Source organism: Agelaius phoeniceus, chromosome 1 (genome assembly GCF_051311805.1).
Source record: "Agelaius phoeniceus isolate bAgePho1 chromosome 1, bAgePho1.hap1, whole genome shotgun sequence".
In the NCBI taxonomy this organism is placed as follows: domain Eukaryota; kingdom Metazoa; phylum Chordata; class Aves; order Passeriformes; family Icteridae; genus Agelaius; species Agelaius phoeniceus.
The window spans coordinates 49029560-49277533 of NC_135265.1; the positions used below are offsets into that span (position 1 = coordinate 49029560).

At 40.2% G+C, this 247974-nt stretch overlaps 4 protein-coding genes across 10 annotated transcripts; 3 read left to right on the forward strand and 1 right to left on the reverse strand.

Moving 5' to 3' along the window:
• The first annotated feature begins 66673 nt into the window (after positions 1–66673).
• Positions 66674–91317, forward strand: STARD3NL (STARD3 N-terminal like). Of its 4 annotated transcripts, none has more exons than XM_054647658.2 (9): positions 66674–66825; positions 79491–79787; positions 82496–82573; positions 84366–84443; positions 86147–86200; positions 86289–86406; positions 87909–88007; positions 90045–90114; positions 90831–91317. In XM_054647658.2, exons 2-8 carry the CDS (start codon positions 79563–79565, stop codon positions 90095–90097), a joined length of 705 nt encoding a protein of 234 aa, XP_054503633.1. In that variant the 5' UTR covers positions 66674–66825; positions 79491–79562; the 3' UTR covers positions 90098–90114; positions 90831–91317. The 4 variants fall into 4 exon arrangements, with proteins under 4 accessions (XP_054503633.1, XP_077034654.1, XP_054503642.1 ...); XM_054647667.2 differs by lacking the exon at positions 66674–66825 and adding an exon at positions 67158–67338; XM_077178531.1 differs by lacking the exon at positions 66674–66825 and adding an exon at positions 67164–67283.
• A 2241-nt stretch (positions 91318–93558) lies between these two features.
• On the reverse strand, positions 93559–111400 carry MLH1 (mutL homolog 1). Of its 2 annotated transcripts, XM_054629822.2 has the most exons (19): positions 111158–111400; positions 109802–109892; positions 109575–109673; positions 108443–108516; positions 107280–107352; positions 106921–107012; positions 105482–105524; positions 104733–104821; positions 102351–102463; positions 101694–101787; positions 101020–101173; positions 99967–100319; positions 99047–99195; positions 97524–97632; positions 96607–96670; positions 95903–96067; positions 94910–95002; positions 94501–94614; positions 93559–93960 (listed from the first exon to the last, which is right to left on the reverse strand). In XM_054629822.2, the coding sequence occupies exons 1-19, from the start codon at positions 111262–111264 to the stop codon at positions 93793–93795; spliced, it is 2244 nt and encodes a 747-aa protein (XP_054485797.2). In that variant the 5' UTR covers positions 111265–111400; the 3' UTR covers positions 93559–93792. The 2 variants fall into 2 exon arrangements, with proteins under 2 accessions (XP_054485797.2, XP_077034623.1); XM_077178508.1 differs by lacking the exons at positions 101694–101787; positions 105482–105524; positions 106921–107012; ... (3 more) ...; positions 109802–109892; positions 111158–111400.
• A 21042-nt stretch (positions 111401–132442) lies between these two features.
• Positions 132443–184335, forward strand: TRANK1 (tetratricopeptide repeat and ankyrin repeat containing 1). Of its 3 annotated transcripts, XM_054646132.2 has the most exons (24): positions 132443–132502; positions 142261–142395; positions 143842–143965; positions 145120–145270; positions 146228–146346; positions 149779–149862; positions 153273–153411; positions 153862–153993; positions 155706–155873; positions 157670–157825; positions 158199–158450; positions 159323–159499; positions 160873–163749; positions 164347–164546; positions 165008–165145; positions 167971–168111; positions 168812–168968; positions 169831–169919; positions 173898–174001; positions 175648–175780; positions 176630–176775; positions 177779–180855; positions 182417–182518; positions 183454–184335. In XM_054646132.2, the coding sequence occupies exons 2-24, from the start codon at positions 142262–142264 to the stop codon at positions 183564–183566; spliced, it is 8913 nt and encodes a 2970-aa protein (XP_054502107.2). In that variant the 5' UTR covers positions 132443–132502; position 142261; the 3' UTR covers positions 183567–184335. The 3 variants fall into 3 exon arrangements, with proteins under 3 accessions (XP_054502107.2, XP_054502197.2, XP_054502283.2); XM_054646222.2 differs by lacking the exons at positions 132443–132502; positions 143842–143965 and having other exon boundaries at positions 142294–142395; XM_054646308.2 differs by lacking the exons at positions 132443–132502; positions 142261–142395; positions 143842–143965; ... (1 more) ...; positions 146228–146346; positions 149779–149862 and adding an exon at positions 155233–155263 and having other exon boundaries at positions 153277–153411.
• Positions 184336–209210: 24875 nt separating this feature from the next.
• Positions 209211–239635, forward strand: DCLK3 (doublecortin like kinase 3). Its single transcript, XM_054642638.2, has 5 exons — positions 209211–209461; positions 222479–224367; positions 232460–232592; positions 233501–233668; positions 234625–239635. Exons 1-5 carry the CDS (start codon positions 209401–209403, stop codon positions 234819–234821), a joined length of 2448 nt encoding a protein of 815 aa, XP_054498613.2. The 5' UTR covers positions 209211–209400; the 3' UTR covers positions 234822–239635.
• The last annotated feature ends 8339 nt before the right edge of the window (positions 239636–247974 follow it).

Here is a 247974-nt window from a genome sequence, read left to right on the forward strand (position 1 = left end):
TTAGGGGCACACTCAAACTAGAGTCTGTGTAACAGAAACAGAGGAGGTGTCAGTGTTTGTCTACACATGGTTCTGCAGCCATTAAAATCCTTAATATATGACTAAATGTTGTTGTCCTCTGTATTGGTAAGAAATATCTTCTCACAAGGCTTAGTTCTGCACTTGGCAGCTGAGCACTTGCATCATGAAAGAAAGGAGGCTGAATTTTCCAAGGTATAGTATGCTAGATTTTGAATGCACAGAAATTTATTAGCACTTCGGCTTCAATTTCATCTATGGTTTATTGATGACCCAGACAACTATAAAAATAATTTTAAAACCTCCATGAAAATTTATGAGAGTTCAGCTAGTGCAATACTTACGGGTATGGACATCTAATATATAGGCTGATTACAAACTTGAGCATTTAGCCAGAGGAAAATATTTCTTTCTTGAATAAGAGTATAACAAATGAAGTAGAGAATGAAGGACAAGATCATTAGACCTGAAATATCCTCTGGTATTCTTCAAGAGGCAAATAATCACTCACTCCAATATTTTTTTTTTTTCAGATCTGATATTTTTGGAATTTTTGTGGAATTTTATATCCAGATACATTCAATTAATGATGTGTGATTTTTATCCAGTATTATTTTGTATCTCCAGTGCTCCAGTTCTGTATGATCGTTCATAAGCATAATGTCTGAAAGTTACTTACCTACCTTTCATCTAGTATTGGTTTGAATTGTAAAAATTATATTTCTTTTATAATTAAAAAAGTTTTGGGGGAGATACAGGCTACTTCGGTAGCATCATATTTAACCATGATTTTTTTTATTCTAAATTCTGAGAGAAGGCTTGTTTAGTAAAAGGTTGCATCCATTTCTATGTATGTGCTCAAAACCATATTAATTAAGGTCAAAATGTTTTTGGTATATTAGCATGCTCAAAAGAGGTATATTCAAATATTGCTTAGCTTGGCACCCTTTCTTTGAATACAGTATAAGTATGTTTCATGTCACCATTTATTTATTTCTGGTAATGTTGTTGTGCTACAGCCTATGACACAAAACTGAAAGTACTGAAAATAACTGTGTGTGATTGCTGCTAGGTGGGAGAAAATAAGTGTTCTTGGGACTAGAAAAATTTGTTATAGACATTCCTCAGAGGAACTGATTTGTGATCAGTAGGTAATTTTAACATTGTGAGTTTCTGCTATCAAGAGATCTGAAATGTATAAAACACCAGGATAGAATATGATTGAAGGGGTAATGAATGATCACAGAAATAAAAAAATAAAAAGAGAGATAAATAATAAAAGAGAGATAAAAGCAAAGGGCATTCAAAGGACACCACTTCAATGGTATTACTGCCACTGCCTAAACAGCATATTGGAAAAGGCTGAGGTGATGACGGAGAACAGAAGGGAAATAGAGCAAGGGAACACCTCTGAGGTTAGCACACTGTGGAATTAAAGTGAAGTTAAAAAAGGCACACAGACTTGCTGCATCACATTCTGGAGGAGATCAGCGTTGAGCATAATCTTGAGATAATAAACCACTAGAAGTGTTTGAAAATAATAGGAATTTTTAAAAAAATTAAATTATAATGGGAATCTGAATAGACAATGTTAAACAGAAGCAATGAGTTAAAAGAGACTGACATCTTCATGACCCATTCATCTTGTCTTGTCACCTAAAGCAGTCACATTTCTGGTTGTTTGCAGTGGAATCCTGGGTCGGCGTTTACACCGTCAAAGACTGTTACCCAGTACAGGAAACCTACACCAAGAATTACAGTGTGACAACCTCCACTCGCTTCTTTGACATCCACCCGGGCATCGCAGACCCCTCCGTGTTCACGCCACCCAGCACCTGCCAGACAGCCCAGCTGACGAGGATGAGAGAGGAATGCTGAGTATGGACCCTGGCTGCCCTGGGCAAACACATGTTGGCCAAGAGCATGGTTGTTGGTAGTCAGTTGTTGACATCTAAGCTGATTTTTCAACATAATTGCTCTCTGTGGAGTTTGTAAGTTTTCGCTTGAGAGAGAACATAAGCATATAACTGAGTAAAATATATAAAACAAAAGATATCTTTTGATCACATTAATCTGCTCAGTGATGTACTTGCAGTATTATATAGTTACCATTAAGAGAATATTTCTAGATACTATTTATTTAATGTTGATTTTCCTTTTGCAAAGATTTCATTATTTATTTTTTTCAAGAAGACAAAGCATAGGCAGACAGCAGCAATGGTACTGTCTAGAAGAAAAAGCTAAATTTTGCTGTCATTCTTCTTGTTACTTCTGGAGACTTCAAGGGAAAGATCACCTGCGTAAAGCCTCATCCCTAAGTGAAAAATATAATTTTAAATTGTACACATCAAAATTGTGTAAATTTGTTCTTTTTGTTTTATTTTGCTTTGTGTTCTGTTTTGGTTGTTTTTTGAGGTTTTTTTCTGCTCTTCAGGAAGTTGGTAGTCAATTTTTGAGCTAAGTTTTGTTCTTTCTGAAAAGAAACTGGAGTAGCTTTATTCTTTTGCTGATATGCAAAAAATACTTTTCTGTTTCTTGGGAGAATGGTGTGAATGGAAGGGAAGGAGGGAGAGGTACACCTTCAAAAAGAAGTAAGCCAATGTTTTTTATGCATCTTCCTTTAGGAGAAGGCTTCCAGTAGGGTGTGGTGAGACAATTTTCAGTCAAATTTTACTTCAGCACTCACTTTTCAAGGCAATACTAGTTTTAACCTATGGAAAGAGATTAAATGGTTCTGCACTCTAAACTGCTTTAATGTTTTGTAACTACTTTCAACAGTCTTCACTCAGGGTGTGGAAACACCTTCATAATTCCAGGGAGGTTTGAAAAAAGAAAAGCTGTTCTTTGTGCATAGTTAGTAGAAGCTGAATCAGCATTCACACACTGCCTGGTGGTCGGGATGGAGAGAAAGACAGAGCCTGTGACCTGTGTAGAGAGGAGGGAGGGAAGAATAGGAAGTACAGCTTTTAGATGTGCGGTGTGGCAGCGAGGCACTGCAATCTGAGCAGATCCATTGATGCCTGGTTTATTTGCTCTTTCATCCGCATCTCGATCTTATTATCTCCACATAACCAAAAAAGTGCAGGGAGTGCACATATTTTGCATTAGAAAATTCAAACCAAACCTTCATGCACCTTTGAATCTCTCAGAAGCGTCATAGGTTTTGCACATTTACCAAATGATATTAACTGTTTTATTCTGTAAGGTGTGCATTTTATTTAGTACTTGCAAAAAAATTTAAAGACAGATTTTTGTCCTCTTACACATGTTGGGTAGTTGCTTGCTCCAGAAATCATCTGGCTGTAAACAGATGTTAACACTGGGAAGTTTGGTGTCTCCAGAGGAGAGATGTTGGGCAAGCTTTTAGTGCTTTATATACTCATAGCTTTTTGTACGTAAGCAAGTAGGACAGTGGTTGTTTTTCTTTCACAGTTGTGGTCAGAATGGCATTTTACTTTGCCCCATGCCTAATGAAAGCACATATACATACCAGTTAAAATTTAGCTAGTTCATTAAAAATTTCTCTTGGAGCAAGCCATTTCACTGAAACATGCTAGTGGAGAGAAGGATTGGGTTTCCTTGAATTTAGAGTGCATTTATTCTGTACTCGCCTTCTGTATTTTTTGTGTGACACTCTAAATGCTAACTGCATATTGTTCTCATTAGGACAATGATTAGCATGCATTTCTTAATATGTGTCCTGTTAGAATCTGGAAAATATAATAAATCTGGCTAGCAAGCATGAAGCTGTGGTACTGAATCGTTTGGGATGGCTTTGTTGCGGTCGAGCAGATAGCTGGGTAGTCAGGGTGTCTGTATTATGTTTTGCTGACAGTGATACAGTTTCTAGCAATAGCATTAAGTGTTCCTTTAAATATGAATTTGCAAATTTGCAAAAGTCTGGTACACAAAAGTGCTTTAAAATTTTTGCTCTGACTTGCAGGGCAATTTTATATGGCTAAATATGTTCCTCTAAAACAATGCTGTTGTCTTCATATTTATGCTCTACAAATCCAATGCAGAGAGTTGTCAAAGAGATATCAAGCAGCAAAATTTAGGATTGCATATTTTGAATTAGCCACAAACCAAATATGAAGCACAACATGCGTGTGCCTGGTTTGTTATCTTTGTTATGATGTGCTTTGGTTTCTTGTCATGTACCACAAGAGACATCTTGTCTTTAGGCAACTATGCCAGAGACTCAATGAGAAGGACCATAAAAGGAATATAAGGTATCTATATAGTATGCTGCCACAATTGAATAAAAATGGGGGGTACATATGTCTGATAGTCTGGGAAACTTGTTTATCACAGTTAATGATAAATTGGAATGTACATGAGTTATATTGTATTCTGTGGGCCTATAGCAACAGAACCTGGTAGCTGGATAGTGTGTGAGGCAAAGCTGATTTTGTGAGATTTCCAGTGTTTCCTTGTTTCAGCTGGGCCAGAAATAGTGCAAACATAGATGTGCCTGCCATATTTTTGTGTTTCTGCTTGGAGTCTTCTCTGAAAGCAGGATGTGTAGAAGCACAACATTGTTTAATTTAAAGTTAACCAAACATTCCTGAACCTCAAAGAAAGGTTTAGTTTGAGTTTGGGGAGGAGATCTGAGCATTTGGTTCAGTTCCTATTTTAACAGTTTGCATAACTCTAGTATTAGGGACAGATTTTGCTGCCTCAAGCCATGCTGCACGCCATGGAAGTGCTGCCATTTACCAGGAAATGCCAACTTTCATGAAGACCATAGGAAGAAACACAATAATCCATTGTCAAAGTCAATTTTAGTCAAGAAATCTCTAAACAGTATGACATTCTTATTTTGGGACATTAACAAAATTCGTGTATTTCTCACCTTGAAGTTAATTACATTTTAGTGCTTACAGTTACTCCTTGCAACCTTGCATCTCTTTTCCCACCACCCTTTACTTCCTAATGTCACTGAAGCCCACTTCCAAACAGTGTTTGCAACCTTCACTTGCATTTATTTCTGTAGGAATTGAGCATTTACATACCTGATGGATCTGAGCTGGACTTGACCTATTTATTTTGCCAGCAGTTCTATCTCAAGGGCAGGGGCAGTGCCAGCCATATGTGAGCAACATACACTGAACTACATGAGGGTGTCCAACAAAGAGACCAGAGCTGGCTCATGTGCAATTGCTGCTGTCCCAAAATACCAGTTGATGAGAGGTCTTGGCATGTATGTTGTATCACATCCTGCATCTTCTGCATCCTTGGCCACAAACTGATGCTGGAGGCAAACTGCAGGATGTTCCCACATGACAGAAAGGCACATCACAGGATCATCAGTAGCTTATTCCCTAGCTATAAGGAATAAAGCTTTCAAAAGAGCACCCAATGCAAATAGACAGAGGTCCCTGACTATAAAGATCTGGAGATCACGGTCTTTTCAGGAGTCTGCATGTATGGCATGGACTCAGACACTTAGAGATTTAGTTATCACATCTGCACTTAGGCATAGGAACAAATGGAACAAGCTTGGAAAACTTTTTAAACAATCCTGAGCACTTACTGCTTTATAAGGGGAAAGGGAAAAAACTTATGATCCAATTAGTAGTCCTGTAAAACTGTCAGAAATGTAGGACAAGATGCTGCTCTGAAGATGGTAGTGGAAATTTCCAAACACTGCTTTGATTCAACATGCTCCAGGGTAAAGACCTGTGTGGTTTGGTATGGCTGTTTCAGCACAGAGCCTGAAACTGCATCCTGAATGAAGTGATGCACATAGCTGCAGTATATTTTGTTTGAAACAAAGACAAATAGCCCAGCATTGCAAGCGTGAATGCATGACTGATGACCTGCATGTCTATCTACAAGAATGTGTGTGCCTTTAAAAGAGAGCTGCCTGCTGTCTTTGAAGACTGAAGAATTAATCTTCTCACCACTACATCCATAGGAATCTACTTTAGACTCCTTTCTTTCCCACCCTGCAAGGTGGGAACAGTAATTCTACTTTCCGCCTGGTCTTGCCTTCCTGATGGTGATAACTCTGGGCCAACATCACTGCCTCCACCACTGGGGCCCTCAGAGGCCTGGAGGCATTGGGGCAGTAGCACCCATGTCATGGAGGGTTCCCAGCCCCTGCCTTACAACGTGGAATAAAATTACGTGCATGTGTTACCCGTCTGGGCTCACCCTTTGTGCCCTGCGCGCTCGCTCTGTGCACGGGGGTGTTGCTCAGGCCTTCAGCACCCGGCTGTCACCATTAATTGGGCTCAGCTCAGCCTTCCAAGACGCCAGGCAAAGGGGCTCATGAGCAAAAGGGAAGGAGAGGAAATGAAAGGAAAACCTGCTGGGCTCACCCTGCTCCCCGCCAAAGTTTTTCCCACGCTTGCCCAGGGCTGATAAACAGCTTTGACGTTCCTGAAACAGCAGCAGCTGAGTTGCCAGCTCTACGTCACAGCCCATGTCACGCTGAAGGAGAGGGTTGGGTTTCACCCTCTGCACTAAAATTATCCTTCAGGCCAGGCCAGTGACTCAGTTTTGTTTTCCATGGAGAATGCATGCCTGCTCCCATCACCTCTGCCACTGCCATCCTGGCCTGTCTGGCAGGGTTTGCCTCCTGCCCCAGTCCAGCAGTCTGTGACAGCCCCTGTGTGGCCAGACAGTGCCCTTCAGCCTGTCCCCACTGTCCCATCTTCATTCTTCAGATCTATCAGGGACCTTGCTGTCCCCACACACAGGCCAGGTCTTCTCCGCTTTCCTACAGGGCTTTTGAAGTTGTGGGAAAAGTCCTTCCTACCTTTCCATTGCTGTGCCATTTTGAAATTATTTATGTGTTTCTCCTTCTTCTTTTTTTTTGTAAGTGAGCTGCTTTTGTTAATTTGATGGGACGATTTTTCATATGAATGTTGGGTTTGGGGTTTTTTTTACCACAGACTTGGTGCCATGTAGCAACCCTTGTTTATTGCTGCAATACCTCATAATCAGTGACTTGTTTAAAGAAGGACATTCTTCATGGCAGCAGTTTGCACTGGCAAGAGCACAGGAGGTGGAAATGCTGGGAGTAGTGACAAGTGACAGCAGGGATACCCTTACTGGTGGCCCAAATGACTACCAACTATGATGTGATGACTGTTAAAACTCCGGGCTCTGCAGAGTCTGTAGACGCTTAACCCCAGGAAATACACCACATCTCTCCAAAGGAGATGGGCAACTATGCTGGGCAGCCCACATTGCTTTTGCTTTATTAAAGTGAGAGGGTGTACTAAATCCTGTGTGCATGACCATAATTCATTCTTGAGAAGTTGCTTCATAGAGAGACAGAAAACAAGATGTCTTCTCCTAGCGTTCTACAGAAATGATGTAAAAGTTATTTTCAGAAAATGTTGACTTTTGAATTAAAGAAATTTTATTTAGAAAGCTCCAAAGATTTGTCATGGAACAAATACTGTATCTATAAAGCAATATATAGTTTTAATATAAATTTTTTAGCCTTAGAACTTCTGCTTAAAGTAAATAAATAACACAGCTTGTCAGAAGGACTAAACTCTGAATAATCCCTCTCAGCTGGCATTCAGCTTTGAAAGAGGCTGCTTCTGTGGTAGACTTGAAGAGGAGCTCTTGCCTAAAGCTGACTACTTTTGCAACCATATAAATTCAGCTAATTAAAGACATTGTTTCTTCCTGCAGACCCAGTCCTGTCAAAGGAATGAGGTTTCTTTTCTTGTGTGTTGGCTCAATACTCTGCAGATTTCCAAAGAAATATGATGTTTTATGCCAGCACAGGACCTGTTCTGGATCTTTTGTTTTGTCAAATGCTCTTGCTTGAACACAGAGGAGGCTATGAGCAAAAGGCAGTGTCCATTACCATGGGAGAAAACTCACCCAAACTGAAGACGTTTTTCCCTGTTTCCAGCCTGCTGGGACATCCTAGATGGGGAATCTCATTCAGAAATCTCTAAAGTTCATGTTTCATGTAAGTGAGAAGGGAGAAAAACAACAATAATAGAGCAAGGTGAAAAAAGAACTTATGAAAACTAAAGTATACTAAGAGAGTGGGACCCCAAAAAAACCAGTCAACCACACTCCAAAGAAAAGTGGGAGAGAGAGAAGAAAGGAAGATGGAGAACCATGTTTGCCTGCCCCTTTTCAGCCTGTTTTATGAATTTACAGAAAAGATATTAATTATGGGGGACCAAATCCATATTCAAAGGTTCCTAAACATCAGCATTTCTTTCTGGGCAATACAAATCCCTGATAGACTTCACCAATCTGACAGAGCACTCCTGGGGTTTGCTCACACAGATGCTGTTCACTCAGGGCCTGATGGCCCTGTAGGGACCAGGGCATGCCTTTTGGGTGCCCTGCAAAAGGAAAGAGGCCTTGGATGGATTTGACCTTTCACACTTGCTTCAGGGAAGTACCAAACATTTGCACCTCCCACTGAAATGAATGGATTAAGCATGAAATAATCTCTAGCTGGTGCAAATAAACAGTCGGCGCTTATGATTCTGTTCTTTCAATTCCAAGAAAAGTTTTCTTAGCAGAGCTGCTGAATTTGGACCTTGAAAACGCCCAACTCCCATTTAATTTCCACCTTGTGCTAGCTCACACTGCCAAGATGATATTGCCCTTATTTGTTCCAACAGTCTCACTCTTACAGATGTGGATGAAAAGAACTGATGATCCCCATGGGAAACATTAGGAGTAATAATCAGAGGGTGAAGTCCAGAATGAAGTGATGCAAGACAAGTTCCCATACACCTGCTGCCTCTCCCATCGCTGAGCCACCTGAGCTGGACTCGTGAAACAGGCAATGGCAAAAGCTAAGCCACAGGAAGCAAAACATTATTGTGCTTCAAAGACTGGGGCTCAATGTGGCCTATATTAGAGCAGCTCTAGCATGATGTCAGATGTGTTGCTCACTAACAAAATCTGTTCCTCCAGAGGATCTTTTAAAAAGGCAGAATAAAATATTGGATATTGCCTCTACAGGGAAACATGTCCCTGCCAGCCAAAAGCACCAGGCAAGGGTGGCCAAGCACAATACAGCATTTAAACTTCCTCCTTTATTTCTAGAGCAGCTGCCTAAAACATGGCTGGCAAAGGGCTGTAGAGGAGGGAGACATAAGTGGTGTGTGTTTAGTCAGGTGCCTTGAGCACTGCAGTGAACTTTGGGCACCTGAACCCAAGGGTGTGAGCAGGATCACTGCACTCCAGCTGTAAAGAGCACTTGCTTTGTACTGAAAACCCTCACACTAAAGTGCCCTGCTATGTAACAGCAGCCCATAGGAAAATGTTTGGGATGAGACACAAACCTCACATCAGGCCATTAATAGCCATAGTTAAAAAATAAAGTAAAAGAAAAAAGCCAAGTCTCACTTGCACTTCTGAAAAAAATTCCACCTATGGCAGCCAAAAGATGTTAATATTTTTGTATTTTGATGTGGCACTCAGTGCCAATTATATAGGAAGTTATTACTTCCAGTCTGGATTATTGCTAGATACGCACAGGATGGCAATGCAAATAGTACAGCCAGAGCTAATTGGGTCAGGATGTGCTAGTTCAGCATCCATTTGAGTTTAGCTGCTTTCACAATGCCCTGAGACAGCTCCAGGCTGAGGGGTAAAAGGTTTTAGACATCTTCTGGGAGGTGTTGACCAACCTGTGAGACAACAATACAGATCTTAGACACATACCTACATGCCTAGAGAATAGCCTGTACTGGTGCTGAGATCAGGAAAGAATTTTTCCATGGGACAGACTGGCAGTTTTCTGTGCCTTTTTGGCCTTCCTCTGCAGCATCAACCATGACCTTTGGTCAGGGCTTCTAGAGTCCCTCTTGCCCAGGTTGCTGCATGCTGCTCATGCCCCATGAAGGTGACCCTCATGCCCCACATCTGGGGAAAAGCAATTTTCTATGCTCTGAGGGTGGCTCCCAGGGGTTGCTTCTTGTCCTGTGTGTAATTGAGCAAAGCCCCTTGCCAGGGCTCCTCTGGGCCTTTCCAACTCTGTTCCTGCCTGCTGCACTTGTGCTTCCAAGGAACCACACGTGCCCTGGCTCTCTCTGGCCCACTGTAAACCTGGAGTGGGAGTGAGCTCTGCTCTTCCCTTGGCTCCATTTCTCCAGGGGTTCTTGCTTGTGCAAAACAGCCTGTGCTTGGAAGGGTTCCAGGCTTGCAGCCCCACGAGGAGCTGCCACTTTTCAGCACTCCATGTGGATAACACAAGCACCAGGCAGGCACAGGAGTGCTTTTCATGCGTCACTACTCAACAACCACAGCAGAGAAAGTTTTGAAAGGCAAAAAGTGTAGTTTGTGTCTTATCAAGGTGTGTCATAATTTGGAAAATACCAAGCATTTTGGAAAATATCAAGGTGTCTTATCAAGGTGTGTCATCATTTGGAAAATACCAATACCACACTTTTCTGTGCGACTGTAACCAATCCTTATTCTCCCTTTTCAGGAAACAGGGACTACTTGACCTGTATTCCTAAACCTAAATTGTTTCAACTTTTACTCCTAAAGTAATACATGACATTGTTATTGTTCTTCCTCCTCAAAGGCTGAAAATCAAAATAATTTTAAAACAGAGAAAAAAATTAAAATAAAGTAGGAATGTTTGGGGGTTGGATTTTTTTAAATGCCAAAATACAAAATGCAAATTCATACATAAAAAACACATTACCAAACAGAGAAAATCACATTCTTAAAACTTCTGAGGTTTTTTTTTTTTTTTTTCCTAGAAAGAGTCTTCTTTATGCATCAGTCAGTTACCAGCTTTCCAGTTTCTGGTACAGGTTAGTACTTTTTAGATAGTTTTCAGCGTTTTTTTCAATATCAGTTACATATTTTCAAGACTTGTATTATCTGTGGTCTGACCCAGTGTCTGGGTCTCTGATTTGAAGGAAACTGGGTTCACCTGGCACCACTTCTTTTGGCCCCAGGCAGTTCCATTGTTTGGGTTATTCTATATGGTAGGGTTCAGGAAGGATGTGTGGTCAAACAAAATATGTCCTGTGACGGAATGATGTTTATAGAGCATCTTGTTCACTCTCTCCAGAGAGAGCCTGGGTGAAGGACACTCACCAGAAAGATAAACAGCCCATAATTCAGAATATTCCAAGAAACTCTATGGGCAAACTTGCCTGGAGAGGTGGAGATCATAGCAACTGTGTTGGATACAAACTGTGCCATTGACTCCTTGCCACAAGAGACAAGTGAGTGAGACAGAAATCTGTTCTCCCCACATAGTCCCACCAGCAAATGGCTCTCCACAAGATGCAGGGGATTTACAAAATTCTGTCTTTGATTTTGCCAGACTTCAAGTGATGGTTTTCAAGCTAAACTGAGGATTGCATTAACCTGCTTCTGGCTACACCTGCACATTGTGATAATGCTTGCGAATATCTGCCCTGAAATAGAGTCAGAAACTTAAAATTCTTTATATCCTTTCTGTTGGAAGCAGCTTTTTAGCCATTCCCACACATGACCTTCACATCCTTGTTAAATTTTGGGACACACAATAGTCAAATGACTCTGCACCAGTGCTAAATACAGCAGGGCAATCACCCCTTTTGACCAGCTGGTTGTGGTGTATTTGGTGCATCCCGAGAGGGGTTTGCCCCTGCTGACTTGTATTGAGCCTGCTGTCAGCCTGCAGCCCCATATCATTTTCTGTGGGGCTGCTCTCCAGCCATGCCACTCCCAATTCATACTTGTGGAAAGTATTTCTTCATGCCATCATTTGTTCTTGTTGTTTCCTGCCACTGATGATTGCTCAGTGCTCCAATCTATCCAGATCCCTCTGCAAGGCCTCTTGTCCCTTAAGAGACAGCTGTGTCAACAGCACATTCCAGTCTAGCACCATCAGCAAAATTCCAACTTCTGTCTCCAGATCATTGGTAAATATATTGAACAGAACTGTCCCTACAATGCTGGTGACTGACCTCCAGCCAGATTACCTACAACCTTTTGAGCCCTGCTCTTCACTCAATTCTTCACCACGTATCTGCTCACTTTGCAGTTGGATGGCTTGTCTAGAAGAATGTTGTGATGGACAGAAACAAAAGCCTTTATAAAATGAATTCCAGAGAATCTTCCTCCACTGCCTTCCCTTCATCCTCTAGGTGTGTGACCTTATGCTAGAAGAATACTAAGTTATACAGGACTTTCCCTTTGTGAACCCGTGTTGTCTGATTGCCTTGTCCTATACAGAGAACATAATACATCAGTATTATGTTCTCTGTAATTTTCCCAGTCACTGAGGCTGGGCTAGCAGGTCTGTAGTTTCCAAGGTTTCCCTCATGCCCTTATAAACTGGAATAACACTGTCTTCCTTTCAGTCAGCAGGAACCTCTACTGCATCAAACTACCAGGTTCCAGTGACATACTTGCTGAAGTAGCGTAATTGGCCAGCTGCACTACAAAAAGGGTGCTTGAGAATGCCGAAAAATTCTTGTTCAATGGTTGCAATGGCACTATCCTTGTAATACAGCCTTCTGTGAAGAGCATCTGGACAACTGCATCATCTAATCTTTTAGAAAGCTGAAAGCCTAAACTTTCTGTGAGTTTATGCAAGTATGGAGTCAAGGTCAGTGGGAGATAGTTCACTTTTTATTTTGCTGACAGACAATGAAAGTTTAGTCTCACCCTTTGCACAGTGTCAGATAACAGAAATAATGTATTCAGCTTCAGATCAGACTTTCAGCCACATTATTCTGGCAAGTATGACAGGGAAGCAGACATCCCAGTGCACAGTTCAAGACTGATATTGCAATGTTCTGTAGCAGGGGCATCAACGGCTCTGTAATCTGCAGCTGGGCATGAAGGAGCATCATGGCAGAGTCTATCAAATATCTTTGGTTCCAGTCTTGTATGACAATGATTTGGGCTCCGTATTTGTTCATTGTTCATTGCAATTTTTTAATACCTCTTGTGAAACTTCTTAATGAAAAACTGAAAAAGTTGATGAAGGAAAATTAGTGTCTGTAATTTATTCAGCTCTCGGAAGAACACAGGCCACTTCACTCTATTGCTCCTAGTATTTTATTTCAAGTTATCTGCAGTAGCTGCAGGGCTCAGCTGCCACTCATTGAAGTTTAAGCTTATACTTTTCTCCCAAAAGTCTTTCCTCCTCTATCCGCCCTCTGACTGGCCTCTGCTCCATGCTCTCTCACACCACTTGTTTTTCCAGTTACTCCATCCTGATGCTTCCATTTTTTGAACTTACTGACATATTATAAATATTTCCTCTTTGGTACTAAGATGCTTGATCACTTTTCAGATGGCAATTGAGAAGACTTCAGCCTTCACTCTTAATGGCATATTATATTCAGTTGTATGTCATGCATTTATGTATAATAGAGGGATAACATATAAAATTGCCAAGTCATAAAAACACTAATTACTATTGCTGTGGTTATTTACTCTTCATTTTACATGCAATAGTTATAACACCATCTTTGGAACTTTCCATCACTTCTATAATCATTATATTAAGCTTTTTCAGTCTTATTAATCTTCTCCTGTTCCTATACTTCAAACCCTTTGTTTCAATCTAACATTAAAAAGGATTGATGTCTACTCATTGATATTTTGATATTCCTTTGTGGCAAACCCTGGCAAGGTTATCTGAAAGTGTGATGCTCTTTACCACTGTATAAACCCTTAAAATATATTTATTACAAAAAGCTTTTCATTTGAACTCCTGCTATCCTGGTAGGGGTCTTCCTAAGTTAAATATGATCTCTCCAAGAAAGAAGCTTTTCCAGATGGTGTGAGCTCATTTTTGTTCTGCATTTAGCTTTAGTGTTGTTTCCACAGGATCTAAAGATGGGCTGAAGTTAAAAAGCAAGTGGAAGGCTAAATCTCCAGGGAGATGGAAAAGAGTGTTTTCATGAGGTCTGTAAATCTACTTGATATATTCTAAAATTACAGATAGCTGCCTTGGCCAGATTTGATGCTAGCAGTCAAGAAACTAAGCACTAATTTTACATTTTTAAACTGTCTTAGAATGGGTTTACATTTGAATTGGAATCTGAGTGACTCATAGCAATCAGGAAGCACAAAAGACCTTGCTCCAGATCTCTGTGCAGTGCAAAACTGTTTCAGTCCACAGTATCCAGTGCAGCTACTCTGGCACCAAGCAAGTCGCTGACTCTTGCGTGCTACTTTCTGTCTGTGAAATCCAGGGAAGCAACCCTCCTGGAGCTGGGCAGCTCCAAGGGCAGTATCAGAGAGCTCCATGGCTCAGCCTGGCTCCGTCTTGTTTCCATTTCCACTGACCTCAGCAGCAGAGTGATGGTGAACTACCTCTGAAACAAAATATGAATCCATCAGCTTTGCGGCTCTGTCCGTGCAAGTACCCCAGGAGACATGTGACATGATATGGGGGAAGTGACCTCACGGTTCTGAGTGTGACACTGGCTCCTCTCTGGCATGATGAAGGCAGGCTATTTTCACGTCAGCGACGCGTGAGCATGCCCCTGAATTGACTGTCGTTTCCTTGTCACCCTGCGAGGCGCAGCAGACGCCAGCCAGGGCGGTCTGCACTTGCATAAACACACACCGTCAAAGACCTGGAAGTCACACGCTGGCACGGCACTCAGGCAGCGCTCCTGCTCTTGTAATTAATGAACTCCTGGCAGGAGGCTGCTGGGATCTCAGCAGCCCCCAAAGAGCATAGGCCAGACTGCTCAGGGGTGGCACTGGCTGAGATTAAAGACTTGGCCCCAGCGAAAAAGAAAGCGGAAGCAAACAGCAGCCTTCTGCCAGTAAGTGCATTTCGTAAGGTCAAGGCTCAGTGTTGGTGCTCAGCACAAATTGGATTTTCTTTACTCATGCTCAGCTCAGTGCTTGTCAGCATTGCTCACGGGCTCTGTGATGTTGCCTGGGTGTCCTGGTTGATGCACAGGGCCTGTAGGTCAAACCTCAGTGCAGCTGGAGCACCACAAAAGGTCATCCTGACATGATGAACAGAAAAACTTTGGCCTCCCACGTTGTAGTGCATGTACAGGCATATGTGAAACTCCAAAAGGTCCCTGTTGCTTGAGGTTTCCATACAGTGTAGATGGTGGCATCCTCTGCTAATAATCTAGGTAGCCAGTTTCATTTGGATGAAATTCCTTGAGAGGACTCAAATTTAGGCCACACAGAGTTTTGCAAGGATTCCAAGAGGAGATGTGAACACAGCTGGGCAAAGCTGAGATAATCTACTTGAAATTCTGGAATGTAATTCTGTGCTAACCCTAGGACATTATGACACCAAGTTCCTCATCTATTCAAGGCAAATGAACTCAAAACAAGACCCAAACCCTCACTGGAGGATTGCAAATGGGCATTTTCAAAGTCAAGCCCAAAGGTTAACCCAAGGCCATCAAGGTAACTCCTTATCAAGCTTTACCTTCCCAGGCAATGACTGTCCATTTTTTTGCCATTGTGGCACCCAACACTCAACATCTCAGTCTGAAATGCTCAGCACCAGACTGCATGGGGTGAGCAGGAAAATGTCCCACTGTGATGCCTCACCTTTGTGAAAGCTGCTGGATCACAGACAAGGTACAGTGGATTTCATGGAATGTTTTGTTCAAGTGAGAATTTCTCTGGCATAAACTCTGGCATAAAACAATGAGTCTTGCTCCTAACCCTTACTTCTTCAGAGCCAGCACAGCTTTGGCCTGCTTTATGCCCCAGTTTCTAAGTTCTGTTTGATACTCATTACCCTTAATCTTCAATTTTCCAGCACTGGAGATTCCTTACTACTCATTTTAAAGTCACAGTAAACATTAAGAAACCAATTCACCTTGCTATTTATGCTTGGGTGGATTTATAGTGTTAGAAGTTATGTTTAACCTATTATTTTCTGACCTTCTTTTCTTATATTTTGAATTTAGGAAGAAACTTTGGACAGGCGTGAATCTTATTTTGATGTGAAAAATGGACATATGAAAGAGGGCAAAGTGGCACTAGGTAATGAACATATATAACCAAGTAGAAATGTTTTTTTATTTAATTTTGAAAGTAACCCACAGACTGAAAAATAACCTATAGCCTAATAACATTTTGTTCTGTCTTTTGGAGATAACATACGCAAGCAAGCAGGCATTTAGGTCAAAGACTTAGTGACTCATTTCATATCTCTCTAATGGAAATAAACAAAATATTTCAGTTTATCAGGAATTTTTAAGCTCAGTATCTGTAAAACAAAAAAAACCCAAAGTCATAGATTCAGGGTTGTAAAGTTTTGTTGTTGTTGTTGCAGGTATTATTGCCTTATACTGCAAATTTTAACAAAAGTTGCTATGAATTTTCCTGTAGATAGAAATATCATGAAGTGATTAATTTCCTAGATTTTTTTTATCCTTTATCACATAACTGATTTCTTGGAGTATTATTATTGTTATCAACTGATCTGAAATTCAGACCTGCAAGTCTGTAGCCATGCTTTTCATTTACTTAAATATGGATCGAATACTCCCACAGCAGATGATAAAATGGGACATCTATTACTTGATGAGAAAACAAATATTTTCTCTTCTTCCAAAATCTGAGGAAGCAAATAATATGTTTTGCTAATCTCTGCAGTGTATTGTCTTTAAGTGAGAGGAAAAAAATGCTTCTGTTTGTTCAAACCACTTCGTGAAATTGAACCTTGTCAATGTACAGGAAACAATCTTTTTAAAAAATTGGTAAATGAAAGCAACTCAGCTTTCACAATTCAGTTTCTTAAATTCACATTTAAGCACTTTAAAGATATTATCAAAGACTGGTTTATTCAACTGGTTCAACCCCTGGAAAAAAATAAAAAAAAATTAATATTTCAATTGCCTGTAAATTCTCTTGAAACATAACTTCTGACATTCACTTTCAAAAAACTTAGAGTCAAGACTTTGATAACATTAATTAAAGGAAATAAATTGCTTTTACGGACAATCTGGGGAGATCCAGATTCAATGCTATATATGCTTTCTATATGTGAAAGTTACTTTAGAGTATGTTTTGGACCCACATTTCTTCAGAAATGTGTACAGATAATACTGAGAAAAAACATCTCTAAGTTGTAATTGCAGATATAAACAATTGCAAAATCATGTTAAAGGATACACTTACTAAACTTATTAATAGATTCAGAGAATTGTTTAGGCTGGAAAATCCTTTCAGATTATTGCATCCAGCCTGTAGCATACGACTGTCAGTGGTTTTGTCTACTATAATATTCCTTGAAAATGAAATTTCCAATTTTTTATTGTGTCTTATAAACCTTCATTTCACACTACAATATTTTAACTTACAAGATGCTGAAAAGAGCTGAAAAGCTAAGAAAATGGAGAAAGCTCAATTTAGAGTTGCCTTAAAACAAAGAAACTCAACTTGGAGTTCATGTTCTGTACACTGAGCATTGCCTCACTGAAGTGAAGACTGTAGGATAAATTAAAGAAAGGGGAAGCTGAAGCTAAGGAAATGAGAAACAAAAAAAGAAAGAAGAAAATGTAGGGGCTCCTGAAAGCAACAGCTTATGCACTGCAGATTTCAGTTGATATCTCCTTGAAATGTTCAGTTCCAAACCACGTTATCTCCCAGTGCTGTTAGAGAGTTAGCAAGCCATGTTTTGACTCCCAAATATGAGTTATGTCTCTGTCACACTGAAACTTATTGCTAGTTGAAGGTGGTGGAAGGTTTATCTGCCTAAATAATGATCCCCATTTGTTCTACTGCAGCTAGGGTATGTGCTGAAAACTAATGAAAGCATTGGAAAGGTGCCCATTGATTTTGAAGAGATTTGGATCTGGTCCTGAAGTGCTTAAGAGAAAAAAGCTATTCCTCCTCTCCTTTCCCAATTCTAAAATAAATTGTGAATGTGATTGCATGGTCATGCTGGAACACAGATATTGTGATAACAGAATAACAGATAGCAGGCATCTTTATGCCTCAGTGCCTTTGGTGTGTGCATCATACCCTTACAAACACAGACACACACAGCACAGTTCTTGCTCACTTAAATGATTTCATTATTCCTGTGTCTCTCATAGCTGACTCATCGTCCTCCTGCATTAGGGTAAGGATAGATTTAGATCAGATATTTGGAAGAAATTCTTTACTGTGAGGGTGGTGGGACACTGGAACCTGTTGTCAGAGAACCTGTGGACACTGGAAGTGTTCAAGGCCAGGTTGGACAGGACTTTGAGCAACCTGGTCTAATGGAAGGTGTCCCTGCCCAAGGTAGGGGGGTTGGAACGAGATGATCTTTTATGTCCCCTTCAACCTAAAACCATTCTATGATTCTGTGATTGCTTGGCATCAGCATCCTACTGCATCTCTTCCTGACAGTTTGATGTCCTGAGGGCGGCCTGTGGGGTGAAGAGAGTCTGTGGCAGCCTTGTTTAGCAACATCCCACTGACAACATGGCAGAAATAGTCTTTACCACAGATGGATCTGTGTTGCTGTTTGCAATTTGTCTGAAACAAATGACTTCATAGAGGTAAAACTCTTGAACCTCTTTTCCATGCCCTGGTCAGTGCAGGTCACAGACTGGGTTACACGCACACTGCACAGAGACAAAGGAAAATTTTGTCTGGGTGCTCAGAACCTTTTTTAATCTCACCCACACTATAATAACTTGTCCCTGTCGGACAGCAGTGCAGGGGCTGGACAGGCTTCCTGCATTGTGCTCCCAATGTCTCCTGGCTCGGGAAGTGACAACATCTTGAACTAATTTTTTTAAATGGGGGTTGATTTTAAGCAACATATTTTCCAAACTGTTTTTTTAAGTGTAAGTCTAATTATTTTTTTTCTTCTTTTTTCCTTTTTTTTTTTTTTAAACCACTTGGCAGAGAAAGGAATTCCATGCAGGACCTTGAATGAGGGGCACTCAGGGCAGCCAAAGACATCAGCAACTTCTGCCAGCCGCCTCTGGAAGGCAGGAGCATCTCTAAGGGCTGGATGTAGGCTCCTCCATCAGGGAGCCCTCAGCCGCAGACAGGATCAGTAACCACAGCCCAATCTGCTGCTCTTTCCACAGCAGACAGTTGTCCTTTTCCACATGGCCAGGTACAACACTTCTGGGATAAATCTGGGGGTATTCATCACCAGTGGTGAGGGTGTGGGAGACAAGTTTCATCCAAATAAAGGACCACCTTTGGGTCTTCAGAAGAAAGGTCTCATGTTTACTGTCCTGCAAATTCAGGGAGAGATTTTCACTGTATTTTCTCCTCCTGGATGTTAAGGGTCATTTGAAGTGAAGTGAAATAATGGGTAGCCAAAGTTTCATCTCCCCCCACTGTCTTCTCACCTTTGAGCCTCCACTTGTGGAGCTTCCTTGGCACATCATGAATCTGCACAACAGGGAAGAGGACTTGGCCAGCCCCAGCTGCTTCAGGCCTGTTGGCTTACCTTGTGTGGAAAATCCAGGAAGCGCCAGATATCATCCACTGAGGCTGTTTTGCCAGCCCCAAACATCCAAATGTCAAGAAAAATGCTCCCAAATATAATTAGAGTGGGTTAAAGCCCTAAAATTAGTGTGTAGATTGTCAGTGGATGCACAGTTGTTTCTTTGCAACTCATGGTCAGGCACTCCTGCATGCCAAAGAGGACAAGTTTCCCAAAGGGATTTTCCTTTCCTTAGGCTTGCCTTGGGAAGTGGGCTGGTGAAGGTGCTGCAAGACACCCCATGGTCACACCAGTGGGAGGAGATGAGGTCCCATGCCATGCTCAGGGCTGTCACCTACTGCAGAACTTGGGAGGGTGAACCCAGATTCTTCACAAAGATTCAAGTTTTTCTCACTTTGTGAAATTTTCCACCTCCCTCAGACAGGGTTCTCTGGCTTCAGGCTGGTTTCCATGAGGCTGGATGGGAAAGCTTCACAGCAGCAGGACGTTTTATTGCTGCCTTTTGTATTTTGCCCAGACTGCATTCCTCTGACCATGTGCCCACTGTCAATGAGTGTAGATTTTTCTTCGGTGCTTTGGGTACTTTTATCTTCCTGAAAAGCCAGCTTCTAAGAGTATGACTGGCAGGTAGCTAAAATTTAAGCTAATATTTAATCCAGGACTCAGTGCCAAGGGCTGATCTCTACACAGAGAGGTCTGGATCCTGCCCTGTAGCAGAAGAGCCTTTACCATGTGGCTCCCTCAAGCAAAGTGAGCAGCTGGGTGTAGGTCCTGACACCCAGCATAATCTCTCTGGCTGTCTTCCTAAAGCAAGGGGGAGCTTTTAATCTAGATTTGGTGTTTTATCCAAGGATAGGATATACACTCATATGAGGTATAGCCCAGGGAGCATCTTGACTGTGGCCAGGTTTCTAGTTCCAGTAAAGTTACAGCCCCACTTTTCCACATTAGTCTTGTGTCTGTCTCATGTCTTGACCTCTTACAAGGCGCAAAACTAGGCTGTAATTAGTTTTAGCACCTCCACCTCTCCAACAGAAAATAGTTGTTTTAAGCAACATAAATTTAGTTTCAGGCTGTAAATTATGTATTTTTCATCATATAGGTTGCTTTACACTGACAGTTTTTGTCCAGGTCTGCACAAAAACATTAGTCTGTAGAGGTCTGGGCTTTTTAGGAGTGGGTAAATTAGGAAATTTGGGAAGGGAAGTTTACCATAAACATCATTTCATTGCAGCTGAGGTACCAAGCTCAGGTTTCCTACCATAAAATGTTAACTACCAAAACAAAACAATATACCTTAGATTGAGCTAAGAATTATTTTCAATATTTAGAGATCGTGCATAACAATCAAATGGTACTATACCAAAATTTTACTCTGAGGGATCCTTGTGCCATTGCGCCCCAACCCTTGGTTTAAACTTCAGAACAAAGTGGACAAAAGAAGCCAAACCATCAATTTTGTTTTAAGAAAGAGGGGAGAAGTTTTTCAGAGGGGCCAAGAAGCAGCTAGCTCAGCAGCAGGTGGCAGGGAGGGCTCAGGCCCTGCTCCACGAGTGTTTCTTATGAAAGAAGCAGGATCAGGAGTGTGTTTCAGTGCCCTAGCTAGTCATTTCACAGCAGAGGTTTTCAAAAATCATTGACCTACATTAGAGCATCTATTACCAAGGCTGCCACTGAATTTGATCAAAATCCCCAGAAATCTATTGGGAAAATGTCTCATTGTTACAGGAGCAGACAGGTGCACAGTCTTAAACTTGCAATTTTGCCATTAAAGGATTCAGATGCCCAGCATGGGGTCTGGTAGCCCCCAGTCCTGCAAAAATATTTTACAATTTAATGCACTTTTCAACACTATGAGGTTGTTGAAATGCAAATGCAAAAGTTTTGGCAGGACTTGAGGCAAATTCTTCACCAAGTTCTGACCCTGCCACCCAAAGTACACTCAACCCTGCTCCACACTGATGTGAAATGCTATGGAAATGCAAAGTGCTGACCAAGAGGTGAGGGTTGCAGTGCTTGGGCTGTGGATGGAGAGGACATTCCCCAGGAGCAATAAATCCCACTTCTGCCTGTCTTTCCTGCTCCCAGAAGAAGCATCTGGCTTCTCCAGAGCTTCTGTCCTGCTTCCCTTTATACTTTGGGATTCTGCCTATGTAAAATTGATCTGTGTTGATGCAAAAAGAAAATAATTGAAAATCTGGCTCATACTCATATGACACCAGTACATACAAGACCAGTGAGCACCAAAAAAATCTTAATTTCAGGTAGCCTTTTGATTTCAAAGCACATTGCAGATGGCTGAATGAGATGGAGCTAAGACTGTTATGCTCCATGGTAAGATGTAGGACTATACTTTAATGACTTGGAAATATTGGGATCAGGCTTAGCAGTGCAAATATGCCAAGCAAAGAGGTGAAACTCAGCACACAGATACCTAGAGGCATCAGTAAGAGAAAGTTAACCCTGGGCACATTACAGGTGTCTCCTACAGATATGTTAATTTTGGGATTGAGGGGGCTGCAGGAGGCTTGGGACAGACCCAAGGAAGGACTTTGCCCTTGCAAAGGATGACCCAATGGCTCTGTAAGATCTCCAGCCTGAAAGGATGGAGTGTGCATACAGCAGCAGAGGTGGCTGGCCATGCTTGTCTGCAGATTTTGTGAACTTTTGTTTGCCAGAGCCCTGAAATGGAATATTTACCACGTGTCACTACTGCCTCTCAGACACAGCACCCAGCTTTTATCCAATTCTTAGTTTCCCCTTTGTTTGCATATCCTGCATGGGACTAGAAGGTATTATAAAGGTAAAAGTGCTAACATAATGTTTCTCTTCCAAGGCCCAAAGTGAATTCACTTGAAAGATTCCAATTAACTTCAACAGGCTTTGGATCAGTGTCTCAAGGAAAAGATGCAAACTTTGATTTGCAATCTCCTGTACCATCCAGTTGATTTAGTTTGGAAAGCTAACTTGTAATTTAGCACTTAAAACATTTTAACCACTGTTTCTGAGGAATTTTAAACCTAAGCAGTATAAAAAATCATTACTCATGGACACTTTCATAGAGTCAAGTTTTTAGTTTGCATTTAAGTCATGATTTTACCAAATATTTTCTTTTTTCTAGGTGGGACTTTAAATTCAGAAAACTGATAATTTATGTTGCCATATCTAGTAGAGGACTAGAAAGCCTCCACTGATGTTCATAAAGCCTAGCCTTATGTCGGATTTGAAGATTGTGGCAGCCTTGTTTATACTATAGTTTGATAGAGGATTGCCTGTCTTTTCAAAATATTTTCAGCCTTAAAATGTTAATCACTGGACTTAAAAATAGATTTATGTCTTCCTATTTAACTAAATGACTTTTTTTCCCTCTGTGAGACAACATGCAAAGTAAAAGTAACGACAAACCTACTTTTGGAAATAATTTTCAGAGAAAAAAAGGTAGTACATTTTTGAGGATTTAAAAAAATGGCACTCATTTGAACTTATTATAGTATCGTTGTTACAGACACAGTGAATGTTTTATAACAAGAACTTTTCTCTTAAATGAAAATGAAACCCACAAAATAATAATGAACTGGAAGAGCATAACCTATCCAACAGTTTTCAGCTGCTTAGTGCTGTTGTCAGTTAGCTGCTGACTTAAGTATTTGAATTAAATCCTTTCAGAAGACAACTGATTTTTCATTGTATGTTGGAAAAAGTGCATCCTTGAGAGAATTTTACAGACTGTTTTCTATAACCAGAGTATCTGAACAAGATTTCTATTCTAAACCCTTCTTCTGAAGCCATTTCTCTTCTTTCACCTTATCTCTCTGAAGAGTGAGAATGTTTTTTTCAGTTTTTGTGCACCTACCCTACCTGGGTGTCTTACATGAAAGTCATTTTCCCATGGGATAGCTGAGGCTAGAAGTGACTGCTGGCGGCCCCCAAGTCAAACTTTGCTCAGTTCAGGGCTAACTCCAAAAGGAATTCAAGGTGCCCAGGGCCATGTCCAGCTGTGTCTTGAGCTTCTCCAAAGAATGCATCTCCAAGGATGAAGCTTTCTCTCTCTCAGAGCTGCACCGCTCACCCATTGGATCTTTCCCCCCTTGCGTCCAGCTAGCACCTGCCTTGCTGCAGATCTCAGCTGTTGCTCTCTGACTCAAGGATCTCACTTCAGAGATCCTGGCTTAATCTGATCTATAACCAGACCTCAGGGAGCAAAGGACAGCCACCATCCTTCTTTGCCTCTGTATGTGCCAGCTCAGACAGGTTATCACCGCTTTGGTGGGTCAGTGATGCCAGTTGCCCTCACAGGTAGCTCTCAGTCTCAGACACTCAAGGAGACTGCTGGTTCTGGTGTGCACCAAAAGCTCCCACAGCTCAAAATCCTGGGAAGCACCTTCCTCTTCCTAACTCCAAGGGTATTTGGGTGTCAAAATGTTAGTCTTTACCACCCTTGCTGTCTCACCTACAGATGTTTACAAAGTCTGGGCTATTGACTCCTACATCTTAGTTCCCTTTCTAAGTGTCCCTCAAATGTGTTCAAAGAAGTAGTAGAAAGAATGGAGAATATGGCAAATTAATTACCAAATAACCTGAAGGTTTGAAGACTTTTTTATATTTTCATCAGAATTTTACAATATTTGTCATTTCCATTTGAAACAAAGCTGTCTAATTTTCAAGCGAATTTGGGAATGAAATGTTGATCTGTTACAGAAGGGAACCTTATTTTGATTTTGTCACATAAAAGAATGAAGAGGCATCTGCAATAGATGAAGTCCCCAGACATAGTGTGGTAAACCAGTAGACAGACTTTGTGAAATGAGGAGTAATTTATGGTCTCTTATTGGAGGATCTTTATGAATAATTCTATCCTGGAAACAACTTAAACAGCACCAGCTACATTTTTAGAAACATTGGTAAAAAGTCAGGTCTTTTAAATTCAAATGACATTTTCAAAATATCACAAAACACAAATGCAGTCATCAGTGTTGATCACCTTCAGAAAACAGAGGAAATAATTTCAATTTACTTCACTTGTTTTCATTGTCATTTAGACTGAGCAAGATCCTCTGGAACTGAAATTTCAACTTTCTGCAGCAAATACTCCAATTTTGGATGCAGCAAGGCAGAAAAGTTTATGGTTTAGACTTTTACTTCTATAGTGACAGACACAGAAACACAACACCAAGGTTGGTATACAGGCATGAACTGCATCACTTCTCAATGTCTCTACAGATTTTCCTCAATCACCTGAGAGTGCTGGCTAAGTCAAAACTGTAAAAGCTGCAATTAGTTTTTTATTAAAATATTCAAAATTGATGGATAACTTTAAAAAGAAAAATAAAGTGGTATAAATCTTGGGAGTATAGAGAACAGAAGCATGGAAAAGTCGGGCAAATTGTAATTTTAAACCTAAAGTTTTTAAACTTAAAGTTTTAAACCTTAATTTTGGCTTTTCCAAACATAACCTCAGTGGCTGATGTAAATTCACATTCTGAATTCATAACTAATAATTAATTATAATGGAAATATTTTCCTCTACCTGAAGTAAATCATTCACCTACCTCTGAACTAAATAAAGCACCTGGATATATAATTAGGTAAATCAAGAATTCTCTTCAGATTTAATTTACACTTCCTCCAACAACCTAAGAAGTTGCCATACTGTACAATACAAAGCAATAAACTCTAGCCCTAACTTTTCTGGCCAGGGTAGATCCATCATCCTCAGGAAGGCAAGAAACCAAGAGCAACTTTAGTCTCATGTCTATAAATTCTTGTCCCTGTGTACAAAACAGACACACTTTCTAACACACATTTCCAACATTTTCTTTTTCAACTCTTCAGTGCAGCAACAATATTTTTGCAGCTTTGTGCTAGGGTTGCAGATAGCAATAAAAGAATTGCAATGAAGCCTTAGGATGTTTATCATGCCAGATTCAGAAAGCCTGTACCAGATGGGAAGAATGATACAGGTCCTTGCAGGAAGTGTCTCCAGTGTCAGCACCACCACTGATACACCTTTAAAATAAATGTTAAGTGCTGAGCATCCCTGACAACAAGGACTTTCCAATGACCCTGTGAAGGGTTGCTTTTTCTTCTCCTCTGATGGTCTGTAACCTGGCCACGAAGGGCTGGCAATGACATGCATATCCCCATGGCTGGGGATGCCTTCAAGGACTGCACCTGTCAACAGCATTATAAGGAGATTTATGGACTTATGAAGTATTGAATTAGAAGTTCTTTTAATGACCCACTTGGATGGAAAAATAGTTGCAGGTCAGCTGAGAGCAAAAGTTAGATGTAGCTGAATGTCTTTTCCTAAAATCCATTTCCTTCTGCACTGAAGACAGAGCATTTACTGCAATATTATTGTTGCCCCAAAAGGATCCCTAGATTAGACTGCATCTGAAGGAATAATTGGACAAGAACTAAAAAAACTTATTATTTACCAAAAGGCCTCCAACCCAAACCACGTCAGAGACAAAGCCACTACATTTCACAAGACCAGACTGAAAGGAAATTCTAGTGCATCATTTAAAAGGCCATTTATTTTTATAATATAAGACCCTCTAATGGAATGAGTGTTTCACCTTCATCATTCTTATATAATTTTTGGCATATTAAAATATTGCCATCCTTTATGAAGGCTTATGATCATTTCTAAGAATTACAAGAGGGAAAATCCAACAGGACAGTCCAAGGGGATGGTTAATTATAGGGTATCTTTGTTTGTAGTACTGAAAAGACTCTGCTAAGAAAGTTAAAGAATAAGAACTTTAAATATTGATCTTGCCATCAGCTTCTAAATGTATTTTTTTTGGCAGGAGTATTTTTAAATTCCTCTCAAATAACCTTTTGATAATATTTAAACTTTATTTTTACATACTCTTTGAAAACAAACCAGTTTGTTGAATCTTTTTGTTCTGCAAATTTAGCAATCATATGAGATCTCTGGCTTTAACAAAACCAATATTTTAACACTGAGACATCCAAAATTTCCTGCAAATTAATTATCACATAGTAAAACCTGAGAGAACAGCAATTACAACACTGACAAAGTTACCTTAAAGGTTAAAATAACTTTTCCCAAAGTTCTAGCTTAGTGTGCACCAATCTTTTTCTATCAAAGCTCTAGAAGAGTAGAGAAATGGGAGGGTGGGCTTGAAGAAGTACAAGAGTCCCAGACTGCAGTACAGGAACATTTTTTTTTTTTTAATTTGACCTCAGTTTTTCTTGTAAGACCATGCTTTGGTAAAGATTTGACCTTTACAGTTAGAATTCCAGGAGATTATAAAGATCATTTAAGTTAAGAGTGTTAAATCTACAAGTGGCAAGTAGACAAAATGGAATTCATTCTTATACCTATTTTTTAAATAACAATGCATTTGTCATTTTTAGAAAATTTTTTGAGTTAGTGAATGAAAGAGAGCATGACTGTAGGAACTGATGTACCTTTCCCTCAATTTTTAAGACATGATTGACGTTCAAGGGCAGTGTAAACTCAGGCAGGGCAGGATGTGCTCAATGTCAGCCTTCAAGATTGTAAATTTTGAAGCCAATTAAAAACAAAAAAGAAAAATAAAAATCCTTTACATAAGCTTTTCAAAAACATGGGTGTTTTGTGCTGTTTTTTTGAAAAGAAATAATCTGTTCTCGAGACACTGTTTTTGTTCAGTCAATAATAAATCAAAGAAACAGCAGCTAAAGCATTTCAGTATAGCCTGAAGTCAGATGCAGCAGTTTCTCTGTACCTTCAGGAAAGCCAGAAAGCCAAACACCAGTGGGTTTTCCCCCTGTCTCCACAAGAAAACTGTATCCTCTATCAGTGAACAGGAATGCAGTTCTGACCATGACTGTAAAACAAAGAGCCACAGGAAGAGCCAGGGACCAAGATAAATAATTACAACCCTGCTGCAGGCTTCACAAACAAAACCCAATAGGACAAAACTGTACAGAACTTTGAGCAGATGAGTGTTTTGGTTCCTGGCATATGGATGTGATGTACCATGGAAAGATGTTGCCTTCCATACCCAGCTATGACCTGAATCCTGTGCTGGCTCCCACTTCAGAAAAAGCATCAGGTGTACATGAAGTGCATCACAGAAATCAGTCCAAAGTAAACAGCTGAGAAACAAAACCATTCCTCTGCACTAGAAACTTGTGATCACCAACAACAATGGTTTTATGTGATTGACATGGATGTTAACTAACCTCTCAATCATTGCTTTTCCAGGTGATATCACTGCCAGATATTGCTTACTCAGACCAACTGGCATGGAAAACTACTCACGAGATTTTGCAAAGTGAAAATTTTAGAAGATGATCTTTCCTTTGAAGAGTTTTGGGGAGTTCTTTACGCATCTGCCAAATGTCTCCTAAACACCTTACTCTATATTTGCCACAGCTGGTGTTACTTTAAGTAAGTGTCAACTTCTTACAATCAGTACCTACACAGCAAGCACTACAGACATGAGGATTTATTTGAAAACTTTCCTATCTGGACTACTCATTAATACTGTCCATCAGTTCACATTAAAATTAGTACTTTGAAGAGAAATCTGTAAGATGAATCCATACTTGCTTTCTCATAAAAACCATGTCCTCTGTTCCAGATCTGTGGCTGACTTGCTATTCCTGTTGGTAAATCTTTCTTGCTTCTACATTTATCGAATTATTTGGTAATATTCTCTAACATCTGTCTTCCAAGAAGGAGATCATGTGCCATATGTAAAAAATAATTTTGATTGTAGGTGGTGGCTGGAAAAAAATGGCTCTGAGATATTATTTTGATTTTTTTTTTTTTTTTTTTTTTTTTTTTTTTTTTTTTTTTTTTTGCAGAGCAGCCACTAGTGCATTCTCTGCAGTATAGATAAGACTGGTTAGATAGGTAAGAGCTTTGTCTCACCCCCCAAAAAAACCCAAAATCCACAGGCAACTAGGTGTAGGTATACAACTGAAGGAAGTAATGAAAACTACTGTAAAATATTATAATTCTGCATAAATGTAGCCAGCACAACAATCCAATGTGCTTCCAAGTATTGCCATTACCATTTGTTCAAGACATTTTTTGGAAAATGGCTCCAGAAGATAGATGCCTATCCATTAGCCAAAAACTTAAATGTGGTAAAAGTTGTCTAAGGAGTTGTAGGCCAAGTCCAGATAGAAAGCTGAAGCAGCTCAGAGATTGAGCAATCTTGGAACCGAACAAGACAAAGATGTATAAGATGTGGTTGTAACATGGCATCATACATGGAAGAGCTCCCTTATTTTCTACTTTCTCAAATCCCCAAATTACAATATATAATTTTAGAAGCAGAACAGTTTTTTAAACTTAAGCATTAAGCACAGAGTATCTGAATATTCAAGGAGAATAAAGGAGCCTCCAAGCGTGACACACAAAACCTTCCCATGGCATGAGGAGTGCTGGTTATGGCAACTGTCCTTTTTTAGGCTATGTTGACCACTCCAGATGTTCATCTTCAACATTGTGCCCCAAAGTCCCTATGGGAACATGTGTTATCTTGGCTACAGAGAGATGATAAACAATATTGAGGTCCTGGTCATAGACAGTAAAGTATAGACTAGTACTGCTGTAGTGCAGAGACCATGGGATGTAGTAATAGATCCCTTCTCTTGGTGGAGGCTGGTGGTATTTGATAGTGGGTAGGAAAAACTGACACAGGCAATGCTGGGAGCCAGTTTCCAGCCTTGGGTAAAGATCCTACTGCAACAGTCTCAAAACAGGGCAGGCAAAGCACATCCCAAAGAGCCTCCGCTGACTCATAGGTGTTAGTGGTGTCAAACTTAACTGGGATCAAGGAACAGTTGCAGACATGTGGTGAATCATTCTTCCAGTTTTATTCTAGGCAAAAACTCCCCACTCCCCCAGCCATATTATTAAAGCATAAAACGTTTTCAAAAACTGCTTCAAACCAACTTTAAGACAACAAAATATTTCCTCCCTGCACCCTTTTAAGACAACAAAATATTTCCTCCCTGCACCCTTTTCTTCCCAGTTACTTAGACAAGTTTGTCTCTTTCTGTCATTCTGTTCGTTGTGCCTGTTTCCGTCCATTACAGGGAAGGGCTTCACCTGCCGATTCCTATTGAGAAACGTAGCATATCCAAGCAAGGCATTAAAACTCTCGCTCAGAGAGTTTTATTTATTTTTAAAATTCCATTTGCATTGGTTAGGAGAACGGGATTATTTTAACTGAAATTGCGATGAAGGATTTATTGTCTGATAGTGTTGCCGCTATCCAAACAACTACTAGCGTATTATCTGCAGATCAGTTTATGTGCTAATATAAAAATATGGGTTTATAGTTGTTTTATTATCTAGAACACGAGTTTTAAAAAGTCTGGAGATTTTACCAATGAAACTAAGAAAAATTATTTAGGCAGCTAAACTCCTTTTGAGCTCAGCAGGACTTTAGGAAAATAAATGCAATTTGGGACCTCAGAGACCTGGCTGACTCAGACTCTTTTTTGGCTTCCCAAATCTACAGTGGCAGATTACGTGAATGATTGCTGTTTTAACATCCCATTTATAAACCAGACAATACTCTCTGCAAATATTTTTTTTATTATTCCAAAATAAAAGAAAAGAAAGAGAAAATAAGCCTTTCATACATAAGGAGCACCCCAAAGGAACTGTATTGCAGCAAGTTCAAAAAGTTACATGAAATAGAAGTGTGCCAGATGTGCCTGGAAGACCATGCACTTCTGATCATCACTTTTCCAGTTTTTGTTGGTCTGAAACTCGGACTAACAACTGTCAGATTTCAAGCTGATGAAACAATTTTCATCATGCCTTGATGTTTGGAGAATAAAGTCAACAGAAATTGTCGTGTAATGCATGAAAATGTTCTCAAGTTCCAAGCATTGAGTGAGGGCAGTCAAGGGATTATTACTGTTAGCAGCAATGTAAACTGGCATAAATGCCCAAGCAAAATTACTCACATGACCTCAAACTTCTTCTTACAGAACCCTGTGAAATAAGGTTTCTTTCCATTAGCAGTTTTAACTTGGTGCTGACACAACCGTGAACATTATTTTATGGTTTCACTGTTCTGAAAGATTTGAGGGAAAAAGAGGCCACCATGCTAAGGTTTAGGAGACAGAGTGCATTATGGAGCTGAAAGACAGATTTATCAGCCTCATTCTGTTAATCATCAAAGAGATGGAAAATTTCAACACTCGAATATAGAAGGTGCTATTCATTAAAGAAACTGTTGTTTAGAAAAGAAAAAATACTTGCTTGATTTTGCTAGTGCAAGTAGGGAATGAGTTTTTTCCATCATCAATGAACTTCTTTAAACTGAAAACTAAATACTGCCTCAAACAGACTTCTGAATTTCTTCCCACACAGGCTTAGTGAACATCCAGATGTTACCACCTCGATGGCTGATATTTGACCTCTTTCTCTTAATGGTTTCACACTTGATATTTCCCATCTTTTGTACCATCTGGTTGCAATGAAAGCATTCCAGGGATTTGCACATCTCAGTCTAGAAATCTTATGTAAAAACCTGCTTATGCAGCTCTGTAAATATGTTAGATCTTTAATATCTTGACCACTTCAGCAGTACCTTCCCCTGCAGGATGTAATTTGATAATTTTGCTGACACTGAAGCTAATACCAGTCAGGAAATCTCTTTCATCTCTGTTATAGCAGCCTGCTCTGGTATGATGGATGAGGAAGACCACAAGGCTATGTAATCATGTGATTAACCAAAATCCTTCCATGTTGCTGTATCTTTGCGCAACTTTTGTTGTTTTGTTGTTTTATTGATCCTTGTAAAACCTTGATGAGTAAATAGTCCTAATAAATTTTCAGCAAAGGAGCAATTCCAGTCCTCAGCAAAGCATCTCATGTGTAAAACCATCAAAATAGAATAAAAGAATAGTGGGTATATGCAGCATCAGAGTATTTTTAACCAAAAGTCATGGATGTGTTATTTTTCACAGCAACTCCCCACAGATTTTTGACACTGTTTTTTGTCCCAAGCCATTATTAAAAGCTGTTTGATAGAAAGAACTTGCACTGCTACATCATTGTGCACATTTGCTCTTTTTGGGACACTGTTTCACTACATGTCACATACAATTTTTCACATAAACATGGGCCAAAAGATGTGTTTCTGGGATTTAAGAAAATGTTCCCCTCTTGGTCCTTTCACAGTATGAGAGAGCCCTGTCTAACAAAACCTTTGGAAACAGTAGCTCACAAAGAGTTGCTGTGAGCAGCTCTAGCTTTGATTACCTGGCTCAGTGGACCACAGGATCTTGATCCTGCACGTTTTTTCCCTGTAACCCCAAGAGTCTTGCAATTCTTATGTGAAATGGAATGGTATCTGAAAGGAACTCAAGCATACTGAACATACCCAAAGTGGTGGTAATGCTCGATGGCAGCCTCTGAAGTTACTTAAGAAGCATATTTCTGTGCAGTTCAGTGCCCTTTTTAGCATCTGTACCTTAATTTGCATGTACTCTGCAATGTACACCACTTCAAATTAAACTCATATCTCTTTTTCACTGCTCCTCTCTATCTTAAGATGAAATATTGCAAGCTAAGGCTTGTGAGATTAATGCTGTCCTGGTGATGTTGCAATGGTGAGAAGAGAGTGACTAAACCAGACAATAAAATGTTTTATTGCCAAGCATTAAAGCATGCTTTCTGTCAATTGCTCTCAAGTGGCATCATACTGCCCCATCTCCCCAGAGTATAACTGCCCAGAATTTCCAGGCAGCCATGAAATAGAGCTGTGAAGCTGTAGTTTCTTTGAAGTGGCATGAGCTCATTTTTAAAATAGCTTTGAGCTGTCACCCATATTTCCAACTGCTGTTTTACCACGTCAGTGATTTCCACCTCAGTGGGCTGCTTAACTCATCTCTGCTGTCCCATGACTGGGTCAGCTCTAGCTCCATCATTCCTGATCATCATTTAACCAAACTGCTCCTAGCAGTCTCCAAAATATTTTTCCTCTGGTCATTTACCTCATTCTTTGCTTCCCATGCTCCTAGGACTGTCCTAACTGATGTCCAACCCATAGACATTTTTCTTACCCTATGAGTATGAAAATTTATTGTTCTCATCACCTTATCAGCAGCTTTTCTTGGCTTAGAAACTTGTGATTAGCCATTCCTTCTTCAGGAAAAACACAACTAAATCCAGTCTTTCTTCCAAGACTTTATTTTCCAGGCTCATGCTTTTTGTCATTACTCTTCTCTGTACTCTTTCCAAGTAGTTGTGTCCTTCTTAATGTGCAAGCCCCCCAGCTAGACACAGTTTCAGCTGTGGTTGTGCTGTAGCACAATGCTTGGGCTTTTCCATCCATGTGTCTTATTGGCCATCCTCTACAGAGCCCAGTTTTTATTTTTCTTGTAGCTTTACAATTCTGTTGTCTCATGTTCAGCTCATAGGCCATTTCCTACTGGTGTGCTGCCTTGGTTTCCACTCAGTGTCTGCACCCCCCACAATTTTCCCCATTGAAAAATATCTTGTTTCATTTTGTTCCCATTATGACCTTCCAATATGGCAAGATTTCTTTGAGGTCTAGCCTTGCACTTCTCCCCAGCTTGGTGTTATTTGCACATTTAGTAAAATACCTTATTCTATCTTTGGGTCAGACCTGGAAATACTGCATCGTATCAGACTCAGTGAGCAGAGTTTCACCCTGTGAAACTCTGCTCACTGCATTCCTTTGACTCCTCAGATTATGTGTTTTTCTAGAAGATTTTCCCCACCCTAGAATCCTCCATTTGTCTTGACCATGCTTCTCCAGCTTATTTATGAGTGTTATGTTTAAGATGCATGACACCTACTGCTTTTGCTTTTCCCACAAAATCTACAACTATGGGAAATTAAATTTCATAGAAGGGTAATTAATCACTGTGGTGAACAGCAACCAGTTGGACCTTCTGTAGAAGGACCATTTTAACTGGTATTTCATATTGGAGATAGATTGAATTTCCAAAAATGCACCCTGACAAGAATAAACATATCACCAATTTTCAGCCCAGGAGCTGCAGACCACCCTCAGTCTGCCCACCAGACATGAAAGAGGTTTGGTTGGACACTCACACAGAAATGTGGGGAGGTTGTTGACGCCTTTCTTAAATTGGGCCAGGGCTGGCAGTATGAGAGACAACGGTAAGTGCTCTGGCAGTCACATTTTTAACATTTGTGGATTTTATACATGTGTATGAGCCAAACTGAAACCTCATGACATGTCTTAGACACTGGTAGCAGGTCACGAAATCACAAACCCCAAAATTCAATACTTGTTTACCCAATAGCAGATGAGTGTAACATATCTGCTTTTGAAAGGTTTTGTTGCTGGGATTTTTTGTAAAAAACAAAGAGCCTAGAAACATGACACTTCTCATCAAACATTGATTATAAAGAATGCTTAATTAGGCAAAGAAAATATTCCCAGGGCTTCACTAAACACAAGTCAAATTCAAAAAATGGAGCAGCTGCATTCCTTGTTTTGTGGAAGTACTCCACGTTTGAAGCTACAAGTGTTTCCTCATTCATTCACATTACATGAATCCATTATAATCATATACAAAATGAAGGGAAATTATTTTGTTTTTCTCTGTATGAATAAGCAGCTTTCTTAAATTCACCTTTCCTACCAATCAAGAGAGCACTAGGATTTCTTGGACCACAAAGGTCAGGTCCTTGTATTACTACACTTCCCTTTCACAAGAACAGGGTTGCTCCATCTTAAAAATAATCATGTTGTTTTGCCTCCTGCTGCTCCTATGAGTAGGGTGTTGCAAGATCTCTTTACTCTAAGAGTTAGACAGCTCCTACTTTCCATCTTGAATTTATTCATGCCTAGTTTATAATCTTTTGCTGTTTCTTTATCAAGGAGCACAAGCTCAGTTGTGGGGGTCCATATTACTTGCATCTGATGGTGCATGCCTCTCTTCCCCTGTTTCAGCCCTACCAGGAATGGATATTCAGTGAAGAAAACCAGTGGGGAAAGCCACAAGGGTTGTGCTGGAATCTTGCAAGTAATGAATGTAACATTAACTGAGCAATGTCTGAGTCAGTGAAGCAAAGCATTCACCCTAGCATTGATTATCTTTCCCATCACTGTCAGCCACTTCAGCTCTCTCACAGAAATTCATTCAGCTTGGTTAAAATTTCTGGGAAGGGAAGGTTTCCTCTGTTGCCTGTCCAAGTCCACAGCTCTTAGAGTGGAAAACAAGGACGAGTCACTTCTAGCAAATGGCTAATGGAACTTGTCTTTATTTCTGGCTCCTTGAAATCTTTTCTTCTCACACACAGGGTTCACATGTGCTGTGCTACTATTATGGCCATGGTGTGTTAGCACTCTCCAGGGACATTCCAATCTTAAATATAATTCTCTAGGTCAAAAGGGAAACTCCATAGGTCTCTGCTAGCCCTCCCTGCAATGGCCTTCCCCAGGGTATTGAGCAGGAACAATGATATCAGACATGGGGAGGGTATGAGCCAAAAGGGGAGGAAGTCCATGCATGTCTGTGTTCTAAAGCTGCCTGAGCATTCAGCTGTATAGCACTGCTCAGCCAGGCTCCTCAGGCCAAAATAACCTGGCAGGACTTCAGTGTAGCCTCCTGGGGTGCAGGAGGAGGATACCAAGAAGAGGGCATTGCCCTGGAGGCTTTCAAGGCCCAAAAGGACACAGGCTTGTGCAATGTGGTCTGAACTCAGCTCCGACCCTTCTTTGATAAAGGACTTCATGAGATCCCTCCTTCCCTCTCTAAGAGACTCCGGGAGTCTGTGCACAGAGAAGGTGCAGATGGTAATCTAATCCATGGCCAGCTCATGGCTAACATCCTTCATGCGTATAAATTCCCAAATGTCAGCCACTAACAAGCTCTTCAGTTGAGAGCTGGAACTGAAGAAAGGTAAATAAATTCCAACACTGTGAATTCAGAAACAGTCATGTTCAAGATGAAACAGTCATGGTTACTTCAGAGTAGATACTGGGTATTGGAAAACTGAATCATGCTGAAGAGCTGTGTAAAATCAGTTGGCCTCTGCTTTCTGTTACAGAGACTTCATTGCCTCACACTGAGATTCTGGCAAGAATATTTCCTGGATATCATCTATTTGGAAAATGTATACAACAGGAAAATTATTGATTCCTCTTTGACACAGCATTGGATCATCTTTGGAATTTAAGTTTCCTTATGTTTGGCAAGCAATTTGAATTATTAGAAAATGGAAACATCAGAATACAAGTGTTGGGTAATAAACTCTGTGACCACATTGTCCAAGTGACAGACCTGTGCAGTATCACCTGTTTAATGCTGGCTATTTTTAAGCCTAGAAAAGCAATTTATTTCCATGCAATACTATTGTTTTCTGTCAAATTGCCCAACTGAATGTTTCTAGATTTCACAACTTCTCCAGAAAGTTTTTTGCACCCATAATGTTGCAGGCAGGAGAATTACTAAAACCAGTGTTGCCATTGCTGACCCCACTTGTTATATCAGTTCAGAAGCTGATAAATTATTCAACCATTTTGACATGATGGCAATTAAAATAAATTTATTCAGAATTATTCCTTCATTGTATTCAGTCTTGCGGTCAGAAAGCAAAACCTAAGAGTTTGTGAAAATTGGTCCTTGCTTAAATACACAGCTAGTAAAAAGACAAAGCATGTTGCTGCAGCATAGTACATTTGCCACACTCCTTCAGTTTGTTCCAGAACTCTCATGCTAATGCCTGTTCCAAGCAGAATGGGTGATCCCCTGTTCTGTATTGGTTTCATACAATTCACTTGAGTAAATTCACAAGGCATAAATGTTTAATGCAGCGAGACTATTTTTCCCAAACAAAACCTGAGTTAGAAAGTATGAAAGAACCAGAAAATGTGTTCCCTTCCCAAACTAAACATCATACCATTGCATGTCTTTTCTGCCTCCAATAAAGGCCACAGACTATAAGATTGCAGCACTTATAAGCCTTTCACATTCCTGTGAATGCATAAAGATTGCGAATCCATTTCTGACTGCAATGGTACCTCAATTTGTTGCATAGGCTGTATTGAAATATTCAATACAAAGTTCATGTTTTGAGGGAAATTTTCTTTATATTTCAATTCTCTTTCTGTTATCATTTGATAGGTCTCAGTTCCTGCTCTTCAACTTCCAAATGCCATTTGCATCCCTCTGTTCTAGCTCAGAAAACTGGTGGTTTCTGCTCAGTTGATCCAAGTTGCCATGCTATAGCATCATGCATCATGCAGGATGGGGATAGGGAGTCTATTGTATGTGGGATCTGGGACCATATGGTTGCAGACATGGAAGGATACTTTTTGGGTTGAGTTACTGGCCAAGAAGGCCCAATATTGGCAGCCCTTTCCTGGGTATCCTGTCTATACATGACTCCCTAAACACCTTGAGGCTGTAACTAGCTCAGACTCAGCCTTCACACATCATTGTAGTGCTGGTGGAGAAAGGATTGAGCATGAAAACCCAAGGCAGGATACAACTGGTGGCATTGTGGGTCTTTTGCAAGCCTTGCTGAGGCTTTTTGGGTGCTCCATCTGGGAAAACGTAAATGCCAAAAAAGGCGTTATCCTGTGACAAGCACTGGTTTTGTTGCAGTTTCCTTCACCAGCCCTTAGTCCTTAAACTCACTTTATTGCCATTCTGTTGCAAATCAGGCTTCTTCAACAATTACTCCATTAAAAACCTGCCAGAGGTATCCCTGTTCCTCTTACTGAGGCCAAACACTTTATTTCCTCAGTCTCAATTTCATCAGCCACTGCTGAACTTTACCCCAGGTTTTTTCCAGGGTAAGTCCCAAGCCCCACTCCTGGGCCAGCACTTGGAGACCTCTCAAAATGTCTGAATTGTTTCCCACAAACAACATTCTGGCTTCATTGGATGCTGGAGTGGACACCTCTGTCTCACAGCAAGATTCTGATGTCTCAGCCTCACAGGGCCGCCCTTGCAGAGAGAACATGGAGCTACTCAAGCACAAAGGGTAAATCCTGGGACAATTTGGTTCTGCCATAGCTGTGTGTTCAGCTCAGTTGACTTCTCTGATGTATACATACCACAGTGACTGAGCAAACTTCTGGGGCCAATAACAACAGATGTTTCTGGAGCTTAATTTAGGAAGGCACCTATTGACCCTGGTTGTGTCTTCTTTGGCTACACTGGTCAGTTCTGATCTGTAGCAAGCCAATGTTAATGGGCTCTTTGCCCAATTGCACTTGCCAGGTTGCCACTGCCATCACGTCCTATCTTTTCACTCCAGCTGGGTTCATATTTTGAAAGCTCTGCTTTTCATTCTTCAGGAATTTATTACACAATCAAATTAATCTCTGGTTCCTCTTTTTTATCTATACAAGTCATGTCTACAAATTTTAGAAGTGTAATTGGAAATGGAGTGCATTTTCCCACTGGGTAAATTCCCACTTGGGTTTACTTATATACCTTATATAGCTTCAGAGATTTTTATAGAACTTTACTTTTATGGTAGAAAATTCATCCGAAACTTGGCAGGACACGTATTTAAATGAATTGAAAAGTTTCAAGGGGGATGATAGTATTTCTGTGCATTTGTTGTTTTCACCTTCAGAATGAAGAAACATTCATCCATAAATAACTTCCAGGCTACATGTTCTAGTAGAAATATCACCATTTTTTCAAGTAAAACCAGATTCAATGTAAAAATCATACCTTATCATTTATTCAGACAATCTGATTTATAGGCACTGCTGTACTTGCTGCTAGTCATTCTCATTGCACCCTTGTACTTCTCTGTGTGTTCCTAACACTATCTCGCTTTGTGCCAATAAAATCTTGTGTGTAGCACTTTTATTGGGCTTTCCCTCATTTTTTGGATAGAAGTTGATTATAGCTAGTCACTCAAAGCCACATCCTCTACTTGACAGAAATTTGTTTAAATAAATTTTGACAGTACAGCACATCACCTTTCCTTTTTCTGTATCCACATATCTGTTTGATGAGAAATATACCAAATAGAAACAGAATTGGTACCATTTTGTCATCATCCTTTTATGCTGGGTAAAAACTTTCAGGGGTGATACAGTGTCTTGAAAGATTTAAGTGGGTTGATCCTGTCTTAGTATGAGATTTTATGTACAGTACTTCTTGCCAGACAATATAAATATATAAATATATGTAGTATAAAAGTATACAGAATACCAGACTGTAATCAATTTATGGAAATACTATTTTTTTCCACCTCTTTTTCCAAGAAGGTACAGTACCCCTCTGTACACAACAAGAATTTCCACTGAGTTGTATTTCCAGTAGTCTGGAACTCATTCTTGTCATGTGCGGCTGAAGAAGAAATGATCATGTATTTAGATTGTTTGGGAAGGCAGAAGCTACTAAGCACAGGGCCTGGAAGAGATGAGGTGTTTTGGAATTTCTAGAAAAGGACAGTGGTTTGATTTGCATAGTTTTGCTGCAGACTGGTGGCCCGAAATTCGGACAGCATCTGTTTTATTGCATCACCGTTACTGGACATCACGTGATATGATAAGACTGACCCACCCTGGAATGACTAATCGAGTGGGATGCTTTAAAAGTTTTTTTTCTTTTTTACAACCCTCAATTACAGAAACCACATTTTCCAGGGTAAAAAACAGTAACTTTTAAGCATGTGTGAATGTGTATGTGTGTTGTGTTTTTTGCCTTTGGGATTTTTTTCTGTTTCTAACAAAAAAGACTCTCCTGCCCACTAAAGAATTTGGTCAGAGAGACTTTTTGTTTTTATACCTGTAGTAAATCAACATGAATCATCTAATTTTAGCCATCATCTTTATAGTTTGAAGCAGAAAGTAAGACTTACTCCCTAGGCAATGCAAAAATTTATTTCCTGGCTCATGCAACTTGTCTCCCCGTTTGTTTGAGATACGCAGCCACGTTACTTTTCCCGCTTTCAGCTATGCCTATTGGAACTGCAGCTACACCATTTCCCAAGAATATGCTTGGTGCGTCAGCTAACCTTTAAATATTAAAAATGGAGAGTGGCTTTGCAAACTTATGCCAAAATGGAAAGGTGTAAGGAAACCGCAGTCTGGAACAAGGGAACTTGACGTTCCTAATGCTGAGGCCTCTCTGCATCTTTCAGCACTGAGGCCATGGGTGGTTTCTAGAAATAATATTGTGTTTGTAGCTGTGCACTGCTAGAAAATGGTTTTCAGGCATACCTGTTTATAACAAAGCCCCAAGCAATAAGCAACCCTCTTTTTTTCTCTTTTCCTGCTGAAATTGGCATGCTTAACCCCTCAGTGAGGCCTAGGTCACACCGTGCAGGATGCATGTTCTACTGACCTTGCTAGGGCTTAACTTTAGCACACAGCAGCAGACTGAGCATGAGACAGCCACCATTTATTTAAGATATTCAGGTCTGTTGAGATCTCTTCAGTAGTTTTGTAAGAGTTTGAGAGTGAAAGTTGATGTTCATCATAGCTGAGGTCCTCTATGTAAATTTATCACAGGGCAGATTGGAAAGACATCCTACACATCCTACTAGACACCACAGGGCAATGATAACTATCCTTCCAGCCTAGTTGTTTAGGCTAAGTAGAGCAGGCAAACAGTTGCTGAGCCAGGTTTTGGACTGCTGAATTTGGAGATTACTAACAGGCAGCCTATGGAAAACCCCCAATCTTCAAAGAGTCAGAGGCCAGACATCAGATGTGGCAGGATCCATGATGTCTGACCATACCCATAAATAAGTTTGGGGCTTTACAGACCATCTTTATATGTGACGCATATGGTTGGGGTTTTTGGTTACTGTTTCCTTGTCTTCAGTAACGTTTGAATCTACTCAAAACTGGGGAATGGGAAATGGGATTTCTTTGTTTACTGCATCTGTCCAAGGACGTATCTCCACAGTAGTTATCTGCCTCTTCTAGGAGCTTCAAGACCTTTCCTGCAGGTTTTGGAAAAATAAAGTTTTGGCAGTGGTGTGGTGATGAACTCTGTGTTAGCAACCTGATCAGTCTTTATCTGCCTGAAGGTACTGGGATGACAGAACGGACCATTGGGGTTTTATTTTTTACACAGAAAAAAGTGAAGAAATTTCCTTGTTCCACCACAGTTTTATCTAAAATTCCTTCTAGCTAGACTTTTTGGGAAGTGCTCTTGGTCATGATAAACAGTACCCTCATAGACAGCTTTAGGGATGAAACATCCTTTCTGTGATTTCCTAACCTGGTTCATGCACAATTTCTTGACAGTTGTAGAGAGGGACAAAATATTTTCTGCAGACCTCTTATGCTTCCCGAGTTACTTTAAACAATTACAAAGGACCTCCCACCCCTCTGAAAACCTCACCCTTTATGTATCCCCACAGGGGAAGTCTGCAGCTGGAGCTCTAGGGATGCCAAAATACAAGCAAACTCCTTCAGGCAAATCCTGGGTAAAGGAAAAGCCAGTGAAATGCTAGAGAACAGTTGGAAAAGCACAGCTAGTCCCTCCAGGGCTTATATTCCTGTCAGGTATATGCTCTAAAACAGTGGAGAGGGGTTGTGGTTTGCAGCTTGTAGTCAGCTGGTGGATTTGAGCTGCCTGCAGGGCCTCCACAAGCTGTCAAAAGAAAACAAATGGTGGCTGCTGTGGCTGCAGCCCAGGGAATCCCTTGGGCCACTGGTCACAGTCTTCACACCCCAAGCTTCAAACTCACAGTAACAAAACAACTTCCAGCCCAGAGAGCTGAAGGGAAACAGGTCCTATAAAAGCATCCTGATATGTTATGGGAAGGATCCCAGCCTGCTGTAAAGGTAACAGTCTGTCCGCAAAAACCACTGGTATTTTAGGGAGCTTTCCTGCTCACTACAACTCCTCCTTTGGATCCATAAAGACAAGGCTGACAGGGAGTACAGCAAGTGCAGGACAACCTTCATCACCTCCCACTCTGGCTGCACCATTTTCCCAAGGGACATCTGAAGCAACAGAGCTCTCATTAAGCTGGGGATCTCAGGAAAAGTTATAAATATGTCCCAAGCCTCGCCTGATTTGTTGAAAAGGACTGCACTCTAGGCAAATGGCCAAAAAGTACCTCTAAAATAAGCTGCAGACAAAGCCCAGGATATGTAGCAAAATCTACACACCCAGGATATGTAGCAAAATCTTCTGTTTCTTCCCTAGAAACCATTATTTAGCTGAGAGTATATCTGGAAAGTTATAAAGAACTCAAGAAGCAGTATGTAGCCCTTCTTCTTGCTGCCTAATCCTGCCAGATGGTCTGAGTTGAGGAACTTTGAAGGATTAGTCAAGGACAACACAAAATCCCGGGCCATGCCTTAGCACTCTGCCTTGATGGGCTGAGCAGGTGAGCTCCTGCTTCCAGGGCTGCCTCCAGGACATGCATCTGCTGCCCTCTCCTTCTGCTCCTGCTGAAGTATCCTGGGATACTGCTGCTCTTCAAGTCCCAGCAGGGCTTGTAGAAGGTGCCCCTGGCTGCTCCATTTGGTCCCTATTAGCAGTTTTGACAGCAGATTCTGCCCCATCTCCTCTTAGGGCAGGACAATAGGGATTGCATGTTAAGGGCTGCTCACAGACTCATCAGCCACAACTTTTGAGCTTCTTATTCTTTAGGACAGCAAAGTGTATTTGAAAAAAAAGAGGATTTTGAAAAATTTTGAAAAATTAGTTATTTATGCTTTTGTAAAAATCTGACACACATTTGGAGATAGTGATGTTGTTTTTGTGCTGGCTTTTCAGTTTGTTCTTTACCACAAATTTCCTATGGCTGTAAAGGCAAATACAAGCATGTAATTAGCATGGTTTTCATCATCCAGCGGCATTAACTGGCTGGTTATGGTGGCTTTTGTACTCCAGTTCCTAGCCACATTCAACATTCACTCATAAGTTTGGTCCCTGAGTCAGATCCATAGTTCATGTCTTATCGTGGTAAGTTTTCCTTTAGCTCTTATGTACCTTGCCAACCCCGTGTCTGCTTGCAGTTACTGTATACATACCCCAAAAAAACCCCTAAAGCAAAACTTAGGGTAAGCACACAGAAAACTCAGCATGAATAATGGCGAATGACTGATTTAGAAGAAATATGTGCTTTAATTAAGACTGCTATTGGATGAGCTTTTAAGGTGTTAGGTAGAGTACAACAAAGCAAGCATTTTGCAGGGAAATCACAGGAGGTTAAGTGGAGAGATTGTTAAATATCCACATTCACTGACTGGGAGGAGGTCCAGCAGAAAAGGACCTGGGGTTGCTGGTCAATGACTGAACATGAGCCATTTTTTTCCCAGCTGGTCAAGAAGTCCAGGAACATCCTGGCCTGCATAAAAAATAGTATGGCCAGCAGGACCAGGGCAGTGATTGTCCCACTGTAATTGGGACTGGTGAGGTAGTGCCTCAAATCCTGCGTTCATTTCTGGGTCCCTCACTACAAGAAAGACATTGAGGTGCTGGAATGTGTCCAGAGAAGGGCAACAAGGCTTGGGAAGGTCTAGAGTGTAAGTCTTATCAGGAGAAGAGGAGGCTCAGGAGAGACCTTATCACTCTACAACTGCCTGAAAGGAGATTGTAGCACAATGAGGATCAGCCTCTTCTCCCAAGACAAAGGGACAATCTGAAGCTGCATCAGGGTAAGTTCAGATTGGACATCAGAAGGAATTCACAGAAAGGGTGGTCAAGCAGTGGAACAGGCTACCCAGGGAAATTGTGGAGTCACTACCCTTGGAAGTGCTCAAGAAATGACTGGACAAAGCACTTAGTGCTTTGGTTTAGTTGGAGTTATTAGTCAAAGGTTAGGCTCACTTATCTTGGAGGTCTTTTCCAAGCTTAATGATTCTATGATTTTTTTCTTAGCAGAAATGGTGTGGCCATGGAGATAGTAGTGGAGCTCCATAGCTATGCCTCTTCTCTGGGAACAGATGATAGTGACACACAAAGAGGAAGCAAAACCTTCCTTGCACTCCTGAGCACTTACACATAAATCTGTGCTTTACTATAGAGTAAGGAGACAGATTCAAAGGAGGTTCAAAGGAGATAGAGATTGGGTTACTTTTTCTATCATCCATTTGATATAATTACCATTTTCATTTAAGTAATGACATGAGATTTTTTTAATGGGGATAATTAAGTTTTGATCAATGGAACAATCTCATGGTAAAAAAAAACACTTTAAATCATTCACCAACTCATACAGAAATGAAATATTAATTTTTATTTCTTAAATAATGCTTACTAAATAATTATTAAATTAGTAATACTTTTTAAATGAGCCAGTAAAATCAGTGGAACATGATTTTAAATGCCCCTTGAAAAGACCTGAGCTCTGCCAGTTGTAGGTGTAAAACATGAAAGGAACTTGATATCAGAGTGAGCAAACTTAGCATAGTTGAACCAATCATAATAAAAGCATTGCTGTCTTTTCATTTGGAGTGTAATGGAAGCCTGTAAGTGCATGAATCTTGACACAAAACTTTAACTGCGTGAGTCACAGGCTTTTAAGAGTGCCAGAGAGCAGCAAATCCTTTAGTGTAAGGAAAGTTTTACTGTGATCTAGATGGGAAGGAAGGTTCAGCAACTGAAAGCAGAAAGTTTCTCTCATCTTCATAAACAGCTCCTGCTTAGAAACTCTATGAATCCGAATAATCTATAACATATAAAAACAACACAGCTGAAGAGATGAGTTTTTGTCAATATATCATTGTCTGCAAGAGATAACTGTTCTACAGTGCCCTGACACACAAAGTGAGCTGAGTAACGCAACTGGCTCTGTCACACTGCCCACTTTCCTTCCTGAACTGAAATCTGCTCCTTGAGCAAGTCTGGAAGCCAGAATTTTACAGACTAAAACATGAAGCACTGTCTGGCTTGATCAAAAGAAACATGAGCCATTAGCATAGCATAAAGGTCTTCACATATTCTGGAGTAAGACACAAGCAGCCTTATCCTCCAGACTTTGACGTAGGACTACAGGATGATTCACACTAAACAGAATAAAAATGCCAGGTAATTTATGATTACTGGGTGAGTGATCTTTCCTCTTTCCTTCCCATCCTTGCATTTCTTCCTTCCCAGGCCCTAGAGGCTGGCTGATTTAGGGACCTGTAGCATTGATTATATAATTTCCACTACTGCTGCAATACGTTTAAAAGGTTTTCCAAAAAACCAGTGTAAGCAAGCAACTACAGTTCAGTTTCTCAGGATCATTATTTGCAGTGAATTCTAACTCAGCCACCAAGGTCACACAGCTCCTTTTGTCCATAAACCTGTTTAAACAGGCATTGGGAGCCTTGTTCCCCACCTGAATGTCTTTTAACTATTTGTTTTTAACATGTGAAGGTAATATTTCTGAGGTTCAGTGTGAGGAGTCTTGGAATATTAATAAAAAACAGAATTACAAAGGTTATGGCAAGTACCCAATGCACATGTGAACAACCCCAGTTATTTTTAAACTCTGCTTTCTGCCCAAGCACTATACAACACTAGAAAGCTGTATAGTCTAACTTTGACTCAGGTCTGGCAGGTGGAACAGTTATTAAAAGAAAGGCTGCAGTGCCTGGAGGTTTCATTTCCTTGTACAAACATGAGGGTACATTGGAGCATGTGGTGTTGATGATACTGTGGGGACAAAGCACAAACTACTCAGGCCATTAAAAACCCACATCCCAGACTACACCACATGGCAGCACAGAAGAAAACCCAAGCATTTCTTGCTAACACAAACCAATTAAATTATTTTTAGCTTTTACAAAAACAAAAAACACAGCAAAAAAGCAGCCACACTGGTCACTAAGACAATAAGCATTTCTAAGATTAGTCTTGAAATTCTCTAAATACGTGCACCCCTCCCCCACCTCCCAAAAGGAAAATCATAGTAACCATTAGGATGTCTGCATTTATGACTAAAGATCATAACACAAAGGTTTAGATTTAAGGTTAAAGGGTTTACTTTTCCTTCTATTGTGCAGAAGGAATGGTTTTGCTCTTCTTTACTCCCAATACAAGGACCTATGTGGCCATTTTCTGCGACTGCATATTTAGCAGGGTGAGATAAAGGATCTCTGATATATGTTATTTTCTTAAGAAACAAGTTAATGTGTGTGTGTGTGTCTCCATATAGATATGCATACATATGTAAATATGAGTGTATATGTGTTTCCAGATGTGTATCTAAGAGTCCCATGTGTGGACATCAGGGCCAAATTGTAAGAACAGGAGACTAGAAAAACTTTCTTTCATAGCCTATGAGTATGCTTAAAAGCAGCCCTGAGTTTCAGGGGAGAATTTCAAAGCACAGTGCAAGTTCATGCAGTAAAAATATCCATTGAATGTGCCATGATAATACTCAATGAAGAAAGACAACTTGTAAAAGACTATGGTTGGCTATCATGTGGCTCCTAGAAACAACAGACAAAAAACCAGCTGGACTTCAGATAACATGGAAAAGTGTTCTCCGAAAATTTCCCCTAACATTATCAAAGGTGAAATTCCTGTTCCATTAACGTGCAGTGACATGAGCTATTACCTCTACAACCTGAAATTTAGCTTGGTGATGGCTCTTGTAAATTTTGAAAAATAAAGACATAATTATATATTTTTAAACTCCTTACATCCATCACTAGCATGTAGTTCTCAGAACTGCCAGCTTAAGCAATTGTCCTTTGCCTTGCAGAGGTCTGGCTGATGGCCTGGGGCAAGAACAGCTCTCCTCTGAGAGTTCAGGGTGTCTGCCCACTGTCTCTGAGCCTGGATGGCTCACAGAGGAATCTTTGGAGAGCTGATGCACATGGACCAGTGTATGGCCTATATAGACCTAATTAATGTCCCTAGTTACCATATTTTGGGATATTTCACTTGAAAATCATTGGGTTCCTAAAGGTAGGAAAACTCGGGTATTTACTGCCCTGTGGGGAAAACCATAGGCAAATCCACTGTGCACAACATGCCCAGAGTGAATGGCCACCCTAATTAGAGGCTAAAACCATAGATTAGCAAAACATTGGGCAAAGAGGGTTTTTTAAGAAAGGAAAAGACTCCTTTCAGGAAACCTTAAGTTTTTATGTGGCAAGGACTCTGTGTGGATCCCACATGCCACTGCACCCTCTTTAAGGAAATCACTGACTGACATTGACTGCTACAAGGTCCACCCCAACCACCATGACTAGAGGAAATCACTAAACAGGGCAAGCAAGCCAGACAGCTGCAAGGATGCTCAACAGAGGAAATGGCCTTTCATGGTGAAAAGTACAACCAGTGGGGAACCTTGGTGCAGGAGAGATCAGTAACAGCAGGTCTCTATGGCCTGTCACAAACTTCTTTCCCCACCACAGTACCCAAGGGGTAAAAAAATAAAATTTTACAGCCATATGTTTTTCACCACCAGTCTTCACTGTGTGGGGTGACATAAGGTGCAGGGTGCATTTTTCTGAAAAATAGTCTCTGGGTAGATTAATGGTCACCAAGGGAGGTAAGCACATGCAACAAAGCATTATTGTTGGGACATTCATTGACATTTCTCTGGTGGCTTTGGAAGGGCTTGTGTTCTGCTTCTCATGCTCCTTTCCATGGTTTATGTTGCTTGCCATTAACACAGTCCTCTGTCTTCATGGCAAGGCTTGGCTCAGCAGCATCTGCTCTGCCAGCTCTACTTGAGCACCAAGGAAAAGGAATCACTGCCCTCCTCTGTGCCAGCTCCCCTCATTTCCTGCTGCTAGTACAGCAGCACTGCCTGGCACAGTCCATCACCTTCAGTGATCTCCTTCTGTGCAGGCTGGATAAGCCTTGCACACTCCATTGATACATCTCAGTAATATTTTCTCTCCATTTTCTGCACCAAGAACTTGATATGGGCTGTTCCTGTGATAATCATAAGGAAAGCAAATCCATGTCCATCCATACATTGTGCTGTTTGGTCTTTCAACTTCTCACAGTTACAGGCTACAGGCATCTGAATTTGTCTGTTCTTTCAACTTCTTTCCCAACAGGGGTAGTATTCTTCAAAACTGAATCTCTTTCTTCCTTGTTATCCCTGATTCTTTGCAGTAACAGTACTTATTTTCTCAAGTTATAAGGGTTTTGTTATTATGAGAACACTTTGAATAAAAGTGCCATCCAGAAGCAAATAAACCATGGCAAGTTTAGTGCATGAAATAAACACTGTGTATCATGCCACTGATTACAAGGCTATCCAAGCAAGGTCCTGAACACCCTTTTAAAATATTTTAGAAAAGCAGTGTTGTTACACCACTGGCTTTGATGTCTAATTTAATGGATTCTGTCTGAGCAATCACTTACTTAGTAAAGGCTGATCAAGGATGTCAAAGCCCAATAGCCAGTCCACAGAATGTACCTCATAAAGATATATAATACAGATATTTTTAAAAAATCATTATAATTAATCAGCAACATTAATGCTTTCCTTTTTTAGGATTTTAATTTCACTTGAGTGAGTTTCAAGTCTCCCTTTAGTTTATGCCAAAATATGGTCTAAAATCCTGGCCTGACAATTCATGTTGCTGACTCCAGGGAAAATGGAGCTGCTTATTCTAATTAAAACAAATTATTCTCTAGTCTGGGTTAACAATTATTTCTGAAGACCAGCAATTTCATGGATTTTATCTGCCTTTTGCTTCAAATTTAGTGATGACTCTGCTGTCTGTCTTCCGACCTCATCCTTCAACACCCTGCTCTCCCAGTGAGTCATTTCAGAAAATTCCCCAGCAATTGTCTGGTGTACTGATTTATGTCTAACTAAGGCAGCAGCTGCCTGGGCTGCTGCTGTCTGTCAAACATAGCACTTATTTTAATGAGTCAATTGCACAGGTATCATCTATAAACCCATTTAACACTTTTCTTATTTCTGCATATAATTATATAAAAATTTCTGTTGTAAAAGGTTGAACAAAATACCAGGATAATTCTTACTGGTTTTGTAATGTTAAAGAACCCTTTTACATTATCACATAATATTGTATTTCATTGCTGGTGTAGATTTTTTGTAGAACAAAAGTACTTAAAATTTATTGTATTCCATTTAACAAGAAAAAATGGCTTCAAAATCCTCAGTTACATTTAATTATTAAATTTTATGAAACTGAAAAATAATAATGCATTTTAAGCATGAGAATTTGTAATAAGCATGGGGAAAGCTTCTATTGCCCACTGTGCTGTATTCATAGGCCATACCGACCATGTGAGTACATAGTCTCCCTTTGTGACCAAAAGTCCTCTCAGAAACATTTTTTGGCCACAGCCAATATAAAGTTTCCAACCCCACTTTGACCACTGGAAAACAAATAGATTTATTTTATGCCTAATCATTGTAACAAGACCCTATGTCCACACTGTGATATTTTGTTCTAGTTTCCTCCATAGCAAATGATTGGATGAAGCACAGTTAATCTAGAAAGGGTTAAAGTTTACAGATGAGGTGGTTGGTTAATTACACTTCATGGAAGCTACAAGCATATTGTCCAGATACATAATGCCAAAACCCTTATTCAAAAGCCCAGAGGAGAAACCCTACTGCTCTCAGTCTACCATTTCCCATATTTATAGTCCCTGACTTTTTCACATATTTACATAAATTTTTGCATTACATTTTTCTGAATGAAAGGATTTGAGTTCTGTAGCATATGTGTTTTAAAAAAAGACAAAGAACAAATTTGCATTTAAAATAGTTTCATATACAAAATGGATTAAGTCCTTTTACTCTAGGAGAAATCTCAAATGTGTTCCATCAAACTTCAGATGTGACAGCAGTACTTACCCCAAGGGTTTCTTGAGCAAAGAGGAAAACTCAGTTTCCTTGCCCAAACCACAAAGATGTAAGACATTCAAGAAAGCAAATGAATTGTGGAGGCAGTGGACAACTTCAGCACCTTTGGCCTGGAAGGGCATAGAAACCAACATCTGTAGAACTGGCTTAAAACCTTCAGCAGTTGGGCAGGATTTAGAGACAAAAGTGCAACTTCACATCAGAATTCAGATCTCTCCTACCTGCATTCTGCCAAAAATCATTTAGGCATATGAATGAAGCACAGGAGACCCTGGGAAAAAAATTACATGGTTTGATCATCTTTTATCAAATAGGTACCAGGAGAACTTCCTAAATACAGGCATGCCATAAAAATACTGACAAATCTGAATAGAGGTGTTTCTAAAGTCTAGTCAGAAGTGGCTGAGAGAGATAAGTAATTCAGATTTGTCAGCACCAGAGATGTAACAAGAAAAATACTTGGGAGGATTTAATTCCTCAGTACTCATCATAGGCACTCTTTGATTGAGTTGCTTAGGAACAAACATTCTCACATTGGACCTTAAGGGTCAAAATAAACTCACTGAGCCTAAAACTGGTCATAGGGTTACTTCAATCAATCACTGGAGGGCCTCTGAAACCCTCTGAATAGTACAACATTGTCCTCATTCAGGGACAACTGATGCTACTGACCCTGACTACTGAAATATGGATGCTGACATCCTTAATCTCCTTTTAGAGTCCTAAACCTTGTTCTTCCCCTTTATCCTTTCATACAGGAGTTGCCAGACCTCAGACAGATTTGGAAGACCTCAGGACTTGGGGAGGCACAAAATTGTTCTTGCAGGTCTGTCCTCTTGCTATGTGACTGAAGAACCTGCCCAGAGAGAGAGAGAGAGCAGAGTCATGGAGCATAGCTGTCTGCTCCACAAAGGGCATGGTCAGCCCCAGAATGTCTTAACCATGTTTGTGAACATAAAACCACTCCAGACTGACTAGACCTTCCCCACATTCACTGATCTGCACATAAAATATTTATCAGGAGTTCAATACATCAGCCAAAGCTTTGGAAGTGAGGAATAGCAAATAATCTGACAAGTGCCTCTTCAGTTAATTTAATAATTCATCACAATTCTATCCAAGCTCAAATACAGCAACAGACCCTGCCAAATATGCTTGCCCAGTGCTCATGATACAAAATCAAAGCAAGTACTGCATTTGGTGTTACCCTAATCACTTGGAGTACATCTAATGTGGAATATGCACTGCTCATGGGTTTGTGCTTTTTTGTCAGGTTGGTTCAGCTGTGTGTGTCAGTAGGTCTTCCAGGATGGAAAAAACCCCAAACATCTTGCTTTATGAGAGTTGTTGCAATGATGGTATTAATCTTTGGTTCAGGATCCTTCAAGATGTAAGTTTGTGACCATGGAGATCATGTCACGGTAGAAGCCAAGCTGCAACAAGTTTGAACAGCCTAGTCTAGTTGACTTCCCCAAATGTCACTACTTTTTTTTTTTTTTTTTATGGGGGTCATGCCAATTGTCTCACTAGTCATACTCCATTTACTTCTAGAATACAACACAACAATGCTGCAGGATGCAAGGGTCTATATGTTGTTATTGGGTTCTCTTCTGGTCATTTGAATTGTGTGCATCAAAACTGATCAGTATTTCTCTTCCTCCTAAGTGAATTCATAGATTATATCACAAATTATATTTCCTTGTGGTTCTCCATTCACATTTCTCTTCTCAGGCCCAACTGAATAAATCAGACAGTAAAGTGCTGGCAAACATGTGGGACAGGAGAACCTCAGAACTAAACCTTTTGATGTAGTGAGAGGGGTCAGCACTGTAGGGAACAAAAATCTTTTTCAAATCATTATCAAAACAAGTTCTGCTGACAAACAGGGACTTTTTTACCTCTGCACCTCTCTAATAATTACTACTAACAATAGTGGTGCCCACCAAACCCTCACGTGACTGCAGTACCCGCTGCCTTCTCAGCCTGTCACTGACCATGCAGACATGGTCACTATCCCATTGTTACCCAGTACTCCACCACCACCTGGTCACCAATTTATTCATTTGCAGATTCATGTTCTTTGTTTGTCCCCCCTCTCATCCAGACTTAGACTGGAGCACAACTCCAGTTTTGGCAACAGACAAAACTGAGAACTCTCAGTGATAGAGTTTTGTAGATGAAATTTGTTTTCTTGACTTCTGTTCTAGACATTTCTCTTTTAGCAGTCACAGTCACAGCAAGAAACATCTGTTTCGACCCCTTCAGCACCCACAGATATCTCCGTGTCCCTAAATTCTAACAACCACCCTGATGCATGTGACAGAAGGACAAATAAATGATGATTGGGAAATGCATTAGGAAATTCCACTAGCAAGTTCCAGGCTGGCACAAAAAGATGAAAGGCCTTATTTTGATTGCTACATTCTTCAGTGAGGGCAGTTTTATCACTTTTCAGCAATAAGCAGTTCAAACCAGCAGGAATTTATTAACAACACTTTAAGCACTTCATTTCTTCAGAGAGACTTGTAACAGCAGTGTCTCGTTCTCATCTGTCCCATGGGGCTCCTCTTACAGAGAAAGATGTCTACTTTTCCTAACAGCCCACACATGAGCAAATAAAGCTCTTCATTCCCTCCCCTCCATGTCTGCTATTTATTCACCATGCAGTGGGGTGGAGTGAACTCAGCAGCCCAAGGGCCTTTTGCTGGGCCTGGATGCTCCTCCTGGGGAAGATGTCACCCTCCACTTTACATGATGATGCTCTTAATGTTGTGATAAGCATGACTGGCTAAAGATGATGGTATTGACATTTATTTGGAAAATAGTGTATTGATAACCATTTGCTTCTCTCTGCTAATAGTCCAACAACCTTAATCTTACAGTCCACTTCTATCTTTTTTCAAGTTTTTTAGTCTGTGCTGAGGCTTGTGTGAGTATAACATAAGTGGAGCTGGAAGCACATCTGCCCTTTGGACTCGGCACTTACTCTTCCCAGAAAGTCTCTCTTATTATTTCTGTTCAAGAATACATGAAGTTGGCTGCGTGCCTGGATCTGCATCTGGTGTCTAAAAAGAAAAATAACAATTTGCTTCTACGCTATATTTGGAGATGACAGAGGACAAGAAGAAGCTGAGGCTGAGCAAGTTTGTCATGGAACTGAGCAGCTATACACCATAGCTTGAAGATGATGGTCTTGGGCCTAAGATCAGGAGCCAGGGAATACAACACTTTCCTTGTATACATATCCTTGTAAAAACAAATCTAATTTGACTAGACAAACCTAGTAGACTAGAATGTGTTACATTTTTTTCAAGATCCCACACATTACATTATTTTTTTTTGTCACTTTGCTTTTAGAAGTACTCCAGACAGGTGGAGTAAAGTTCATTCTCCATGAACTAAGAAAGATTTCTGCCAACCTGTCACTCTACTCTGGACATTTATTGAGGGAATGCAGGTAGTCTCTTGACATCCCACCTCTATTGCATTTCTACCCTGAAAAGAAGCTTAAGGAAAGGTCTGGTGTCCCTGATTTCTTGGGTAATCAAGTCAGCATGAGGAAAACATGTACTTAACTAATCCACAGCCCTACTTAACTAATCTGACTTACTGTAGTGAGAGTGTTTTGCATAGTGTCAGCATCTTGGCTAGCTAATAACTACCTGTAATAACTATCCTGTTCTTACCACAGGATGTGCAGCCTCCTAATTTTTGCGGGATAGATGATCAGTTTTCGCAGGATGGGTATTTCCGTGGATGGGATCCTGTTTTGCTCAAGTATGTCTCTGTGAAGAAAAACTCAGTCCTTTCCCAGGATTGAGATCTGCATTGAAATGGAAGACAATGTTCAGCCTTCTGTAACTATTGACCAAGTGAATGTTTCTTTCTTCAGACTATTATTTAGCCAGGATTATCCATGTGATTCTTCAGTCACTCTTGAGTCCTAGCATTATTTTGGATGCCTATTTAGGGAAATCAATGTTCCTGTGACTTTAAACATAGCTTTATAGTAAAAATGCCTATTCCAAATATTAATGATGTATTGTGGCCATGGTATACTGTGGATGTAGTTCTCTAAATTTGCTCTAAAATAACCCAGAGAAAGAACAGATGGAAAAGATTTTTAAAGTCTTCATAACAAATCCCAAGCAATTTCCAGAAACTAAGTCAGTCCGTATAATAAGCAATTGAACTCACAGTTCTTCCTTTTTGAAAGATTTGATATTGTATGTATAGGCCTTCTTAATCCTGTATTGCATTTCTACAGCTTTTGAAGTCTCATTTAAACTTTGGAAAGTGAAGTTATTGGAAACTTGGCTATTCTTTTTTACTTGATGGCCAACCAAAATACTGGATATGTCTTGTCAGATGTAAATGATAGGATGGTATGTTGTGATGTGTGTATTCTAGCAACCAAATCCTTGTTTGTAGAGGTTTTATGTTGACATGGGAATCATGCACCACTTCATCAGTAATTTCACCCTCAAACCAGGGTAATTATAATAAAACACAATAGAGTAGAACCAAGCCACAAGTGAAATATTAGCTTTCTATCCTGTCCCATCACTTGTGAATGAGATGTGAAAAGTTCAGGCTTACCGTAACTCTTTCCTAGTGCCCAATATACAGGATTTCAAACAATAAAAAACATTTTCAAGTTCTTACTGTTTTGGGGTTTTTTTCCTCAAGCAGAAGAGCCTACAAAAACACTGCCATAATTCAATAGAACCTCATTTTATGGCGTGCCCATCTCTTTCAAAATTTTCTTTCCTGATTATCTATCTGTATGGTGCCAGTCTGATGAAACATGCTAAGCTGAACTCCTCTTTACTAAGGTACCTACTAAATAGAAAAGTTGCTGATACATTTCCAATTACCCATACTATCATTTTTTCTCTACTGTTTTGTTGCTTTATTGTTTGTATTTCTGGCAGCCTTGCCATCCTTAAACAGTACCTCAGCTGCATCTGTTAGCCTTGTGAATTTAGGGCCCAGATAGCAAATTTACTGCACTGCTGTGATGCTTTCATTCTTATATCAGAATAATTGACACACCTGAGGCAGTCTGGTTCTCCTTCAAAAAACAGCACTGCCATGTCCATGCCAGGAGAGCTGTTCTCACTGATTTTCAGGATTAACTAATGTAATTAAAAATAGAAGGGAATTGGTTCATACTTCACCATTAGTTCAAGAAATAAAAATGTTTCTTTAATTAACCCTAAATGTATCATAAGTTGTCTTCAAAATAAGAAGAGGAAAGGTTTGGGTTACATTTATGACTTAGGTTTAAGGAACATTAAGTAAGCTTACTTTGGCTCTGATACACTCACGTTGTAGTGTTTGTTACTGTTCAATTAATCTGAAATCTCTTTCTAAGGGCAAACAGTAGTTTTAACCAGAGCAGAGCTGCACCCATTCCTTGTATCATGCCAAAAAAAAAAAAAAAAAAAAAAAAAAAAAAAAAAAAAAATTAAAACAAGAAAAAAATCATCTAGGCTTAGATCCCAAGGGCTGGGAAGAAAATAAACAAATCAGCTCCAGTTCTTCTACATAGAGAGTCAGGCAGCTAATACTTTTAAAACAAACTTTGTCTGAGAATTTCTCCTTTGGAAGCTGAAATCTCTTTGAAGGCTGTAACGTGGTGCTCAGAATATGGTCTACTGCTGCTGCCTGCAGATTTGAGCTCTTTACCACCTCCTGATGGGAATACATCTATGGATATTTACAAAAGCATTTACCAGAGGAAATGTATGCACATTTCTGCAGCTCTCCATTCATAGACCCTTACATATTCTTGCTATAAAAAGCAATAAGATACTTAAATATTCTTAAGAACTAAGTACAGCTGAATGGAACTTCTGCATAAAAGGGAATAAAAGACAGTATCTAAGTATTACTTATTTTCTATGCATATATGGACCTGTAATCTATTCGTCTAAACCCCTTTTTGCATTAATCACCTTTAACTGTCTTTCTGCCCCTGCTTCTTGGTCTCTGTCCAAGAAGCTGCATAAAGTGTGGCCTATTAACTTTTCAGTCTTCATATGTAGCTTTCAAATTTATTCTTTTTATTTGGCACAAGAGACTGCTAAGTATTCTTCTCTTCAACTAATGCCTCACCTGTTAAATTATTGCTCCAAGGAAAATCCACCCTGAGAGTCCCTATTCCAGCTCTCCTAAAATCTAGGTAGCACCCTCAAACACAAGTAACTTTGTCTTCATCTTAAGCAGCTCAGCATAGTGGTTTTTAAATCCTGTATCTTTGAAGAAGGTCCTAGGAATGTTTTCTGCCAACACAGTGACTAAAAAACAGAGGAGAAGATGTTTTCCAAATCTTCCCAGGATCTGAAATGAGCCAAGGATGGATGACCTTCTGCACGTCTTCACCAGCTAATGCATCTGCAGTACACTTTAGCCTTGGTAGTAATGCACCCAGGTGCCCACCACCCTTACAGGCAGCATCTGCTGCCACATGTGGTCAGAGCCCAACTTTTGGCAGAGCTGCTGCCTGGTGGGGGAAAGGTTTAGGTTGTCAAAGCCATTGTGCAGTGACAGGTGCCAGCTTGGAGCTGAATAACCACCCATTAATTGCCCACATGTTTCTTCTCCTCAAGGACAATCACAGAAAGAGAACAAGACAGTAATTCCCAGCAATGAAGTAAATGTGAACACACTTGGGAAATGCATAATTGCAGCATGATCCTAATGTAAACAAGAGGAAAGAAGTCACTGAACCCAGGATGAAGAGATCTTTTCCACCAGCCCTTTCTCTGTGAGTGCCGTGCCCATCACACCTTCCCTGGCCTACAGGTGTGTGGCAGGATGTAACCCTGCCCAAGACAGGAGGGTTTCCAGAGAAGTTTGATGAGGTGTTCCTGAGCAAAAGAGGCTGTTGTGAATGAAGCCACCACCCAAGCAACTGCTCCAATCATTAATAAGGTACAAGTGCAAAATGAAAGCCTGTCCCCCCCAAAAGAGATCCAGTTTGTGGGCTCAACACTGTGAGATGACAATTCAAGAGTTTCTCCTGTGTGCTAGAAAGGGAATCAGCTGTGTTTCCTGAATTTACTACCAGTCAAAACACACTTCAAAAATCAAATCCAGCTCCCAAAATCAATGACCAAGGTTGCAGCCCACAGCTGCCTACACTGCTCTATGCTCTTTACCTAATGGATGGGATTTTCCACTTTAATGAGGACAGTTTTACGTTTCCATAACAGACTGAGAAAAACAAGCATTTCCTTCCCAATTTCTCTAGTACAGAGAAGAGTTCAACACAGCACAGAAGAGCAGCCTCTCTTCCTTTTTAGGTAGCTCTACCAAGCACATGACTTTGCAACTGAAATAATTAGCTTTAACATAATGCATCTCAAGCTGTCAACACTTTATGTTTACAGTCTCTTTAAAGTGAAAGTAGTTTCTTCTAGGAATTTCATTCATCAGGTTAAAGAATTCTTAGCTAAAAAGTATTATGAAGATTTTCTAAAGCTATAGAAAAGCTTCATTATGTAAAGCTAAGGTTAGATTTTTGAAGCTGATGATTTTGTTACTTCTTTCATTTGCATTCTTTTATCTATGTAGTGGCTATATAAATAGTGTTCTCTCACTTGAGTTACTATCAATATGTGCCAGTAAAAGATTATACAAAATACACCACTATGAGAATCACTATGATTTTAAAATTGCACAACTATTAATTACAAATAAAATACAGTGGAATGTAACCTTAACATAAAAGGGAATAAAATGTGGTCTCGACTATTACATACAAAGCATCTTTCTCTAATACATATGTGAAGAAATATTATGCTCTCAATTACTGTTTAGTTAATTTATTTATCCAAATTAATCTACATGGGTACAAATTATTGTGAAATTCAATGTGTTTTCACTAACTTAAGAATTCTTTAATATCTGTAATGCATGTGAATTTGACCTATTCCATACAGCCCTCTTTTCTGAAAATTGCAGTTCACTGTGACACAAATGATGAAAATGCCTCCTCTAACAAAAAGATGGCTGCATAACACTGGAAGTTTCCCTTTCAGTGTATTATTTCCTGGACAAAAACCTGGAAATAATATTTTCTGTTCTTTTTTTAAAGCCTCTACAAGAAGTTTTTGCTCAAATACGGCTGTTGTGGGTCAGACAATATTTTTTAAATTTTCATTTTTCCTTCTCTTTATAGCTCAATGTGTCAGGATTGCTATACCAAACTCCAAGAACAAGAATGGTGCAGCGCTTCATCTGGGATGGCAACCCAACAAACGCTGGCAAGGTATGTCACACATCTGAAGGCCTTTTTTCTGCACATGCTGTTCTTACACATCTCACCTCCAGCACCCAGCTTCTGCATAAATGAACTTCTGACTTTTCATCCTTTCATCCTTTCATCTGACCTTCATCCTTTCATCCTTGCTATGTCTGCACGTGCTGTTCTTATACACCGTCATCTCACCTCCAACATCCAGCTTCTGCATAAATTAATTTCCGACTTTCATCCTTTCCAGGATACCTTTTTCTTGCATTATATGTGCTTATAAAGCATATAGCCTGGTTTTGGCTAGGATAGAGTCTATTTTCATCTTAGTAACTGGTACAGTGCTGCGTGTCTCCGCGTACGGCGAGGATGCTCCGGGGCAGCGCAGACTCCGCCGCTGGCCCAAATCCATCCCAGCCTCCCGGGATGCGGGAGCGGGACGTGCAGCACGCCGGGCTGCCCAGGAGAGGGGGCTGGCTGCCCGGCCCGCGGCCTTCCCGAGCCTTTCCCGGGAGAGGCGGAGCGCCTGCAAGCCTGATCTGCGCCTCATCAGGCTCCCGGGCATGACGCTGTGTGCTGTGGAATGTCCCTTTGGTCCTGCTCCCTCCCAGCTCCTCCTGCACCTGCTCCTGGCAGAGCCGAGAAATCCTTGGCTCAGCGTAAGCTCAGCTCAGCAACACCTAAAACATCAGCGTGCTATCAACGTTGTTCTCACGCTGAATCCAAACCGCAGCGCTGCACCAGTCACTAAGAAAATTAACTCTATCCCAGCCAAAACCAGCTTATGTGCTTTATATCCCACTCAAGGCAGAAAGGGCTTTGCAAGGAACTAATCTGAAAAAATTTGTGCTGTACCAGGTCCTGAACGGTAGCTCCAAAAGGAGCATCTCGTTTTGGAGTGGGTCACATAAAAAGATGCAAGTGATGCATCTGATATATCAATGAAGTCTGTGACAGTGTTCACAGGGGTCTGAGGATGAGGGAAGAGACAAGGATCTGACTCCATGTTTCAGAAGGCTTGATTTATTATTTTATGATATATATTATATTAAAACTATACTAAAAGAATAGAAGGAAGGATTTCATCAGAAGGCTAGCTAAGAATAGAAAAAGAAGGAATCAATAACAAAGGCTTGTGTCTCAGACAGAGAGTTTGAGCCAGCTGACTGTATTGGCCATTAATTAGAAACAACCGCATGAGACCAATCACAGACCCACCTGTTGCATTCCACAGCAGCAGATATCCATTGTTTACATTTTGCTCCTGAGGCCTCTCAGCTTCTCAGGAGAAAAAATCCTAAGGAAAGGATTTTTCAGAAAATATCATGGCTACAGACATCCATGTATATTATTTTAAAAAACAAACTGCATGGGAATTGCACAAGAAAATGCCATTGTAGAAACAATAACAGAGGTGGAAGGCTACATGACATCTTTTAGATAGGAGTGAGTTTAAAGAACAGAATATACAACCGTCCAAAAATTTGATTACAGAAAATCAAAAGATGTGTTTTGCAGTTTATTCTGATGGTTTTCTGCATATTGTTTTAGCAGGAAGTCCTGTAGATATTTTAAAATCTGATACTAATCTATGTGACCATGTGCTGAAGCATGGAAAAAAAACCTAAAAATAGAGGACATGGTTTTTAGTGATTTCAAATTTTCAGTTTTCTTGCCACTTGCATAATTCTCTTAGTCTCATTTTTTATTTGCTTGATTTAATATTTTTTTCATCCACTCAGAATTTCCCATCCATGTTTTTTTTCAGAAAAAACATTTATCATTCAGACAGGAACAATGTATTTTATACTAGTGGTGTTCCTGTTAGGTCATCTTTAAAGCAAAACGGAGAGGAGGAGAAAAGGGGAGAGGAAACAAGGGCTACTCATTCTAAAGCAGTTGAAGATGAAAAGAATGGAAGGCAGATACTTCAGCACCACTTTAAATGGTTTTGAATGTCTAGTGCCAACACACCCTTCAAAGTCATACTTTTGGTAGAAGCAACATGTCAGAATTTTCATCCTTTCTATACCTGACACTGCTTTACACCTTATTTCCTTCTTTCAGTATGTTTATGTTCAGAAAATGTTTCTGGACATCACTGGAGGCTGAGAACTTTGCATATATGCAATTTATCCATGAAACAGTTGGGGTTTTGTTAGTACTGCATCATTAACCACATAAATCTAAAATCTGAGAGGCATTGACTCTCTACTGAGGTGATGATAGTTGTACTGGTAATACCATAACTGCAAATCTGTTTATTGAAGGTTACGACAATACTTTGTCAGTCTGCTGTCTCAGGCTTTGCAGAATGAGCATTATAAATACACCCTGGGTAAAGCCCAGTTTGGTGAGAATGTCTTGCTTACAATAATCTAGACATATTATCTCTTCTAGCAGAATAAAATATAACAAAGGGTCACACTTAAAATCTCTACTCAAGAGTGTTAGGGTTTTTTTTTTTCCTTTTCCTACTTTTTACTTCTCATTTTTCACTTAAACATGTTAGTTTCAATAGATCCTGTCACATGAATGGCAAAAATAAGGTCTCCCTTTTAAAGCTTCATGAAACTACCAGATGTTTTTTTGGTCTTACAAGCATATAAACATATTTCTAAAGTTAACATTAGTAGATATATTTCCATGCACGAAGACATTTGTTTAGGTGGAAACCATGGACAGTTAAACACAGAAATACATAAAAACAGATGAAAGAAAATAAAGCATTTAGAGTAGTTTATGCACAAAAATATAGCTAAAAATGGGGCAATTATTGGTGTATATAAGGATTGCAAATAGAGGTTTTTCAGGAAAGAGTTTTAGCTACAGGTAGAGGATTTATCATCAGTTTCTAGCATAAATAAACTGTAAAAACCATCACTGAATGTTTGAAATTCCTTATTTTTTATTTTCATTAAACTCACAATCTGTGAGTGAAAGCACTTTTCCTCAGAGAGAGGAACTTGTCATGAAACAAAAAAAAAAGCACAATCTGAAAAGGTCAATTTTTTCTAATGTCAGACAGGTCATCTGTAGAGGGAACAGAGAGGACTTGATGAGGGGAAATTAATCAAAAATAATAATATTCATTAGAAAGATAAGGCAATAGATGTGGAAAAGTGAGAGAGTTTGCAGAGAGATAAATGTGAGTGTGAATGGCCAAAAAGTAAGAAGTTGGCTCATAAATGGCCCAGAAGCATTCTGTGTGCTCAAAGCACTTTCCAAAAGCCAACAGAAATTCAAAATGGTCTTTTGTTTAAAAGTAAAGTACAAGCATTTCTTTCTTCTTCCCAAGTGAATAAGCTCTTATCTTTAAGATAGAATTTGTCTTGTGTTGATGACAGGCAAGAGCTCAGAGAAGAACATTTCTGTCACTGAGCTGACTAGTGAACTGCTGTGGGTTACAGTCTAATAAAGTTCCCATTAACATCAGAGACAGAAGGATTTTTGGACTGTTTCTTTTCCAGGGAAGGAGAAGTTTTCTTTATAGCATAGGATCATAAAATAATGATTCATGTGCCTGTGAGAAATTTGGAGAATTTTATCATTTGATAAAATACGTGTAGGAGGGAGTTAGCTAATTTCATGGAACAAAAATAATGCCTTCAAAAGCAGCACGTCAGCCTGTTAATATGGTTACTATGGTTGTTATGAAATATGCTGAACAGAGCTGTTCAGCTGCTGCAGTGAATATTAAACAGCAATTACTGCTTGCACTAACTTTACATTATCTGGGAAAAAAAAAAACTCTAAAAAGAATATGTTTTATTTCTATAACTGACAAATGTTTGGAGCTTGGCTGCTGGTTTTACTTTGTCATTTTCTTGCTGCAGGGTGAGCTTAAATTTCCTGCACAGGGGGTTCATTTGCTTAAACCGAACCATGTCATGGAAGAAGGAATTACCAACAGCTTTAACACTGGAGTGGGGCAGCCAAGTTATGTGACAATCCTAATTGTATACTTGCCTTGTAATTTCTTAGTCAAGTGATTTCTTTTCTTCCTGTTCTATTGCTGAAATACTTAATCACATCCTATCCATATTATCTATTTGGGAAGCAATCTGATCACCTGCAGTGCAACCTACTTCACTCCTCTTGTAGGAGAGGTAGACATTAAGAGCTGATGAACTAGAGAAGCTGAGGTATTAGCTCAGCTAGCCTGGGATGTCTTTGGGCATTGGTTTTGCAGTTTGAGGTTTGAGAACCACTCATGCACAGGAACATGAACCTCCATCACATCCTGACATGTATTTAAGAAGTTCCTTTGATTTCAGAGGGGACCTGGAGGTGTAATGACTTTGCACATCTTAGTGTCTATCTTTAGGCACTGCTGTAACTACTGGAATGTGTGTGTATGTTCTGTTGCAGGAACCAACATACTCATTTCCACTGTTTACCACAGCATGAAAGGACAGGAAGAAACACTTGAGACACTTGCATCAGAAAGTGGCTCACCTTACATCCAGCTACTTGATGCAATGACTCATGCTAGAGATAACTGTTGTAGTGCCCACACTTCACCTTAGAGCAGCAGCTGCTGCGAGAACAATTAGCTGATGTCCTAAGGCCAGCATGAACATCAGAGACCTGTGACCAGCCTCGAGTGAGACACTCTGCCCTTAGACCTCCTCACTGCCTGGGTAAGGGATCACACTGAAACAACCACCTGCATTTCAGCACTAGCACAGTTTAAGAAGCTCTGTATCACAACTCATCTGCTGGAAAAGCCAAGTGACAGGAAAGCCTTCTTGCTCATTCCAAAACTCTCCTCCACATGTATTGCACACTGACACATCCTCTTCCCAAAGAACAGCATTAATAAGCTCTCCGGCACATTTGACTCCATTTGACATCCCTGTTCCCCTACTCCTGCCACAGGAGGAGGCTGAGGAGTCTTTAGAAAGTAATTTACATCATGTGGCTTTATAAGATTTTACTTATTATCTATCAATAGCATTTTTGAATAAGAAATTACATTTCCTTCAGCCTCATCTTCAAAATGAACCCTGATGGTCTTTCTCCAGAAAGAAAGAATATAAACCTGAGAATAAGAACATTCAGAACAACACCAAAATATTAACCTGTGCTGGTTGCTAGCTACTTATTCTGCCAAAGAACCTATTATTGACACCCATTTTTACAGAGGCAACAGAGCTAAAGACTGAAAAATACTAACTTAAATATAAGCAGAGGAAAACCAAATGACAAAGGCTTTAGGATGTCAACTATGAGTACTGTTACTGTACTTCTCTTTCCATTTTTCTTGCTCCAGAAGATTACAGGCAGTCTTTCCTTAATGCCCTGTAATAGGCACACGTGAACAGAGTCCAAGGTAACAATTTAAGGGGAATGTTGTCCGAAACCTAGGCACAACCTGCTCCACTCCTTTAGAAGGTGGAGCAGGCACTCCATTACCTGCACATGAAACTCAGTTGCTCACATTCAAACATCAGGACAGAGAGATATGCCTCTGTTAGGAAAACAGTTGTGTTGGTTTTGGCTGGGATAGAGTTAATTATTTCTTAGTAGCTATGGTTTGGATTCAGTATGAGAATAATGTTGACAACAGGCTGATGTTTTGGTTGTTGCCAAGCAGTGCTCACCCTGAGTAAAGGACTTCTCATTATCTTAGGTGCACAAGAAGCTAAGGGGGGAAGCATGGCCAGAACAGATTACTTGAACTAGCCAAAGGGATATTCCATATTTAAACTCAGGGGAATTGGCTGGGAGCTGCCAATTTCTGCTTGATGATGGGCTGGGCATTGGTCAGCAGGTGGTGAGCAATTGAATTGAGCATCAGTTTTTTCTCTAGTTTTTTATTTATCCTTTTCCTTTTTCCTATTATTAAACTGTCCTTGTCTCAGCCTATGGGTTTTACATTTTTCAATGTAAAAGTTCTCTCCATCCCACTGGTTTGGAGGGTCTAGTGAAGAAGCAGCTGTGTGGTAAATAGTTGCCAACTGGACCTAAACCATGACAGCAATATTGAAGAAACTTCAGAGTCCTTCTTTCCATGACCTAACCTTGTCAGTCCTTCCCTGTATTCAGATCCACTGACAGTTAGGAAAATACCTCTACACAATCTGGAAAATGCAGTCCATTAGTCCATGCTCAGCTCATTTTTTTCAAGTCTGCACCACTAAATGTCCTCTCTTTGGACAGCATTACAAACACAAGATTACCTGTGCAAATTTCTTCAGAAGGACTTTCAAAGCCAACTTCTACATAATTTAATCTGTCTGAAGTCATGTCCTGAGTGGTTACTGAATGTAAATCCCTAAATCTCTCCATTCCCTATCCAAAAGCAGAAGATTATCAGCTCCCAAAATTAAGTTGTTGTTTAGCTCACTAGTATGATCTGAAATTAGGGCACCTAGCAATAATACTCTGTGTGATATACAATGATCTATTTTGACTCCCAACGTTCTCAGTAGATTAGAAAACATAGCCTTAGCATACTGTGCTAAGCACTTTAATTACTGACTGGGTTTAGTACAGCTTAATAAAGCCCTCTCAGCAAACCCTACTTGAATTCCCTTGATTAAAGCAAGATGTGATGCCGTTGCAGTAGGAACTGAAACAATTCTTAACCCATCAGGATCCCCTCCATACACCCTGTAGAACAGCAAAAGCAGAACACTTTTTTTTCTCCCCAGTGAGATTCTTTAAGACAGTATTTTGACAAAGCTAGCAGAGGAGAGGAGATAGGCCACCCAGAAGGAGGCAGAGGAGGCATTAATCTGACAGGTCTTAAAATATTAGTTCTTTATCTGAAGACAGATATTTCTCCTCTCTGCTAGATTTTACCCAGGATCCCTTTTCCCCCTCCCTTCCATAGTTTTGTCATGCCTTTCCCTCAAAGCTGATGGTTCCTTTTCCAGAGTGGACAGCCTCTAAATTGTGGCACATGAACTGTAACAACACTATTACAACATAGACTACAAAACTGGCTGAAACCCCCACTGAAACCAACCTAAGGGGATATAAAAATGATCACAGAGCAATCACTCAGTTAAAAAAAACAAAGGGTAACAATACCACAGCCCCAATACAGCTGCTGCTCCAGACTGTCACATGATGGATGGAGAGATTACATTGTAAGGGTGTATTTGCTCAGGGATTTCTTTTTCCACGGTCCCTCCTATCAGGCACTTGGCTGGAGCTATCAGGTATCATAATTGATTGGTGCCAATAAGTCTATCTAATGGAGATGAGAACCCAGTGGGAAAAATTTCTTTAACACCTAGGGTTTAAGGAAATTAGGTTTGGGGATTTTTTTGCTCCTCTAATCCTGTGTCTATTGTAGCATAACTCCAAAATGGAAGAGCTACAATCTAATTGCCTTTTCTTGCAGTCAGATCTCTCTTTCCCTACTAACCAGCAAGCTGGCTGGTTCTGTGAGCATGTATGGCTATCAGATCTGATAGCCGCATTTTATTGAGATCTGAGCCTCAGTTAGTTATAGCTATCAAATATACAATATTTTTTAAATTGGATTGTAACAAGTCATTCAGTCAGGAATATGAAGGAGTACTGAGGGTTTTGCTTTCCTCATGATGTTAGTGGTTACACACAACCTGCACAGGCTTTAGTTTTCAGAAATCTAGCCTCTATTTACTGGCTATATTTGTAAGACATAACACTTATCTTTTCATATAATTTCAACTACAGATGAGGCCTCAATAACAGTGGCTGTTCATGTGTTATCACAAATTATACTCCTAATCTGTTCAGCTAAATTTCAACCACATTTTATTCCAAGCTATGTTTATTTCAAAACATGCTGTGGCAGAGGATTGCTGCCTTTTTGCAATGTGTTAAGCATATTGTATAAACCTATTTGGTGACAGGTAATTCAAACACAGACTGCCGACTGAGATCCAAGTCTTTCTCTTTGTACTTGCATGACAAACAACAGTAATAAGTAAAAACAGTTACCTACCTGAAAGCCTGAGGTGATCTTTAGTACAAAAACTGCAAAAAGCACAAGAAAAGAAACCAAACATAGATAATCAAAATAAACCAACATGAGTAAAAAGCATAAAATTGCATAAAGTATTTATTTAGATAGATTGTATTTACCAAGTATTTACAAATATTGTATTTACAAAGTCAGATTAATAAAAAATGATTAGACAAAAGAAAAGGATGTTGCATCTTGCAAGGTGTTCCTCACACCTCCAGAAATTCCTCTTCCCATTAATCAGAGGTAATACTGAAGAGGACATTTTATTATTTATTTATTTATTATTTTATTTATTATTTTATTATTATTTATTATGAGTTCTGGGTTTGTGGGACAAAGATTAAGCAATTCACCTCAGCTATCATTTACCATCATGTCTTTTTAAATAATGAATTCTTAGAGTACTTTGTTTCCAGCAGTGTTCTAATTCCAGTTTGAATAGCCCAGCATCACCTCGCTGCAGCTATTCTGCACGGATATCCCTGAAGACGCTGGGCTGAAGTGGAGTGGGCAAGGCAGGGTAGAGCAAGTGACCTTTATCTTGAGATTTCCTGGACCTCTATTTTCACCTTTCTTCCTTTGTTTCCCTACTACACCCATTTCTTGTTAAAAGAGGTGGATCTAGCCTGCAGCACTGAACTACAGACAAACCTTATGACATATGTAAGCATTTGACAAGCCCTGGGCTTCAATAAGGTTGGAGACCGTGCTTCCCAAAGGAATGGATGGTTTCCTACAGCAGCTGGGTGATTGATTTTCTGTTGTATTTTCACAGTAACAGCAATCATGCCTAGATCCCTTCTCTGAGGTGACCAGTGGCAAGACCCAAGAGAATGACCTAAAGCTGTCAGACGGTTTTGGTTGGATATAAGAAAAAGGTTCTTTATCCAGTGTGGGATTTGGGCACTGGAACAGGCTTTCCAGGGAAGCGGTCACAGCACCAAGCCTGACACAGGGCTCAAGAAACATTTGGACAATGCTCTTGAGCACATTGTGTGACTCTTGTTACAGGGGTGTCCTGTGCAGGGAATTGGGATTGGGAATTGGGACTCGATGGTCCTTGAGGGTCCCTTCCAACTCTGCAATTCTGTCATTTTCTGGTGCTAATCCCCGCAAAGATAAGGACTGTGCTATGACAAGACACAAGTGGAAGCAGGGCAAATGACGACTAACCGGTCCCTCTGCTCGTCCCGACGGCTGCACTACAACTTGGAGGTGTTGACGCTCAAAGATAAGAGCCTTATCTACGGGCCTCTCCCGCTGCCTCCGCCGGAGCTCTGCCCCGCTTGCCGCCTCTCCCCGAGCCCTCGCACCGGGGGCGAGCCAGTGCCGCCGGTCCCGCCGCATCCGCGCTCCGTGAGGGAGCGGGAGGCCGGGCCGGGCCGGGCCGAGCCCGCCCCTGCCGCCGGGCCCCGCCCCGCCCGTCCCCGCGGCCTGCGGCGCTGCCCGGTGCGGCGGGGCCGTCTCTGCGGGCCGGAGCGGCGCGCTGGGTGAGCTCGCTGCCCCCTCGCCCGGAGCGGGGGCAGAGGGGAACGCGGCGGGGAACGGTCGGGAGGGATGCGGGGCGTGCTGCTGGCAGAGGGGCGGCGGGGCCGCCGGTGCGGCCCGGCTCGGCCCTCCCTCCCTTCCTTTCCCTTCCCTCCCTTTTCCCCAGTTCCTCCGGTGTCGGAGCCGCCGCTTTCTCCGGGGAGGGCGCGGGTTTGTCCCCCTCGGTTCGAAGCCCGCTGCCCTGCTGGGGCGAGGGGGGGCAGGGAGAGGAAGAGGAAGAGGAGGAAGGAGGAGGAAGGCGATCACGTGCCGGGAGGCGGGCTGAGCGGGGCGGGGGTCCCTTTCTGGGAAGGGGATCCCTCTCCGGGAAGGGGGTGCGTGCGGTGCTCGGGGATGCTCTGCGGGCAGGGCCGCCTCTCCCGCATGCCTAGCGCCTCTCCTCCCGGCGGACCCGGAGCAGGTTTGCTTTCCCCCTCTCCTTGCGATTCCAGCCCAGCAATTCCATCCTCAGGGAGGTACGGCGACCTGTTTGTCCTGCTGGTAACGCTGTGAGCGAACCGGGCCCTGCGACCCCCCGGCTTGCATCGCGGGAAAATGCTGTGCTGAGGGTTAATTCTGGCGTTGGGCTGAATTTAGGCAGGTTCGGAGGGGCACTGCCTGCGTTCGGCATCCGAATTTAAAGTGGGTCATACAGTGGTGAAGAGCAGCGTTTGTAATCCGTGTCGAGGGTGACGCTGGTGCGTCTGCAGAGAGAGCGGGTTAAAGCCGCAGCCTTCGGGCCCCAGCAGCAGCTCAAGTTACTCATTGATGGAGCGCTAACATTCAGCAGCTCCCAATTCACTGTGGTCAGGTGGCAGCAGACACAGTGGTTGACTTTAACCTGGGAAATAGTCACCACAAATACTAAACTTGTTTGGAGAGGTTGTTTGGTTTTTAATTGTATTAGTCCGCTTAAAGGCATAAGACCATCACTGTGTTTTTGCACCACGTTGTCAATACTTTTGACTGTGCAAATTTGACGTCTTGGATTATATAATATCTATGTATTATATATATTGTGTTGAATATTAATTGCTATGAAAATTGTCATTTTGTGCAGTGTTTTGGGGTATTGTTAGTGAATTCAACATTATGAGAAGATTCATTTCTATTTATAAGTCCGTAGTGGCGCTACTATTTTTAGTAGATGTTTTTCGTCAGCTTTGCAGTTTTAAGTAGGCCAGATGCTGAGTGATTTGGGTTTTGTTTGTTTGTTTGTTGATGGTGTTCAGCGCCAGTTACTTTACATAAAATGCACCCATGATCCTCTTGTTGTGGCACAAATCCATAATTTTAAGTATTTTTTTGTTATTCATGTGTAAGACCTTTTCAGGATGAATGTTGCTTTCTATAGACTTGGCATGTTGAGAAAGATATATATGACCTTTTAACAATGCTGGAATTGATGAAATACTAAACTCAGATGTATTAGGCATTTGTTTTGGTGTATTTGGGCTTAAATGTGGTTGTCTTGATGTAATGTGGTCTAATTTTCATAAATTCTCAAGCCATGATTTTTTCAAAATGAGTTTAGCACAGTTGTTCTAGGCCTTCATTCACGAGAAGGAATGTATTTAGACTTTACCATTTTAAACTTTGTCAGAGCATCCTAACTAAACATACAGTTATTAAAATATATTTGTTGAAATATTTTACAGTTATCTAGTTTCTAATAAGCACAACTAAAGGATTTCACTCAGTGAATTAAGTCAGCATGAACAATATTATCAGTGATTTTGCAGAAGGTATTGATAACATGATAATGGTAAATCACACTTGTGATCAAAATCACAGCAGGAGCTGTGATTTCTCATCCAGCAACTCAGATGAGTCATGAAGGATCACAGATTTGTTGCTTGTTAAACATTCTCTAATTTAACTGTATGTGCTAAACATCTGTTCTTAATTTGGAATCGTTAGCAACTGTGTTAAAAGACAACTTGTACATTACCTCTCTGCCTTGCTGTCTTAAATTCAGCTGGGAGTAGAATTAAAAATGAAAAGTTGAAAAAAGTAGTCTTAGAACCAAAAAACCACAACTGAATATCTTCTAATGATGTTATGCTCTCCATATTAAGTTCAGCTACTCAGTTATCAGCCTAAAATAGCATCACTTCAGACATCAGGAGTTAATTTCTATCTTGTGCTGACAGAAAAATTAGATAACTTATACAGACGTATGTTAAAATAAGTATTTTCTCCTTGTGGTTCAGATGTAGGTCTTTGCTAGAACTTGTTGCTGCTTGGACTAGATAATTGTTTCCTTACAATGTCCTTTAAAAAGAAAAAAAGAAAAGTAGAGCTAAAATGTAAAACCTGAAACCTCCTTTTGTTTTGAAGCACCTTCAAGAGCTGTAAAAGAGGAATTAAGAGTGAAAAAAATCTTACAAAAGTTTATCCCATTCTGAAATGTATGTCAGTTTCTTGAAATGCTGTTTTCTTTAAGACTCAGGAATTTTCAGGGGTTGTTTGCCTGGAATAAACTTTTGCACCATTTTGTGGAATAGTTCTTGAGGGAGTGACAGAATCCTGGGTGTTTCTCACTAATACATAAAATGCCTGAGCTATTTCAGGAAGAGCCCCACAGTTCTGTGCTAGCAAAAGAATAGCTTTTCTTGTCCAAGTAGTATCTGGCTAGCAGCCTTGGGGGATATTTTTGTTGTTGATTTGGGAAAAAACCAACCAAACAAGTAGGAGTAGTCAGTGTTATAAACCCGTATCATGCTTGATGTTTGAGGCAATCAATCAGTGAGGTGTTTGGCATCTTTGAAAATTGTGTTTTATACTTAGAGGAATGCAGACATGATAAAATAGATGTGGTTTTGCTATCTAAATGGTTTCTTTGCCCCACAGTTAACTCTGAGAAACTGAATGGATATTAGTCCCAATTGCTTATTTAGTGTTTAATGGAGAAAGTTTGCCATGAAATCTTCATTTCTGTGAGCTGGTGTTGGGTAGGCTACAATATCAGCTTCAGAGAGCACATAACAGATGTGAAGGAGAGTTAGTACCAGATTTGTTGGAGGTTTTTTAACTGTCTTTCCCTTATTTTTGTACCAGTTCCCCTTTATGCCCACCTCTCCCTCCCTGCTCTTGCAAGAAATAATTTCCTTTCCTTTCCTTTCCTTTCCTTTCCTTTCCTTTCCTTTCCTTTCCTTTCCTTTCCTTTCCTTTCCTTTCCTTTCCTTTCCTTTCCTTTCCTTTCCTTTCCTTTCCTTTCCTTTCCTTTCCTTTCCTTTCCTTTCCTTTCCTTTCCTTTCCTTTCCTTCTTCATGTAGCTATTTCTTGTGACTGGAATGTGTATGCATACATACAACAGACAAAAATACTGTATACATGGGTTGATACAACTGTGGGCAGTTGACTGTATAAAACTTTAAAATCCTGATAGTTTCAGGTCTTTGGCAAGATTAGTGAACAAGATTTAAACCAAAAGAAAGGATTATGTTATTTTTTAAAAACTGTAGTTTTGGTTTGATAATTAATTAAGTAGGAGTTGGAGCTGGATGATTTTCAAGGTCCATTCTAATCCATAGCATTCTCTGATTCGATGAAGTGAGTACTGTCAGTTGGAATGTATAGGTTGTAAATGGGATGATATGTTGCCAGTTCTATACCTGGGATACTTTCTCTCTCTGTGTTCTAAGGACCTAACAGTGATAGCATGTACAGGATTCAGTTTTGTAGTTTGCAATGCTGAAGAATCTTCAGTGCAGCTGAGATCTGAGGCAAACCTTTGGAACATGTTATGGTGCATCCTTTTTGTTCATTTTTAGTATTTTCTTAACATAGGATATAGTTGCATATTAGCACAGCTCTAATAATGGCATGGTGCAGGTTTGAGCCCTGGATGGGCCATTCATTCTGGTTTGAGCTCATTTTAAAAATAAAAGTCTGGGATATGCCCTTAAGAAGGAGTCCAGAGGGGAGGAGACTATGGAGATGAAAGGGAGGAAGGACAATGCTGATGCCAAATTTACAAGCTGTTTACTCTGCCATTTTCCTCAGTTCTTGTGGAATAAAAAATGAAGTGTTTGGAAAAGGACAATAGTGTTTTGCAGGACATGGCTCAGTCACAGGGATTCTTTTGCTGCAGGGAAAACTAGTCCAAGGTTGGAGCACTTTGATTTGACTTTCTGAATCTAGGAGTTTCACTCTTGGGATAGAGAAAGGTGACACTGCTATTTCCTCAGATGCTCTACTAACCTGAAAATGTATTTCCTTTTTTTTTTTCTTTCTCTTTTTCACCTTCTTTCAATGGTCTGAGAAAAACATTGCTCAGTACAAATGTGTGCAATTGCCCTGTTACTTTTGCTAGGTCACCATCAGAGCATAGGAAATTGGGGAAACATTTTTCTCAAGGAAACTGGTGGTTTTTTGTTTTGGTTTTGTTTTTACAGAGACAAGTCACTTATGGTAAGAGCTGCTATTTCAGGATAAATCAGAGCTACTCTAGTTCTGAACAGTCAGATAAAACCAAACTCTTTGTAAGGAGCTCTCTCCTGTATGCTGGTAAATCTTGCCCTGCTCCGCCAGTGGGAAACCTTCCCAGTCTTTAAATGTGTTACATATTTGTAACTTGTAATTCCTGCTGTGTTGCCTAATTGAAAAGCTAGAGTATTGCCAAAGCGCTCTACAGTATCTTCTGCTTATGTTTGGGGAATTTTGTGGGTGTGCATCAGTTTGAATTTTTCAGTCTGAGTTTGATTAAAGTGTCTGGCCCCAGGTTTGGGGTTTTTTTGTTGGTGGTGTTTTGGGTTTTTTTTTTTAAATATCCCTTCATGTTCACTAAGGAATATTTGTTTTGGACAGATCAGTGCTTCAAACAGTGTTTTTAAAGGCATTGAAGCATTAAAATATTTCTGAGGCAATGATGTGTTACAGTTAGGGACAGAATGAGTGCAGCTTGGAAGGGATTTAAGTGCTCTTCAGGAACAGGAGCAGTGGCTATCAGGAGGTCACTAGTAATGTATCTGCTGCAAGCGGATTTCAGGAAAATTAGTTCTTGCAGTTATATAAACAAAAGGGACAGCGTATGTCAGCAGAGTGGGTTTCATTCTTCATTTATAGTGGAAAACCATAAAAAATGTGTCCAGGTATGTCGGAACTCAGTACATCCCTCTGGGTGTCCAGAGTTGCTGGGACCCCTGCCGGGGGGCTCGGAGACCCTGGCACACAGCCCAGAACACCTGTGGGTTTGATTATGACCTGTGGAGCAAATTGCCAGCTTTGTATGAAGACCTGAAAGCCACAGAAGTTTAAGTAGTGTAATAATAAAATTATCATTAGGTGAAAAAATAGATTTTGGGATTTTTAGAATAGGGGTCTTGGGGACAAGATGGAGGGACTTGGGTGTGTCCAGCCTTTCTTCTTCTTCTTCTCTACCTCCATCTTCTGCTGTGATGCTGGCACTTTGGGATTGGTTTAGAATAGAAGTTCACCGTCTAACGTAGGTGATAGGTATTGGAAAGTAATTGTAAACATGTTATACGTAGTTTGTAGTATAAAGACATAACACCGCCCCAGGGGCAGTCAGAGTGCCGCTGGCTGTCCTGCTGAGCGGACCTCGGCTGGACAGGAGAAAAACTTTTATAGATAAGATATAATAAAACAACTCTGAGACCGAAAACTGAAGAACTCCGACTCATTCTTCGAACACACGGGCTGAAACAGAGACTTTTCACGTGTCTCGGGGCTGCAATAAATGGCAAACTCCTGAGACAGGTAAGCTTTGGAGACAGTCTCCAGCTCTTTGGTCTTTTCCTCCCCCTGATTTATAGTCAGCATTACTTCATAGGTATTGGTTTTATCTGTGTTGGCTCTTAATCAGGGTGTGTGCTGATACTGTCAGAAAACATACTGAGAGCCTTCTGCTAATACTCCTGAAGGTTAATACAGCTTCATACCAGAAACTCTCAATTTATTTGACTTCCAATATAGAGTCTTTACAGAGAATTGTATATTCTGTCCATGGTGTTGGCTAGAGCAATTTGTGTCTATGCCTAGATAAAGAATGAAGTCGAGCTTCATGATGGTGCCAGAGTAAACAATGGTTTGAGACCATTTTCCTTTAGCTATGTTAAAATTGCCTAAAACTGTCTTAAAGTATAACTTCAATATTTGAATGTTAGTGTTACAATACCAATTACTGTATTAAGCTCTGTTCTTGTGAGAAATTTTGGGGTTTATCCATATTGTGTAGCAGGTAGTGTAAGCAGCAATGTCAGCCCTTTGATCAGAAAATATATCAGTCCTTTGATAAAGAACTGGCATTTTTTATTTGTCTCCTTATGAGGAAAGTTTTTAGCAAGGAAATGCTTTTTTTGGTTTGTTTTTGGTGGGATTTTTGTTTGGTTTTGGGGTTTTTGTTTGTTTGTTTTTTGTTTTGTTTTTTTTTTTCTTATGAGTGAAAATTGCTGCTCTTTTGGTGTCAGCTTTTCAGTAAAAAACTGCCCTGTAGTTTTCACAGTACTTGAGCATCTTGCCCACTATATTGGCCATGTCATCCTATTTTACTCATTGGAAAGAAGAAATACTTTCAGATTATTTTTTTAACATTCGCAGAAAAGCTGTTTATGGTAGGAATGTTTGGTCCATATTTAATGTTGTCTGGACACATATACTAAGTATTCTAGGCATTCAGTATGTTTCAACAGCAGTTGTGACACAGTGTTACATTTTGTGCCTAGTTACTTTATGCAAAGGTGACTTCTCTGATAATTTAAAGTACGCTAGCATTGCCTTTTCCAAATTGCCTCCATGTGGCACTTTCAGTTTTGATTTTGCTGAGCTGCTGATGGCCTTTGAGTCATCCTTTTTATTTTTTTCATTTTTAATCACTTCTTTTATCTCTTCTCAGTTAAATTCTGCTGTGTGGTTTTCTTCTTGGAAAGAAAAACAAATCATATATAGTGCTGTTGCTCATGTATGCCACAATACAGTAAACAAAAATAATTTAAACCAAGGACAATAAACTGGAAGAATAGGGGTAGAATAATGATAGAAAAGAGAAGCAGCATTCTGATGTTCTGTCTCTAAGATATGTGTAAAATTGACACATGCAGTGTGGGCCATCTGCTTCTGTCAGTATGAATGAAAATAATGATGTTAATTGTAAATGTAGCTTAAAATCATGGGCAAGCTCTCACCATGTATTGCTGAAGTCTTAAGTAGACTTTGGGGGCAGGGAAGGACTGCAGTCCTAAGCTTGATCACTTTGATTCTTGATTTACTTTTTTTAGCTTGATTTACTTTTCACTTATTATACTTCTACTTATTATACTGGTTAAAACTATTTCACTAGAAAGTTTGAGAATTTAATTCTCTGATGGAAGCTTAAGTTACGGGCATAATGATTAAGTGCTAAAAAAAAAAAAAAAGACAAAACACACCTTTAATTTAAATAGATACAAACTTTGGAGGCTTTCTTTCCAGGAAAAATATGCTGCTGTTGTCTATTACTTTGAATAGGTCAGCATAGAAGACTTACTTGGCTAAATATTTTACTAGCAGTTGAGTGAATATATGCAGTTATGAAGAAAACAAAAAAACCTCATTAAAATCTTACATTTTTTGAAGAAGGCATATCACAAATATACTAATGTGGATTCTTATTTCAGATGTTTTATTTCCCTCTTAAATGTTTTTAAACTTCAGTAAGCTTGTAGATTCTGTCATTTCACCTGCCTAGTAGATGAAGGAAAGGTGGTGAATATAGTTTTCCTGGGTTTTATTAAGGGGTTTGCTACTGTACCTCCCAGCATCCTTCTGGACAAGTCTGACTTGTGAGCAGGTAGATGGTTGCTGGAAGAGCTGGCTGAAGGGCAGGGCTCTAAGGGTTGTAGGGAGTGGGGCTACACCTGACTGGAGACCAGTGGTGTTCCTCAGGGCTCAATCCCAGTTCTGTTCACAGTTTTTATCAGTGATCTGGAGGCAGGAGTCAATGCACTGTCAGCAAGTTTGCTGATGATGCCGAAGTAGGAGGTGCTGTTGACACTCTCAAGGGACAAGAGGCCTTGCAGAGGGATGTGGATGGATTGGAGTGCTGAACAATCATCAGTAGCATGAAACTGAACAAGAACAAATGCCAGACTCTGCACCTGGGATAGTGCATACCTTCCACAAGTACAAATTTCAAGAGTGGCTGGGGAGCAGCACCACAGAAATGGGTCTGGGGATGCTGGCTGACAATAGGCTCAAAGTCAGCAGTGGCAAACCATCAAATGCACCACAACCAGCTGGTCAAAAGGAGTGATCATCTCACTCTATTTAGCACTGCTGCAATTTCATTTTGAGTATTTTGTGCATTTCTGGGCCCCAAAGTTTAAAAGGGATGTGAAAGTCCTTAAATGTGTGCAAAAAGACACTGAAGCTGGTTGAAGAGCTAGAAGCAATGCCCTGTGAGAAGCAGCTGAAGACACAGGGTTAATCTAGTTTGGAGAGAAGGAGGGTGAGGGGTGACCACACTGTTCTTTGCAGCTTTCTGAGGTGGTGAAGTGGAGAGTGAAGTTGCTGATCTCTTCTTGGTAGTGCTCAGTAGGGCATGTGGGAATGGCTGAAAGCTGCATCCATCAGGGTAGGTTCAGACTTGACAGGAGGAAACATTTCTTTACCAAGAGTGTTGTTGAACCATGGAAGAGCTTTCTTTGAGAAGGGGTTGATGCCCCAAGCCTGACAGTGTTTAAGAGGCATTTGGGCATTGTCCCTAATGCCCTATTTAAACTTTTGGTCAGCCCTGAAGTGGTCTGGCAACTGGATAAGGTTTTCTGTCCCTTTCAGCTGAATACTCTATTCTGTTCTGCACTCATGATCAGTCAAATAACAACCAGACTGTTATTTGCCTGAAATGCCAGGGATTTTTTTAGCTTTGAAAACACTTTTAAAAACATGTAACAGAGATATACTGGAAACAGGATTTTATTTTTCTGACTCTTTCAGAACAGATGTTCACAAGCATTATCACAATGTGCAGGTGTAGCCAGGAGCAGGTTCATGCAATCTTCAGTTTAGCTTGAAAACCATCACTTGAAGTCTGGCAAAGGAAAGCTACAGAACATTGCAAATCCCCTGCATCTTGTGGAGAGCCATTTGCTGGTGGGACTGTGTGGGGAGAACAGATTTCTGTCTCATTTACTTGTCTCTTGTGGCAAGGAGTTAATGGCACAGTTTGTATCCAACACAGTTGCTATGATCTCCACCTCTCCAGGCAAGTTTGGCCATAGAGTTTCTTGGAATATTCTGAATTATGGGCTGTTTATCCTTCTGGTGAGTGTCTTTCAACTAGGCTCTGCAGAAAATTAATGTGCTGGTCTCTAAACATCACTTCTTCATAGGATGTGTTTGTTTTGACCACACATCCTTCCTCAACCCTGCCATATAGAATAACCCAAACAATGGAACTGCCTGGAGCCAAAAGAAGTGGTGCCAGGTGAACCCAGTGTCCTTCAAATCAAGAGACCCTGACACCCACGTGTCAAGCTGTCTTGAAAATATGTTACTGATATTGTAAAAACACCCTAAAAATTATCTAAAATATTAACCTTTACCAGACACAGAAAAGTAGATAATTGACTGATGCACAAAGAAGGCTCTTTCTAGGAAAAATCAACGCAGAAGTTTTAAGAATGTGATTTTCACTCTTTATTTGATAATGAATTTTTTCTCTGGCTGAATTTGCATTTTGGCTTTTAAAAACCCAAACCCCAGACATCCTCACACCCAATTTATAATTTTTTTTCTCTGTTTTAAAATTATGTTGGTTTTTAAAAAGCACAATAACTGTGACAATAGAACAACAACAATGTCATGTATCACTTTGGATGCAAAAACTCAAGTAATGTGGCAGCATGAATTCAGGCCAAGCACTGCCTGCTTCCTGAATAACAAGAATAAGGATCAGTAATAGTCACATGCAAGAGAATTGTGTGGTTTTTTCAAACGTGTGACACATCTCAATGACAAACACACCTTTTTTGCCTTCCTAAACTTGTTCCACCACTGAGTTTCTTGGCCAGGGATGCATGAAAATCACTCCTGTGCCTGCCTGGTGCTTGTGTTATCCACATGGAGTGCTGAAAAGTGGCAGCTCCTCATGGGGCTGCAAGCCTGGAACCCTTCCAAGCACAGGCTGTTTTGCACAAGCAAGAACCCCTGGAGAAATGGAGCCAAGGGAAGAGCAGAGCTCACTCCCTCTGCAAACTAGTGATGGGTGAGAGAGATGGGGTGTGATTGGTGCTTTGGAAGTGCAAGGGAGGAGAAATGTCATTGCTGGCAGTGCTGAGATGGGAAAGAAAGTGGCTGGCCAAGTCACCATCCAGCACTAAAAGGGAAGTGCTGCTTTTTAATAGTCTTCACGTGCCTGTAAGACAGCCAAGAAGAATTTAAGACTTTTTTGTGCACCTACCTGAAACCGTCTGAGAATGTTGGTGTGATGAAATGACTGATTATGTCATTCAGGTACAAAGGAACTTTTTATTTTAGTTAATGAGAGAAACTATGGGAAACAATCTTTAGCACATACTTGGTGATTAATCAATTTGCAGAGCTGTTGCAATGAGTGCAAAAAGCTGCCAAGCTATGTCTGTTCAGTTAAAGAATCACAACATTTTGATGCCAGCTTAGTGTGACAAGAGAGGCCCCGCCATGTGTCCAAACATGGATCTGATGGATCAGCAGGCAGAGCAAGACCAGGGACAAATTCTCTTGCTGTGAGTATCTGCCTGTCTATAGGGCTTTGAGGGAAAAAGTCTGTCAGTAGTAAGGATTTCAGAGTACATAGGATTTATAAGCTGCATCTGATGTTTTGAGTCATGCTTGAAAACAAACTGGTAGCCAACACATTTTAAAACCATGCTTTTCTCATTGCAAAGGGCCCCACAAGGCAAATGGATGCTGAACTAGCACATTCTGAAACAATTCACTCTTGCTGTACTAATTGCATTGCCATCCTGTGCTGTATCTAGCAATAATCCAGACTGGAAGTTACAACTTCCTATATATTTGGCACTGAATTCCACATCAAAATAAAATAAATATTTTAGCCAATACAGATGGAATTTTTTTTGGAGGTTCAGGTGTTACATATCTTTTTATTTTCTTTTTATTTTGAAATATAACCATGATGACCTGATGTGAGGTTTGTGTCTCATCCCAAACATTTTCCTATGGGCTGCTGTTACATAGCAGGGCACTTTAGTGTGAGGGTTTTCAGTACAAAGCAAGTGTTGTTTACAGCTGGAGTGCAGTGATCCTGCTCACACCCTTGGGTTCAGGTGCCCAAAGTTCACTGCAGTGCTCAAGGCACCTGACTAAACACACACCACTTATGTCTCCCTCCTCTACAGCCCTTTGCCAGCCATGTTTTAGGCAGCTGCTGTGGAGACAAAGGAGGAAGATACAAAGGTGCACTGTGCTTGTCCACCCTTGCCTGGTGCTTTGAATTCCCTAAAGGCTGTTCTATGTGACTTGACCTAGACATTGACCCTCCCTGGCTGGCTTTGTCTTCCTCAGCTGTGATGTGTGTGCTCTGGCAGCTCTCCACACCACCTTTACTGTTCCCTGTGTCCTTGTATCCTCCCATGTGTTTGCCTAGTGGTGTGTTACAGACACCCTGTTGAGCTTTGGCTGAGTGTGTTCTTGCAGCTTTGGAGTTGAAACACTGTTGAAAGACAGGAGTGGGAAGAATTTCTCTATCTCTTGCCATTAACTTAGAGATAATCCACCCAGGAGGAGGCAAAGTTTTGTTCTTGAATTTCAAAAAGCTATTCCCCCAGTGTTACAAAAACTTGTCTGACGTGGTTTGTACTGCAGGATTTATAGCTTAATCATCTGAGCATTTTACATAAAATTAAAATTTCTGTGTGTTTCCATGAAACTTTTGTGACCTTCTGAGTCCACCCTTTCTAGAAGCCTTAACTGGGCAAATATTCTCATGGAGGATTTAAGTGAATCATGCATCAAACTGCCCCAGTTTTATAGGAAATTCAGCCTGAAAATTCTTTCAAAAGCCTTGTAGTCAAAAGAGATTTAGGGTAATTGCATTACCTTTAACCACTAGTTACACACACTTTTTTAATGGAGAAACTGTCTGGCAATGTAAGTTGCTATAGCAGCTGAATTTACCGAGCAGTGTATATACTTTATAGAATGATTACTACACTATTCAGGGATTTTAATGGACTTTTCATCTTTTGTTTGTGTCAGCTCTGGATGTGCTATTAACTATCACTGCTATTTTTAAGGAATTGTATGTGGAAATTCCTTGGTCTTCCTATTTATTGAGAGCATTTAAGTCAGTATTGAAAACCTTAAAGGATGCACAGCATCATGCTTTTTATTCATTCTGTTCAATGATCTCACTCTAGCAGCATGAAGAAATGACCCTTTAAATCTATACAGTGTTCCCTTACTTCAAACAGCCCAATTGATCATTAATTCTCTTGCTTCACAAATCCTCTGAGAGATAAAGAGGAGCTTGATACTGTGTTAGAAGCAATTTCAAGGGCCTACTTGCCTAATTCTCTTAGTCATCAGTTTAGCAAGAAGAGAACTGACATTGTAAGATGAAAATAGCTCTTGGAATTATGGGGGTTTGTTGACTAATGTGGTTTGGTTTTGTTTGTTTGTTTAGAAATCCTTCCTGTATGGATCAGCCTTCTAGTGATGGTGAAACTGGGAGAAGACCACTCTAAGCAAACCCAGGATGATTCGGGTCCCAGCTGATGCAGAAAATGCTCACAGTAGCAGTGTGGAATCTTGTCCTTCCTTGCGGGATGTCCACTCCATCAACCCCACACAGCTGATGGCAAGGATTGAGTCATATGAAGGCAGGGAGAAGAAAGGCATCTCAGATGTCAGAAGGACTTTCTGTTTGTTTGTTACATTTGATCTCTTATTCATAACCTTACTGTGGATAATAGAATTGAATGTGAGTTGTCTTTTCAGTACCTACCCTTAGACGGTATATTAAGGTTTTATTCACTTCAGAGATGGTTGATAAGTTGCTCCTTTCTAGCCAAAATTATGTTATTTGTATCTGTTTTAGTTTAAGCAGCTTATTTAAGCTTCCATGAACACAGTACCTACTCAACTGCATCTACTTTTATTCGTTATGTGTTTATCTTCTTATTATGAAACTTTTTGATGTTCCTGTAGTCTGTGAACCATGCTGAAAAAAACATTTGAAATCCAGTGTAGTCTTCAGGCATCAAACAGAAATGTTACTGTACATCTTTGAATTTAGCAAGAAGTGTGAATTTTAACCAGATTCAAGACTGCCTTCTGAGCAACTTTAAGTCAGTGATATTTCACTGAGGTGTTAGTCCCTGAAAGGACTTCTAATGGCCAAAACTTTTCTTTTGTTGTATTTTCTTTGATGTAAACTTGGTATGTTGTGCAGTATGGATGGCAGGGTGCATTTAAACAACATAAACTCCCACAGTTGCCACCTTTTAACTCCAGCATTTGTAATCTGGTCTAAAATTTCCAGAAAGCAACATGATAGCTCATTTGTTGTTACTTCATAAGTAGCATCCTAGTTCTTGAGTTTTAACGTGTAATCTGTTTTGCATTTAAGAAAGGACACACCAAGGAGGAATCCCTTTTCTAGAAAGAAAGGTCTTGAGTAAATATTTTTATCAGCATTTATTTGCTAGATAAATAACCTTGGTTATTGATTTACATTATGAAGCTTCCGGAGCTGACTGTTCAATAGCTCATTGATACAGTGAAAATTATTCGTTCTTATTTAATTTGAGAAGGAAAATTTGGCTTGCCCAAATGATGTAATTTTGGGACTAGACTTTCTGTTTCTCTCTAGGTGGAAAAGTGGTTGTAGCATAGTGTTCTGATGCAGTTCTTTTTTTAGGCCAGTTTCTCAACAGCTTGTACGACTAAGAGGAACAGAGTGAGTTTGTATCTCTTGTTGAGGTTTTGGAGTGCAGATTTGCACATGAGTGCTCTCAGAATATTGAAGATTCTGAATAGAAAATGCTGCCAACTCATGATACCATGGTGTTTCATTTTGAATGCTACAGTATCAAGGGACCTCAAGATCACAGCAGTTTTCTTTGTAAAAAGCTGTATTTTCAGGACAACATATTATGAACCAGTGTCCTATACTGCCATATGCCAGCAAGAATAAAAAACGGGTTTTTGTCATTAGAAGTCAATGAGATTAGAAGCTAAAATTTGATATCTGGGATCTGGCATGTGCTTAGGTTTTCTATTCTGTTTTTCTTTGAATTGCTTTGTTTGTGAGAAGTCAAATAGCATTGTGTTAGGACCCTGTGTTATTGATGCATAAGTAATAGGTCAGAATTGCTATGAGACTTCCTGTAAACATTGTTTTCACTTTGTTGCTGTTATCCAATTTCCTTGGGTGTAGTGTAGCTTATTGTTAAATGCTTCAGGGAGTAGCTCCATGGCATTTTGAGCAAAAATCAAAGCTTCCATGGCTCTCTGTCCTTATTTTCACATGGTGCTTACACAACAATAGTGATGAACAGCTTGGAGTGAGGGAAGTTGATCTTCCTTGTTTCTGCTGGAATCAGATAATCACACTTGATACAGTAGAGCAACCAAGGGAAAACTGTATTTCAAAAGTGGCTATTTGTTAGGTAGCCATAGTGGAGAGGAAGAGGAGAAGAAATAGAAGAAATTCAGAGGTAGAGTGACTAGTCTCAGGAAAACACTGTCCAGCAGTGTAGTTGGAAAAGTGTGGAAGTGTGTAGACTGCGTTGCTTTGAGATAGTGAGCATATGTTGTTGGTGTGCTTTGGTAGCTCCTTTCCTTAAAAATATGACAGTAGTCGAACTCAGTTTTAAAGCCTTCTGTTGGTGTTTTACATAACTATTTCATGCAGTGCTTAATTATGGAATTTCATATTAAAAACAGTTGGAGATGGACACTGAGGTTTTTAATTTTCAACTAAGATAGATACTCCTTCTCATTCTCTGAGCCAATACACCTTAAATTATTTTTTTACAAGGCCAGTGTGAACAGTAGAATCCTTCCACTGGAAAGAAACATGGTGGCTAAGGAAGATGTAATTTTGAATCTCATCAGCAAATGGAAGAATTAAACTTGAATGTTAGTTATTTGTGTGAGATTATTCTAATAGTTGCAGCTTCTGCTTTTTCTACTGTGGATCTTTTGGCTCAGCTCTCTTAACAAATTGTGTGAGGGCTGATAAGGAAGAGATCTGAAGTATGAATTCAGTTTCTGTTCTGTTTCCTATGTAAAACATGTGACTAACTAGAATCTGGGTTATGGTTAGCTTTTTGATCAGCTGTTTTGATGCTCCTTATAAGAGGTAAAACACTTTGTGAGTTTGTGTAACAGTCCTTAACATTTAATCATTTATTCCTCCTTCAATAGCTTGTTTGCTTTTATTTTGGGACAACCTGAAATGTTGCTTGCCAGATCATAATCCTAAATGTTTTCACTTCAAAAAGTCTATGTAATCTTGAAAAACAAAAAGCAGCAGTAGTCTTGACCTTATCATTCTTGGCAGACAGCTCTTCTGTATTTAGTTTAATGATCTTTTTGTGTATCAGCAGGGAATTATTAGTTTTACTCTTCATATTTCTGTGTATTTTGTTTCCTGAAGTTGTGTGTGTTGTTGTTCCTTTGTAGGTAAAAGGAGGCATTGAGACTACCTTAGAGAAAGAAGTCCTACATTATGACTACTCTTCTTCATATTTTGATATATTTGTAAGTGTTCTTAAAAAAAGAAAAAGGAGCAGTAAAAGTATAGTTTTCCCATTCCTCCTTCCACAGATGTTTCCTAGTCCTTCCTTGAGTCTTGTGAAAGGGTTGATCTTTTCTTGATAATTTAAACCAGAAGGGCCAAGTTTCACCCATCTAGGGGTTGCCCAATCCCGCTCTGGCAGCAGGTTCATGGAGCCTGTAGATAGAAATGCTTAGGGCCAGTCTATTTGCATCTTTAGCTTTGGGGTGTGTGGAAAAGCAGATGGAAAACCTGGTCAAGAATGTGACTTTTATGTGACATAAGGTAGTTCATTAAGAGGACAAGACCCACAGCCCTGCACTCTAAAATCATTTTGCTTAAACCAACATTTTTGTCCTTCATTGAGCATAAGGTGGCTGCAATGAAGAGAGACTTGTGCCCAGGGTGGCCTGCACAGGGCAGGTTTTTCAGAGTTCTGTGTTTCAACTCAAACAGCAAAAAGAAATGACACGATGATGCTCTCTTACTATGTATAAGTACCTTAGGCACATAAGAGGAAATCTATTGCATTAGGAAATTTCTTTCTTTAAGCAAGTCTGTAGCTGCACAACCCAAGTAAAAGCTTTTTCTTTACAGTTCTTCTAAAGGGCAAGATTGTTAATTCTACCAGATCTTTGCCTTGCAGAGGTAACTTGGTTTGGTATCAGTCATTTTTACTGATGACCATATCCAGAATCTCTCTTTGAAACTGGTGTAAAACCCCATCCTTACTTCTACATTGGGCATTTGCTGTATCAAATGAACTTACATACTAGATTGAAAAATTTTATAAGCTGGCAAACTATGCTCCTTCTCCCTTTTCCATTGTTTTGCTGGCAGGGTCTCCAGATATACCATGCTGCATAAGGCAAAAAATGTTATCTGTAACCATTGAAATTCCTTTATCCTGTAGGTGAACCAAGGGGTAAGAACATGTAATGCAAAATAATAACCTTTATTCCCTGGAAAGGGACTAGAACTTCAAATTTTGCAAAATTGTTTGTGGGTTTTTACAGGATTTCCTCTGTTTCTATTACACATTTGCGTAAGATTAAATGGGTTTATCATACCTCTGGCCATGGCTGTCTTTGATTTCTCTTCATTTTTAAGCATTTGTTTCACACTTTGTCTTCAACTTGTTCTAAAAGATGTGTTCAGAATTGAAAATCTACTGTCAAAAATAAATAGGGAAATTGAAGCTCGGAGTCCCTGATTCAGAGATCTCGTCTGTCTGCTATTGATTTAATTTTCTGGCCTACAAATACCATAACTTTCCTTTCTCTACTGCCAAATAGAATGATTTGCTATTGTGAGCGGCTACATAAAGAATAACAGATTGTTGCAGTGTTAATATTTCATGAAATGCTAGAAGTATAGTAGCACACTGCTAAGATCAGTGAGATGCACAGTGATGCTCAAGGTATCTGCTGGATTAACTGTATCCAGCTGTTAATCTGGATTAACATAACTGCTTAGATTCCAGTCAGGTAAAGTCATCATAAAGACACTTTGTATAGCTTTCTTATGTTTCTAACTTATTAGTGGAATGGCACATTTGAGCCTGTCTAGGCAGGTGGATGTTGCCATTTGCTTTACAAATGGGAAATCGCCTTCTATTTCTGTTTTATAAGGACACATTCAAATTTGTTTCTTGGTAACAGAACTTAGACTGTCCTGAGTTTCTTTGTAAGTAGTTAATATTTTAGGTGAGCTGAGAATGTTGTGGTTCTTCTGTGTTCTGAATTAACCAACCAATATTTTTTCCTCTCTCTATAGCTACTGGCAGTCTTTCGGTTTAAGGTGTTAATACTTGCATATGCAATGTGCAGACTGCGCCATTGGTGGGCAATAGCTGTGAGTAGTGGCCAAGCATCATGGAGTTTTTCCTAGAATGGATCAAGCAGACAAAAATTTAGATGCCTCTTAACCCTTGTGTGTTAAGAATTGTCTTGATGGTATCTATATAAAAAATTGTTGCCCAGTAACCAATTAAAAACTTGTTTTCTGGAAGATTCTCTGCCTAAAGGCAAGAATTTAATAGAACAGTGGGTATGGTTGTTATTAGGTATCACGTTAATACAAATTGAAGGTTTATTTTTAATCCAGTATGGATAACTGCTTGTTACCTCTGAGACTTGCTAATCAATGTTGGAAATATATTTGAATTTGTAACAGTGAACCTCCTTAGAAAACAAGAATTGGCATTATTGTACCAGAGATCCAGTTGTCCATTACGTCCCACATTCTTTAAAAGGTTGTAGGTGCCACCCATTGAACACTAGCACCTGTACTGCTTCATGCTCCGATACAAAAGGTTGAATATGTATCCCTTCTTAAAAAAGAAGTTCTCAAGAGCTGTAGGCAACCACAGTGGATTGGAGCCAATATCTTTAATGCAGCTGTATGGTGTGGATGACAAAAAATGCAAAATTTGGTGAAAAATTCATGCTTCCATCAGTCAATACTATAGGTTGTAATAAAATAGGTCTATTGCTGGCTTAGTGCTTTGTAAACCAGACTTTTTTTTTTCCCCTTACACTGTGATAGGTGCATGTAGAGCATATTCATGTGTAACTTTCTTCAAGTGAGTAGCATGCAGTTTGCTTAGTACTCTGAGACTAAATGCCATGATTTTTATAGATTGTGTTACTAGCATGGCACAGTCACATACATAGTGGCAGCTGCTGCTCTGATTGTGCTTATATTTAAATGCATGCCTCTTAAAAGTCCTTGCTCTTAGTTGAGTAGCTTTAGAGTGTTTCTTAATCCTCCAACTTGATGCCTTTGTTTGTGAGGTGGTGAGAGTGAACCCACTCTCATAATTTTAGATACATAAAGCTTCACTGAAGGTTTTGCCAAAGCTTTGAATTTTAACATCCTGCCTGTGATTAACAGGAGTTGGTTCTGCTGTTATTTAAAGAATTGCTGGACCCAAATGCACTAGAAAATATAGAAGCCTTGCTTATGTGAACAGTACTTGTTCACTGCTTTTTCAGATTTTGGGGGTTTTTAAGATATTTTTATCCAGCATGCTGATTTTTTAAAATATATCAGAGAGTATCAAGTCTTCCAAAAAGAAAATTTCAAAATACCACTCACTTCATGAATTAAAATATTTATTCAAATTTATTCCCACAAAGATGTTTTGTTGTTTTAAATGGATATTTTGATTTGGATGGTAGTGAAAAGCATTTGGAACAATTGCTGTTTGCTTTTTTCCCAAATACATAAATAGTTGGTGGTTTTTTAAGGGACTTGATGAATTAAGTAGACTATCTTCATTATACAGTAAGATCCCAATTTACATACTCAGGCACTTTAGATTCTACACAAATGCTATGTGGAAATCAATGTTTGGAGGTGTATTTTGTATTAAAAGTTACCTTTTATAAGGTTATTTAAATAACACTTTAAGTTAATTGTATCATGCTTGTTACATTTTATTAATCTATGTGATCTTGCTGTTGTCAGTAAATATTTAGAGTTGTAACAAATAGGTAATGGCAGAAATAAGAAGCTAAATCCATTAATTAGTTTATCTCTTCTGTCTCTTTCAGTTTACAACAGCAGTGACCAGTGCCTTTTTATTAGCAAAAGTAATTATTTCACAGGTATATATTCTAATCAAATGTTTGTTTTACTTCATTTTCTTAAAAGCAAGATTCTTTGGAGTAACTTTTATGATTTCTTTCTTTCTAGCTGTTCTCACAGGGTGCTTTTGGCTATGTGCTGCCCATCATATCATTCATACTTGCCTGGATTGAAACCTGGTTCCTGGACTTCAAAGTGTTACCACAAGAAGCTGAAGAAGAAAATAGTAAGCTTGTGTTATTTCCCTTCAGTCACTGCAGTTGGCAACACTTGATCCCATGTTAACTGGCAAAAGAATGCTTCTTTCAGTTTCTCAAAATTTGAAGAGCTGTGAAAAAAATTAAATCAAATGGCATGATTTTTTCCTCTTGGAAAGGGGAACATATGCCGTCAAAGAAGTGAGGTGTTAATTAATTTAGGGAGGCAAAGTTAAAAGTCAGAAGGGCCAGATGAGCAGTTTTGTCAAGCACTTGGGAATGTGTTTTATTTTGTATGCTTGAGGTATGAAAATTTAACTAAGTTGGGCTTGTAAAACTTTATTTTCTGGATAATGCATAAAGTGTCTGGCTCCTCTTTTAGGAAGAGTAGACACAATAACTGATTCAATGTCACTAACTCTTCTTTTGAGGTGGAAAGGGGAAAGCAAAGAAGTGTTGTGGAGAGTCTGTTTCATGCACAGGCAGAATGAGACCAGGACAAGTGTGACTTTCAACCTTTGAGATGAGGCACCAGGTCATCTGACACTCAATATATTCAACTAAATGGAGGAAATCCACTGTTTCAGTTGAAAGAGAATACTGCTTGAGTGGTGAGGGAGAGAAAGCTTGCAGATGCTTGTGAGTTTCAATAGCAGAAGAGTAATTATACACCCAACCTGTTATTTATGCATCATTACCTGAAATACAGTCTGAAATTCTGTTGGAAAGGCATGTTTATCTGTTAGGTAAATCAAAACCTTTACATGGGTATGGATGCCTCCATTTTTATGGGCTCTGAGTGCAGTCTTTCTGCTTTGATCCCTTCCCTCTTCTTTTTCACTGGTCTGAGAAAGAAGTTGGTTGAATGAGAATAGTAGGGTTTACCTGGAGAAAAAGAAACTTAGAGTAACTTTTTTCTATCTTGTAAGGGGATGAGGAAATACAGCTTCATCACGGTGTTATCTAAATAAGATAAGAAATCTAACCAGTTTGGAGACTTGCATTTTTTCATATTGAATATTCACAGACAAAATATTCCATACATATACATGCAAATAGTTCATCAAGGTTGCAGAAACCGAATATGTTGAGACAGATGGGTGAAAGCAAGCCATTAGTGAAGGGTCATAGTGGCAAAGAGAGAAAATAATTTATTTGGTTTTGCATGGCACCTTACTGATCATTAAAAATATATTTCAGAAGTTTTAGTTAGCCAGTAAATATTGATGAATTTACATATGGCAACCTAATCATGTAATCACACATAGTAGAAGGAAAATTTCCTTAATTCATGTGTGCAATATCTCTGTGTTGCTAGTGTGTGTCACCTTGGCTGCCAGCATTTAAATAGAACACATAAGTGTTAAATTAATTGTTGATGCTTTGTAAAAAGATATTTATTTAAAGAAGTAACTAGTTAGGAGTGCTAATATAATACATCAGTCTTCAAGATTCTTCATCAGTATTTGATCTTTAGGATTTTATGTGTTAGCATTGAGGAATTATTTTCTGCTATTTTTTTTCTTTTTAGGATTTTTGATAGCACAGGATGCTTCAGAACGAGCAGCTCTTCTTCACCCAGGAGTCCTCTCTGACGGGCAGTTCTATTCTCCCCCTGAGTCTGTAGCAGGTAGTTACATTGGCTTAGTGACCCATGTTTCATATTCACTTTACACTCCTGCATATTTCATGCCCTTCAAGAGGGGAAGGGGGAAAATATATTTTTGTTTTTAAATGAAAATGGTATTTATCATCCTAAAATACAAGATTCTTTTTTGTTCGGTAATTCAGTTTAGTTACTGTCTACCAGATGAGTTACAAGACATGTGAGTATAAGTCATGAGTCATATTCTAACTAAAAGCAAGGTAAGTCTGAAATAAAATGGCTCCAGAACTGAAAGGAGGCAGTTATTGTTTGCTTCTGCCATCAGTGATCCTTGTGGGTCCCTTCCAACCTGAGATGTTCTGTGACTCTGTGGTCTCTTATCTGCCAGCAATAGCATTTATGCAGCAATGCACAATTTAATCCAGCCTAAATTTGGAGCTTTATACTGTCTTAGGATAGACAATGAACCTGAAACTGCTATAAGGCAAACTGAAATTTCAATCAGAGCTTCTTTTCTTTTCTCATAACAAAAAGAAAAAAAGCCTTCTCTCCATGGAAAGGTTCACCTGTCTGAGTAAATCAGTGGGTAATGTTAACTACATCTTAACTCTGCATATCATTTGCTTTGTCTAATTGAGATATGAGTTGATTAAATCAAAAATAAATGTAAATCCTGCAAGATTCAAGAACGTGTCTCAAGCATTTCAAGGAAATAAGTAATTTCTTAATGGATCAAATTAATTTGATCAAATTAATTAATTTGAGTTACCTGAGAATGCAGTGGGGAACCCCAACTCCTGTATCAGTCTTTTTCCCCTAAAATGTAAATGTAAGCCTCCTCTGCAAAGCTGTGCTGTATAATGCAATATAATTAAAATGATATCTGGCAGTGCTACAGGTAAGTTTGCCTCTCTTGCAGTATAGAGTTATACATGTTGGTGATATTTTTCATTTTAATGTATGTCTGGTTTCTCTCTGCTGAGCATCTTGGCTTAGTGAATGACTCCGAGCTCCATCTAGGGGTCACTGAGCATTAGTGTCGAGTATAACCAGTGATTCAAAGTGAAAATGGATTTTAGCTAAAACTGTGGGTCTGCTTTGAGGAATAATGGAAGTATTGTACTGGACTCAGCTGTTCAGCCTGGGGTTTATGGGGTTTTTTTTAGCAACAGAATACACAGTGTGAGAGGAAGTGCAAGTGAAGCCAACATGTTTTTCTAGACATTGTGGCTGGGTCAGTGTTGCTTGTGCAGTGAGATGTGTTTCAGCATGCATGTATTGACTGTAGGTGTGCCATTACTTTCAGCTTGTCCAATGGGATTCAGTAACAGCTCAGGTCCTTCCTCCAGGTCTGCCCTGACTGCCAAGTATATTTTAACCACCCTTTATGGGTATGAGACACAAAAGAAGCAGTCAGATTAATATATTTGAACTAACACACACTGGTAGTAACAGAGTGGAATTGCTGGATAATGTAGAGTAAAAATAGCTCATGATTAAAATTCTTCTTCAAAAATCTGCATTTCTTTCTGAGAAGACAAACTATGGATTATTCTAAGAGAGCAATTTTTGGTCACATTGCCATACATATTGATTTGACAAATATTTAGAGATAAACCATCCCCTGTGATTGTGCAGCAGGGAATAAACCCTTCTGCTGATATGGCAACGTATTTTAAAACAAATCTTTGCTTTTAGGAGGTGGCATATAAAATAAGCTGTGTTGGAATTTTCAGCATATTTGTCTCTTTTTGTCTTTCTTGGAGCGATACATGTCCAGGGACATGCCCTGGAGCCACTTCTTTATATAGGGCGACCCTTCATCTTTGACATTGGTTACTTGGTAACCAAGTCTATTCTGGAGGCTGCAAGTAGAAAATCAGCCTGGAAGGAGTAAATTTATTCAGTTTCTGTACCATTTGAACTTCAAAACACAGCTGATATGCTATTGCAAGAAATGAAAGTCATTCAGACTAATTTGTCAAAAAAAAAAAAGCTTAACACTTTTGTGTCTTTTAACTTCTCTCAACTGATCTACAGCATTCTTGTTTTCCTTTTCAGGTTCTGATGAAGACTCCGAAGAAAAACAAGACAGTGAAAAACCAATTGTATAGCAAATAAGAAAAAGCAGGTAAGTTCCTTCGCGTAGAACCTGAATATTCCCGAAGATGTGCCTTTTCTTCCCAGTTCCTTTCCAAACAAATTAAATGGTGTGCTAACTCTTAAGAGTTCATAATTTTTGAAATCAGCCTGTCTCTCATAGCAGCCTTCAAGAAGGAAATCCTGCAAAGCTCTTGAGAGCCTAGAGTTGGGCTCCTTTGCATTTATTTTTTGGCTCTCCTGGAAAGGACAGTGGTGGACCAGATGTGTAAAAGCTCATTTTTCTGGCAGCATAGAGATATACTTCTTTGGAGATGAAAGCACAAGAATGCTAGGAAGAGATTTTCTTTGGTTTAAATCTAGGACAAATATGCCTGAAGATTCATGGGCAAACCTGATTTGCTATTTCCTCTCCTGTTTAGTACTACAAATGGGTTACACTGGAGCAGCCTCATCTTAACATTTTTGTAGTGTACTTTGTTTAAATATGAGATTACTTCTTTATTTTGGAAATGACTTAATTTACTTCTGGAATTATTGTGCCCCATGCTTTCACTTCACCACTCACAGCAAAGCTTAGGCTGGGGGAGGTATTAAATGTTCTTGAGAAGTTGAAACTTCTGATTTGAAGCCTTCTAGTGCTCACCTGGAAGAGTGGATGACCTTTTCTTTTCAGCCTACCTGTTTACAGTATCTGTTTTCTTCACTCCCATCTTCATTCATCCTGACTTGTGTGATCTGTTGCAGAAAGAAAATCTCTGCAGGAAATTGTTGGGGTTTGGAAACTGGCAACAGAGTCTGTGGCTGACTTGCTGGCAGAGCTGCTGACAGCAGAGTTTACTTGTTAGAAAGTAAAGGGAACGGTTCCCATGTACTGTAATACCTCATGAAGATGTACCTTGTTGACATATGTATATTAGGTTGCCTCCCAGGTGGTATGAAAGTATTTGTCCACAATGTATTTTATTATTCAGTGATTCCTGAAGTTGATCTTCTAATGACTAGGTAATTACTGGAAAGTGTTGTCTTGTGTACCTAATCAAGAGACTGGTAATATAATGAAGTAAAACTTCTGTGGTGGAAGTATATTTAATAATTGTTGGGTCTCACTAGATAAAACTATTTTATGTTATTGCTGTTTGTCATTAGTTTATGTTTATTTTTTTTAATTCCATGCATTTTCTTTTTTTTAATGGATATGTTCACTTTCTAAAATAAAAATGTTAAAACATGAGTAATGAATTATGATATTTCATTGCTTTGTCATTGAAAAAATCTACATTTACCATTCCTGCATATGTGGGGCAATAAGGACTCCAGTTTGCATAGATTTTATGCAAAATGTGTTATAGTACTGTTTGGGACTCCCTACGTGGTCTGTAGGGAGGCCATGTTAGTGTAGTGGCACATAACTTCTTTGGTGCATTGGCTTCAGTATGCTCTTCATAAAGTTCTCTTCTGTAACTGCTGAATGAAAATAGAAGCCAGGACCAAGTTTATCCCTTACATTGCTTCAGAATAGCAAAGATCTGTTTCAGAGGATGCAGGTAAGAATAAACTATGAGAAGAAAGAGAAATTCAAACCGTGTCATTTAACAATGTTGGAATGTTCCCAACCAAGGATCTGGAGTATCTCTTATGAGGAGAGACTGCAGGAGGTGGGCCTGTGTTGAGTCTAGGGAAGACTCAAGAGGCAATCTCATTAATGCAGATAAATATCTCTAAGGCAGGTGCCAAGAGGATGGTGCCAGACTCCTTTTGGTGGTGCCCAGCAACAGGACATGGAGCAATGACTGTAACCTAAAACACCTAAAGTGTCACCTCAACAGGACGAAGAACCTTTTTACACTGAGAGTGGCAGAGCACTGAACAGCTACCTAGGGAGTTCATGGAGTCTCCCTCTCTGGAGACATTCCAACCCCACCTGGATGTGTTCCTGTGTCACCTGCTCCACGTGACCCTGCCTTGGCAGGAGGGTTGGACCAGATGATTTATAGATGTCCAGTCCAACCCTAAGGATTCTGTGATTAAATTCAGCGAGAAAAACACATCTGAGATAGGAGGGCAAAGGTTCCATTAAATCTATGAACTTCATCTATGTGCACAACCCATGACTTTACCTGAACATCATCTTCATTCTGCAATATGAAATCGCTGTGCATATCTAAGAAATTCAACCTATTCTCAGAGCCTGCTTCCTCCTGCAGTTCAGTACTTGGAAAAAGGAATTAATCCAGAAACTGCAAAGCAGAACAAACCATATGCACTGGTGACAGAAAATCCTTGGGGTGAGGGGGTATTTTGTTGCACCAGACATGAATAGTGATGTTTGGCAGATGTCAGGTAAAGATTTTGCAAGCCTCTCCTAAATAAGCACCTTTCTTCCTGAGTGTATGGCTTGGATGCTCTGCATAGTGAGTTAACTGAGATGCCATGTTTTCATACATGGGTCATTTGCCAAGGAAGTTACTCCCTTTGGTGCATCCCCAAACAATTCCAGTTGCTGCCATGAGAAGCTGCATCTCCTGTAAATCTAAAATGCATGTTATAGTATAGAAAGGAATTAAAACACTCATTCTGGAATAATTTTGCCCACTCCTCTCAAACTTACCTGTAAAACCTCAAAGTTGACACAAAAACTATTATTCAGTCCTGCACTCCCTGGGCAGGATTTCTCCTCTCCCAGCTACATCTCTAGAACTTTCCACCAGTCTTTCCTTAAAAAAGCCGTTTGATTTTGATTCTAATACAGGTGAGGTTCATGTCAAGGCCCATGGTAATGGACTAAATTGCTTGGCATGACTGTGACAGCTTTGTGCTCTTTGTAATGTGTTGGGTTTTCTTTTTGTTGGGCTTCAAAATGAGATTTAAGAAGTTTTGTTTCAAGAAGCAGGTTTGAATCAAGGATTTAAAAGGAAAAATAGCCCAAGCAAGCTGTTAACCAAAGTAATACCATTACCTGCATGTCATGTATCTATGACAAGAATGTTTTGATTGATGGTTATTGCAATCTTAACTTCAAAATATACTTTGCAAGAAAGATTTCCTGCATTTTTTATGCAAAGGAAGTACATCTCCCAAGCCCTATTCATTAAATTGGAGACAATGAATATTATATGTGCATGCTCATTTACTATCTGCCAGGATATTCCCATTTCTATTCTCTGACTCTTTGATTAAAAGGGAAGGGATTTCCCTTATTTCTGCAAGGGCCCTGAAATATTGCAAGACTAACACATGCAGTAACATGATTTTAACTGCTTTGCATGTACACTCCAATTGCAGGTACTGTCAAACAACCCTCATGCTTAAAACAAAGGAATGCAGGTACCCTAGTTTGATTTCCAGAGGCAAGTGAAGTTAAAGCATTCACATTTTAACTAAATTAAGCTCCATCTTCTTCCACAATCACTTAGCCCAGTATATTTTCTTCAACAGAAGTGTATGGTGTTAGTAGACTGGTTAATAGGGAAACTCAGAGTTTAAGTGGAGATTTTATTTTAGGGATTTTCATTGGGGTTAGACACAGCAAAAATTATTTTCTTATACTTTGATCAACAGAAGGAAAATAGATAATTTACTGACATGTTAGCAGTTTAGTAGGGTACTAAATCCCCTTTCTTTCCTCTATCAAGATTCCATCTTTAGCTTCTACTAAGTAAAAATGAATGGTGTCTATCTATAAAAACAGTCTTTAATAACTGCTTGCTCAACATCTTTCAAAAACTTTATACAGGTCAGGCAGGTTAGCAAGCTGCAAAATGTTGCCATCTTCTGCAAAGTGTTTAGGAGGTAAAAGATGAGTCCTAAAAGCTTTGTAAAGCACATGTTCCACTGTCCATTTCCATGTTGTTGAACCAGATTCAGATTCTTCGCTCTGAAATACAGGAAAACAAGGACAAACAAAATGAGGTTCTGTTTAACTAGAGGAGAGCATGCCTTAAAAACTTTACTATGTAAGACTACAGCAATTGTGAAATTCTGCTGGTATTAGAAAAGTTCATTCTATACAGTCAATTCTAAGCTCTGTAAAGTCACTTGAGAATGGGTGAGCTTAACTAATCCATTAGGCAGATACTTAGACACAATCAGGTTGTACTTGTAATTTACATGCATCCTTATTCTTCTACAGAAATACAGCATAGAATAGAATAGAATATAGCATGAAAAATACATTCCCAACTCAGAGGCCAAAGAGGCTTGTAATAATATTAAGTACACTGCAATGCCCAAATCTAAAAGGTTCCCTCAATACCTAAAATACTTCAGAAAATTTAAACCACATTCTTTCAGAATCTTGCCATACTGCTACTTGATTCAGTTCCCTGAAAGAGCTGGGATTAGAAGTCTACATCTAAAAGAGCAGAAGTATGTTGTTAGTTATCTGCTCACAGAAGTAGTTATGGTATGCTAGTACCTGAGAGTTTGTTGGATTGGATTCCTCTATTATATACTGCTTTCTGATGGAGTAGAACATGGCTAGTTCTTTACTCAGGCTTTCAAAACACTCCTTTTCTTCATCCCAGTTTACCTGTTAAAATAAAAAAAAAAGTAATTTTATAGAATCTGGGTAGCAGAGACTTAATAAAGGTATAGAATGAAAAAAGAGGGTAGGAATGCAGGCTTTTAAATCAAAATAGAGGCTTGGTCAGTCAGTAGTTATGAATACTAAGGCAAAGTATAACATAACTAATCAGTAACCACAGAACAGCATGTGGAACATGTAACAGTACATTTAAGCTGCACCAGAAACTGAAAAGGCAGGCTGGAATTGCCTAAAGTAAAAAAAGTAATTGTGCATTAATAAAATCCTTGAGAGAATATACCTCTGTGGCCAAGCGCAGGATAAACATAGGCAGTCCTTCCAGTGGTGGGACATAGTTGTCTATCAGAAGTGGTAACCCAGTAAGATTTCCTTCCTGCAAGGCAATACTGCTGGGTCAGTTAAAAAAAAAGAAAGAAGTTCTTTTTTGCAGTAAATGCACCAAAGCTCTTATGTATTTTAAGACTGATTCTTACCAAACTCAGTGAGCCTTACAAGTTTTTAAAGCCCTGTCAGCCAGGCAGACGCTGCATGAAGAAAGTTATTGGTGGTGTTTAATTTCACAAGGCATGAATTAAGCCACTCAGCTCAGGGAGTGGCTGAATTCAACCTTCTTCTCTAGCTTTAGGTTACACAGATACCACTTCCCAAGCAAATATCCAAATGAAGTGCCTGGGCTTGATGAAGCTGTTCACTTTTGTATAAAGTAAGGGATGCCTTAACCCACACAAAAAAAGACACATTGAGAGCACAGTGGTGCTGCAGCCCTGTCTGACTTAAGAGCTGGATAAGATGCACACCTTGCTGGTTAAGAGATCCGCATTCTAGTTATAGAAGCAATGACTGAATTATGGATTGCCCGGAGAGGCTGTGGAGTCTTCCTCATTGGAGATATTCAAGAACCATCTGGACACAATCCTATGCCATGTGCTCCAGGATGACCCTGTCTGAGCAAGGACCCACTGTGGTCCCTGCCAATCCAACCCATTCTGTGACTTGGTAACTAATTAAATAGAAACTTTGTGTACCACCCTTCTTAAAGGTAGCATAAGTCCTGAGCATTTTAAATGAAAGGGTTATGCCACCTAAAACCTACTGGAACTAGTTCTTAGTGATGGTAAGCACTGCAAGCAAACTACTGCAGTCATCTGTCACCAAAATGTAAAATTATGGAATCATTTATGTTGGAAAAGACCTTTAAGATCTAATCCAACCATAAACATAACACTTCCAAGTCCACCATCCATTTACTATCAGAAGTAATAGCTGCAGTCACCTCATCAATTTCAAGAGAGAAATAATCTTTCAACATTTCAGTCTTCTTTTTCAAAAACTCCACAATGTACTCAGCAAGCCCTTCTTTTGGGCCATCTTCTTCTGTCCAGCCACTTTCAGGATCGTCTAAAGCAAGCATTGAAAGCTCATATAAAGGAGCTGGCTCCTGAAAATGAAGAAGGCAAAACTTTGGTTAATGATCAGCACACTCTATTTCTGAGATTTCTTCCTTCACATACTAATTAATTGTAATACACTATTTCTGGCCTGCAGAACTAACAGTTCTGTTTATCATAACCAGGATAAAAAGGTATGAATGTCTTTCTTCTTTTTCTGCCATCCACAATCCCACTGAGCACTGTGATATTTTACAGGATAAACACTGGCAATCAACACTGTATTTCTGCTGACTGTATATTCAAATAATTATTTGTCCCAATGTAATGAGCAACAGCAAAACTTGGTGAAAAACTACAACTGACACTAATTACAAGCAGGCAGGATGACAATTTAAACAGTAGCACCTACAAAATTACTAAGTTTTCTACATTCTGTTCTTAATGAGAAACAAAACAATATTCCTGTAGTGGACAAAAGCAAACCTGACTGTGCAACCAAAACTATCCATTTGTCTGAAAGGATAGACATATTGTAAATAAATTTAAAAAATAATTTCTATAGGATATAATGTAAAATTATACTTACAGACAACCTTAAGACTCCAAAGTTTGCAAAATCATAAATAAGTATCTGGTAGAAGAGTTCTTGGCTAAATTGAAGCACAAAAATTAATTATATGGACAAGATTGCCATATCTCCACATTACCATAATTAAGAGGGAAAAGAAGGGATCATCCTGGAAACACCAGATATCCATATCTAGTCCTATTAATAAAGATCTTACTTTAATTGAAGATTTTAGGGGTTCACCTGCATTATCTAGATATTTACAATTAAATTATTTCTTGGTTTCTGACATCATCAGCCATACTGGTGAAGAAAGGTTACATACTCAAGTATCCAATCACTATGAATTTATTCCCTGAAAATTTCTATTTCAACTTCTTTACTCCTTTACTGCACTGTAAGAAATGCAAAGGAACTGGGAAATTAATAGACATGTCTATCTCAAGTCTTTTCTCTGACTTGTTAGAAAATTTATGCAGCTGGGCCTGTAAGGCTGCACAGGCAAAATTACAATTTCGTGTTACAATCCTGTCCCACAGATACTTTTAACCCAACTGGTTACAATGTTTTCCAGGACTTTTCTGAGGCCTCTACTTTATACAAAGTGCTGTAGATGATCCTGCAGCGAATCATGATGATGATCATAGGTTATCTAGATCATCATGAAGCAAGAAAAAGTCTTTCCCTTCCCACTGTCTGTGAGCACACAATACAGTAGGTGGCATTTTAATGACACTGATTCCCTGCAACTTCTCCCAAGTGTGCCAGACTTGTTTCCACTGTTCTCAATGGACTGCTTGATCTTTACTCTCATGACATTTCACACAGGCAAACAAGAGAACAATGTTCTTTTCCCTGTCATTGCCTTCCTTCTTCTAATTAGCTTCACAATTGGTACTTATTTCAGCTGCCAACAGGTATAACAACTCTTTTACCTGAGTTTTGTTGTATTGAGAAGGTACAGTTTTGTCTGGTACTGGGCCAGAGCCCACTGAGGACTGACACAGCCAACAAATGAGTGCTCATGTAGCATCTCCTGGAGTTCTGAAACAACAGAGAGGTAGGAAGAAAAAAAAGAATGTAATTTCATAGTTGCAACCCTGCCCTCATTTATGTAGTTGAGTGGTTTGTGTCTTTTTAGCATGAAAGTCTCAGATTACTGTTCAGTCACTCTTACACCTCTGCTTCTTATATCCTGGTATGACCAATTATTCACAAGTTTCAAAATATTAATAATTTTTATGCATACTCACACTATTAAAGTGTAAGGGAGAAGAGTTATTTAACATTTAAACTACAAATGCAAATTAGAAAAAAGAAATAAAGTCCCTGTGTTTGAATAGCCTTCCAAAATTAATTTCCAGCCACAGGAGATTGGTGAGAAGCACATACATACTTCAAAAACTGCAGGTGTAAACCAGTTTTGCAACACAATCTAGGTATTATCAAACTAAATTCTAGAGGTGTGGTAGAATAGGTCCATAATTTTTTTTCATAATTTCTTTTTATTTCTCTAACAAAATAACTTTAAAAAAATATATGTATGAGTGAGAAGACTGGGAAAAGTACAAGAAGTCAGATTTCATAAAAGAGTTCATTTTAGACATTCCACAAAAAAAAAAATTCACTAGTTGCCATCCTTGGGAGAAGCTTTATTACAGATGTTTGGCACTGCAGTCACAGCATGTACAAAGCACTATGCTAATTTCACTAATGCCACTGCTATGTTTTCTAAAGGAATGTAACAGACTGAGAAAAGATTTCTCTCTTTCCAAAGTCTCTTTTAGGTATTTCTTACCTGTGTGTGATGTGAAGATGATACACAACCTCAGGCAGCTTCACAAGTTTTATTGTGAATTTTGAGGCATTTTTGGCTATTTTAAGGGTCTGGGACAACTCTTTGGTTTCAATACTTAAACAGTGACAGTCAAATATGGAATGACTGGGTCAGAATTACCAGTCTTCTGCAAAATGTTTACTGAAGCATAAATAAAGTAAAAGTTCATGCTTTCTAAACTTTAAGATTCCTATAAATTTATAGAAAAGTTACTTATTACAGATGTCTGTGTGGAGCATCCCCAATTCTTACAACCAGAAAAATCAAAATAAATCCAACAAAACCCCTGGAATGTAAGGGGTTTAGAGATATGAATAATAAGGGTATGAGTCAGTGTAAGCTGCCTTCAGAGGCAATTGAGTTAAGAGGAAAACACCCTAGAGAGATTCACAAACCTTTTACCTTTGTCTAAAACAACTCTTAACAAAAAAGAGAGTATTTCATAAGTCTCACCATTTAAGTGGGACAGATACAATAAAAATGAAAAGCAAAAGCTTTTGTTAAAAACTTGCTTAGCAGCACAGTATATGCTGCTGGGCCTTTTAAAATACCTTTTCCCCCTTTGAACAGTCATATTTAGTGGTGGAATAACAGTAATTTTGAGAAACAAGTCATGCTTACTTGCATGTGCTTGGTTACTAATTTCCTCCTGGAGAGTCAACACACTGGTCAAGTTGATAATTCTTCTTCTAGGGGTGCAGGCAGCAGTCATGTCCTTTCTGGTGTCATCTTTCTCCAATTCTACATCCATGTCTTCCCGTGGTCTTTTCCTACAATACCAAAACAAAAGGAATTACATTCAATTCTTCTATCACTTAAGCCAAACACAGCAACAGATGAGATGCTCAATTCACATGCTGTATGCTAACACAGGAAATGCAGACAGTTTCCCAGAAAGACAGTTTTATTTTGCTTCTGAGGAATAATTTGTTAGGAAAGGATAATTCAGAATTTTAAGAGAATTCGTGACACTAATACCAATTATGTTAGGCAGCTGTTGCTTAAGCACCAAGCAAATTTGGCTCTAAAGAACACATCAAAAATGTTCCTATTTCTAACAATTTTCTTTTCCATACCCCTTTTTCTGTAATACTGGGAAGAGAGGATCAGATTCCCTCAGAAGACTTTGGCCTCTTGTAACAGCTTCTGCAGGAGCTATAAAAAAATTTATAGCACTTTAGCCTTTGCTAGGGAAATGCCTGTCAAATTCAGTGATATAGTTTCTATCCCTCACAAAAGGGAGGCTTCCAGAAAGAGACAGACCAGTATGATCTTCCTAAACTAATGCCATTATTTACACTGCTTCCTGCCTTTCAGTATGCATAGAAACACTATTCCAGTCACAAAATTTATCACAAGTTACGTAATTCACAGTCCAGATTAGGTTTAATTTCTCAATAAAACATCATGAAGTTATTCTTAATAATTTTTCCCTCCTGGAAAAGCAGAAGCCCAAAGAGATCAGAAAAATCCATAGTTTCAGGGCTAGGCCATGAAATAAATAGGTAGCCTTGCCTCAGTTCAGGAAAGGTGGGGCTTACCGAGAAGGCACAGGAGACAAGTGTCCGCTCTCGCTCGGCCCCCCAGGCTGCACTGCATCCTCCTGAACATCAACCATTTCAACCACGTCACTGACTTCTTCCATTTCAGCATCCTGGGGTCTGCCTGCACCCTCTGGAGGTGCTGCATTAACCTCTGCTGTCACTTCAGTGGTGCCTGTACTCAGGGGGTTGTTCACTGGCTGAAGAAAAGCATCCAATTTCTGCTCTCGGGAATCAGTGCGGACCATCTGATGTGCATAAACTTTATCACTGCTTCCCTTGGTGACCACTGAAGAGTTTGCTGCTGATTTTACAACCTCATTGGAAGAGCAGTCAGCCCCTGGAAGCAATGTCTTCATTCAGACATGAGAAGAGATTGAACAAGAAGAAAAAACGAATCAGAAAGATTAGTCACACTTCTCATAGTATCTTACTGCTCAGAGGCAAATTTGAAACCCCCAGCAACACAGTGTCAACTGCTTAAAAGGCCACCAGCTTTGCACTTGCTATCCACATGGAGTGAATGTCGTCATCTTGGCAGTTAAAATCAATAGATACCATTCCTGACTCAAAAAATCTTTAAGGTAAAAAAAATCACAAGGAAATTAGTTTGTATAAAAATTATAGTAATTCTTATGCTATGCTTCACTTAAAGAGAGAGTAGAGTATCTTCCTGACTTTTTTTTCTGGTAAGATTAAATCCAAAATGTTACCAAATACACAAAACAGTTTCTTCAATCACATCTTCTTCACATAAACCAGGACAGAATAAAAAAAAAAATTACCACATGTGAAGGCTAATATAAAATTAAGACAACTAATCAGGTATTTGACAGAAATGTACTTAAAATGTTCTCATACTTTTTTTCCTCTCTTTTGCCATATTGTTAACACTGGTATATTAAAGTAACTTGAAACAAGAGCAAAAATCTAAAGGTACCAGTACAATACTGATAAGTGCCATATCTGCAAAGATTTTACTATTGAACAGAGTAAATTATTCCTGATCATTAAAATAATGCAGAACTGCCATCACTCCATAGATATTCTCACCTGAGTGAAGTACATCCTTGAGGAATTAGAGCCCAATAACTTGCTCTCTACATGTTGTTGCACACGCTCCAGAATACTGTCTTCATGAAGAAAATGGACCTCGTGTTTTGTAGGATGCACATTCACATCTACATTCTGAGGGGCTATTTCCAGGCTGCAAAATATTTTAAAAGAAGTTAATCTAAAATATCCCATGGATGGTAGAGAAATCAAAAATTGGTTCACATTTGTCAGGCTTGGGGATGTTATTCCATACAAATAAGTCAAAATGATCATGAAACCTGCTGAAGTTGTATTACGGTCAGACTTGTTTAGAGAATTAAAACATAATGCAAAATCACTCACCAAAATGAGCTTACATTGGTAAGCTTAAATCAACCTCTCCATTGTACAACTACAAAAACCCACTTTTAGAAATATCTTTTACTTGCAGTGTCTCATGAATTAATAGGAAAAGACTTCAGCTGAAATTACAGATACTCACTACTGCTAAAAATAAGGCCTGTCTTCTTAGGATTTTCTTAATGTTATTTAATCATCTCCTGCCTGGAGATTAATTACCTCAGTGCAATGCTTAACACTATCATGAGGAACAGAAATGTCCTTCTAAACCTACTCACCCTAGTTCTATCCTACAGGAAGTATTAAAAAGCTACTTCTTCCTATTACTTTACCTTAAGTATAGGAATGGGTGCGTGCTTTTTGGCAAATAAGCAGCGTACACAGTTTCTATGGCTTTGCGCATAGCGGCTGACTCTACCAACCGATCTGAAACACAGAACACAGCGCTGTTTCCAAAGAGCCACAACACCCTGCACAGTGCCCAGCTCCTCCTTCTGACAAACATCTTCACTCTTTGTGCCTTCAAAGGGAATCTGTTATACCCATTTTCCCCCAGGACCTATTTATTCTTCATATAAACCCAGGAATAGACAGTGTTTTTCTCAACATGTTTTACACTTAGAGGAATTTTTTCCCACAAATACTGAAATAACCACGCTACCTTTCATTATTTCATACAGTCAACCCATGCCAGTGTTGCTACAGAAAAGAGATCAATCTGTGTAAGCTGGCAGGACACAGCCATAACCTCGATAGACCAAAGTTTCTTTAGGTCCAGTTTTAGCTGTTTTCCACCAAATACAGCACCAAGTGTGATGCACATTACAAACTGAAAAACACTTTTAAGATTTACAATTAACTGTAATATTTATTCTTAAAAATGTTTTTAAGAATGCTTATGCACTTTGTAGGTCTTCATAAAGTTTTGGTCTTCTGATTATGTAAGCAACATATGACTGTACAAAATGCTGCCTTTTTTTTAAACTTACGGTTTATGAAGAGTAAAAATATACATTTCTTCACAGAGTAGTTTGCATTCGTGATGTAACCTTTCATTTTAAAGGCCAGATTTGCATCTTCACAGCCCACTTCTATGAGTTCCCTATTAAGTTTGACAGAAACACGAACAAAAAATTAATTCTTCTGTTGATTTAAATTTTGAACAGTACTCACAAGCAATGATATTCTGTTTTGCCAGTTGGCAGGGTCAGCACAAATGAGACAGGCACCAACTTTAAGGGATGAGTGTAATTAACTACAGTTCAAAACAGCAAAGACTTACAAAAGTATAATATAAGTAATGCACCTAATCATTACTATAGAAGATTAAGAAGATACACACCAGTTACCCTAACACTTTACCATCATCCAGATACACATATCAACTAAGGAGCCCTGGCCACAGAAAAGGACTGGAGAATCACTCCTGGTAACTGGGAAATCCTACACAGTGTGTCTTCACAGGGTGTCTTCACCACACACAGGTGAAGACTCCACCTTTGCTGGGAAAGGGTCCAGCTTTTATATTGTTGAATAAAAAAGCTCACATAATTCTAATGCAGAAACATCTGGTTTCATTCTCCTCTTGGGTTCCACCCAAAGCCTGGCCAGGGCTCAAGGAGGAGCCAAGGGAGTTGGCTTTCACCATATACCTCCAAACAATGTCATATGTCTGATTTCACGGCGTTGTCCATCCTCTAAATATGGAAAGATAAATATGTTCTTATCACACTACATATTTTTCTAATGATCATGCATATTTTGCTAATGAGCAGAGACAAATATCATATAACATATGGTTGGAAGGTTCATCTAAAGGTCAACTTTGGCTTAGGGCCTATTACTCAAGTCTCACTACTCCATATACTGATACATCTTCTGTCACAGTTAATGAAAACATTCGAATTATTTGAGGGACATGGTAATTATTTAACCTAAACTGCATAATTTCATCTTCTTAAGTGTAAACTGGTAGTGTTGTGTGGTTGGAATCTGTAAAATTACCTCCATTATCTTTTTAATACTGTAACATATCACAATGTTCAAAGCATTGTAATCTATTGATAATTCCAATATGCATTTCATTGTTTAAGTCATTGACAGTGATTGACAAGAACACTTCAAAATTGTCTGCAGCCAAGGAAGAACAAACGCTTTTTTTTTGGACTACTTTGTCCACTATTATCAGTCTAATATGTCTTGGTGGTCTGTTAAGAAGTCATTAAAATGTAAAAACTCTCTTGCTCATGCACATAGATCCTAATGTTAACTGTTTTCGTAACAGTTTTAATAATTTTAATAATTCATTAGTCAAGGAAAATCCACTTCAGCACTTTGTGAGCACAGCTCTCTAGGAAGGCATTATGCCACCTTCTAAAGTTAACACAGAACAGACTTAAGGGCTACTTATTTCCAATTTAACCTCAATATATATATACCAAGTGTCATTTTTATTTGTGTTCAGTTTTTAACACCATCTTGAACTGGGTGTTAAAATAAAAACTTTTATTGTTTGCAAAGAAATTATCAAAACATTTACTTTGAAATTGACAATTTGTCCTGAACCATAAAAAGGAAAAATGAGCTACTATCCATATCAACCTACTATCACTATCAAATGAGCTACTATCCATAGTAGAAAAAAATAAATGCACAGCAAAGAAATACATGAAACACTACAAACCTCATTACTTCACAGCCTTTCTATTTTGCTGTGCTTCCTAAACTGTTTTCATGAATTAGAAGTTACATCCATTAAATGTGAATCTTGACTTCAGTCAGTGACAGAACAGAATCAGTGACACCCAGCTGTTCATGGGACAAATACATACAATGGATTCTTCACAGCTGAAAGTCTCATAAAGAGAATTTTTCCTAAAATGGCAGATACATCTTCAAAAGATGATCCTTTGGGTTTTTTTATTTTTCTATCTGATTTACACAGCTTCAACTAATGTAGCTTTTGTCAAAATAAGAAACCATAATATTTCAGAAAAAAAAAATATGAGTAGCTTCAAAATTTATCAGGTAGCATATAGCAAGAACACGTAAGATTTTCATGGTACAGGAAGAGGCCAGGAACTTGCAGAGAACACAGGTTCAGCTTGCTGTTTTTACATGAGCACAGAAAGTTACAAGCAGATGGCTCTTTTTCAGTGCATTAAAGGAATAACTTTGTAACTTTCCCCTTCCCTTTGGTGCCCAATAAAAAAGACACATTCTGAAAAGAAGGATTACAGCACTCCCTCTTCTCTGAAATTAACCATGAAGGAAGCAAGAAAGGTTACCATAAGCCCATGGTCTTTAAAGAGAAAAGGAAGGGTGATTCACTGGAAAGCCTCACATCAAAAGGAAATTTGACATCAGTGTACCTGCTAACAGCATTTCCAAAGATGGCCCTGATGTTGTCCACTGTTGAGGCATTGGATAAGGTTCTAACATCTGACACCGTGTCACCTTGCTAAAGAGAGCAGAAATGAGTATCAATCAATTCACCTTCCTGCAGGAAGTTTTAGAAATACTTTAAATTAAACAATAACATTTCTAAAACAACTACAGGGAACGACATAACATCATTAAATTGTCTTGTATTATTTACTTATTTATACTCAAAAAAGCAATGGATGGTAAATGGCCCATGTTTACAAGATCAGCTAGAGCACATCAGACCCACTGAGGCTAGTAACTCCACCCTGGAAAGTGAGGAACACTTTATTTACTGAACTCAGTTCAGTAAACAATTACCAAGAATGGCACAGAACAATGATAATCTACCCCATTCTCTTTCATACAGCACTTAGTAACCAGGCTCTCCAGAGAAGCTGAAACAACACATAAAGCGAAACCAAATACACCACTGACCACACAGAATCCTCCAAACTCCTGACAAATATATTTTTGTCTTGTTTACTCCTAACTGATGTGCTTTCTATCCAAACTGCACCAACATACCCTTCAACATTTCATTATAAAGGAAGGCTCTCTGTGCTGATCCTGTTGCAAAAGACACAGTGCAAATTTTCTGATACACACATTATGTATATCAGAATTTTCAGATATACACATTATGTATATATATACACAGGCATGCAGTGAAGTTACAAAAATTTTATCTACACACCTTTTTAACTGAAAAGCTGATGCCTGAGTTATGGATGGCATACCTGAAAAACAGATAAAAGTAAGTCTGCAGTATGTGGAACAAAAGGTAATTGTTTCCTTTGATTGTTGAAAAGCAGCTAATAATGGGGGCAAGCAATTTCACTTCCTGTTAGACAGTAGTGCAATTTGAGCCAAGCTGAGCTTTTGCAGACTGAACAGCTTAAAAAAAAAAAAGTGTGTCCTATTTAGAACTTGTCTGTAACCACAGGAAATTCAAGGATCAGCTTCCACAGACCTATTTTTTCAGTTTCACTGTACATGTTTTAACTTAAAAAACCCATCAAAACATCCTCAGTATAACAGAATCAAGTCTCAACTACTATGGAAAAGCATCTGAATAATGGCTGGCCCACCCTTCTAACTTCCCCTACCCAGACAGTTCAGCTATCTGTGATCCCACAGCTGAGATCTGATACACTACAGCTGTGTAATCTTGGCTCAAAATTCTAGGGAAATTACTGCACTGTGAGAAAAAACACACCATAGAACCTTGCAAGATGAGAAAGAAGTCTGCAAGAAAATGCAGACTAAGATTAGACTGCTGTGACTGTGGACTCAAAAATTTATATATAAAATTTATAGAGGGGAAGAAAAACCCCCAAAGAAGGGAAAAAAAAACCCCAAGAGGGAAAAAAAACCCGAAAATTAAGTAATAGAAAAGTCCTAATGAAAAAGAACAACCAATGAGCTGGAGGACTGTAACTCAGCAAGACTTCACATCACCCTGTTTGACAGAACATCAGGATCTGACCCTCCATCTCCTGGCTGAAGTCTGCCTGAGCCAGTAGAGACTCTTGAATAGTTCATTTAGGGAATAGGCTAAACCTTGGTATACAGTCTTGCTTCTCTCTGCTACCTTTTGTGTCTTCTGAAAGCATAAAGCAGTTCTTTTGCTTAAATTGTGCAGATCCTGCTTGCAAGACCTCTGCACGCTATGGAAGACTACAGCAGTGGCATAAGAGCAACCAAGGGGCCCAGGAAGGGAACATCCAATAGCTAAAATGATATTACTCCTTTTTGGGGGTGTGAAGTTGCCATTCAGCTTTTCTGTATTCAGCCAAATCTCAATGCTCCTGAGCAGTTTTTACATTAATTCTATTCAGCCCAGGTACATTTAAAGTTCACTCATTCAAGTCCATCACCATTTCTTTGCTGGAATTCTTACAAATAATTAATGGCTATAGACAGAATACACTACTTCCTATCTGGATTTTTCACATCAAATTGGACAGGCTGTTATCTGACACTGCACACTAACAAATAGTGCAAAAAAACCGTAACAAAATGACCACCACCACCAACAAAATTACACCAAACAAACAACTGCCAGTCTCTCTGAAGAACCCCAGTACTCCCCATGGCAGTATATAAAATTGAGAATCCCCTATTTTAGTTTACCTGCTAACAACTTCTAGTATTTTTGCATATTCTTCATTTGGATTTTTTAAAGCTTTCCTTCTTGTATTTACATTGTAAAAAAGATCTTCAACCTACAGAGAAAAAGTTCACAATTAAAGACAATTTTTAAAAATCTCTCTTACTACAGAATTAATTGAAATCCATCCTGTTATGATTTTATATATAAATTTTCCTAGAATAATTTGGTTTATGAAAAATCAACTTTCAGTGTATTCCTTAACTCCCTAGGTTCACCTAACAAACTGCAGCTTCAAAGATGATACTGTTATGTACCTCACAATGTAATTGGTGCAAGGGGAACAGAAAAGGAACAAGAGGGAACAGGCACAAAAACCTACTGTGATCTGAGTTCCTTGGTTTCCAGCACATGGCTTCGGAGGGGCTTTGATTTTTCCATCACTGTAAGTAGCTCTAGGAAGAAAATAAAAAGTTGTCAGTCATCAAGATTTACAGAAGGGCAGACATGGACAGATGAACACAAAAGAAATCCCATCATTGTCACACTCCTCCCAGCAAAGAATTTGGGGACACTGAGAATTAGCTTCCTCCACCTTTCTGCTAGAGTAAAACTGTCTTCATTGATTGTAAGAGCCAGAGGGGAAGTGGGGGAAAGGGAATAATAGCAGAGAAAAGGAGGCAGACCATGGCATATGCATTTTGAAATTGTATTACCGAGACTTTTCCTCCAAAGGCAGGATTATTGCATTTTTTTCTTTCTTTAATAGCTAGACACAGCCTAATAACAATTATTCCACAAGATTTTACACTTCAATTATGTTAACAAGAAATTCTTGACTTTTGTCAAAGATCTGTTTTCTTTGACACTAACAGGATTTTAAGCATAAGAGATTTGTGACCCATGTAGGTCTTTCAGCTAACAAAGTTATAGAGATGCATAAATTCAAAGGATAGACTTTTTTCTTTCCCTCTAATATACCCTGAATGTTTAATGCAAGAAAGACCACAGTCACACAATCTTTTGAAAAACCAAGATTTGGAACATCTCTTTTTTCCAATCCCTTTTCTTACAGGTAGTTAAGAAATTAATGGAAAAGGTTGTAATTTAGATTAAGTTTTCAAAAGAATATCCAAAACTCTTTTTGGATAGGATAAAGCACCTATCATCATAAAGATATGATAACAAACTAAGCTGTAAGTTCATGTGCTGAGACTTGTGAAATTTGCTAGACATGACGCCTGTAATATAAATGCAACTTTTTATTCTGAAATGGAGAAAAAGACAAATGTTTAACCTACATTAGCTCCGGAAATAAAAGTTCTTTCAAGATTTTCTGCCACCCCACCCCACCTCCACCAATTTTAAAATACGTTATTAAGCTAAAGCTTCCCTTTACAATTTGAAAAAAATACATTTTCTCACATTCCAAGTCTTTTTAATACCTGCCCTTACCAAACCCTCCTCCATAACAGGAGCTCTGAAATTGATACATCTGTTTGTTATTGCATGCAGCAGAAGTCACCAGGGTAATAGGCAGCATACCTGAATGCACACTTTGCATCAGCTGTTTTAGTTGTTACTGTAACATGGGCAACATGACTGATGCTAGCCAAGGCCTAGGAAAAGAGAAAGCATCTTTGTAAACCTTGCTCTGCACAATGATGAGGCATGTCCACATTTTAAACACCATCACTAAATTTCAACATACCACTAGCAAATAATAAATAAAAATCCTTACAATGAAATTGCATATCAGTAGAGCTTAAACCAATTTTAGTATCTATAATACTAAACTTCCAGTCATTTTATCCAGGAGATTGTTCTGGCTTCCCTAATATTTTGTTATCTCTGATGATGCAACTGATTAACCATACTAAAAGAAATTTGCAAAATTATTACAGTTGTGCCTTTTTCTTTTTCATGTTAACTAGAAAGCACCTGGAAGATTTTAGCTGCTACTCTCTCACTCCTGCCCAAGTTCTTCTATTGACTGTATGTAATATTACAATGTTAGGTGTCAGTGGCTTTCCTGGAAAACTCAATGGATATGTCTACACAGATGAAACCAGCCTCAGGATCAGAAACCACTGACTATGGAGATGATTATGTTGAAAGTGTGTGAGAAGAGGACCCAAGCAGTCTACTCTATGGAGCATGTGAGCATCTATGTATCTGAGATATATATCTTGTTCATCCAGAGGGAAAAGCTAAACTCATCCTTGACTGTTCTTCCAGAGTTTAGATACAGTCTGTGAGAGTATGAGGAACCAGTATATCTGAGGGATCAGAGATACCAACCTTGTCTAACAACAAAAACAAAGGAAGACCACTGTACATTTTGCACATTTAGTTTTAAGTGTAGTATTCAGACAAATGTCTGACATCGAAGATTCACCTCCCACTCAAATCCTCTACTGTCTTTTACCTGTAGGTTCATGAACCATCATTTGAGAAGACAGGCTTTGTTTCAATTAAAAAAAAAATTCTTATTCCAGAAAGCAAAAAGAATCCACCTAATCTTGAAGACACTGAAATGTATTTTGAACTACATTCACATAGCAGACTCTCTCAGGAAACAGAAGCTTCTGTAAAGAGTATTAGGAATGTGATACTATGTAGAACCCCCTAAACAGAACAGCAATGAATAGTTTCAAAACCTTGATGAAGAGCTTACCTCGCCCCTAAAGCCATATGTAGAAATGCTAGCCAAGTCTTCAAATTTTTGCAGTTTACTCGTAGTAAATCTCTCACATACGATGTCAAGATCTTCTTTCTATGTGAAAGGGACAAGCAACAGTCACTTTCTGAGTTTTTTCAAGATCAGAAACACTTATAAATTGAAATAATTTTTAAAGGGTAGTATCAAACAGCAGTATATACCTGCCAACTTTGTTTACTTACTCTGATACCACAGCCGTTATCTTGAACCTGGATGAATTTCAGACCACCTTCTTTAACTACTACCTGGATACTCGTAGACTTAGCATCCAAACTGCAGAAACCAAGAGACCAAGAAAGCAATTTCAATCCCAGAGTTCTGTTTAATATCTTTATTCATGACCTGGAAAAGGGGATTGAGTGTAGCCTTATTCAGTTTGCGGATGACACCAAGTTGAGCAGAAGCACTGATCTGCTGGAGGGTAGGAAGGCTCTGCAGAGGGACCTGGACAGGCCAGATTGATGGGTTGAGGCCAATGGTTTGAGGGTCAGCAAGATGAAGTGCCAGAGCCTGCCCTTGGGTGACAACAACCCCATGCAGTGCTACAGGCTTAGGGAAGAGTGGCTGCAAAGCTGCCATGTGGAAAAGGACCTGGGGGTGCTGCTCTAACAGCTGTCTGAACATGAGCCAGCATGTGCCCAGGTGGCCAAAAGGCCAGTGGCATCCTGGCCTGTGTCAGCAATAGTGTGGCCAGCAGGAGCAGGGCAGTGATTGTCTCCCTGTACTTGGCACTGGTGAAGCCACACCTCAAATCCAGTGTTCAGTTTTGGGCCTCTCCCTACAAGAGAGACATTGAGGGGCTGGAGCATGTCCAGAGAAGGATGATGGAGCTGGGGAAGGGTCTGGAGCACAAGGCTGATAAGAAGCTGAGGGAGCTGGGGGCGTTTAGCCTGGAGAAAAGGAAGCTCAGGGGGGACCTTACTGCTCTCACCTCCCCGAAAGGAGGTTGTACCAAGGTGGGGGTTGGCCTCTGCTCCCAAGGAACAAGTGATGGGTAAAGAGGAAATGGCCTCGACTTGTGCCAGGAGAGGTTTTGATTGCATATTAGGATACATATCTTCACAGATATGTACCTCTATCTATGGTCAAGCATAGAAAAGGCTACCCAAGGAAGTGTTTGAGTCGCTGACCCTGGAGGTATTTAAATACCTAGAGATGTGGTGCTTAGGGACATTGCTTAGCGGTAGATTTGGAGTGGTGGGTTAATGGTTGGACTTGACGATCTTGGAGATCTTTTCCAATCTAAATAATTCTATGAATCGTTAACCCGGCAGCGGAAGCAGACAATTCATAAGTTTCTCAAACAACAACAAAACAAGCCGGAACACAAACGCAGACAGAAACGCGGCTTTCCAAGCGGTGCTGCCTCCCGTATGGGCGGACGGAGGCACCGCCCCTCCTCGGCACTCGGGCTCCCGCTCGGCCCTGGCTGTCCGCCGGGGCCGGGACGGAGGGCCGGGACGCGGTGCCAGCCCCGGCAGAGCCCCCCCGCCCCACGCAGCGCGGCCGGGCTGCGGGAGGGGCGGTCCCCGCGTTACCAGTTTTCGATCATCTCCTTGATGGCGTTGGCCGGCCTCTGGATGACCTCGCCGGCGGCGATGCGGTTCACCACGGCCTCATCCAGCCGCCGGATGACGCCGGCCATTGGCGCCGCCGGGCCGGGAGCCGCGCTCGCCCCACCGAGGCCGGGCGGGAAGCGGGGCGGGAGGCGGGGCTCGCCGGCGCGGAGGGGCGCGCCCCCTGGCGGAGGGAGGCCGCGCTGAGGGAGGGGAGGGGAGGCCGCGCTGAGGGAGGGGAGGGGAGGCGGCGCTGGGCCGGACCCGCCGGGGCCGCGGTCCGCAAGGGGCCCCGGGTCTGTCCGACCCGGGCGTTCCGGGGCACAGCGGGTTGTGCCTGAGCCAGCAGGGCGCCTGCGGCCTAGAAACCAGTGGGGGTTACATACCAGCAATGTACCCCAGTGATATCCCCAGCAGGTCGAGGGAGGTGACCCTGCCCCTCTACTCAGCCCTGGTGAGGCCACGTCGGGAGTGCTGTGTCCAGTTCTGGGCTCCTCAGTACAAGGACACATGGGAGCTCCTGGAGCAGGTCCAGCAGAGGGCAACAAGGTTGACTGAGCATCTCTCTTACGAGGACAGGCTGAAGAAGCTGAGCCTGTTCAGCCTTGAGATTAAATGACTGAGATTGGACCGTATTAATGTGTATTAATATCTAAAGGATGGGTGCGAAGGAGATGGAGCCAGGTCCCTCTTGCTGGAGCCAAGCAATAGGATGAGAAAAGCAATGGGCAGAAACTAATGCACAGGAAGTGATGCACAACTGAATATGTGGAAGAACTTCTTTACTGTGTGGGTGACCAAGCACTGGAACAGATTGCCCACAGAGGTATGAAAAACGCTAATCACTTGTTTTTAAATTTTTAAAAGTTTAATAGTAATAAAATGGTTATAAAAATATTGATACAATTAGAGTAATAATAACTTGGACAAATTGAATTAGGACAATATGAGACAATAGGGACAAAGAGTTACAGACATCCGGGTACCTTTCTCTGGGCAGCACAAGCCCGAAAAAGGACACCCGTTAACAAAGGATTAATTCTTAAAAACGATAGCCTGTTGCATATTCATACACTTCATACATGATGCATAAATTTTATTCAAATACAGGATTCTGTCTGGTCATCGTCAGCTTCTTCCTCTGAATCCTAACAGCGCCTTTGAGGAGGGAAGAAGTTCATTTCTTCTGATAAGAGAGCAATAAATTCTTTTTGTCTGAAAGATTTAGGTCTCTTGTGGCTGCTATCTCACTGCGAGTCCTTTCTTTAAAAAAAGTATCCTACATAGTTTCTATTTTAACATTTTTCATAACTTAAAACTATATTTAACACACTACTTAAGAGAATTAATACAGCATTACTTTCTAACACAACACATATAATATTCATTTTAATATTTGCGAAAAGCTAATCATAAAATATGCATTTTTCACAAAGGATATTGTGGAAGTCTCCCTCACTGGGGATATCCAGGAACCATCTGGATGCAATCTTGTGCCATGTGCTCCAGGGCATCTATGCCTGAGCAGGGAGGTTGGATCCAATGACCCAGCATGGTCACTTCCAACCTGACCTACTCTGTGATTCTGTGAACTACTGTGAACACTGTGGCATCCCTCAAGGCTGAGCTCCATGCCTATGACAGCAGGACTGCACTGCTGTGTGACTGCCACTACATGTCTCCAATCACAGGATGCTTTCCAGGGTGTTCCTGTATCCATTGTAATATATGTCTCTGCAATCGCAGTACATGTTGTTACTCAGTAATTACTCAAAAATATAAAGCAGATCCTTACTTGTGCAACAGCCAAAACTTGGCAGCAACTTCCAAGCTTTGGGGTCTCTTGAGGTTTGGAGACATTTGTTGAACAGAGCTCTTGCTTTGTCTGCCAGTGCAAATAAAAAGGGTGGTTAAGTATTGAAATGGACTGCCAGGGAGGTGGTGGAGTCAACATTCCTGGTGGTATTCAAGAAACTACTGGTTGTGGCACTTGGTCCCATGGTCTAGTTGACAAGGTGGTGATCAGACAAAGGCTGAACTAGATGATCTCAAAGGTCTTTTCAGCCCTGAATGATTCTGTGATTCTGTACAACCTCATGCATTGTTCTGGGACTCATGGTTGGAGCATGACCAGTATATGGGAGACTGGAAGCTCTTCCCTTCCTTCCAGCAGAGGAAGAGACCATAGCCACAATGCAATGAAACCTGTTGGTCTCACAGTGGTCCTGACCAGCAGGGTTGCAAACAAAGGAGTCAGTGGAACACACATGAATTAAACTGCTGCACACCCAGCATGGCTTTGGGCCTGTGTTGTGCTGCACAAACTCCTTCCCCCCTAGAAGAGCCTCAGTCTCATTGTAAAGGAGGAAGCTGCTGGCAGCTCCCCCTCCATACCAGCAATTACACCACCTGTGAGGCCTTTCCCTTATCTACAAATGCAGCAAGGAGTTCTCATGTGAACATCCTTTCTGTTTGACAGCAGAAATGATGAATGGATTTTCTTTCATGCAAGAAAATCCTACAACAGCTCCAACAGCCAAAATAAGTAACCCTTTCTGCAGACAGGGTCTGCATGGTGCAGTATACTTGCACTGGAAGCCCATTCAAGGCTTCACCACTTAAGGCTCCTAGTATCAAAAGGGATATAAGATTATCTGTACTATTTTGTCCTCCTTTATTTTTCTATCTCAAATAAGAGATGGTACTGGGATGGTAGTGGTCCAGCATGTCCTGGTGCAAAACAGCTCTTCTCTGCATTTCCCTCAGCACAGTAGCCACTGCTGCTTTCAGGCAACCTGTAAATGGGGCTTCAGAGAAGCAAAAGCTTCTCCAGGATGGCAGTGTCACTGCAATGCCTTGTCAGGGTGATGTAGCAAGTGTATTGCTGTGTAAAATACCTGAGTGTATTCATGTTTTTTGTCTTGGTGTGTCTTGGTAGCTGCAGCACCAAGAAATGGGCATCATTCCACTTTAATATGCTCTACAACTGGCATCTCTTAATCTAGTGTAATATAGCTTCAGCTTCCTCTCATCCTCTTCATATCCACCTGTCTTCATCTTTGGAATTGTACATTAATTTTAAAATGCTGACAGCAATAAACAAAGCAGTTTTCACTTTGCGGAAGGGGAAAAGAAAAAAACCTATCCTGAGAAATGTCCCTTCACAGCTGTCACTTTAAACAGGATGATCCTGGCCAAGGTCATGAAGAAGATACAGTCCCTCTGAGGAACATGTAGAGCAAGAAGCAGAACCACTTCTGTGAGTGTTAAGGACTAAGCATGTGAAACCTGGACTGGTGGTACCTTGCTATAACATGCTTTGCCTTCCAAGGACATTTTGTCCTCAGCACTGCCTGGGATGGTTGTTACAAAGTTTCACTCTGTCTAATTCCTGTCCATATGTACAGGTGCCTGCAGTGTGCCCAAGCATGACAGATCTCCACAAAGGCCCCTTTTGAGGCTGACTTCAGGTTCCCCAGTTTTTGACCTTGGCAGAAATACCTGGTGGAAGACAGCAGTCCTGCCCCACCACCTCCCTGCCTGTGGCTTCCTGAACCTCCAGGCTGCAGTGACAACTATCTTGGCCATGGTGCATTTTTGTTTTGACTTGCAGGAAAAGATTCAGGAGCTGTTAGGGTGAGTGGGGCAGGGGGCAAAGGGTTAATAGGGACAAAGAGAGGGTGACCTACTGTACACTCACCTTGACTGTGTACTGACCTGGGAAGCACCAGCAGTGTGGAAGCACTGAACTTCAGATCTGATGGATCTGACTCTGCTCCAGGATCTGAACTTAGAGGAGAAATCTCTTTTCAGTGGCCTTGGACAGCCACAAGCGTCACCCAGAGCAGCTGGAAATGGGAGCAGGAATCTGCTGGATCTCAGCATTTGATCTGGGACAGGAGACATTTGCTCCAACTCTCCCTTGTCCATGCTGTTGCTGTCAGTATCTGCCCTGGACCAGCCTGTAGGAAAATCTTCACTTATGTTCCTTTTACCTGTGTTAAAGTTTGTATCACAGAGATGCAGCTCAGGATGTCACTTGCATGAAGCTTTAAAATTTCTGTATTGTCTGTGCCAAAACCCTAATTTCTGTATGGAAGCAGGTGTGAAAAAGTCTATTTCTCTAACTGCAAATAGTCATCAAAGATTTCTTCATATTTACATTGCAACTGCTCCAACTGGAGGTCAGCCCTGCTTGCTCATATCTGGCAAGCTTTGATCTCACCCATTCCAGTTTGCATGGTTTTCTGTGACAGTGTGTTAAAAAATAAATTTGTTTTTATTAAAGCAAATAAACCCCAAAATATCTAGACTTCATTTTAAATAATTTAGGAAAATATAACCAGTGTATTTTGGTGTCAGAGCACAGAAGTGGTGTTAGAGCAAAAGAAGCGGTGAAGAATGAATGGAAAGAGCCTGGAATGTTGGAATCTTAGTGCTTTTTAAGATCCCAGAGAGGAAAGTTGATCTATTTACTCATGCTATGAAATTTCAGAAGGCAATAATTAGTTTCTTAGAAAGACATGAAACTGAAACAGTTCCACAGTCATACATACACAGTCAGAAATGTAATGAGTTTTTTCCCTTAAGACATAAAGGATCATTTAAAAAAATGCAATCTAGAAGAGCTGCAGTCTTACAAAAATCTTACTTTTGCTGGGAAAAGGTGGCCTAAGTGTCACTAAACAATATGGATTTTAAATGCTTTGTTTTTTCTAGAAAATCTATTTTCTTAAATGCAAAGATCTATCTAGTTTGGGGTCTGATAATATTAATTTCATACATTCTTTTAGACATAAGAAAGAAGTTTTTTATAATGAGGATGATAAAACAATGGAACAGGTTGTGCAGGGAAGTAGTGGCAGCCCGATCCCTGTAAACATTCAAGATCAGGTTGGATGAGGCTTTGAGGAACCTGGTCTAGTTGAAGATGTCTCTGCTCATTGCAGGGGGGTTGGGCTAAATGATTTTTAAAGGTCCTTTCCAATCCAAACTGTTCTGATTCTATGAAACTTCATATCATTTTGAAGTCCTGGCCACTCATTACCTGCAGCATGTACTTACTATTCCAACTCAAATATATTAGGAACTCCAGAAATCATCTTTGAAACTTATTTGTAGGTAGTTATTGACCCCTTCAAAGTCAACATTGCTTTATTTGCCTTGAGTGGTTAAAAGAGAGTATTAAGAAATAGTAAATAAGGTTTAAGAAAGAATTGGGGCATGGGATTGTAGCACAGGGGAGGCAAATAAAGCCTGGCTGGTTAGGCATCAGGCACAACACTGTCTTCTGTGTGAAACTAGAACCCAAGAGTACATTCTGAAACATGAGACGTGGCTGAAAAAAAGGCAGAGATCTGCAACACTGAAGAAAGGACTGAAGATTGATGAAATCAATTTGAAAGTTTAGGATTATTTGGGTTTTAGACTGCAGCTTAAGCAGAATAGGAGGTTAAAAGATGAGGATTGCTTAAAAAAAAAAAAAAAGCCCGATTTTCTGTTTGTTTTTAAAGAGAAGCAAGTTGAGCAGCATTCCAGTACACTACCACTTTAACAGAATTCCTTGTAAAAAACAGCTGCTTTTTTTTTTTTTAGGTGATATGCCTGTATCTGGAAATGTCTTCTCATTTGCCCTTCAATAAGTTCCCATGATGTGCATGTTCATGGAAAATGGCATCTTTCACCCTTCTTACAGTTTTTAATGCCAAATTGCAGCGTAGTTTATGACAGTTTCTCAAAAATGTCTCCAGTTACCAAGGAAGAGATAACTGAAAGAATGCAAACAAATAACCTTGATTCACAGACCTCTGCTTCTTTTCAGCTTGTCTTGACAGGCACCCAGAGTATGCAGGCAGTTCTTTTAACCCTTATCGTTGCAGAATACAGACCCACTCTTCTTGCAGTGAATTTCTTGCACCTTTAGGATGTAGAATAAAACATTAACACAAAATCTGTGCAACAAAGGTCGGCTGTATATCAACAGCAGAAGAAATAGTACTGGCAGTACTGATGTGTTACTAAACCTATCTACAGAGAAGGAGCTGCTTTGAGTGGATGCAGGGCCTACCTAACCCCCCACACACAACCCCCCCATCCCATGACAGAAGAAAAGGTCTCAGACTCATGTTCCACTGAAATCAGATTATCCCATTTATAATTCAGGACAGTACCTGACACAGGGTCACTTGTTTAACCACAGTAGTTTTATTCTGAGTTGGTCACTCATGGTCCAGGGTTTGGTGAAAACGTGCTTCTATGAGTGGAACAGCTGCTCCAGACTACGTGTCAAATGCCATTATACAAAGCCTCAGGTGTTTGCATGAGGCAAGAGGAGTTTCTGTGGACAATATTGCCCCAATAAAATTTTTTTCACCCTAGTTTATAGTGCATTTTTATGAATTCTGAAGGAAAGTGTTATAAATTATCAAATCAAGAACCAAATTTATGAGAAAATTCAGCAATGATTTATTACATTGTCAGCGAAACAGAATTTCGATCGGAAAAAAACCACCACAGCCAAGGGCAGCATTGACCCCAGGATCGGCGCTGGGTGAACACACGGATCTGACACCCGAATGTCAGAGTCTCCCCCTGTTCACCCCGGCTGCTTTGCGCAGCGAGTTCTTATACAGTTTAGTCTGCCTGAGGCAGAGATGACCGAATGTTCCTTTGTGTCCCTTCACATGCAGAACCGTGGCCACACATGTGCAGGGTTAGACAAAAGTTCAGTTTCAGATGTCCAGATGTTGTCAGAGCACTCCGGAGAAGTTGGCATTCACATGGAACAGGGTGAATCTTCGAGGTGCAAAATCACTCTTGAGTGGCCCTGGCATTCCTGGGAAGTCAGTGATCATCGCTCAGGAAGTTTCCATTCTTACGTTAAAAGACCCGATATTATCTTAACTAGTTGAATAAGACTCTGCTCCCGGCTGGGGTGGTCAAAAGACATAGCTTGGATCTTACAATATTTTATACATTAATAGCATGAATTATCTCTACCATATACTACAAAAGCATGTTCTGGAAGCTCATGATGAGAAAATAACTTTGAAGTATTTGCATCCTCTCATCATACCCTGTGTATGCAGTCCTGTCAGGTAAGGAGTTATTATTTAGTCCACTTGAGATGGCCTTGGAGCACTCAGATAAACAGCATGATTTGTGTCAGATCCTATAGGACATGCCTGATAGAATTTGGAATAATTCTTTTTTGTCAGTAACCATAATATCACTTCTCTATCTAGAATATGGGCATTTATTTCTATGGGCCTTAAAACACCCATAGTTGCATTTCCTATGATATCTTGGGTTTTAGCTTTCTGTTTTTTTCTTTTTTTGATTTTGTGGGTCTAGGTTTCATATAAGGGGATAGTAAGGTGTGGGTTTTCATATACAGGGATAGTAAGCTCTCTTCACAGAGGTAGACACAACAATTCCTTCTCTAGCCATGGACCCAAGGACAACCAATCTGGATTTCAGGCCCAAGAGTATAAACAACATGGACAGAAGAGAGAAAAAACCAAGGATGGGACTTCATGGGCTGGGGCTGTAATTGGACAATTAGCTCCAATATGCTAATGGACCAAAACTTATAAAAATGTGAAATCTTGTGACCAAGACCTCTTTTGCTTCCATCTTGGAGCCATCTGGGCAGAGCCAAAGCCGTGGCTCTGCTACTGCCAGGGTGTGGCCTTTGAAGGTCCTTCAGTAAATATCTTTTGATTCCCCTTAACTCTGTCTAGCCTCTGTTCCAGCCTTTTAAGGCAGCACCTAGAGAAAAAGAAATACTGTGCTGTACAAGCCGAAGTTTTGTTACACTCCAAATCTTACTGGAAAAAATGGTGAGCACTAAATGCATGGAGTTCCTTAAGGCACTATATGTATGGGAACTTGCTCTCCATTTGTTCTCAGCTGTTCAAATTTCTATTCTTTCTTTTATATCTGAACTGGTTTAACAAGATTCTCTTCCTGTAATGACCACTGTGGTTTGTCCTCACAGCCTGGGACCACTGGTACCATCCCATTTTTGGTTCTTTTACCTTCAATTTTGTTCTAGGATAATAGATAACACAGTCAACAGAAAATAACTTCCTGTTGTCCCAATCACCTAAAGGGAGCCTAAATCCAGCCTGACCACTGGGTGGTTGCCATTACTGCTAAAATCAACCAGAATCAGCTTGGGCTAACATAACGCAGACCCCGCCCTGTCAAGCTGATGCAAATCCTTCAGGCTTTCGTTTGTAGTAGCAGAAATGGCCTTTACTTGACTGCAGATGAAGCCCTGATTCTTAGAGAGGAAGAGAGGACATTGCTGTAGGCAAGGCAGCTTGTATTTGTCTTTGCAACTGTACCAGAACATTACTTGTTATCTCTTTGTCTGGCATGAAAAACTGTCACAAGCAGAATGCTTATGCAAATTAATCGGGTCACTGTGAAGGCAGCATTTTCCATCGTCCTAAAATGGTATAAAAATGGAATTTTTGACAGCAAATTTATGCCAACTTTTCTTTTACACCCATTACAGCATTGTTCCACAGTGTTTAAATTTTTCCAAGCTACTATTCATGATGATGGTAGTTTTTTTGATTTCCTACTTATATTTTCCTTTGAAACAAAACTTCCTTTGAAAAAAATCTTCTGGACCAATCAGGAAGCATGAAACAAAAGGACTGTTTTATTCCTTTGTTTTTGTAACTTACTTCCTGTGTGACTGTGTATTCTTCAGCATGTAAGAGTTACTTTTATGAAGTATTTTGTGAGGTTCTGATGGTATAATACTTCTGCATAACGTATGTATTCTGCTACTGTTTTTTTTTTCTCAGGGATTTTGTATATTCTGAAAGATCAGGTTTTTTGGCACGGTGTCAGAGGAAGCTTAATATGGATTTAAAAGTACTATACTAACTATATAGAATTATATCTTACTGGAAAAAAATTAGAGAAAAAAATTTAAATTATATACAGGTGTCTTCATCTTGAGACATAAGAAAGAAATTTTTTACAGTCAGAACAATCAATCAATGGAAAAACCTCCTCAAGCTTGCAGAGGACCCCTCCATCACTGGTCCAAGGTGCAACTGGACACAGTGCTAGATAATGTCATCAAGGCTCCCTTTCCCACCAAAAATTGGACCAGGTGAACTTTGGAGGCCCCTTCCAACCTGAGCTCTTCTATGGTTCTGTGTTTATTGTATGACTGAACTGCAGGAAAAAAATTAGTTTTCTAATATTTTCATTGCCAGTAAAAAGTGGCAGTGTTTTAACCTAATTTTTATTGTGATTTAAGTCCCACTTTGATTTTGCTCTTTATCTTCAATACATTACAAGAATGGACAAAATACATGTGGCAAAGTTTCAATACCTTGGGCTTTCCCATAATAGCTGAACCAACTCTTGAGGGACATTTGAGTCTTGGACTAAGAAATCTCTAAAGACTTCCATTTTACTGAACTTCTGAGGTAAAATAAATGAAAAAGAAAAAAAAAAGAAACAAAAAAGCTTTATTCCCAGAAAGAAGTGCAGTGGGGGATAAGCCATACTTTTTCACAGCCAGTCAGTGGTCTACATGCTTTAAAATGTACAAGTCACATTTTAGGACAAGGTCTGGAAAAATTTTACCACCGCTCTTCTCAGGGTATTTAATGTCTTTTCAATGGACATCAAGAGTAGCAAAAGCACCATGAACTTCAGTCAGCTCTGCTAAATTTTCACTTTTGTGTTTCTCTTGTATGGAGACACCATACTCCAATAGCAAGAAAGCCTAAAGCAAATAGCTACAAACCCAAATAGAGGGAAATCCTTTACTGCAATACAGGCTATATTCCATAACTGTGAACTGAACACCATGGCCTCCAGATTCACATAAAATTTCTGTCATATTCTACAGAAGTTTCTGGGGATTTTAGATAATATTATCTGCAGCATGTAATTCAGAATTGGTTGCCTGCTTGTGCTCTAATGAAAAATATAATGAAACTGTTATAAATAATAAATGATAAAGCCAAATCAATAATCAATAAAAAAAAGGTTTTTATTTTGCGACCAAGATTCAGTCTCTGATAGCCACAATCAAAGGGCCAGCCTCGAGCCCAGGATTGGTGCTGGGTGAACACAGATCCAAACTCTACTGCTTCAAATCCCCTCTGTTCACCAATGCTGTCTCTGCCAGGCTGGTTTTATACCTTTTTTTTCACCTGGGGCAGAGTTTCTCCTATTCTTCTCATCGCTTCGCATATTCATGTAATTTCTTTTTCTCTGTGCTGGGCTGGACAAAACCATTTCTGGGAAGTGGTGAATGCTGATTGTCGAGTTATGGGAACCTGGTATTGGGATGCACAACCTTGACAACTCTGACTATCTTGATCATAGATACTTATCAGGTATTCATCTCTTGGGTGTCTCTGGACTGTCCCGGGAAAGGGCCCATCTCCACACGGAGCCACGTCTTTCATTTGCTAATTAGGTTTTTTTCTCTTTGCTGCCATCTGTGATTTCACAATTTGTGAAGCAATCTCTTTCCCCGGGCTGCAGCTTGTTGTTTTAGATCTTTAAGAATTTTTCGTACAAGCATAACTTATTTCATGTATATTTTACACAGGCACTAATTATTCCATAACATATATCACAAAACCATTTTGTAAGCCTGTAGGAGTTAATAGAGCTGTGGAAATTTTTCTGAGACCTTTAAATGAGTAGCTATCAGATGCTAAATTAAAGAGATCCCTGCTATCTTTGAAGGTAATCAGAGTATATCACAGCTATATTGTCTTTCTCTAGTGGTATGACAGTAACTGTGTAAAACAGATGTGCCTTTTTTCAGACAAGGATCTTTCTTTGACAAACTGGAATGGACACATAACCAATTTTTTTGGCACTACCTATGGGATTGAGAGTTGGGTGTAGTGCTTGGTAAAAAGTACATAATTCAGGAAGAGTAAATCCTGTCAGCATCTCCAGAATAAGACAAAAGTCTAGATACAGACCAAACAAGCAGTCCTACAGCTGGAGGAAACATCCTCACAGATGCTCAGTTGTACAGGAATGGCCATGTCAGCCATGCTGTACCCCTGGGGTGGAGGGGATCACATTGGCTCCATTGGAAGGTCCTGGAGGATTAGTGGTGTCCTTTTTAGAAGTCTCTGTCATGGGTTGGTTTTGAGATCACAAAAGGGGACAAGTGAAATTCGTAAAACCTGTTTGCACTTCTGAACCCATGGCGGTGCCCAGTGTAGTCACTAAAAACAAATACCTCCTGCTTAAAACTTGGCACGAACTCATTACAAAAACAAACACAGAAAATCCTGCCAATCTTTCCTGGTGTGCTGCCAGAAGAATGCTAGTGCTGAGGTCTGGATTGAAATATATTTGAATTAGTTGTGCTAGTAAACTTGCACAGATTCTTGACTTGTTTCCTGATACATAAACATCTCCTGACCTTTGGGAATCTCTTCCTAGGAGCAATCATCTTCCTTTGTGTCACCAAGACTGTCACCTCTGTTTCTCATGAAGTAAAGCTCAATGCCACTCTCTTGCTAAAATCCTATCCAGTCCTTGGTGTTGTAGATGGCACGTTCTTTACTGGTTAAAATTTGGTCGTTATGCTCCAAAACACACAAAACCCTCTGCTACTTTTATTTTCACAATTGGCTTCATACAGTCTTAGTGATCTCAGGGAGGTGGCATTCACATATTACACCATTGTGAGAGACTGAACTGAACTTAAGTGATAATGACACAAAACATTCCTCCACTTGTGGAGAAGCCAGGGTGCTTTGCTGGAGGAGGTGAGCTTTTGGGTGTGTAATGGCTGATCTCTGATCTGATAAGACAGAGGGTGAATGATGGGCTATGAGTTAGTAGACAATCCTTGGAGACTGGATGATGCCTCTTGTCATGCTATATTGTCCTCCCTTGCACAAACCACTGGGTTGTAGGGCTCCTTCGCCTCCTTAGATTTTCCTGGAGATTTTTCCCCACCATTACTTTGGGACTTCCGCCCCTGCCCAATGGCTCTGGTCTGCAACCACCAATTCAAACAAGACTGTGCAGCAGCCAAGTCTTGTCCCTGGGCCTACAGGTGCTGAGATCTTTACTCTCTTGTCCTTTCTCTCTCTTTATTTCTTTCTTTTCCCTTGTGCATGGCCATAGGTGATGTTGTTGCACATTCATGTTGCAATGTTTCCATGTTGTTATATAACTGTAGATAATAACAACCAAAATTGCTACATACCTATTTTTAATTTGCAACCAAATTGTACTATAATAAACCCTACACATGTATATTTACAAACACCAACTACTTAGTATTTTCACTCCAATCCACTCCAAGGGATCTATTAACAAGAATCTGGGTTACCCTTGCCTTCTGCAGCAGGTTGTAACAACCACACATAGGTGGTTGTAAAAACCACACATAGGTGTCTGTACCCCATTAGAACATACAGGGATGGAAGCAACAAGGACATGAGTCTGAAGTTACTGACCCAAAATTACCTAAACAAGAACTGGAGAAAATTTATGCGTCTAATTCAAAACAAAAGAGTGCAAACCCACATACCTTTGTTTTATTATTATTTCCGGTTTCTTCCAGGATGACTCATCTGTGACCACAAGCCTCATGTTTTTGTTTGTTCTGCTGCTGCCAGCTGTTGGTTGCCCATTCTCCAGATTCCTTCAGGCACAACTACTAGGGAGACTTGCCAGTCCCAGCCCTCAACAAAGAGCCTCAAGAAGTGCCTTTCCTTAAACTTTCACCATCCCCTCTCATCTCCACTTTCTCTTTCTTCTTTTGCCTCCACTCCTCCTTGCTCAGCTCTTTTGCCTTCAAAACAAATAGGCTGAGGTGACAGGGGTACAGAAGGAGCACATTTCTTTGCCCTGGTCAGACTTACTGCTCTCCTTGCCCATTCTTCATCCCTTGCTTGGCTCTGTAAGATTACTTGAACTGCTCCCACAGGAGTGACTACACTTTCTATAGCAGTCATGAACTGGCTGGGTTATTCCAAATTGTTTAGCAGCCACAAATAAAAATGGCAAAGAAAGGTAACTATTTATGTGATACTAAGTGACTTTTATGCTTCTGCAGTTTTAATGCTACTATCAATAGCTGAGTTAAAGCCTAGCTAAGAGACATTGCTAGAGCAGTCTTGCCATGCACAACAGATTATATTGCTTTCCTAACAGTGCTTGCTGTCACAGGACTCCAGTCCCCACTGGGGACTGTGCCACGACTGTCTTAAGTGTGTAAAGAATCACACTGGAGAATGGCTGTGTTGGTAGCAGACCCAAGAGGAACAAAAAGCTTTGTCTTGGAAAGAGCACCAGAGATTGTGTGTGCACCACTGACAACTGTAAAATCATACAGACTTCATGGGGGGACAAGTAGTCCTTCAGGTGGTTTATGAGTGTACTGGCCTACATGATGCTGGGACAGACATGGTTAAGCAGTCAGGCTTTAAAGAAAAGGAGCAACAGAAAAGGATAATATGCAAGAAGCATTAGACAGGAGAGATGTAAAGGGATTTTTCAGCATTAGGGCAACTAGCAGCAGAATAACAAATTAGGCGTATATTTGCCTTTGGTTGCACTGTCCTTTAATTATTATGTGCTTAATTAAAAGTTCTTTTAAAGCTGGTATTATGCTGAAGCACCTGGTTTCTCTGAAACCTGTTTCTTGACTCAGAAATAAAGCAGGGCAAACAGAAGTCTGTCACCAGTATCAGTACATCAGTTGGAGATAGGCTTTTAAAGTCAACTAAACATCCTGAAATAATCATGCTGATAGAAGCTGCAGCTTTCCACAAAACCACACCTATACCACAAACTTTCACCCTCATAGTTGTAATAGCTGAAGTTATTGTTTATGGCCAGCATATTTTTGTTGCCTAGCTGTCTTGTGTGGGGCAGTTATACCAGGAAATACATGTTTTACTCTGTATGGTATCAGGAAGCAGCAGGGGCCAGTTCCTTCCCAAGGGTTGGGGAAATGTGGAGATCCCTGGGAGACAGGACAAGCAGAGGCTTCCCTAGCCAGGGTCCATTCTGCCCCATGGGGATGGGGATGGGCATGGGCTGAGGCCAGGCTGGGATGTGTGCTTGCTGGCATGGATCAGAAATAGGCTTGGTGAGGGGAACTAGGGTCAGATTCAGCCCTGTGATTGCCAGGCCCATGTGTTACCTAATCTCCGAAAGCAAGAATAAGAATAAGACTCCTTAGCACCAATTTTCCTGTGTTAGAGAGAGCATCATTTATTTAAGTGCCTGGAAGGCATGGGGGATCACTCCTCTTAACATACCCCCTGATTGTTACAAATGAGTTGCTGATATACAGTCACCACATGCATAGCAGTTTTTACATAAAAAACTCTATTACCATAAAAAAACATATTACCATATGTTTTTTACATAAAAAACCCTATTACTTATTACCATAAAAACCCTCCTCATGTCCCCCAGGTTCCCAAAGTTAGTCCTTGTTTTGGCTGTAGCTGTATTCCTCAGCCAGATGTCCCCTCTTTATCTTCTAAGGTCCTTGCATGGGGGATAATTTCTGCATGCCTTTCTTCTCTGCTAAAGGCCTGCAGACACAGTGTCTTCTCTGCTAAAAGTTCACAGTCACAGTGTCTTTCAGCTCACAGTTACAATAGAAATTAAATTAACCTTTTTGGAGCCACAGGGTCTGAAGGGTGCCCCAGGTGAGGTTTGTCAGGGCTCTTGAGGATGGTGGGTGTCCCCAGGCACCATCGGCGCGCTGATGTACGGTGTAGTTTGTCCTCAGGGGAGAGGGAGTGATGTTTGTTCCCCATTTCCAGTTGTGCTGGTGTCAGGCACATATTACCACTGCAATAGATACACTGTCTTCAGGGCTGAGTCTGCCTAGCAGCAGGTGCAGGTCTAGGATAAGATGCAGCAATATCTAACACAGACTGTACTCTCAGAAGACAGGAGATGCTGACTGCACAGGAGAGCGAGAGCTGTTGGTGGAGTAGCTCTCTCAAGCTCAACATGAACCAAGGCCTGTGACATGCACTGCAATTCTCTTTCCTGGACACGTTATGAAGGCTCTTCTTCCCCTCAAAGTGAGGTTTTCCCATCATTGCAAAAGAAGCAGAGATACAAAGAAGGATTGCTAACACTATGCCAAGACCCATCCTTCCATGTATCTGCATCATGATCTCTGATGTACAGGTACATGTGTTGAGTGACAAGGAATGTGAGGGATCTATCTACCATGCAAAAGAAATGTTTTCCCTTGGAAATGTACCCACACAGACACTTCTATTCTATAGTCACAATGGAAAGGATTTAGGAGCTATGTATAAATGGCTTTATACATACTTTTCTGCTGCCTGACTGGGTTTTATGACCACCTCCTCCCAGTGCTCTTTGTCCTTTATGAGCACCCCTTATCAACCAGCACACATAACTCCTTACTGCTTACAAACAGTACTGCCTCCCCAAGTGGGTCCACCCTTTCCAGTTTCTGCTGCTTCTCCACTCATACAGATCAGGAAATGCAATAATTTGCAGACTCAGTAACTCACTGGCAATTCATGTGACATGCTGCAGTCAGAAGGAAACGCCCTGCTGCACACCAGAGAGAGGCTTGCAAGCTGCCAAGTTTCATTTTCACAGCTGAGTTATTAAAAAAAAAAAAACACCTAGTTTTGTTTTCTGTCTCATGACTGTTTTGACAAACACACCCATAGCACGCCAACAGATATAGCATGCCAACAGATGTAGCAAAGATTGTTGTGCCAGTGACAGGTCAGAGTCCCTTCTGAGTCAAAAAGCAGTGAGTTCCACTTTCTGCATCGGTATTAAAGTGGGTTGGTCCTTGGTTTCTCTGTGCTGCACCGAAACATCCCTAAATAACAATGATGGGGAATTTGGATGTGTCAGAGACTGCAAAGACTGATGTCTCGAGACAGTTTGGGGTGCATGTGTATGGGGGAAGGGGCAGGTCAGGCCTTGTCCTGGCGAGGTGGTACCCTGCCCTGTACACTCCCCCTGCCTTAGGGCCTGTATCCCAGCCTGGCCGTGGCTGCCAATCCCTGGCATATCTGGGGCAACGCTCCACACCCACCTCTGGAGACCCCAACCCAGCTCCTGAGTGGGTAAATGACCAAAAGTCCTCCATTGGGGAATGGACCAGGAAGGCCAAGGTGTATTAAAGGCTGAACATGAGGCAAGCACATGGCTTGACCCTATCTCCTCTTGGAACGTTTACCTGAACACTGCTGGTGCTAACATTCAGGAACACATAATCACAGAATGATTATATGCAGGTTCTTTTATTGAAGAGCTCTGGGTATCAGGGGCACAGACCCAAATCTGACTCTGACATGGGTTCAGGATGAACACTTTTTTGTACCCTTATTGTTATATAACTACCTATTAATTATTAAAATTATTTTATTCTATTGTGTACTTTGATCTCATCTAAGCATCTTGATTCTTGTAATCTCCATCAGACCCCCCAAACATCGTTTCTCATGATTCCCATTACGATTAAACAATAATCATATCCCATTACCAAACAATCATCACATTTAACAATCATATAATTTATCACAGTCATTAAATGATTATACAGGTGCAGTTTTGCATGATCCAGTAAAGCCCAACATTCTCCCAGGGCCTACCCTAACATTTCCCCAGGGCCTACCAGGCCCAATCTTTCTTTCCAACTCCCCTGAATATCCCATGATTTTAGAAATATTTTATCCCTATACTATCACTGGAACCCAGTAGTGAGTAGCTGTATGTGTCCTTTTCTATATATTTTTTGTCTTTCTCTCTTTTTCATTCTTCTAATTTCCTCTTCTTGGAATTTTTGAGTAACTTAAAACTGAATGGATGTAGAGTTTGCTAAGTTGAATGGACCAAGTTAATGCTTTGGGAAGTGTTTCACATTGATTGAATGTTTCTCTAAACATTTTGCTAAAGTTCTCTGATTTTCTCAAGATGCTGATAAAGTATTTTTTTGTTGTTTTGACCTTTTGAGCATATCTTGTCAGTATTTTTCTCAGTCCCCTAACTCAAGAGTACACGAACAACCATAAGCCCTTCTAAAAGTCTCTTCAAGCAAGTTTTTTAGGGGCCTTACAGGAGGTCACATGAAATTCCAGATATAATAGTATTCATCAGTCACTCATTCCTCTCGACCTTTATATCATGTTGATTCACCCAGGCACTTTTGCCTGAATAAGAACTCCAAAATCCCACCCATGTACTTTGATATTTTCAAGTCACTCAGGAAACAGGATTACCCTGTATTTCCCCACCTCATGTGGATGCAGATACAAAACAATTGTGGCTGTATTTTGACTGCTTTCTTTAAAAGCAGCTTTGCCTATTATTTTGATGCACTCCACTAGGAGCCAAGTAATATAAAACCATATGTGCCAAGGTTAGTATTACTTTGTTTCTCTAGTCCCTTAATGGGTAGCAAGATAATTTATGTGAAAACTCAACACAGAAGATGGATGCTTAGTGGAAGTCCATTTTTTTTTGAGAATGGGATGGGTTGACACCAGGTACCCATCAAAGCCACTCTATCAGTCTTCAGCAGGAATGGAGGAGAGGGATAAAGTGGGAAAAAACCATCATAGGTCGAGACGAAGGCAGTTTAATAAAGCAAAAACAAAGGCTGAGTACAGAAGCAAAGGAAAACAAAATATTTGTTTTCCATATTCAAGCAGGCCATACCCAGACACTTCCTGGGAAGTAGGCTTTTAACATGCATAGTGGTTGCTCTGTCTCCAATACAGACAATTCTTGGCACCCCTCTATCACCAAAAAGATCCAAATGTGTTCTGTGCCCCTGCAGCCTGATGGCACCAGAGTACACTGTACACCATGGATTTTCACTTCTGTGGGTCAGTTTGGCCAGGCAATTGAATCTACATGGTCCAGTAAGCCTGGCCATCCCTTTTCTTCTTCTGGTCACACAGGAAAAAACGAAGTGTGCCATGCAGCACATGCCTGGGGCTCCCTTTCCCTCCGACCAGGGCAGGAGAAGACTAATTTCTTGAAGCATGTCCAACTGCCAAGGCGCTGACCCATAAGGCTGAGATGTACAGAGATGGTCTTCAAAGTTTTGGAAGAGACTTGACTCCAAAAATGGAGGTGTTGATATCTGGGCAATACATTACTGCCAAACTGTTAGAATATGAAGCTGGAGCACTTCCTCCACATGGCCTGTGTGCCCAGTACAGTACTAGAGACCTCATAATTGTTTAGGTCAGTGTGGATGACTTTCATCACCACTAATTCTCTCCTTTCTCTATGGTAGGTACACATTCCTGGCAAGATCTTCCTTGAATGGGTACCCTGCTCTCACACTTGAGAGGAACCATCTCCAAAACTGTAAGTTGCTGACTCTATTCCACTCTCTCAATTCTCTGGTTTCTAGCGAAGGATCCCAGCTGTTGGATTTCCCTACTCTCCAGCTGCTGACTGCTGCCCTGTTATCCCAGCACTGGAGCAGCCAGGCAGAAATCCACTCACTTGTCTGGTGGCTATGATCTTCATATCTTGAAATTCTGATGAATTGGGACTGGGTAGTTTCTGCTTCCTGTATGAATCCTCTGACTCCTTTCTCCAATTTGTGTGCAGAAAAGGCACACTGTGAAAAGCCAGGGTCCACAAAGGAAACAGAGGAATCTTGCAATTTTATTTGAATAAAGGGAAAGTGTTCACCAGGCCATACTCCCTGGGCTCTCTCTTGAGGTATTGAAGGTGCAGCCTCCTCTAATCCTAAGCTCCCAACCACATGTTGCCCTCCTCTTTTACCATTGCTGAAGTACAGCCTTCCTGAACCACCTACTACATATTCCCTCCCTTGAACTTGCATTGTCATTTTCCCTTAAAGTTTGGAGTCTCAGGTTGTTTGGGTTCTGCAGACCTATGAGAAGTTCAAACTGTCTGGGATCTGCAATAGACTTGTTGCAGACCCATTTCTCCTATTACCTTAAAGTTCAGAAGTTCAATCTGGGTCAAACTGCCTGGGTTCTGTAATAAATTTGCACGGCTTGATGTTCGTAGAGATGTTAGACCCATTTCAAAGACACTAACACCTGCTCCTCCAAAAGACCCCCACAGCTGTTCTTCTAAGACCTGATTGGTTTTTTCAGACCTAGGCCTTAGTGAAGACATTAAAACCCATGTCTCCTACCCTTAGTGAAGAGCCCAAACCCCATCTTGCAGATCGAGTCATTTGTGAAGACATTAGCACCCATTTTTTTATCATTTGTCAAAGAACCAGCTCCTTGCTCAGACCTTTCCTCTTCTTCTTCCTTTACTAATTGACAATATGGATCCATTGTTTTCTTCATCCACTGTTACTTTCTCAGTACTGGGAGAACTATTGTAGCTGTTGTTTGGGTTCCTGTCTCAACCACGTTCCTCTGAGAGTACTGAACTGCGGCTCCATAGGCACAGGCCAGGACCCAGTACAGTACTAGAAGCTGCTGGTTTTCCCTGGGATAGGCAAGGCACCTATCAGTTTGTGGCATGTCAATTTGCCAGGGTAACCTCCTCTTCAGGTGCGAATTTCCAGGAATTGGTAGATGATTACTGCCCCAGGAACCTGCCCAAATCCTTCCACACACCCTGCCACTCCAGGACCAGCTGTCCCAGGGCACATTTCAGTATCACCTCATCTGAAAATTGTCTTCCCCTAGATCAGGATGACACTGAATTCCACAAACCCCATAATATGCTAATAGTGTTAATAAGTAGTATTAAACAGTTCATGTAAGCATGAACAAGCATCTCTGAGGCCTGCATAATAAAACCATCTGCATTATTCCCAGGCACGGAAAGGGATATATATTTCCTCATGCTCACCATAAGATGCTTCCTCCAGAAGAGCAAGGCCAGAAATGCCAGGGCAAAGGACAGAGCCATTGCTTTGCCACATGCTCTCAAGCTCAACTAAATAAAGAGATAAGCAGTGAAGTCAACAATCTCTGTGACCTGCACAGGAGCTTGATGCTGAATAGCCACTGCAGCTGTAGAACACTTAATACAAAACTCTTGTTATCTCGTGCCCCATACTGGGCATCAAAAGGACTGTGGTGGGTTCATCTTGTCTAGAAACCAAGAGGCCATCAAGCTGCTCTGTCACTCCCCTCCTCAGCAGGATGGAGAGGGAAGGAAAAAAGATGGAAAAAACCCTCATGGGTCAACATAAAGACAGTTTAATAAAACAGATGCTAAAGCAGTGGTAAGAAACTCCAAAACATTGTTCTCCACCTCCCATAAGCAAGCAACATCCGGCCATGACCTGGGAAGCAGCAGGGCTTCAGCATGTGCAGTGGTTGCTCTGGAAGGCAAATGTAAATAATGAATGCCTCACCTTCCTACTCCTTTCTATTAGCTTTTATATTTGAATAGGCCTCACGTGTTCTGATATATCCTTTTGGCCAGCTGTCCTGGCTGTGTCCTCTCCCAAGATCTTGCCCATCCCCAGCCTACCATTACATTGCTCCTTCACCCCTCCTGGTGAAGGAGCAATGTAATGTTGGTTTTAGCTCCCAAAGCAAAGCACAGCACGGTGGGGGCTGCTGGCAGTAAAATTAACTCCATCCCAGCCAGCCCTGATACAGAGGTAGACGTTCAAGCGGTAACACTCAATGTGAGAGAAAAAAACGTGATTAGAAACGCGGTTAACAGAGGGGTGAATTATTGAATGATCTCCTGTGAAGTATTCATCTTTGGCTCATTGGTCCACTTTTCATGGTGTGAAAAGACCATGGGAAACGATGAATTAGCGATCAGTTGCATCGCAGGAGGAGAAGGCTTCAGTCCCCAGGTGATCATTGCACAGTGAAGTCCCAAGGAGCCACAGCTTCCCGGGAGCGGGGGCTGCCGTGAGAAGCCGGCGGGACAGCGCGGCGCCTCAGGACGCGGGGATGCCCTGGCGCGCACCAACGCCGGTTTTCCAACTATCCTGAAGGCACCGCTAGGTCATTTTTAACAATGTCACTCTATACGCTTCCCGCTGCGGAGGGAGCCCAGAGCCATCCCAGAGCCACTTCCCGAACGTTCCGGCGGGGAGATGGAAGCCCGCTACCTCCCACTGTCGCCACATTCCCTGACGCGGGTCGGCACGGGACGGGACGGACACACCCGCCACGGGCGGGACACATCCCCCACGGGCGGGGCAGTCCCGTTTCGATTCCCGGAGTGCCGTGGATTTGTTTCGATTCCCCCACTCCCACTCGTACGGTGACGCGGGCGGCGGGGGCGGGACGCGGGGCGGAGAGTTTAAGGGCGACCAGCGGAGCGCCCCGGCGGTGGCGGCGGGGGACGGGCGGGCAGGTAGGTAGATAGATTGATAGACAGATTGATTGATCGATGCGCTTCCTCGGCCACCCCTTGTACCCCCCTCACCCTCCCGGTGAGGGCGGCCGTCAGCCGGCGGCTCGGTGCGAGATGCGGGGTGCGGTGGGCTGAGCTGCCCGCGCCCCCCGCGCTACTCCATGGATGCTTGGTGCGGGGGCAGCCGCGGCCTCTTGGGGGTGGCTTCCCATTCCCATCTCGGTGGAGCTCCTGGGAGCTTCCTGCGTGTTGGAGCAGTTCCGGAGAGGGGACGCGCTGCCCCGGCCAGGAGCGTGGGTGCGGGATTTGGCGTGTGGGCAGCGGGGGTGGCTGTGCTGTTTGGGAAGCCTGCCAGGGAATGTGTGGGGTGGTTGAAGGAAAAGGAGAAGAGTGCGTTTTTGCTCCGGCCGGGCATCTGGGAGTGTGTGTTGGCCTGGTGTGGTTTGCGCGGAGGAGCTGAGGGAGATGGGATGCCGTGTCCGTGCTTGAAAAGAAAAGGGAGAACTCCTTTAGCATAGCCCGGAGCGAAGCATTGTTTTCAGTGGTTTTGGATCCTTTCCCTGAAAAGCAAAACTCTTGTACAAGGTCGTGGAGTGGTCACTTAACAAAACAGACTTTTTCAACTGGAAAGGAGTTTAAGCACAGTGTGCGCTGCAGAAGAATAAATGCAGAAGGATCTCTCACTAGCTTTTGGGGTTTTTTTTTTAGCGATTTACAGAGAATTAACTTCAGATTTATTGCGAATGGGAAGAGGCTTTGCTTTCCCATGAAACATGCCAGAAGGAGTATTTCCTATCAGTCTTTTTTTACCAACATGCAGTTAAGTTTGTCAAGCATCAAGTTTGGCTGTGAACTGCACAAGCTTGAAAGCCTTGATGTTAGGGCAATCTTGGTGTTTTGGTCTTGGGGTGGTTTTTGTTTGTTTTTTCCTCATTCCAGAGTGAATACCCTCTGGAGTGAATCTATACAAAGGAAATATGCAGGCTGTTTGTTGCCATTTCTCTTACCCGGTCGTAGAATCATAGGAAATGCTGAGTTGGAAGAAAGTTATCAGGATCATTGAGTCCAAGTCTGGGCCCCACATAGCACACCCCCCCTAATAATCACACCATGTGCCTGCGAGCGTTGTCCAAATGCTTCTTAACTCAGACAGACTTGGTGCTGTGACCACTTCCCTGGTGAGCTTCTTTCTGATATCCAGTGTAAACCTTCCCTGACTCAGCTTCAGTCATTTTCGTCAGGTCCTATTGCTGGTCACGAGAGTGAAGAGATCAGTGCCTGCCCCTCCTCTTTCCCTCATGGGGAAGTCGCAGAGAGCAAGGAGATCTCCCCTCAGTCTCCTTCAGGCTGAATAAACCAAGTGACCTCAGCTGCTCCCCACAGAAGTTCCTCTTCAGACCCTTCACCATCCTTGTGGTCTCCTTTGGATGTTCCCTAACAGCTTAATGTATTTTTTATATCATGGTATCCAAAACTGCACGTAGTATTCAAGGTGAGGCCACACCAGTGCAAAGAAGAGCAGGACAATGATGACAGGAACATTGCCAGGCTGAGCAAACAACTGCTGCAGTGTAAACAACTCCCTTTTGGACTGAGTTAGGTTTTGTATGGCTGAGCTAGATTAGGGATTTCAAGACTGTTGCTGTTTCAGAGAGAAACAGATTAGCTTTTCCTGCTGTTTTGAGGTTTTGGTGGTTTTTGTGTTGACGCTGTGCAAACAGAATATTGAACATGCTTTTGCATCATTTTTTTTGTATATAAAATGGGTAATGCAAGTCTTTTCTTAATTTACTGGAAATCATAGGTATTTGTATGTATAAACAGATGTGTTTCTTGAAAAAGCAACTCCAGACGTGGCTCGACCGTACGTTTCCTAGGTATGACTTGTTAATGGTAGGTTACAAAGAGGGAAGAATCATTTGAAGCTGAAGGCAAAGAAGCCTGTTTAGTTTCCATTAACAAAACAGGATGTGCTGTGGAGCAAGGCCAGACCTGTTGCTGCTGCAAGCTGTGAAACAGTCTTCAGGGAAGGCTAGTCAAATGTGCTTGGCCTGAGTTCAGCTTGCAAGGAAAGGAGGAAGGATGTTCTGAGGTGTCATCTGGTTTTGGCTAGGATAGAGTTAATCTTCTTCCTAGTAGCTGGTACGGTGCTGTGCTTTGGATTTAGGATGAGAATAATGTTGACAAAACAGTGATGTTTTTGCTGTTGCTAAGCAGTGCTTATCCTAAGTCAAGTGTTTTTCAGCTTGTCCCACCAGTGGGGAAGCTGGATGAGGGCACAGAAAGCTGGGAGGGGATGCAGTTGGGACAGCTAACGCAAACTTCCCAAAGGGATATTCCATACCATGGAATGTCACATCGCTCTGTCAGGTTTCTGTTGCCCTGTCCATGTTTTACTTGTTTTTACCCTGTCTTTACCCTGTTTCCCAGGCTCTCAAGTAGGTACAGAGCTGGTGTGTGCACCCATCTCTTTTTGTGAGAGGTATTGTCTTGTTCCTGGTGCTGTGCTTCTGATGTTCATTTCCTTGCTATGTCACTTCCTTAGTACTTGTCACTTGCCTAGTACATTTCCTATGTGAAAGTGAACCACAAATCTCTGCTCTAAAGATTAGTAATATTTTAGTGTCCACTTCTTGAGGTTTTGCATGGATTTCTGCTTGTCAGCAGGGCTGGCCCAACTTCTGGCTGGGTTTGAGTCCCATTTCTGTAGTCCTGTTTGGTGGTCATGAAGAAGTTTGGTGGTTCATGAAGAAGAACTGAGCTGCTAAGCTGTTTCAGCTGTGAGTTTGGTTGGAGACATCAGGAGGCTGGGCTTTGTTATTAATAATTCCTTTCTGACAGTTTCCACAAACAAAAAGTAACATACAGTGGTAATCTGAAAAAAGAGGACCCTGGGAGGTCATTCAGGCCAGCTCTGCCCAGAACAGGGCCCTAGCCCAGAGTCTGGTTATGTGTATTCTGCTTATACCCCTTGTTTCATTCAGACCTTGCACAAATCTTCCCTGTCTGCTTTGTATGTGGTGTTTGAGATGTTAACAGGCCTTTGAGACATCTGTGCTAGTTGCATCTGGGGTGTATTTGCCAAATGTTGATAAGGGTGTTTGTCTTGTTTCTGGCAATATCTGTGCCCTGCAATCATCAGTCAGAGCACATTTCCAAGGGAAAGCTTGGTATAAAATGAGAGCTGCTGGGATGTTCTGTCTCACTCTGTGCTCTCTCACCCCAGACATTTAACATCTTTTGAAAGAACAGCCAGAGCTTAGAAGTCTCACAGCTGACTTACAAAATACAGAACTTGTGCTTGCCTGCTAGACCCAGGTCAGGTGAGAATTCCTTCTCCATAGTGAGAGATCCTTTGTGCTGTTCAGGTGTGCTGAATCAGTGTGGTACTGCATAGATGAAGCTACAGAAGAGTAGCCTGAATTCCCCTAGTAGTGCTTCTGCCTGAACACTTAGGAAGGAAGAGTATCTAGAGAACCAAATTTCTGCAAGTGTTGAGGGTTGCTTGTGTCCAGTGATGGAGATTGTGTACAGGTGTACAGTTGTGTACAGTTTGTGTACAGTTCAGACTGAAAAAACCTGATAAAATGTTCTCTCTATTCACTTACCTGGGAAGTGGTTTTGTCTTTTTAGAGGCACACAGGTCCAGAGATGCATGCTGTCTTTATCTTTGGAGTTCTGTGATGTATAGGATGTTGACTGGCTGTAGAGCCCAGAAGCAGCAAAGAAACTTCATTTCATTCAATTTGTGCTGAGTTCAGGACAACCTTCTGATAAGAAGCTATCACTATGCTGCTCTGCTTGCCCTAATCTAATCAAAATCTGCTCTAGAATCTCCTTAATTATTTTCCAAGTGGTGCTGGCTTTTACTGGAAGCTAAGGGTCTTTGGAACTTCTAAGGTCTGGTACAAATCTAGCAAGGTGGCTTCTTACAGAATTTTATTTTTTTTCTTGTTTTGTAGGACTGAGTGAGAATCTATCTATAGATAAGGCTATCTCTGTCTGTCTCTCTGAATATGCCCCTAATGATAGGGATGTCTGATGACTAGCTGGGTAGATTACAGGCTCTTCATTTGAGTTGACCAGTTTCTCCAACATGAGCTGACATTTTACAAGGGTTGAATATGAGATCTTCTTGTTCATTGTCATCTTCTTCAATATGTCTCTTCATGAGATACTGTCTGAACATTCAATTAAAATATTGTTCAGACAAATGCCACTATGGCCTTTTTCAGACTAAACAGATCCATGAGGATGTCCATGTCTAAACCTCAGCTTCTTTCCTCTCTTCATCATGAGATTTCCAAATGTGTCTGCTTGTAGCCTGGTCAGTTATAAGCTCTTCATTTTTGTCTCTGCTGTTTCTTCAGGGCATCCTCTGAAAGTACAGGTGATTTCCAGATTTTTCATTTGACTTTTCAACATGCAGTGGAAAACTGAGAGAAGTAAATTTTTCTCTGCTTTTCACTGTCAAGGTTAGGCTTATACACATTGAAAGGAGATGGTGTTCTGTAAATATGTCTTTGGTGGCTGCTGTTGTCAGGAAAACAGGTAAAACTGGCTAGCAGGCAGAGCACTGCAATAGTTACAGCCAGTTACAGCCTTCTTGGCCTGTGTTTTTCTTTCTTTTACTGGGTCTGCCCTGACATTCACATATGTCTGTATCAGGTCACGAGGAAAGTGTCATTTGGAAGACCTGAGTGCAGCGTCCTGTTGCTGGGTGACTGCAGGGCTGCCTGCACACATCCAGTGGTGCCAGTGGTGGGCATGCAGCTGCAGGGTCCCTCTGGTGTAGCAGAAGGGGTGACATGACAGTCCTTTCTTGGCATCATGCTCTTGGAGCCAGGATGCTTTTGTTGAAGGAGAGCTAATGGAGCCCTGAGGTTTCCTGTTGAGAAAACATGAATTATTTGAATGCTGATGAAATGTATTTAGTTGTAACTCAGCCACAGTGTAGATTGCATTGTTGGGCTTTTTCTTTTCCAACCAAGTTTGTAATGTCTGCCTCTTGGGTTAACAAGGAAGAAGGAATGATTTGCTTAATAGGACTGAGAAAAGCACAGTCTTTAGAAGTCAGATTTCCTGGAAATAGGAGGATTCTTATTTGTCACTTTTAATTCATATGCAGAGCTACTAAGACTGCTGTATTTCATTTGTTCCTTGCATTATGGAAATCTACTGTGCTTGGAGAATAAAAACATTATCCTACCACTGAGTAATGCCATAGGGATGGATCCTTAAGGCTTAACTTTCAGAATCGAAAATAATTAAAAGCATGGCTGTGAAGGCCTTCTATTTTTTTTTTTTTTCTGTGAGTTAAACAGTGTCATGCAGTTTCTCTTTTTAAAATGTGTAAAGCAGATGCAGACAGAAAAACCAAAGGGTTGGGTTCGCTCTCAGATTTCTAAAGTTTTTAGCACTGCCAGCTTCAGATGTTCAGAAAGCACAAGCTGGCCTCTTGGGACCCATAGCTGGCATAAGGAGCACAACATTTTTCAATAGTGACAAATAGCTTTCCTGGCCAGTCTCCATTTGTGTTTTCAAAATTATCTTCTGAAGCAAGAGAAATCAAAACTTAGCATTGTAACCACTCTAAAGCTCCCTGCTTCTGACAGCAGTCTGACTGAAGCAGTTCAGTGGGACACTGACCAGCAGAATAACACAAGAGTTGATGACACCTAAAGTAAATGGGAATTTTGACCATTGGCAGCAGTAGGGTTTGGAGTAGATTGTTTTTGACTTTACTGTATAATCTTTTGGTTTAATTCTGTGAATAAAAATTAATGTGCTTCATTTTGTTGTCACATTTTTGCTGGTAGTCTCAGGAGTCATAAAAAAAGTAAACAGAGTAAATCATGTTGTCTGTTTGATTTTTTAGTTTGTTTTGTTTTTGTTTTATTTCTGTGAATGATAAGGTCTCAACAGTGCACTGGGAAGGGTCTCCCAGGCCTTAGGGTGTCCCCACACCTTTATGTGTTTCATAGACTCCATAGCTTAGGAGAAATCCCTGCTTCATGAGGGCAACATGTGTCTGGGCGCAAGGGAGTTAATTTTCTTCATAGTGGCTGGTATGGTGCTTTAAATTTGTGAGCAAAACGATGCTGATAGCACATTAATGTTTTAGCTGTTGCTGAGCAGTGTTTGCACAGTGTTGAGGCCTTCTCTGTTCCTCACTTGGCCTCCCAATGACTAGGTTTGGGGTGCACAAGAGGTTGGGAGGGGGACACAGCTGGGCAGATGACCCAAACTGACTGAAGGGATGCCATGTGGCATCATGCTCAGCATTGGTAGTGGAGAGGAGGGGACTTAGGGGGATATGCCTTCTCTGTCTTGGGAACATGGGCATTATTCCATGTCAGGGGGGCAGTTAATGATTGCCTTTGCATCACTTCCGTTATCTTTCTCTCCCAGGTCTCTCTTGGTTACTGAGCAATTTTTATTTTGACCTATACATTTTTTTAGTTTTACTTTTTCATTTTCTCTTTCCCCATCCCACTGGGGGTGGGAGCATGCAAGCACTTAGCTGCCCACTGGGGTTAACCCATAGCACGCACCCCAAAAAATCTTTCTATAATTATATCCAGATACAGCTGTGTCTTTTACTTGTGCCAGTTCAGGCAAAGTAAGAGACAACAGTTTTGTTTAATGATCACACTTGATATACTTTACATAATAGGCCCTCAGTTAGTCCATTGGTTTTGAGTTAAAATTGTTTATGCTGCAGGAAGATGTTGGGCAGTAGTAAGACATGCTGTGCTAGCCTGCACAGCTGTTCTATTGGATCATTAGCTTAGATGTCAGGTCTGCATGCCCAGTGTATCTCTCTGGTCTGCAAACTTGAGTATAGTTGCTAAAGCCTGCAGCAGGCACCCCAGTTATTTATATGATTTACTATTTGAAGTTTTGGCTGGGAAACTCCAGTTCTGGAAAAGGATGAGAACTCGTGTTCTGGTGGAAATTCCTGCTCCCTGGAAAGGGGAGGGCATGCTGCCTTCTGATCTGAAATAGGGAATTCAGTTCCAAAATTTATCAGCACAGGACACGTTGGAAAGTCCTTTTAAAATGCTCATTGCTGCTTCTGCTGTACTGTGGGAAAAAAAATCTTTTAAATATCTTGTGAATACCTTTTATTTGTACTTGTACTTTTAGTACGTTCCAAAGGAAAGTAAGACAAAAATATAATTCTGGGGAAAAATATTACACTGAGTAGAAGCATAGCTTTCTTTAAAAAAAGAAAAAACCTGAAATTAAGCTAAATTTGGAAAACCACTAGTTCATGTGTATTCCTACTTGAAAAAACTTCTGTGTAGCTGACCTATTTTGGTATTATTCTTGAGAAAATGATTTGTCAAACTTCCTGATGATAATTGAAATCTGAAAGAGTTACACGAAAGATGAGGCAGAACCATATTTATATTTGTTTTTTTCCTTTGTTCTGTTGCTCTATTATTTTCCTTTTTTCACCTTAATAATGCTCATACCATGCAGTGTAAAGTAAGTTCTGAATATCTTATGAGTACACTTGATTTGCTGTCTGGAGAAGTGGTATTTTTAAAGTATATACATTGCTCAATAAAGTGATGGTTTAATTTGCCTGGGATAAATGTAAGAATTACCCCTCTAGCATGACTGGTTGTCGCGCCTCCCCCAAGTACCTGGGACCTCTTTCTCTTGAGTTTAGTTTTTATCCAGGATTTCATCTGTTCTTGGTGCTTCCCTGGAATCAGCAAGCTGATGGCTCAATTAAAGACATCATCACAGGGTGTTTGTTTAGTTAAGGTGTAACTTCTGACTGGTCATTTCCCAGTCAGCCTGAAGCAGTGCAGATCTGAGCTTTATGGTTTCACCTGATTTTTCTGCTGTTGCCTTCTCAGGCTGCTGCTCTCCCATCTGCTTGTGAGCCTGACAAGAGCTTTTTGTGCTTGGATAAATGCAAAGGCACAGTGCCATCTGTAGTGTGCTTCACCATATCTCTGTGCTCACAAGACAGCACTGATTCCTGGTGTTTCAGCCTCATCCTGAGGAGTACTACAGAGAAAATACATCATGTTTCTTGCTTTGTCTGTAAATTCATATACTTAATATCTAGTTTGCTCTGTAGCCAAGAGATCTTGCACATGTTTTAGTCCTGCTTTCAGCTGGGATAATTTTCTACTCAGTAGCCAATAGATCTTGCACATGTTTTAGTCCTGCTTTCAGCTGGGATAATTTTCTACTTCTAACTGTGTGTTAGATTTAGTATGAGGATAATGTTGATAACCCCCTGATGTTTTAGTAGTTGCTGAGCTGTGTTTGCCCTAAGTCAAGGACTTCTCAGCTTCTGATGCTTCTGTGTCAGCTGCAGGGGAGCACAGGAAACTGGGGAGGGGACACAGCCAGGACAGCTGACCTGAGCTGGCCAAATGGATGTTCTGTACCATAGAATGTCATGTGTAAAAATTAGGGGGGGAAACTGGCCAGGGGCTGCTCCTCAGGAACTGGCTGGACATTGGTCAGTGGATGGTGAGCAATTGCACTGTGCATTAATTGTTTTGTATATTCTACATATATTATTAGTGGTATCAGTATTAGTATTTTCCCTTCTTTTTATGTGATGTTAAGCTGTCTTTATGTCAACACAGAAATTTTACTTTTTTTCCCCTAATTCTTTCCCCCATCCACTCAGGGAGTGGGGGAGTGAGCTGAGGTTTATGTGGTGTGTAGCTGCCTGCCAGACTAAACCTTGACATTACGTGAGCAGGTAGCAAAGGTTGCAGATTTTATGGGTTTTATTACAAGCCTGTTAATAATAAGTAAATCTCTGCATTCCTATTTGGTGAATTAATCTTACTTAATTGCACTGAGATTTGTGAGATTCATACAGGTTTTTACAGGTAATGGAAACAGCTTTTAATTATGAAATCAATCTGTGAAGAAGGATTCTACACAGCAGTTTAGCACTGGATATTTCTCTTGTCTGTTTCTTGTGTGCTGTTTCTCATATGTGTAGCTGCTTTTCCTTTTGCATTTGTTTCTTTAATCTAGCTGCTTGACCATAGCTTTCTTTAATGACACTAATTTTAGAATTTTAATGATGAAATAGTTTTTCAGTAAGTTACAGCTGATGCTAGTTTCAACCTTTGTTTTCTCTGGCCACTTCCTGTATTCATTTTAATAACTGTCTTAAGTCTGATTCAAGGTCCTCAAGCACTATTACCCTACTATGCTGCAATATTTTCTTGCAGTAATTAAGTTTCTATCAGTTCTGTATGAGTTGGATTGTTGAGTATCTAAACAGAGGACCTAGATTAAAAACCCATAAATAAAAAGCAAGGAAATGAGTTTTGTGTTTAATTAATTGAAATGTATAGCTTCGTGTATTTCTTAAGCATATAAATACTGTGTTTTCTCAGATATTTCCTCCTGCATTGAGTATATGCTCACACACTGAAACAATTTGGAATCCTAATTTAAAAGATACAGTTTAAGACCCGAGGATAAAAATTGAAACAAAAACGCATACCAGTGGTAGATCTGGTTAGATGAAGTTTATTTAAAAGTAGATGAAAAATTGAGGAAGCATCAACAACAAAGATAAAGCTGTCACAAGACCTCTATTTTACCAGCCCAACTGCAGGAAACAGAGAAGATGTGCTCTTTTGTCCTTCTTTTCAAATATGCAAAAAATTAAGATGAAAATTTAAGTCAATTTTAGGGAAAGAAATGTCTCATAAGTCAGTGCTTTTGTTTGATTAATTTTTTTTTTTTGCTTTCCTTAGCATGGATCCCATGACATATGCACAGTTGAAGAGGCAAGCTGGGAACCAGGATTTTAAAAATGGAAATTACTCTTTGGCCATCAAAAACTATGATGAAGCTCTACAAACACTTGGTTATTTAATGCAATGGGTCCCGTAAGTATTCTTGAATTATGAGATGCAAACCATAAGACAAACCTGAAATATGTAAATATGTACAGTTGCATAGTTAATTCAAAACTGTTTTTTGACCTAACACTTTATTTTCTTGTATCTTTTTTCACACTCTTTAGTGTACCAGTTTTATAGTTATTCTCTTCCTTACATTTATGTGAGAGATTAATTAGGGACTTAAATCTGAATATTTTTACATAAATATCAATTTTAAATTAAAGCTCAAATGCTGCAATTTTGCCATGTCCTGGCCTGTTGCTACATGAATCATCTGATTATCTGTAAAATGACTCATGCAGGCTACTTTGTTCTTGTTACTGGGTCATTCTCAGTATTCTGTGACTTGTTAAAAATAGTTTTTCAGCAGAATATTCCTTTGGGTATTTCTTTCCAGATGCACTTTTAAGTGCTTTTCATCAGTTAACATAAATTGGTAATGTTATTAATGATTAAATAGTTGAGTATTATGTTAACTATTAAATATTCATTACTCCTGTATATTAACACTGCTGTTAACCTAATTTAACACCGGCCACTCATTTATTTTAAATATGGATTTTTCTCTTGACTTCACCAAGTGGTGATACACTAAGATACATTGAGGTTGTTTTTTTGGTGACCAAAATATGTTTAGTACTCTTTCCATCCCACAGCTTCCATTCATGGGTCTGTTTTCCCCCATTCCTGGCTGCTGGCTTTCACTGAGCCATATGTAGGTGCATCGAGGTGTGACCGTGTTCACAGGGGTTCTTGGATGAGGGAAGAGACGAGAATGTTGACTCCATGACCAGAAGGCTTGATTTATTATTTTATGATATATATATATATATATATATATATATATAACATTTTAACTATACTAAAAAGAAGGACAGGTTTTCTCAGAAGCTTGCTAAGTTAAGAATAGAAAAGAAATGAATGATAACAAAGGCAGCTCTCTCGGACTCTGTCTGAGATAGCTCGGTCCTTGATTGGCCATTAATTATAAACATCTAAGATGGGCCAACAGGTGGACCTGTTGCATTCCACAGCAGCAGATAACCATTGTTTACATTCTGTCTCTGAGGCCTCTTAGCTTCTCAGAAGGAAAAATCCTAAAGAAAGGATCTTTAGTGAAAATATGTCTGCGACATCGAGGTGGTCTGAGCTCTTGAATGCATACTTCATTATTCCAGTGGCTTGGCTTTCTGCTGCAGAAGACACCAGGTTATCACTATGGGTATCATTTACGTATCATTAGGATGTCTCTAAGACATTTTATAGCCAATATTCATTCAAATGATCTTTATTATCTACAACTACATTTTTTACCTCTGATTTTGTCAGGTGGATGATGTGTGTCAGTTTTTAAATTTATTCATATCACTAACTATAAAGTATGATCCTTTTCCAAGAGAATAAACAGTAATGCTAAAACCATATCTTTAGGTGTTCCCGGGACATAGCTGTGCTGTTGTGCAACAAATCAACTGCTTTGTACTGCCTGGGCAAATGGAAGGATTCAATGCTTTTAGCCCACCAAAGCTTACAGTGGGATCAGGCGTATGTTAAGGTATTCAGATGCTTAAGCTGGCAGTTTTTGCATACTTTCCTTGCTATTTCTTAAATTTTTATTTTTTATTTAATAATGATGTCATGATCTTCTTTTTATCATGTTTTTGCTTTGGGGCATGCTGAGTAAATATGGCATAAAATTCCGGAATCAGTGTTTGATTCTACATATAAGCATCAGAGTCACAGCTGTAATAGTATTTTTATGAAATGAAGCAGCTGCTCCCTTTTGCACCAGGAGATGCTGGTTCTCTCTGTACCAATGCTTTCAAGAAATGTAACTACCAATATCCCAAACAAGGGTTACACGTTAATGAGTCTCCAGTTCCTGGGAGTGGTACCTGGTGCCCGAGGTCATATTGTATTTCCAGCAGACAGAGCAATACATTACACTTGGCTTGTGATTAAGTACACATTGATTAAGTACACCTTGACTCAAGTAGCTAGGAATAAGTAGGAGCTGTACAGTATTTATGATACAGAGTCTACTCTTTGATTGGCTTTTATGTGCAATAAACTGTCTTCTGGTCTAACCACTAAAGACTCCTGGAGCCTTTAGTAGAACGTTTTATATTTAGATATGCTAAAATTGCATCCAAATGCCATTTAACTTGTGCTGTGTTGCAACATGCCAGTTATCTGATTTGAACAAATTAACTCCACTAGGACTCTGAACTGTTACAATCTAATTCAGGGTGAATATAAACGCGTTCAGGTGCTATTGGCTGAAGAATGTATTGATTGTGGGAAAGAAATACTGCAAAATGCAGTGATGTGGAAACATAAATATATATTCTGAACCTTGTGACACAAAAAAACCTCAGTATTGTCCAGAGGAGGTTAACATACAGGTGCTGAAAGTAGGTCTTTCATCCTGTAGTTATTTTCCAAGCTTTGAATTTCAGGATTGCACTTTTAGTATCTGTGCTAATATCAGTAACATATTGTGAATTTCAAGGAATTAGAATAAAATAGTTTATTTAACTTCTTTTTTTTTTTTTGTTTGGATCTATGTATAAGAAGCTGTAGAAATAGTACTACGTGTCATTTTTATAACATAATGTGAGAATTAAAAAAAAAGCAACAATTTTTTTTTGTGGTAGAAAATATCTTGGAATATTTTCCCAACATCTTTTTTTCTCCTTTTTTTTTCAGGCTTATTATAGAGCTGGCCATTCATTCATCATGTTATCAAAGTCTAATGAGGCAGTTTCTATGTTCCACAGAGGTCTGGCTCTATTGAATTCTTCTTCAGATCAAACTCAAATTGCTGAGTTTATAGCAGGAATCTTCATAAGTGTCAATGGTAAACTCAAATTAAGACCTTAATTTTTTAAGAGCCTTTCAGTAGTGATGATGACACTTAATAGCACATCCTTTGTGAGATCATTCCTTTGATCCTTCAGTGTGTCAGGTCTGTTTGAGGATTATGAATATACTTAGGATGTGGTGAACTTGGTCCAATTTATATACAGCAGACACCAACAATCTCAAAATAGTGCAGGGACAGGAACACGTCAATTATGGAATAGTTAGAAAAGGTCAAAATTTACCGTCAGGACGACAAGATTGGATATTTGAAGCTCCAGATCCCAGAGGCTTTGAGTGGGTTTTGTCCAGACCACCCTACTTTTCTTTTAGCCAGGTAGATTTGAAAATTATTAGAAGATAGGCAGTTTAAACTTTGTTGCAATTTCAGTGTAGAGGACTTTCCCACAGCTACTAATGGACAGCAATGAAAAGAGGAAATGTGGCCTTCCTGTGGCATTGTATGGGTGTTTTTCAGCAATGTCCATCGTCTGTCTCCCTGCCCTCTCTCCTCAGTCTCTCCTCCTCTACTTGCTTTTTAGGCTTTATCTGATGGGCCTACAGGCATGCCAGGAGATTTCAGGTTGTGCCTCTGCTGCCTTTTCCTGAGCCTGTAGCCCCACACTAAGGTCCTTGATTCATGGTTGCAGAGTCAGTAGCTGATTGACCCGTAAGTGGAAGAATTGCCATGAGGTTCATAATGCCTTGGGGCTTTGAGGTGTTTCTTGAGAGCAGGGACTAATTTTTTCCCCCTTGTTTAATGAAGTCTGGCCACTGATAAACAGGGTGCTGAATCAGTTGGGTGACCAGCATTTCTTAAGCCCTGACTGGCCAATCCCCTGGGTATTACCCAGTGCTAAAGTGATCTCTGTGCAATGAAGTAATTTAGTTGGACACTCCGACCTTTGAAGTGCTCTGTATAACAAATATTCTTCTCTATTGCTTATTCTTGCAGATGAACAAATCTTGCCACCAGCCTTCTACCCTGCATATGATTATATCTTCCGTGCACATTTCAATGCACTGATTTGGCGAGCAGTGATAGAAAGGCTGGCCCAGAAAGGGAAGTGGCGGGTAAGTGTGTCACCATGTCACCTCCCACTGTGCGTTGGGCACTCATGTCTTACCACTTCAGCATAAGTTTGTGTTACCTTTAGAAGCCAAAACTGTGAATATGTATTGCTGCCTGGTTCAAATGTCTTGATTTTGAAGACTTGGAAAAATGCTTTTAGTGATAAATAATTTCTGAAACTCATTTCTGAAAGGGCTATGATGGACTTGAAATCCTGCTTGTCTCTTGCTGCTGTCTGTTGTCTCTCTTATAGTACCACCTAGGTCATTATTCAATTCAATAATATTCAAATTAGAGAGGTAAAAATACAAATTTATTTGTGGTCCCTTTTACTTTTCCTTCTGTATGACAAGCTGGATTTTTGAAACTGTGAAAGACCCACAATAAAGGAGCATCTCAGTGGAAGTATATATGGTTGTTGAGCAAAAACAGATAATTTAGAAAAATCAGAAGGTGGATCATCTGAAATTATTTTAGTCCTCTCTCAACTGTGGAAAAAATTGATCATTGTCACAGTTACAGCTGTATGGGATGTTGTTGGTGAGGTGCTGGCAGTAGGGCCAGCAGGGCACCTGTGAGGAGTGGCTGGAGCTGTGTCACTTCTAGCTGCCTCTGACAGCCCTGTTTTAGGGCATGGCTCAGCCAAGGTGGTGGTGCCTCAGAGAAAGTGTGTTTTAAAAAGGGCCAAGCCCTGGGAGAGTGAGGGGGAAAGAGTGAGAGAAACAGCCCTGTGAGCCCCAGGGGTAGAGAAGGAAGAGGTGCCCAGGCCCAGAGCAAGGGGCTCCTTTGCAGCCTGTCACAGGCAGAATGGAAGCTTCAGTTGAGGTTTATCAGGGAAACCCTCCTGTTGAGTCATAAGGTTCAGACAGGAACCACTTGCTTTCTGAGCTCCTCAGAGGGGTGCCTAGATGCTGTTGGATCCAATCCTACTCCCAGACTTGGTGAATGGTTTGTGTTTAAAGGATAATATATGTGTAATTGAGCCTTTATATGACTTTGTCCCACAGGATTAAGACTGGCAAACCAAATATATACATATGAATAAAATTAATAACTTATTTAAATTTATGATAATGATCAGACTAAAATACTTTAATCAGAATTATTTACATACAGTATAGATAGTTATAACAGTTAGTAAATATTATATAATAATATCTACACAATAAAATAGTGTACTATTTATTGAAGCAATAGTAAAACATTGGTATTAAAGATAGCAAAATTGTTACTAAGTAGAGATTGATGTTACTCACCCATGCCAGTGGCCATGAGCAAACCTCTTTTGCTCAGCCTCCAGGAGTAGTCTTGAGGGGAATTTCCACTCAGGGGAGGAATCTCTGCACACATACAGGAAGGGATATGTTAGAAGACCCTGCTTTTAAAAAGTGTGACTGTGCTTTTGTCACATAAAGGGACTGTCAGTCATGTATTTCTAGGCTGGCTGTGTCAGCTTAGCAGCTTTAGCTAAGTTATCATTAGTATCCAACCAGAAGTTGGTTCCTTTATCAGGAACTTTGCTGTGTTGTCACCAGTAACACTTTCTGTCAGGAAACACGGTTTTTCACATCCTCAGAATGTGTAACTCTGGGATTGATGAATCAGGCTTGGTCTCAGCATTCTTCAAGACCATAAGCAGTGTGATCTTCCCTTCTCTATCCAACACTGATAACTTTTACAAATAACGTAAAGTTCAAGCTGTTTTACCACCACTTTACCACCACTCTGCTTAGGCAGAGTAGCTTGTGGAGAGATCATGAAGGAACAGGCTTCTGACAGTAACCACAGCCTCTGGAGGACTTACACTGGATCTATGGACCCACTGGAGCCCCACATGCCCCATCCAAGCCCCTACTCTGGGCAGGGACATCTCTCATTAGATTAGATTGCTGAAAGGCTGGCTGAACCTGACCTTCAACACTCTTAAGGATGGTGCACTCAGAGCTTCACTGGTCAGCCTGTTCCAGTACCTCACACCTGTATCATGAAATTTTTTTTCCTTATGTCCAATGAGAACAAACTCTCTTTCAGGTTAAAACTATTACTCTCTTTCAGCTTAAAACTATTGCCTCTTGTCCTGTCACAAAGGCCTTGTTAAAAACCCTTTTTTTAAAGCCCCTTTTTTATATTGACATTATTGCAGTAAGTTTTCCCTGAAACCTTCCCCAGGCTGAATAACCCCAGCTTCTCAGCCTTCCATCACAGGAGAGTTTCTCCATCCCCATCTAATTGGGGGATGGAGAGTTGCTCCATTTTGTGGCCCTCCTCTGGGCTCATTCCAACAGGTCCATGTCTTTTCTGTACTGGGGACCCCAGAGCTGGATGTAACATTCCAGGTTGGTCTCAGCAGAGCAGAGAGGTAGAGTCACCTCCCTTGACCTGCTGACCATGCTACTTTTCATGCAGCTCAGGATCCCGTTTGTTTTCTGGGCTGTGAGTGCACATCGCTGGCTTTTATCCTAGTTTTCATCCACCATTATCCCACAGGTCCTTCTTCCTCAGTCTGTATTGATACTGGGGATTGCCCTGGCCCAGGTGAAAGACCTTGCACTTGGCCTTGTTGAACTTCCTGGGCTTCCCATGGCCCTGCTCCTCAAGCCTGGCAGAGTCCCTCTGGATGTCATCCCTTCCCTTGAGCATTATCAACTGCATCACTCAGCTTGGTGCCATCTGCAAACTCGCTGAATGACTGAAGGCACCTCACAGTCCCACTGGCAATGTCATTAATGAAGACAATGAATGTACTGGTCCCACTACAGGCACTGGAGGGACACCACTCACTACTGGTTTCCACTTGGACACTAATCCATTGACTACAGCTCTTTGGATGCAGGCATTCTGCCAATTCCTTATCCATCCAGCAGTCCATTCATTAAATTGATATCACCTCAGTTTAGAGCTAAGACTGTTGTGGGGCACTGTATCGAAGGCCTTACAGAAGTCCAGGTAGATGGTGTCCATAGTCATTCCCTTGTCTTCTGGTGAAGCTAGGTGGGTTTTCAAGGAGCAAGGCAAAGTTTTTTAGAGAAACTGAGGAGATGGAAGAAAGCAGAAGAAGATACAATATTCATTTCTTGCTTTCTGCTTGGGATGTTGGTGTTAGCTGGACAGTCTTGTCCCCAGTGTAAAGGTTCATTCCTAAAGCAAAGGGTTACTTCCAAGCACTGGACATATTGGAGAATCTTTTAGGGCCTAACTTTTTAAACATGCTTTTATTTCTGAAGAAACTTTCATCGCTTGTAACTTCCTACTCTCCACTGTATAGTACATTAATTCAGTTGAAAATTAGAAACTGAGATTCAGTTGTGATATTACAAAAAGGTCTGAAATACTGTTAGTCTGTGCTGGCTTTCTAACAAGATCTGTTGAGGCAGTAAAAAACAAAGTTTTAACTGTGCTTATAAGAGCATTAATGTTTGGGATTTTTTTTCCAGTCTTGTCTGTTGTTGTTGTCTGAGAAGCAAGAATTGCCCCGTGATCTCAGAGTTAACCAGGTATCTCTGAAGAATCTCTTTGAGGTAAGTTCATGTTTTTTTTTATTTTTTCCTTGTATCTATTTATTTTCTTCATTATAACTTTAGTGAGAGATTTTCCATCTTGAACCAAGAAAAATAAAATGAAAAATAATACATGGATGTTATATTATTATACTTTATAATCTATTTGTTTGAAAATTTAACTTCATGTAATGTAATATTTCTGAATGAAATTTAATATTTCCAAGGTGTATTAGTATTACAAAGGTGTAGCTGGAGGCTGTTTGTGGGCCAAGAGCTGCTGGGAGTTCAGCAGCTCTGCAGCTCAGGAGCATCCAGTTTCCATAGCAGTGACATACCAGCTTTCTAAAGGCATCTCACAGTGTTTGTGAGAAATTGAGAAGTTCCACTGGGCTTTAGCATGGGCTCCTAGAATTATTTGGGTTGGAAGGGATGTTAAAGATCATCCAGTTCCACTCCCCTGTCATGGGCAGGGACACTTTCCTCTAGACCAGGTTGCTCAATGCCCCATCCAACATGGCTTTGAACACTGCCAGGAATGGGCACCCATAGCTTTTCTGGGCAACCTGTTCCAGTGCCTTACCACCCTCACAGTAAAGAATTTCTATATTTCTTACAGTTTCTTTCCTGACAGGAACTTTAGAAGACATTAGCTGTAGTAACTGTACTATCCCTGCTTGCTATTAACTGTCTGGCAAGGTTTAGTGATATATGAATGTGAGACTCACAAACTGAGGGCAGAATGAATCTGTTTATTGCATGTTGAGACAGCATTTATACACTTAGTATGAGGATCTTTGTTCAGTCCTTTGCATGCAACCTGGCTGCAGGCCTGTAATAAATCTGTCAGCCTGACAGTTTGTTAGTTTCCTCAAGGTTTGCAGGCTTCGAAGAAACAGGATGCCTTTCCCGTTCTCAGATAGTGTGTACTTCCTCTCGTGCTTCCCAGGAATTTTCTCAGTATCAGGCTTTGCTGTTTCTCACAAAGTTTTATGTCACTGCAGGCCCCCAGCCAGGTAATAATTAGCATTGACTCCATGATTCTCAGAACTTTATTATTCTATACTTATTAAGAAGCCCATTGCCCTTACAGACAGTCACGATACAGGTGGACCCAACTGGTCCTTCCATCTAAACAACCATCACCATTGGCCAATTAAGAAACCATCCTTTGGTAAACAAATCTCCATTACACATTGTACATGTTCACAACAACAGGTGCAGCAAGTGAAGATAAGAATTGTTTATCATTCTTTTCTCTGGTCTCTTCACAGCCTTTGCCAGGACAATGCCTGGGAAAGTTGTGCACTGCTCTCTGTGGCCAGAGAGCTGCTGCCACAGGTTTATGTCGTATTGGTGGAATATACTAGAATTTGCCATTTGGCTGTTACAGTCCTTGTGGTACTTTGGTCATAAAAATTTAAAATTGGTGGTTTTACCTTAATTGTATTTCAGTTAGGTGCCTGACAGAGTGAGCAGGAGTATTTCTGAGGGTAATGCAAGGGAAATTAATTCACATCTCCTCACAGGCTTGTTTTAGAGATAGTGGAAGAATTAGTGAATGGATATATGCAAGCATGTCTTGGTTGGGTATCATTAGGCACTGTGCTGTGCCAGTGCTAGCACAGTAACTCCACACTGGCAGTGAAGCCTGGAAACACAGCAGAAGACCCATACAGAGTGTTTTAGCAAAGTGTCTTCCAGCAAAGCAAAATGCCTCATTGAGTCAGGAAAAATGGGTAGGCTTTGCAAATAGTACAGCCCTTTTTTTGTTGAATTGGCCCAACCAATCTTACCTGTGGGTTTGTTGTACACATGGAAGGCTGAAAGAATCAAGATGAAAAATCCCTGAGTACTGATCCTCCTTTGCAAAAATTAGAAAATGTGGCTTTCTGACAACTCAAACTTCCCCTGCTGCTCCTACATTCTCCCTATAATCTGTTGTATTTTGATTTGATAACTGTGCTCAAAAAGTATTTCTTGCCAGTCAAAATTTGGCATGAAGTATTAGAAAAAAAGATTTATTTGTAAATGTTGGAAGCATGTGTGAAGGCTGCTATTTAAAAAGATGACTGGCACAAATGGAGAAGTTTTGTCTGAACACTGTTTCCGACCACCTCCTCATGTCCTGATCCTTCTGGCATATTGTCTCAATTTCCATCTTAGCTTCTGCTGCACACCTCCAGAGTATCCTATATTGCTGTACCCCTTGTAGACTGTGCTTCATGTTCATTAAGTCCTTGCTAGAACATACTTTTTAAGTTCAGCTGTCTTCAGCTCAGGCTGTGTAGTTTCTCAGAATCGTCAAGGTTGGAATCAACACAGCAGCACTATAATCATCCCTAAACTCCAATTGCAACATCCAGATGCCTCTTGAACACTCCCTGAGTTGGTGACTCCACCACCTCCCTGGGCAACTTATTTCAGTGCCTAACCACTCTTTCAGTCAATTTTTTTTTCCTAATATCAGATCTGAACCTCTGCAGACCCAACTTAAAGCCATTTCTCCTCCTTCTTTCACCTGGAAGGTGGTGAAAGAGACCAACCCCCAACTGGCTACAGCCTCCTTTCTGGAAGCTGTAGAGAACAGTGAGGTCTCTCCTTAGCCTCCTTTTCTCCAGGCTAAACAATCCCAGTTCCTTCAGCCTCTCCTGATCAGACTTGTGCTCCAGAACCTGTCACCAGCTCCATTGCCTTTTTTGGACACACTCCAGCACCACAATGTTTTTTCTGTAGTGAGTGGCTCAGAACAGAGCACAGGACTTGTGGTGTGGCCTCACCAGTGCCAAGTGCAGAGGGACCATTGCCACCCTGGTCCTGAAGGCCACACTATTCCTGACATCAGTTTGTTGGGACTGAGGCCACCAGGATGAGTACAGGAATGGAGCACCTCTCCTGTGAGGGAAGGCTGAGAGAATTGCAATTGTTCAGGTAAAGAAAAGGCTTTGTGGTGACCTAATTGTAGCTTTACAGTACCTGAAGGGAGCCCACAAGAGCTCTTTTTACAAGAGCATGTGGTGACAAGATGAGGGGGGATGGATTCAGGGTGAAAGACAGCAGGTTTAGATTAGATATCAAGAAGAAATTCTTTACTCGGAGGGTGCTGAAGCACTGGAACAGGCTGCCCAGAGAAGTTGTGAATGCCTCATTCCTGGAAGTGTTTGAGGTTGAATGGAGTTCTGAGCAGCCTGGTGTAGTGAAAGGTGTCCCTGCCTGTGCCAGGGAGTTGAAACTAGATGGTATTTAAGGTCCCTTCCAACCCAAGCCATTCTGTGTAAGTCTATGAAATAAATAGTTTCATTTTACAGTGGCTATGGTTTAGTTGTTGTTGTTCTACCGATTCTTGTCATGGAAATATAGAAAATATTGAAAAGGAAATGCTTTTTGCGTGTGTAAAAATAATGTGTTGTAATTGTTCTCTTTGCTGCCAGACTTCTGAGTTGTATGGTCACGGTGAGAAGCTGCAGGAAGTAGCAGAGTTAGTCAAGTGGCTGATTTCCATTGGGGCCAAGGCTGAGTCCATCGGGCTGTATCCACTGCATGCTGTTATCAGACTGTGTATCAAAGCAAGTGAGTGACATCTGCAGCTAAAATAAAACAATGCTGACTTTTATCAGAGGACTGACAGCTGGACCTTTATAAAATTTAAAAAAATTAAAACCCAACAGCTCAGGTCAGGTCATCTAGGTATAACCTTGCACATCCCAATAAAGCACTCTTTTGGAAATGTTGTAAACACTCTCCTTGATTACCCATGCCTGATAGTGGTGGAAACCTAATATAATTGTTCTCTTCTGTGTTTTGAAACAAAAGTGTGATTGATATGGGTCTTTTTTAACCTGAATATATCAGCTTTAAAAAAGGTACAGGGTTTCTTTCGCCCATCTTAGTGTGGAGCAGCCGTTTCTTTGTGTGTAGTAGAGTCATGAGTCAACCTTAGATTTGCATCTTGCCACTCCAAAGGGGGAAAAAACCCCAGGATCTGTTTCTTTAAGTTGTTTTTTTATTTTATCATTTCAGCAAACAACCATCTCTTCAGATGGTTGCTGACTTGGAGGCCAGAGCTGAAGGATAGGATCAACCAGAAAGACAGAGATGGACAGACGCTGCTGCATATTGTGGCCTCTTCCAGTGAATATTCACAGAAACGCAGTAAATACTTTTTTTTTGTGTGTGTGTATTGTTTTGTTTTCATATGGAAAAATCTCTAATGGAAGAAGGTTTCAGACCCTGGTGTTAAATATTTCATGTTAAGGAAGAAAATGAGAAAGTATCTGAATGCAGACTTGTAGTGGCAACTGATGTTTAAACATTCCAAGAATTCCTTTTTAAATTTGTATGCCTGATGTGTGACCATTTTCTTTGCTCTTTGGTTTCTTTGGTTAGGGTTTTCTCACAAGTATGCTGCAGTTTTTAGAATCCTAGAAGTTAAAATTTTTAAATTTTGATGTGCCCTTAAAATCACATTAGAGCACCTGGAGGCCTGAAACAAGGAGTTTTTAATCTAACAGCAAAAATCTGTGAGATGAACATTCCTTGTAACAATTTTGAGTCAAAATTGGGAACATATTGGGAATTCATTTGCCATAGACGTGTTCAAAGAAAAAACAATTTTCATTTATATACACTATAGCATCCAACTTTTTATTATAGATACTCCCCGCCCAATTTATTATGGTATAGGTGTTTTGTTCTTCTTAATTGCCACCAGAACATCTCATCTATCTTCTTTTTTTTTTAGTGAATAAACTAAGTTTTATCCAGCTAAATAGTTCTTTATTACATTTGCTGTCCTGGTTAGACAACTACTACTGAGTAAGTTGTCTGGGCTGTATAAGCCTACGACGTGGCTCCTTTACTGCACCTGCAATGTATTAATCAAATTTTCTGGGGTGTGTAGGGCTTTGACTCCTTAACTCTCTCACGGTATCTTTCTTGTTCTATGGTATTTAATTAATCTCTAGTTGCATGACAGCATTAAACAATCTTACTGAATTCTGTTCTTCAGCTATTGATTAAGCTGTCTAAGGGGTGTGGGTCCATTGAGTTCCTTTCTGCAGGTTGGTGAGGCCATTTCTCAGGGTCTTCTACTGACATCAGCCAACACAGGTCTAAATTAAAACCAGCTAAAGTAACACAGTTGAACATTCCTTAGCTAAGTAAACATAGTTCATTACAAAATTTTTAAAGGACTACAAAATTCCTGGCTAACTAAGTTATAATTTGCTGTCAGGCCTCTCCTGTTCTTTTAAATAGCTGAAAATTGAAGGCCTAGATAGCAGTGTGCCTGGTCAGAGGAGGCAAACTAAATGCATTCCTTGACAGTTTCTGTGGGATTTAATTTTATGTTACTCTGGCTTTTTCCCTTGTATTCTTTACTCTGCCCACGAGGTGGCAACAGGAAGCAAACATCACAGCCAAGGTAACTCCAGACTTTTGGATGCTTAAAGGTTATTTGGTAATATTCATATGGTATTTATTTAGTAGAGAGCACATATTTTAATCTGTATTTATTTACTAACATTTATGTCTTTATGTATTATATATTATATGAGAAAACATGTATTTTCATATGTATCTACTAAAGTTTATTTTTTTATAGCTATATATAATAAATATTATAAATCATAAAATCAAAGAATCAGTAAGTTTGGAAAAGGCTTCCGAGATCTTCAAGTCCAGCCTTTGACTTCCACCCTGTCACCTTATGACACTGGGAAGAATTTAGATTTTGTTTAAAGTTAAAATTATGCTAGAAATTATGCCAAGTAATTAAAAATAAAAAAGAAAACAGAACAAAAATCCTGAAAAATGTGAATTATTCTTCCTCTTTTTCTTTTTTTTTTTTTTTATGTATTCTTTAGGACAAACAGAAGATGTGATCATGCTCCTGAATTTTGGGGTTGATCCCTCTGTTCCAGATGCACGGTCAAGATATGTCATAGATATCTTGAAAAAGAACAAAAACTTTGATGCTGTAAAAGAAGTCAGCAAGCATATTGAGAAAATCACTTCCTCTGGGAAGCAGACAGGTACTACTTGCATTGTGTGCTTTACCTGTTTTAAAATTATAACCTTTAGGTACAAAACTGTTTTATTTCAAATAAGTTATTGTGGGTGTGTTTTATGTAACTTTTCCTGTGAGTTGTCACTGCGATCTCCTGCTAGTCAGTAGTGACCATTTTATCCTTGCTTGAAAGCAGCTGCTGGCCAAGTGATGTTTAGATCAAGCTTGGCATCAAGCACAGTTTTTAGGCTACATCTCAGTTTTCATGTGTGTATCACTTGTAAGTTTTTTGGAAAACACTGGGTTTCATTGTGCTTGCATCTTACAGCTCCTGGCAAAGTAAGTTTTCTTTCTTTACTGTGGAGATCTCTGCTCTGGAGAAGGTTTTAGCACAGTGGTTCTCCATTAGGATGTTAACACCAATACCTCTGGTAATAATGGCTTTGCTTGGCATTTCGAGTTGCACTGTCTTTTATGGCCAGGATTTTTTTTTTAGTTTTTGGGTTTTTTTGGTGATGCACAACCTGCAACAGTTTTCTAAGCTTTGTGAAAATGAGAGGCTGGAGACTAAGCCTCAGCTTTACAGGTAACAGTCTGAGGTTAGTCTTTCTTTCTAAAAAGATGACCTACCTTGTCTCTCTCTTTGTCCCAAGAGATAAAGCTACTGTTTTGTTTGGTCTTCCATGTATCTGAATTCCTTGAAGCATTTAGGAAGTCCAAGCCAAGTTTTTTGGTGTTTAATGGCAATTTTTAGAACATTGTTTAAAATCTGCTATTTCCCATTACATTAATATCTCTATATCTCTTAAAACTGATAGGTAACATTTTGGTGTATATTTTTAGCTTTGGTTTTTTAATTTTTAGAGGAGAAATTCTTTTATGGCTGTATTTTTTAAATGGCAGTGGGGAATAAGATAAGCTCATTAAAAGTGTACGCTGCAAACATTACTGGGTTTAGTCATCTACTCTAAAAATTCCAAACAATTATATAATTGCAGCATTTTCCTGCCTGCATACAGAAGCTATTACAGTTTTCAGCCTAGTGAATTATGGTAAATGGAGTCATGGTTTGACCTCAGCTGCCAGCTAAGTACCAAGCAGCAGCTCACTCACTTCCCCTTCCCTCCCATGGTGGGTTGACATAAGGACAGTTTAAAAATTACCACTTCTATTATTATTGTTATTGTTATGAAAAGGAGAAAGAGAGAGGAATAAACCTCAAGAAACACACATGGTGCACAGTACAATTGCTCACACCCCACTAACTGAGGCTCAACCCATCTCCAAGCAGCAATGGTCCCTTCATGGCCAATTCCCCATAGTTTATATAATGAACATGACATTCTTTGGTACGGAATATCCTTTGGCCAGTTCAGATAAGCTGTCCTGGCCATGCTTCCTCCCAGCTTATTGTGCACCTGCTCGCTCGTGTCCCATGCTCTCCATGTCCTCGGCAGAGCATGGGACATGGAGAAGCGCTTGTCTCAGGGTGAGCACTGCTCAGCAACAACCAAAACATCACTGTGCTATCAGCAGTATCCTTGTCCTACATCCAAAGCATGGCACTGTACCATTTACCAAGAAGAAAAATGATGCTATCCCAGGCAAAACCAGAACAAGAGTGTATTTGATGAAAGTATCAAATTTCCTTTGGGGTCAGAAATCCATCACAGGACTGGCATTGGCAGTAAGAGTTTCAGCCATCTGTTTTTAATCTGTCACTACACATTTCTTAGAGCCCTGGGATGTAATGCATTACAGTCTTGCCCTGAAAACATGCTGGCAAGGAAGTGGATTTTCAATTTCTGTAATGTTTTGCAGGAGACAATGAAAGTGCCACCGCTGATACAGATTCTGTCCAGGATGTTCTGGAACAGTTTGTCCAGTTCTACAGGTGTGAAAATGGAGCACATCATAAAAATGTATTGAAGGAAGATGCAGTTAAGCGATTTCTGAAATGGCTGTCTTCTGTGAAAGGTGCAGTGAGTTCCCAGTTCTCCCTTTCACAAAAATTAATTGCCGTGAAAAATGTGTTTGGTGCTAACATAAACTTACTGCCCTTTTACCCTTCCTTCTGTTATGTGTTTCTGTAACTTTTATGACTGGAACAATGTGCTTTTAATTATATTTAATGTTGTGTTTTGCACTTAGAACCAATGGAATATGCACAGAAATTCATGATGTATCAAAATGTTCAAACTGACTTGGCTGACAGCATAAGGATGGAAAGATATATTTTGCCGTTCCTTACTTTCAATTTAACAAGTTAATTGTTCTGAAATTAGTTTACAATGAGGTGGATTTCATTATGAGTCCTTGAGTGAGTTATGTTGTCTTGACTGTCTTGCAGAAATCCCTGAAGAAATCTCATGCAACATCTCCAGTGCCTGTGCTAACAGCTTCATAAAACAGTTGCTGGGGAAGCAAATGTGGCATAAAGTTTTGCTGCTCCTAACAGGGAAAGCTGATGGGGAAGATCCATCAGGTGGAGGACTCTTCAAAACCTGCAGTCTTTCAGATGTTGACATTGGCAACATTATCCAACAGTGTGAAAAATTGGACGTGCAAGTGCACCTCATAAGATGCTTGCTTGAACGAGGAGGTGAAAAACTGTGATATTAATGTGCTATAAGAGATGCAGTATGTTATTTGACATGTTGGGAGCAAGACAGTCTCAGAAATACCAACACATGGGGGTTTTGTGGCTCTGTATAAGTGCAGCAGCTTGTTGGAGTGCAATGCATTGGCTGCATCTGCTGTGTGGGACATGGCGTAGCTAGTAAGGCTGCTTGGGTGGAAGACGTTTATCAAATGAAATTTGTCTCCTAGGGTTAGTAAAAGGCCAAGGACTATCATTGCCCCTGCACCTGTAGTTCCTTTTGGGCCTCAATTTCTCTGTCTTCAGCCACAATATTGTCCTGGTAGAAAGTGTAAGCCACGGTTTTGAGTTCAGTCTGCTGTTATGCTACAAATAGGGGACTTCTTAATTGATTTCAAAGACATGACCAGATGTCTTTCTTTTTTTAACTAGTGTAGACATCATCATACTTGGTGTTTTTGTGTGAGCTTATTCCTAGGATCCCTCTGGCATATTTCATTTAATCTTATAGCTTGATGTTAGCTATAAGTTATGGACATGTGGTCCTGTTGAAGCCTTTTGAAGGCCACTGGAGCAAGGAGGCCTCTTGTTTCAGTCAATGACTGACTGACTTGGAGAAGATATGTTCTGGCCTTTATGTCTTCCTATCACAACAGAAGGACTGGTTGTTCAGTTTAATGGGAGACAAGGGGAAATTATGAAGATCTTCTTACTCACAAAGTGTTTTAACAGATACACATAAAAAGCTGGCAAAAAAAATACCCCTCTCACCTGCCTGGCAGTCAGCATCTGACTGCATCTGTTCAGAGCTTGCTGCAGTTAGCAGGTTGGTGTATGAGTTTTAAAGCCTGATATTTTCCTGTCCTTCACACCAGCTCTGCCTGATGGTCTTGGAACCAACTCTGAAATACCACTGAAAATATGCCTCAGAAAGAATTACTTTGAACTGGCATATTTGCTGCTGACCAAGGGTGCGGACCCTCGAAACCTCTCTGTTACACAAGGAGATACTCCTCTGCATGCTGCAGTTTTCATCTGTTTAAATAAAAAAGGTAGGGCTTTTGCTGTTGGAAACATTCCCCATTCCTTACCTGCCCGTTCTGCTGTTGCAGGGAGGGTGGATCAGGATGTCTGACCGTGTCTCACTCAGCCCCCAAAGGAATACACAGCTGTTAAGCTGATGTGTTCTGCTTTGTGGCTTTGCTGGCTGGGACTGTGAGGAGAGGTAATGGCAGCTCAGGTGGCATGGGGGAATCAAGGAAGGCTCCTCTCTGAAACCCTGTAAAATGAGTGCTGTGTGGGTTGGAAGAAACAAAGGTAAAGTAAGAGCAGACTATGGCAGCAGACTTTGGAGGAAATCCTGCAGTGGCATCTGAAATCTGTTTATCAGTTTTTGTTCAGTCATAAATCAAGTAAAGTTTTGTTCAGGGGAGGAGTGAAAGAACTGTAGGGCTTATGTAAAAATATAAAAAGTTAGGATAAACTGTGAAATTGATCCCCTAAATCAGGTTTGATTTTAAGTTAGGAAAAAATGCATTTTTGAGTTGAAGGATTAAAATTATTTAAAATATTGAATTTATTAATTTTTAAAACATAAACATTTCATTGAATAGCTTTAGAGAGATTACAAGCATAGATAATGCCAGTTGTCATTTTAAAATTAAAAGATTAAGAAGTCCCATGACAATATGTTCTCTGAAGTATTTTTCACTGTGCAAAGTTTTTGATGTGCAATTTCTTTACAGTGATTTTGGCGTGCCACTATTTTACAGCTAGAATATAAATGTTTCACATCTATTGTCTCATTTAAATCACATCTATTATCTGGATGAAATCTAGAAAGCTGTAGAATATATATGTATTTTTCCCCCCCCAGGGAGGTAACTAATCTTATTTTGTAGGAAGTTGCTCCAGGGACCTCAAATATCAGGAAATATTTGGGATTTCCTGCAGGTTATTTTAGTAAAGAAAAGTTATCTGCAGCAGATTACTTCTGGGTGCCTTATTAAAGTGAACCAAATGACCCCAGAGCATTATCTCAAGCTGCTGCTTGTCTGGATGACAGGGCACCAGTGTCCCTTGGGAAGCAGTCAGGGCTGATGTTGGAAAATGAACAAATCTGTCTGTACCCAGAGGTTAAAAGAGGAATGAAATTGACTGATGCTATGGGAATAATTGCAGCACTAGCAATTTCTAAAGCTTTGTTGCCTTTGTATTGTTTTTCCTGAAACTTGGGAAAGCTTAGTTTTGAGTTGTTTCAGGTGAGCATGTTTTATAAACATGAAATGTAGATTTTGTTTTTCTTTTTAAAAGCAACTGATTTTCATTTCCTAGCATCAGAAAAAAAAAGTATTGAAATTGTTGCCATACAATGCAGACTTGTAAAGTAATTTAGTTTATTTTCTGTTTGTTCTCCTGCTTTCAGATGGCATTGGTTTAAACATCCTAAATTATCTGCTTGACCTCTTTGCTTCAAGACCATCTGACTTTCCATGTCTTAATCCAAACATACAAGATGACAATGGAAATACAGTGATGCATATTATTTTCCAGAAAGGATTTTCAAAGCAGACTAAGAGAATAGCAGAGTTATTGGCCAAATTTGACATTAACTTCAACATAAAAAACAAATCAGGAAAAGATGTGATGCATAGAATTAAGAAGAGAGATCCACTGCTAGAAGCCTGGAATAATGCCACACAGGAGAAGAAGAGGCACCGCCAAGACAGAGCAGGGCAGTTGGTTAAAGTATCTAAACCCATTCCAGCCTCTGAGATTTCACAGTCAAAGAGCACGGGGCATTCTTCATCTGGGTTCTCATTAAAGACACCATCTGGCAACGCAGTGCATAATGATTTAAAAACCCCATGTTCCATGAAAACAAAAAAGGGTCAGTTGGCAAAGCAGGAAACAGAAGGAATAAACAGCCCCTTAACACTACAGGAAAGTCTAGTGCAGGCAATCACAGCTTTAATTCAGCAATTGAAAGTGAGCGACACCCTGAAAAAGGATCATCCTCTGGTACAAAAGCCATCTTCAGCCCAGACTAACTCGGAAGAGGGAAGGAGTTCCTTGCAACCTTGTGGAAACATAGCTCATCCCGAAAGAAAAGGGGACGACTGGGAGAAAAAGAAGGGTGCAGGGGAATTTAGTATGGCCCTGCCTAATGGAGAGAAGGAAGAACTAGAGGAAGAAAAGGGGAAGAGTCTGGATATTGAGGCGTATGTGCAGGAGTTTGATAACATGACTTGGGAAATAGAGTGCACTCCTGAAATGTTAAAGACTTTGAGCAGTAAAGCTGTGCCTCATTATCTGAAAGCTAAAACCATCATGACAATTAAGCGCCTTGGCAATGGGGAATGGTCTAGGGGCCTCCAGAAGCCACTGAAACACTTGAAAGCTGATATCCAGCTGTATGAAGCCAAACTGGGCAAAGGTGCAAGAATGCTATGGGAACTTGCCATTGACTTTTCTCCTCGTTGCAGTGAGAGTCCAGAAAAGATCATGGAGACAGAACAGACAAAAAGTCGTCTAGAAAAGTCAGGTAGAGTTTACACAGAAATAATTAGAATTTGGGCCATTGTTCTTGACCACTGCAAGCTGAACCGTGCCTTAGAAAATATATGCATTTCCTACAACCGTGGCTTATCCTGCATTTTGAGGAAAAAGCTCAAGGGTATAAGCGAAGGGCTTCAGAACCACAGTGTGACAACACAGAAGCGTGTTCCACGTTGTTACATTGAAGACACGGAGGCAGAAAAATCAAAAGAACATACCATGCCTGAGTATTTCCCTCCAGCTTGTGCAGCAGAACTGGAATACAATATAATGAAATTCCACAGCTTCAGTACTAACATGGCGCTTAACATTATAAATGATGTGCAGTCTTCTGTTGATTACCCTTTCCGTGTTGGGGAGCTGGAATACGCAGTGATTGATCTCAATCCAAAGCCTATGGAACCAATCATTTTAATTGGGCGAAGTGGGACAGGGAAGACAACTTGCTGCTTGTATAGGCTTTGGAAGAAATTCTATTCATACTGGGAAAAATCCAGCTTGGCAGGTGGACCTCTGTTGGAGAGGCAGACATGGCAGCAGAGGCAGTGCAGTGAGGTTGAAAAAGCCAGTTCAAGGAAGGAAGAGAGTGAACCAAAACACGAGAGCGATAATTCAAGTGAGGAGCAGGTGAGTGATGAGCAAAACCAGGACAGCGAGGATGAAAAGGTTCCTGTAGGCACAGCTGGTGCAGAAATGAATTCATGTGGTGACCATGAAGAAGATCAAACGTGTACTGCAGAAGCATCAAACAAACTGGAGCACCTGCACCAGATCTTCGTAACAAAAAATCCTGTCCTGTGCCGAGAAGTTCAGAAGAATTTCATTGAACTTAGCAAGTCTTCCAAGGTGACCAGTCACTTCAGACCTCTGGACCCAAACATTCACAGGCTACAAGACATTAAAGATGAAAATTTTCCACTGTTTGTCACCTCCAAGCAGTTGTTGCTGTTACTAGATGCATCCATGCCCGACCCATTTTTTCCAAGAAATGAAGATGGAAGTCTTAAAAGAGCAATTGTTGGTTGGAGTCCTCAGGAAGACTTAGTTGTACCAAATTGGCAGGATGAAGATGAAGAAGGTAATCTTGAAGCAGAACATGGTGATGATGGAGGAGCTGCAGATGCATGCTCTAAGGAAAATGATCCTTGGACTTTTGTGACTTACAATGTATTTGCAAATGAAATATGGCCAAAAATGATAAAAGGTAAAAGCTTGTACAATCCAGCACTGGTTTGGAAAGAAATCAAATCATTTCTGAAAGGCTCTTTTGAGGCACTGAGTTGCTTTGGGGGCAAGCTTACTGAGGAGCAGTACAAAAAGCTAGGCCGAAAGAGATCACCAAACTTCACGGAAGACAGGAGTGAGATCTATAACCTCTTCTGTCTTTATCAGCAGATACGATCACAGAGGGGTTACTTTGATGAAGAAGATTTGCTGTATAATTTATCTCAAAGACTTTCTAAGCTCAGGGAGCTGCCATGGTCCATCCATGAGTTCTATGGTGATGAGATACAGGATTTCACGCAAGCTGAGCTAGCCCTGTTGATGAAATGCATCAATGACCCCAATGCCATGTTTCTGACCGGTGACACTGCCCAGAGCATCATGAAAGGAGTTGCTTTTCGTTTTAGTGACCTCAGGTCACTGTTTCATTACGCAAGCAAGAGCTCTGTGAACAAGAAGCAGCGTGTTAGGAAACCGAAAAGGATTTATCAGTTGTACCAGAACTACAGGTCCCATTCAGGTAGAGTAACAAATTTATTTATGATCGGAGCCTGGGCTCTTAAGATGTTACTAATAATTGAAGTTTTCTGCTGGCCAGTTGAAAGCCAGTCTCTATGAGGCCTGTTTTTCAAAAAGATCAGATGGACAGCTTTTTCTGATATGTCAATTCTGTTGTTTGAAAGCTCAAGTGGAAAACCAAAAATGAATGTTTTTAAAATTGTAATTTTTTGAATTCTCATGCTTACTGGATGCTTTGGCTGTGTTTGAGGGAAAAATTAAGAAATTATCTTTCCCATTTCTGTTGTCCTATCACCCAAAGCACTAGGTTTTGCAGCATTGGTGTGCTGCTTCTGCTTTTCTTACTTGTTTCCCATTTGTGATCTTTATTTTGTGAGAATGCTGCTAAGCCACTGTAGCATGTTTTCTGATCTTTAGAGGCCCAAGAATGACATCCACTCAAATTGGCAGAAACATAAATTGAAGCTTACAGCTTCAGCCTTCCCTGATCAGTGTTTTTGTCATATATCTTGAGTCCAAATTTCTAGCAGAAACTTTTAAAAGTGTGTTTGCAAGGACCTCAGGCTGAAATTTAAAACCTTTATTGTGCTTTTTGCAGGTATTCTCCGTTTAGCATCTGGAGTGGTTGATTTGCTCCAGCATTATTTTCCAGAATCTTTTGACCGCCTTCCTCAGGACCGTGGTCTCTTTGATGGGCCAAAACCTATTGTCTTGGAGTCCTGCAGTGTTAGTGATCTAGCAATTCTGCTGAGGGGCAACAAAAGGAAAACACAACCCATAGAATTTGGAGCACATCAGGTTTGCTTTTCTTAGTCTTTTTGCAGATTCTGCCAGCTCTGTTGCTAAATAATAGTCTTGTATGAACTGCCCACAACTTTCTTTTTTAAGCCCTTGTCTCACTGATAAATTAGGCATTTCAAGCTTAGAAACCTTTATTGTGTTGGTTTCTGTTTCTTCTTAATATGTCTGGTTCTTTCTGTTCTTTTTTTGGTGTGAGGTATTGTCTGACCTGTTCCTTTCTAACTCCAAATATTCTTACACCAGATCTAAAACTGCCTGCACATACCACGCATTTGTCAGTCTTCTAGTGGCAGCTTTGTGACCTTTTTTGTGGAGTGTGCTGAAATGTCTTTGTGAAATGTTGTCTAGTTTTTGAAAGGCTCTTGTATTATCAACATGTTTGTCTTTCTGTATGCAACTGTTACTTTTTTTTTTCCTTTTTGCTTTCTAATGTTTTTTTATAATGTATTTTATGGCAGGTGGTATTAGTGGCAAATGAAACTGCAAAGGAGAAGATACCTGAGGAACTTAGTTTGGCACTTGTACTGACAATTTATGAAGCAAAGGGCTTGGAATTTGATGATGTCCTCCTTTACAACTTTTTCACAGATTCAGAGGTATTTAATTCTTATCCTTTTTCTGCGTTTTTTTCTGAAGTCTATCTTTCTAATTAATGGTTCAGCTGGGAAAGTATTCCCTCTTTTCTCTGAAGATGAATGGTCTCATCAGAGTGGAAAACAGAGAGGTCACAGGTTTATTAATTGAAAACGTGTTTCCTTAAGTGCTGCACTTTCCTTCAGGTTTACTGTTAAAATTTAAGGGAGAACCTTGGGGTACACACACACTCTTCTGCTGCACACCAAGACTACTCTTCTGACCCCAGCTAGGCAAGTATTCCAAGTATTCCTTACTTAACATGCTTGCAGACACTCCATGTACCCACGACTGAGTTACTCTGTGATTAAACATTCAGTGTGAACAGCCCTGTTGCAGATGTCCTCTGCCTCTGCTCCTCAAAACAATGTCTCATGTGGTTTTCAGCAGATGAAAACCACAAGAAAACTGAGGGCAGCTTACTGGTGCCCCTTCACAGAGGTTAGTGAATGTTATGTGATGAGGGCAGAAGGAAGGAGCTTGAGGTAAATACTGGCTGTCACAGTAGATTTCTCAAAGTTGATTTGTTTCTGGTGGTGCAAGTTGTAATCAGGAAAACAACAAGCCATTTATCAGGATTTAGAGAAGCAGTTTAGCAGAATTGAGTCGTGTAGAGCATTTTAGCTTAGACTAATGTATGTCAGGCCTGGAGAACTGTTTTCATACAATTCTTCCGTGTTTCTGTGAGTCATGAGTAATTGAGTTGATTTGAGGAGCTAAACAAGCAGGCAAGAAAGCAGCTCACCCTGAGGTTTTCTAATTTAGAAAAGCTGAATCTCTGAACCGTTGTAAACACAGCAGTGTGGCTGTGTGCACTTCGTAAAGTGATGGGTTTTCTTTTTATTTGTCTTGAAAATGGGATTTAAGAAGAGTCTTGTTTCAGTAAGCAGTTGTGAATGAAAAATCTAGAAGGCAAAAAAGCCAAGCCCCCAAAACACAGCAAGCTCTTGACCAAACTGATACCTTTAGCTGGTTATCATGTTACAATCTATGACAGGCTTAGGAATATCTTCATTGATGATTTTTTCAAATCTTAACTTCAAAATACATTTTTCAGGAAAGGTTTCCTGCTTTTTTCCCCCATGGGAAGACAGTTAACTTGTTTTGTGTTGCTGAAAGCTCAGCAACATATAAATTGTAAAAATGTTATTTGAGCCTTATTATGAGTATTTTTCATGTTGTGCCAGAAACTTGGCAGTATTTAATCACATTTCAATTAAATGGAATTTTCAATACCAAAAGGGAAAAATGAACATCACTTAGAACATAGTCATGATTTTAAGGTTATTAGTTTTGCAGGGGATCAGGAGCCTGCAGAGTAGTGTGATCAGGAGCTGGCATTTCCTACATGGCATGAGAGTGCACAGCACTGATCTGCTGCCACACTTAACTTATAGTTAGGAGTGCCTGTGCATATTTATAGACATCTTTCACATGTCTCTGTGTTGGAGTTCAATATTTTCTGACCACGCTTTTTTAGACTTTCCCCATGAGTGGGTTTTTTTTGCTCACCTCTGAATGTTCTTACAAGAGGAGGTGTTGGCAGGTGCCATTCCACCCCCTGGCTGAGACCAGCACTAGCAGTTACTGGTGTTCAACACGAAGCTTAATACATTCATCACATGAATGACCAGCCAGATCTTTTCTGGAAGCCTTGAGGATGAGAATATACACCAGCATGGGATATGTGTGGGTCCAGCTCACTGAGCTTGTCAGTTTTGTAGAGTCAAGGAGACTTAGTGGCTGCCCTTCCTAACCTGCAGGCCAAGATCTCTCCAATGTATTTTAGATAGTAGATTTTAGTATGACAAATTGCAGCTTGTGAGTGTTATCCCACCACCATTTACTTTTCATTCTGCCCCAAGCTGGCAGGGAGCTGCCTGCCCCAGCAATCAGCACACCCCCCCTCAGTGAGTTTGCCTGCTGTGATATCAGGGGTTTATAGGAGGATCCTTGTCCCTAGGTCTAAAACTTGACCCTCCTCCATGGTGAAGGTAACATGACTTCCTCCACAGAGAGATCATTGTAAGGGTGTTTAGCTGAAAATGTATAGTCCACCTAAAGAGGTTTTCATGTTTAATATCAAATTACTTATTTGATATATTGAGCATTGCATATAATTTGGATCTAGAAGAGTGATATAGCGGTATCCTGAAATCCCAAGGCAAGCATAATATAGCAATGAGAGTATACATTGGAATCAGAATACAGATGTGACTCCCATTAGTGCTCCCTGTGTGTACATGTACATACACACACACACACACACACATGCACACACACACACACACACACACATATATATATATGTATGTATTCCCATTGGCTTCTCCATCCTGATGCTGGCCATCCCCAGTCCCTGAAGAGTAATATGCAGCTTGTAGCCAGCTCAAGCCAGTTGCACTCTGAAAGGTTTGTTTTCTTTGCTCCTCAGATTTTCTGCAGTCTGTTGGGCTGATGCACATCTTCGCTTTTGCCTGGGCAGCTCAGGAGGGTGTAACTCTGTACTAGCTGTTTTAGGGAAGGTTGTTTATATTCCTTGATGACCATCTGGTACAGACAAGTATCTCAAGCAAAGGCTGTGTTGAGATAAAGTTCAGCTTTCTCATTGAAAATTGATGTTTATTCTTTATATTCTTCCCTGAGATAATTTTCTCCCCCAGTCTTCTCCTCTGAGCCTTCTTCTCTTGTAGGGATGAATAGGTCACACCATGTAATCTTATCTTGTGCATATGTAGGCAGTAGTAGTTAGTACATACAAATAAACCTTATTCTCTTGATATTTCAGGCTAGCAAAGAATGGAAGATAATTTCTTCTTATAGTCCTGATCCAGATGTGCAAGTGGGAAGCAACTTGCTAATTGAGGTGCCATTAGAGGATGCCACTGGTATGCAGGAAAGGACTCCATTTAATGTAGAAATGTACAAGGTGAGTTTTTTGTAACGCTAGGAATAGGAAGGACAAATTAAATTCTTAAATTTTTAAAGTAGGGAAATTTCTTAAATCCTTTCATCCTGTTACTTCCATGTTTATCAAGGTTGCTTTACCTTCTATAGTTGTTCACATTTGTATAATATAATATAAATACATTGTAATAGAATACATATAGTACTGATTTTAAAACATAAGAGATTGTTTGCAAATGTAATTTGATTAGAGAACAAAACCCGTGACAAAGACTTTTGGGTGTATTTACAGAACAACTGTGGTTAAAGCAAATAGCAATTCAGCTTGTCAATATTCATTATTCCTATAGTCTGGTTTCTGATTGGTGTCACTACCTTGAAATTAAGGAAGTTGTTTAGAATCTGGTGAGTCAGATATTTTCAGGATTGTATGGTAAATTAATAGTTATATGTGCAAGTGATTAGAAGGAATCAAGGAATAGCCTGTCATTCCTGCAGCTGATTTGTAGTATTAGTTGCTTATAAGTTAGATGGATAATGGCTTATGTAATTGGAGTCCCATATTTAATATTTAGACTTGCTTACTTAAAAGCACTTTCTTACTTGTTATTCATTCTGTATAAATTCTCTATTTTCTTATAACTGCAAAGTATGTTTCTTTCTAACAATTTAGCTCATCTGGCATTTCATTTATTTAATTCAATTTTTTTGTTCTGCATCAGATGCTGAATGGAGAGCTCAAGCAATTGTATACTGCAATTACAAGAGCCAGAGTCAATCTTTGGATCTTTGATGAAGATCGTGATAAACGGGCTCCAGCTTTTAAGTATTTCATCAAAAGAAAATTTGTTAAGGTTGTCAAAACAGATGAAAAGAAAGGTAAAGTTGTCCTAAAACTTTCTTAAAAGACTGTCAAACAGTCAAAACTCATGTTTTCTTGCTTTTAGGTTGTGTAATAAAGGTTAAATGCCTTGGTCCTTCTAACAGTATACATTGATAACTGCCCTTGCAAATTTCCACTTATTTCAGTGGGTCTTAATTCTTTTGTCTCTAAAGATCAGTTGAATATGCTAAAGTATAACTTTATTGCTAATTCACTAGTTTAAGTTTTCTTGCTGTCACAGGAGGAGAGTCAGTGATCCCTTAGACAGATCTGATCTTGTAATTAGTTTATTGAGTTCTAACCAGTAAATTCAGATATGTAAAATATTCAGAAAGTATGCATGGATTGGTGGTCAATACTCTACTTTTTATGTAAGCTTTCCATACTTATCTTAAATATTACACACATGCAAAAATGTCATTTACCAGCCCATTGATATCTGGTGTTGGGTAAGGGATCCCTCAGCCTCGAGGAGTGACCTTAAGCAGTGTTCCTGCATAAACAGAGATCAGGTCACTGCTGCTCAGCCAGTTACTGTGGAGAGAACTCAATGGACCCTGATGGCTGCAGATATTTATAGCTTAAAGTGGTCAATTTGTAGTCAGATTTTCTGCTGTGTTAATGCAGTTTCAGCCACTTAACCAGCCCAGTCTCCAGCCAAGCTCTGAGGGTTTTTTGTATTCTCACTGGTAGCTTCACACAACAGTATTACCACACTTGACTCATAGTTACCATTACTGGTGTAAGCACAAACATAGAGCTTGGAACTTTGTGAGATAATGCTTAGTTTTGGTACATGATAAGTGGTTTCTGTGGTTTATCCATTCTAACATAAAATGGTCACCCCTGCCCTTGTAGACTTAGATGACAGCATGTTTGCTAAAACTTCAACTCCAGAAGAATGGATTGCACAGGGAGACTACTATGCCAAACACCAGTTCTGGGAGGTAGGAACATATGTTTATCTGAAATAAGGATTCTTGCTTATTCTGAAACCTTTTCTTTTCTCTGTATCTATAAAACCATCTGTAAACCTTCAGTTGCTCTGTAGCAGTCTGCCTTAGTTTGTGGTTTATAGCTATGTGTCTGCTTGTAAATGACTTACAAGAAGTGAGCAGGGAGAGCAAGCCTTTTTTTGTAATCTTAAATTCACTGCCCAGAAATTTGCAATCTCATGAGGGAAATACATTTTAATGCACACAAATGAAAGACAGTAGGAAAAACAATTATTAGCATCCATCAGAATTAACTGATATGCTTGAATCTAAACCATGTTCTTGACAGTATCATTGCACATACTGTAGAAAAATGAAAGCATTTCTTGGAAGTGTATTAATTTGGGTAGGAAAATGATGGTTTCCCTTTGTGTTTAAAAAACATACAGATTTTACAGTCTTTTGTTTCCTAGCTTCCTAGTTAATGCAGTCCAGATATGGGATGATAGTTAATGGCATCAAAGCAGAACTCAGCCAGGATGACAACATCAATGAAATGTTCTACAGGGAGATTAGGGATGTATCTAGATCAAATGCTTTTGTCCTTCTGGGTGATTTTAACTTCCCAGATACTAACTGAGAAAATCATACAGTGGACACAAACAGGTCCAGGAAATTTCTGGAGAATGTTGAAGATAACTTCTGGGTGCAGGTACTAGGGGAGCTGACTAGGGAAAACTCACCTCCTAATAAACAGAGAGGCATTTGTGAGTGAGGTGGGGATTCATGTCTTGGTCACAGTGACCACAAAGTAATGGAGTTTCAAGTTGTTGATTGTAGAAGAAAAAGTCCTGCATACCTTTGACCGTGGATATGGGGAGAGCAGCTAATTAGTAAGGTCCCTTGGGAATTCATGAATGACAGGCACTTTTTAAGGGCTGTCTCTGAAGTGTGCAGAAGCAGGAAATTCCAAAGTGTCAGAAGTCAAGCAAGTGGGGCAGAGTCTGGCTTGGCTGAACAGGCATCTTCTTCTTGAACTTAGGGGAAAAGGGAAAGTGTGTGGACATTGGAACAAGGGGAGGTGACACAGGAGGATAGCAGAGATGCTGTTTGTCACTGTAGGGAGAAAATTCATGTGGCCAAAGCTCGAGTAGATTTCAAGCTATCCAGCACTGTGAAGGATAACAAAAAGGTCATTTTAAAACGCATTAACAGCAAAAGAAGGATTGGACATAACATCAGTCCATTACTTGATAAGGTCATTTACCTCACAAATAGGGACATAGACAAAGCAGAGACATTTAATGCCTTCTTCACCTCTGTCTTTAACACTGATGATGGGGTGGAAGACTTGGGGGATGATAAACTCCCAGCTGACTCTGCACTAGTTTGAGACTTGCTGTTGCAGCTGGATGCACGTAAATCTATTGGGCTTGATGGGATTCATTCGAGGTACTGAATGAGCTGGCCCATTTTATTGTGGGGTCCCTTTCCATTATTTTTCAAAGGTCTTGGGAGTCTGGAGAGGTCCCAGTCAATTGGAAGCTGGCAAATGTCCCAGTTTTCAAGAAGGGTAGAAAAGAAGACCCTGGTAATTACAGGCCTTTCAGTCTCTCTTTGGTGCCTGGTAAAATTATGGAGAAGGTTATTCTGGGAGTTACTGAAAATAACATTTGAGTGACAATGCAGTCATTAGTCATAGGCAGCATAGGTTCACTATGGGAAAGTCCCACTTAACCAACTTAATTTCCTTTTATGACAAGGTCACTCATCTAGTTGACCAAGAGAAGCCAGTTGATGTGGTATATTTGGGTTTTAGCAAAGATTTTAATAGTTTCTCTCACAGTCTCTTTATTCTGGATGGAATTGCAGGACACAGCTAGACAAGTCCATAATACATTAGGTGAGAAACTGGTTGTCAAGTCAGGTTTCAAAGAGTTACAGTAAATGGGGTTATATGAGGCTGGTGGCCCATTGGGGCCAGCCTAGTTGGATTCCCCAGTGCTCAATTTACGGGCAAGTGCTCTTTAATGTTTTTATAAATAATTTGCACACTGGAAAGGAGTGTACATTAAACATGTTTGCAACAATACTAAACCTGGAGGACACTAAATTGGGAGAAGCTGTTGATTCCCTCAAGGGTAGAGAGGTCCTGCAGAGACCTTGATAACCTAGTGGGCTGTCACCAACTGTATGAGATTTAACAAGGGCAGGTGCCATATTCTGCACCTAGGGTGGAGTACTCCTGGTTATGCATTCAAATTAGGGAATGAGAGGCTGGAGAGCAGCCCCATGAAAGGAGATGTGGGAGTCTGGGTTGATGGCAAGTTCAAGATGAGCCAGCAGTGTGCCTCGACAACCAAAAAGGCAGACAGTGTCCTGGGTGCATCAAATACAGCATTGTGAGCCAGTCAAAGGAGGTGATTGTCCTGCTCTGCTCTGTGCTGGTGCAGACTCACCTGGAGTAGTTTTGGACTACTCACCTCTGTGCAGTTTTGGGCACCAAAATATGAGAAGAGCAACAGACTATTAGAGTGTGTCCAGAGGAAGGTGACCAAGAGGATGAAAAGTCATAGAATCATAGAATGGTCTCTTCAAAATAGTTTTGAAGAGACCTCAAGACTCATCCAGTCCCAACCCTCCTGCCATTGGCATGGGCAGCTCTAGAGGATATGTCTTAAGAAGAGCAGCTGAAGTCTCTTGTTTTGTTCAGCTTAGAGAAGAGATGGCTGAGGGGTAACCTCATCACAGTCTACAACTTCCTTAAAGGGAGGTCCTGATCTCCTCTCTCTGGTTACCAGTGATAGGACATGGGGAAATGGAATGAAGTTGGATCAGAAGAAGATCAGATTCGACATAGAAAAGGCTCTTGACTGAAAATGTGGTCTGCCACAGGCACTCCAGGAAAGTAGCCATGGCATCAAGCCATGAGTTCAGAGTTCAAGAAGCATCTGGATGACATTCTTAGTTGTGTGGGTTTATTTTAGGTAGTCCTGCAGGGAGCAGTAAGTTTGCTTCTATTATCCTTATAAGTCCCTTTCAATTTGAGATGTTCTGTGATTCTATGAAATAACTTGAGATACTTTTTTGAGATCACGGCAGAGGGAAAGCTTCTGGGTTTTGCAGGTAACAACATAAAATTCTTTGAAGAGAAAATTAGTATTTATAACAAGGCAAAAACCCAAAGTAATCAGTTGCCACTATACAGATAGTCTTTATCTCCCCTTGAAAATAAAAGGCAGTTTTCTAAATGGACAGAAAAGGGTTGAGAAAAAAAACCCACACAGCTAAAAAAAAAATAATCTTGAAATCTGAAATATATTAGCTATGTTATCTGCAAATCTGTTTTCTTTATAACACTGATCTTTGCTAATCAATGCTGCCTTAAGATGACATTATCTGGTGACTTTGGCAGTTCCAAGGGTGGCTTGCAGTGTGCAATTTCCAAACAGAAGCAACATTAAATTAATGGCTAGAGTAAAGAAATTGTGGTGTTGCAGAATAAGCAGGGTGATGAAGAAAACCTTGCTAGGAGCATGGTAACTCTCAGTGTTTCTGTTTAGTTTTCACAGAAAGAGCCTGGTAAGATAAAAGCATTGAGTAAATGTTCCTTGCTTTTTGATTTCACTTTGTATGCATTGGTCTTCCTTGCTTTTTGTAATATGTGGTAGATGCTTGGTGACTTAGCAGTTAATGGCTAAGGCTGTCATTCAGATTGCATATGCTATTTGTTCTATCAGCTTACTGGGAATTCTGCTTTCACTACTTCCATGGAATATTGTAATTATTGTTCTAATTTTGGTAGTTGCACAGAAAGCTTTTCTTTTTGTCCTAAAAATATACCACAGTGTTTTACCTTTTCCTTTTTCCAGGCACCCTGCCAATCTTTCTGCTTTCCATTCCAGTGACTGTAAAATTAAGTATTGCTTTTATGTGATAAAGCATGGGCTGGATGCACATCTGTGAATGCTGTGTGTGATTTCACCCCAGGTGGCTGCCAAATGTTACCAAAAGGGAGGAGCAGCTGAGAAGTCAAAGCTGGCCCTGACACACGACGCTGTTCTCAAAGTGCGTGCAAAGAAAAGCAGCCCAAGGTAGGATATCAATGCAGCTGAGTGAGTGTCACTTTGTGGGGCAGAGGGTGAGATTCACACCACAGCTCTGGGATCTGACCAGAGATGCTGGAGAACAGTGCAGGAGGGGTGTCTTTGTGTGTTTGTGGTTGGCAAAAGAGATTTAAGGAGTTGGAAGGTCCTAGCACTACAGGATCCAGGGCACTGCTCCCTCTAGGGAACAGTGGAAGGGCTGTCCAAATGAAATAGGCCCTTGCAAGGGCTTACTGGTTCTGTGAGAGAAAAGCAGCAGGATTTGCATTACGTCAAGAGGCTTTGCATCCATAGATATAGATAGGAGAACATATCTGAGTTGAGAACATCCATAGATACAGATAGGAGAACATATCTTGCTGATGGCAACTCACTTTGTTGAGTCAATATGTTAATCCCCACTGCATGTTCACTCAACAAAGGAGAGGGAATGGTGGTGAGCATTGGGGAAAAAAAGCTGCTAGGAAAAAGTGAGTTTTGGAGTAAAATTAATGTTACAGTCATTTTAAACTAAACAAGCAGGACCAGATCTGAACCAAAGGACAGTTTTGAAGGAACAGATTTTGAGATGAATCATATAGTTCATGATTTTGGCTGCATAAAATAGCTCAAGAGTTTGACAGGGGAGAGAGTTTGCAGTTTCCTGAAGAGGCTTGGAAACTCTTTGGGACTCATCTCAAATAAGACAGGAAAAAACTTAATGGAGAAAGATCTAGACCTAAATGAATCAGTTCCTGTTCATGTTCTGGGAGACCAGAAACTAGCAATGATAGCAGCATGGGAAAGGAATGAGTAGATCAGAGGAAGCTGGCACACAAGGGAGAAGAGGGATGGTCTGAAGAAAAGCTATTACTGGAGTTAGTTGAGATTTTATCTTTTTTAATTACCTGCTTTATATTAGTGGCCCTGGTTAGAAGCATAAGGATGCTCACAAAATTTCATGATTATAGAGAAATTGTTGATGGGACTGATAAAACTTTTTCTCAGTTCACTGTGCTTGTCAAAAGCTTGCATAAAATTTGAGAAGGAATTTGGTGTATTAGAATATGTTGACAGAACATGTGTAACAATGAAGCTGCCAAAGTTGAATTCTTTTTTTTAATAGAGGTATTAATGCTGGTGTAAAAAGCTTAAGTAAGATTTTCATGTGTTCTTTATGAAATGCTCTGTACAGTTCTGATTCTCCAGGCTTGAGAATTGTGAATTCAATCTAGATCATGCTGCAGTGATACCTGGAAGGCTGGAATTGTTTGGTCAGACAAAACAAAGGCTGAGAACACATTTGCTTGTGTCTCTAATGACATTGGTGCCAAACAGCAGAAAAGAGAGAGCAAGTTAAGGAAAGAGAAGCAGTACAGAATCACAATAATGCAGTACAGTATAATACAGTATAGTAATATATTAGTTAAAAAAAACCTCAAAAGAATCTTTTGACAGTCAGAGCTATCATATTTTGGAACAGACTTCTGGATAGAGCAGTGTCAGCACAAAATATAATTAATTGTAAGATCATAACTCATCAGGTAACGTATTAAGAATATTGTGTCATGTCAGTGTTGGTTGGATTCAGTGACAGCTCACATGATCCTAAACTTAATTCGATGTTAGTGGTAATTTTCTCTTACTTTCTACAGGGAAAAACAGATGGAATATATGACATTGGCTAAAACTTACTTGGAATGTGGAGAACCAAAGCTATCACTAAAATGTCTGATTCAATCAAAGGAGTTCCGTCTTTGTGCAGAATTGTGTAAAAAATTAGGAAAGGTATTAAATCCTCACCATATCACTTTCCTTTTCCTACAAATTTTTTCCTCTCATATTACTCAGAAAGTAATAGTATCTTTTTGTGTCATGGTAATAGCAAAACTAAACAAGCTCTTTAAGCTGGGCTGTTCAAAAGGAGTAATTTGTCAGAGAACAGGCAGAAAAGAAATGAAGTGGAGCATGATGCAATTATGCAGGCTGGCTTTATTTCTTTGGCTTTCCTAAAATGTCATTATCAGTCATTTGCAGTCAAAAATTAGTGAATGACTGATGTAATGAAACTTAAGCTGCTGCTTCATTCAGTACGCTGATGATATTGAAACTTCATTGATAACAGCCATTTAAATGGAACCTTAAAACTTGGAAGGGTTAGTGTGCTAACAATATGTAATATTTTTATTTTCAGTGTATTTCCACTAAAAGAGTATAAAGTGGTTGTTCCCAAATATTTGAAATTTGAGATATAATGTTAGTGTTCTCTTTCTGCATCCATAACTGTTGTAATTTAATACTATTCATTCTGAAAAATCTGTAAATCAGCAGAAGCATGTGTAGTGTTTTCTAACAAGAGGCAGAGCTGGGTGGATAAATGATTTTGAAAACCTTACATAATACCTTTCATTTTATACTCTAGTTTTTCAGACACAAATATTTTGAAGTTTTTTTAAACAATCTCTTCAGTTTTAGTGATGGTTACTTTAATATCTGATTTTATTCAGATACTTTAATTACATTTTATTAAAGTATACTTATTTAAGAGACACATGATGGAATTACAAGATTTATTCCATGCATGTAGTTTTGACTGTTTATAGCACTTCAGTTTCATTATTGACTTCTGCATTGCAGATGAAAGATGCTGCAGTTTACTATCAGAAAAGCCAGTGCTACAGAGAAGCATCTGAATGTTATGAACTAATTGAGGAGTTTGATCTGGCCATTAAAATGTATTGTCAGGAAGAACTCTATGAAGAAGCAGCAAAGGCAGTTGAAAGGTATGTCTTGCAAGATAGTACTGGACTATAACTCTCTTTTGCATTTCCAAATTCCATATAATGCAGATGGTTCACTGAAAAATTTTCAGAAGGGTTTTGTCTACTGACTTTGTTTACATTACCTTTAGTAATGGTAACTGCTTTTTTGAATGATTAAAGCTTCTTTAGTTGTTCAATCAAAACATTCAAGAATTAAAGTGACTTTACCAACAAACAAGTTTTTAAATCATCCCCCCAAAACATTAATGAAAATTTATCAGCATAGACACAAAAAATCTGCACTACCATTTATCATGAGAAAGATGATGACGAAAGCTGATGATAATTTACTAATCCAACAGGAAAAAGCTACTCATTCTCACTCATTCTCAGCATGCAGGAGAGAATATTTCACAAAACTGGCTTAGGGGATACATCAATAATTATACATCAGCCCTTAATAATTAGTTACTGAATATCCTAAAGTGCATGTTACGAAAGATGCAACCAGCTGTTTTGCTCAGACAATCAGTAAGCTACAAAGTATATGCAGATACATACAGAGGCTTGAAAGAATTATCTCTAAACTGACAAGTTTATGTAAATTTTACAGAATATTGTATATATTGACCCTTGGAGGATTCACTGAAATTCATATTTTTTTATAAATAGAAGAATCATGCTGATAACGTGTTAAAATTATTTGTACGTTGATTTGACAGTGTGGAGAATGCTTCAGTAATGCTGTAAACCTTGTGATCCTGTTTGTACCAAAAGCTTTAATACTCTTGATTCTGACAGCCTCATGTTGTAATTAATTTCTTTCTGTAGATCTTTTCAGCTGATGTGATGCTCTTTCACCTGACAGGCATATCACATGAAACAGTTGACCTTTTTGTAGGAAGGGTTTGTAGGGGAAGCTCTTTGTTTAATGGTTTTGTTGGTTTTTTTTTTTTTTATTGCAGGGCTTTTTTTGCCTAGATTTGTAATCTGTGGCAGTAAATTGATGTATCTGTTTTTTCAGATATGAAGATATGTTGAATGCAAAAGGACAAATGCCTTCCAAACTCTCCTGTACAGCAAATCAGCTGTATTTGGAAGCAGCTGCAAAGTACCTGAGTATGAACAGGACTGAGGAAATGATGCAAGTCCTCTCAAAACTGGATATAGAGGATCAGCTTGAGTTTCTGAAGTCTCGTGGATGTTTGCGCCAAACAGCAGACTTACTGAAAAGGAAGGATCGCCAGGAGGAGGCTGCGAAGTTGATGAAACAGCACGGCTTTGCCCTGGAAGCAGCCAACCTCACGGCTGTGAAAGAGTTCCGCGCATCGTGCTTGCTTGCTGAAGCTCGCGCCAGGCTGAGCCGCGGTTCAGAACCACACCTGGGGAACGTGGAGAGCATCCTCAGAGAAGCCCTTGAGCTTTGTGAACAAACTGGGCAGAAGTCTGGCATTGCTGAGGCTGTGTTTTTGCAGGGAGCTCTGAAAGGAGATGTCTTGAAGCTGAGCGACGCGTACTGGCGGTTCCTGTCTCTGAATCATTCTGCTGGTGCAGTTGAAGCTCTCTTTGCGTTATGTCGCTGCAGCACTCCTAGCCAGAACATCCTCTTCATGGCAACACGTGGCTTAATGGCTCTTCTGAGTCTTGTTAGTGGTCTGAAGAAAGCAGCCACCAATGCAGAGAAAGATATGGTGAAGTTATGCTTTGCCTATTTTGGGATTGTCCAAGCAGGTGACAGTTGCCAGGTGTCCCAAAATGAAGCTGAACCCATTATCAAGTTTTTGTTAGACAAGCAAAGTCTAAAAGAGAGGAAGGCAAAAGGTGATCTCTCAGTAAGCACAGAGAAAGTAAAATCAGCTTTGAAGCAGCACTTGTTAAGCAGGTTGTGCTTTATCACTGATGAGTTACTGAGCAAGAAGTACCCTGATATTTGTATGAAGTTCATTGTAGGATTGAACTGTGAAGATAAAACCTGTGAGGGTTACCACAGACCCTTGTTGCGTCATGAAGCAAGGACAATATTTCAGTGTAAAATGCATCTGGTGGCAATAAATGGACTGTTGTTGGAAGCCACATGCACTTTCCCTAAAGAGTTACTGAATCAGTGCAAAAGCTTTGAGGACATTTTGACTCCTGACAAAAATGCATCATGTGAAGCCCTCCTAGGAATGTTTTTTCCTAATCATTTTCATTTGAGAATACTGTCTGAGAACCCAAGAGCATGCAAAGAAATACTGCAATTCAGTAGTGTTATTTCCAAACCTTGTAGAGAGATGTTGAGGAAGTACATCACATTTAAGTTTAATAAGGAAGACATTGCAGCCAGAAGAGAATCAACTGATTTGTGGCTAACTGTCATGAAGGTCCTTATCTTATCTTCAGGATATCCTGAAGAATTTGAGAAACTTCTTTTTAAAGAAGAGGATAATTATAACAAAGAGCTAATGTTTGCTTTGGCAAAGGCAAAAAGTCTCCCCAGGAATAAAGGCCAGGAAGAAAAGACCAAAGGAATAGCAGGCAGACATGGTATGTTGCTACCTGACAAGAATGCCGAAAATCCAGGAAGAACACACTTGTGCTTCATTCGGCTTCTTGAAAATTCACTTGAGCAATTCTATGTTCATAAGAACCCGGAAAACTGTAAAAGATTTTTTTTCCGTTTCATGAATGTCCTGATCAAGAAATGCACAAGATACCTGATTCCAAGCATAGGAAACACGGTGATGTTGCTGGAATTCCAGTATATTCTGTGTTGTGCTGTCCTGATGCGTCTCGCCAAAAACATTACTCTCTGCCTTCCAAAGAGTTACATCGCTCTCCTTCATTACTGGGAGTTTTTGTTCAGACACAAGAACCATTACAAAGAACTTAAAGACACGTTTTCTATTATACAGGAATACAGACCGCAGGACACAAATGCAGCTGTATACTATTTCAGATCTCATCTCTGTTATCTATCAGAAGTCTTGTGTGGTGTTCATGGAAGGTTCAATGTCCTCCTGGATGCCTTTGGGGATCCCGACTGCATAACTTCAGGGGAGGCTGAGCGGACAGTCGTGCTGTGCTTGGTGATGTTACTGAATGCTGACCAGGTGCAGAGCTCTAAAGACAGATCCCTCTTACGCCACCTCTTCCCTGAAATCAAGGCCCTGCTGGAATCGATGAGAAAAGACACTCCCTCTAAAGTACCTGAAAGATTGCTGAGGGTCGTGGAGCAAGTGGGTGATGCTACACAGGTGAGAGAAATTGCTGCAAGCCTGCAAGAGCTGCTGACTGAGCGAGATGAAGAGCACTTGGTTGACTGCCGCTGGAAGTGGGACACTGCCTACACTCAGGGGCATCCACCCATACGGGGCATCCAGTATGAACGTGTAAACCTTGACAGGTTTGTAACCTCTTTGGATGAAACGGAATATGCTGATGAGCTGGAAGAGGAATTTGAAGAGGTCCATTGCTTAGAGGACCAAAAGGATCCCCTGGAAGTCATTGCACTCAGCAAGCAACAGAAGCAAGAGCAGAAAGCATCTGCTCGACGCCAGCTGTATCGTGTGTTCCATTTAATTTCCCTGTATGTGAAGTGGAAAAGGAAGGCCCGCTCCAGAGTTCATCCTGTTGCAATGAAAGAAGAGGAATTTTTATCAGAGTTATTCAAAAGAGCAGATATTGACCAAACCCAGTGTGACCTCTGTGGAGTCAGATTCATGCAAAGCTCTGAGAACTATTTCAGCCGGTCAGAGAGCATGGAGTCAGACACTTCTGAACCTCTGACACCAACTGAGAGCAGTGGGGAAGAAAAGTTGCATGCAGAAGGAAATGCAATTTCTGTGGCCAGTGAGGCCTATTTGGAGCACAGAAACACAGAAGAACACACAAATAACCATGCTGCCTACAGACACTATGCTGAGTTTTTCAGAAGAAACATAGATCCAATAATACGTGATGGACTGGAAGTAGTGGAGGCCATTACAGGAAGGGATTACACCCGAGACCATTTAGCATATAAAGAAGGTTCCAACTTACGCCAGAGGAAAATCAAAGAGAATATTAAAAAAATTTCAGATGCAGTAGAGGAAATCTATGAGAAAAAAGCCTGGGCTGGAGGTAGGACCTTTCCAGTTTTCTTTATACAGTTTAATATGTCATTTTTTGGCCAAACTGCTAGACCTGGCAAAGCTCCATTTGCAAATCTTAATGTGGTCAAGAGAAAGGTTTTTCCAGGTATTTCAGGTAGCTGATAAAAAGAGGAACTGAGAGAGCTGGAAATATTCAAAATACATTCTAAACTCTTCCAACTTAATGAATTACATAGTAGAAGAAAAGTGAATAGTAGTGAATTTTTATAGATGGTAAAGGGAATTCTACATGGTCATGAGGTACTATGTTCTCTGAACCTAGTTTTACAGTTTTACAGCAACTTTGCAGTTTTACTGACAGGTCATCTTTACTAATTTTTTTATTGTTTCTACTGTTTCCTATTTACTTCTAGCCATAGTAATTTGGATATGCAGGGGTAGACTGGTAGGAGTACTTGGAGTTTTTGACTAAGGATATCTCTGATTATTCTGCCCTTGAAGTGACAGTTTTGCTAGGGCTGAGCAAAAGTAGATAACCACAAATATGTGGTGTGTCACTCAAAGGCAACATTGGTATTAAAAAGTTTAGTAATTTATGGTGCTTGAGATACACATTTTGATACTAGATTCCCCACCCCCTTATATGCTTAAAGCATTATTTTATGCTGATTTTTGCAAGCAAAATTGAATTAGTGAATGAGTGGCCTAGAAGCAAAATTGTTTAGTATACTTGCTTTGGGAAAGTGACAGCTTAAATCTTAACATTGTTACTGGCTTCACCGGTAGAAATCCACCAATCCTGTCAAGCTGTCATTTTGCCTTTGATGTCTGACAGTAGTGAAAAACTGTAGTACTTGATATGTTCATCAGCTCTGATCAGTGAAATATGTTAAATTTGTTACTAAATGTTAGGTTGTGCTCTTCACGTGTAAGCTTTATCTTTACTCCTAGTGGAAAGCTTCACATACGGATGAAGTCCATGAAGTTTAGCTTATTGTTTACTTGCCTTCCTGCTCAGTGAACCATGATAGTGATGAATAAGATGGATATAGTAGGCTTAATTAGGTAATAGTGGATTTCGTTATGACAATTGCTTGATGAATGCTACCTTGTTATTCTACTCAGTGAAAATATGTAGAGAGAAATTATTTTTTTCTGAGACTACTTTTCCCTCTCTTTATAACAGGCAGTTTTGAGGTTCTTAGTTGTGCAGTTCAGCAAAGACTGCACCATTTTAGGTCCATGTTTGACTTTGATTCGTATAATTTCAGAGAGATAACGAGAGTCAGGAACTTTATAACCCAAAAATAAAGTAGGATGTTTTCAGGATTCAGATGTAACTCCAAAGGGGCAGCACAAGGATGTAGAACTTCTGTTCTGATAGTGCTAGTAATGTTGATTAGAATGGGGAGTAATACATACATCATCTTCATCCATATTAGTGAATTATCCTGGTGATCATGACTTCTGGGTTTGCAGCATCATCATCCCACATGGTTGTGTGTAACTTCATTTTGTGCTTGACTTTTAGCTGCTGTCCATTTCTCAGCTAAGTGTTCTCACAGAATGTTAACTGTGCTCCATTTCAGCTGAAGAACTAATAAACAGACATGCCAAAAAATTGGTTGACACCCTTGATGATGCTCATAAGTGGCTGAAGCAAATGGACTCTCACAGAATAACAGGAGAAGGTATGTTTTAAAATTGCACAGCTTGCTGTGCCCACTGCTGTTCAGTAGTGGTCTCTAAGCATCACTTCAGTCTCCCACTTAGCAGCATTGTGGATATTCATTGACCTTTGAGAGGCACTCCCATGGGGGCACTCTGGAAAACATGAGATAACCAGGCTTTCCCTCAGTGGCTCTTCAAAACAGAGCAGTTGGATGCAGGGTGGCCAGAGTGGAGCAAGACTTCTCCCTGGCCTTCAGTGTATCCCAGCCTGACAAAGGATGCTTGTATTTGTTTCGTTTTCACTTCCATTTCTCTTGGTTTCATACAAAAAAATAGCATACATTGATGCAGTCTATTGCATCACAGATCTCTGAAGGCAAGTTTAGGACTTCATTGTGCCTCCCTTAATGTTCATGTTTAAACATATATTTAGGTGATGAGATTGCAACAGTTGGCAGCAATGAAGTGGTTAGACTTACAAAATGGACTGTATGTGAAGCATTAAAGTAGCTCAATTTTAGAAAAAATTGGTTGTGATAAAGCCTTGGGTTGCCTCTCCCTATTCCAGCAGATACAGTTAATAGGAGAGGGTGTGCTCTTGTAGTCTCAAAAGGAACCTTATAGTATGTCTTGGAAATCAGCAAGGAAATGTAGTGTCTGCTGAATCTGAATCTTGAGACAGACTTCTTAGAAAAGTCAAAGGAAATAACAATAGAAACAGATTTTCAGTGTGAAAATTAATTACTAGTGCAGCAAGTGGCTTAGCAGTTGCTGCTTCGTTGCAGAGCTCTTAAGCACATTGTCATATTAAGCTAAATACTTCTCGAAGATGATTATGCACATATGAAGGTATATTGCTGACATGTAAAATAGCAGTGACATAGCTTGTTGTGCTGTTAAGAGAAAAAGGTGTTGGGGTTTTCCATTCTGCATTAATTTATTGTTTTTAATATAGGCTTGGTGCATGATAAAGACTTGGAAAATGAAGTGGAAGATGAAATTATGGCTTTTGAAGAACTTGTCCATAAAAAACTCTCAAGGAAAAAAGGAAGACATGGGAAACTATAATTTGAAAAATTATTCCAGATGACTATTTTATCCTCTTAATAATCTTTGTTTAGAATGAAATTTTTTTTTTAAAAATAGAGGGGTGGGATCAGAAATCAGAAGAGTCTGAAGGAAAAGAGCAACTTATGCTATGTTTTATTTTCGGGGTTTTTTATTGCTTGTAGTGTGTCAGAATAATTACCTGTGTTATAATAATGTAATTGTTAAAACCTATGACTGGACCAATTTCCTTTCAAACCTATGTGATAGCTTAAAAGTAACAAAAGCCAAAGAAACAAGCAAGTAGAAAAAAATGTTAATGTTCTGATTTATCTCAGGGGTGTTTTTCCACTCAGTCATTTTTTTCTTCTTCCTTGCATCATCATTCTTCTGAGCTGGAATCCTCAGAAAAATAGATTGATAATTTCTCTGATTTTAAGAGTCTTGGTATGTTTAGAACTTTTTGAGTCTTCAAGTGAGATATTCACAGTATCCCTCTTTTGTATTTTTATAGACAAGAAATCTCTGTAAACACATTCCTATTTCTGACAGTGTATATTCTTCTGATTAAATAGGTATGAAAGCTAGAGGTTGTCTTTTATTTGATAAAGTTTTGATATAAACTTCTATCTGTACCTATTGAAAAAATGGATAATCCTAATTTTAAAGAATGTTAGTCATTTTAAGTGCTATAAAACTTTGTATAATTAAGTTTTAATTATAAGGGGGGTTTTGATACATTTTTGTAATGTATAATGTTTTTATAAAACCTGTAAAATTTTTAAAATCACTTGATCTTGTCTGATTTTTTGAATACTTTCTGAAAGCCGTATGTGCCTGCATGAGTGAGATCTCTAAATTGGGTCCAGAGTGTCACTTCTTTCTGATGGAATCTCAGTGTGTCCAGGATATGTAGTTTCCTGGTTTTGGCTGGGATAGAGTTAATTTTCTTCTCAAGAGGTGGTGTGTATTTGAGTTTAGGATGAGAATAATGTTGACAGCATGCTGATGTTTTGGTTGTTGCTGAGCAGTGCTTACCGTAGGTCAAGGACTTTTCGGTTTCCCAGGCTCTGCTAGAGAGCAGGTGCACAAGAGGCTGAGAGGGAGCATGGCCAGGACAGCTGACCCCAGCTGGCCAAAGGGACATTCCATAGCCTAAAACATCTTCTCAGCACATAAACTGGGAGGAGGTGTACAGGAGAGGCTGATCACTGCTGGGTAGGGGCTGAGCATTGGACGGGGGAGGGAGCAGTTGTGTTGTGCATCGTTGTTTTTCTTGGGTTTTATTCCACCCTCTCTTTTTTACCTCCTTTTTCATTGAAATTATTATTATTATTATTATTATTGTCATTATTACTGCATTTGACTTAATTTCAGTTATTAAACTGTTCTTATCTCAACCCACAGGTTTTACCTTTTCTTCTAATTCTCCTCCCCATCCCACAGGGAAGGTTGGAGGGTGAGTGAGCAGCTGTGTGGTAATTAGTTGCTGGCTGGGGTTAAACCACAACATGTAGTCTCCTTTAGTAACCTTTTCAATTAAAACACTTGTGTGTTAAACATAATTAGAGTATTATTTAGTTGTTGAAATATTTTGCCCTTAAAAAGGTTCGTCTTTGTATACATAACAAATTGCTTTAATAATTACCTTTAAAAAAAACCAACTTAATCACTTATTATGCTCAGTGCTGTGGAAATGGGACATTTTGAATGGGTAAAAAATGAAATGCTGCTGTAGAATGGAGCTATGTGGGTAGCAGTAATAATTTTCTATTGCATTGTAAAGGTCTCTTTCCAGGTATTTCTTCTTAAAGAAGTCTTATTCATTAAGCAAGGATTTAGAAGATAGTTTGGAAACATACACTGATGAAGTGTAATGCAAGTCACTTGCACTGTATAGAAGTTAAGAATTAAGAAAGCTGGATCATTAATGTAAATTATTTGGCTTTGTTTTCTGTATTGATGGGTATTTTGCAGAAACTTTCCTGACTAGTTTCCCAGCTTCACTGTTTACATTTGTAGCAGTAAACACTACCTAAACTTTTTAAGGACAGTTACGATTTCAAAATTCTTGCTTGGCCACATTTTAAAGATTGAATTACTATACTTTTTCTTTCTCTTTATGGAAAAAAACCAACTGAAACATTATCGCAAAATACCAAGCAATGGGGAAACAAACTAAAACAAATAACAACAGAAGTTACCAAGAACTTAATCTCAGGCACCTGTGATTTTTGGTGGGGTTCCATGCAACCCAGTGGTTTTTCTCTGACTTTGAATCAGCACTCCCAGATGGAACTTACTTGAATAACATATGAAATACTGACTGCTAGACAAAAATAATGGCAATTCGAATTTCAGAGCTTACAGTTTCAGGGATGGATTAGGTCAAGATTTCAGTAATGTTCAAGCAGAGATGGGAAATCTACTTGGATCTCCAGACCAATGTCACTGCCTTAAGCGCATTTTCCCTGATGCTGTTCTCCATAAAGAAACATGAATCTTCCTTTTCCATGGCAGTCTCTTCAGCTAATAGCTATCTCAGTACATTAATCCTATTTACATATTACATTAGCAAAATGAATTTGCTCATATATAATATACCCTTGAGTCGTGGGATCTTTTTTGTTCTGTTTTTTCCTTATTTTTTAAAAAATGTTTCTCACCTCTGGTGGAAGCCCCAGTGTTCTGGCACCAGCTAACACCTATGACTCAAAGGGCTTAAGACCCACGACAGGTGCCTTGGTATGTGTGAGATGCATATTGCACTGAAACCTTGGAACTAAGCAGGGGATGCAGGCTGTCGAGCTAATCCACCCACTTCTGCCTGTCTAAGCCATGTTGAAAAGAATTTTGAAAAGGCTTCAAAAGCTCAGAAACTGGTGACTTAAAATCCCTCTCCCTGGTGATACAAAAATTACACCTAAATGAAAAAGAAGAACAAACTGTTTGCTGCTGTTGGAAGATGGGATATGTGGTCCTAAACATGACAAGTCTCCAAATTTCAGACTCCCCAAGAACAAAAAATCTCTTGCTTCCTTGAACCTCATATTAATACAAAGAACTGTGTGGTAAATGATGTGTACTTTTCACCTTTTCCCTTTATTTCTCTTAAAAACATTTTTTTATTACACTGCCCACAGTTTTATTCCAAAACACTTGTCTAAAAGTCAGCTGTTACAAACTCTGACTCAGCAAATAGTTTAAACACTTGCCATTTTTTAAGCATTTGCTGTCATTCCTAAAGGGAAGCCTTTTACCTCTGTACTTACTGAAAACATAGGAAGAAAGAAAATGTCTTAGCTCTGTAAATGAATCAAAAGGTTTTCCTGCCAGAAACCTCTGTGACAGTATTTGCTGAAAACCAATTAGGAAGCACCCTTCCTTGCATGAAAGGGACCACAGCTGGTGGTACTGAGCTTCAACCTTTTTTTGTTGGAGCATTTAGAAAGTTAAATACAGAAAAGAAGAGCTAAAAAAGTAGAACCAGCAATAACAAAGTGGTAACAAAAATATGATAGGGACACACTACTGTATCTGTATCTGACCCTATCACTTTGAATGTCTCTGAAATGGTTATTGATCAACACAGGAAGGATGTAGACCTGCTAGAATGAGTCCAGAGAAGTGACATGATGATGGGAGGCCTGGAGCATCTCCCATGTGAAAACAAGCCTGAGAGAGTTGGGGTTATTCAGCATGGAGAAGAGAAGGCTCTGGAGACCCCTTAGAGTATCTTCTACTACCTAAAGGTGTTCTACAAGAGAGCTGGAGAGGGACTTTTTACAAGGACATGTATAGGACAAGGGAGACTCTCAGCTTTTAACTGAGAGACAATAGGTTTAGATTAGAGATTAAGAAGAAATTCTTTGCTGTGAGGGTGATAAGGAACTGGAATTGGTTGCCCAAAGAAGCTGTAGATGCCCCATCCCTGGCAGTGTTCAAGGCCAGGTTCGATGGGACTGTGAGCAATCTGGTCTAGTGTAAGGTGTCCCTGGCTATGGCAGGGGGGTTGGAACAACATGATCTTTGAGGTCCCTTCCAATCCAAACTATTCTATAATTCAGTTTTCATTAGAACCTTCACATCTACACTTCCACAGCAAGACCCAGAGACACCTTGGTATTAGATTTATGGCATGTCTTTCCATTAGCTCGTAACTCAGAAATGGTTTAGCAAAGTACCAGGCAACACCCCTGCTCTTTATCTTGATGTAGCAGATGGCAGAAATTTTGAGTATCTTCCCTAACGCTCTCTCTAAGAGGTGGTGTGGTGGGGAATGGAATACTTTGCATACTTTATTTTGTAATTTTCATAACTACATTCGTACACCAGGGTTTCTGACTGTACACATACTCAGCATCAGTGTAAAATACTTAAAGGCCAGATACCTTAACACCAAAGCGGTTGAATTGTAGAATTAATAACCATTACAAATAAGTATTCTGAGAATTAGAATATTTATTTCAGTTTTCTGACATGGACATCTGTAACTGTTTTCAGCCTGTCATCTGAGCATGGTATGTGCATGTGCACACATAGTGTGTGTTCATACTCTTTGCTGTGTTCATCCTGCCTTGTTGCAAGAGGATGGGTTACAGTGTCTTGGAAGCCTGTATGGTCATTCTGTGCTGCTTGGTATGGAAATAGTTGCAATTTCTTTGGAAAGAGATTGGTGGGAGATTCTTACCTTCCTACAGCCCATCTTCTGCTTAGGCCACACACAGAGTTTCATGGTTTAAAGGTGTAGTTGCTAGTGATTTAAATAATGTCATATCTAGACAGAAGTTACTTTCAATGGTCTTCTGATCAACTGGTTTTTAAGTGCTGGTTGTCCTATGTAAACCAGCACTGAAACTTTGGCAAAGAATTAACAGAATTAGGTTGCCTCTTCAACATTCTGCAAATGTCAAAATTCTCAAATAAATAATAGTGATACCCTAAAGTAGTATTCATTAGATCTTGTGGAAGTAAATCCTTGCAGTTCTCTCTTCTGAAGGGGTGAGTAGATCTTCACTGAAGCTACATTACAAGAGTTGGGTGCTATATATCTCTCTGTACTATTCATTGTAGGATTAGCTGGTCTTGTACTGCATTAATAGTAGTTATGGACAGGCTCTGCAAATCTAGAAGAGCCCTTGAACACAGAGTAGCTTGGCAAGATGCTGAAGCAGAATAATTAGGTGCCTAATTTCTATGGAGAAAGTTGGTTACCTCATGGTTTACAGAGCAAAGGAGCACTGAGCTGAAAGGTGCTGGTGATCTAAAATGGTGTCTCAGATGTCAGAGGACGTGCAGAAAGGAAACTGCTGAATACAGGTGAGTTACAGAGCCTCAGTATCACTGGAGCTTTGACTGGGGAAGTCCGGGTGAAGGAGTGTCTGAAGTGTGGAGCATGGAAACCTTCAGGCATCTCCCTGTCAAAAGAATAGATCAGAGTTCTTCACTTTCACCAGGAGACAGACAGAAAATTTTCCTTGGAGGAATAGGTGATGATGGATACTTATGTAACAGCTAAATGGCTGGAGTACTTCTCTAGGCTGCTGAGATGGCCGGGTTTCAAACTCAGTGCACATCCTCCCAGGAGGATGCTCTGAGCCATTGGATGCCAAATTGCCTAGAAAACATTCACTGCAGCTGCTGCTGAAGGTGCCTGATTCAGGATATTTTGGAGCCAGAGAGAGGGTGGAAGTGGAACCCATTCAGGAAGGGAATACATGCATTTGAGTTTCAGGTGTCAACACAGCAGTCCTACACATGAAAGAGATCCACCAGACCTTGGAAAGGGACCTGCACCTGCAGTACTGGTGGTGCTTGATTTCCAGGGCAGGTTTGAGTACCCTTTCTTTGATAAATGACTCCAGAATTCATTGTGCAGTGAAACAGTTTCAGTAGGAGAGGTGGGATTAGCAGCAGCCCCCCAACCAGGCTCATCACTGTTAAGTGATGTGTGGATGTGGAGTTAAGCCTGGATTTCCTATTCCCTGGGAGAACACTCTGATTCAGGAGCTAGTCAACAGTAACTGTTTTATGAAGATGCCCATGGTATGCAAGAACCTTAGGGAGGGCTTTACTGAACTGAAGAAGATGATGAGAAAGAGCTGCCTATTTTCTGGATCCTGGTTGGACTTGGGGGGTAGGTGACATGCTGAGCTACTGTGTTTGTCAAAATATGGCAGTTCTGGGCAGATAATAGAGGTACAGGGTCAAACCAAGTGTGATGCAGACCAGTATCTTGGGTTTGATACTGGCCAGTTGCTAATCCCACACATTTTCTTCTGAAGCCCTTTCCTTCCCCCAGTCAGTCTGCTGCTGTGTAGGGTCAAGGTCAAGCTGACATTACCTTCCAGGTGAGGAATGCTGCCTCATTCCCATACTGATGAGGCTACTCCTCATCCCTTAAATTTAAATCCCTTAAATCCCTTGTGTCCCTTAAATGCAGATACTAACATTGCTCACATAACTCCATCAGTTTTGGAATTGGGAGATCTTAGGGCAACTGGTGCTTTGCAATCTTGTATAATAGCCTTTCACTGGAGTAAGTTAACCATGCTGTTGAATGATTACTGGGCAGATATAAAGCACTTAAATACTTAGTTTTAACCAATAATGCAGAACCATGATTTCTACAGTTGCTAGATAGAACATGGTCAAGTTTCCCTAAAAGATGCACTTTGAGCAATTAACAAGGAACTCTTGGCTAGAGACCTATGTAAAGAACAGAAAGATCAAGCTGAAATAAATAAGTGCCAAAAACCAGTTTCCAAGTTGCTCTGCTTGTCTCTGTAAATAACATGCCTGGATAACTCTCACTTTTTCTTGACCCTATCACTTTGAATGTCTCTGCTGTTCAAGCCAGTGTTACTCAGACAAGATTAAACACCAGCTAATAGGAAGGAATTTCCTGGTGTTACATTCACGTTTTGTCACCATTCTTTACTTTTGCTGGAGGAGTCTGATGTTTAAAAAAGGAATAAACTTGTATTACAATGAACTGTACCTGTGAGCTGGGGTATTTATAGCTCTGTGCAGCAGTCTGGTTGCAGGGGCGAAGAAAAGGTTTTGGTTGTTGTGAGGAGTATGTTTTGCATTGTGAATTAAAATTAGGTCACTGTTTTTTACTGATCAGTAAATATTGATATGGAGTGGGGATTTTTTTTCTATTTCCATCACTTGCCTAAAGATACAAGCCCTTCTTTACGGCCTCATCTTGCCCACTTTGTGTTGCCTAGTTCATAAATTGCTAACTCCATCTGTTTTTTGCTGGACGATCTTTCTGAAGTTCTTGTGGCTTGTGAATAGGCAAGAAAAACATGCTGAACTTCCCCCTTTTGAGGACCTAGGTTAGAAAAAACCCTTTGTCTGGCAGGAGCTATAACTCTCTTGAGCAGCTGTCAGGATTGATTGATTCCTGTCCAAGGCTGTGGTCACCATTTGGGACTAGTCACCATTCCCCAAACGAAAAACATTTTCTTCTAGGTTTAATGAGTTTTTAATAGGAACTCATCACCTAATAATTTAGCCTGGGCCTCTAATTGGAAACAGTGATGCATCTGCTTGTCTGACTGAAGCCTATTGACTGAAATTGCTAGAGGACAATCTGAAGTTGTGTCCTTATGGAAAAAGGGATGCAATCTTTACAAGTTCAAAGTTGTAGTAACGGACCTCCATCCCCATATTCCTTCTAACCAAATTGGCGTGATAAAGAAGAGGAAATGCCATGTCTTATCTGATGCTTATCTTCCAAATGTTGTCCCAAAATATGGTTCTTGAACCCAGCATGCACAATGTCATTCCACATGCAGAGTTGAGGTATTTATTTATAGTTCTGCACAAAAACAGGTGCTGGGGGGGCAAATCCACAAAGCCATCACAATGACTATCAAAACTTTTCATTATATATACATTTTAGTGAACAAAGGCATCAATGTTCACTTGTTTCAAGTTACACAGGTCTCTTACTAATTCGTATTCTGTCTTCTATTGGTTGAGTCCCTCTCTTCTTATGCTGGTTAGTCCACAAGTTCAATTTTTCTCTTCATTTAGTGGGTTTCTTGAGTCAGTGATCATGAACTCCCCCTGCCAGAATTACCTTTTCCTATTCAGAGCTGATTTCAGCAAAGTTGATTGAGTTGGCTTTTTCCTTATTGTGGGAGTTTTTCCAAATGTCCTTGTGGCCTGTAAATTCTGCATTCTTTTTGTCTGTTATAGTAGTACATCCTTCTCCCCTAAGTCTGAGATCATTGAAATGTTCAAGCCCTAAATCTTAACAAGGCAATTTCACCAAAAAGTAACTTGCCTTTCTAATGCCAGGACATCACAGCCACCCCCATTTTGTAACTTGTCCTGCAAAGATTACTAAAAAAATTACCTGAAAATGTGGAATAAAATTATCTGTCTACCTAGTTTGATTGATAGATAGACCACTATAGGTACCTGGGGGAAAAATAGTTCCTTTAGCCATGAAAACTGAAAAAAGTCCAAAACTTTTCTCTTTATGAAAGCCACAATATCCAGAGTAAGAATGGAGTTGGGAGGTTTTTGAAGTTTAGAGGTTTCGCCTCAGTGATAAATCAGACAATGTCTCCCCTTTTTGTCTAATTTATTTTGTGTTTTCTCTTTCAGCAGCATTTTAAGTCCAGACCTTGGAATCTGGACTAAAATACTGTCTGAAAACAGGTTTTGATATTCTGCCTAATTACACATGATGGACAATTTTGTATTCCATGACCACAACTTCCCCCCATCCCTCATATTGCCAGATCCACAGTTTAGAATTGTTGCACAGTTGTAGGCTTAAAGCCATAGGATTGCATTGTGTGTTTATTGAAATTTGATGTTTTCTTATATGCCTTTATTTCCTGAGTCTTTTTGACTGTCTTCAGCCAAACCTAATTTTCCTCCCTATCCAGGAATACTTGACTTGTTGCTTTCTTTAAAAGAAACAGAAAATCTGAAGTGAGCACTTCTTCCAGGAGCTAGGTATTAAAAGATAAATACCAATTTGCCATAAGACTCAGAATTAAACCTCGAAATTTGGAAATAATGAGGCATAAGACTGAACTGGACTGTTTGTGACAGGGAAAAGAGGAAGAAAAATAGTCTTTATTGTTGGAAATCCTCTGTTTCTTTCCGTTCCTAATAGGTAGGGTGGGGGTGATCAGCAGTGAACACCATGTGGGATTCTACAGCAGCTTTTTAGTCATCACCTAATAAAATGGGCTGTAGAAGCCTCTTCTTACACAGGGGATTAGCTAAGAAGCAATGTCATATTTCAAAATGAAGCACTTGGGCAGTGGGTGTGTGTGGAGGAGAGAGTGGGATCATGCTGTAAAAAGTGCTCACATTTTTAGCCAGACAGCAGTTCTGCAGCAAATAAAATCTCTCTCTCCAACAGATGGAGGAGAGGTGAGTGGGAGGGAAGTTTGGAAGCGCACTTTGTCATTTCTGTTCGCTCACTGCTTCGTCTGCAAGGGAGAGTGCATGAAATACCAGTTGATAAAAGGGTGGATTAAAAAGTGTAGCAGCATCAAGGAGGTAGAGGCGACTCTCCATGGAGCAGCTTCCATCCTGTCAAAATGCTTTACAAACACTGGACAGCTGGGCTTTGTGATATCCCAGTGGACAGGTATTGGTCATTCCTATCTAGAGATGAAGAAATTCAGGAATGGAGAGTGCTGACAAGATTTAGGTGCAAAAGAATATTGGTTTGTAGGGCTGGGCTTCATGCTACTGTCATCTTCAGCAGGCTTCCAGTGCAGGACCTCACGCCCTGTATGTATGTTGTTCAGACTTTGGCTGGCTGCCTGGATTAGCATGAACAATTCTGCCTGACCCAGCCTCCCCCTGGAATACACTGTCATTTGCTTCCCATGATCAGGCTCAATTTACCTGTCATTTTCATTAGAACTGATGACTTTAAAACTCTCCTGGAAAGCAAATGTACTCATCTGAAAATGGCAGGGAGAGAATCACGAAGCGAGAGTATCTGTATTGTTTCCACCTGCAAAACTTTACTTATTCCTCCCTCAACATTTGTTTTAAGTAGGGGGGAGGGGTAGAGAAAAATCATCTCTGATAATTTGTTGCAATATAAATTAATTCGCTTTCCACATTTCCTTAAAAAAGGGCTGCTGTTATAAAACAAGGTCAAAACTGTGGTTACATGAAGATATATGCATTTGGGTGAAATGTTTAAACATGAGCTCAGAGAAAGCTGTAGGTTCTGCTGCCCCTGCACTGGAAGGAACTTTATTTGTACCCAGCATAAATGCTTCCAAACACATCTTAATCTTATTTATACTTGAGAAAAGTGGAGTAAACCTGGTAAAAATCAGATTACTTTCATTGCCATAAAGAGAAAACAAGCAAAACCAGAGTGAGATTCTTCAGGTGCAAGGGCAGTCAGGTCTCAAAGTACAAGCTGAGGTGTACTTTCTGAACTACTCTGACTTTCTGACCTGTTCATCTAGTCAGAAATCAAAACAGGGATGTTCTCTTGCCGATTGGACTGGACATCAATACTATTAAATAGAAGGCTGCAGGGCAATGAGCCTCTTGTTTGCTTTCTCAGATTCTAGAAAGTGTTTATTGCTGTGGCTGGGAAAGGTGTCTCTGTACATAGGAGGGTTTCCCAAGCTGATGTTCTCAAACTGCTGTTTTTCAGCCTTTGTGAGGTGATTCTGCCAGTGTTGCACAAGGGCCTGGTGTTCTGGCTGATTGATTAGGTAACAAAAACATGGATTCATCCCCTGGGCTTATGGTTTTCAACTGCAATTTCTCAGATCAGTCCTGTTTGTTCCTGCCTTGCTAAACTGAGGTAACAAAATACATTCTGCCAATGTCTGATATTCATCATCTGACTATATTTGTTATTGCAAACTATTTAAATCATTGCAAACTATTTATATCTTCAATGCTGACTCATAAAGCAAGGTATTTCACTGAGGCTGCAAGGGAAATGACCCCACATCTTCTCCAGCTTATTTGTCATTTCATTTCTTTGTCCCTCTTTGGGGATCTCTGTCCTACTTTCTGCCACACATATTAGCCTTGGCTGATTGATATGACAAGATAAAGAGCCTTGAGCAAAACCAGCCTTATAAACATTGACAGAGAATTATTTTGCTTCATGTATCAGAAAAATATCTTAAACAGAATGAAAGAGCATTAACCGACCCATTTCCAGACTAAGTTATGAGTAGGTTAACAAAGAAACTAAAATGCATGTTTGCTGGTTTCTTTTTCTGCCTTGGTATGAAAAGACAGAATAAAAACAACAGTGGCTTCAAAAAAAGGCATGCAACTGGGCCCACCATCATGAATATTTTCTACTAAAACGTGTTTACTGCTTATGTCCTGAATATTGCCATGAAAATGTATATTGCAGATTAGAGTTATTTACAAAATCCTTGTAAATCACACTGAGGACAATGTCTGTATTTGCTGTCAGTCACAGAAGTCCAGTCAGTGTAATAGGTGAAATCACCTCCCATGATTTGGTGCGTGGGATTTGCTGAAGGAATAAATTACATGCTTTTTTCTGCATGAAAAGCTTAATACAATACAAGGACCATTAGAACTTGACAAGTTGATTGGGCATTGAAACTTGGGTTGAAGAGAATTTACAACCTAATGACAAACCTTGAAGGGGAGGAGTTAACCTCCTCTGATTCTAGATGTCTTGAAGGACATATGACTACAAAGAAGTCCTCATTCAAATAGTTTTAACTTCAAAATATAATTCAATAAATGTGTTGTCATTATTCAAAGTATTCCATGTAATTGTATTTATTTGCTTAAAGTAATCAAGTTTTTGCATATTATATATGATTGATATTTCCATCCAAATTAGCTTTACCCAAATCATGTATAGAAAGGAATCCCCTTAGAAACAAAAAGAATTATCTGCCTTTTTCTAATAGAATAGAATCTAACAGTTATGTTACCTAATTGTCCTCGGGTGACTTTATGACGCTTGTGTCCCCAGTCATCTGTTCTGTTTATGCTGGATATTAAGTTCTGCACCAGTTTTAGAGAGGTTCTGAGAGCAAAGCAGGGGAAAGAAGTGTGGAGTTTGTTATCAGAAACTGCACTTGCTCCCCCACATCCTGCTCCTGGACTGTGTTGTCTGCAGCATGGACAGTGGGACAGAGCTCCTTTGCTTTTTATTTTTTTGTAGCTAGCTGAGGCAGTGAAGTTCCCTGGACTGTGGCTTTTCTTTTTCCTGTGACTGATCGGCCCCGCTTTAGACTGAAAACCCAGAAAAACACCAGGAGCTCCCACCTGTGGCCCAGAGGGCCTGGGATGTGGCATTTTCCAGTGCGGGAGGGGCTGATAAGAGACCGAGTGAGCCGAGCTACACCCCACAGCAAGGACTTCCTGAATTTGCCATCTCTTCAGAAGAGCAAAAGGTTTTATTTTTTAATATTATTCTCTTTTTTTCATGCTTGTGAATACTTTGCTTGTTAAATAAACAGACTTTTTTCCACTTTTCTCAAAGGAGATTTTTGTCTCCTGAAGCGGGTGGAGGAGGGGCCGCTTGAATTTGCTTTCCAGAGGGACCCCTTCAGAAATTTCCTCCCTAAATCTGCCCTAAATCAGACCACTAATATACTTTCTTCAAGTTACCAAAGAAAAGGCATCAAATTTAGTAAAAAATGCCTCACTTACTTGCAAAATAGCATGCCTTAATAATTGCTAAAAGTGAGAATCAATCTTCAGAAAAATAACTAAGTATAACCAATGTGAGATAAGAATAAAACCACATTTTAAATCAGGATGTGTTCTTCGCTGAACTAAATCATGTTAAAATTAGCTTTTCCAGCCTTACCCATATGTTACCTTTCTCTTTGAGCTCTTGTAGGATTTCTGTGCATTTGATGATAGCTGCATTTGTGAGGGCTTTTTTTTTTTTTTTTAGGTTTTCTTTTTGGTATCAATTGAGTAATGAACAATTAATAGATGACCTCAAATGATGTGCAGATCTAAAATGTACATCTTTCTTTTCTTTTTAGTGAAAGCACATTAAGGCAAATGTGTTCAGTAAATGTGTTAGGCACTCAAATGCCTGGTGCTTGGCTCCATAATGAAATCCAAAATCTTCTGTTCAGAAAGGTATACAATTCAAGTAGAGAATAAAACTCTTCAGGATGCAATCCAGTGCAGCCATTACACTTATTTTATGAGATCAGCTAAAATGTACAGCTGCCTCAAGCTAGGCATGTGGAAATAATGGAAAGGGAAATAAGTCTCTGCCTGAAGGTGCTCTGGTGTGTCTACATGAGATCCATCTCCCTGAGACACTTCCTAAAAGTCCATCTTGAGGATAACAGCAAAAGGGTGGGAGAATTTGTACACAAAATGGTAGCACAGAGAGCCTTTTCTCACCCAGAATATTCAGACCATCACTATCTGCCACTCTGAGATCATAAAACAAAGCCAAATTGGAGGCAAGGTTCCCTCTTAAGCCTGGTCCTCCCATGTAAACAGCCATTAGGGACTTCCTGGGTGAGAAAGGGGGTCCAGAGACCAAGACCTTGTTGTCCAGTGCTGAGGTGGTAAAGCCTGATCACCTCTCTGTGGTTATGAATTCTGCACTAAACATCTTCTAAAACAAAGGTGCTGACAGAACTTTGACATGGCTGGGGCATGGGGAGATGCCAAAGAGGGTGAATTTGGTTTGGTGAACTTAAGTCTCATTTCTGTGACTTTCAGCTCTTTCATAAATCTACTGCTTGGTCACTCCTCTGAGAGTTTAGAAGTAAAAGAACCAGCTCCGCTTTGTTTCTCAGCACATGAATACTAATTGTTTCCCTTTGGATTTATGCCATGTCATCTAATATTCAGTGAATAAACAAAGTTGCAAGTCATGTGCAATCATCCCCAACCTACTGGAGTTATTAACAGCACCCACTCATGGACTTTTTAACAGAGATTCAGCTTTCCTTTAAATTCTCTCTTGGAAAAGTGGCCATAAAACATCCTAGGCTCATTAGACTCTATTCTGAAAGAATTCTTATGGAAGACTTTGAGTATTTACCACAGCATGATTCTCTCTAAATTGTCCTCCTTTGGAGTGCTTGCTGAACATTCAAAACTAATAAACTGATAAAATTGCCTGCAGAAATTTTCTATGCCCTTGCAATACAGTTGCTTGCATAACTGTAACACAGATATGGGATTGAAACCTTAATTTTTTGTTCTGTCTAAATTAAATTAATTCACAAAACTGCCTTAAAACCCCATAGATTTAAAATATAAAGCAAGAATTTGTTGACATTGTCCTGCTCTTTCCCTTATCAGCTCACCGGGGAGGTAATTTTTGCTACAATCTTGATTTTCAAGTGCAGTTCACACTCACCACAGGACATGAAGCACTGAGTAAAAAGAAATAATGGGTGTAGATTCCTTAAGTCTTCCAGTGGAAAGGGAAGATTCTGGGAAAGGGAAAGCCAGTCTGCACTCTTTTCAAAACATAATATTAATAATGGTTTTGCACAGACTGATTTCATTTCCTCATCTCCACTTCTTAGGAGTTTGTCACACATTGGACAGTATTGATAAATAACCACTGTGTGCATTGGCACATGTATGATCTATGTATGTAGATCTGTATTTAAAAACACCTGAAACTCCAGATATTCTCAACCAGTTACTTCAAGTAGGTGAAATTTATACATGGAATACCCATTTTCTCTTTAAAGAGTCGAGTTTCTGCATTTGTCCCTAAAATGAGGAAAATGATCCATGAAAGATTCTCTTCTGCATGGTTTAAGCAGACAGACTGGGAGTTTTTACATGTTTAGTGAAGGCTGACTCTCTCTTTTGTTCATATTTGATGGAAAATTCAGTAGCTAATTCTAATTACCCAGTTACAAAGATGAAATATCGATCTACATCTGCAGTTTCACACAAGTGTCTCATGTATGCCACATTTCAGCACCAGTAAGGGAAATACATCCTTGGAGTGTGTTTCACAGTCCTTCAGCACGGGCATGGGAGGATAAAGCCTGGCTAACAACTCTGATCAAGTTTTCATTGTAAACTTCACTCCTTTCTCTACAAAACCCGTAAGACAGATGCTGTATTTGTATCTTACTAAGTAAATAAAAGACATAGCTGGTGAGATGTAGGACTTCTTATTCAGATTAGCTGGCACATGCTATCCACAGGGCTTTACTGGTGATGTGAAGAGGTTGCCTGAGTAGCAGAATATTGTCCCCAGGCTCCCAGGCTGAGAGCAAGTACAACACTGCAGGCCTGTTTCTAATAAAGGTAGAGGGATTAGAAAGTGATTGCTTACTTTGAACTGCTTCACTTCTGCTTCCTTGCTTGAGAGAGATTTATGGATCATTTAAGGGAGGGAAAACATATTTGCAGGGGAAAATTTAGAAGTGAACGTCAAATTTTGGGGACTTTGCATGTTGTTTTAGACAAACTACTGTTTAACTAGATGAAGTGATGCAGACAACAGGTGCTCACTGCATTGCTATGCCTTTGCTTGAAGCAAGGTGCTACATGGGCTTTTGGGAAGTGATCTGCAGTGGATCTAAGGTGGCTTTAGAGAGACTGAATTTTCTCAGATGGAAATTGCAACCTGTTTTTCTTTTCTCACCTTTTCAGCATTAAAATGTCAAGTCTCTTTTTCCTTGGTTTAGATAGAGAGTGTCAAGAACACCGGAAAATTAGAAAAGTATAAATTAAAGGTTGTAACCATAACAATAAATATCTTTGTACAGTTAGTCCTTCATCCATGTTTGCTGCCTGAGAAGACTGAAAAAGCATTCATGTCAATCCCCTATTCTGCATTATTCTGCATGTACAGAAGAATTTCATCCCTTTTAATAGGAGGAAGATTGTCTAGTCTCAGGTCTTTGAGTTCAAAGCAGTTTAAAATCTTGGCTGTTTAGCAATGAAATTTGAGCGGAGGTTTGGTAGAAAGATGGTTTTCATCTCTTGCAAAATGGCTAATTTAACACTGTAACAGGCCATTTCTGCAATGTTGCACCTACATGAACTGTTTCAGTTTGAATCTCCTGTCAAAGCAGGACATCAAAAATAGCATTAGGTAGAGCAGTAGAGAATGGGCTGGAACCACAAATCTGTGTCAGGGAAGGAGGGAGGGAAGATTTTAACAGAACACCTTATGCCAAGTTCTGTTCCAACTAATGTCTCTAAGATAGGGGCAGGTCTGATCTGCCTGATCTGGGAGGTGCAATGAAGAACTGTACCCACATCATTTGATGAGTGAGCTCATTATGTGTCTGAAGGACACGTGGCAGAGGAAAGGCCATACTAGGCAGAGTCCTCTTATCTGAGTAAGCATGGTTTGGGATGCCCCTCTAATTTTTCTCCCCTTTAACCACATCATGAGGAGAGGGACAAAACCAGAAAAAAAAATTATCTTTCTGCCATGTGGCTGTGTGCTAAAGCACCATATCCATCAAAAAATCCTAATAACTCATTTAACTGCCTGTTCTTGCCTTTTACATCTTTCTCCTTTACTTGGGTATGAGTATACTTGCAGCTACATAGAAGCACTTTTAGTACTTCTGCTTTCTCTGGGGTTCATTAAAGCCAATGGAAAACCACACACTTTCTCATGAATTTTCACCTTGTCCAGTTATGTGTACCTCTTGCACTCTCATTTTGAAGGCTAAGTCAGGAAAGCAGTGAAATTATTGCATAAAGAGCTCAAAAGCTTATAAATAATGTATTACATCATGTTGGCCTAGGAGGCAAAGAAAGTGCTATCAAAAAAAGGTGACAAGGCTTTTAAGATGCTTTTCTGATGAGTCAAAATTAATGCCGTGTGTTCATTTTACTGTGCTGTCCTAAGATTAACAGTGTGTCTATGGTCCCTATGCAAAAGCCAGTGAGATTTAAGTGAGTTTTTCTGTGATTAGGAGGAGTAATCAATCCTGCTTTCCTATGAATTGTCCTTTGCCTCCACTCTGTTATCTCTTCCCTTATGCTTTCCCTGAATTTGAATAATGTCACCCCTCCTCTGTGTGCTGTTGATGCAGCAGCTGTCAGTGGTATCCCAAGAAAATCAGGGCCAGGGCTAATGTGAGGCAGTCCATGCATGGCTACACATGTTTTACTGCCAGTTGGTTGTCAGCAGTTGCATATGTGAAGAGCAGCTACATCCTGGTTGCTTTGCTCTTGTGAGGGAAAATAATTTGGCTCCCTGTGTGCTAGCCAGCTTAAAGTTTTCACAAAATGTATACAAGGCAGTTATATTTCAAATGTCTACTCTCTTGCCAATTTTGGTAGAAATTAGTCAGTGCTGTCAAAATTATTGGGCAAAGAGAGGGAAAGAGACAAATGAGAAACTGAAAAGAAAATCACAGCCTCAAAATTCTTTCTTTCTTGGGAATTCAGGCCTGGAAAAGTTAATGCCTGTATTGAATATTTGCCTGCTGCTTCTTTAACTGGTAATGCTGGTATTTTCAAGATACTCTTTCTCAGTCAGGAGGGCCAAGCATTTTTTTATGGTAATGCAAATTCTCATATAACTGCAGATGAGGCTTCAAGAAAAAAAAAGTTGTTAGATTGTGAGATTAACAAAATATAAAAAGTAACCAGAACAACTTCTCCTGTTTTGGTTCTGCAGCTGATTTCATATCTCATTCATCAAAGTCCAGAACAAATAGCTAATTCTGACTGGGGCTCCCAAAAGTTATGGCACCAGTGGCACCAGTTGTCCTAAGCATGCAGAGAAGGAACAGCTGGTGACTGTTTTTGCACACAATCTTCCTCTAAATATTAGAGGGTGCTTTGCAATGTGATATTTTATTTATACCTTAGTTATACCAAGATGTCCTGGCTGAAAGTGGAGCCTGAAGGTACAATTTTTTGGATCTACAATGCTGTAGGAGACAGTCCTGTCCTCAGTTTCCCTCTATCCCTTTCCTCCAAAATATCACAGCTAATTAGGAAGAGGAAAGGCAGGCGCCACAAAATGAGGTGCCTTGTGCCAGGCTCCAGAGCAGATCAGTGCTGTGTGTGCTGAGAATAGAGCTCAGTCTCCTGCTGCCCAATGGGAATCTCTTCCCTGGATTCCCTGGCTGCATCTCAAGGTCCCAGCTAAAGCGTTGCATTTCTAATACGGTGTTACAAAACTCAGAAGTTTTAAGGAAAAATGATAAAAACTTCAGGAATACAGACAACTCTTCAAAACACTTGAAATACTCTGGGTACAGCTGAACAGTATTCATTCACTTTAATGCAAGGTTGTTAAGGTCTTTATTGACACAAGGGGGTTAGGGAAGTAATTTGTTTTCAAGGATTCTGCTTCATTGCGTGCTTTTCAGACACTCATGATTTGTCATTCAGCTGTGACTTCTCATGAAAATTACATTCCTAATAAATACATTTGTGTTTACATTGTCATTAGCATAAATGTGTGAACACTCCATGCATTTACCATGCACAGGCTTGTCTTGTCTCTTGGCCTTGTCAAAGTGACAAGTTTTTTTCCCCAACACATTCTGTTCTTTAATATACTTTTCTATTTTGTAGAAGGCTTCTTTCTTTGTTACTGACTTGGATAACAAATGGTCTTCATTTCCCTATTCTTCTGAACTAAATAGCTAAATGCAGGTTCCTGGGGATGTGAAAGGGGTTATGAATCATACAAACAAAAATATGTTAACTTCTTGTGCGTGCCGTAATCCATGAGAAACATTCTTATTCCATGTGGCTTAACCTTGGACTTTCTTCCTATTGGAATTGACAATCATCAATTAATTCAAGTGTAAATTTGGGCCCAGCTCATCAGAGTGTCAGAACTGTGTGTTGCAATGCATTAATTTAATTCCAGGGGCCACTTTACATTGTCACCTCTTAATACCACTGTGCTATGACAATAATGGATTGAATAACTGGGACTGAAAGGCAGTCTTTTGGGGGTTAGTGTAGTAAGAGGGAAGGTAAGCTACATGCTCTAAATTCTCCTCTCTGTTGAGTACAAAGCCCTTTTGGAAGGACTTTATATTTCCATAGAGAGATCTTGCTCTCTTCAGTCCGGTCCTATCTTTCCAGATGGTTTGACCTGCCTGATGTGATTGCTTAGGAGTCTCATTGAGGTCTCTGTCCATGAGATTATCACCTGTGTAGGCTTTCCCCATGAATTCTCCTTGGGGAGAAGTTTCAAAATGCCGAATCCCTGTGTCCCTGGATTCCTTCCATGTCATATGTGCTTTTTATGGTGAGATGGAGAAGGCCATCAGGAATGCCATTGTGGCTGACTCTGCAAAAGCATGGGCAAGAAACAAGTTCTGTCCTGGGTAAGAAATGCAAAAGTGATGCTACAAGAAAGCAGAAAGTAGAGGTGATAGTGCCCTGTTTGCTGTCTGAAATTTTTATTACAGTGGAATGTATTCAAGAGTGATAAGGAAAATATGGATCCTTTATCCATTTTCCCTAAGAATCATAAGCATTATTAATCCGACTGGAGCTTGCACAAAAGATAGTTTGCAAGTATTCTTAAGGAAAGCATAGAAGAGGATGTTTCTTATAATGCTAAAGTCCACATTTTGTATTATTTGGAAAGTTTCTCAGATAAAATCTACAGTTTTCAAATTCTTTCTTTTCCCACCAACCACAGGCATTGTTTGCATGAGAAGTCCTTATTTCAAAAGAGAAGTCAGCGAGAATTTAATGAAGATCTACAGCTATATTACACAGAAGACTGACTGCAGTATCTTGGCTCCTCCCTTTTGCACGTATGAACATGACAGGTTGTGGCCACATTTCCCAAAGATGCAGCAGAGGCTGGGCACCTGGAGTCCCGCTCAACCACTCCTGAAAACAGAAACACATTCCTTGCTCCGGCCTTTTCATTCAGTGCAGAAGTGAGGAATAGAATTTATTCATTAAGCCCAGCTGCTGAACATGGGGAGAGAAACATGTATTACCCCTCAGTTTACCTGAAGAGGTGCCCTGAAAATCAATGATGCTTCTCTTGCCATTCCCAGTACAGCCCCTTTGCTCTGGCATCACTCACAAGTCTGGCCTGTTCATCAGTACTGACCAGTGTAGATTAAATGACCTTGGGGCAAAACATTATGTCAGATTGGTATTGCTATTTCTGGTTTACTGATCTGTTTTTCCCATCCATCTCTATTTTTCTGGTAGTGTTCCATTTCTACAGTAACAATACAGACATAATTAGTAAGTATGAACTGCCTGCTTCCAAACACTATGAATTGTGTCATTTAAAAATGTATCTGTACAAACACTGTCTCACACTGTTTGCAGCTAAATTTTCTGTTGCCTGAGCCATCAGTGGCAGTGAAAACCAGTGTCTCCAAGAAGCTAAGGTTCCTCTTCACTTTACATGAGGCATGAAATAAGCTGATATGTAGCAAATAGATGTATTCACAGCAGGAACCATGTTCAAAACTTCAAAGCAAGGAAGGGAGAGTAAAACTTCTAAGCAAGGAGAGGAGTGTATTTTTAAAGCTATACTGTCAGCCAGGGGATATAGCTTCTAAAAATTCACAGAGAGCTTATGTAGGTGCGTAAATACCCAGGGTATTTTCAAAAAAAAAACACATCCAGCATCAAATATTGTAATAACAATGGCAAATATTGAGGCACACAAAGCCAGGCAGTTGAGGTTTGGATTCTATTTCTGTGACTTGCTATATGACCCTCATTGAGTGTCTCCATGTTTGAAATCTAAGGTACCCTAATACAGTTTATGTACCTTCACTATTTTTCTCCAGCTCTAGGTTTTGATCAGATCATCTATTGATGAAGTGCCTACGTGCCTTATTGTGCATTGTGCAAGGTTTCACTGAATGTTAATGACCTTTACAATACCCGAATGAAAGACATTATTAAATGTAAAATATAAATAAATTATAAAATGTCTCCTTAGAGAAGTATCCTAATAATAAGCATGCCATTCTGTGAGTTTTACTAGAAGTCGTAATTCTGTATGTATTGCTTAGCACAGGTAAAGCTGAAATCTGGAGTGTCAGGGGATGTCAGGCGGTCACAATTTCTACTCATTTGATACCAATGAGTGTCTCTTTAATACATGAACACTTTCCAAAACGAGTCATGGAGAATTATCCTACATCATCAAAACATTGCCATTTATAATACACCTATTATCAATGCCCTTTTCCATTGCAGTTTCTAATTATCTGAATTTGACACTGATTAAGTATTTTCATGACTTAGAAGCTGAAATAAGGGAGTATGTTAGAGGAAGATAACAGACCTTACTTTGGTGAGAATACAATTGTCTTTTCTAAATATGCCCTTTAAATAAAAAGTTAATTCTGGAAAGAAGTAGTCAATTGTGTTCATTATCTTCTTTCTTGGTTAGGTAATAAGTTGCCAAAGTCTGGTTTTCACTTTGGATAGCTGCTGGCCTGCTGACTGTGGCTAAGGAAGCTTTGAATCCTGAGTTTTTTATTTGATCTTGTGAATTTGTTCAGTGCTGTTGTTATGTAAATGCCCGTAATATCACTGTTCTGGCAAAATTATACATTGTCTTGATTCCACTCTGGTATTAGAATTTGGATTCTATTGGGAACTCTTTCCCTCATGACATTTAAGGAGGAGCATGCATATAAATGGATTTTTTTTTTAGATTTATTTTTGAGGGTGGAGGGTAAATCCTGTGTTGTTCACATATAGCTTGGCATTTGTTTTTTGTGATTTGAATAATGCCTGTCATTTTTGGTATTTTACTGATGGCTTTTGATTTCTTATTGAAGAAGTCTGAAATATTAGCTTATGGAGCTCTAACAGCAGCAGAGTGTTAGCTACCATCACCTTCATTTAGATTAATTCCTTCATCTTTTGCCCCTTGTATTTCATATACTCAAGCCATAGAAGATGAGATAGAAATGTGGTTTAGAGAGAACTCAGTATTATTTTTAGTCCTCTGTAAAGGTCAGGGTTTTTTTTTTTGTCTTTCATTCTTATATCAAATGCACTGGGTTTCATTTTTTTTTTAAGGAGCTATATTAACTGCTGTCTTATTTACAATATAGGTATTTTTGGCAAATATGAAATAATCCCTGATAGTTCTGCCAGAAGCACCAGGGTCAGGTTGCCTGTCACAGCATTTCAGCCTCTGTATTTCAGCCTCTGTGTCAGTGGAAGCTGCCTTACACCACATGATGTGACAAAGTTTAATGTGCCCCAAGCAACCATTGGCTCCTGGGTGTTTGGAATATCCCGGTGTCATGGGAAATTCATATTCGTCTGAAAACAATACACACACTTTTCTTTCTAAACTAAGGAAAAATTACATTATAGCACTGGGCTCCGAGACTTCAAGCCTAATTTGCCACCTCAGGGACTATTAGCAAGTTGGAAAACCACTGTGTATGAATGACTTTCACATAAAAATGATAGACTAACATTTTTGTTATTGAAACCACATTATGAAACTGATATTTCTATGCCAATTTATTCAATATCCTAGATTAGATTTCTGGACATTTGGAAGACAGCTCTCATCAGACTTTGTGAATAAACAGATTAAGTTTAAAGTAGCTGATTTTTTCTTGTCACAAAGCAATTGTAATTTCTTTTAAATTATGCAAAACAGTGGCAAATAAATATATATAGTAGCTCTTGTTACTTCTCCCTCACTTGGTATGGTGTGTATAGGTGATTTATCACTTTCAAAGCAATGTATTGTGATAGCAGAAGAGATGATCCTATCTGGGGTATAACCAGATGATCCTATCTGGTTAATAGTCCACCGTGAAAAAAAGTGGACTTATTTTTAGTGATATATTTATAAGAATACAACAAGAAGCAAACAAAATGCAATTTCCGAGCATGATCACCTAGAAAGAATAATTCCTCTAGAAGATCAGGTGGAAATTTTGTTTTACATATCTCCTTTAATTAAAGTACAGCCCTTGAAACAGAACAGGTGCCAGCAGAATCCTGAGTCTCAAGGGAGGAGAAAAGGGAGACGAAGAGGTGGTTTCTAAGGCAGAAGAAAATTGCTGATTTTAGGACAAGGCCAAAAGAAATCAGGATTTCTTACTAAAAGAGACTGAATATCCCATTTCCAAGGGTGTACCACCATATCTGTTGTCAGTCATAGCCATCTGTAGATACTATGCATGAGCTGGTGTGCAAAACACAGAGATGTGTATTTGGCAACTTCCTGCTGATTTGTCTGTGAAATTCAGCTTTCTTACAGGTTAAAAAGGTATCATTGAGAAGCAAATCTCGTGGTTCCTGATTACACTTATTAAGAAACAGCAAGGAAGTAGCAGACAGTTTAACAGGGGAATGGAGTGGTTGATGTCACTGGCTGGTTAAAAAGTGGATTAAAGGAAAAATCCCTTCACAGAACTCTGATGAAGGCAGAGATGACAATTTTCCAGAGGTAAGTAGAAATGAGGTGTCTTCAGAAGTCTGTATTCACTCCTCATCTGTTTTTCATTTTAGGTTAAGAAATGAGGGTGCCACTGATCTAGTGTTTATTTTTGGGTCATGTTGCATTCTTGTTTTGGAAGCCAACTGCAGAGTGATACTTAGCTGTTCTAAGGATTTTGCATCCAACAACAGCAAATCCCTTTAACTGATGTTGTTATTGACATTTCACATTGAAAAGGTTACACACAGAAAGGTGGAATGACCTGGTGGAGGACTCCCGGAGAGAGGAACTGAACACAGTCCCTGATTTCTTAAGATAGTTAATAATTGAGATGCCAACACCTGCAGAAATCAGTTGTTACACTGCTTAAAGAACTGGGTGAAAAATGGGGAATAGCAGAAGACACCTGCATTGCCTTTACTGAAGCCAGGATTTCACATGGGCACGGAGTGTGTCAGAAGAGGTGTCAGAAGAGGTTTGTGTTGTGACACAACACAAACTGCATGTGTGAAAATGACTGAAAAGCAACACCTTAGTTATGCTCCTCCAGGCAGCTCTAATCCTGAAGATCTTTTGTTCAAAACTAAGAAGATAATGATGATTGCAGGACTGTAGCAAGCAACAAGCTCTAGATAAGGGAGTAAGGCAAAAATAAGAAAATAAGTATGGGATTTGAAAGTTTCTGAGATTTTTAAACAAATATAAAGATTTCAAAAGACGGTGAAGTTATGCTTTCTGGTATTATAATGTGTTGCAGGGTTTTGACAAACTGAGTTTTGACTTGTTTATAAGACAGCTTTTGTCTATGCTTTTATTTTACATAGTTTCACTTACCACACAGTCTAGCCAAATACTAATTCTCCATGTCAAAGAGTGAATTAAGATATTTCAGCTTTCTACCCATTTCTTTATAAGCACAGTGAAATACATTTCAGAGAAAATATTGTTCAAGATCTACTTTTACAAAGGTGTACGTGTTTGACTCTTTTGCCCCCAAAATGATGAAATACCCTGGAAGTAAAATCATAGAAGATAAGCTATTAAACGGGGCAGCTTGACAATACTTTCAGTAAATGGCAAATATAAGAGTATAAGATAAGTGTTTAGCATGTTCTGCTTTGTCCTGTTTATACAGTTTGAGGCCAGAATGACACAAAACTACATCTTTTAGTCTGACCTCCTGGATATCTCGAGCCACTAAATTTTGCATGTAAGTCCAACTTCTTTGTCAGGATCCTGTATTTACCAGTTATTCATACAGTATTTACATATTATTTTACACAGAGACAACTTGTGTTATTAGGAGGTTTCCAAAGAATAGAATACAGCTTCCCTCCACAATTTGTGCCAGTGATTATTCACTCCCATCGATAACATTTCTTATTTGAATTTACCCACATTCAGCTTCCAGACATTGACTTTCTTGTTCATTTCAACTACAAATTTGAAGGGCCTTTTAGTTTGTGGTGTTTTCCCCTATGAAGGTATGTACGTGCTGTTATTAAGATGCATCTTCTTTTGTAGCATGGGATGGGGACCAATCTCTATTTATATAACCCTTAAATAAGCTTTGTGGCTCATCGCTTCACTTGCATATCTTTTTAGGTGTGCTGGCCATGTAGCCAGCATTCCATGAGCAGTCTGGATGAAATAAACTCCTCATATTTTATATAGATGTTGGGCAACCAGTTGTTCATGCATCCAGCGTGCACTTTATTTACATTGCTTAGTGCTTGTCTTTTTTAATCCAAGAGAAATTGAAGTTGTGTCAGGGGTGGTTTAGGTTGGGTATCAGGAAAAGGTTCTTGCCTCAGAGGGTACTTGGGCACTGAACAGGCTCCCCAGGGAAGTGGTCACAGCACCAGCCTGACAGAACTCGAGAGCATTTGGGCAATGCTCTCGGGCACATGGTGTGACTCTTGGGGATGGTGATGTGCAGGGCCAAGAGTTGGACTCGATGATACTTGAGGAAGGACCTCATCCAACTCAGCATATTCTGTGATTCTGTGAATGATTTACCACGTCTACTTGGCATCTACCGGGCGACAATAAAAGCGTTTTCACTCGTGAGCGGGCTGGGAGCAATGCCCCGCATCCCGCCACCTGGGGACACCCGCGGGAACGCATGGAGCCCCCGGGCACGCAACAAACACCCGCGCCCGGCCGGCGGGCACCCGGCTGGGGGGCAAACGAGGACACCCCGGCGGCTGGGGCCGAGCCGGGCGCCGGGGAAAGGCGGGAGGCCGGCGAGCAGCGGTGCGGGGGCGGGCGGGCGCTGAGGCGGCGGGGCGGTGCCGCCGGCGGGGCAGCCCGGGAAGGGCTACGGGGGTGTGACCGCCGGTGTGCGGCGCCGCCTTTCCGTCGGGTCCCCTCCTTCCCTCTCTCCAGCTCCCTGACTGCCCTCGCAGGCGGGAGGCGGCGCGGACGGAGCGTGCGGTGCTGTGCGGGCAGCCCCTGCCCGGAGCCGAGCCGAGCCCCCGCGCCATGCCGGCCGCCGCGCCGCCCCCGCTCCACCCCGCGGCGGGCGCCTGCTGCCACTGCCAGGGTGAGTGCCCCTTCCCTCGGCCCCTTCCCCCGGCCCCTTCCCCTTCTCTCAGCCCCATCCCCTTCCTTCGGCCCCTTCCCTCGGCCCCTTCCCCGCGGGCAGCCCCAGCAGGACCCTGCTCGGACAGGTTTCGGGAGGAGGGGGCGAGCTGGCGGCGCGGCGCCCCGGCTGAGGGGGACGCGGGGCGGCGGAAGCGAAAGTTCCTGCCCAGGTCCTTGTGGGGAGCGGGGGAAGCTTTCGGGGGCGTTTGGGCTGGAAAATAGGGCTGGAGACTGACGGAAGAAGGACGGTACGATGTCTCTCGGCCCGAGGGCTTTGGGAGGGGAGAGAGGTCCCCGAAGGTCCGGAGTTGGGGTGGTTATTTCACCGTGCTCTTTTAATTGCCTGTATTTTGGATTAGAGAGGAGCCCTTTCGCCCCCACAGCTTTGTGTTGTAGGGGAGACTAGCGAAGTGGACTGGCTGGGAAGGAAGCGGGTTGCTTTGGGAAGCTGCCGCAGCAGCCCGCCGGTACCGGGGCAAGCTTTGGAGGCTGAATGCGAACTCAGCGTTCGCCGCTCGGAAAGACAGGCACGGTGTCATCTGTGCCGCCGTGAAAATTGAGGATCTGAAGTAACTTGCACTCTTGATGGTCGGCATGAGAGTACTTCATTGGGAGCGAATGCTTGTGGGCTGCTCAGAGCACACTGATGCTCTGCAAAGAAAAGTGAATAGAATGTAGTGTAAGGGTTTAAAACCATTGCACGCGTGTGTGTTAAAACACGCTTGAGGCTGATGAATCTTCCCGCAGCTGGGAAATCACCACGGCTGGAGGTACATGGGTTACAGGCAGGGGCTCAGAGTGGGGAGGGCTGTCGTGTCAGATGGAGATGCTGTGACGTGCGGTAGCCAGACCTCTCTCGGGAAGAAGGCTGGCTGTGCCCTTGCATCCCCTGGCTTCTGTAGCTATATCAGTTGTGTTTGCTTCTGTTTAATAACTGAGTCGGTATTTATAGGAGAACTACTCCATAACTTTTCCCTTTGCAGCATTATTTTCTGCCTTCCTCAGGGTACATTCAGTATGCAATGTCAGCAGGACTGGACGGGCCTCTGGTTTGAGCTAATGGAGCAGTTTTCAGGTTGTGAGACACAGTATTTGAGAGCAACCCCATAAACTGAAACTTTTGCTGCACTGAGTACTAAAAGGTTTCCTTTTTTAAAAAAAGGACAAACCCAAAATCAACAAAAAAATCCCAATGCCTTGCAATAGTGTAAAAAGTTTCTAGCCCCTTCCTCTGAGCATTAAGATTGAAACCTATCCTGTGTGAGGGTATAAACTGAGTTTATCCTTGAACCTGATAATTTGTTATGCATGCTTTTGATATTAAATTTATAGAGAAATGAAAATGTGCATATATGCAAGTTTGTCTTCCCACCTCCTTGTTTCCTTTTCTTCTAGCCCCTCTTTTTTTCTCCTGATGCTCCTTGTGTTTTTTTTCTATGATCTGAATGCAGTTTTGACACTTTGAAATGTTGAGAACTCAGCAGACTCCCAAAACAGTCAGCAAGTGAAATGAAGCTTACAAAATACATTACAGCTGCTTTATGTAGTAGAAGTGCAGTTATTATAGCAACTCATGCTCTTCTCAAGAGGTAACTGAATTTTATATCTCAGGAAGCCACCTTTCAGCTCTCCAGATAAAACTGATCCTGCTGAGTTAGTCCCTTTCTTGTAGCATAATGGGTGTGGATCTTCTGAAATAGAATGACCTTTTCCATGAAAATTTTTGTAGGATGTTCAGGCACATCAGCTGAGAGTTAGCTTCTGATAAATCTCCATCTGTGACTTATTATCCTGAATTGGCTAATTAGACTTAAACTGTCAGCGAAGATAAGTTGGTTTAATTCAAGTTAGTGGCAGCTGTTCAAACCTCTGAATTTGAGAGGTGCTTAAATTACCTTGTCTAGATTGGGTTTTTTTAATACTCAAGTTAATTCCCTTGGGCATGCTAGGCTGACTTTTGAATGTATCTTTATCTGGTAGTGTCACTACAAGCTTTGTATCTGTTTTCACTGCTGCTTTTTCTGGTCATGTTCCGCAAAACGTCACGATTTTGGCACCAGCTGGACTTACAGCATGTGGTGACTAAGGGAAGTTGTGTGGGATTCATTTCCCCATTTCTAGGATTACCTAGCTTGGTTTGTTTTCTGCAGAAACATCTATAGTTTTGTAAAAATAAGGGAGGTTCATGGTCTTTCCTTCTCTTCCAACAGCTCTAGGGTGAATTGAGTTGGTTTCTGTCACTGATTTTCACATTTCCTTTAAATTGATGATTCCTTGACATTTAACAACATTTGAAATTAGTGTTACATAGATTTTCTTGTAAATAAAATTAGAATCTTTCTTGTAAATATAATTAGAATCAGAATAGTATGGTGATCTTAGCTGCCTCAGATCTCACTGCAGCTAATGTGAAACTTTTAATTAGCTCCAATGCAACTTGGATCAGAGTTGAAAATATGGTAGTTGAAGAGGTGAATGTGACATTTCTCTTCATAACAGTATACTGTTTTCCATGTTTTTCTCAATTTCAGGATATGGGCTCTGTCCTTTTGGAGTGTTCACTAGATTCTGGAAACAATGAGGAAAGAGTGGGAGTTACTGCCTTGATTGATTCTGATGTAAATTTGGAGTTTTGGTAATGCTTGCACATTGTCCATCTTACCTAGCAGTAGTTGACTTTCACTGCAAATGAAAGTTGGGCATGTTTACCATCTTCCCTCTGTTGCTAGCATTGTTTACACTGTCTAATTATTGTAAGAATGCAAAACAATTATGCCACATGTTCGTGGAGGAAGCTCTCAGCAGACATTCTGAAAACACCATCTCCCACTCCATCAATAGTGCTAGCCTGCACGTATTCTCCAGGTTTTAGTTTCCTCATCACTCCAAATAATGTAGTTAATGGAAATGCTGGGAAATGTCTGGTGATGTGAAAATCATGATCTGCTTGTCATCGTGCTTTTGAGTCTAATTAGCGCTGGCTTACAGTTTTCTCTGAGAAACCCATCTTCCTTTATAAGTCCTGTGAAACAATTTGTTTTGCAATGTTGACTTCAATATATGAATCTCTTCTGAAAAAGTGGTTCTGTAATAATGGGGTTGGGAATTCTGCTTTTGTATGTGAGTTAACATCTCTTAAATGTGCTATATTTACAAAGAAAACTTCTGTGTGATTTCCCCTTTTGCAAACCAGATGGAGAATCAGGCTCTGGCGGGTCTTTCCTTCAGTTATGCAACGAGGTTATTGGTAGTAAAGGATCTGGAAGCTTAATTAAACTCTCAGTGACACCTCTGCAGGCTCTTTTATTTTCACTGGGTTTGCTCAGTTGCAACCGATTAGTCATCAAGTTGAGATTTAGGAAGCAATGCAAATAATGTCTCCCACAAGAAGAAACAGAATCCTGCTCCTTTGACTGAGGCATTGTTGGCTAACAGGACTAAAAAGCAGTTGAAAGCTTACATTGTAATGAAACATGAATAATTAATTTGAAATATATGGTACTTCAGGAGTCAAGAGCATCAACAGTCAAGAGCTCCCTGTACAGTGAGCCCTGAGAAGCACATGGAGGGCTTTGCCAGATGGATTCTGGCAAACGCCACAGTTGTGTAAGATGTTTTTGTTTCCCTCTGTCAGTTCTATCTCTCTCCTGAAAGATCCCTGATGGAAAGTCCTGGACTGCAGAAGTGACTTCCCTGGTTACTGGGGCAGACCCTAAAGCAGGAAAACTGCAGGAATCAGCCATGCCTGTTCCCAATAAAATACACAGCCTGTCATCTTTGAAAGAAATTAAATAAATGAGCAGTTTCATAATATTCTTTTTTTGGTTTTATGCAGCTTAAACCAAGCCTCACACCTCCAAAGGCACTGATTCATTTCACGTGCAGTCTTACATTTCGCATAGTTCTTTACAGATTATGCATCTGTATACTTCTCTACAAGACTTCTCCTTTTGCTCGCTTCTTAATTTGCTACCCTTAAAATGTCAGAAAGAAGATAATGAAAGTGGGGTTCTGCTCCAAAAAAAAGTAAATATGATGGCACTTGTGAGTCATTACCAGTCTCCATGAAATCTTTACCTTCATCTGCCGCTCTGGGTGTGATTCAGCTCAGTTTAACACTAGCACATGGCAGTAACCATCTGTGTTTGCTGTAAATATTTTATTTTTTAATTACAAATGGCTTGATTTAGAAAGCCTGCAGCGGTACAGTGGGGTGGTTGTGGGCCTGCAGGGGAAGAAGATAAGCACCTGGGAAGATAATTTTTGCCCAAGCACTGTTGCAAGGTTGGAAGGGGGAGTGTAACACAGAGAGCAACCCAGGCTGCCCTGCAGCAGTCCAGTCCCTGCTGCTCCCTTCTTGGAGGAGCTGGACAGGAGAGCACCAGCACAGACTCCAAAGGGGCTCTGAACATTTAGTGAAGGAGAAGGGGGTGGGGGGAATAAGGCAAAGCAAACTCTAAGTTTATCTTTGAGGAGAATTAAGGAAAGGTGGTTGCTAAATGTCACTTATCCATCGTGATTCTCATACAGTAAATATGGTCACATGTTGTGGCATGCTGAGCCTCCCACAAGTATTTTGCTGTGGGATGACACTCACACTGGGGCTGAGGGTGTCACAGAGGCACCATCCGTCCTCAGAATGGAAAAGTCCAGAGCTTCCTTAGCCACAAGGGAGGGTTTTCCAATGTGGGCATCCCTCAGGCTCCCTCCTCTGCTGAAGTCCAGCCAGCTGCAAAGTTTTTCCATCAGACTGTCATTCTAGACAGTCCTTCAATGTCTGCCTGATTTTAGCTGCTCTGGTGGTGCTCTTTGTCCTCTAGGGTCTGCCATCAACTCTGAAATCTGTGTCCAGAAAAGGGAGTGAGATAAAGGGCCTGGAGGAAGAGAGGAGACTCCTTTCTTTCTAGCATGAGAGACTGGGGAAGAATGAGAATGGACACTTATGGGCTGAAAGTTTTGGGGATCTCTGGTTTGCAGTTTGCGTAACACAATGTATGTTTGTTCGTAAAATTAAAAGCAGATGTGCTGAAGATAAGGTGTACAATGCAAAGTTTTGAAGTCTTCTTGTTTGCCCTCATGAGGCCAGAGAGTAGGGCCAGAGGTGCATGTCTCCCATGGTCCTGCAGTCCAGGTGCAGCCACTAAGAACATTTTCTTTCCTTGCAGCTGACACTTTGGAAACTCACCTAATGGGAGCAGACACATTTGGCCGGGAGAAACTTTAGTTCTGTTGGTGACGTGTGGGACAGAAGGAACCCAACTTGACACATAGCTGAGTTTGCAGGGCTGACAGTTAAAGGAAAAATAATATTGCATGCGAATTTAAGCATGCTTGATGTGAAATTGTGAAAGATAAAGAACTTGGAATCCTGTCATACTAATTTTATATGATCTTTTAGGGCTAAGACTGTATATTTATGAGATAGAGATATTATTCTGATTTTTTTTTTCTTTTTGTATGTGAGCCCGAATTAGTTTTTCTTCAGTGAACTTAGAACACTCTCTGAACTGCTGAGTGATTTTCATTTTCTACAGATTGAGTTAGACTGGGTCAGTGATGGATCTCCCCTACACTGGTGCATATCAGACGTGGAAGTGCTGGCATGAGTATGACTGGAAACGCCCATTAGGGTAGCAGAAGGGATGTTACAGAAATTAAACTGATTCCTCTGCCCCCCCCCCCTTTTTTTTTCATTTTTATAGTATTAAAATTGTTTTTGAAATAATCCAGCTGATAAATTATATTGAACATGATTTTGTTTTCCTTCTGTTGCAGTAGCTAATGCGGATAAGAATTAATGCAAATACCATGATGAGTTTGGGTTTTTTGTTTTTGTGGTTTGTTTTGTTTTTGTTTTCAAATTCAGTTAACGTAATTGAATAAAATACACTTTGGTCTCTAAAAAGAGTGTGCATCTTTAATTTGTTTTGTAAACCATGGTTATAATACCATATGCTTTACAATAATATTTTATTGCCTAGTATAGTTTATAACTGCCTTACCATCAAATGTATTCTGAGCATGTAAGGCTTATTTGATGTATTTCTTCAATGTATTAAAAAATCTATTTCTGTGAGGCCAGGTAGTTAAAATCTAATATTATTCAGGTTACAAACTCAAGCTTTTATGACTATTGATTAGAACTGCAGTTCCCCCAACCCATGTTCCTATGCATTAAGATATATGCATTATTGCATTATCAGGTGCTGCTTTTTTTATCCCCAGGGACTCTGTCTCCATCAGTGTATGTGATGGACAAAGCTATCCTAATGAGCCTCTTACTCTACTGTTTACCCTGGCTCTTCATGCCTCCTGCTGTGTGGTTTTTGAGCCCTGCTGTTAATACAGGCTTATTTGCTTCTGGGCTTTTTTGTCACGGTTGTTTCTACAGTAACAAATATGAATTAGCCTGTCTGTGATACCTCCAAGGGGAAAGCTTGTGCTGGATTCAGTGGCAGCCAAGGTGCAGAAAATAAAGTCAAAAGTACTTTAATCTGGGCAAGAAAGCAACTTGAGATGTCCAGGTCCTGAATTTTGGGATAATTTAACATTATCTATGTGTTGTGTTATATTATCTTGTGGTCTGAAGTACTCTTCCAGTATTTGCCCTTGCAGCTGTGAGCACTGAGCAGGTTTGTGGACCAGGTCTCAGAATCTTGTTTTGACTACCAGACTCTGATCCTCTCTGGAAAGTATAGATTAAGTCAATTGCTTTGAAACTCAATGGAATTGGTTGAGACAGAATCCAGTTCTTCAGGGCTGCAGTGCCTTAAGCAGAGAAAATTTTTTCACACACTTTTCAGCTCTTCTAGTTACATATTTTTCTCTACAACACAGTCCTTAATCCAGTTTACCTGAAAAAGAGGGTCCAGTGTACCCTGGAGTGGACACAAGAAAAACTGTGTATATATCTAAACTGTTTTGTATGCAAGGAGGAAGTGAATTCACAAAAGAAATTATTTGGGTTGTAAGTCACCCCAAAGATCATCTGAGTTCCAAGCCCTCTGCTACAGGCAGGGGAGCCTTATACTGCCCCCAGCTTGCTTGGAACACCATCTTGAACACTGCCAGTGATGGGGCATCCAAGGCTTCTCTCACCACCCTCACGGTAAAAATTTCTTCCTCATATCTAATCTAAGTCTCCACTTTTCATTTTAAGGCCACTCCCCCTCATCCTATCACTCCATTCCCTTGTAAAAATCTATCTACAGCTCTCTCCTAGGTCCCTTTAGGTACTAAAAGGCCATTCTAAGGTATTCCCAGAGCTGCTGCCTTTTCCAGGCTGAACATCCCCAACTCTGTGTTCATAGGATGGGTGCTCCAGCCCTTTGATCACCATCATGCCCTCCACTGGAGTTGCTCCAGCATGGCCCCATCCTTTATGTGTCAAGGGCCCCAGAGCTGGGTGCAGCACTCCAGGTGTCATGAGAATGGAAAAGCAGGGGAAAACTACCTCCCTTCACTTGCTGGCCATGCTGCTTTTGATGCAATGCAGGATGAGTGATAACCCTTAATTTTCTCCTGTCTCACTGAGGACCTTGCTAATGTTCTCTTAATGTATCCACCTCTTTCTCTTTCCTGTTATTTAAAAAAATATAAATCAACGTAAGCTAACATGGCAAGTGACAGCAAAAGCAGGTAGATGTTCTTTATTGAGAACTGCAAAGGAGCAGACCATTTGAGGATAGTTCTCTTGCTGACTTCCAATCCCATCTCTTTGTCTAAGTTTGGCATTCTACCTGACTTCTTGATCCACTCTTATTCTTATGTTTTACTGCTTCCCTATTACAGTCTCTATCTGCTTCAACTGTGTCAGCAAAGGCCAGGGGAATTGCTATCAGCAGGTATAAAAGTTTGTAGGTACTGCTGTGTGTCAGACAGTACCTGACTATAGCACTATTGGCTTCCTTCTCTGCAGTCACAATTTCTCTTTGCTCTTATCCTCACTGTCCAGTTCTTCACTAGGTTTCCTTTTCCATTTTCAATTCCATACCTCTGAGCTGAGTGAGCATTTGGAGCTTGCTCAGGCTGGAACAGCGACTGTCCAACTAACAGCAACAGTAACAAGACATTTGACACTGTCTTCATCCAGCCCTTGTGAAATTTGACTTTCTTTTTCTACTCAGGGTTTTATGTGGTCAGAACTGATGCAGTGTGTCTGCCTGAAGTGTTGTTGCTGAAATAACCACCAGTCCTGACTCAAACAAAATCTCTGCCCTAAAATGATGTAAAACATGGCAGAGGAGGAAAGAGAGGGTATGAGTCTTCAGAGAAAAGTTTACCAGTAGTGTTTCCAGCAGTGGGGCTGTAGATAATGTAAAATTTACTTGCTGTAAAAGGATGCCTGCGATCGTGTTTTGTTTCTGTGCATCTGATCTAGTGAACTAAGACTTGCCATGTTATTGCTTCAGTCTTGGGCACTAATAGTGTGCACCAGCCCTGGAAGTTGCAACTTTAAATAATTTACAGCAAGGAGAGGAGATCAAGATGGCACATTTCTAGAGGACTTGGATTGCATCCTGGAGCTGACTGCTGATGCACACTGGTAACCTGTGTGAGGTGCGTACTCTGCTGCTCCGAGTTCAGTACCAGAGGCATTCTTCATACTCAAGTACTTGAAGATACTTGTTAGTACTGTGAAATGAATCAAATGTTTTCTGTACCAAGTAAGATCATTCTCTTTTTTTGCCCCCCCATGGTCTTTGTTTTCCTCAGCAGGAATTTTCTTAAGGAAAAAACAGGTATTTATACTGCTGACCTTTCTCTGCCCACTTAAACAGTGTTTTGTTTATCCTATATTTGGACCAGTATATCAAAACAACTCCCAGATACGTGGTTTCTGTCATGTGCAAGTTTAGTTGCTGCTAATGCTTTGGGGCATTTTTATAATTGCTTTTGTAAGTGGAAGCCTTCTAAAACATTGGAAGGCTCAAATTACCCCATCTTATTCACAGCAATGCTGTGCCTAGATCCTATTTCACTGCTGCCTTCTGTTTTGTATTGTAAAACTCCCTGTAAAAATTTAATTCCCCTTCAACCTGTGACTTTATAGCAGAATGGTGAACCATTCTGTTAATTACTGAAACTGTGATCTCCAGCAGGAGAGCCAAGAAGAATGCAAGCTGAGTGGCAATATTTTAATTAATGAACAAAAGCTTATGCACTGGCCAAGGGAAAGGATAAGTTTTGAAAGACAAATGGCAGCAATACATTTTTAGTTGCAATGGGTGACCTCTGGCAAACCCTGTTACTCTGCTGTTTTAGCTGGTGTAGCCAGGCAATTCCTTAAGATATAGATGTTGATCTATCTATACACTACTCTGTATACCCTACTTCTTTGGAGCACAAGTCTTCAGAATTCATTTAATTTTACTCCATGTCCAGAATATGATCCAAAACACTCCAAGGAAATGTCTTCTAGAGGAATTTTTGTGATTTCTCCTGGTGTTTTCCCACCCTCCCCACCCCCACAGTGGGATGGACTGTGATGATCATAAGTGATTTGTAAATTTTAAAAATGAGTCACAGAAGCTGTGCTCCCTGCAGGGGGGCACATTTTCTCAGTAGGGAGCATCTGTGCTTTGGTCATAGGTGCTAAATTTCTTGTTTCTGCGACATGTTTGAGCCCCCAAATGCCAGTTTGTTCCATCCTCCATTCTTCTCTAGAGAGTTGGTGTTAGTGTTTGCCCTACAAGACCATCATGTCTTCATCATGTGGAGCTCTGTATTGCTCCATGGGTTCTAGTTTTTGTTTTCCTGTGCCCATGTGCACAGTTTAGGTGGTGTGCAGGGTGACCAGCTGTGCTGCCTTGCCCCTGCCTGTCCACAGCAGCAGCCTCAGCATCTTCCTTGGCCATGCTGCGCCACTGATAATCCATAATACACTAGAATATATGGATAGATGTGTATACAGACAAAACCAGACACGCTCATCGATCCATCTTAACATTTCTAAGGAATATTTATATTTAATAATCATTAGCTCTCAGGAGGACAGCAAAAGAAAAAGCACATTTTATTCACAGAGGTATAATTTGCCAGTGCTTGAACTCATTGAAGTGTGTTTTTCATACCACCTCCCTCTTCCTCCTTCTCCCACTTGTATATAAATATGGAAACAAGATTTTGAAGCAATATAAATTGTAGCTATAGGATTTGGGTATGTGTGTGACCTTTGAAGGCTTTCTAGAAATGCTTGTTACCGCTTTAAGCATATGCACTTTCCTGACAGATTGAGGCTTGCTTCTTGTGTATCAGTTAAATATAGCATAACTGGAAAATAACAGAAATTATGACTGAAATAGTTGTAACAGGCAACTGAAGTGAATTTTTAATTGTATGTAATATATAGTCATTGTGACCACCACTTTGACAGAATTTGACCCTTCCCCTTTTCTTGGAAAATATTAGAAGATTCTTTCATGCAATGATTTAAGCAGTTATTTCCTTTCTTCCTTTCTCATCATAGAAGAATATGCAATTCTACTCTTATAATGAACATTGTTATATATCAACTTGTGGCTTTTGTAAAAGTGTTTTTGGCTAGGAATCAAGTTAGTTTAGAAAGAACAAAGCATTCCTGTATTGTTCTTAATAATGACATAAAACTGCTCTTATTCCATTAGTTACAGAATTAAAAAATAAGCTTGTCTTCTCCTTAAGGCTTAGCCAATTTAGTGAAGAACGGAAACATAATTGATGCCTGGGTAATTGAAACAATCAACAGTACAACCAAGCACTTAAAATCAATGGTTTATAGAAAGATATGATAATAGCAGCATAACCGGGAGCAACATAATCTGTGGGAAAAGTCATTATTTGTGCACCACTGTTTTTATGTTGTGCCAAGATTATGAGCAGTAAAAATGTCACTCACAGTTCCCATAAGCAAGATAAAGCTTTGATGGCAGTTGGTACGCAAGAACCTGGAAATGTTGATTAAATTCAGAGCTTCCTCAGTTCCTGGTAACTAACATGTTGTGGAGTTGATTTAGATTTCAGAGAACTGTTATTACAGCTGATTTTTTTTTTCCCTCCATTCACAGCAAGCTTTATTCTGGGTGGAATGTAAATACGTGAATGTTGAGAAATCACTAACACGTACGTAGTCATCTTTTGATAACAAGAGATCATCCTTAAAAAGCAGAATGAAGACAGAAATAACCTGTACAACCACCAAGCATTAGTCACACGTAGCTCTTATATAATGCTTACGTCTTCAATCAGCATGCTGGCAGCTGGGCTTCTTTGTAATATTTGTTTGGAGAAGAAGCATCTATCTCATTTGGCAGGGGAAGAAAATGAAGCCAAGAGTTAAGGGACATGCTGGGGGGCACACAGTGCTTAGCTGGTGAGAGTATTAAAACTAAGAAGTGTCCATCATTCTGCATCAAGCAGAGTCAACAGCAGAGTGGATTCTATAGCTGTGTCTCCTCCTGTGCTTTCCACACTCAAGCCTTGGCCTATTGGGTATTTTTTGAGGCAGAGCAAGTGAATGCTCTGCTGCAGCATTTCTGCAGTTTTCCCTTTTGTTTGTTGTTCTAGGAAAGGAGGTGTATTTCTTCTTCACTCTATTATGCCTTGATGGAAAGGACAAATAAAAATATGTAGCCTGGAATACCCAAAATGGCTTCTCGCACTTGAAACCCAAAGTGTAGTAGGCATGAGCCTAACACCAAGAGAGACACTGATATGTGCAGATTTTCCTTTGAGGATTTGGCCACTGCACTGTGACTATGGAATCACAGTAATTACGAAAATGGACCTGATTTTCTGGGGGATAAGCCATTGGTGTACAGAAATTTCCTTGTAATGATTCGTTAAACATTCTGGCTGTTTCCTTTTGTCCTGGTCCTGTTAGCTTGTTGAATGTTTGTTCCCAGCTGAAGAGTAAGGCTATTAAATGGCCTTGGAAGGCTATTAAATGGAGGTGGAAACACTCTGCAATCTCATTCTGAAAGTACATTTCTTGAGGCTGAAAATAAATGCATTGCAAGCAGGTTTTAATCCTAGCAAGTACAACAGCTCAGAATACTTTTGGGGGACGTTTTTATTCTGAGCTTATTGTTGATAGACAGGGAATTGTGTTATGGCTTGGTTTGTCCATAACCATATGTTATGTTTTCAGTTCTTCTGTTTTGCAATTATGCGTAACAAATGGTGCCATTTTCTTTGATGATGTTCTAAGATGAAATGTCAATGTTCCCAGAGAATACTCAGAACTTGGTGTGACTTCACATAATTTTTAGGTGTAAAAAGTCAACCCAAAATTTTGAAAACCATGACTGCCATTATCAAACAAAAATAAGATGGCCTTTCTTTAAGGCAAAAAGTTAAATTGCATTGCAGTTAGATGACCTATAAAATTACAGTAAAAATTATAGCAAAAGTAATGTTTTTTAAAAAGAATTTCTTTAACTTGCTATAGAAGGTCCAGGGAAAATGAAGAGGAGATAATTATTTATAAAAATGTAAGGTTGCATACAGAGTGCCATCTGGTAGTAATTTTAAAACACAAGTAATTAGTTTATCTTACTTCACGCAGTGTGATTGTGCAACTTGTCACCACAGGGTTTGCAGAGGCCAGAATTGCAATTGGGTTCAGAAAGGAATTGAGTGAGTGTATGGGAGATGTATTAATAAGAGAATACTATACAATCTGGATGCAATCCTGCCAGTCTTTGAGGATTTCTGAAAGATGTCATGTTTTAGAAGAAATATCTTTTTCTGTTCAATATTATTATGTTTTAATGACCTTCCTCTGTCACAAAATGAATTTAGATTTTCTCACGAAGTTGACAATGTCGGAGTTGCAACCATGTGGACATACTCCTTAGTGGTATTTAAAAGTTCTTTATAAACCTTGAAGTCACCTACCCTTACTCTCTGAGGTCACACGCACTGACACGTAGAAAACTTGCTGCAAGAGGTCTGATGATGCAAAATGATAAATATTTCTGCTTTTTGTTTGCCTTAGGACGCCAAGGCTTGTTGGACCATTCACCACGCAACACAGGCTCAAAAGCAAAAGAGAGGAAGCTGCATGGGACTTGTCCTCCTGTTGGTCGTGGAAACTATGAAAAACCATGTTTGGGTGAAAGCAGCCACAGGTCCTCATTTTTCAGTCCCCACAATGGTTTTCACACGATACATTCAGAGCACAGTCCTGTGAAGCCAAGGATAATTACAGTGGTGAAGCCCGGGGGACGCACGCTCCGGAGGATAACCTTGCTTCTCAACAGGAGATCAGTGCAGACCTTTGAGCAGCTGATGGCTGACATTTCAGAAGCTCTGGGATTTCCTCGTTGGAAGAATGACCGTGTGAGAAAGCTGTACAATCTGAGAGGTAGAGAGATCCGAAGTGTATCTGAGTTCTTCCGGGAAGGTGATGCGTTCATAGCTATGGGGAAGGAGCCCCTCACTTTGAAGGACCTGGAGGTGGTATTACAAGAACTTTATCCTGAAAATCCTTATGCTGCCAGTGCTGCCATTCAGACGAATGAGGAGCAGTCCCAAAAACTGAAGAGCAGGCTGTATGACAAGGCCTCGAAAGTAGACAGTGGCTTTGATGAGACAGAAATGACCAAGAACTGCAGCGAAGGCTTGTCTTCCCAGCTGGTAGCTGGACATGAAGGAAAAAGTCAAACCAAGACAAAGCAAGAGGAAAAAATGAGAACCAAAAAAAAGTGGACTAGAGAGAGCTGGGGTGGTGAGCATGGAGCGAAGCCTTCTAGAAAAACACGAGAATGTGAAAGGTACCTTAAGCATGAGAGGAGTCCTGAGGAAGGCTTAGAAGACAGTTCTGAGGAGGTGTTGAGGTGTGAGAAATGTGAACAGGAAAGGCAGGCCAGAGAAAAGTTACGGAGAGAAAGGCAGGCAGAGGCCTCATTTGAGAACAGAGACTTGAACACAGGTGTGTGTCAGAGGTACCACGTGGAAAGAAATACAAAAGTCAGGAACAGCCGAAAGTCTCCCGAAACCTGTCTGGAGGGTGAGGAAGTTGGCTGGAAAGATAATGGCAGTAGGAGGATGTGGAAGCCTCTACATAGGATTGTTAATGAAGGGCTGGAGAAACAAAAAAGGAACATTGAGAAAGAAAGGGATGTGGAGAAGCATGAAACCCATGGGAAGGAAGTAGTAAAAATCAGGAAGAACGCTGTAGAAGGGCTCCAGCTATCTCATGAAGTGAAGGAAGATAATGGAAGTAGCTGTGTAATGCACCAAAGCGGTTGGCTAAAGAAAGACACTCTGAGAGATGCTGAGAAAATGTCTAAAACACATAGAGAGGGCAGAGAGGGACAAAGGGCTAAAGAGGAAGCTGCCAGAAGAGAGGGGAATGGCACATGTAGAGAGAGTGACGTGACTCGACGAGAAAAAACAGGGGAGCGCAGAGTGAGTAAGGAAGACAACAAAACTCAGGGATTGGAAAGCACAAGCCGGAGGCACGCCATTAAAAGCAGAACTGATGTGGAAAAACACTATGAGATTGGCAGAACTATTGGGGATGGGAACTTTGCAGTGGTGAAGGAATGCCGCCACTGTGATTCCAATCAGATCTATGCAATGAAAATTGTTGATAAATCCAAGCTGATGGGGAAGGAGGACATGATGGAAAGTGAAATCCTCATTATTCGGAGTCTCTCTCATCCCAATATAGTAAGCTTAATTGAGGTGTATGAGACAGAAGCTGAGATCTACTTAATCTTAGAGTATGTCCCAGGAGGGGACTTATTTGATGCAATCATAGAAAGTGTGAAGTTCACAGAGCATGATGCTGCTGTCATGATCACTGACCTGTGTGAAGCCCTGGTTTATATTCACAGCAAGAACATTGTCCACAGGGACCTCAAACCAGAGAATCTCTTGGTAAGTATTGTCAAACATTTGCATTTGTGCAGGAATTGAATTTATTTTCCTTCCAATTACGGTTCTTTGAATTGTTTTAAGCAAATCCCATACAGAAATAATGTGCTGTGGCAGGGCTTTTTAAAAAAATGGATACAATTTTGGAATGAAATTACAATTGCAGTTTGCTTTACATAGATCTGCTGTGCATTGCAAATAGCAGTGGTTGTAGAAAGGAATTAAAGTAAAAATCATCAGATGTTCAGGGGTAGTGAGCATTTGTATTTTTTAGACATCAAACCTGTTACTTAGCATCTGACTTTTAGGTGTCCAAGGATGAATCATAAAGCATCTTCCTTGTAGACTAAAGGTTATTAAAATTGCTAAATTATCTTATTTATTTGTTGGACTTTTTGTCCACTACGTTTGTATATCTTGCAGACTAGTGTGCTAGTACTCTAATATAGTGATTTCTATCTTGTGACAATTTCTTTGATTAGAAGCAGAAATATTATACAGTTGATTGAATGATCTGACAGTAAAATGTTTTGGTGAATACAGCATTAAAGTCAGCTCAAACAGTAACTTCATGCCAAAGAGAAAAATTCTTGTTTCCGTCACATTTCTGAGGCTGCATTCTTTGCATCCAGCACTAAAGTCAATAGAGTTATTGACATGTGTGAATATGCATAGAAATGTTTGTAGTATTGACACTTCACAATTGTAGAACTTCACATTGTGGACTGTAATAGTAAACAACTCTCCCTTGCTAAGCGTGTGCTACACTTTTATATTAGGGTTCCAAATTTTCTGATAAACAGATAAATAGCAAGTATTTGCCAGCCTCTAAAAGATTGGATTTTATCAACTTTTTGGAAGTTCAAGGTTAGCCAAACAAAAAAAGTAATAGATTATTTAGTCCTATGGGCCATTCAGTGCTTTTAAGAGAATTAATTTTGCACAGAGATCAGTGTGAATTTCTGGAGAAAAGCAGCAGTGTAGCCTCAAGGATAATGCAGAGGCTGCATAAGGCCAGGCTGGAACAGTTTGCTCCCAAACCTTTAAACTAAGCAATAGCATCTTTATTAGGTCCTGCTGTGAATCCTGCGTAGTTTAATGAAAATCTTTGGTGTGTGATCTCTGTGTAAATAAAAGAATGAATGCAACTCTGAATGTAGTGAATGCAACTGGCTAGTTTGCAGGAAGAAGTGGGCTTGTAGGCCCTGCTTTTGTGTTTTGTTTGCACAAAGTTTGAACAAAACTTCACAAAGAACTGCATGGCTTTTTCCAGAAGCTGATTTTCCATTATGAACCAGGTCCTGCTCTTTCCTATTTGCTGAAAATAAGCTAGTGCTCAGTGAAACACCTGAGATCTGATGCTTCATTTCCCTCTATAATACATAATCATCACAGTGATGTAGATAAGCAAAGAAGGGCAAGATAAAGGTCTGTTACGGTTGTTTTCACATTAGTTCACAGAAGTGCAAAACAGAGAATGCTGGGCAGTGGCAGCATTGTGTAGCTCTGAAATAATCATGTTACCCATTCTGAAAGTCAGAATACAATTTTGAAGGACAGAGCAGCTCCCAGACTGTAGGTATTCTGCCATGCAAGAACAGTGTTACCTAAACACTGCAGGAAATAAAATTTTATCTGTTCTAGTTTCAACTTGCTGTTAATTTTCTGTGCACACCAGTATTAGAGACCATGTACACAAAGTATACTTTTGAAAAGCAAGTCTATTCAACCATGCCAGGTGAGTTTATAAGGTCCTAATAGTATTGGATAGGTCACCTGCTATCTGATAAGTATTCCTACAAAGACAGGCCATTTGAGCAAGATTCTGGGGTTTCTGTCTTTTTAGTGTGCTGCCTCTGTCTCCTTAGAGTGGCTGGGGCAGCAAAGTAGGAAGGAGAGCTGCCACTAATCTTACCATCAGCCAGTGCTGAACAGTAACAAACAGCATTGAAACAAATTTTATGGGTTCATTGGCTGTTGGTGGAGCAGGAGCATCAGGAGATGAAGCAAAGTGCTTCAAGTTCCAGCATCCTGCAGAGATGTTCCTGTTTGTGGGATACCTCTTTTTACACCGAGGATGTTTAAATTTGAATTAGTCTACCTAGACTTTGTACACAAAGGTCAAAATGTAAGTATGTACTTTTAGGCTGTTGACTTTTTTGTCCTGCTTTGGGTCTTCTTTTGGTCAGGTGATCTTGTAATCTTCACCTACTGTTTTTCCCCTTCAAGAAAATGGGAAGTGGAAGAGTAAGGATCCTTGGTCTGTTTTACTAAGGAAATGTGTATGCCTATTCTGAACCTGCTTTGTGTGAGAATCTAACCCTGTTCCTAATGACTTTTAAACATACTGGTTAATTGCCATAAGAGATGACAAAGAAGTAGCAATCTGGGAAAAAAATATTTCCCTAAGTTTCATGAAAATAAGCAACTAGGGAAAGAAGGAAAACCATTTCTGTCCTTACAGAAGAAAAGATAGAAATATACTTTGATGTCTAGTAAATTGTAAAATTATTGGCACAAGAGAAAGTTGGAAACCTCGTGTAGCTATTACTTCATTGCACTTCAGCTTCTCTTATGGAACTGTCCTCTAGTTATAAACTTCTGTGCCAGGCCACCATCATCCTCTCTGCTTTTTCCCCTCCCTCTTTCACTGCCGTGTCTGCCCACATTGATCAGGCTCCTCGCAGCGTAGCTGTGAGGCAGAAGGGTGGTGACTTGCGCTACGAAAACAAAATCTGTTTGACAGCTGGTGTGAAGACAGCTGCTACGACTCCCTCCCATCTGCTAGCCGAATCACCTCATCTAGGACGAGGTGTTCAACAAGAAAACCTTTGCTGCCAAGGATGGGCAATGTGGTGTGTTTGGTCTCACAAATGAACCCAGTCACTTCTTTCATGCTACCTCATGGAGCAAGATTTTCTGGCAAGGTTTTTTGGTAAGGGGTTGTTTAATTCTACAGCTGCTGGCATTTCTTCACACATGAGTGAGAAATTAATGCCCAAAATGTGGTGTTGCTTTTCCATGTTGTAGCTGTAAAAGATATAAAGGGGGAAGGGAGAGGGCTGTATTTGTCATTGTGTACTCATCTCGTTGTACATTTCCCTCACATGCTAATGTGCCAATTCTTTAACACTCAACTTCATAAATGTTATAGCTTTTTATGCATTTGAGATTGCCCCCCTGCACCTTTTTCTGTCTTGCAAGTTTTCATGTATGTGTGAGAACTTCAAGTATAGCCTTTCTGCCTTTGAACTTTGTGACACTATTTACATATATACAAAGGACTGTCCATTTTCCAACACTATTTACATACGTACAAAGCACTGCCAGTTTCCTGAGTGCATGTGAGTCAAACTCCTGTCATAACTTCCAGAATTTTCTGTAAGATTTTTCATAGAGATTCTTCTAGCTAGCAGCAAGGGATGTCTGAAACTCAAATGTGTAAGCAGTAATTTTTCTTAAGCTCTTTCTGTTTCCTGTATACAAAATGTCAGATGGGCTAACTGGCTTTCACCATGTCCATAAGAAGAATCTGTGCTACCATATATGTGTGCATACAGAGAACTATTATATCTTAGATCATTATCTAAACATACTGATGGATTTCACAAGGTAAATATGAACTCAAACAAGAGCATTAAGTACTGGGAGTCATCCACAGACAGGATAGAAGGAGAAAGATTTTTTTTTTCCCCTTTGAAGATGAATTTGCCCTTACGTTATAATCTTCTTGTTTTATGACTGGCATAGCTAGAAATCCTCAGGCAATATCCTAATATTCGGACATGTCATCTGTATTTGAGTAAGTAGTGTGCAATTGACTTGACTGCCTTTAGTCCAAGGCCACCAGATGCTGTACTTGTATGGCCTAAGTTGGCTGTCTATAGAAAGTGTATGAAGTGTACTGGTCCTTCTTACCTCAATTAAGTCTATAGGCAGGCAGCACTATTTCTGCTTTGTTCTCACCATTGCATGGAATACGTACTGTGGATGTCAGAGGTTTGATTTCTCTTGAGCAGGTTGTGCATTTCTGTTATACTGCTATGAGGAAGTAGTCTGGCCTTGGGAATGATTAAAAAGAATTTGAGAAGCTTTTGTTTCTACAGTGAAGCATACTTGCATGCTCAAGGTGATGCCAGCTGATGGAAAGGTAGACTGGACAGTAGGAAGTTGGGCATGAAGGGAATTCTTTGAGCTGACTCAGTTGTTCTGAGCACAGTGTTAGTGAAGCTGCTGAGAAGTTTTGGGGTGAGGTTTTCAGGCTTGCTGACAGGCTACATGCTGTCTCTGAAGTGATTGTCAAAAGTTGTGAAAATATACCCACCATGCCCACTGTTCCTACCTGCTCCCTTGTTAAGTAAAGTGGGAGCTCAGTGGTTTTGTCCTGAAAGAACAGATGGTGCTGTGTTGCCACCTTGTGCTGTAATGGGAGATTAGGAGTCTGGCATTCTGAGAAAAGAAAAAGTGCAGCAGTGCATTTTACAAAGCAAGAAATCTCCTGAAGATTTTGGGATTAAGACCATTGTGTTCTCCATCCTTCCCACCACCTTGCTGTTTTCTAAAATTGTATATAAGCATTTCAGTATTGTTTGTCTTAGTACAGTAGCATGAGGGAGTTGAAATTCCATGTGACATGCTTTTCTTATATTATTAAAAAAATATATATAGAATAGGAAAATACATTCATGCTCATATTTTTGTATTGCGTATAAAATTGAGCATTTCAATTGTGAATTTTTGTAACATCTTACTAGTATTACCCCTATTGGTAGAATATAAATTCTATAGATAAATGTTCTACAAAGCAAGTGTTACTTTTATAATTTTTTTGTCATTTTTGTCAGTTTGTGTCCACAGTGCATGATGGCAAAAGATTGTCACATAGTTTCCTAATATAGTAGAGAAAATGGCTGTGTCATTTTAGCTTCTTCTTGCAGAAGTTTTGACTGCATGGTTGTAGTAAACTTTATTTTCAGTTTCATACTGAAAAATATTTTTTCATGGAAGAGCAGCAAAAAAACCCTGCCAAAATATTTTGTTTAATCAAGACTAGAAGAGTACACAAGGGCACTGCTGGTTCATGGAAAACTTCTTATCCCCAGGACCCCCAGCTCCTTCTCTGCAGTGCTGCTTTCCAGCTGGCCAGCCCCCAGCCTGTACTGATGCATGGGTTATTCCTGCCCAGGTTTTGGAGCCTGCACTTGTCTTTGTTAAATTTCAAAAGGTTTTGCCCTACCTGTCTCTCAGGTCTGTTGAGATCCTTCTAAATGGCCACATAGCATTCTGGGGCATCAGTCACTCCTCCCAGTTTTGTGCATTTAAAAAAAAAAGGTTTTACTGTATTATAATACAGTAAAGCCTACTAAAGTAGGCTTTACTGTATTATTTTGTAATGCAATACTTTTCTGTCTCTTAAAAAGAAGAAAAGGAAAAAAAAACCCACTAAGAAGTCCAAACCCATTTTGCTCAAACAAAATTGGATGTGTGCTTACATCTTACTGCTTACACAGTTTCCATAAAGATGATCAATGGGGATTAGTCAATTGTAATTTATAAGAGCAAATGTTGTCACATCTATGCCTTTAGTTATCTGGTAATAGAGACCATCCTGAATTCTTGGCTTTCTTAAGCCATGATGATGAACCATGAGGAATTAAAGCACAGAGTATACCTGTCACATTACATTCCACTTTGTCCATTCAAAACCACCTCCAGGTTTACTTGTCCTTTTTGTCGACATTTTAGCTGTTGATCTGCTCCCCATAGTTCCAGGGACAAACAGTTTTTCATTTAAAGGAAATGAATTACTTTTTTTTACCTCTCAAAGAATATTTGAGTGTCAGTCACTAGTATTAAGCATACTGATTTATATAATTATACTGCTGCATTGTTTATTACTTCACCTTTGAATATGGAATCTTGGAATGATTTGAGTTGGAAGAGACCTTTAAAGGTCATCTGGCCCAAGCCCTTGTAATGAGGAAGGACATCTCAACTAGACCAGGTTGCTCAGAGCCCTGTCCAGCCTGACTTGAATGTTCCCAGGGATAGAGTATCTACCACCTCTGTGGGCAACCTGTTCTGGTATTTTGCTATCTTCATCCTAAAATATTTCTTTTTAGTGTCTAGTCTGAATCTACTCTCCTTCAGTTTAAAGTTACTGCCCCTTGTCTTATTGCTGCAGGCCCTGCTAAAACGCCTGTCCCCATCTTACTTTAATTATTGAAAAGCCACAATAAGGTCTGTCTGGAACCTTCTTTTCTTCAGGCTGAACAACCACAACTCTTGCAGCCTTTCCTCACAGGAGAGGTGCTCCATCCTTCTTCCCTGACCCTCCCCTGGACTCACTCCAACAGGTCCATGTCCTTCCTGTGCTGGGACCCCAGAGCTGATGCAGCCCTGCAGATGGGGTCTCAGCAGAGCAGAGAGGCAGAATCACCTCCCTTGCCCTGCTGGCCATGCTGCTTTGGATGCAGCCCAGGATATGGCTGGTGTTCTGGACTGCAGCTGCACATTGCCAGCTCATTCCAGTTTTTCATCCACCAGCTACTCCAAATTGCTGTTCACAGGGCTGCTCTCAATCCATAACCCAGTCTGTATTGATACCAGGGATTGCTCCAGCTCAGGTGTAGGACCCTGCACTTGTCCTTGTTGAACCTCACAAGGCTCAACCTTCTTGAGCTTGTTCAGGTGCCTCTGGATGACATCCCATCCTCCAGACATGTCAAACTCATCACTCAGCCTGGTGTTGCTTGCCAGCTTGCTGAGGGTGTGCTCAATCCCACTGTCATTAACATTTTGTTTCTTAAAATAACCCTTCATTAACTGCATTATAAAGTAACGCTAAAGACCAGTGCATACAAAATTAGAATTGGAGAAGGTGTTTTGACTACTTGCCAGGTGGATGTAGGAGATGAGAACTGCTGAAAAGGCCCAATTAGAAGGTCATTCTGCACAAAACTATTTCTATAACTCTTGCTGTGTGGTGACCATTAATAACCTAGTTTCAGGGCAGCAGGTAGAGTAGCAGAGTAATTTGGAAAGAGCATAAAGCTTTTGTTGGTTTATATTTTGTTGTTAGACCAGCATGATGGAGATACATTTTACATGTGTCTTGGTTTTAGCTGGTACGGTGCTGTACTTTGGATTTAGCATGAGAATAATGTTAATAACACACTGATGTTTTGGTTGTTGCTCAGCACTGCTTATCCTAGGTCAAGGAATTCTCAGTGTCACATTCTCTGCCAGGTTACAGGTGTACCAAAAGTTGGGAGGGAACATGGCCAGGGCAGCTGACCCAAAAGCATATTGCATGCCATGGAACATTATGCTCAGTAAATAAAGTGAGGAGAGTTGGCCAGGAGCTGCTGGGCTGTGCTGGGGGACAGGCTGAGCTGGGGGTCAGTGGGCTGTGAGCAATTGTATTGTGCAGCACTTGTTTTTCTCCTGGGTTTTATTCCTTTCTCTTTCTCTTGCTCTCACTCTCTCTCCCTGTCCCCCTTCTCATTATAGTTGTTACCATTCCAACTGTTATTATTATCATGCTTTAATAATTTCAGTTATTGAATTGTTCTTATCTTATCCCACTGTTTTTTGGGTTATCCTTCCCATCCCACTGTGGGCAGATGGGGGATGAGTGACTGAGCAGTTGTGTGGTACTTAGTTGCTCTCTGGGGCTAAAAAAAAAATCAGCAGTTTACATGGGCTCATTGCATTTAAGTCCACAGCATTCTTCTTTGCTTTCCCAGGGAAAAAGAACAGTTTATTTTCTCAAGAGGAAATAATAGTATTAAATTGACTCTCAATTATTTTTTGTGTTCCTTCTATTAATTTCTTGGAAATTGCAGTGTGCCAGAGTTTGTAGAGCAAAGTTATCTTTTTTCCATAATTGCTTATCCTCTTAAATAAATACTTATCCTCTTAAATAAATGAACCCTCTTAGTGTGGGGGGGAAAAGAGCCATGTACTGAAGACTGTTTCCATTATTAATACTATTATTAGAACTCCCTCCTGTTTAATTTTCTGCTTCCTTTATATTTTGCCGTTTTAAAATGCATCTGGACTAAACATATCTATGTATTATGTTTGGATATAGGTTCAGCACAATGCAGATAAATCTACTACACTGAAACTGGCAGATTTCGGCCTTGCTAAGCAGGTTACAAAACCCATATTTACTGTCTGTGGAACACCAACGTATGTTGCTCCTGAAATACTTGCTGAGAAGGGTGAGTGTATATATTTTTAATTTGTCATAAATCTTTCAATTATGCTGAACTTTCTAATAATGGAAGTAGTCCAGAATGTTTCAACCTACTGAAATATCTTTTCAGGGTAGGAGGTTGGCTAGCAGTGTAATTTGGGAAAGGAAACTTCTTAGTTTTTAACAAACATGAGCATGACATCAGTTATATTTGCATTATTAGTGTCTGTGCTAATATATCACTCACTTCCAAGCAGATAAGCCATAAAATATCATAGATAATAATAGCTGAAGGGGGGAAAATGACCAAAAGTTCATGTTATAACCTAAGAGTAGCCAGCCCCATTTCATAACTGTAATCCAAACAACTTTCCAAATCCCCTGATGATGCCAAGTCATTGTGAACATGTATGTTAAAACTATTTAACATTTCAAAACATGTTTTGCATCACAAGGAATTTTGAAGATTTCATCTCCAAAAAGATTCAGATCTGGAAAGAAGTCAGTTTTGTTGGTGACTCAAACAAATCTATTTCTGGCTTTTGTTCTGTGGAGCTGGGTTGCACATCTCCAGTTATATCCAATTTCAATGGAAACTTGGCACTCTTAGTTCTTTTTTGAAGGGAATCTGAGGGTGACTATTTTAGAAATACATGCCCTGTTTTCTCAATTAGTCTCCAGTTGACACTGGCCTTGTGAGACAGTGTTTGTGAAACATGTTGTGGAAAAGAGAGACTCTGTGAGAGCTGTAGCTAATAATGGGCAGTTTGTAAGCGTGGCGTACCAGCCACTCATTCTTTTGCTCACCTCTTCTTTTTGAGGAACTGAGCAGAGATTCTGTGTTGACTTTTCATTCTATTTCAAAGAAACAGTTCCCTTGCAGTTGTGAGTTTTCTTTCTGAAACACGACATGGTTTGTCCCTTCTTCCTTAGGCTATGGCCTCGAAGTAGACATGTGGGCAGCTGGTGTGATCCTTTACATCCTGCTCTGCGGTTTTCCCCCTTTCCGCAGTCAGGACCGTGATCAGGAGGAGCTGTTTCAGATCATACAGCTGGGTCACTACGAGTTCCTATCCCCTTACTGGGACAATATTTCTGCAGGTAAGATTCTGCACTTACAGTAGATCTGAGAAGTGGCAGTCTTCTTTCCTTTTTTCAGGGAAGTGAGCTTCATCAACTTGGGGTGTTTTTATGGGTCTCTCTTGTGTGAATCTGTGCTTTAAATGTGAATTTAATACTCTGGTATATCAATGCCTGTGTTTCTGCATATTAGTTCAGCATGCTTTAATGGAGTCCTCAATTCCTCCCTCTGTAAGCAAAAGCAAGGATTTTCCTCATCTTGTGTATGTGTCTCTGCAGAAAAAGGTGTCAAAATAATCTCAAGGGCTATGTTAGATTGTAAGGATGTTACAAAAAAAATCTCAAAAGCTGGGAATGAAACCCTTGTCCTGGAGAACACAGTGTCAATTTCCTATTGACAGTGGGGTCTGCACATAGTAGTTTTTTCTTTCTCACAGGCTAGTACAGTGTCTTTTGTGCACTCTTCAAAATCAGAAACCCTAGAACTCCTTTAATCCCTGTACAGTCTTTTAAAGGACTCGTTCCACAGCATTTTACAACATTTATGCCTTATAATAGATGAGATAGCCAGTGCTCATTCCTGTGAATGTGAACACTCAGCCAGAGGCCTCCAGCGCACTTTTGAGATTAAATTCCCTTCACTTTCTCCTCTGTGTCTGAAGGGGAGAATGACATCAGTCATGGAGATTTAATATTTTCTGTCACTAACTCTAACTGCAGTTTTTAGAATAGCTCCTGGGGATAGTTACAAAAACCATGGTAAAACTAATGAAAAAAGCAAAAAGGACATTTTGTGTGGGTATAACTGTCACCATCACAGAATGGTAAGGGTTGAAGTGACCACAGTGGGTGATGTGTTTCAAACACCCTGCTCAAGCAGGGTCATGCTAGAGCACATTGCACAGGATTGCACATCCTGTAGCACGTTGCACACCACCGTGCTTCACCCCTCTCTCCTTTGCTTTCTTCCATAATAGCAGCAAAAGACCTCATCACCAGGCTGTTGATAGTGGATCCCCAGAAGCGCTACACAGCACGTCAGGTACTTCAGCACCCCTGGATCAGAACAGCCGGGAAAACCAACAGCAGGAATCTGCAGAGGGAAGTGACAATCAACATCGAGCGCCATTTCCGGGCCCAGCGCCGAAAGGAAGTTGTTAATGAGGACACATGAAATCTTTCAAGCTCATTTTGTCTTCTTTTTATTGATTAACAAATCATTTATGTTTTCTTTTCAAAATGAATTGGGAATTTAATGTGTAGCTGTTGGTGGCTATTGCCATGCCTTTTTTTTTGATTCTGAGATTCTGAAGGACAGAGATCACATTCACATCCACCTTCTATGATGTTACTTGCTTTCTCTCTGTTGAAAGCAGCGGGGACTGGATAAATTCTGGAGGGTGTCTATTCTTTTTCTTTAATTACTTATTAGGGCTTTTACATCTTTTACAAATTTTGCTTCTGTGACTCACACTAGTGGTGAATCTTCTTTCATCCTTTTTGTATGATATCCTCCAGGAGTTTTGTGTTTGTAATGTTTTCAAAATAGCTGTCTGCATACACGTCTTGCACTAATTCTTTAAAGAGTCTTTTCACTAATTCCTTCTAGCCACAGAGAAGGAAGAATAAAAAGTAAATAAATTGTTGAGCTGTAGGATATATTAAATAAACAGCCAGATATTGTATTTATTAGGTTGTGAGGGGATACAAACCCTTATTGAGTAAATCTGATGTTTTATGAAATCTCCTTTGGCGACATCTTTCATTGGTTGTTCAGGGTAATAGATGGTCCAATGTTCCTGTTACAAGAAGGTGGTGCTGTGTACTATGTAGGTTTCATTTGTTTTTAGAAAATGAAGATATGGCTGACACCTTTTCAAGATTCAAATAATAACAAGTTTCAAAGAGGTTTTCTTCCTCCTCTGGGCAGTAGGAAGTTAAGCAGTTCTAAGGGCACTTTGCTTCTTTTCCCAAAATCATAATTATGAAATGTTAACTCAGTTAATTTTCCATATTGAATTTTTTCCCTCTTGGAGACCTCCATGTGCATCTGTGACTTTTCCATGCTGGTGGAGAAGAAAAAGCTTGGAAGTTGTGACTGAAATTAACCCTTGCCTTCATAGTTTCCCTTTCATCATCACACTTTTTCAGTGTAGTTTAGCAATTGTTTTGTTTAGTTGGTTGGGTTTTTCCATCTCTTGCCCTCACTGTGACCTTTTCTCCTTGCTTCCATGAGAATACACAATGGGATGAAATTAAATGAAAATCCAACTTGAGGAAAAACAACTTGTTGGCTGTGGAAAGGTCTCCCAGGGGAAGCGTCAGATGCTCTATTGCATGTGGTTTTTAATATTTTTATTGGATGCAGTTTTAAAGAAATTCTGTGGGGGAAAATTACAGCCCAGAGAGGGGCCTTGACCTAGACCAGCTTTTGAATCTCAGAACATTTGATTAATTAATTAAATTCAAAAAGCACTTGAGTTTTCCATTTTATAATTCTTTATCCTCAAGTTCTATGTGCTAGCAAATAATATTGATGTTAGAAAGTCAGGGATGTTGGCACTGAATACACAGCCTGTAGAAATGAAGGAAGGTGTTTTACACTTGGAGAGCTGCTGCTCTGCCTATGTATTTCATAGTGAGAAATGTCAGAAGCATTTCAGAATCAGTGGAACATTTTCACAACTATATAAAACCGGAATATTATTTTTTGGTGAGTGCTAATATTTTGTGTGAACTTGCTGAATAACCAAAAAGTGTAGGGTGCTGTCATCACGTTTCTGTTTCATCTTGTGACTGTTTTTCTGCAAGAATTATGTATAAAAGTAGAGATCACTTGACTCTTAAAGGAGAATTGCACTTTAAATTGAATTAGCTTATTTCTAATACTTACTGGAATAAGACTTGCTGTGGAGTTCAAGAATTGGTGAAACAAACCAATCAATTCTTCTCTGTATGCCCAAATAGTAGCTCTGTGATATGTCATACTTCTGCTTTGGAGTCTCTGAGTCAGGAAGACTTTTCCTTTTCCTGAAAACCAGAATGGATTTAAGTGCTTCCCTGAGTTAAGGGAACCTAATGTAACCTTATATTATAAAAGCATTACATTGTAATTGAGTACTAGTAATAATGTATCCTCTGTCAATTTAAGTCTATTTTGGATAGGAAACTGTGGAAAAATAGCTTCTGATGTGCAATATTATATTTTGTAATTATCTTATTTTTAATATAGTTGTTTAGGAATAAAGTCTGAAGTGACAAAAAGTATTTAATCAACAATGAATCTGAAAGTTTGGAGATTGTGTTACAAGTTGCCTTTTTCACCTTTAAGAACCTGTCTGCAGCCTTATTCATAGTGCAGAAGATGGAGAATTTGCTTGTAATGATTATAAAAGTAATTATTTTTTCAATGATTTTGTTTTTCTTTCACGTTCTCTGTGTTCCAGACAGGCTAAACATGGACTGTGCCAGGTGGTCACTGCAGGGCACCTGTAAGTGCAGATGCTGCTGTGGCAGTGCTGAGGCACAGGTTTGTCACTGTTGCTAATAGATGTGTGGCATTAGGCCCTCCTCCTTCAGGTTGGAGGCTGAAAAAGCTTCCAGGTGCTTCTCAGGGTTTTTACTTCTTTCTTTCTCTCCTGCTTCATTATTCCTTCTTTTCTCTTGTTGCTTCCACTGTTCTTGCTCGGCCTCTGTGCTGTCCAAGGGAGTCCAGGTGCCCGAACATTATGGTTTAATTTATTTGTAGCAATGAAAACCCATATGATTTTGGAGGGCTCAGCCTCAAGCTTTGCTTGCTGGTGTTGAAAGTAATATTAGGCTGGACTAAGACAAAAAATGGTGAAAATCCCCTCTCATCTCCTACTGCCTTTTCTCAGGCTTTTCTTTTCCCTCTGTATGACATTCCAATGAAGACCTGATCTTTATGCTCTGTAAGAGGGTTTCCAATATATGAACCATGTTCACACTCTGTGATTGAGGATTATCACTATTCTTCCTTTTCTGAGGTTTTTCTAAGGTATATTGTCTCCTTGGGTTCTGGAGTCATCTTCCCCTTAATATTTTCATTTCTTGATTGGTTCCTTTCTCTACAGTATGTCTGAGGAAGCTCAAAGCTGGGGGAGATTATAGACTCCAAGCAAATTCTTGCTGATATGTTAGTAAGATATCCCTTCTTGCCCCTCCTTAAGTCTTTGTGGATTGGATTAGATTAGATTAGGTTTTATATTCCACTGAAAATAAAACAAGTTTTGGTGTCCTCATCTCTTTAAATACTAACAATGAAGAGAGTCTGAATATGTCACCAGGAAAAACAACCCTGCCCCCAAGAGCTAAGTGCAACATATTAATTAATATTGCAGACCCCAACAGGAAAGTTCTACTTCCAGAGGATTTGCTGGGTCTAAGGCAATAGAAGGCAAGAATCTCTTTGTTTGCTGCAAGCTTTAGCAATTTAGCTGAGTAGAAATCCTTTCATGCCTCTTAAAAGATATTGTTTGGTTCCTAACTCAAAAGGGAGATACTGATCAAGTTCTAGTTATTCCAGAGTTATTTCTTTGCTATCTCATATTGGCTATTCAAAAAATATTCTCCTTTTAGAAACCAGAGGCTCTCCATCAACTTTAACCATTGACTTGGCTCTTCTTTAGTTGGTTGCAGCTTTTAAACATGATTACATATTTTCATGTCCTCAGACTTGAAGCAAGCACAAAGATCCAGGCATGTAGAATTGAGTCATCAGTGTTTCATTTTGTAGTAAAACACATGCCTAACAGACAGAGTTGCTTTTTTAGCTTTTCAACGGCCTGAAGATAAAGTGGTCCCTGGGTATCCCCTCCATTTGCAACCAAGGTCAGCTTCTTCACTTTCCCATATGCTGTTACATTTCATTGCCCCTAGACCTCACCTACATACTTTCTATTACCTGTCATCTGCCTCCTGTCATTGGCCTCTTATGCCCTTGGATCACTCCCATTATTGAAACATGGTGAAATCTTCACATGTTAAAATGCTTTTCTTCAGGAAATTCTGGCATTAGAAATGGGAATGAGCAAAAAATCTTGGAAATGTTTAGGCATGTGAAACTGCAAAAGACTGGTTCTTCACACTGCATGGTGCATAACTGCCTGAAAATGTACAATGGGAATTCGGTCACTGCTCATATATTTAGTCTCCTAATATTTAAAAATGTGTGCCCAGGAGACCTGTGATTGAAGCTTGGCAGTACAGCAGAGTCTGTTTCCTCTGAGACACAGGCTTTTATTCAGGGACCTTCTTAATCTAAGATTGTTTAGCAGCTGTGTAGAATAGCTGGACTCCAACATCAAATCAGCCACCTCGCTTCTGACTGGAATTAGAGGTGGATTTCCTGCATCTCTGTTACTGCAACTTTTGGCTGTAAGGTGATGGAGGGATAGTGGGATGTTATCCCCTGAGCTTAGGCCTCTTGGGGTTTGGTCTTCTTGTTAAAGTGAACTTTCAGGAGTCAACTGCTTGCTTTTTGGCAAGTACTCAGATTTGGGGAGGTATTCAGTCTGCTTGACATTATAGTAAATTTGCTGTGCTTATAAAGTGATTTTCCCAAAGACACATAAATATCACTCTTAAATATTTTTCCTATAATTTCTTCTGTCACCTGGATTTCTTTTAATTTAAGCAATGTAAGGAAAATGCTTTTTAAATTTCTGGGCATGCATTTTTCTGTCTTTTTTAAGTCCACAAGTAATACTTCACTGTTGACATTCTTGTTCCTGAAAGGAATTATGGGCACTTTAACTGGGCTGACAGTGTATAATGGCACTGTTTGTTCTACAATATGGTTTATTTGTAACTTGGCTGAAGGTGTAATTTTCTAAATTAAAATACATTGTAGACTTCAGCAGAAAAGTTGATATTCCTCCCCCTGACCTCCAATAAAGGTAAATTATACAGTAAATGTTATGTTTCAGTTCTTTCCAATAAATTGCGAAAAAAATGTGTGGCCAAGTATTTTGAATTGTTTTGTTATTTTTTTTTTTTACCTTCTGGCAATGTATCTAGTTGGAAATGCTTGTTTTAAAAGGTTTGCAATTTCAGTAAGTATTGTATATACCTTCATTTATGAGTAGCACAACCTGTTCTAATGCTGCAGTCCTTTGAATACTTACAGCTGTGTTTTTCTTTGCTGCTGCATGTAATCCCATTAAAACCAGCACAAATCTTTGCAGAACTGGAACTGAGATTTATCCTACCACATTTTTTGTCCCATATTGTCTTATTCTTATAAGCTGGGTTGTTAGAGCCATCACGACAAGTAGACTCAGCTTCACTTATGCTTAGTGCATACAGGACTGATTTCTCCCATCATTAAATCATTTTCTGTAAAATTCAAGTTTGTTTAGGAAAAGGTTTGCTTTCTTTGTGGAAACAGGCATTCTATTTGAAATGGAGTTGCTTGCAAAAAGTGGCTTTTTCAAAGGAGACTCTTTCTTAGTAGCTTGTGTACATTTCAGTTCTGTTATTAAAAATGGTATTTTCCTGCATGCCTGCAGTATCTACTGAAGCAGTGGAAATAAAACTGTGTCTAGGATATTGGTGGTGGTTTTGAAGAAGCTACCTCTCTGCATGTGTGACAAAGTGGATGCCAGGGAGAAAATTTTACTGCATATTGGTCCTTAAAGACATCACAGCCTCCTCATTACCCTAAGAATAACAGTAAACTCTTTGGAATGACTGACTTTTATGATAATCACACAAATTTATTGCACTTCGTTTTAACAATTTGTATAGACAGCTAATTAAATCTGATTTAATGCTTTGCTGTTAGGAGTGGGATTCAGATGTGTTTTCTATGTCAGAAGTAGTTGAAGGCAGAGTCCAGCAGTGCAACAAATTTGTGTGATTATCATAAAAATCAGATGTTGTATGTTGTATTCTTGTAGATTTTTTTCTTTTTAAATTAGAACTGTTGACAAAGTAGAAATTGGAAAATCAGAAAAAGTAAAGCTAATAACCTTAAACTGTCATTGGAAATATATTTTGTTTTCCAAATTCAGAAACTGATATGAAGAGCTGGAAGCATTTTAAAAACCAGAGAAATACAGGAATTACTCCCAGAGTGTTTCAGCAATTAAAGCAATAAGAAATAAAAAAAATTAAAGCAATAAGAATATTTGGTGCAGTGAGAACATGAAGTACCTTGGTAGGGCTGAGCAAGTGCTGCAACTGGAGCTGTGTGAGATTGCTAGATTGGATAAGGAGTGTAGGTCTGAAAAAGGGATGCTCCTTATAACCACTGGAAAAATGCATTGAATCATATGAAAGACTAATCCTGAATTGTCATTGCTGTCTTTATAAAGCTTTCTAAATTTCAGTGACAACCATTCTACTGTAAGAAGGCATTTCCCATGAAGAATTGCAGCATAAAACATTTTATATAGTGTTTAACATAAAGGATTTCAGCAATGAAGATAATTTGCCTAGAAAATGGAAGTGTGTGATTGTTAACTGCTATGGTAAATTGTCAAGAAAACTTTATTGCTGGATTTTCAAGAAGAGTTCAGTTTTGTGAACCTAAGCATTTGCAACTACCCAGCTTGCAATGTTGAGTTTCAATGACATGGCACTGCTACAGCATAAAAATGTATTATTTAACAGCTCAGAAGAAACTTTTGTGCCTAGTGTAAGGCTGAAACTAAATGGGTCAAATACATCTTAATAATTTCAGCTTGCCTGGAAACATATTGGCCAAAATATTGCTCACATGGTGAGTGATGGATGAAAAATGTATTATTGACCAGTGTTTCCAATGGAAGCATAAAATTGTTCTTGAAAATGGGAGCATGTTGGCTGTTTGGCTTAAAGCCAGCATGTGTCCTGTTAAGGTATTATTTCTTCAAATAAAGAAAGAGGGAGAGACACCATATTAAATAGCCCCTTGTGATTTGAAACAAACAAGATTCTGAAAGAAAAAAGTGGAAAATTAAACAGGAGGAAAAGCTGAAGGAAAATATAACCTTTTTCTAAAATGTTTTATTTTCTGAAGTAAATCAATGCTCTAGACAAATCTACCAGAGCCTTATGAGTGAAATAAAAAATATCTGCCTTTGCTGGTGTGTGACATTCCTGTGGTGGTTCCCCAGTTACTTCTGTGTGTCTGGGAATAGCTAATTCCATGCAGATACTATGGCAACCACTGGATTATCTCACCTGGATCATAATTTTCTAATGACAGGATGGGAGAAGAATCCCTTAAAAGAAATAAGAGCAAAACTGCTCCACCATGTAAGTAACTTCGAGCAATTATTCATCCACAGGAGAATTTTATGGAAGTTTATTTTTACATGCTTTCATAACTCACAGAGTTAATATTGAAGGGACAGAAGTTAGAGAAGGATGTTAGTGACAGTAATAAACTCCTCCTAACAGCTGAAGCCTTACATGAATTATTGGCTAATAACTGGTAAGTTTACAAAATCAGAATATTCCAAAACCTGTTTTTAGGTGCAGACTTACCTGGGGAAAGGCAGCAGGATATATCAAGAAAACTGGAACAGGGGTGTTCAGATAAATCCCTTAATGACCAGGAAAAACAATTGGTTCTCTAAACTCCAAAAGAAACCACTGAATGTGATGGTTGCTGAAAGTGAACCTGTATTTATTTTATGGTAGAATATTTATTTTAGTATTTTTTTAAGCTTTGATGTTGGGAATCTTAAAAGACACAAACGTGGGTTTTAGATTATCACTTCCTGAGAAACAATGGTACAATTTAGGCTTTTGCCTTGAGAATCCCACCCTTGTTTAGAATATTTTCTGCTGCTTGCTAATCCAGGTTTTAAGGAAAACAAACATTTAGTGTTGTATTTCTGTGACACTAAACTTAGTTCCTATGTACTTGCCAGTAGCAAAGATTCCTTCATGAGCACCTTCAAAAACGTATGTTTTGAAATTAAAGCATTTGCTGGTGTTTCTGAGGGCATTCCTCTGTTTAAATTGATTAGAGCTGGTGATGGAGACTTTTTCCCTTTAGCTGGAAATAACGATTGCTTGAGGCTTTTCAGGTTTACAGCTTGTGTCTGTGCACATGTATTTTAATGGTATCAGTGTGAATTCTGTGCGTGCCCTCTATTGTGTTGGCTCTTAGGGCTATCTGCCAGCATTGCTACTTCTCCTCACAGCAGAAAAAATCCTCAGCAATTACTCAAAATGCACTGGCAAAGACAATGTCTTCAGGTCATTGTTTTAATGAATCAGACTTTTATGAATTCTACCAAAACCTAAACAGCCTTCATCAGGGGAACTTTGGATGAACTTTTGGACAGATCCTGTATATTGTATTAGCTGGGAATGTCCTGATGAAGGCAGGAATGATGCATCTGACTCCACGTTCTCAGAAGGCTAATTAATTACTTCATAATATTATATTGTATTAAAGAATACTATACTAACTATACTAAAGAATACAGAAAGGATATTTACTCAATGCTAGAAAGATAATAATGAAACCTGTGACTCTTTCCAGAGCCCTGACACAGCTTGGCCCTGATTGGCCAATGAGCCAAAACAACTCACACCAGAATCCAATGAAACAATCACCTGTGGGTAAACAATCTCCAAACACATTCCACATGAGCAAAACAGAGGAGAAGCAAATGAGATAAGAATTGTTTTCCTTTTTCTGAGGCTTCTCAGCTTCCCAGGAGAAAAATCCTGGGCAAAGGGATTTTTCAGAGAATGTGAATGCTACACCTGTACAAGGGTTTCTGGGAGGAGAACAGACAAAGAATTCAGCTGCTTCATTCTGGCAAGGTAAATCACCAGGACTGACTGTTGTTCAATTTGCTTTCAATGTCAAATGGGCTGACAGAGAAAGGGTAAGGATGGGACAGCTTTGTTTTTTAGATGGAAACCTCCATACTGGCATGCTACAATGGTTGGACTCTGAGGATTTATTTTAATACCAGTCCAAGCTATATTTTGCGAGTCTCAAACTTAAAGTTTTTCAGTTCACATGTGTGTACACATTTGCAATTTGAGTAAGACAGTTCTGTGTGGGCTGAAAAAACCTACTTATTTTCATTGGTATATTAATCAATACGCTTAGTTATTTTACTGATTTTCAGTCTTTTTTTGGTGAAGCATACAACTTGCAAAACTAAATCTGTATTTAAGCCCATATAACCAGAGAAATTTAAGTTTTCAGGGTGACACTTTATGTATGCTTCTTTGAAAAGAGATCTTTTGTGTTGCTGAGGTGTGTAGAGAGTTTCTGTAAATGTGAAGCTTTCCTAGGTGTGTGTTAGCTGGTAATAATACCAGTGCTGCTTTTGGGCAGCCTCAAAGGCCTCCACGAACTTGAGCTCTTGTTTATTTATTAGGAATGAGTGCCTTGATGCCTTAGTGAATGGCACTTTAAAAGCACAGACAGCCTGAATTCCCTCCTGGGAAGAGTTCTGGAGAACAGGATGCACAACAACTGGGATCCAGAATTCACTCATGCCCTGCCTGCTGATCTGATGCTGGTGTGGTTCCAGAAAGGGGGAAAGTCCTGGTGTGAGGTCTGGAGGTCAGGAGCTGCTGCCATCCTGCAGAGAAATGAGAGAGGCTTCGTGAGCACAGAGCAGCAGAGATGTTTAGTTAGAGCAAAGCCCTGTTAGACATCACTGTCCTCTCCTGCAGCTGTGGTCCCCAGTGGCATTGGGTCAAGGTCCCTGTCCACCATCCTTGTTTTTTGCCATGTCCAAATTTGAAGCCTCTATTACTAGGAACAGAGAGAATAACAGAGGAGATACAGCACTTCATGTGTTCAAAGCTCTTCACAAACATTAACTAATTAAGCCTCAGCAAGTCCTTATGTGAGGCAGGTATTTCTTCCAGCTGAGTGTTTGTGTCTGCAATCAAGAATATGCTACTTAATCCTCCTGTCAATCAGCCTAATTGATTTAAATGTCTAATTGGGAAGATTCCCTCAAGTAAGTTCTGCTTAAGAAAGGTTAGCCTGGGGAAGAGAATTATGCAGGGAGGAAAACATTGCAAGAGGAAGTCCTCAACCAAGGAAAGGCAAGGACAACTGTCAGTGGTGGTTTTAAAAGCAGCTGGGGAGACAGGAGCTATTTTTCCATTGCTGCAAAGTATCTTCAAAGAAGCTCGAATAACCTAGAATTAAACAGTCAGTGTTTGTAAATGGGTTGGTTTCAAAAGGAGAAATACAAAGAGAAAATCCCTTGTAGTGTAATGAGTAGCAGAATAAAGGAGAGTAGTGAGGCACTGAGGGATGCTACTCTGTGCATGAGTTCCCACTCTCTCATCTGCACTTTGTCTAGAGAATTACAGCTGCCCTCTGCACCGTGCAGGAGGCTGGCATTTTGAAACTAGATGATTTTTAGAGGTCCCTTCTGACCCAAGCCATTCTATGATTCTAACAACACTTCTTTCTGTGGTGTTGAATGGTAGTTAGTGTCTAAATGTGCTGCAGGCCCTCATTGCCATGGGGGTGTGGAGAAGGGGAAAAAGTTGCAAATGGGAGACCTGAGCTGACAGGTGTTGCAGAGGGAAACCCTCAGGCTTAAAAGGTGTTGTGCTGTGGTCTTTTGTGCCATGTCTCCTCCAGGCATTTTCTGTGACAATTCAGGGGACTAGAAATTGTTTTAGGGAGTCACACCTCTATCTTCTGCCAAGGTAAGATTCCTGTGGCATTCCTTATGGTCACTGGCAAGCCCAATCTTTAAAAGCTCTAGGAAAAGGATCCTGTCCTCTTTTCAGTCATTGACAATGGCTTGTGTTGATCAAGGCTGCAGTGGGATTGCTGTCTATACTGGAATTCATGTTTCACCCTCCTTCACTGTCTGTGCCTCATTACAGAGCTGTGTGTAAACTGCAAACACTTTCCAGATCTGGTCTTTCCTCCTATTTTGCAGTTTAATTCCTTTCTGTGTGGCTTCAGCACAAGCAAACCTTTATAGCTTGGGATATTGCTGCTAGAGAAATACTTCTGAGAACTGAGTTTTAGTGGTACTTTATATGAATATTTTAGCTACTTTTCTTAGGTGAGTGCTATAAGGTTTAAGAAGAAGGAGGTCTAACAAAGACTGTTTAAAATGCCTTCTGTGGAGCAGCATCCAGAGATCTTCTTTATTGTGGTAGGGGATGTATAAGTAGAATTTTAGAAACAATAAAAAAAAAATTCAATGCCATTCTTCAAAATTTCACCACTGAAAACAATCCTTGTAGAAATCCACAGTGAAAGTAAACAGCAGGTAATTTTTTTGCAAGTGCTGCAGAGAAACCATCTTCTTGCCTGCATCCCTTTCTACAATCTGCACACAGCTTTGAAAAAGAGATATGGCTGTAGTTTCAAGCTGACAAGGATTGCAATATGAAATTCATTTCAGACGGAAAAAAAATTAGAAAAGGATGTCTACAATAGTCATTACCCACGAAGCTGTATTAACAGGTGAAAAATGCTGCTTTGCATATTGTAATATCAAGAATCTTTATGTCAAAGTAAAATCAAATAATGTTACTGTGTTTTAAACACAGATGTTCCTTTTGTGTTCACCCATTTCTTATGAACAAAGGAAGGGTGGTTAAACAGAAAAAATTGAATACATTTCCAAAGAGCTTTAAGCATAAGACAGATAATTTAGATAATGTTCATCAAACATCTGGTAAACCTGGAAAAAAGTATGTACACAGGCAATATCACTCTAGATTTCTAATTAGTGTGGGCTTGCATTTCCAGTGTCTCTCAATAAAATTGGGCCCTTGCAATTTTAGGAAATGAAAGTGATGCTACATTTTGTTACACAACACCTTCATGCACGTGTACTTACCTCATTTTTTCCAGTGATGCTGACTTGTCCCAGAAACTATACTCAAAGTACACAACAATTGAGAGGATTTTTCTATTAAAATGATGAAGGTTTACAGTGCTGTGGTGTCTTGAAGTGTCTCTGGAAGTGAAGAGCCCTTTCGGTAATTCTGTCTTTACTAAAGCAGCTTTGATATTTTAGCAAGAAAACATCTCTCATGGTGCTGCTGTATTTAGACTAAGTGACATCCAGAAGATAAGCAGGACAAGTATATGCTGGATCTATTCATCCCACATTTGGGGTATTTGTCATAGCTGTGGCTGTGTGACCTGCCAGCTAGTCTGTCTGCAGAGGAGACAAAGTGCTCTTCCTAAACTCATGAGGAAAATGAAAGTGGAAAGGACAGGAGAGCAAAAAGAAATGAGAGCAGGAAGAGAGGTGAAGGATTGTCTCAGCTGACAGATGGCTTTTGATCTTTGAACTAAAGGTGCCTTGGGTGACCCAGTCCTACACATCAGGCTGTGCTGCCAGGCTGGGCCCATGGGCTTTTGGTGTAGGCTGCTCACTCCCAAATTAGCCATGTCTGATCTTTGCCTCCTTCCTGCTCATGTTGTTGTGAGCTCTTTTTATTTGTTAATACTTCAGGTAGCTGGTGAGTTCACTTGCCTGCTTGACAAGGTCTCTAGTGCCAGGCAGAACATGACTTTCTTCAACACTCTCTAATTTCCTCTCTGATCTATTCAGCTCTTATATAAAACCTTCAGAACATAGCAATGGACCTTTCTTATCCTTTGCACATGGGCCTTGAGGCATAGCTACTGGGAATTATTTGTTATATGGACATGCTCCTTTTTCATCTAAATAGAAGGGTGCATTTTCCTTTTCTTCCCAAAGATTCCCATTAAGAGCCAGTAACCTTTGTATAAATTGTTTCCCACAGGGCTGTCTTCCTTGCCAGAACTGAATTATTTAATGTATTCCTGCTCCAGGCAGCAGGAGGATGCACACAGAAATCCCACAGTGCTCAGGGAGGTCTTCTCTGGTGAGCATGCCCCAGGGAACCCAATGAGTGCACAACTGCAGCCAAAGCCTTTGAGCTTTGGAAATTTATATGGAAAATTACTCATGAATATGTGTTAAATCCTCTCTTTTAGGCCTCAGGATCATCAAGGCTTCACAGAAACTTGATGTGACCCTGTTAAACACACTGGGTAGAAGTAAACTGGTAGTGAAGGGAGGGTAGAAAAGGGGAGCTGGTGACCCATCACTGCCCAGGTCAGCAATACCAGAGCTGTCGTGGCTGGCTGAGGGTGCAGGGAGCAGGGACAGCTGCTGTGCAGTGCAGCACCTTTGGGGTGCTGGTACTTGCCCCCCATGAGCTGCAGGGCTGCTGTCTGGGGAGGCAAGGTGCTGGATGAGGAGGAGGTGGGTGCCAGCCATACTGGATCCTGGCTTGCTCTCTCAAAGCCTCTGCAGCCCTGCACGTTCACCTGGTCCCAGCAAAACCCACCCTGTGACTCTTTCCTCTTCTTCAAG

Bases quoted from the DNA above. Each gene is read 5' to 3' on its own strand.
- DCLK3 (XM_054642638.2), top strand. From the start codon at position 209,401: ATGCCGGCCGCCGCGCCGCCCCCGCTCCACCCCGCGGCGGGCGCCTGC. The intron at 232,593-233,500 runs GTGAGTGTATAT...CTTCTTCCTTAG, and splicing joins TGAAATACTTGCTGAGAAGG to GCTATGGCCTCGAAGTAGAC. The intron at 233,669-234,624 runs GTAAGATTCTGC...CTTCCATAATAG, and splicing joins CTGGGACAATATTTCTGCAG to CAGCAAAAGACCTCATCACC.
- MLH1 (XM_054629822.2), bottom strand. From the start codon at position 111,264: ATGGCCGGCGTCATCCGGCGGCTGGATGAGGCCGTGGTGAACCGCATC. The intron at 108,517-109,574 runs GTAAGCTCTTCA...CTCTTTTCCTAG, and splicing joins CATATGGCTTTAGGGGCGAG to GCCTTGGCTAGCATCAGTCA. The intron at 95,003-95,902 runs GTGACTGCAGCT...ATTGCCTTGCAG, and splicing joins TCTCTCTTGAAATTGATGAG to GAAGGAAATCTTACTGGGTT.
- TRANK1 (XM_054646132.2), top strand. From the start codon at position 142,262: ATGGATCCCATGACATATGCACAGTTGAAGAGGCAAGCTGGGAACCAG. The intron at 149,863-153,272 runs GTAAGTTCATGT...CTTTGCTGCCAG, and splicing joins CTCTGAAGAATCTCTTTGAG to ACTTCTGAGTTGTATGGTCA. The intron at 174,002-175,647 runs GTAGGATATCAA...TACTTTCTACAG, and splicing joins GCAAAGAAAAGCAGCCCAAG to GGAAAAACAGATGGAATATA.
- STARD3NL (XM_054647658.2), top strand. From the start codon at position 79,563: ATGATTCGGGTCCCAGCTGATGCAGAAAATGCTCACAGTAGCAGTGTG. The intron at 82,574-84,365 runs GTAAGTGTTCTT...CTCTCTCTATAG, and splicing joins CTTCATATTTTGATATATTT to CTACTGGCAGTCTTTCGGTT. The intron at 86,407-87,908 runs GTAAGCTTGTGT...TTTTCTTTTTAG, and splicing joins AGAAGCTGAAGAAGAAAATA to GATTTTTGATAGCACAGGAT.